The 288,358-nt window shown below is 25.5% G+C and overlaps 21 protein-coding genes across 36 annotated transcripts; 7 read left to right on the top strand and 14 right to left on the bottom strand.

Annotated features, from left to right (window-relative positions):
* Positions 1-36,129: 36,129 nt before the first annotated feature.
* On the bottom strand, positions 36,130-51,932 carry LOC114124062 (delta-1-pyrroline-5-carboxylate synthase). The gene is made up of 14 exons (XM_027987227.2): positions 51,768-51,932; positions 48,911-49,045; positions 48,651-48,839; positions 47,621-48,037; positions 47,228-47,443; positions 46,790-46,955; positions 45,661-45,870; positions 45,439-45,590; positions 43,837-43,974; positions 41,953-42,148; positions 41,758-41,879; positions 40,850-41,036; positions 40,676-40,771; positions 36,130-36,678 (listed from the first exon to the last, which is right to left on the bottom strand). The coding sequence occupies exons 2-14, from the start codon at positions 49,037-49,039 to the stop codon at positions 36,509-36,511; spliced, it is 2,388 nt and encodes a 795-aa protein (XP_027843028.1). The 5' UTR covers positions 49,040-49,045; positions 51,768-51,932; the 3' UTR covers positions 36,130-36,508.
* A 21,046-nt stretch (positions 51,933-72,978) lies between these two features.
* Positions 72,979-75,106, bottom strand: LOC114124065 (tubulin alpha-2 chain-like). The gene is made up of 6 exons (XM_027987230.2): positions 74,788-75,106; positions 74,401-74,731; positions 74,026-74,327; positions 73,787-73,957; positions 73,377-73,730; positions 72,979-73,316 (listed from the first exon to the last, which is right to left on the bottom strand). The coding sequence occupies exons 1-6, from the start codon at positions 74,794-74,796 to the stop codon at positions 73,056-73,058; spliced, it is 1,428 nt and encodes a 475-aa protein (XP_027843031.2). The 5' UTR covers positions 74,797-75,106; the 3' UTR covers positions 72,979-73,055.
* Positions 75,107-75,238: 132 nt separating this feature from the next.
* LOC114124095 (cytochrome c oxidase assembly protein COX15 homolog) lies at positions 75,239-80,340 on the bottom strand. The gene is made up of 8 exons (XM_027987272.2): positions 80,076-80,340; positions 79,927-80,007; positions 78,616-78,863; positions 78,374-78,560; positions 76,127-76,373; positions 75,728-75,882; positions 75,550-75,663; positions 75,239-75,476 (listed from the first exon to the last, which is right to left on the bottom strand). Exons 1-8 carry the CDS (start codon positions 80,142-80,144, stop codon positions 75,342-75,344), a joined length of 1,236 nt encoding a protein of 411 aa, XP_027843073.1. The 5' UTR covers positions 80,145-80,340; the 3' UTR covers positions 75,239-75,341.
* Positions 80,341-80,438: 98 nt separating this feature from the next.
* LOC114124088 (RAB6A-GEF complex partner protein 2) lies at positions 80,439-88,931 on the top strand. Its single transcript, XM_050197228.1, has 8 exons — positions 80,439-80,514; positions 80,649-80,798; positions 81,071-81,303; positions 81,734-81,883; positions 81,954-82,066; positions 82,198-82,350; positions 87,705-87,894; positions 88,484-88,931. The coding sequence occupies exons 2-8, from the start codon at positions 80,677-80,679 to the stop codon at positions 88,696-88,698; spliced, it is 1,176 nt and encodes a 391-aa protein (XP_050053185.1). The 5' UTR covers positions 80,439-80,514; positions 80,649-80,676; the 3' UTR covers positions 88,699-88,931.
* Positions 88,932-109,577: 20,646 nt separating this feature from the next.
* Positions 109,578-122,310, bottom strand: LOC114124099 (homeobox protein BarH-like 1). Its single transcript, XM_050197586.1, has 3 exons — positions 121,395-122,310; positions 110,829-111,004; positions 109,578-110,306 (listed from the first exon to the last, which is right to left on the bottom strand). Exons 1-3 carry the CDS (start codon positions 121,858-121,860, stop codon positions 110,136-110,138), a joined length of 813 nt encoding a protein of 270 aa, XP_050053543.1. The 5' UTR covers positions 121,861-122,310; the 3' UTR covers positions 109,578-110,135.
* A 23,034-nt stretch (positions 122,311-145,344) lies between these two features.
* On the top strand, positions 145,345-147,336 carry LOC114124070 (juvenile hormone acid O-methyltransferase-like). The gene is made up of 4 exons (XM_027987236.2): positions 145,345-145,584; positions 145,656-145,955; positions 146,375-146,510; positions 147,123-147,336. Exons 1-4 carry the CDS (start codon positions 145,396-145,398, stop codon positions 147,296-147,298), a joined length of 801 nt encoding a protein of 266 aa, XP_027843037.2. The 5' UTR covers positions 145,345-145,395; the 3' UTR covers positions 147,299-147,336.
* Positions 147,337-151,767: 4,431 nt separating this feature from the next.
* On the bottom strand, positions 151,768-158,489 carry LOC114124089 (probable cytochrome P450 305a1). The gene is made up of 8 exons (XM_027987261.2): positions 158,275-158,489; positions 154,532-154,786; positions 153,499-153,887; positions 152,968-153,076; positions 152,541-152,721; positions 152,341-152,458; positions 152,012-152,153; positions 151,768-151,938 (listed from the first exon to the last, which is right to left on the bottom strand). Exons 1-8 carry the CDS (start codon positions 158,375-158,377, stop codon positions 151,769-151,771), a joined length of 1,467 nt encoding a protein of 488 aa, XP_027843062.2. The 5' UTR covers positions 158,378-158,489; the 3' UTR covers position 151,768.
* A 1,149-nt stretch (positions 158,490-159,638) lies between these two features.
* On the bottom strand, positions 159,639-167,409 carry LOC114124080 (venom protease). 2 transcript variants are annotated; one of them, XM_027987250.2, is made up of 9 exons: positions 167,261-167,409; positions 165,894-166,044; positions 165,694-165,806; positions 164,007-164,351; positions 163,732-163,879; positions 161,020-161,186; positions 160,473-160,574; positions 160,204-160,352; positions 159,639-160,120 (listed from the first exon to the last, which is right to left on the bottom strand). In XM_027987250.2, the coding sequence occupies exons 3-9, from the start codon at positions 165,776-165,778 to the stop codon at positions 159,959-159,961; spliced, it is 1,158 nt and encodes a 385-aa protein (XP_027843051.2). In that variant the 5' UTR covers positions 165,779-165,806; positions 165,894-166,044; positions 167,261-167,409; the 3' UTR covers positions 159,639-159,958. The 2 variants fall into 2 exon arrangements, with proteins under 2 accessions (XP_027843051.2, XP_050054379.1); XM_050198422.1 differs by lacking the exon at positions 165,894-166,044 and having other exon boundaries at positions 167,261-167,390.
* Positions 167,410-167,775: 366 nt separating this feature from the next.
* Positions 167,776-191,608, top strand: LOC126549387 (uncharacterized). 6 transcript variants are annotated; one of them, XM_050198431.1, is made up of 10 exons: positions 167,776-167,891; positions 181,878-181,973; positions 182,087-182,098; positions 182,355-182,381; positions 182,479-182,520; positions 185,254-185,313; positions 186,674-186,733; positions 188,012-188,026; positions 189,723-189,845; positions 191,478-191,608. In XM_050198431.1, the coding sequence occupies exons 2-10, from the start codon at positions 181,970-181,972 to the stop codon at positions 191,570-191,572; spliced, it is 438 nt and encodes a 145-aa protein (XP_050054388.1). In that variant the 5' UTR covers positions 167,776-167,891; positions 181,878-181,969; the 3' UTR covers positions 191,573-191,608. The 6 variants fall into 6 exon arrangements, with proteins under 6 accessions (XP_050054388.1, XP_050054387.1, XP_050054383.1 ...); XM_050198430.1 differs by lacking the exon at positions 167,776-167,891 and having other exon boundaries at positions 181,637-181,973; positions 189,810-189,845; XM_050198426.1 differs by lacking the exon at positions 167,776-167,891 and having other exon boundaries at positions 181,637-181,973.
* Positions 170,879-173,405, bottom strand: LOC126548865 (zinc finger MYM-type protein 1-like). The gene is made up of 2 exons (XM_050198432.1): positions 173,264-173,405; positions 170,879-171,807 (listed from the first exon to the last, which is right to left on the bottom strand). Exons 1-2 carry the CDS (start codon positions 173,403-173,405, stop codon positions 170,879-170,881), a joined length of 1,071 nt encoding a protein of 356 aa, XP_050054389.1.
* Positions 191,609-195,912: 4,304 nt separating the features above from the next.
* LOC114124092 (PRADC1-like protein) lies at positions 195,913-197,784 on the top strand. The gene is made up of 5 exons (XM_027987268.2): positions 195,913-196,210; positions 196,301-196,437; positions 196,532-196,650; positions 196,912-197,079; positions 197,201-197,784. The coding sequence occupies exons 1-5, from the start codon at positions 196,135-196,137 to the stop codon at positions 197,319-197,321; spliced, it is 621 nt and encodes a 206-aa protein (XP_027843069.1). The 5' UTR covers positions 195,913-196,134; the 3' UTR covers positions 197,322-197,784.
* A 2,146-nt stretch (positions 197,785-199,930) lies between these two features.
* Positions 199,931-212,354, bottom strand: LOC114124077 (sialin). Of its 3 annotated transcripts, none has more exons than XM_050198420.1 (9): positions 212,142-212,354; positions 210,389-210,588; positions 209,098-209,331; positions 207,124-207,313; positions 205,032-205,156; positions 203,953-204,102; positions 203,756-203,888; positions 202,584-202,828; positions 199,931-200,216 (listed from the first exon to the last, which is right to left on the bottom strand). In XM_050198420.1, exons 2-9 carry the CDS (start codon positions 210,509-210,511, stop codon positions 200,010-200,012), a joined length of 1,407 nt encoding a protein of 468 aa, XP_050054377.1. In that variant the 5' UTR covers positions 210,512-210,588; positions 212,142-212,354; the 3' UTR covers positions 199,931-200,009. The 3 variants fall into 3 exon arrangements, with proteins under 3 accessions (XP_050054377.1, XP_027843046.1, XP_050054378.1); XM_027987245.2 differs by lacking the exon at positions 212,142-212,354 and adding an exon at positions 211,056-211,162; XM_050198421.1 differs by lacking the exon at positions 212,142-212,354 and adding an exon at positions 210,203-210,290 and having other exon boundaries at positions 210,389-210,522.
* Positions 212,355-214,425: 2,071 nt separating this feature from the next.
* Positions 214,426-220,807, bottom strand: LOC114124083 (polyadenylate-binding protein-interacting protein 2B). The gene is made up of 5 exons (XM_027987254.2): positions 220,585-220,807; positions 218,762-218,967; positions 217,583-217,695; positions 217,404-217,503; positions 214,426-216,586 (listed from the first exon to the last, which is right to left on the bottom strand). Exons 2-5 carry the CDS (start codon positions 218,939-218,941, stop codon positions 216,497-216,499), a joined length of 483 nt encoding a protein of 160 aa, XP_027843055.1. The 5' UTR covers positions 218,942-218,967; positions 220,585-220,807; the 3' UTR covers positions 214,426-216,496.
* On the bottom strand, positions 220,585-228,332 carry LOC114124079 (heterogeneous nuclear ribonucleoprotein 87F-like). 4 transcript variants are annotated; one of them, XM_050198424.1, is made up of 13 exons: positions 227,876-228,329; positions 227,614-227,789; positions 226,715-226,835; positions 226,440-226,647; positions 226,227-226,379; positions 225,896-226,015; positions 225,732-225,827; positions 225,575-225,620; positions 225,267-225,430; positions 224,483-225,009; positions 223,804-223,865; positions 223,663-223,735; positions 220,585-223,571 (listed from the first exon to the last, which is right to left on the bottom strand). In XM_050198424.1, exons 1-8 carry the CDS (start codon positions 227,885-227,887, stop codon positions 225,577-225,579), a joined length of 930 nt encoding a protein of 309 aa, XP_050054381.1. In that variant the 5' UTR covers positions 227,888-228,329; the 3' UTR covers positions 220,585-223,571; positions 223,663-223,735; positions 223,804-223,865; positions 224,483-225,009; positions 225,267-225,430; positions 225,575-225,576. The 4 variants fall into 4 exon arrangements, with proteins under 4 accessions (XP_050054381.1, XP_027843050.1, XP_027843049.1 ...); XM_027987249.2 differs by having other exon boundaries at positions 224,483-225,430; XM_027987248.2 differs by lacking the exon at positions 224,483-225,009.
* Positions 228,333-232,705: 4,373 nt separating this feature from the next.
* Positions 232,706-243,034, top strand: LOC114124067 (repetitive organellar protein-like). The gene is given in 11 exon segments (XM_050197137.1): positions 232,706-233,219; positions 233,388-233,589; positions 233,646-233,787; positions 233,856-233,964; positions 236,671-236,824; positions 236,900-237,040; positions 237,109-238,162; positions 238,165-242,121; positions 242,183-242,358; positions 242,463-242,558; positions 242,656-243,034. Coding segments are annotated over 10 exon segments (6,138 nt in total). The 5' UTR covers positions 232,706-233,219; positions 233,388-233,418; the 3' UTR covers positions 242,794-243,034.
* A 262-nt stretch (positions 243,035-243,296) lies between these two features.
* Positions 243,297-249,238, bottom strand: LOC114124061 (heterogeneous nuclear ribonucleoprotein 87F-like). 3 transcript variants are annotated; one of them, XR_003592413.2, is made up of 11 exons: positions 249,000-249,238; positions 248,707-248,840; positions 248,499-248,619; positions 248,130-248,337; positions 247,879-248,061; positions 247,382-247,612; positions 247,219-247,320; positions 247,058-247,139; positions 244,882-244,960; positions 243,589-243,735; positions 243,297-243,432 (listed from the first exon to the last, which is right to left on the bottom strand). XR_003592413.2 is itself a non-coding variant. In XM_027987225.2 (9 exons), exons 1-8 carry the CDS (start codon positions 249,009-249,011, stop codon positions 247,078-247,080), a joined length of 1,053 nt encoding a protein of 350 aa, XP_027843026.1. In that variant the 5' UTR covers positions 249,012-249,238; the 3' UTR covers positions 246,710-246,988; positions 247,058-247,077. The 3 variants fall into 3 exon arrangements, 2 of the variants coding, with proteins under 2 accessions (XP_027843026.1, XP_027843025.1); XM_027987225.2 differs by lacking the exons at positions 243,297-243,432; positions 243,589-243,735; positions 244,882-244,960 and adding an exon at positions 246,710-246,988; XM_027987224.2 differs by lacking the exons at positions 243,297-243,432; positions 243,589-243,735; positions 244,882-244,960 and adding an exon at positions 246,710-246,945 and having other exon boundaries at positions 249,000-249,237.
* A 634-nt stretch (positions 249,239-249,872) lies between these two features.
* Positions 249,873-262,628, bottom strand: LOC114124069 (zinc finger HIT domain-containing protein 2). 2 transcript variants are annotated; one of them, XM_027987235.2, is made up of 8 exons: positions 254,076-254,143; positions 253,862-253,930; positions 253,560-253,774; positions 252,669-252,852; positions 252,502-252,598; positions 250,480-250,689; positions 250,229-250,400; positions 249,873-250,165 (listed from the first exon to the last, which is right to left on the bottom strand). In XM_027987235.2, the coding sequence occupies exons 2-8, from the start codon at positions 253,885-253,887 to the stop codon at positions 250,023-250,025; spliced, it is 1,047 nt and encodes a 348-aa protein (XP_027843036.1). In that variant the 5' UTR covers positions 253,888-253,930; positions 254,076-254,143; the 3' UTR covers positions 249,873-250,022. The 2 variants fall into 2 exon arrangements, with proteins under 2 accessions (XP_027843036.1, XP_050053096.1); XM_050197139.1 differs by lacking the exons at positions 253,862-253,930; positions 254,076-254,143 and adding an exon at positions 262,487-262,628.
* On the top strand, positions 258,036-266,078 carry LOC114124068 (short/branched chain specific acyl-CoA dehydrogenase, mitochondrial). Its single transcript, XM_027987232.2, has 9 exons — positions 258,036-258,268; positions 261,750-261,879; positions 262,287-262,387; positions 262,512-262,718; positions 264,644-264,814; positions 265,036-265,161; positions 265,234-265,416; positions 265,502-265,637; positions 265,787-266,078. The coding sequence occupies exons 1-9, from the start codon at positions 258,227-258,229 to the stop codon at positions 265,963-265,965; spliced, it is 1,275 nt and encodes a 424-aa protein (XP_027843033.1). The 5' UTR covers positions 258,036-258,226; the 3' UTR covers positions 265,966-266,078.
* A 1,628-nt stretch (positions 266,079-267,706) lies between these two features.
* LOC114124060 (SRR1-like protein) lies at positions 267,707-269,600 on the bottom strand. Its single transcript, XM_027987223.2, has 2 exons — positions 269,138-269,600; positions 267,707-268,478 (listed from the first exon to the last, which is right to left on the bottom strand). Exons 1-2 carry the CDS (start codon positions 269,188-269,190, stop codon positions 267,794-267,796), a joined length of 738 nt encoding a protein of 245 aa, XP_027843024.1. The 5' UTR covers positions 269,191-269,600; the 3' UTR covers positions 267,707-267,793.
* Positions 269,601-270,217: 617 nt separating this feature from the next.
* LOC114124058 (eukaryotic peptide chain release factor subunit 1) lies at positions 270,218-276,735 on the top strand. Of its 2 annotated transcripts, XM_027987222.2 has the most exons (10): positions 270,218-270,670; positions 271,972-272,147; positions 272,216-272,343; positions 272,431-272,541; positions 272,608-272,838; positions 272,906-273,035; positions 273,186-273,406; positions 273,483-273,630; positions 273,842-273,940; positions 275,372-276,735. In XM_027987222.2, exons 1-9 carry the CDS (start codon positions 270,579-270,581, stop codon positions 273,919-273,921), a joined length of 1,317 nt encoding a protein of 438 aa, XP_027843023.2. In that variant the 5' UTR covers positions 270,218-270,578; the 3' UTR covers positions 273,922-273,940; positions 275,372-276,735. The 2 variants fall into 2 exon arrangements, with proteins under 2 accessions (XP_027843023.2, XP_027843022.2); XM_027987221.2 differs by lacking the exon at positions 273,842-273,940 and having other exon boundaries at positions 270,222-270,670.
* Positions 276,736-277,939: 1,204 nt separating this feature from the next.
* LOC114124084 (charged multivesicular body protein 7) lies at positions 277,940-281,902 on the bottom strand. Its single transcript, XM_027987255.2, has 7 exons — positions 281,454-281,902; positions 279,350-279,545; positions 278,902-279,282; positions 278,688-278,807; positions 278,519-278,623; positions 278,307-278,460; positions 277,940-278,244 (listed from the first exon to the last, which is right to left on the bottom strand). The coding sequence occupies exons 1-7, from the start codon at positions 281,699-281,701 to the stop codon at positions 278,162-278,164; spliced, it is 1,287 nt and encodes a 428-aa protein (XP_027843056.2). The 5' UTR covers positions 281,702-281,902; the 3' UTR covers positions 277,940-278,161.
* Between the last annotated feature and the right edge of the window lie 6,456 nt (positions 281,903-288,358).

Below are 288,358 nucleotides of genomic sequence, written 5' to 3'. Positions count from 1 at the left end.
TTAGGAAACTGACGCACGGCTAAAAGTTTAACTTCGAAGAGACTGACAGTGTTATACTGAATACAATAGCCTAAGTGTCATTTTGATTGAAAGTACTTGGGGTCTTTTTGATTGCAAGTACTTGGGGTCGCTGATATACATGGAACTTCGTCGCTTAAAAGAATAACTATCTTCTTGGGTACCGTTACGCAACTTTCAGGCACATATAATTACTGACTAGTTTTTGAAACGTTGGCAAGAACTCTCAATATGCAGCTTTGAGTCCAATATCCGTTCCATAAAAAAGTTTGCACTCGTTGGTCTTCTTAGCCGTAGTTGACACATCTTGCTGGTACCATTGATTAATTTCGATTCAATCGAGTGCCGAAAAATGTTAGTATCGCATCCCGTATCAATGAAAACCAATACTTTGCAGCCAGAAATCACCACTGGTTTCATTATAATATGGTCATTGTCATTGCCATAGTTACACGTTCGGAACTTCATCGCTCTTATCCGGACACTCGATTGATTTATGCCCAAAAGTACGACATGAAAAGCATTTTGGTCCTTTATTAACATCAGGGTACTTTCTGGACTGGTGTGTCATTGGTCACCACAGTTAAAGCATCTAGTTACTTCATCCACCGATGTACCTCCTACCGAGATTGTTGTCTTTGGTTTACCATCAGCAGTCACCCCCGAGATAAATTTCCCGCTTGAGATCGGCTCCTAATCCGCTCGTACAATTCAATCTTTTTTTTAAAACTCACCCAATGTTACCGCTCCAAATAACACGTTTTTTTTCCGCCGAATTGTCTGGGACACCACGAACCACATAGTCGATGACCGATTCGTCTTTGATACTACCGTGCGCTGCTTTTCCCCATATTTATATAAAAATTGTAACAGTGGTTCATCGGCAAGTTTTCGGTGGGATGATAACTGTCAATGAATATCTGCCGTACTAAGCCGACAACGGAATTCGTTTAGCAGCTTGTTATGTAACCCAGACCACGATCGAAAACCACTTTCATCCCATACAAAATCAAGGGCTGAGCCCTGAAGCAGTCGCTTGCCATATATAAACTTATGTAGTTCCAAACAAGAACACAAATCATCCAAATCTTCAATGTCCTGTACCCATTTCACAATACTGCCACTATCGTCCCCGGTGAATGGACGTAATGAATCCTGTACGTTTGCGAATTTAACACTTACACTACGTCCATTCAGCAAACGATCATCAACACAATCACGCCGACACTTTCCTCAAACCTCTGACTCGCTCACATATTTCTTCGCGGTCGCGGCATTATCACAAACAACTTCGTAAACATTATTATCAGTTATCACATTGTGATACCAACAATACCCGTGGTATCAACTGCATAACCAATTTTTAATAAAAATGTGAGGTTAGGTTCAAAACTCGAATCACACACAATCCTTTATTAGCGCACTCATTTATCAATAGTTAACGACAAATTTTAGTTTCACGCGCATTTATGAAAGATATTAGGATTGCCAGGAATAAAACTTAATGTTACGTCTATTGCCGTCACCTCCTCTCAAAATCAAATAAACCACTGTTTTGTTCGTGCTTTTGCAACGTTTTTCTGAGTTAAACGCTGTGTTTTACTTTATTCGAAATCAAGAATTTCTAAAAACAATTCATTTTAGTATAGCATAATATAATTAATTCAACTTCACACCACCAAAAATAGTTGAGTTATTTATTTATACGTAGGCCTGCAAATAAATTTAATATATTATCGTATCACGCCTTTTTCCCCCGATGAATTTTCACAGTTAGACGAACTATATTGTACTTTATGCGCAATATTGAACGTCAACATTTTTATTGAAAGTAAGTATTTCCGAATTGGTGATGTGTGCGTAAATCTAAACTGCAGGTGGTGGAATTATGTCTACTTCGTAGATATGTTCAAATACTACATTTGCAGATTTACTCCATTTATATTTTTATATTATATTTTATATTATTCAACCATATTCTACACATATAAACTTATTTTATTATTATTGTAAATACTATATTTTACAGTTAATAGTAATATGATTCCATTCGAGACATTTTTTTTATTCGTGTCGTAAATATTTATTTTCAGAGCATTTCTTTGTTTTTATAATTTTTATAACCTCGTAACTGTCTACAGGAATTTTTAATTAACTCAATTTTGTTATTGTCACTACCAGAGGTAAAAAATTGCTATATATCCGTATTATTTTAGGAAAACTTTATTTAGCGAAATTTAATGCTCATAAAAAGTAAGGATCCACATACTCTTATCTATCCCTTCGATAAAATATTACTATCAATAATATGTATAAAAGTCTTTAACAACTTAAGTCATTCTTAAATTTTTAAAATGTAAAAACGTGTTACAAAAAATTGGTTTGTTGTCAATCGTAAATTACTTCTATATGCTATGTAAGCTTTAAGTTTGACAGACCTACTTAATATACTATTTTTCCTTAAAAATTAAAAAAACTATCTTCAAATATTATACAGTACAGTGTTAATCTGCGGTAGTTGCAATAACATATTAATTTGATAAAATGTATGTATATACAATTATACATTATAATATAAGTATTTTTGTTTATTTATTTGATAATCAATTTGTAAGTTATACTATAACTATTATAGTATACATATTATATACAATATTATAACATACATAATTCATGTTAATGTCGATACATACTCTCTATAAGCAAAGCTTATGGTGATGGCGGGAGCAGGAAGTCTGTTAAATAATTATTAGTTATTACTTACATTTTAACACGTATTAACAAGTATAATATACTTAATTTATTTTTCTAACATAATAATAATGGTTATAAGTTATAAAAAATAAGAAGTACTATTTTAATAATAAAACACTAGTCAAATATACGAAATGTATATATATAATTTTATCATTAATTTAAAATTATTTACACTATCAATTTGCTTAATATCAGCAGGCCGACGATTAAATAATTATATAGGTACCTCTGTTTATATAATAATTTTCCATTGATCTGGTATTTGGTTTAACCAATCTTATGTCACCATTATTCTCTCTTCGTGTATTATAGGCTTCATATTCAGTTTTATATTGATTGATACAATATATATAATACAATTGCTCTAATTTTAATATTTTAATTTTAATAAATAAACCATTAATTATACTATTATTTTGATTATAATACAATATTGAGTGTATCTTGGTATATTATAAATACTACATAACGAGAAAATATTTATTGAAATATTATGGTTATTTAAGATAAATCTTCTGAATATATTTTTGTCATGAAATATTTAACTTTGTTTATTTGTACCTATGTAACTTTTTTTTGGTTTTGTGATGAGGATTTGAATTTTTTTAAGACAATACCTGTAGTTTATTTATTTTATCTTATTTTCAAAATTTTTAAGTTATTTCATGTATATTTATTGCGTTGCATTTATTTTGTAGTTATTTTGTACAAACAAAAATTGTATAATACTATCGTACAAATTCTGTCTCACACAAATAAGAAATTACAAAGTATTCTTCGTTTCATTAAGCATCTTTTGACGAACAAAAATAATTTTATAAATCGTCTCAAAAGATCGGAAATCGAGTGTAGGCGTTGTACTTAACAGAGGTGATTTTCTGATTTACTGGATGATGGGTTTTTCGAGTGCAAACAAAATAATAATAATACGACTCATCAAAAACTATTGAAGAAATGCAAGCAATACGTAATTCGGCTTCTATAAATTCTGTTTTCAACACATTAATTTATTATCGATTACTAATTAATCGTCCCAACACACTATACAAATGTGCTGTCCTACAGTCTTATACTGTGAGCGAAGTATGACGAGTACCTTAAATCGTCTGTTATTCTTGTTCGTCCAGTTTATCATCCCATTATCTTAAATTTGAACAGCGCTGTAATATTTACAATGTTATAACGTTTTAAAATATCTAGGTATTTATAAAAATCAGTAAATATGTAATTATAATAAAATTGTTTTTTACATGCTACAATATAAATTATAATAATACCAATACTTTATATGGACAAATGTGTGTTAATTTTAATTTTTTTAAGTCCAAAAACATTGTTCGATGTAAAACGTAATATACGTGATAAAACAAATTAAATAACATAATATTATATATCTTTATTACTATTCTTATTATTAATAAACACGTCTAACTTAATTATAAATACATTTAATACATTAATAAAAAGTTTCAATTATACCTAATATTAGGGTTCAATAATAAGCTTTAATGTACTATTGATCGTCGTTTGTTTTAACATTTATGGATATTTAGAAAATTAAAACATTTTTAACTGCTAGCTGTAACGATAGTGCAAATATATTATAGTTTAAGGAAAATTGAGTAAAAAAACAAGTTTTTGTTAACAAATGGAATAGGTTGATGATAATTAAAAACTAGTTAGCTACTTAAATACTTATTATAATTAAATAAGTATTTATTAATTTTAAACTACTAAGAGTATCTAACTATAAAATAAATAATAAACTAAAAACTGTAGGTTATTATAAAATATTTTATAAAATTAAATTGACGAGATACACATATTTTATATATATATAATTATAAAACTAGCATGCATAAAAAATACTTACTATATACAAACTAAAGTATTTGTAAATATTTGAAATATACCAAATACAAAATAGGTCATTTAAAATAAAAATCTTTTTTTTTCATTTGATCAAGGTTCACATTTTCCGTTTCATTTATTTGAAAAAAAAACATGGTGCTCAAAAATCAGAAGTACTATGTACATTATACAATTATATAAATTGTTATATGTAAAATATTTGTATAAAATTCGTATTGTTAAGTAACCAAAATTCAACTAGATACACCATATTATATAGTTTTTATTTTATTTATTTATAAGTTAAATGAGCATGAAGCATTATTTTATTTGAATATAAATATGAAATTTAATTAATTCAATTTTAAAGTGAAGATAATTTTAATTATTTTTGCTCCTTCTGCAAAATATGTTCAATAATATCAAAAATGTTTTGTTTATAAAATGCATCATCTCTCATTAAAAAAATAAGTTAGTTAAAAATATGTATTTGTTGTCTATACTTGATGTACGTTTTTATAGAAAGTATGGATAGTATTAATGACCGATAATGATTTAACAGAGACAATGCCAAATAAACTCTAATTAAATCTTAACTAAATACTAAATTGAAGCTTTTATCTACTATTTTTTTTTTAATTATTCCTAGTTAAGTTTTTAATAATTGAAAATGTTATAATAAATTAAAATATTCACAACTATTGGGTATACAATATTTATAATAAGTGATATATTATGATAAACTTAACATTTTTGTCTTCAAAGATAAGAAATATAAAACCGCAACTAATTTAAATAAATAACTTTGTTTGCTTTAACATATAATAATTATCAATGTGTAAAAACTGATTTCCGTAATAAAATACCAATACTATCAAATGTGCTATATTGAAAATAATAATTAATTGTCATTATAAAAGTAAAAATAATTTTTAAATATGGTCTTTAAAAATATAATTGTAAAATAATGTTCAAATATGTAAAATATATTCGTTGAATCAAAACTCATTTATTTTACGCGACTTTAGCCAAAATTTCGCAATGTAACACATGTTGCAAAGCCTTAATACAACTATAATTACATTAGTTTAATTCACTTATATCTAAATATCTAAATTACAATTAATTTTAATAGGCAAACAAATTTCTTTACTTAGGTACGTTTTCAACAAAATTACATTGATACTCCCTGGTCCAAATAGATAATTATACACTAAGATGAGCACAATCGAATATATTATATGCAATTAACTGTGCTAAACCATTTAGAGAAATATTTAACATAATTTTCTTAAATTTAATTTTCCATAAGCATAAAAATAAATTCAATTTTGATAAGCCTTTAACATTTCTGAGTAAGTTATAAATTAAATTTTAACTTCAATAATTATAACAACAGTATTTAGGTATACATTTTATGTGAAAGTTAAATAATATTCTATTACTAATATTCTAGCTTTTACACTTTTGTTTTTAATAGTTTGACTTTTTTTCTTTATTATTATATCATGTATAAACATTTATGTTGTATTTAAAATCTGCCTCAAAATCCTTCAAATGTATAACTACACTATTCAAATGACACCTTATTATTATCAGAGATTACGTAAACCCAAAAACATTCAAATACCTTAAAAACTAAAAATTATAGTTATTTTCTTTTGAAGTGGAAATTATTTTATGTTTATTAAACTGTTATACAATCCCATTATCGTAATCGAGCTAAACAATTAAATTATAATAAATTATGTAAAATAAAAACAGACTATAGCAATAATCATATACGTACTCACATATTTTCAAATATATTATAACATATGGAACGATTTAAAACCCAATGGTGGGTAGTTTAAAAGTTAAAATTTAAGTTGAACAATTATAATTATATACTTTTAAAATTGATTAAGTTGATGATTTTTTTTTTTATTAACTTAATAATTTAACTAGTTTAAGTATCTAAATGTCTAGATAATTAAAAAAAACAATATGTTTATTCAAATAAATAATTATAACCAATTTATTTATTATGAATTGTTTTATCCAAACTGTATAAGTACCAACGTTAATGTTAAATACAAGTAGACAAGTTAATTTTTTGCGATCTAATAATTTAGTTGACGCAGACGTGTAATTACCTACAAATTTTACAAAATAGATGACTAAACATCTAGTTGTTGTTTAAATTTTTACACAAATGACCTAGCTAGATGATATATTTTGAGGAAAAAAATAATTTTTGAGTATACATTTTTAACTCTATATAATATAATATATTTACTAACATTAAATTAAATTTTTCGAAATTAAATCTATTGTTTATAAACTATTAACTTAATTAAGAGAATAAATTATTTAGTGAATTTATAAATCCACAGTGAGTATAGGTAACCAAGGAATTCGAAATAATTAATATGCTTTGTTATTAAATAGTTATAATAGTTAAATATTATAAATATATATACATAAAATTATGTTTTCGATGTTAACGTATAATCGGGTAGGGGGAACAGGTAACAATTATATTATTAAATCAAGTTATTTAAGTGTGACTGACAATTATTAATTTAACACACGTGAGAAGTAAATTCGTAATAACGTTATCATTTTTATGATCGATATCTATAGAAAGTGGGTTCTTGGGAATACTACAAATTGTATACGTCATTCTGGTAAAATTATATTATATTTGAACTAAACATTTGAGTCAAGAAGGTTTGGAAAACTACTTTAAAGGTTCTCGCATCACGTGTTAAGTAAGCGTAAAACTCTTTACCTGTTCTTTTTTTTTTAAATAGTTAACACATTTTCAACAAGTTCCCCAAAAGTGAGTATTAAAGGCTCCCATGGGTATAACTAAAAATTGAATTCAAAAAATCGTTTTGCTTTCTTGCAGTCACGCATATTCGATATTCAATTTTTTTCAGCTCTATGAATTTGTTTTTACATTTATATATACAACAATTTAATAGTCATATGTAATTTTAAAGGCCTCTTAAATCTATTTAAATTTTTATATCACAGTATCTGTTTAATGTTTACAATAGACAATTTAAAATGTGATCTTAGTAAAAGCTTTTTTTAACACAATACTTAATCCATTGAATAGCTAAATAATTGTATATTTTTTTACTAATTGTAGAATACAATAAAAATATATAGTATCTATATAAAATAAAATAAAAGTCAAACAAATAAAAATAAATAATAATACACATTTTTATAAATTAAAAATAATCAAAACAGGACAAGGATAATATAAAAATTTGAGTAAAGGCAGTTTTTAAACACATCATTTTCATTGAAAATAAACTTTTATTTCTTTAACGGTATAATGTTAAGATTTATTAAAAAAAACAAAAACCCCATAAATAGAGTTTAAATTATAATAGGCGATTATTTTTTTTTAAATCACAAAAACAAATTTTAGACGTTTAGACTATTTTGTTTTTTTTGTATAATTATATTTCTATTTATAAACACATTTACTTAATTAAGGAAAGACTCAATTACGGCTTGAAAAAATAATACTCGAATTCTACGTTTTTTTTTAAAAAACAAAAAAAAAAAAGAGCAGCAGATCCGACTTTAGACAAAAAGTAAGAAGATTTCATCCTACGTTGATTTAGTTCAATAAATCCTTAAAAAAAACACCAACACTTTGTCTTATCAGTGTAGGTGTATCAGTATAGACGTGCCTATTAGTATGTCATGGCAAGTTTATGATCTGATTAGTTTCCCTGATTGGTGGACTTGAATCGAGTCTATCAGAAAAATCTTAGTTTTCAATGTTGAAAGCAGAAAAACGATTTGGAGAAATTAATGGTTTCGAGATTTTCTCGAATTGTAGATTAAAGGCATTTAAGCGATGGAGAAGTCCTAGAGTAATAGTAATTCCATTGAACTTTTTTATCAGACACTATTGCAGTTTTTACATTTGAAGATTTAAATTAGATATTGTATGCTAAAACATCGATAAGCAGCAGCTGATGTGCAAATAATAGTTGTATGTCAATCTGACAACCTATTATGTTTATTTAAAATAACAGCTGATATCATAATGGTAATTATAACTACTATAATAGTATCTGTTATAATCAACTAAATAAAGAAATACTGTTGGATATTTTAACGTAGTTTTTAAGTACACTAACCTAACCTAACTTAACCTTGATGAGAATGACATTTTTAGTTTAATGTATCTTTTTTAACGTAATTAATTTTTGACTTTTATACACTCAAAACTCAATATTTATATTCAGTGTAAGAATACAAGATTTTTAATAATAGATAAAAATAATCATTTATTACCGAGAATCGAGATAAATATTATATACTGATTTATACAAATAGATTGTTATTTTTATTTTGAGTTTGTTATATAATATACTAATATATTATAATGTCCAATAGAATAATATTAAAATGGGTAAATGGTAATAGAAGTACATAATTTTAAATTAATTTATGAAAGTTAAAAATACTTTGACTGTATACTAACAAAGAATTTATTTGATAAAAGTCAATATGAGAGATTATACAATTTCATGAAAATTTACATCACTAGGCACACCTATAAAAATTATTAGAAACTATTTTACGCACTTTTATAAAATTCAAAAAAAAAAATAATTGTATTAATATAGTAAAGTATTCGTAGGGCTTATAAAATTCTTCACTAAGCGTATACGTCACTAAATATTTTTTTCTTATGGTAGCAAATATTTTTACGAAAATATTATACGATACATATAGATGTTGGGCCAAACGTTAAAGCTGTTTTTAAAATCAATGTTATCACCTTGGACGGAGACAAACGTTGTAACAGCAGTTGACAGGAAACGAGAATACTACTATAGTACGCACTATATTATATTATACCTATACCGCTGACATCCGAAATTTGTGATCCGACGAAACGCTATTTTGCTTTTACTCGGTGTCTGCTACAACTCGACCTTATTTTCACTGCTAGTTTAGGATGTAGAAGTGTTTTTGGTTATTGGACTTGGCGTAAATTGTAGAAGGCACGTAACGAACAATGTGTAACCACATCTAAAATTCACGACTATCAACTTAAAACAAAACATAAATTGTTATTGTTATTACTTTAATGAACAACTTATAATTTTTATTTTTATTTATTTTTACTGAAAGTTTATCATACAATATATTCGTAAACCAAGACCAAAACCAACGAATAATTAAAATTACAATATAAACACTCATAATGATTGAGAATTGTTCATTAAACTATATTATGCTAGTATTATGCCAGTACAAGATAACAGATGAATTTTCTTTTACGGTTTTTAGCATTTTCCTGTCAAATGTAAAATGATCATTTTATTATCTAAATCTTAATTTTAAAGTGCTAAGTTTTGTAGGAATTTATTTCCAAAATTATCATTAAAAAACATTATTTAAATAATATTTTATTAATAAGTCAACTTTACCACTAATTGCAATTTATTTTAACTGTGTGGCATACAAGATGTATTAAAAGCTCCTTATGCCAAAATTGTAGTGAAATAACGCATTACCCAGGCGCGTCGTGTTGCTAGTATTAGAAAATAAAAATTTTTATCTTCGTAGATTCGGCCATATTTTTTTTTCATGTTTATAACTTTATCGATATTATCGTTTTAGATTAATAAACTTTTGTCAAACTCGAACACGTTTACCAAAGTTTCAAAGCATGCGACGATTTTATCGGTCTCTTTATATAATAATATAATAATATTATTATAGTACCTGCAAGTACAACTATTGCGGTAGTTCCCTACACTACAGCGGCATGTTTTGCGGCAGTGGACAAAAACCGATATTGGTAGAATACCAATAATATACATATACATATATATTATATATATATATATTATAATATTATATACGCGTTATACACTATCAACCCATGTGTTCGGCATTATACCTATATAATATTATATTTGTCTATAAGCGCTTCCAAAACTTACAACGACGGTGATTTATTTAGTGTCCCTGTCACTCGAACCCTGGTGCAAACCACCGTCTACTTTCCTCCTATTAAAGTACATTTCGATACTATAAACTATATACTAGGTATAAACATTTATCAGAAATTATCTTTACCAAATAACCATAATAATAATAATAATATATAATATTACACTACGTTAAACCATAATACTATTCACTATACCGTCTGTGCCAGTTGGTATATAATTTACATACAATTATTTAGTCGATAAAGACTGTCTATATTTCTTGAACGGCAGAGTAATATACAATACCTACCTATTATTAATATCACGTAATCCGTTTATGAAAAACATTTTATTTGACGATTTGTCCAACATTATTCTATTGTGTCGTGTCTGTAGGCTTTTCAAAAGAATTTACAAAGTGTTGCTAATTTCTTGTAAATATATGTATACTGTATAGTTCAACAGTACGACTGTATCCACCCGTCAACTAACCACAATCAGACTATGAAATTTCAGTCGGTATGCTTCATTGTACAAGAAATAACTATATAATTATATTCATGTGTACAGAGTTTTTGAACTTAAAACAACCTGTCCTCTCATTAAAAAAAAAAAAAAAAAAACATTTGATAAAAAAACTTAATAGACGATACATCAGTGTGCTTTTATCCAGCCGATAAGAGACAGAAAATCTCACAAACGGACAATTCGTTGAATTTAAACAACTACGATTGACGTAAGACCAATTTCGATTGAACATGTTTCAAAAAAAAAAAGTCCATTTATTAGAATATCTTAGTACACGTAAACACGTACAACACCGTTGTCCTTTTAGTCGCGAACGCGAATATAATGCACTCGAGAAGCCATTGCGAACGGTGATTTATTAAAGAGTAACGTATAGGCAATTCGTCTTATTCGTTATCTTGCGACGGATCTTCGTGCGAAAAGTAAATTAATGTCAGCATGTACCTTTAGTCGTATCCAAACCGTATTCAGAGCAATTCAATTAACTCGGCAGGAAGGCGTTTTGATAACCAATTAATATTTATTATTGATTTATTTTAATAGTTTTTAATTTTATTTAATTGATATGGGTTCTCGTATTTTTATTTAAACGTTGAAATCGTTACCTTATTTAATTATTATTCAAGAAAAATGAGTTATAAAATGCCTAAGAGCACATCATATTATCTTAAATAAATAAAATATTTAATTTTAAAACCAAACATTTTTCAAACCAATCACATTCAGAAAATGGTTATTTTTAAAACAACATAGTTTGTTCAACAAAAAAATAATAATAATATGAACATGAATATTGATTCATGCGTTGCAATTGTTCAACAAATTAGCTTATTTAGAATACTTAAAATTAAAATTATAAATTTTCATTCCAACAATTATTTTTAAACTAAGGTAATAAATTGAAAATATTAAATATTAACTTTACTATGACAAATTTAAAGTGCTTATAAATCGTACTACACTATAACGATTAAAAATAAATGCAAATGCAAGAAAAACAAATTTTGAAATAACAGCAAATCACTGAATACTCAGTGTTATTGTATCATATTTGAAACAATATTTTGGAATCTGAATAGATATGAATGATTTTTTTTTTTTTCATTCTTATGATTTTTTTTTTTTTTTTTTGTTTATTTGTTTGTTTTAGGTAACTATTTTGAAACACTAAAAACAATAAAGAAAAAAACATAAATTTTCAACTTTAAGCATAGATTCTAGTAGAAAATGTAATTTAATAAGAACTTTGACTGGTTTAAAATCCCCTAATAATTTTTAAAAAAACCAAAAATTAAAAAAATAAAACAAAGAAAGACCTAAATGGTATCATAAAATCAATTTTTGACAAAATCTTATTTTCTTATAATAACTTAAAAAATAATAATTGTAAAGACTTACATTTACTATTTATTATTTTTTAAGCATTTAAATTTAAAATTTTAAGAAATCTGCAAAAATCGAGAATGTTTTCAATATTTTTTTAGTTAAAAGTTTGAATTATTTTTCTTTTTTTTTACATCTATACCTAGTCAAAAAATGTTAAACAAAATGTTCCATATACGTTTTCTCAAAAATAATAAAATTCCATTAGACAAATTCCTCAAATAATATTTATGAGGATTAGAAATTAAAATTTTTAGCAAAAAAAGATAATGAGATCTAAATAAATAATAAATTAATTAACTCAAAAAGTATATTAATCATTTTTTATTTTTTCTTGAGTGAACAAAACAAAACAAATTTACATGTTCAAAATATTTAAATTAATTTTTTAGCTCATACTTGCTTATACTACAAACTGCTTTACATTATTCTAGGACATGTCAATATTAACTTAAAAGTTAACAATGGTGATACTCGTATAAACTAAAAATATTATTATTATGATAATTATACATTTAAACATACTGTATTACTAATACCAAAATAAATGACTGCACTTTGGTACTTATTTACCCGCTTTTTTAATTTGCTTTGGAAATATTACATTGTACATGAAAGAAATTGTCTTTATGGTATCTTATATCACTAACTTTAAAACGTATTTTATGTTCACCAAACTATAAACTACGATAAATTCTTTATCAAGAAAGTAAAAACAAAACATACGAATGACTTAATTATTTAGGAAAAATGTACATTCAAAGGAATTGAATCAATATAGAACTTTTTCACTTTTGAAAACTCAATTGTAAATATAATACATATAGCTAGATGAATGTTTTATTACTTTATAAACGGTTTTTAGTTGTAAATAATCATATTAAATACTAAAAAAAAAAAACAATATTTCATGACAAACAATTTACATAACGACCTAGTATAGCTATCTATATTTTATTTTGTCACTAAACCTGACATAATATTGTTGATTAAAATACTTTTAATTCTTTTCATCCTTAGAAAAAAATACTATCTCAATAAATTGATATCATAATTAGTATACGTTATTAATTATATTTTATTTTGTGAATATAAAATATAGCCAAATAATAAAGATACTAACTATTGTATACTAATTTACTGTATGAAATAAATGTTATAATTGGTAAATGTATTTAAAATGTTAGCTCTGGAATATTATACTTGACTATAATTCTAGTGACAGAATTCTCACTAAGAATATTTTTCTTAAATTTTACGATTTGAATAAATTTGATATTAAAATGAAATGGTAATTTACTACCTTTATGACATACTTTTATAATAAAGGTATTCTATATGAAAGAAGTTGAAGTAATAATTCCCACTATCTATATTAAAATATCTATAAATTAAATAATTAAATACATTTTCTATCGATGTAATAAAGAGTTATCGATTTAATTTACAAGCCCATGGTAAGTAGTTCAGTATACATTGAATTCAACTTTAATTACAAGGTTCACAATTTTCCATTTTTTAGAAGATGCTCATTTTGAATATCCCAGTTATAGTCAACACGCAAATATTCAACATGACATTTTACAATGATCTGTGACCCTATTGTTATGTTAAGTAGGCTCCACAAGCAAAAATTCTGGTATTTTTCTACAGTAGAATGTAAAAATTGATCGAAAAAGAGGCATTCAAATAAATAATTCATTTGTATTTACATTTTCCATTACTGTCAAGTCTGCTCAAGGTGTTTCTATTTTATTACATTCAGCCAAGTGAAAAATTGTTCCAGGTGTTATTTGTCACAGTTCAAAATTGACTATTATTTTTTCATAGTTGTAAAAAAATGACGATTCCCGTTAAATGATTTTTCTTTCATGCTTTTTAAATTCATATTATTATCAATATCTGATGCTTGTGAACTGTCATCTCTAATTTTATGTTATATAAAATAATTAATATTATTGATAATAATGCAAAAAGTTACAAAAAAAATTAAAATCATAATTTAACAAATATAATAAATAACCATTTAAACAATAAATGAATTCGGTTTCATTGAAAAGTAGGTATTTATTTTGTAAAATGAAAAAAATTATGCTCGTCTAGTTATATGTATATTATTACAAGAAAAAATACAGTATTATAAACACATACATATTATTTACAATTACTCGTATATTTTACTAAATAATTTTTGTTCTGCACAATTCTATGTAAAAGTAGCCTCATTATGTAGCATATTTTTACATCGAAATACAAGTTTATATGTCACTACAATGCATAGGGTATTTTTTATTTTTTTATTAATAACCTAATCATTAAAAAATGGTTAATTGATCTAGAAAAAATGTGATCGGATCTTTAAATAAAATTATTTTTTATGAATGTTTTAATTTTAGAATTCAAATGGAATATCACAACTTAGTTGTATAGTGAAACTATTGAACAGGGTTATTAGAATACTAACATTTAAAGATATTTTTTTATTATTATTTAGAGTGATTCGCTAAGCATGATCACCGACATTTTTAAACTCAGTAATAAATTAATTACAATTATGATACTTGAATTTTTTAAATATACCCACCTACTGCTATTTTAAAATTGTTTAGATTTTTTATACAATTATGTTACAAACTTTTATTTTTCAAATGAGAATCCTAATTTTTATTGTTAATTATTGAATTTTTTTGAAAATGATGTTATGGGTACTGTAGTAAAACGAAGTTGACACGCTCTCGCAATATATATGTATTTACCTTCTTTTCACTTATGTGTGATCTACCATTCATATTTATATTCCACATACGGTCTGGTTTACTACTCTCTTATATGTATATGTGATACCTACACACGATTACACATATGCATATAAGGATTTTATTATATAGTAAATTAACTTATCCTTATTTGATTGTCAGGTATTTGATGAATGCAGGAATAAGAGATAGGTTTAATATTAATAAAAAACACAAGTAATATATTATTGATATTAAGACAACACTTATTATTTTGAACCCAAATATACTATTAAATGTATTATATACTATTTAGCTCTTAGTGTATGACCGCCACCAAAGTCGCACGCAGGGAGAATGTCATTGTGCCCAAGTGCCCAATGGTCGATGGGTATCATTGGAGCCGATGGGATAGTTTATTTTAGATGAAAATAAATACATAACAATGTAAACATAATAATATAATATAAACATACGTGCGACTTCATGTGTAATACACAGTACGGTATAATGATTATACAGATTATAATGATGCCACTCTTTTTAGTATTACTTAGTTATGAGAAGTGGCTGTTATTACAGTACTTAATTCAAAATTCGAAAACTTTAAAAATGTGGTCTTTAAGTATGTTTAAAAATTCCGAAATTCATATTTAAATATACCTAATATTGAATTATAAAAGGATGATGGGATTGCGCATGTTTCATGAAAGATTCTGAGTGTTATTATTATTTGGCTTACCGTAAGCATATAATCAACATTATGGATATTGGATATATTATGTTGTCTTATAATGAACAAGTATAGTAGCTTGTAGAACATTAATCAAATATACTATATTACTTTTGGAACAATTGTAAGTTAATTTTTATTTTTGTGGATGACTAGAAACGTTTACAGCCACGTGGTCATAATAGCACCGTTGAAACGAAGTGGATTCCAGCAAATCCATTTCAAAATGCATTATCATTTATTGTTGTGTGCAAAAAATGTAGTGGACGTTTTACTTTCTATTTCTTGAAAACTAATTAAAAACAGTCAACTCTAAGTAAATAAGAAAGGCTGCGATTCAATTATTTTCTGCCGCTATATAAATTAATTTTGAAAAAGATTGGTTCTAATTAACAAATTCTATAACTAAAATATGAAAACTTTATCAAAGATTATCCAAATTGTAGATAAATCTTTCTAAAAGTTAATTTTCTAAATAAATAATTTACTGAAATCACAAAAATTACATTAAGCTTATTATTAACTGATATTTTTTTTTAATATCTAATTTTGGAATTCATTCGATACACGATATCTTAATTGGTTTAGCTTAATTTTGGAGATAACTAAAAATATTATTAGCCATATGGCTATACTTATCCTTAAACCATTATTTTAATACCTATTAAAAATAAATACAAGTTTTTTATTAAATTATGTAAGTTGTACAATAGCTTAAAGTTTTACGATCGGATTTATTCTTATTAAATTTTGTTAAATTATGGATTTTTAAATATAATTTATATTTAAATCAACTTTAAATTCCTAATCGATACGATTAATAATGATCGATAAGTTTTTATCGGTTGCAAATAGAAGTATATACGAGTACTATACGTCATATGACGTGTTACATTTCCATAAAGTCTATCTAGCACACCGAAAAGTAAGCCAAGCTATGATTATAGTATATCAAAACGGTGAACATCCAAACTTCATCTAAACATCCTAATGGAGTTTAACCACTATAAATCATAAATTATATCCATCAATTTAATTTAATCCATTGTTACAAGGTCAAAGTTCAATTATTTTTCTTTACAACATAAGTGCGTAAATCCTAATATTATATTAAGGTAGGTATTATATAAAATGATATCGGCATTATTTTGATAATACAGTATCAGCTATTTACAAAATACCTATTATTTTAACTAAATCATTATTCAAATTTTTATTAAAACACGTAATTCAGTGAAAGTTTTTGATATAGTTAATTAGATTTTCCAAGATTAAATTAGATTATGGACAGATAGGTAAATTGGTATTAAGTAGGTAGATTATAATTACATTTATGAAGCACTATTAAAATATTAAGTACTTATATTATCGTGATTTGTTTTATAACTCATTAGTACCTATTACATACTAAATTACTGAAAAAAAGATTTTTATCTTTTTTTAACGTGCTTAACGAAAACGAAAAAATAATTATCATCAATAATTTATAACCTTTTAAAAGCTTATATTTTGTAATCGATAAAATTAAACATTTTTAAATTTAAACTATACGTAGAATAATATATTAAGTATAGTCACTTGCAGCGAATAATTTCATCATAAATTATAGAGCGAATATTGTAAAATGTACACTATATATTATATACGTAAAATATCATTGTATCGTTATATTTTAAGAAAAGAATACTACATGCATCCAATTAACTATTGATAGAAAGTTACATCTAAGGTGAATTTCATCGAAAAAAACTGGGTCTAATGTCATAAGTACATGGAATACATCATTTTATTTTTTTTAATTATTTAGTTGACGTTTTCATAAAAACTCAAAATTATTGTTTTTTAGGTACAGTTATTAAAAATTGCAATATCATGATACTATAATTATGTAAAAAATTAAAATACAATCAAAAATGTATTCATTATTATTAAACATTTTAATCGAAGATATGTAAACATTTAATGAATGGGTAACAGAAAGTAAATATTTTATGAAATTTGCACGAGCAATTGATTTTATTTGAGACGCAACTATTTTTTTACCATTTTAATAATGGTTTTAATTTTTATAATCAGTAAAAATAAAAGTGAAAAAAAAACAAATTTTTTAAACAATTTTTATTTTTATATATTAAACTGATATAGTGCGTATATAATACATACATATTATGCATAGGTACCTATATATTTCTATATTTTATTACTAATGCTACATTTTTTAAATTTTTTTTTTTTTGATTGTACGCAGTTACTTATACATTTCATGATAGTAAGTTATGAACAATAAAATTAAAATCACAGTTGATTCGCCCCTAACTCTTTAAGTAAAATGATCCCTCAAAATTAAAAAAACAATAAGGGGGCGCTATCACCCAGGTTAGAAACATTGATTTATATATTTTACTTTTTTAAATGTGTATTATTGTCTTATTATTATAAATACTAAATTATAATGATAAAATTTACCAAAAGCATAAATCTATTTTTTTCAATAGCTCAAAAGTGTAAAAATAAATTGTACTACTTGGTACAATATTATACCTGTTGCACTATATAAGTTTTAGTTTCAATTTTAATTCCCATTGTTTTTAGTTTTTTGTTTATTTGATAGCTATAATAGCTAGGTATATAATTGTATTTGAAATGATAACAGATATCGCCTACAAATCTGAATTTGACCACTTTTGAACAAACGAAGAATTGCCAATGGTTCAGAACCATACTATTGAAAAATCAATTGTTCAATTCACGTCAATTAATTTATAATGTTATTGGAATATCAAGAAGAAGTTTACTTAAAACAAAAATCAAATAAACGAAATACGAAACAAAGTACCTACTTACGTTTATGGGCTGTTAAAAAGGTATTTTTTTCTCTTATGGGATGTTTATTTTTTCACGCATTTGAGTAGAGTTTGGATCTTAAGAGTTACAGTCGCAATTAAATATACCCATTAGGTAGTCTGAAGTAAACCCGAGAGAGTTCACCATCGGGAGAGTATGCGGGTCATTAAAATTTAGAGCTTAAAATTGCTGTAAATATATTATTATAAATTATGTAATACACATAATAGCACAACACAAACATAATATACCTATTTTATCTAATATACAAACAATTTTAAAGATATAATTTAGAAATCTAATAGTATATAATATATTCAATATTCATATTGTATTTATACACACACACGAGTTAATAATAATAATAAAATAAAATGATAAAATACTACTTATATGTGTAAAACAATATTCTTAATCAATAAAAGTCTTCTATAATCATAATACAATATTTAAATTAAATTCACACTTAAATCCATAAATAATATTAATTGCTTAGTATTCAAAACTAGGTTTCTTGTAGGGCCGTCATTTGATGGATGCATGGAGTAAAAGTGCACCAACTTTATTTTATTAAACTCCTTATTTGGCATTCTAACAATAAATATAAGCGCCGATGTACGTACCAAAGTATTTTATATTTTTTTTAGTATTTAAAAAAAAAGTATATTGTGTTAATATGTTTTATAAAAAATAAATAAGGTACCTATAATATTACGGGTTCAAATATAAGATTTCTTTCTTTACATAAGAGAGTCAAGACTCATTATACTAGGTTAACTATGAGAGATGAGCGCTTAGGTAACTTAATGGTGGTTAGTTTAGAAAAGTAAGAGATCGATACAATCAACTTAAACGATTTTGTAGATACATTTTCAAAGTTTAAAAATTAATTATATACATTAATATAATATAATTACCAAATGTATAGTGTTTTATGATAGAAAATGTTTTTATTATTTTTATAACTCCGTGGTATTTTCTTAAATTGAATTTAAGCTGTTAAATAGTAAGTGGTAAAATTTAGAAATATGAATTAAGTAGACTGTGTATTGGCAATTATGAGCTAGGGTATCCGCAAAATAAATTTCAAAATTTATTCAACTAATAATTGTATTATATATTTTGAATGCAGGGAGAAAAAATGTATATAGGTTAAGTTCAGTCATTTATATAATTAATAAGAGGTTTTATACTCTTAGATTTATTTACCAAGTATAAACACCTCTAGTACCTAACCTCGAAATAAATATACATTAAAAATGCATTAAAATTACACATAGCTAGACAAAAATAGTAATAATTTTGATATTTTCTTATACTAATGAACAAATTAAATAAATTATGTACATATTCTACAGTTTTTGTATCCACTTCTTAACCTCTCTCCCTCCGAAAAAAGGTGTCTATGTGGTTTGATAATGATATGAAAAGCCCTCACAAATTTTGGGACCAAAATTAAAAAAATTTCAATAACGTCCTTAGTTTCTTGTAACCAATTAATTAACTATTAAACTCTATTTATGAAGTATAAATAGGTAAGCTTTGGTATTCTTTGATGAATACCCATAACTTATAAGAAGTATAATAAGCGTAAAAATTTATTATCAGCCATAGTCACATCATTATTATTCATTAAGTTAAGATACCAGAATATTGTTCGCTATTGATTTATTGTAATAGTAAAATTCTGTAGTAAAATATATCACAGTTTCTGCACGTGCAAAATTTAAATAATAATTGATAAGCAGACTCTTTTCACTAGATATTCAAATATATGAACATATTATGCATAAAACTATCGTAATATATTAGCGCTAATATATAATGTATGAGAAATAATCAATTATGATCAACACGTATTTCTTAAGAATAAAAAACATTGCAACATCATTCTTAATCAACTTCAAATCATACTTTGAAATTAAAAAGTATCTTTTTCATTTAAAATAACTCTTCTTTAAAATTTTTTTATAACAATATAATATAATGAATTTCATAAAGTTGTCTTGAATAAGTTAAACTCATTGTAAACATATAATACTTATAATATTCTTATACCTTATAAAGGCATGCAGGTATACGCCTTAAATAACGAGAACCAGAACCATTTTATTGTAAGTTTTATTTATCCACTTTTAGTTTTAAATTTAATAAACACTGGCAATCAATAATAATAAAAAAAAATATACATGCTTAACTTTATGTAATTCATGAATAGATATTATATGTATACATATGTATATTTGTTTATTTTATATTTAAACTTATATAATGGGCCTTGAGTTACAACTGTGATCAATACATTGTAGAATGCTTATGGAGAATATTTACAGGGTGATTTTTTTTATCAAACAACACTCATTATTTCAAAAAGTATTGACTTTTTTCAATATATTTTTTTTTTCAAAATTTAAGATTCATACTGTTCTAGAAATGTAAAATTCTTCCCTATTTTCACCCTTATATTTAATAGGTAAATCACTATCAACTTTTGATTTTCAAATGACAACCTATACTTTAAATTTCGTAAATTAATATGGTTATTTTTTTATGAAATATCACATTTAAATTTTCATTTTTCGTTAATTCGTTGATGAGATATAGCTTCACAAAGTTGGGTAGTTTTAGGAAGTGTGAATTGAGTGTGTTTATAAAACGTCAGTTTAGTAATAATTATTAATAATATTAGTCCAATTATTTATAATGAATTATAAGACAATTGATAATAAGCTATATGGGGTAGGTAGTAACAGGTACAAATATTATCACCACTCTCCACTACACTATGAGGTCCACGACATCGAATTCATTAAGTACTGTTATAAATACTGGATTTTACAGATATTTTTCACAGATATGACGATGCTAATTAGTATTGATGTATAACACCTAAAAACTTTCTAAAACCTACCAACTTTGAGCATCTATTACTCGCCGACGGATCAACGAAAGTTAAAGATTTTAAGAGGATGTCAGTGCACTATTTGTTTTCTCTCTCTGGCCCACGCGCAATAACATACACAAAACGCATTTACGCAGAATCATTATTTTCTATATTTTTTAGTAATCTTAGAATAAATTCATCAATCACAAAAAAGATACATATTAATATTTTTGAGAGAATGACATATCGATTTTATATTTTAATGTTATTTGATTTGGTATTTGATTTTTCAAAATAAACAAAATAATATTGTAAATTTAAACGATGTTTAAATAATTGTTTTGAGACCATATTTTAACAAATTGATATTTCATTCCTTCAAAATATTATTCTCTATCTTTTTTGAAATAGGCGTTTTTACTTTAAGATTACTTAAAATGATAGAAAAAATGATTTTGCGTAAATTCGTTTAGTCTATGTTCCACGTGGGCCAGAGATAGAAAACAAATAGTGCGCTGACATCCTCTTAACATGACAATTCATGAAAAAAAATGGCTTTATTAATTTATGAAATTATTTATATAGGTTGCCATTTGAAAATCAAAAGTTGATAGTTTTTTAACTATTAAATATAAGTGGGAAAAAAATTAAAATTTTATACAGTTATATAAAAACATATGTCTAGAAATTTGGAAAAAAAAATTGAAAAAAAAATCTATACTTTTTGATATAATGAGTGTTTTGATTAAAAAATCAACCTGTATATTATACGTCTTTTGATTTTTTTTTTTTTTTTTGCTGTAAATATTTTTTTCAAATTTCTGCAAATTTGAACTGAATATCTTGAAAATCGATCGAAAATTAAAAATATTAATTAAGATAAAGTTTATTACTTTTTGATTAAGAAAAATTACTTATCCTAAAATAAAAAAAATAAAAATATACCTACAATTTCAAACATTTATTTTTTATTTAATTTTGAATAAATCGAATCCAATGCAAGAAAAAATCATCGATCATACTATACTCTCAATAAATGAAAATTTTATTTTATATTTTTTTCCTTAATAAATAATGTAACTGTATTTATATTTTAAAGTGAATACTGAAGAAAATGTATACGTTTTCTTTAAAATTCGGTATCACCTTTTACAAATAAAATTGGCATCAAAATAATATAATATGATAATGTTGCGCATTCGCATTTTATATCACAGCTCGAAGAATAACATAGAAAAAAGTATATGTGTATGAGTAAGTATATGTAAATATTTCGTAAACCGTAACCATAGTATATTGTGAAATTTGAAGTTGTATGACATAAAAAATCTAATTTCCGTAGGTGTACCGTGTACCTCTTATCCAAAAATATGCTAACACCAGATTTAAACGAATTTTTTCTTCATTATTCTGTATTTGTATTGTCGGCTGTCGTATTGATAGCGTCGTATTTATTCAACATTTTAGGATTTCATTTTATCAAGTATCGTGAATCGAAAAATGCATTTTTTTCTCTCTAGTTATATAGAGCCATAGTCTTCTTTGGATAAGTACACCTTCTACGAGCGCCACCGTATAATAATGACAAAATTATATTTCTACATTATTACATACCTATTATTATAATAAAATATAAAATAGATATAATATAGGTTCTAATATTTATTATACTAAGATGATTTTTAAAAATTATGAAACTTATATATTAATATTAATTAATACAGTTTTAAACTTATTATAGCCCCTATAATATATCTTCCAAATACACTATCGTAGACCTATTATCCTTAGTACTAATCGCTTAAATTTTAAATTTCATAAGTCAATATTTTGGGAAAAATTATCCATTGAATAATTTAAAATAGGAATGAAGGTTCTTAAATAGTATAAAAAACTTCAGAATTTGAAAATATGGCCTTGAAATACTTTTATAAATTCCAAAATTTATATTTTGGATAACTGCATTATTGAAAAATAAAAAAACACCAAATGGCCTCTATACCACAAGTTTATTAAATAAAAAAAAAAAAAAAAATTGTATATTTTATAAAGTCATATTGTCATAATAAAATAAAATAATGATTACATCATTGCATGTAGGTACAACAAAATAAATATTAACAAATTTCAATTATAAGTACACTACCCCCTTGAACTCAATTGGTTTTTTCTGACCTAACCCAAGTTTTGTATGCTTAAGTAATAAGCAATTAAAGCAATTAAAGACAGTATAGTATACACATATTTCAAAAACAATTATGTTACTCCAAAATGGATTCTCAAAGAGTAATAAATATTGTTACTCGGCAAAAACTTTCTAGGTTGTCAGTGGCCACATTAATTCTATGTAGCGTATGTCGACCAGATAATCTGTAAATATAAACTTCAACTCCAGTATAACTGTATAAGTAATTCATATCGGTCTAAGTTCCAAGAGACATAAATGTTTTATAAAACAATATTGTCGTTTTATTTTTAATAACACGTACCTACTCGTATGTTTAAAATACGATTTTTTTTTTTTTTGAATACTTAGAACAATTATTTTGTGAAATATTTATAATATTTTATTCAAATTCATATAAGTAACATTGATCTTAGGTAAACGTATATTAAACAAATTAAAATTAAATTCTCTGCTTTTGGACAAAAATACTTTATAAATAATAACGTGAAATGAAATCTATCAGACAAAGAATAATATAAATTGCGTTCGACTTTTAGTTTATCCTATTAATACGCATTATGTTTAATGTATTAAACTGCAAATGTAGTGCAAGTGACATTTTTTGACCCATTTTATTACACATATTAATAAGAGTGAAATATTTTATAGATTAAAGATACAATGTGTAATAACTTGATATGTATTGATACATTTTTGTGTACTGCAAATACCTACATTACACAAATTTGTATATTTTATATAGATGATATTATTTAACAAAGATAATATGCTCAATGCTCATGAGTCGTAAAATTAGGTACCTACTCTATTAAATATAGGATTTATATCATTCTAAAATAATTAAATTATTTTAGAATAATAATAATAATAATTTTTTTGTAACATACGAATTTTGTATGTTACTTCTTAGTATTTATTTATTTGATTTTTTTTAAATTTAAAATGAATAATTTATAAAATACAATACGCTATAAAAAAAAAAAAAACGCCCCTTACAAAAATAAAAATTATAGACGTAAATTTAATAAGACTTATATAAAATAAGATTCATTTCATTTTTGAAATGTTATATATTATTTATGTATTTTGGTCTGAATACTAAAGTTTTCGTTTAGCTCTTTTAGTCACTATATAGAACGAAAAAAGACGACACCTATTTAAAGGATAATAAGTAATAATTAAAAGTTAGTATCCACAACGTGCATGATAGATATTTTTTCCTTAATTTTAAAATATATAGCAATAAACAAAAAAACAAAGATGAAAATAAATAAAATATAAATATATTTCGTTAATAATATTGTCCTTGGAATTTTCGAAATAATAATAAATTAGTTGAAACAACATGGTTGTATGAAATTATTCATAATCAGAAGAAAGAACTTTGATATTTTGTGGACAAATTTGTTGACAGAATAACAAAGATGTTTTTTGAATAAAGTGGAATTCCTTCAAATGTTTTTTTTTTTTTTTTAAAACTTTTCTCTGATATAATGTATGTATCATTATTCATTATATCTCAGAGGCCACAACTAATTTTATAAATTAATCACCAAGTAACTAATAACAAAACTCTTGTATGTCTACTTTGGTTGTTCGTTAAAATTAAATTTTTCGGAGTATAACTAGTCCATTGGTACATACATAACATTATAAAACTAAAATATTTTTATTTGTAAATTACTTTTCACCGATGTGCATTTTACTGTAAATATGTATTTTAATACGAAACAATTAAATTATATTGCAGCAATACTTACACTATACATTTTTAAATATTTTATCACATTATTAAACAATATAATAAATCATTGATAAATAATAAATAAGGTTTAATCTTGACAAATTGTCGTCCAATCATCTCAGAACTAACTTAGTCGAAACTAATTGTTACATTTAAATTTAAAAAATAAAAAATAAAACTGTCTCCGTCAGTAAAAAATCATTTCATATTTATTTTTATAACTAACATTATATTGGTACATAATGTATTCATTAAAAACAATTGTATAGATACATTATTAAATAACTGTATATTTATAATATTAAAAATAAATCATAATATATATAATATATATATAATACATATATATTAAAAAATATTAAAAGAAAAAAATAATACGAGTTTTGATTAAACATTCAAATTTTATTATTTTATTTTATTATTATTATTATAATTACGTGGTGACATTTCATTAAAAAAATAATAATAATAATAATTTCCAATTCATTAAATCATGACCAGATAAAAACATTTTATTAATCTCCAAGATTAAATATTAAAACCATGCAAATTCGTTTAAATGTCTGTTCATTTTAATTTACTTCACTAAATTTATTACCTTAGCTATATTTTAATTTCTATACTCTGAAATTTTTTCCGTCTAATAGAAATAAGATTAGTGCTTTAGTGTTTATTACAATTCGATAAACAACTTTGAATATTTTTAGTACTTTTTCAATCGAATATCAAAATTAAACATAATCAAATAGTATACTTTTCAATATTTTAAATTAATTATAATGTCATTCAATTTATAGAACTTCGTTAACACGAATCAAGACTAAAAAGAATTTATCATATCAAAAAACTTTTATTTTATTCATTATTCATCAATATAATAAGGACTTTAAAAGAACAAACTAATTCAATCACTGATGCTTTAAAAAACTAAGCGCTTGAATGATCAAAATGTTCGTTGCATGATAATTTAACTATAATGTTATATTTGAGTCCAATATTCCCACATATACATGACACATCCACCGTGAGACATTAATTTAATTATCCTGAAAGTCCTTTCCTTATCAACACATTTTAAAGGAGGAACAGTAAATAATTTATTTTATTCAAATACTCTTTAATGAGAGTGTTCGTAATATATCTAAATTAAAATTATATTATAAAATACCTAATATACAGATATATATCTTAGGAGTTTAATAAGAATATGCGATTTGAAAAAAAATAATATGAATACAATGGATGCTTGATTGTTTCATGGACCGAAATAAAAGTTATTCTTCATATAATTCTTAATTGATAAACTCTATTTTACTTTCAATAAATTTATATGTGTAAATTATTTATCCGTGTGTTTTAAATATAACAATTATTAAACAATTTTTGTGATTTTATTTTTTATTTATTCCACAAAATCTAAATACATTTCAAAAGTAATTGCTAATACCTATATATTTTTTTTAATAAATTGTATTGATCTTCAGCTTAAAATAATTTTATACATTTTAAACACTAATTATTTGTTAACTTCTTGATCAGCATTTAATTATGTAGCGTTTAATTTAAAAACAACAACAACAAATAATGTTTAATTAAACATAAAATTGAACTTTGAAAAACTATTCTTGAGGAACAATAAATGAAAAGTAGTAAAACAATGTTATGTAAAGAAAATTTTAAATACAATATATATATATATATATATTTGTTTATTTTTTAATTTTAATTTTGAAATACACAATCTGTAAACATTGTTTATAAAAACCATATGTAATATTTAAGGGTATAATAGCAATAAAAACATGATTAAAGAAGTATCCAGCGGCACACTTTATATAAAATATATTTTAAAAAAAAGATGTATATTATCTATTATTTATGAATAATTAAGAAATTATACTACAATCTTAAAATATAGCGAGGTACTATTCGTACTAAATACAAATAAAATGTAATGTATAATTGACAAGTCAACTAATTTAATAATGAAAACGAATTGTTTTTAGACGATAACATATTATTATTAAGGTATAAATTATTACAAAATAAAATATATAACTATTACCCAAATAAAGATTATATGCACTTACTTTTATTTTTAATTATAAATTGAATGCAAACATTTTAAAGACTTGTGTATGATAGTTGGTCGTACTGTAAATTATTAATATTTTTGTAAATAAATCTCTCTCTACTTTATTAAATATTATAAAAATATCTATGTATAAATTAGAAACGTATAAACTGTTTTAAATATATAGTTTTTACTTAAATACAATACATAAGTAATATATAATTAATATATTCATGATCTATTACAATTATTATTTCATAGGTTAAAATTTTTGTACTTTAAAAAAATATAATTCATTTTTATTTTTATCTTTTTTAATAAAATGTATTTTAATGTATAATCAAAAATTAAACCAACAAGACAAACTAATTGTAAAGATCCGTTTTTGTGTTTCATTATTAGAAATATATAAAAGCTATTTATTCTTTATAACAATAAAAATAAAATGCTTAATATAATAATATCTACATAATAATTATGGAGTGTAAAATATAATATTAGATACTTTAACATAATAATTGTGTTTGAGAATAAAGAAAGAGATACAAATTTGAGTTTTAACATCTTAAAATCTAGCACTTAAAAATACTACAAAACCTGGGAAGTTGCTTTTGTATTGGTGCTTGTTGGCAAGGCACACGTTTTGTTATTTGAGTAAATTGCTATAATGGTGTATTGGGGTTCATTAAGCATCAATTTCATGATTAGTTACTATAAACGATAAATGTTTCTAATCAGATTAGATGTGTCAGTTTCTATATCTATATATTTAATAATTTATATTTATAACTATATTTATAATGCGGATTAAATTTAATTTTCTCCAAAACAATCCTTTTTATTTTATTAGGTATTAATATATTTTTTTTTTTTTTTTTTTGTTAACTTTTAACTCGAAATCAATGTGTTTTAGAGTAGTATAAACAGTATAAAAAAAAAAAAATTAAAATGAATCTAAATATTTTTAAAATGGCATTGTAAAATATATTAGTAAACAATAATAATACATCTATTATCTACGTTATAACAAAAAGTTGTAAATTAACAAATGATTATTAAAAATAATATTTTAAATAATAATAATTTTTTATATTATTTAATTTTTATTAGTTTTAAATGTAAAATTCATTATTATTATTTACTCCAATGTGTATTTAACTATGATATTTTTTAGTACTCGCATTTCAAAACAATGTTATAACTGTACTCAAGATATTTTACATCAATCTATAAATTAAATAAATGTAGCATTGTTAAAAATGTTACTACACTAATGACGTTAATTATTTGAAAAAAAAATTGAATTTATAGGAAATGTATTTTAAAATACAAAAACCAAAACAAGTACATACATATTTATTTACAATTTTAATCTATAAATAAAGAGTATTTTGATCAGTGATTGAAAATCCTGGGAAACTGAAACGAATTGGTCGCTTAGCGATGGATTAGTTATACAGAATTAATTTATACTTTAAGTTCATCAATAAAATATACATTATAATCGGGATAAAATAATTTGAATTAATAAAAATATGTTGAATGGAGAACTAATGGATATCTGAAATTGAATTCTACATCTAACTAATAATAATGAATTGAATATATTATATACTAACGCAGTTGATTACAATTTTAATTAATATTTTTTTGTTATTATTTATATTAAAGTGTAAATATTTATATTATTTAACTATGTTTAATGTATTTAATTAATTGCCAAAATATCTTTAGAATAATTAATTATTAACTATAATTTAATGGATGTTAAATTTATAATTACTTCAAAAGCAATAATTAATAAAAAAATATTTCAAAGTAAATAAATTAAAATGTTTTTACTCCTTAATTTATCTTTATGTTTTTGTACTCTACATTTAATCAATGTTCTTTTAAATGTCGTTATTATTTGACATGTAAGCTACACTAATACACTAAAGATTACATGGAATACGATTCCAATTTTGTCAAGAGACATCCATTGTAAGAACATAGATGAAAACCTATTCACCCTAATCTTATATAATAAAAATAAAATAAATGGTATAATAATTGCAAAATAATATAGTGGTAAGAATTTCAAGTCTTTAGAGTTGTTGTTTTATTGAATGACAACTAAAAACTCGATCGATTCAATTGATTAATTATTTTAAACATGTTGGTATTACTAATTGGTTTTAGAATATACCACATTTTCAAAACATAAAAGTACTTTTAGCAACTAATGCACTATTTCCATATACATTCTACACAAAGAATTTATCTAGTTCAATCGTTAAATACAGTACAATTTTTTTATCATTCCATCAAGGTATTAAAGTAAAATAATAAAATATTTTACACTATCAATAGAATATATTTTTTTTATTATTTAACAGAATACCGTGTCTACCAATTGGTATAACTCTCCTATCAACTTGTTAACTATATATTGACTGTTTAAATGTTGATAATTTTTTAGTTAAAATTTATTTTAATTATTAAAAAAAACATTGTACCTAAGAGATTTGTAAAAAATAACTTAAATATTTTATAAACATGAATATCACTAATTTAATTAATCATTTATAATACAGAAGTTTTAAACAATATTTTCAGTAATTCATCTTTTAATGTTAAACATATTTTAATTAAATTAAATCAATTAATCAAAATAAAAAACTAAATATAGTATATGCAAATTAGTAATACAAGACACTACTCGTAAACAGTACTTTTAAAAATCTTTTTTTTCAATTTAACTTATAATTACCTTTTTATTCAAACGATGTAAATGTTTTCAGTTACATACTGTAGGAAAGGCGAGGTATGTATTTAAGTATTAAGGTTGCAGATTACTGACTATAGCATGGAATTGATTTTAATGACATCTACTACTATAAGTTCAATTATAGTTTGAAAATAAAAAATGTAGGTCTTTAATTTAAAAAAAAAAAAAATACTTTTTACTAGTATATCTAGAGCATTTGTAATTTCCTTATTGTAATTAGTTGAATACTTACCTACCTAGTAGCTTAATGTTTGAAGTCTTTATATTTGGATCCTTAACAAATCAATACAGGCTAAATAATATTTATTAGTGTATTAGAATATTGTGAGCTAATCTATTATTAAATTTCAAGGCAAATGACAAGTAAAAGGTATAATTAAATAAGTAAGATTTTATTTTTTTGGTGCAATCAAATTAAAACGTAATAATGGATTGAGATTATAGATGAAATATAGTACTACAGCGATATTGAATAATAATTATGTTTAAAATATTTTTTTAATTTGTAAATAAATAAGTACACATTTTTTAAATTTAGAAATGTTTATTTTCGAATAAAATTAATGATGTATTCAGTTTTCACCCTGTTTTGTTAAACTTTTACTAATAAAATTAAATAATTAGGTGCTCAGTAACATTATTATACACAAATATATGTTTATTTTTATGAAAATATTATATTAACACTTATTAGGTTCTTATTTGATATTTCTATATTAATAGTGTTTTTAAGTATATAATTGTAGTATGTCCAGCGTTTAATAAATATCTTATAAGCAATTAAATTTTTGGCATGAAATTTTATATTTAATTATATTATTGACCATTAAATTTGTAGAAAAAATTATCAAAGGCACGATTTTATGTAACTGACTTTTGTTAAAACACTGATATAAATTAAAAATTATAATTGATATTAATATTAATAATATTTTTTATTAAATAATCAATAGCACATAAAATATATCTAGTTTAAAAACAAAAACCAATCTCTCTATTTTTAATTTTAGATTGCATGTACTAATTTATATCATATAGGAGTATCGTAATTTCTAATACACGTTATTATTTTGTTTAAAAAGTAATGATAAAAGAACCTTTAAAACTAGAGACTATTAAAATGGATCATTTTTCCTAATATAGACACTAATGGAAATATATTGATGAAAGTTGGCAACCTCAAGAGCCATCATTAAAATTCGATAAAGTTAATGAGGCGTCAAATATATTAGAAAGACAGCCAAAAGAAAAATGATTATGTAAATTTTTCCAGCAAATAACGTAACTAAAAATATCCATGACATGCATTGATAAATTATATAAAAGAGTTTAAAACCTTGTCAAAATGTACAATTTATAATAAATTAATAAACTATATACTATAAAAAATATTATAATTTGTTTGATTAACGACATTGTTCGAGAAAAAATAACATAGAAATAAATAAGCGATTGAGAGATCTATGTGAAGCGTATTAAAATATTTTGTTCGTATATCATATTGAAACATTATGAACTAGGACAATGTACAAATATATGAAAAACATATATTGTATATTAAAAAATGCATAAAAAACAAAAAATAAAAATAAATTATATATTTTGAATAGATGAGTTTCTACTGAATCCGAATATAGTAAGTTACGTTGTTTAATACACACATAATATATTATTACGTTATTTTATTAGTACGTTTAGCGTATATTCACGATTATACTTTGCAACGCTGATGATTGAAGTTTAACGTAAAATAGACTGAAACCATAAAGTGAAACAAACGACCATTCACTAACCCGTTATTATAGAATTGTACATTTGTGTAGATTAAATAATAATATTGCACTTCCGAAGACTTACCGAGGGCTGAGTCGAAACTATGCGCAAAGAGGCAAAATAGACAACACTAATGATGCACGTTTCACCAACTAAATCGTTCTATTTGCGCATTACGAGAATGTTAAATGAGTTTATACATGTTAATACCGGTATCTGATTCTTATGGAGTTAAATCTATTTGGATAAATACATTTTTCCTGATGTGGATAATCGAATAGTTGAGTGAGTAAAAGAAAATAATATACAATATTACTAAATTATAACGCAGTACGTATAGTGTAAAATAATAAAATAATTCAATGTTTTAGTAAAAAAGAATTTTATATAGGTACATATATCGGCCACTAGTGATTGTTTTCCTTAATATTATTAAAGTACTTACAATCTTTATATGACAAGAAAATATACCAAAAATGTTTAAATGATACAATACTATACAGCAATACACAATACTTCCATTAAAATAGCAATAATATCATTTACGTTTATATTTAAATATAGAAGTTATATGTCAACTATAGTAATAAATGTATAAAATATTTAATGTCATCAATATTTTTGTTTAAAAATGTAATGTTTCACGTTTTTATAGCTTCAAATAATATCTAAAAATATTAAATAGATATTGTCATGATAACAAGTGAAACAAGACGTGTTCTGTGCATAAGACACTGTTTTTCGTTGTATTTCCGGTATTGTATTGTTTTATGCGACAATTTTAGTGTTGTAGCAGAACTCAAAATACAAAAAAAAAAAATTATAATTATTAAAAATTATAAATTAATAATTTGACTCCTCTATATTTTATAGATTTATAATAAAAACTTGGCGTTTTTCGTTCAGCGTATAACTATTATAAGTTTGTTCCATTAACGAGTGAAGAAATAATATCAAATTAATCATTTTTGTCTTGTGGGCTATGGCTATTGAATTGGGGTAGTTTGGGGTCATATACGGGATGACTAGAATAAAAAAATTACGTGGCGCATAACACTAGACTAGATAATAATATAATACCTATTATATATTGTATCATATGTAAGCGAACAATTATTGATTTTTTTCTTGAATAAAAACTACTATTCTCGTAATATTAGATATTTAGACATAATATGATACATAATTAATGTGTTTATTGATTATTAACTGATTCAACTTATCACTTATTGGCTATTGCTTAGTATCGATTGACGTATCATATTTTATACACCATGAAAATGTTATATATTTTTTAATAATTGTACGGACAAATATTTCTAATGGTCATTTCTGTAATACATTTTAGTGTACAATCATTATAGACGTTTGTTTTGAAAGCACATGAAATAAAAATGATTTATTAACACAATAAAATGTTATCATATCATTTTTTATTTAGAATCTGTGAGAAAAAAATCTAAAAGCGGATTTATGGTATGGACTAACATAAGAATTTCTTGTAAAAAATCACATTTTCAAAAATCCCATTGTTTAATTTCATGAATTTTCATAATTTACTAGTGTATAAAAATAAATTACATATAAATGGATTTAAAATTTTTTTAAATGTATGAAGAAATTCCACTTTTATATGCATGATGAAGTTCGGACGAAACTAATGAGACAAATGTTATTGGTCTCAGTTTATAAATGAAATTAAAATAATATTTATTGAAATTATTGAAATCTAAAAATAAATTTTCTTTGTAATAAGCAATTGTATTGGCTTATTTAGTATTTTTTAACAATACAATTGTTATTATCGTATAATTTAGTGCAATTTAATATTTTAATATAATAAAAAGAAAAAATACAGAATTATTAAGATCGATTGCAGACAATTTATAGACCTAGATATGATATTAGGTATGTTATATAACTAACTATCAATATTTATGTAATTTAATTTTCTACTTTTTATCCTTAAAAAAAATAAAAATACCTCCTTATAAATTATAATATCATACACTGCTTATAATATATAAACACGGCAAATGAATAAGTAGGTAATATATAATTCATATATTACTTAGTCCATTATTGTTATAATATATGATTATATTTAATGTATATTATTAATTATTATTATAATAATAAATTCAACCATCAAGTCAAACTAATACATATAATATGTATTTCATTATTTAAAATAATATAAAAAACAATTTTTTTTATTATATTAAAAATAAGTAGTCATTACTTAAATAAAAACATGTTATATTATCACCTCAATTAAAATTTTCTCTTATCAAGTAAAACAATAACCAATATTAAATTATGTGAAACAAAATGTGTGGAATAATTATTTCATCAATTTAGTTAAGAAATTTCATTGATAAATATTGATTTGATAAATCGTATATTTAAAACACGAACAAATTAATATGTATGCAAATTATTTCCAGTGTAAAAATATTTTGTCAATAATTATCGAGTCGATTTTTTTTCAAAATCTTACTATTACTAATATTTACTGTAGTTAAGAAAAAAAATTAACAACTAAAATTATATCTTTATTTTAGTATAATAATATGATATTTTGAGTGGATTCGTGATCAGAATTTAATTTCAGACGTTCTTCGAGTGATTTACTCTCAGGGTTGATAAAATCTTAAGTTATTTAAAGTGTCTTAAAGCTTTGAGATTGAAACTCTAAGAAACATTTTATGGGCACAGAACCAAAAGTTGTTATCTCAAAATATCAAATTATCCAGGATAGCAATTATTATAAATTTAAAACTGTAATATCGAATGATTTAATAACAGTGTAAAAACGTATGACAATTTTTATTTAGTTTTTTTTTTTATTAAAATAAAATGTAAAAACAATTTTAGAACATTGAGAACTAAGCCAAATTAATAAAAAAGTGGATTTTGAAAAAAATCGATTGATCGCCTTTTACTAATTATGGGTCCATAATCATTCAATGGTATAAGCCTATTATAATTATATATTCAATTTATATCTATATAATATTATATTATTCATAATATTTCTGTATGACACCAAAAAGATAGACCCAGTCCTAGTTCTAGTGGAGATCAAATCACTTTATAAATAAAACATTTATTTTAGTCTTCTGGTTTAAGTAATAAATAATAATAATTAAAAAATGTAATAGAAATATTAAATTTCTTTATTAGACCAGGAAAGACGCGGAGATAGTCTAAAATATCTTTAAAGTGACACTGAAATTTGTAAAATTTTATGTATTTCTAATATTATTTTTAAAATGTAAATACCTTTTTAATTGATTTAAATAACTGATTTTATATATTTAGTTTGACAACTTGATAATTATTTTTATCGTTATAATTATTTTTCATTCATTGTTATTCTGAATATTTTAATTATTAAAATTGCTGTGTGTTATTTTACTATTTATAAACGGAATTCCATTTTTTGTTGTAGACTATATTAATTAATTTTGAAAACTATAAAGTTTTAAGATATAATAGGTACATACATAAAATACACGTTCACTTTTGGTGTAAAAAAACAACCGATATAGAAAATTGAAATTCCCACGCATAAATTAATAATAGAGCAAATATAAAAACCTGCAACCTTTTTCTCAAAAAGTTTATACAATTTGAATTCTAAGGTACGGTATTATAATACTAAATCATGCACTATCTAATTTTCTCGAAATATAATAATTCGATTATGAATAAATAATTAAAACGAAAAACGAAAAAGTAGACAAAAATCTCAGGTCACTAAAATCTGAAATAAACCAGAGATGTGCATAAGAACGACCAAGATTAAGTTAAAAATACCGTCATTGATTGAACAAAATCATAACATTATGATTTAGAGAAAAAAACGACGTTTGACTTCATTTTATACCTAAAAATGACAATAATTTAATGATAAAATTAATACAGAAATTGTGTTGTGACAAGATCTTATACAATACAATTAAGAAAGTTTATGTTATATTATTATATACATATGCAAACGTTTAAAAAATCTAATTTCTAACAAACATAATAGTAATATTATAAGCTACCATACACAACAATATCGTATTATATTATGTTTGAAATAGTAAAACATAATAATAATTTATTGGGTAACCATTCCAATTGTGGTGAAATAATGATAATTGGTTAATCGTTTGGTTTTCAAAGTTTTCGGACGAAAAACATTTTGGCCAGCTTTGCGGCAATAGCATTAAAGAGCCCGCACAGTTTGCGCGTCGTGTTTATATGTGATTGCTAATTGTCGACGGGCAAGTGTTCGTGCACGTATGTCCGGCCTCCGCCTTCTGCGAACTCGGCTGCCGCGTGACCGTCACCGTTCAATATCCACTTGGTTGTCAGGAGTCCTTCGACACCTACAGGACCGCGTGCGTGTATTCTTGCAGTGCTGATTCCCACTTCGGCGCCTAAAATTAAAAGGAAAAATCACTTAGGTTAATATTATTATATATTATAACTCTCGAGGAGAGTCCGACTGCTGAACGTAAAATCAAATTAGCTTAACCATAATACCAGTAAAAAAAGTCGATTCCGGCTGTGTTTTCTACCAAAATAGATCTACTTTATTCTTAACTTTTTTTTTGAGGGGGGGGGGAATTCAACTCAAAATCCCTTCATAGTTATATTTTTTTAATTTTAAACAAGTATAGTAAAATTAAAATGTTAATAATATTTTACTAATTAATACAAAAAATATGCAAGAAAGTCGATTTTAAATAGGTTAAGTTCATTAAATCAATAATAATATGTTTTTACACAACTTATCAAATAACTAAGTTAACAGCAAAAGCAAAAGATTAATACTTTAAACGAAAAAGTAATAAAATAAAATAAAGTGAAACGCATTATTAACATGTGGGTGCACATGTAGAAGTGGTTAATAATATTACGATACGCCCTATATATAATTCCCTTAGCTCTTAGATTATAGGAATTAGATTGTCATGGCGTTTAACGTCTAGTAATAAGAAAATCATGTCGAGTAATGGATAAATTGGGTTTTTTGGTTGTTTCAAAAATCTTAGGAAAAATATAATACTTACGTTAATAATTTAATATAAAATTATTAGATGAAAATATAAAAACGTAATTTCTGTTTGAAAATACTAAGTATGTATAAAAACAAAATTATACAATACTAAAAATTAAGAAAAATTCAATTTATTTTTATTCATGAAATACGTTTATGAAATTATTGTTTTTAAACTTGTAATTGAATAGAATGGATTCTCAACTTAGTCTGATATAAATCAAAAGCATTTAAAAAATATACAACTTTTACAACTCTTGAACACTAATTATAATATTGTTTTATTTCTAAGAACACGTATTGTTTGATCATCGGTAACAACTAACTACGTTTACATACAAATTACAACTACTATTTGAGGGATTTTATGGCTTAATATACTATACTGATTTGAACAAAATAATAATAAAAAAAAAAAATTAATGAATAGGTAAACAAGTTTCTCTGTATCAGTCTCATTATAGATTATTTCGCGTGATTATGAAACTATTTTGATAAAGAATCGCAAATGCCGTAGGTAAAGTAGTCGAAACAGTGAGACACCAAATGTTTACACAAGAAAAATGAAAACCTTGGTTATATATCAGAGCTGTATTTTTTTTTTTTTTTTTTGTCAACACAAATACTTGTGTTATAATATTTTATTTAAGGAAATTTCAATAAAAGCTTCTTTTTTTAAATAAAATATATAATATTTAAAACGTAGTTATGATAAAAAAAACTGATGTTTTACAGATAAAGTATTCATCTATCTCTTGAACTGTAATTCTTTTAAATGTGTTGTATTATAAGTATATTTGTAGCTTCTGGGTTTTTTTCCCATGCGAAAAGATTTTTTCAATCAAAATAACTTCGTAGTCAGTCTTATAAATCGTTTTAGAATAATTATTTTTTATTTTTATAAACATAAAAGATTTTTTTAAAGTTTTATTATGAAATCAATAAATAGCGGTTTTTTAAAGTTAATAGATATTATATAATTACGAAGTATAAAAATTAAAAAATATTTTAATTAAATTACTTGTTTTTTACTTGTTGAAAATTTTATAGTTGAACAACATCTATACACAAGATATTCCAGACAATCTATAACGTATCGTATTGACATAAATATTAATATTATATTGAATAGCATATGATGGATTTATGAACGCTTTATTTATCGTTTATATGTTTACAAAATATCCCTAAGCTACACGCATCGTCTACAAATATACAACTGTACAATACACATGCAATGTATATATTATTCTGCATAATACATTTACATTTGAAAACTTTAGCTTTATATACATTTTATGGAATTGTTAATAATTCTTAACCCCATGGCCCGTGGGGGGTTCAAAAATATAAAAAAAAAAATACAAATATTGAAAACGGACAATGAGATAAAAAAAAAAAACTTAATAATTTCACAAAAAGTAAAATATTCCAATTTTTATAAATGCAATAATAAATTCAATTTTCTCGAGGGACTTTTATCGGTCCCAGGGTAGTTATATCCTCCATACAGTGTGTTTTGTTTTTTAAATCTGCCAAAACACTATAAATATGAAATCCCGATTTTCATGATGACTGCAATTTTCAAACATTTATTTTATCAAACAATTACTTTACTGTATTTGTTTTTTTTTTTTTTTTGATTCTCAACACTTTTGAATAAAGTTACCTACTTAATACTAAAGAATCGCCTAATTAATTTACACTATTATAGTTTTAGATAGATAACATTTTTATTAGAGAGATTAGTATTTTTGCTATACACAGTGAAAAAGTAATTTAAAAAAATCGTATTTAATAATCGAACTAAATTATAAGTAAGTACTGACAAACTATTGTTGTCCATGTGGTTAGGTTGCACTTATTAACTAAATAAAATATTGACTTTCATTTTTATAATATGTATTAAATTTTAAATTAAATAGTAAAATGTATTTCCTTTATATTATTTTGTATTTGCGAATGGTATTGTCTTATTTTTATATATTATATATATTATTTTGTTGATGGAATAAAATAACTAAATTTAATAAATTTAAGTTATGATGTAGTTTTAAAAAAAAAACTCTTTATACCATAATTAATGTCATAATTTAAGTATACTTAGTAACTATTATTTAAATTAGTTTTAAGTTATTGTCTATTTTTAGTTAATAATAATAATAATAATAGTAAACTAAATTATATTATAGCAATATAATCTATGATAAAACAGACGTAGCAACTAGTACCTATCTACTAGACTCCGCTAAGAATCATTTTTACCTACTTGCATTTTTACATTTTGTCTGTAATTTTAGCTTATAATTTTTATTCATGGTGTTTATTATTAACATACCTACCTACTTTTAATAATAAATAATATTAACTCCTATGACTCGTGGGTTTCAAAATAGTCTTAGTCATCGGTTAGATTAAAATATCAACAATTTGGGAGCTTACCATAGTTTGTATAAGTTATTTAACAAAAGAAATACTTTTATAGATCTTTTTATTAAAGAATTAAGATTTAAAATACCATATTTTTATACATAATAGTAAATATTATTCAAAATACGGATGGTGAAAATATTAAAGAATTCACTAAAAAAAATGATCTGAAACTTCTAATAAACTGAACATAACTATAATAAAATATAAACCACGTGTTTGGACTAACTGAATTTAATATACCTTAAAATTTTATCTATTGGAACCGTGCATTTAGTTGTTTTTTATAATACTTCTTTGGCGCTAGCAAACTGACTTAACTGTTGGGAGACATGTCATCATTTCAATTGTCTACTTATAGGATTTATACTAGCTTCAGGATCCCTAAAACGTACTATATTTGTATCTTGTATCTTTTATACCTACTTAAAAATGTTCCTAAATGTTCTTACTAGATTTTTTTACACACTCGTTTTTAGAAATATAAAGAAACTGCTTGATAAATTCTCCTCAGTGGAATGTTATTTGAACTGCTAAACCCCTTTTTAATCTACTTCGCTATATCATCGCTTCAACGTCCATCAGCCTAACTTTTGTTTTCACCGAATCAAACAAATACAGTATTACTTAATAGTAGCTTTTGACAATTTATTAATGACCAAATAATCTAACCACATCAATGTGAAATAAGTGGCTTCGGGCTTTATGTTTATTTAATTATTATTAAATTTTGTAGTTATACAATAAAACATTTTTACATTTATATAACTTCAATACTATTTACATAAATTGAAAATAATACATTTCTTAGTTTTGGTTAAGCTAGTATAGTAAAAATTCATACTTTAAATTCAAATTAGGTTTTAAAGTAGTTTTATCTACGTTTATACTTGAGTTATTAAAATTAATTTTCAAAAAATAATGAAATTCAAAACAGCACTTACCCAGACCAAATCTAAATCCATCCGCAAATCTGGAACTAGCATTATGGAATACACAGGCACTATCAACATCTCTTTGGAATTTCGTAGCGGCATCGCCTAAATTATATAAAAAAAAAAAAAACATTTGGTATCTTTTCTATTTATAATTGCTTATATAAATATTCTGAAACATACTGTTTTCAGTAATAATAACTTCTGTATGACCACTTCCATACGTATGTATGTGATTAACAGCAGACTCCAGTCCAGAGACCAATTCAATAGCACAAGCCAGTTCACCGTATTCATGTTTTAAGGATTTCGCTTGAGGAGGCCCAAAAGTTAAACGAGATGATAATTTTGGACCAGAAAATAGTTGTACCTATAAAATAACAAAATAGTATATAATAAACCTCTAAAATAAATCTTATAAAAATGTATCATTTTTACCCAACCTAGGTATTAGTTTTATAATATTTAGTGTATTTTACAAAATTTGAGTATGTAGATACAGTTAAATAAAACAGTTTATTTTTGAATATTATATTAAATTATATTTTCTATATTAATTGTTTTGTTTATAATTCATTTAAGTATAAATAAATATTTTAATGAATTTATATAATTTATTAAACAGTTAGTATACGTTAAGTACTTAATAAATTATATTATTTCTGAGTTTATAAAATACGATATAAAAAAATAATCAAAATAAATCTACTTCATATATATTATAATTCAAGAACTATAAATAATAATAAGTAGCTAATACTAAAGAAAATGAAATACACTAAATAGCAAATAGACAAATATTAAAAAATATTAAAAGTAGATAGATATAAAAATTAATAGTAGAAAATAAATTAGTTTAAATGACTTAAAATATTGAGTATGGTAAAATATACTAAATTTTCTCAATTATCTTACTATAATATTTATGATCAAAAATGTTATTTCGTATGATATTATTATTATATTTTTGTATTAAGTTTAAATATAATGAAATATTATATGAAATGTATAAAATATTATTATATGTCTATCAATTATTATATGCTATAATAAATTAAATTATATAGATCAGATTATTATTTTACACTTACATTTTCTCTCTTTAACATATCACAGACTTCATTAAAGAACGGAGATTCAAACAAATCTTCGTGGATTAGGAGAGTTTCCATAGCATTACAAGCGGCTGGGTAATCACACTTGGAATCACGAACTATAGTTGTATAAATTTAAATTTGAATATGATTTTTGTTAGCATAAAATATTTCATAAAAATATCCACTTACTAATAGTGAGAGCTTTCTCCAGGTTGGCATCCTTATCTACGTATACGTGGCATATTCCTTCAGCGTGTCCTAAAACAGGTATATGTGCACTTTGATCCTGAATACTACGGACCAAATCGCTAGATCCTCGGGGAATAATAAGATCAATATGATTCTCCATAGATAATAAATCACTGATTTCTTCTCGGGTCGATACCTATTTCATATAAATAATTAGCTAAATTACATAAGTAAAGTTCATAACTATTACAATAGTTTATTTGTTTCGCAAAAGTTTTATAAAATTAATTAAAATATATGACAAATGCATTAATTTATAATATATGCAAAAATAATCTAAGCTATTCTGAGGAATTATACATAAGTACATTATGTTTTGAATTATTTTTATTCAACTTTATTTAATTTTATTTAAATATACGAGTATAAACTCCGTTATTACTATGCACATTTTTTTTTATTCCCACTTGTTAATCTGAAATCATCTTTCAAGCTTTTATTTAGCTGACCCACTAGATTATAATATTATTAGTTGCAATTTATTCATTATCTATTTTTATATATACATTATAAGATTTCTAAATAGTTTACACTATTAATATTAAGTAAAAACTAAATAAAAAAACCTTGTAATTATTTTTAACAAAACAAAATCAAATCGACTTCAAAATATTATTTGTTGTGTTTAGAATTGAAAGATGTCAATGTCAAAACTTGGTTTTGTGAGTTTCAAAACATTACTTAAGTGCGTGGAATTTCAATTCCTTAAATTTAAAATAAGCAAACTAAACAAGTTTTTGTAAACTTTCATGTTTGACTGATTTGTTGAAGGTTATTAGTTATTAATAAGTGTTTAACAAATACTTCAAGTAAATAGTGTGATTATTATGACGTGTTAGAAAACTATAGATTACTTTATGTTCTGAATATTATAATGTGTTTTAAAATTTAGTATAATATATATACTATTAAAAGCAAATAGGAGTATGTAGTATAACACAAAATTAACAAAACTAAATATAATATGCTTAACATCTATTTTTATGATTTGTTTATAAGTATATCAATACTTTGTTATAACTGTTGTAGGTCTAGGATTTATATGCAATAAAAAAATTGTAAAATATGCAATTAATGTTATATACCTACACCAAAAATATAAAATATAACTACACTAAAAACAATGAATATGTTTTAAAATTAATAAAATAGCTTTCTTAACTATTAATGCTGTTCAAATGTATTACGCGAAATAGTTACATAGTGTTTTAAATTTTTAAAACTGATATAGTTTGAACCTTAATATTATGTTTTATATTATTTGTTAAAACTCTGTTCGTCATCGTGTGATATAAAAACGTCAAGTAACGAAATATACTATAAAACATGCATTTTTCGAGTTTTTATAGTCGAAAAATGCAATAATATGCAACTTGTCCAAGTAAGTTTTTATACAAAAATATAAAAAATAAAGATACTAACCATTTATATCATGATATGATTCATAGACATAACTGACAAAAGCAATAATAATCCAAAGCAATATAAATCCTAACCCTATTAATAAGTATAATACCTAACCAATCATTTTTAATGTTATATTATGTATATGTATACGAACTCAATAATGTTTAAAAAAAAAAATACGTATGGTATGGTAATAATTATAAACTAACAATGCATTTCGAATACATCGGACAAAATTACCTAAATTATAAAAAGCCCACTAAAATAATGAAATAAGTGACCTACACCACTATTTTGCCAATAACTTGATCAATATTATTCGATTTTACTATTGAATTTGCAAAAGTCCATTTATGTATACTATTAGTCATATTTTCCGTAGTGACATGTCAAGAAACACAAATGTGAATAATTTACCAACGATATGGCGTCCTGGGCACCGACCGTAGCCAATGCTTCTTTGACTACATCCATGAGTGCTTTGTTACTATGCGACGCCTCTTTGCCTCCTTTCAATAAAAGTCCATTTGCCGAGCTCAACGCCAAAGCAGCTACCTGTGGACCCACAAAAGTCATTCATAATAACATTTTACATTATTCCAATGTGTTACACAGAAATGAGGTAGCAACATTATATAATATATTATTATTATTATTATTATTATTCAGTACTCTAAAATGTACACATTAGCCATTAAACGCATGGCACCCATACATCGTCCTACTCAGTGTGTGCTAAAGCTTTTAACTAGTTTCATAAAATTCAATACATTTAAAAAACTTACATATTATAACACATATATGTTATATTTTTGTGGCGCATTAGTTTAAAATAAATATTGTATAAAAAAAAAAAATGTCATTGATTTCAATATACATATATTCAAAAACAAAAGAATATCTAATATATTACGAATCAATTCATTCTATTTGAAATATGAAAAACTTTTAATTCAAAATTCAAAATACAAACTAATATAAATAATACATATTATATATTATATATCGATGTGTGACCTTTTTGATTGTTACTTTTTATTAATTAATCTTCCTCTATCGTTTGTCTGTCATATTTTATTTTATTTTGTGAGAAAAACAATATGTTTACAAAATATAATACCCGAATAATCTTATTGTTGTGTAGGTAATATACAGTGGTGCTAAACTGCTAAACTCGCCATTGAGTAATAACTGAATTATTTTTATTTTTTTTTTAATGTTTAAATTAATTTAGAATGACTAATAGAAATTTAAGGGCTTGGTAGTGTAAAAAAAATATGAGTAAACAATTTTATATATTTTAAAAATATAACTTTTTCACTTCAAATCTAGTTTTAAATCTTAAATCTATCAACCAAAATATCGCTTATAATGAACAACTACTCGTATGTTTGGAATTTATAAATAACATAAATATTATATAGCAAATAACTTGGTTAATGAATCAATTCATACCATATGCATAGATATAAATAGAAAATTTTAATAAATATGTTTCTCAAAAGCTGATTTGATTATTATTATAAAATTAATCTTCTTTGAAAAAGTTTAACAACTTAAATATAATAAAAATCAAATAAGATTTCTTTACTTAGCTGAACTTATTTTCAATATAAATTTATATGGAATTTTATTACATTTTTTTCTATAAATCATCATCATTTGTTATAAATAATATGTCATCACAACTTGCATTTATGCTTTAATTTATTAAATTAATTCATTAAGCTGTTTTTGATAACGCTAAAAGCAACTTACAAGAAATTAATCTTAATTTTCACTCTAACTTTGTAACTTAGTATATACTCTCTCCATAACATGTATTATTATACTCTTTTATGTCGATTGTATCTACTTTATTTATTGTGCAAAATTAAGCAAGTTATAATATTAATGTAGATCTTCCATTTTTCTTCAATAAAAACAAACAAAACTGACATGGATAATATTTCTCTCTTTCTCTCTCGCGCGTGCGCATTGGATATAATATTATTATTCTTAAACTTTAAATATATTTACCTGAGGCAAACAGTCAGGTCGAGATTCAAAAATTACAAGAAGAACACCAATGGGAACTGTGACTTGAGTTAAATTTAAATTTTCTGAAATCTTAGTCCTCTTTAAGACCTTACCAACATTTGTATGACTAGTTTCGGCAATTTGTTTAAGACCTGTGGCAAGATTTATTAATTTAAATAATTCATATTATATTATTATATTTTACTGTCGAGTAAATCTTACCTATGGCCAGGCTCTTAAGTTTAGCTGGTGTCAAAGATAATCGGCTGATCAAAGGAGCAGCTGTTCCTTCCTTGGTAGCTATTGCTATATCTTTTTCATTGGCATCCAAAATAGCTGCTTGTTTACTTATTAACAATTCAGCTAATGCATATATTGCACTTGCACGATCTACAGCTGGTAACTTTTGCAAGATACGACTCCCATAACGTGCTGCAGAATTAAAAATAATTAAATATATATTATTTTGATATAATTCAAATATGCAATTGTATAATGTGATATTTATAAAACAAAATAAATATTTATGTTTCACAAAATCATTCCAACGTATATTATGTAATTTAATTAGCTTCACGTTCTACTCACTTCATTCATCTACCCCCCCCCCCCCACCCATGCCACATATTCCGATCACCCGTTCACTTTTTAGAATTTTGCAGTTTAAATACAAATGAGATAACATTGTTTTTATACCATATTATATTATATAATATAATATTTTAAATTAAAATATAAGTACCTGTTGTAAGTTAATAATTAGATTTTTTGCTACCTACTAATATATAACAGCTCAAATAACGCCTAATTAATGAAAGCAATATTTTTGAATGCAAAGCTATAACGTATAGTTGTAGAACATTAATTAATTAATTGTATTATCTATTACTAAGAAATCATGAGAATTTAAAGGAATAAACTATACAATTTTTTATGCCTATGAAAGCAAATTCAAAATTGATAGGTGATACGTGATTATCCTAGATATAGATATACTCAAGGTTTACTGTTTGTGTAATAAAATGCTTTAGTACAAAAATATTCACTCAATGATTTGGTTTGTAATTAGATAAACCTAATATTAGCACAAAGAGTATTTCAATAATTTTATTAGACCATTTTATTACTCTGATAATTATTTATCATAAAAAATAATGTAGATAGAGTAAGTCAATAAGCAATATAACATGTAATTAAGTCTTGAACACTAGTATTTAACGGTAAACCGTTACTTGTCTGACTATTTTATGTAGATTATAATCGAATATATAGTTTAATATTGTATACATTCACTAATAATATTGTTTTTGATCTAAATTTAATATTGCTATTAGAAAAAAATTCAACGTACCATTTTCAGCTAGTGTTTCAACTGGAGTAGTATTAGCAGTTGGAGCATTAGTGAAAAATGTTCCAATTTTTCTACCAACCATAATAGACTTAATAGCTTTTTCTTGCATACCATTACAGATAACTACAGAAACTCCTCTATTTAACGCCCATGTGGCCGCTTGTACCTGGAATGATAATTCGCGTGACTCATTATTTACAAATAGACTGTTTAAATTTAATGGACAGACAAATGGCTTCCTTTTGGAATAGATTAAATTGTAAACAAATTATTATTCCATGCATAGTTAATATCGTATAAAATATAGTTATCCCTTAACTATAAGCAAATAGAACCAATTAAACTAATAATAATATTAGTGACGTACAATCAAATATTGTATTTAGCCTATATTATTATTAAGTTTTTTTTAATGTCATTTAAATGAAGTCAATTCACCTTGGAATCCATGCCCCCTGTACCAACAGTTGACTTTTTACCAAACTGTATTATGTCCGCCATATCGCTATTGTATGTCCAAATCATTTTTGCCCCTTCTTGTTTTGGTGGTCGTGTAAAGATACCGTCCACGTCTGACATTAAAATGAGTAAGTCTGCATTAACTTCGGCAGCTAACATAGCGGCCAAACTGTCATTATCCTTAATGCTGATAACCTACAAAAAAAATTGTTGAATATAAATAGCTTTTATTGTATCAAGTATAATAATAGCTTGTTTAATGCGAATTTAAACATTAATGATAACTGCATAATATTCTAAACACGAGTATTAATTAATATGTCTATTGCATTAAAATAATTGTTTAAACATAATATTGTATAATTCACCGACCTTCTTTCCTTTAGATTTAATGAGGTCGTCGTCCTGTGGCGGTGGTGTCACTGCGTCATTTGTATTGATAATGGGCACAATATTCATACTGATTAGTTCTGATAACGTGCTGAATAAATTTTTCCGTGTCTCGTCGTTATAAAAATCGGGCTTGGTAACTAAAACTTGAGCGATCTTAACACCGTATTGTGAAAACATCGCATCATACAAAGACATAAGACCAGATTGACCCACAGCCGCAGCTGCTCTAGCCTTCAGCAATGTTCTGACATCTTTTCTAGCATGGTCGTTAGCCGATAGTGTTTCTCGCATACTTAATGACATCAATAATTCGTGGGTTAACTTTTGTTTGCCGAATGCCACTGCTCCACTGGTAACCATAATGCACTCACGGCCTTCCAGGTGACACTCGGCTACCTATAAATGCATTTTATAATTCCATGTATCATATAAACATTCATTTACAAGAAAAAAAATTACTAAAAATATGAGTGGCTAATTCTAATTTTTTGACAAAATTGAAAATATTTAAATTCTTTTGTCGGTTTTTTTATAATAGTATAATTGTTTATGTTTTAAAATATTAGTTCAAAAAATGTTATAAATAAATCAAAATTACTCACACTATAACTTTCAATTTATTTAAGTTTTTAAATTGTAATAACATAAATGTGAAAGAGTTTTTAAAAAAAATTATAATTGTTTAATAAATTTAAAGTCAAATACTTATAAACTTATAAATTGTTTAAATTAATATCGTGATGCTAGTTGTATTTGATGTACCACATAACTATTAACATTAAATTTAATCCAACCATAACTTAACTAATACTTTATGTTGATTTCCAACATTCTTCGTTATTAAAAACCATTTTTTTTTTTACCATATACTTATTAATCTTTAAAATCAATTTAGCATAAATTAAAATGACATATCACCAAGTATCGTTTTTAATACCGTCTACTAATAAAATAAGTTAAGTTACATTCCCATCAACTATACATAAGATAACCATTCAACAATACGTACTTGTTCAACAATTGATGCTAATCTTCCAAGGGCAATTCCGTGTTCGTCTTCTCTCGTGATTACGGCACTACCCAATTTTATCACCAGTCGTCGTGCATACTTCAATTGTGATCTATCCGCAAACGAAGATCCATTTACTGATTGCAAATCAGCTGATTGTAGTGCTCGTTTCAGATCCAATTGCATACTCTGAAATGACCAAATAACAATAAATTAAGTATGATAGCAATTTTTTACACATTATTCGTCAAAATACTTACAGTTAGTTGACTATATGATCTCCTAGCACCACATTGTCGAATGGTGGATGGGTATGCTTTCAAGCATCTACAAACTCGAATACTATTATACATGACTGCCAGCCTACGATGTTGACGTCCCAAAATCATGGTGTTCTATACGAAAAATAAAATATGTTACTTATCAATTATACATTAAAGTATAATATAAATAATTAGCGAGTACATTTTACTATTAAGATAAATTTACTTAAATGTATGGATATTCTTTTACTTTTGTTAAAATCCAATTCCCCTCTTATTTTAACTTGTTAAAATAATGTGATTGGCGTCATAAATTTTATTTAAGTACCTTCTATTTTGTCTATATTATTTTCATCGAATTATATTTATAGAAGTCTTGTCATAACCATACAATATAATAGATGAATTAAGAAATATCATTCAAAATCGGAAAATTGACTATATAAAGCAATCATGTCTTTTTTTTATTATTATTTGAAAAAATAATAATCACAATTATGTTATATTATACTATCGTACCTTAATAAATTTCGAAAATTGAAATATTTATATAGTATATTATTTAAACCGTTTGTAATAGTTATGCAGTAATATTGAGTAACTAAAGACTACATATTATATCAAATACATTATTCATAACAAATTTGAATAATAATAATTATCCATATTTTATCAATTAAATTATTATACAATGAAATAAATATATTATAATCTTTAAAAGTTATCATACTAAACAATACGTATCTAAGTTTAAGGTCAATTATTAAATAATATTAATTTATTTTATATTAGAATTTAGGTTTTCATCAAAATAATACCATATCGTATATACTAAAAAACGAGTAGATACGTCGTTGTCGTATACATTCAAAAATAATAATTAAATCCCTACATGAAATTCAGAATTGTTTAAAATGTTTTTAAGATAATAAAATAATATATTTAAGATTTCTAGCATCATACTTGTCAACTCAAATAACAAATAAATGAATAACATAAGGTTATTCCCGGTTTTCAAAATCTGTCGTCATAGATTATAACACTTGTCCCATACTACTTGACAGGCTAACAAACTGTTTTCTTTAGTATGTAATTATATTTATAAGAGTTGGAAAAAAATCAACTATAATAATTTCCTGAATAGTATTCCAGCAATTTCCAGCTAATTGTAAACAAGAAATTTTAATTTCTTAACATTTTGCTTTTTTTAAGAAATTGTATACAATAATAAATAGCAAAAATAATCAGTACCTATCTATTTGATATTACGTAGAAACTTTTAAAAAGCGCAAAAAAATAAAAAGCCAAAAATAAAAAATCAAGAATATCAAGATTGTTATCAAATACAACTATATATAAATATATAAGCAATTTACATCAAATATATTTTTTTTAGATATAAATATAATAATCGTATTAAGTACAAGATATTTTTAGAAATAAAAATTAACTTCAACATCTAATACGCACATAATAATATCATCGATTATTTAAATGTTTAATGTTATTTTATACCTAGGTACTTAATTAATTACATAACAAATAAACGTATAATTATTTAATATGTAAAATATTATACACAGTTAAGTTTTTTTTTTTAATTTAAAAAAAAAATAAAATAAATAACTGCTGAGTCTTAAATAAATCAACATGCACTTCATTAAAAAAATTAATTAAAACAATAAATTACAACAGTAGTGTTTTATAGGTAACGATTAAATTATTTTTTAAATTCAAAATCAACACTCATAAAATTTAATGAGACAATAAAATTATGTCTACATCAATCTTTTTTGTTTTAGTTTATTTATGATATAAATTTAAATACGATATACAGTGTACACGTCTTGTAAACATATTATAGTTACGTTTGAATATTGAATCACCTACCTACTTGTTATAATACAAATTATTTACTATTAACTCAGAAATTAATTTGTAAACCATCACAATAAACATCAATTTTTATATAAAATAAAATAAGGTTTATTAACTTAAGTTATAAATCATGAACTCGTTAACAATTAGAATTCAGTGTTTGTACTGTATCCAAATAGTGTCCATCGTCTACTAAATGCATTCACATATTAATGAGTTTGTAATGTATAACATGTATACTGCATAAACTATTATATATTGTTGGTACAAAATAAAACTACATTATATTATATATTATGTACATAATTTTATGTTCGTGGATTTAAACACTTTTAATTCCAACTAAATAAAATATCTATTGTCACTATAAAATGTATTACCACATACAATTGAAGTGATATTGATTTAATAGACAATAGTTTTTGTTAATAGTATGATCCTATAGATTAGCCGATTTGTACTTAGTTTAATAGTATTTTTAACATCAGGTTTTGAGTCAATAATGTTTTCAGCTAAATTTTTCCAATAAAAGTGTTATTGTAAATTATATTATCAATTTAATGAAAAGTTAAATAAAAATTATGAAACTCAATAAGTTGTAATTCAAAGAAATACGTCTCTATATTGGTGATGATCAACTCGATTAAGAGTTCGTTAAAGCTGTACTAAGACTTAAGTACAATATTAAACTTAACGATAGTAGTTTGAACGAATGAAAATAAAAAAAAATATTATCTTTTCAATGACGTCGATGCTTTATTTTGAGACTTAAAGTCGTATAATATTATGTTCATACGATTTGTAAAATATCTCTAATTTTTACTTGAATTACCTGTTATTACATCAATTATTAAAATAAAAACAGTCAAATATTATAATTTACAAATTTTTATATGCGTTATAAAATACTAAATTGTATTAATTAAAAATGTAGGTGTATTATATTTAGGTATTAAGTGTATTTAAACAAACTAACCTGAGCGAGACGTTGAAGTGGCAGAAATAGTAGCTTGATAGTCGATACGTTACTGATTTGCCTACTCTTACGTTATGAGTCTAGCTAATGTTTATAATTGAACCCTGGACACTTTGCTATCAGAATTACAGATAATAACAACAATTCCTCCTCACCTTTGCCGTATTTCCTGCTCCTTATCATTTCTTGTTTTGGTTGGACTTTATTTTCTCATTTGAGCGAATTTGGTAAGAAACCAATATAAATACATAATGTCGATTAACATTAACTAATAGATATGATTAATAAATAATATATATATATATAAATATATACTTTTGTTTGAAACAGGCCACTTTAATGCAAGGTCGGTGCTCCGATGTTGCAAAATTAAACGGCTACTCCTTCCCTGGATTATACATTTCACAACACAATTCAGGTTCAAAACTTCGTTTCCTCTAAAGATAACAACTGCTTCTTATCAAACATCATAGACTATTACATGCGCATTTTTTGTACTTTAATATTAAATACTTCAAAAAAGTTATTATTAACTATTTAACTATTTAACTATTCAAATTATGAATTATATAACGACATTTTTTTCTACGATTTTATTTATCTCCAATTCAAATGTACCGTTACTAATTTTTTTCAAAATATATGTAAATTATATCAATAAATTGTTTAAATCGCTTTACTTTATTATATTTTATTCTTTTTATCATTAAGTAATATTCTGTAGCGTGAAAAAACTATACTCATAACATACTAAGTACCTTAAATAAAATTCAAATAAACTTTTTTTATTTTGATGTGGATATTATTATAATTGATTTCTATATATTACTTTATTATTATAAGCACGAAAATATATTACAATAAATAAGTAACTATTATGATATTATGGTATTTATCAATGACCTATCGACACAATATTTTCATAACACAAATATATTTTTAAAAACATTCAACCAATAGTATAAAAAAAAACATTAACCTGTAGTTATTATAAACACATATTAAATAATAATTTAATAATATTTTTAAAATAATAGTAACAAGTAAGCTATGATCAATAAATATTGTTGTTTTTGTATATATTAAACTATTTATATGTGTTTAGTAATAATACAAAAAAAAAAGCTCTAAACAAATTTTTATGCATAACAGCAGATCGGTGAAACTTTTTAACACACCATATTTTAGATTTTAAGTGGACGTGGTAACTATTTTATTAACAATAATGCAATATTTGTGTATTGGTTAACACATAATATATTCTTAAACATGACGTAAAAACTCGTTTTCAGATTCTCTTCATTTATTCGAAAATTAATATGGATTCAAGTACGGAAAGTATTAAAGTTAATAGGTACACAATTGAATAATTTAAAAATAACAAAAATAATATAAAAATTAAAAAATTATTATTAATACTATTAAGCAATACTTATAATTTCCATTCATAAAAATTCATTGATAATTTAAAAATGATATAAACTTTACTCTTGTATATATATATATACATTTTGCATTAAAACTATTTAAAAAAAAATGGCCAATTTTATTCAAAATTAATTAATATTGCTTAAAACAAAATTTATAATAAATAATAAAATGACGATAATCCATCTTTAAATTAAAGAATTATATCTCACCCATGAATTGCATATTGTTAAATAAAAACCCTTTTAATATAAATTCTGAAAAGTTAACCCAATATTATTTTAATAATTATTACACATAATATACTAACCTAGAATTACTAACAATACCAAACCGAAAGATTGAACATAAACATATCAGTAAACCAGGATACATTTTTGTACCGAAATTGATGGATAAAGAAATGATCTACTTAATTTATAAAAATCACTAACTTATTGACAACATTTAAAACCAAAAAAATATCTATATATTATTACGTCATCAATAACGTAGTAATAAAATATAAGATAAAACAAGTAAACTATTTTTTATATCACCATATATGTTATGCAGACATGCAGTCTATACCTTTAGTGATCGTTTGCTCTAGTTCGTTAATTATTTTTCTTTTTATTCAGCATTTTTATTTTTATATAATATGTTTAAAATTTTAAAAATAAATGCTAAATATTTCATATTTTTTTTTTTTTTACACATTTCGAATTTTTAATTAAATAAAAATCTGTTTCCTTACCCCTAATTTTACTTCAGTAATGTTTACAATTAATTTAATAATTTAATAAATAATGGATTTTTATAAGATTTGGTTAGGTATATCTATTTATCTATCTATATATATTATATATATATATATATATATATATAAATAAAAACTAATGTCGTTTTTTACCGCACTCATAATCTTAAAAATTACCGACTGGTAATTTCTGGTCAGATTCACCTGAAATTCAACATAGTTATTCAGATAGATATGGAGAAGGTCAGTACCGAAATAATAATTACCTACGATGTCAAACCTAAGTCTTAATATTATAGGTATAATGTTCAAATAATAAGAATAAGAATATATTTTTCCATTGGCGGGGTCTTTCTTTTGGCCCCTGGGTCCCTTACATATTTTAATCAGGGTTATTTATTTGTTTTAAACCAATATTCTATATTATATTAGCCTATCAATAACTACTAATACAATTTATTAATAATATATAATAATGACAAATTCTATTGTATATTTAAAAACAAATATCGTTTTTTAAGTGCCTACATAATAATTAAAATTTGCTAAAACAACCAATAATAATGGATTATAGAAAAATATTATCCAACACATCGAAAGTATATCGAAATCAAAATACATTTAAGTATTTGTTAAGAAAATTAATTCTATAATTTCTTTCTTTTAATTTCAATTGAATGCATTTTTTTTTTGAAAAAACAACAAATTGTCTAAGTATCTACCACAATCAATGGTACCTACCTATTTATTCAACATTTAAAATAAAAACACATTCAATTCCTATAAACACAAATAGTTGTTATTAATATGCCACTTTGATAAGCAATATTAAAATTTATGTATAATAATAATAGGTAGATACTTATAAATTATAATTCATACAATAAAAAAATTTAAAATAGCAATAGTATATAGTTGACTCTCATCTTTTTAATACATAGATGGAATACTAACGTCATTATATTTTAATTGTTTATTTAAAAATTTACATCCATTAATCATATTATCATAGTATGGAATATGGATTAAAATAATCATAGTCATTATAACATTATCGTCTACCATATAAGTTAAAAAAATACTTAAGGTGATAATATTATATGAAGAGGTACTAAGATAATAAATCAAAACATGTTATACGTACGTGATAATATTACCACAAAAAACAACTATTTACTTTCGTGACATATTCAATGATCAAAAATACAAATAATTTAAATGCTAAACATTTAAAATAATAATATTTGTTTTTAAATAGATATCTACTATTTTTTAATAATTTGCATCAAAATAACTAATAACGGCTATATAATGGCGGTAATACCAATTTATACAATTAGTATTTAAATAACTTATTCTATTATTTACATAATATCACATTTTTTTACAGTAATAAAAAAAAACTCTTTAAAACTACTGTAGTTGTTCATAAAAAAAAACCATTAAGATTTGAGCATATCTCGATAAAATCTTGAATTTACTAGTTGTGGAACATGCTAACGTCATGAAATATGTACAATATAATATTGTTAAACTATTTTATTCCTTATGCATTGCATTCTAGTTCTCACGCTTCTCAAAATAATAAAATCAAATTAAGAAAGAATTTATTAATTTATAGTTAATTAATTAATTAGAAGTAGCTGGTACCTACTTAAATATATTTACTGGTAACATTTTCTCTGAATAAATTTCTAATGTGTAGACATTTAATTTTATTATTCTGAATTTTTCATAAGATCAGTATTTTGATATCACTCATACCTCCAGGGACGGAATTTGATGTAATTTGACTATTTTAATCCTCGCAGTAATATGCATCTACATCACTTGAGAAATTTGAATTAACTTCTGAATTCATTTAAATTGTAAAACTAAACTAAGATAATTGTACGAAAAAGTTCATTCTAAACACAATTAAAACCATAAACGATCAAAGAAATAGAATGAACGTTCCTTTAGTACCCATGGATTTGACGATCTGAACATAATATAGTTATATCTACACAAATAGTTTACTTTTTCAATGCTTGATAATAACTATTTTGATATTTTTAACTAATAAACGTAATAAATAACAATTCAAATTTAATATAATGCTTGTATAATTACAACTTATGGTTTACTGTATCGGAGTGGCCGTCCGATTACCTAATGGAAAAGTTTGAGTTATCTATATTTTTTTCTTTCAATTTATTTATTTTTGGAGGGGAACAGCATTTATTTAAACTTATCAAAATTTCAATACTTAAAGTATATGTATTAACAATTTATGTTGTAACTCATTCAATAAATAGTTCAAAAGAAAAATTAACTATTGATGAAGGTTTATCTTAAATTTATTTTATACGAGTTTGTGAAGTTGTTTCTGAAAATATACAATTAGCTTTAATATTTTAAAACGTTTAAATACCTATATTTTTTGTTCATTACTGACATAGTAAACATTATTAGACGATAATTAAATCACAACTCACATCAATATTCTTCAGATTTGCGTAGTTTCGCATTTACACTAAATTTTTTTTTTTCCTTAATCCTTAGGCGTATAACTATAAACGAAATACATCCTTTTTCTCATACAAATAAAATACATAAACTATATACTTCTATCAATTATGAAAGTATGTTTACCCTAAAATTCTCAAATTATTTATTAATTTAAATTTAAAAATGAAACAAAGTAATAAACAATTAATCTGTAAATTATTAATGGACGAAATATAGGTATATAAAAGTTGAACTATGGTTCAGGTTGATATTGACAGTAGGTAATTATAGTTTTACCAGGACTACTCAGACATTAATTTTCATGTTGGTAACAATAAATTACGTATAAATTGTACTTCCGCTAAAAATTATTTTTTATAGTTTAAAATTTGAAACTTATTATTATAAATTGTGATAGTAAGTACATCAAAAACTCATATTTTAAGAAAAATTTTATAGGAAAAATAAGTGATTACTAATTTTCCTTCCATATTGAAGGTAAGTTCAAAGTTGTTGTCTATCTTTCTTACTAGATGATCAAACTGGTTTCTGCGCAGTCCATTGTTTAATATCATTGACTACCCTCTGTTAACAAGTTAGTTAAATTTTATTATTTAGATTTTTATTATATTCATACAAACGTAAATAAATATATCAATTTATAATATAATGTAAAAAAGGGCAGTCAAGTGAGTAACGCTTTACTGTACACTGTACATTAGGTCACTATTATTTATGTGTTAAAATTTTAATCCAATGATAGGTATCATTGTATACGAAAAACGAGTCTAAACGGAGATAATTTGTCAGTCTAGGATATATTTTCCAGTAAGTGGTGAAAAAAATGGTTTATGTTTTAATGACCTGAATACTCCAAAATTAAATCATGTGCAAAAAATTCCAATTTAATAAACTAGTGCATGTTTCAAGTTTCTACGACTAGTAGTTTTTAACTATAATAAAAATGTAAAACTATTTGATAGTAAATCATTATTTTACGAGTGAATTTTGGATTTGTAAAAATTTTAACAAAAGATACAATTTTTTTTAAATGGTCAACGTTCAAGTTCTTTTATAATAATTGTAAGAAACATTTATGGAAAATCTTGTATTCAACTTTCAACTCTTAGAACACAATTTTTTTATAAATTTTAATAGTAAAATAATTTGCAAATATTCATGATTTTGACGAATTTGGTTGATATTTGAACTTCAAACACAAATAAAAAAAAAATTGTGCCCATATATTCTCATATTTTTTAAATCACTTATGAAGAATTTTGTGTTCAATTTTCAATGCAAGTTTTCTCACCACCTTAGCACATTATGAAAATCGATATTATATCAACTTTCATGTTGCACGAGGTATTGCATGTGGTGTGTTTTTTTAATGTGGTTTTCCCGAGTATAAACTTTAGGCCTAATCCACATAGAGAATAATGGTGAACTGCTGGACAGCTATAATAAGTGAAATTTTCACGATTAATCGTGTTATGAAAATTTTAAGCTAAATGATAATGTTTAAAATACATTTTTGATTTAATGAAATAGTATCTTTTATGTAGTTGAAAATCTCCCATTACCCTCATTAGCAATACTAAATTCAAGACGTATATCATATTAATGGTGATCTAATAAACAGTAATTGTTGTTGTCCATCTGATTAAATAAGTATTACAAATTTATAAAAAATTAGCCAGCACAATATATTTGATGATATTTGAACTTCAAATGCTAATAAAAAAAAAAAATGTGCATAATATGTATTCTTATAATTTTTGAATCACTATATAAGATTAACTTATGAGGAACTTTGTATTACATTTTCAAGTATTTTGACTCATATCAAAAAAAAATTCATCGATATTTATAAAAAAAATAAAATAAAATAAACAAAAACAAATATTTCAAATGCCTATAAATAGCCTTAAAATAAGCAATATATTTTGAAAATTAAATTATGCAAAGAAAATGCCCATTTAAAGAACTCGTACAATTTTCAAGTATCGACTTATACTATTTAAATAATGACAATTATTTAAAATCGTTTGAGGATAAATAGTTATCGTTACACAATTTCAATAAAAATTTAAAATTCAAACGTTCATAACATTTTTCCTATAATGTTGTTTCGAGTTTTCTCTATACCTATTAACTATTTGAAGGAAAACTTAGTGTTGATTTTTTTTAACCTTAGATTGTCTAAGTTAGATATAAATACAAAAAAATTTATGAATTTTCAACTACAAAATTACTTGTAAATTTTCGGGATATTAACATATTTCGTAAAAAATGTTTACTAAACATTTAACCTTTATAATACACCAAAGATATTCAATTTTCCATCGAAAACCACCCCCGAAGTTTGAAATTTGTGTGCATTATTTCGACAAGTTAGAAAAAAGTTAAAAACAACACACATAGTTGTAAAATCAATACATTCATCACTTTGTTCAGAATCTAAAATGTAATATAGACAATGAATTTGAATCTTTAGTTTATTATAACCTATCTACTTAAAAAATGATAAAACGAAAAAATATTTATAATATATTAAATATATTTACATATTACATATGAATAAAATGATATATATATATATATATAATATATATATATATATATTTGATTGCATTATGTTACTAAAAATGATGATTTAATCATGAAACATGAATTGTAAATTGCATTATTTTTTTTAAAATATGTTGGTAACATTTTAAATTAAATTTAAATCGTTAATTTTCTATGTATAATAATTAAACTATACGTTATTTTATATTTTACCACCATTAATGTATGTATTTTATAAAAATTATAATATTTTATGTATAGTTATCATGAAAAAGCCAGGGGGAACATGTCTCCTTTGCCACCCTTAATGTGGATCCCTTGGTATAGATCGAAGTTATATTGACTACAGTAAACATTAATATGATTAATTAAAACTATTAATTTAGTAATAGGCATGATATTATAGTGAATAGGCGTATAACATTTTATAGCGATCCATTATTGAAGTGCAAGATAAGTATCTTCTAATGGTTAAATCATTACATTTATTTGGTAAAATCAAACAAAACAATTCTAAAAAAAATGAAGAAGTATTGTTAATTAGTATGATTAAATATGAGATTGTAATTTGTAAACTTCTTAAAATTGTGGTTTTTTATTTACAAAATGTTTTTGTATTTAAGTATGTTTATTAGAAAGCTTGAATAATATAACTTTTCTTGGAATAAAATAAAAAATACAGATATCATTAAATATAAAAATAATAAATACTAAATATTTATACAAAATTACACGATGACTTTTATACTTAAATGTAAAAAAAATATAAACAATATATTTATATTGCTATTTTAATGAATAATAATTATTGATAAATACACTAATATGTTTATTTATTTTTAGAATTAAAAAATGTTAGTACATGCTTTTGTTAAATATATTTACTATAATTTTAAATAATTTTTAAAATTTATTTTTATGTTGAATTTATCGTATTATATTATTCAACATTTTACATCATATAACATTATGACTTAATATTATTAAATTAGTAGTTTAGGTACTTAATGTATTTCTAAATCATTAAACTAATATAATTGATCTAAAATTTAAATATTGTATTTAAAGTATGTGATTTAAAAATTACAATTCACAACCATTACAAATGTGAAATTATAATTTTGAATTTTACCAACATATACAAATAATTACACTAATACTATCTATGCATCTATATATAATAATAAACTATAATCTATTTCTAAATAAAACATATAATCAGTTAATTTATAGTAACTAATAATTATTAATTATTATGTTATAATGATTATACCTACAATTGGTAATATTATCAATCCAGAACAAAATACACAATAAATATTACATAATTTCAACTTTCGAGTGACCTGTTAAAATGAGATAACACAATTATTATTACAGTTTATAATCCATATTAAGTAGTATAGGTAACCTATTCAATATATATATCATCTGTGTACACTTAAATACAGGTAGATGTTATGCTAAAATTATAGATTCGTCGTATCCATAGTCCATTCAGTTATGCTAAAATTTTGGTTGTACCTATCATCGATTTAAAACTTGATTCATCAGAAATAATGTGATATACATATATTTAACAATACAAGTAAAAAATATTTATCTATATATATATTGTATATAAGATGGAAATATAGAGAGACAATAAAATCTAATATAACCTTCAAAGTCCAAAGCTTAGATTACCTATGCATAAAAAGGTTGGAGGATCTTTTGAGTATTGCTATCATCTTCTCTATGCGTTGTAACAGCCAATAATCATTATAGTATTCCTCTTACCATTTAATATATATAATATAAGCCACACGAGGTAAAAATAAACAGATAGGTTAGGTAGGTAATTACGACAATATCCCATACATAACAAAATAATATTATTTAAAATTTTTCAATAATAATATTATCATCTATAACTGGACTTAATCTTCACAGTCATAAAATTTTTTGTTGCCATCAATTTATTCAACTAAATTTAATAGCTACACGAATATGTTAAACTGTCGTATTTTTTAATTTATTATTTATCAATTTTTATGTAATCTACATCAATAGGTATGCAAATAAAATATATAATATGTAGATTTATCTTAATAGCTATTATTGCCAAAGATTATGATTTAGCTGAATAAAAGAAATATATTTATATATATTTATGATATACTTATATAATTTATATTCTTTTTTTCAAAATCGAACCTTAACGATTGATTTAGTATTCTAATACATAATTTTACCCATACATAAAATAAGTTCACAAAGTATAGTTTACCTAGTCTATTCCCACACTATTCTTCTACCTAAAAAGTGTTCAAAGAAAATTTAATAAGCATTTAAAAAAAATATATATCTTAACAACTAAAACATTTTTTGTACTTCAAACAGAATTTTAAATGCTAAGTAAGATGTAGACAACACAATCGGCTATGAATCGCTTCAAACGTTTTAAAATTAATACCAAGTAAAAAGTAACCAAACTTCAATGTACATAAACTATTATGGAATAGATATAAATAATTCTTCACACGCACACCAATATATTTATACATTAATTTTTGTAATATTCATCGGTTAATATGTATAATAAAAATGTATATATAAATATTTATAATAAATTTTAGATATATTTACTGATTTTCGTTAAAAGTATTGCTATTAAATAATTTTAAGTAAACAAAATAAATCGTATTTAGTACCTACTAATACAATAAAATATAATATGACAGAGAGTTTGATTTAATTTTAAAAGTATTATATATAGTTAAGCTATTTTAGGCACAAATAATATTTGTATAATAATAGATCATAGAAAATTTAGAAAACTTGCTTACTTTTTGGAAGTTTTAATTAAGGAAATTGGCAATTATTATTATACACTAAAATAGTAAAATCTAAAAATGTATAACATTATATTATAGTTTTATAATATTTAAAGTTGCAATTATTTCTGAGAATGTTAAAAAATTTATTTTTATTAAGCTTTTAAACAATGTGAAACTCATTTTTACAATTCACTTATCTTATTTCCAATGATGAAAATGGCAAAACATCTTTGATCAGGTTTGTTTCTTGGTAGAAGAATCCCAGGTTTCCCCACCCTGGCTCAGCCTTCATAATATTGACAATGTTTTTTGTAGTTGTTATTTTTGTTTCTTTCAATACCTATAAACTTCAGTATTACAAAAGTTACCAAAGTCTTGTCTGTATAGGTAAGTTTAAAATAGTTTATAGTTTAAGACAAGTGAGTTTTAAAATGTAATGTAAAATAAGATTGACATCACTATAGTATAGGACGTAAGTGGATAACAAACAAACATATGTTTGTTATTTTAGTATCTAAATTATACATTAATAGAAACCAATATTTGAATACCTATATTACTGTTGAAATTGAATTTTGGGGATGAAATATAGGACATAGGTATTTGCTGTTTCGCTTACTAATAGAGTGTCGACTGTCGGTAGTGAAAAGTAGTTTAGTTGCAAGCGACAGCAACGAGGCAAAGTATGTAGGTACTTACTGCAGTGTATTCGTGCAAATCAAAGAAAAAATGTTTATAGGTAATTTACGATGTGAGAACTTAAAATGAAAAAAAAATGATTAAGATACGAACGCTTGGCTGATAAATTCGAAATGAAATCGAAAAAACGTGTTCGTCTAATTTTTAATCGCAAACTGCATACCTATTCATAGTAGTATTTTTGGATAATACTATATTGAAAGTAACTATCTTTTTGAAATAACTTTTTTCGACTAACTCAACATTAAATGTACAGAATTTTTTTTATCTAAAAGTACCCAACGTACCCATATATATTGTATTCAATATTGATCAGTATAGACAGGTCACTGAACAATCGTAATCGGCTAATAATTATATAATTGTAATGTAAACAAGATTTCCTCAATCTATTGCATTTACGAGAATTGAATAATTATGATTATCGGAGTTCAGAATTACACATATATGCCTATAAGCATTATCAATTCATGTTACGTATTTTTTATACAATAGGTTCTTTCAAATTCTAAAAAATGTTAAAGTAATTTGTATTCATTTATTTACATGGAATGTTAAAAAATACACAATTTAACAATAAATCGTAACTATGTAGTACATATTGTTACAGATTAATATAACAACTAAATTTATTAAAAGGAATTTAAGTATGTTATTTCAAAATACGAATTACTATAGAATGTCACTAAGGATGTAAGCAGAGATACGTTGTTGTACCTAATGTTTTAAACTAAGTGTATTTTTAACCATGGTTGATCAAAGGATCAGAGACCGTATAGTCTATACTGTACATTACATTACCTATTTCTGGTTCAGAAATTTGCAATTCTACAAAAACAAAATATTATTGTAATCAGGTATATTAGTATACGAATATATTAAAAAGTTGTTTATCATAGAAACATTACAAGTTCTTTTGAAATTCTGAGTGAACTACCTAATATACTATGAGTAGTGTACACTACACATTTCTGACATAGGTATCTATTCACATTTCACATGTACTAAAACAAAATTTACATAATATAATAAAAAGTACTAAAAGGGCCATTGGCCCACTTGTAGAATTTTAAGTCTAGAAAAATAATAACAGAAACACCATTTATAAAAGTCGAGTATAACATTTTCGAATGTAGATAAAAGATAAATACTATAATTGTTGAGTCCAGAGCATCTACTTTCACGCAAATGGCTTATGCGATTACATTTTTAACTTGTGTTTTTATTTTAATAAGCAACTATTTTGATTTAAACTGAGATAAATTTAAGCACAAAAATATTTAAATTAATTACTTCACTGCACCGTACAATAGCATCTGGATCGAAGGCAGTGCTGCTAGCTACAATACATTATAATATATTTTATGATGATTCTTAAAATCCGTATAAAACTAAAGAAAAAAATGTATTTTATATCACTAGTTTATTTATATTTAGGTATTTTAAAGAGTTTATTATTATCTAATATTATATTATAAACTTTTATTATACTTAGTCTCAATTTAACACAACAATTTGTAAATATATATTTGTATAGACTTATTTTTACTGCAGTCATACCTACAATATTGGAATCACATTGCTACAACTATGCTTACAAAAACCATGAAAGTAGATATCTATCAGTTTAGACCAGTGTTTCCCAAAGGGTGTGTCACGAAAACTTGAACTTTTTTTTATATTATTACCTAATAACGATATTATTCGATAAGTAGATAATATTTATCCAAAGTGAGCCGTGACTTATAAAAACTAATAATAATATGCCGCGATGGGGAAAAGTTTCCTAACCACTGGTTTAGACTGTTTATAGACATCTATGACAACAGATTTCGTCATTTTCATCTTTTTTTTAAAAAATAGTTTATTTTTTCTGTCACTAAAGGTCAAAATACCAGATATCTAACACAGAAGTATATTTTACCTACCTACTTAAAAAATGTAACCCGGATTCTGATATTTTTGAGTTTTTATCTGTCTTTTTTCAGTACCGATATCACCGAATTTCTATATTATGTCAAAGCCATTATTCGGTCATACTGCTTAATGTTTATTATAACTCAGTATATAATTGAAATGTATGACGAATTAGATAAAGTATACAATGTCCGGGAGATACCTATAAAGTTCAACGACTAACTAATTAATAAATTAATCAGCATTCAGCGTTCAACGTTCAAATAGTAACTAAAAATGTTAGTACCTACCTAAGTTACAACTTTTGAATTATACATAATATGAACTTCAAGCAACAGTCAATACTGATGAAATGTTTTCTTAGGTAATTTTATTGAACAGACTTCTAATAACAAACAAAAAAAAAATGATAGATTTTCCATACATATAAATTATAATATATATATACCTACATATATGGGCTGAGGTACCCATAATAAATAATAAATTTCTCTCAAAAAATAAATAAAATTTGTATTTCAAATTACATAAATACTTAGAATACCTCTGTATCTCGAAGTTTCGATGTCGACATTTTTTTGATACAATGAAACTTTGAGATACTGAGGTTCTACTGTGTATAATATACAGGTACTATAATATGTTACATGTTGTATGATGTGGCACAGTGTTGGCTTAATTAAAATATATATATAGTATATGATAAAGACAATGTAATCCTTCCCACGCAATATGAAACTCAAATACTTTTTATGCAATATTTCAAATTAAATTATTACTATTAGCAATTATATAATATTAATGGAAAAACAAAAAAAAAGTTAACTAATATTATTATTTTATTTTTATTATTACTAATATATTTAGTATAATTATGATTATTTTTAAACTATAGAATATTCGAAACACATTAAACATATAAACTTAGTTTTATTGTTATACTAAACAATTAAAATTTTCCTATATGACTATATTGGAACTATAAAAGTAATATATTTAAATACTATTTCTAAATTATATAAAAATAAGTAATACGAAATTGAATAAACAATATTGAATAAAAATTTATCAATTGTATTCGCTATTCATATTTCCCTGGCAGGATCACAGTATTCCACATTGTCCGTAATATTTATATGTGTATTTACTTACCTACTGAGCAGATACCGTGCTCAGATAAGGATCACATATTTTATTTAGTCTCTACTCTCTATTCTTATATAGATCGAATGGGTTTTAGTAGAATACCGAACAGATAAAAGACTCCTAATAACTAAACTTTGGTTTTGGTGTAAAATTACTTCACACAATATAAATAACAAGTAAAAAAAAAAATTAAACGTTTTAAAAATAATTACATTAATATATGATATAATAATCTGTAAAGTACGAATAGTGCTTTCTTGTAATATAAATAGGTATAAAAAAATAAGATAATTTAATTTAATCACCTATGTTTTTACACGCATTGCAGCCCTGGTGAATTGGTTGAAACGGATCGTTGCTCTATAATTATTACTATTACATCCATTTTCAAAGAAAAAAATATGCTAATGTATGAATACACTACCTACGAGCGAGTGGAAAAAAATTCTTAATTCAATATATCACCTGACAAAGGTGTGACTCAAATACACACATTTTAATGGTCACCGTATTGTCGATAATATTATATTATACATTTCATATACTTACCATGTATTATACATGTATAATTTAGTAGTAAATACCTACATTTAGAAAAAAATATAATGTAGGTATAGGAAAACTTAAATGTACTTAAATCATGCAGGGGTACAAAATAAACCAAAATGAACCACTTTACCTAAAGACAACTTAAAATAAACAATTAATACATCTCCAAGTGGTTGGTTCTAGATCTGTGTTTGAATTATTTACAAAATATCATGATAATAAGAAAAGTCCCAAAAATATAAACGTTGAAATCGAATTCGTTATTAATTTATTATTGATTAGTGATTACCAATATTATAAAATAATTACGTATATTAATATAAATAAGTATTAAGAAATATCCTTAGAAATAAAGCATTTTTTTTAACTTATAATGTTTAAACGCTGAACGGAAACAATAAACAAGTTGGAAATTGGACTCATATGACACTATTAATTAATAATAAAGGTCTTTTGTCGAAACAACTGCTAAATTTAGGTAAATATAAGAATGAAAAATAAATCAATTTCAGTTATCTTTATATTTTATATTTTGTTTTAAATAATTGATAAAATAATAATTAAACTAATTATAAAACATAACATTTTTATCTCTATTTTTATGCTAATGTATATTTGATATTATATTGAAATATTTATCCAGAAAATCATTTTGTTATCTATGGTATCAACAGTCAATGCTGATTATGTATCACATTGTTCGAAATTCGAATATTGAAAATAAATTGGACTTTGTCCAACCCAAATTTATATAAAGCAATTCAGAGGTCAGCTTATGGAAGAAGTATAACAGATTTTCATATAATAAACAATGGGTAACAAGGTGGTATTGTGATATTTTTATATAAAATCTTCTTTCCTTTAGTTTTGGAAAGTACAGTTCACAGGACAATAAACAATAGTCAACAATTTTTTTTCGTAATATTTGCTACAATGCATTTATTAGTTACAAGTATCTTTACTCTATAGTCTATACCGTAGTACCTATTGTTTAAAATTTTCAAAAACTACTGAACAAACTCGTAAAATTACACATCTTTGAATGGTGGCGCCGTTTTGGTCAATATTATAGGGATCTATTCTCTGTATTATAATATAATATTATATTATTTATTTTTATTATACTTGTAACTTGTTGAAGTTATAAGTTATAAGTTGCGATAATTTTTAATCGACAATTATTGAAGGGAGGTTCAACAATCAATGAACTAACCTTAATAAATGTAAAGTAATTCTAAAAATATACTAGAACCAAACAATAATTCTTCATATTTTGCGAAGGAAAAAACTTATATAGATATTATTAGCAAACAGAATAATTGGATCAAGAAAAATAGTTATTAAAAACCTAGGAACTCAATTGTCTACGTAGTAGACTTCAAATATACATCTAAACACAGTTGCGTGCTCACAAATATTAAATATTAGAAGGAAGAATTTGATAAAATATTTTATTAGATACTTGGGAGATGACATAATGGCATAATTTTAACTTTAAAACAAGGAAAACAAAAATTTTGATCGGCCAATTTTACTAAAAAAAAAAATTTGCTTCGATCACAAAATCATTCCCAAATACATTTAACTCAATAAAATGTAGATTTCAATAAAATTATTTTTATTATCAAATTTTTAAATTTTTAAGAAAATGTTGAAAAACTAAAATATATAAATGCATACATATTCTTTAAAAAGAAAATTTATAGAATTCATAATTATTTATTATTTTATTTTATTTATTATTAAAATACAAAGTCCATTTTATGAGATTTTTTGTCTAATGTATTATAAAAATTTACTCAGGTTTACCACAATTACGTGTATCATAGTACAAGTACATCCATTATTTAATAATTACACCAACAATTTATTGTTATTTGTTTCAGTGATAATAACAATAATAATTACTATCTAGCAATCAGTGGATATCTGTACTTATCATTTAATAATAATACTAAAATTGAAATTTCAGAATAATTAGGTTAATAGAAAAAAACACATAATTAGTCTATATAAATTATAAACTTACATCACATTGTGAATTACCATCAGTAGGTACCGTTAAAGAGGGCAGGGGGCAACCACGTGAGTTCCTCTACGTGTATAATACAGTAGCATCGCGGTAATCCGAACATAGACGAATCTAAGAAACGCGTTAATGCGGACTGCTTCAAATAGATGTACATCGCCGTCGTTCCATTACGGTACATGTATATTGTATATAGACCAATAAAATAATAAATGAGTATGTAAATGATTTAAAATAATAATCATAATTATTTTTAGAAAATTTTTATAGTATTGTAGTATTTATTGTACTCAAATAGTTTATACTTTATACGTGTATACTATATAGTGTATACGAGTATATATAATAATAATAATAAAAAAAATGTTAAGTTTAAATTGCAAGACAATTTTGTGACAAAGTCATAACCCATAGGTAACCTAGACGAATTAGTAATCTTAACGACCCATTTCCCCAATTCCCTTCGGATTATCGCAACGCTAATGTATAATATCTCATCATATAGTATAGTTAACTGCAATATGTTGAACGTTAACAAATCTTAAAAGCCAACATCCACGTTCGAACCTACCGTTTTTATAAGTTCTTTAGGTTTTCTTTAACTTTAGGTATTTTGAAAATTACTTAATACATTGATAATATTCATCTATATATAATAAGGCGAAACGTATCTTATCTATGCATATAATGTTTACCGAATTGTCTACAATAAAATAAATAATATCGTTATTTATGGTTTAAATATTTAATATCAAGTATCGTCGAACGTAAATATTGAAAGTTTATGTTTAAGTGCTAAGTTACAGAGATTAATTATTAATCACTAAAGCTATGACCTATGATGTTTATAACTTAATTAACTCTAAAAAGTACATGTGTTTAATATGTCTAAAAAAAATCAATTATTCCTTGAAAACAATCAAATACGTAACACGTAACATAATAATACTCATATCATGTCAAAAATTAAAATTATTACTTAGGTGTCTAGGTGACATTTATTATTAATTCAAAATATGGTACCATATTTTTTAATAGATTAGGAAGGTACTTAATTTACTATAGATACTAAGTATATTTTTTAAATTTAATATTCACTTAAGTTTGAGAGTTGAGGCACAAAAATCTTATTGTTAGGTACCTACTTACTTAGGCACCCACCTTTGGATTTGTGAGTTACTCGCTGCCTATTATACTTGGTTGGGCGTATGTAAATTCTGCAGATTGCGACACCTTTTTAAATGTAAATTCCATCAGTACTTTTTTCCTACTAGAAAAAAAATGTAAATTCCACAGATTTTTTTTTTTTTTATCTTAAACAAAACTAATATTATAATGACGGGCGGGATAAGTAATATCTTTTAATGTGTAGCTTTAGAACTATTATAATATATAAAATAATAACTAATTATTAATTAAAAACACATGTACCTTTAGTAAATGTTATGATCTTTCTTTACATTATTTTATTTTTCAAAATAACTACCTTCTATAGGGAGATATATTTTTGACAACGCTTTTACTAACTAAGAAATGCCGTCCAAATAAAATTCATCAGTTTGAAAATTGAACCATCGTTTAACTTCAGCTTTAACTTTTTCGTCATAATTGAATTTTTTACCCTTGAGATATTCTTTAAGCTTGGGAAAAAAAATCACATGGGACCCAATCTGGAATAACTTGAAAACCCAGCGATTCAATTGTAGCACGGCTGCAATGAGGTCTCGCGTTGTCGTGGTGAAACAAAAGTTGGGTTAAATTTGGTCAAGCACGCTTGATTCTTTTTTAAACTTTTTAATATCTTTATATATCGTATAGATTTTATGGAATATTGCAATGGTGTTTAAAATATATTAGTATATTAATCAATAATGATCATTAGTTAGTTAAAATTTAATAAATAGTAAAAGTAAAAATTGTAACCAATATTAAATTAATAAAAAAAGTACGTTACGTATTTAATTAGTAATAATTAACATTACGTCAAAATGTACCTAATGTAACATGTTCGTATCTCAGTAAGGCACATATCAGTTGTTGATATGTCATTTAAATAAGAGTCGATAGGTGGTGTGATCTGTACTAAAAATAGTAGTAATCTGTGGATTTTACCATCGGGGAAATTTACATGTATCCGTTTTCAGATTTTTTAAGTAAAAAAAAAAGTATTAGTAGAATTGACATGTTATAAATTCAACCTTAAAATAGACTACCTACAATTCGGCGTAATTTTCAATCACCACTTGTTTACCGATTGGATACTATTATAAATTATCGTCTGTAAAATATCAGCATAGAGTAAATATGCATCTATACGCAGAAAATGAAATAAAATATTTTAAGAATTATTTATTTTAATTCAAAAACGATATACTTAATAGTTACCCATTTCGAATATTACATATTATTATTTACTTGGTACTTTGGTAGGTACCAATAAAAAATACATTTCAATACCTATACAAATATTACACAACATAGGTATTATAACTACAATAAAAGATTAAATTTAATCTTTTCTGTGATGTTACTATACATATTTTAATAAATCGTTATTACTTATTAGTAAATTCAATTTTATAATATGAATTTTGATCCAGATTAACTGCATATACAGTATTGACCAGATAAATACATATTTAATGGAATTCCATAGGTTCAAATTCAAACAAATAATGAAGTATAATCAAGTAGATAGGATAGGTATATAAAAAAATTCAATATTTTACTTAATACTACCTACTCTAAAACTAATATATTAATATTTATTAGGTAGGTACCTACTAATAAATAATAATATTAAACTAATCTCAACCAAACAGATAAATAATTGTGTGCTGGCCAAGGACAGGTTCAATAAGGCCGAGTTATCTGATAATAAATTTCCAATGTGCCTTAGATTTAATTTTCGTACAAATAAAGACATAGGTAATAATTATAATAAAGATGGAATGAATTATGAAACAACCCTATGTACAGTGTACTTCGAAATATAGCAAAGAATTAAGTAGGTAATAACTACATTTGAAATTAGTATATATCAATATTATAGTAGTTAGGAAGGTAACTACTTATTAGATAATAATTTATCACTTATCATAATTAGGTACCAATCAGCATAAATCACTATAATATAATGTTTGCTACTTATTATGGTAAATAAAATGTAAGGTAAGTAGATTGTAGATAGGTAGGTACTTACCACGTACACCACTGCATACTATTATAGTTGCACGTCATATTAAGTACATACGGAAACTTAGATACCTATTTACCTGTTTTAACTATTTTAAACGAACGGTAATCTAATTACCTAATAATGTCATGTAATGCATAGGTAACTTCCGAAACACAATTAAATATAATATATATTTATTTAATAGTTCGATACAATTATTATAAATACTATTATCTCAAGTAATTTATCTAATTAATTAAGCAGTATTGTTTAATTAATTACAAATAAAGTATAATATTATAAAAGTATTTTATTGTAATTAATCAGAAATATCTGTCAAGTATTGTTTAAAAACGGCTTGAGACAGTGTGCTCATAAAAATCTAATCAAATAAAAATACTTTTATTTTTGACATGTATATGTCTTATGTCTGGGGGTCATTCGAATCTAAGTGTTTACAAACAATAACAATTTATTATGGTTACTATCATTCTTTTATAAAAATAATAGACTGCTTTGTTAAGGGGGCTACAGTCGATCGTGTTTTAAGGAAATTAATATAGGCAATATAACATGATGACATTAAAGTGACTTGGGTGTGCAATGTAAGCGAACATACGTGTGTGTGAGTCTAATTTATAATCCTTTTCGGTCTGGAATGGTAGAATGAGATATTAAACATTTTTTTTTAAGTACCAATAGTTTAAGTTTTAATAAATTTTGAAGAAACAGTTGAAAAATACTGATTCAATCATATTATTTACCTACATTTCATACACATGCATATGTACATACATATATATACAATAAGTTACCGTTACAACAAACTCCAAAGGACCGAATTTTTTTTTTCGTTATAACGAAATAGCTTTTATATGTAGCTTTTCGGTAGGAGACCTCTATGACTTTCGTTATAACAGAATTTTTTGTTGAATCGGTATTTGTTGTAACGGGAACTTACTGTATTTCATTTCAATTAGTTATTTAATATATTTATTGGTATAGAATTTTGATGAATAATTTTGGGTACCTATCTAAAGGTATAGGTTAAAAATACTTGCAAAAATTAAGTGAGATTTGAACTAATAAATAGGTAAGTAAATAATAAAATTGTTTTGTATGATACAATATTTAAAAAATTTAGAAAACCTAAAAACTGTTATGACATAATTGTTACTTACTGGCTACTGCCAATGTGTTATTATGTTAAAGTGTAAATAACTAATAACTACCTATCATATTATTCAATATTCATATTGCAAATATAACTTCTTATTTAATTTAAAATAACATTTATGACATCAAATTTATATTATCACATTAATTTGTTTCTTTTTTTCACATAACTGCAATTTATCAGACTGATTCTACTATGACAAGGTATTACTAAGAGATATGACGTTATATAACAAATGTTCATTGAATTACAGCTTGTTAGTTAGCTGGACAGAGTATAGTTAGTTTTAGTATTAGAATGAACTGACTTATTATCTGAAAAAATCTATGGTTGTAAGTTGGCTGTTTTAAGATACCTACTTATTATTAAAATATTCTAGTTTAAAATACTTATACACATACCTATCAAAAATATACTTGACGTTAAGTCATGGGTAGATAGCATTTATCTAAATAATAATTAATACAAATACAAATGAATACATATAATGTATTGTTTAAACATATAATACAAGTATTGCATTTACAAAACAACCTTATTTAAATATTAAGAATTTTCAATTTCTTCATATTCTGCTATTAATTTTGAAATATTTTCATTAGCTGTATCAAAAATTACTTCATCCATACCCTCTCCCGTATAATGATGTAAAAATACTCGTTTGGTCAACAATTTATTGTAATTCTTCATTGTGTTCATCCAATACTGTTTTACAACTGTATTGTTGCACAATGTTGTGGTTGCTGTAGAAGCTGCAAATATTCCACTACCTGGCACAGTGATAGGAGGTAGATTGCATAGCCCAAACTAAAAAAACAATTTACAAAATTAAAACATTTAATAAATATTAAAATTGATTATACTCACCTTGAATAGTGGAGAGTTCATATTGTGTGTTACAGGAATAGAATGATCTCTTTGAAGAAAAGCAATGGTTGTATTTATATTGGTTGGTTTTAAATTTCCCCGGAACATCATACAGATTGACAAATATTTGCCCAGTGTGGGATCAAGTTTAATCATTTGATAATTACTGTCAAAGCTCATAACAGCTGATTGTGTACTGGCTGATGAAATACTTCCGGCACATTTTGTGATGGGAGCGTATGAAATTAATGGAAAATGCAATCGGGGTTGAGGTATTAAATTGTTTAACAATTTTGAAATGTTACTTGTCATTGAACCATCAAAACGGAGTGATGAAGTAACTCCCGATGTAACCTAATATAGTGATATTTAGTAATCAACTCTTGTATATATATAATTATAATACATACTAGTGCTACAATACTATTTATGTTTGAGTAAGTAGGTTTAAGCAAATCTAATTTAGAGCTACATATATCATAGATTGACTTGTTATCAAAGAGCAAAGAACAATTGACTATATCTAAGACATGATGAGTTGCCAAGGCAGTATTATATGGTTCCACAATAAAATTTGAAAACTGTAAAAATTCAATTAATTAATAATGTTTACAAAAATATTTTGCTATAGATTAAAATGAAAACAAACTTCTGATGAAGAACAAATGTTTAAGTCAATAATTGTTTTGTTAGGATATGCATTTTTAATAGTTTCGATGATCCTAGAACCCATTCCAGATCCAGTACCACCACTTATTGATCTAAACACAGCTATACCTTGTAATGAATTACAATCTTCTGCTAAACGTGTCAGTTGATCCATAACTTTTGATGCAAGTGTTTTACCGACTCCATAATATCCAACTGCATAGTTACTCGCTGCACTTTCTTTTCCAGATATCATATTCTCATCAGAAAACAACTTTTGAAAACTTCCACGTTTTAAAGCATCTGAAAATAAACAATTTATTAATAATCAACTTTACTAGAACTAGACCAGAATCCTCAATGATTAATTATTAACCTATAACTGAAGGTTCAGTGTCTACAATCAGAGCCCTAGGTACATAAGAATTGTCTTGTGACAAAGAAAACATTGATGTAGAATTTGTTGTTAGTTCTCTAATTGTTCCATCTAGATTAATTCCATGTTCAAGACAAAACAATTCCCAGCATGCTAATCCCACTTGAACTCCAGCTTGTCCAATATGAATCCATATGAATTCACCTTGCGATGGAGGTGGTGGCGGCGGTGATGGTGGTGGTGGTGGTGGTTGAGGAGGCAATTTTGGTTTAACTCCTTTTTTTGATTTCCCAGGTTTTGCCTTTTTAGATTTCTTTTTTGCACCTTTTTTCTAAAGATTATTTTTTAATACACACTAATAATATTTTTGATGCAATATTTTCTTACCTTTCCCATTTTATTTCTTTTTATTCTCAAAAATTGGAAAATATAAGTAAAATTGTTTTTATATATTGAAAATGTTTATTATTATTTAAGCTATTTATATTTCCATCGTTACATGATAATATCATGAAAATTATCTATATTATAAATATATATTTGCTTGACAACTATTTACTTTTAGTATATTAACTGACTTACTTTTGTGTATCACCTAACAAATTAATTACGGTGGTTATATAGGCCATATTATATAATTTAACCCATGTTAAAAATGTGCTGATTTTTTAATTCTTAATTTATTAATTTCTCTTCTCTGTATTTCTGTTGCTGTTACACAAACAATTTTGAATACTTAAAAGATAGTAAATGGAACATTATTTGTATCATTTTTAAAGCATTAAAAAAAATGTATTTCTATAAACAAATATAACAATGTTAAAAAAAAAATAGTATAGATAGTGAAAAATATTTTTATTAAAACAGATATTTAATCATTTATACATAATTACTCTACACTTTATTTTAATCTTATATTACACAAAAAATAATCTAATAGTTTATACTTTAGGTAATGTTTTAAGTTCATGTACAAGCCATAAAGCAAGTGAAAGTAATGTTAACGAGCCTGACTGATGAGCAGCAGCTAGTGAAACCGGAACATAAGTAAGAAGTGTAGAAATTCCTAACCCCATCTAAAATGAAACAATTTTAATCAAAAATTATAATATGTTCGCATAATTTTAAAAATTTTAAATTATTTATTACTTGACACCATGAAAATACTGCTAAAGCAGTGGCAGCCGCCTTAGCTCTTGGAGGCAGCTTACTTTTACGTGACATAATATATAAAGCTGACAAAATTGAAACAGTACTTATTCCCTACATTATGATATCAAAATAACAAGTTAATTATTTTTTTTATAATATGTTATAATTTAGGTACCAATATTCTGTGGTCAAATTGCACTGTCGTAGGATTCTCTGTAATGTTGCTAAGAACAGGTTCTATTTGCAATATATCATCTGGTATCCATTTATCACCCATTTTTGGAAAAGAATTATAAACCAATCCAGCATCTAATCCAGCAACAAATGCACCTAAACATTAAATAAATAAAATAATTAATTTAAAAAAATTGATTTTTTTATTTTGAAAATTTATTAGTAATAATAAATGTAATTATTACATTTGGTATATTATGTAAATTTTTATATAAAAATATATAAAATGTAATAAAATACATTTTACAATTTTATGATTGAATATTTTTTATAAAGTAATACTAATAATCTTCTTTTAACATACATAATAAATTGAGTTTAAATTACTCATTTTACATACCAGACATAGCGGTTAAAAAGACTAATCCTTTAGCTGCCATTGCCAATCCCACAAACTTCTTAGTAACAAATCCAGTTACTGTAACTGGTAGAAGAATACGTAATGAGTTTGTTAAAAGAAATGAATATAACACAAATGCTAAACCCAGATGAGACGCCAATCTATACTGTGATACTCTTGGAACATCTGTGGGCTTGTCAAATCTATTTTCTAGACCAGATTTAACCATATACCAACCCATCAAACCCTAAAATAGAAGTATATTTAGAAATTAACAACTATTTTTAATTAATAAAAATAGGTTTAGGTATAAGTACCTATATTAATAGTAAATATAACTATAAATTGTTATAAATGACTTATTTTATTACAAGTAAGTAGAAACACTAATCACCTATATTCTTGCAGAATAATATGTTTATTCTTACAGTTACAATTTATACTAGTTAAACCTCCTTATAGATTAATTTTTAGTTATAGTAATAGATATATATTATACAATAATATTTAGTTTACTATGTTTTATATTATACTAAAACAGTTTTAAAATAGTTTAACTACCACTAGGTTTAGATTAGTGTGATATAACTTGTTAATTAATATGTCTTGTGTAATGGACTACCAAATTCTAAGAACTAATAAGATTTTATTTTTAATTATACTTTTAGCTATAATTTAGCCAATTTTGAGTTTACAATACAAGTTGATACATCAAAATCACTAGAAAAAATCAATCAATCCAAAAATTATAATTAAAACAGGGGTTGCTGTTTAACAAAAATAAAGTTTTGTTGCGCATGTGCGAAATACTTAACTTAAAAAAAAGTTGACTCATAAGAATTTATGATCTGTAAGTGTAGTTTAATGTCTCACAAACAGAATTTAAAAATATTAAAAGGGTAATGAGTGATAAGTATACCCTATTTCTTGGGACACACGGTATAATGAGGAAATACATTGGGAATTCTTAGGCTTGTTAAAAATCTTAATGTATTAAATAATATGTAAATACGAGTTCAATTGTTATGAACCGGACTTATGCATAGAATGATGGGAAGAAACGTAATGGTTCTTATAATTAAATTATCCTTCATTTCGACCTGTTATTTTCGAGGGATCATGCAGTGCAAGTCCAACTACAGCTGCTAATCTCTTTTTTATATTTATCTTCATATCATACACAAAACTTCACCATTCTTAAAATCAACTACCTTCTCTCTAGTAACATTCAGTTCTCAATTTTTGATGAAAGTAATGCTCTGTCTTCGCAATGATAAACTTGTTAACCTCATTGGAAATACAAAGTTACTATCTATTCCAACTTAAAGACAATGTCACATGGTCTTAATATTTATTAGTAAGTGCTCCATCATGCCAAACTCCTCATTTTTGCTGATACTATAAAGCTTAATGTATGTATCAACTTAACCTTCGACTGACACCGTTTTCAATAGAATCTGAACATATTAATTACCTGGGAAAGTCACTTATAGGGTTGCCAACCGGCCGGTATTTTCCCGGCCCGGCCGGTAATTCACATCCATAGACTTAAAAAGCCGGTTGCCGGTAATAACCGATAAAAAGCCGGTATTTTCAAAATAATAATTGTAAAATTATATAAAAAGCCAGTATTTCCATTTTCCATCTGAACGAGAGTTTCGATATAAATATATTAATATTATATCGTTTTTGTAAAATTGGTTATCAATTATCAAATTGCTGTCAATAAATATTGTATACATTAATATATATATATTTTAATATAGCTTAATATACATTTAAAAGTTTATAATTTACTTTACCTACTACTTTATTTAATTATTTTATCATAATGTAATACTAATATTATTATATTATTATTACTAATAATTATACTTATATCAAATAAAAATTTACTGAAATTATGACCTTTTTTTTTTTTTTTTTCTTACACTTGGGCCGGTATTTTCCAAATTAAAAGTTGGCAACCCTAGTCACTTAAGCTTTAGTAAAACGTATCTAAATACTCTTTATTCACTTTCACTTGCCTACACTATCTTTCACTTACAAAAATAATAATACATTCATCATATACAATACTGACAATCAGTGATCTTGGCTTTACCTTTACTTATTTTTTACAATTTTAAGTATAAGACTAAACTCATTTAATGGTTTTAATATTATTTTTATAAATAGATTTAAATCTCAACCCTAGTTTAAATTTAATTAGTTAAATATTTATAGAATAGTGTATTAAAGCCATACTTGTCCGGCTAACAATACGGAACAAATCATAGAATGTATTTTAGTAGTACGGCTGAATTTGCGAGTTAACCAGAAACCGGCCATAGGAATAAAAAATGCAGCACCTATGCATCGTCCCCAAGTTCTGTGTGCATACTCCATCCACCATATCCATTTGAACTCTTCTATAGTCATAGAAGCATTTTTCCTAAAATAAATTATTAATCAATTTTGTTTCAAATAGACAGGATAATTTCACTGACATTTTGAATTCAGGATATTGTTGATAATTATTGAATTCTTCCAACCATTGAGTCTGAGTAGTAGGTAATTTTTCACCCAAAAGTTTCCAACTAACCATAGATAGTCCAGACTCTGTTAGTCTAGTAATTCCACCAAGAGCAACAGCTACAAAAACCATTCCACTGCAACCAAGAAACCAATAACCAACATATTTCGGATCGGTTTCTACTTTTTGAATGTTACTAAAAGATTTTTTCAACAAATTTAACTGTAACATAATAAATTACAATAAACATTTTAGTACATTCTTATATAACAATATCACATTAATACAATTCACAATTATATATTTTTGTAATACAACGTATACAGCTATTAAAAAAAAAACATTAACTAATCTTTATCCATATCAAAGATTATAAAGTTTTATAAAAGAAATTAAATGGGAGTTAGTAAGTTCCCACACGAAATATAGCAGGTAAGCGGGTACATATGTAAGTTCCCTCACGAAAAAAAATACATCCGTACGTAAGTTCCCGCACGGAAAAAAGTACACCCGTACGTAAGTTTTTATCATCATCATCCTAATATATTTAAAATAATAGAAGTTTTAAAAATGTTTCAAACAAATACATATATAAAGATGAGAACATCAAATTTAAATAGACCTCAAAAAATAAGTAAAAAAACAGAAGAAAAACAAAACTATATAAATAATAAAATATCAGATTATAACTCAAAAAAAAAATGATACAGTATGACTAGGTATGTGAAGTGTTTGAGCTTGCGCAATAAACCAAATAAAATTTGATTTTTTCTATTATTATTTTTATTTTATACATAATAAATATTATACACATTATATTATTAATTTTTATTATATATTATACGGACTAGATTCAATTAAAAATTGAATTGGACTTTTTTTTATGCAATACAAAAACAAAACAAATTTTAACCACACCAACTACGTTTAAGTTGTCAGTCCTAAGTCTGAATAAAGTGGGAAGGAAGTTTGTGTTTGACAAGGCTGAGCATTAACGAATTAAAAGTTAAAATTATAAACAATTTATATAACAATATTCTGTGTCTGAAATTTTTTATTTTGAAAATTAGAAAATGTTAACTTTAAATTAAGTTAAGTTACTTTTCTTTGCCTAGCCTTGGTGTTTGGTATAATTTTTTTTCATGTGGGAACTTACGCACAAGTGTAATTTTTTTCGTGTGGGAACTTACGTACGCATATCCAGGGGTAATTTTTACCTGCTATATCTCGTGTGGGAACTTACATTCGCCCAATTAAATAACTACCACTATAATGTTGAACTTACATTTAAATTTGATGATATTGATGTTTTGTGAATGGATGGTTGATGAGTGATGGATAGTTGTTTGGATTTTAATAGCAATGTCTACAACAAAATAAATGAAAATATTTCTTAGACTAAACAGTACAATAAATTGTCCATGGTAATATTACTTTGCCAACTGTAAAATTGGGATTCATCTTTGTGCTTATACCACATAAACATTTACTTAGACTTAACATATTTGGAATATTACAAATTACAATACCTATTAAATTAAAAAATATTGTAATAAACTGCACTTTAATTAAAATAACAAAAACCGAAATTCAAATACCAATTTATAATCAAACTTTAAAATATATAATTAAAAAGTCAAAATAATTCAAATTTAAATTAAATCACAAGATATCTGTCAGTTTTCTAGTTTTCACAGTTACACCATTCGAGGTAATTCTGATTTTTGATAACTCGTATCAACAAAAATGAAAAATTGATAACATTTAAAATGATAAATATGTGATTAGAAAATTTGTGACAACTGACAATAAAATGTTTTTAATTTAGTATTTAGTATTTACATTTTTGAAAATTATGTAATAAATTACTATAGTTAAGTATTTTTTTTAAAAAGTGACAATTCTACAAATATAATGATGAATCTTTACAAATGATCTTTTATACACACATATAATATAAACACAAGTTATCACTTAAGGTCTCAATATAACTTTAATTTATTTTAGCTTATTAAATCCTATACAAGACAGTGGAATGATTGAGGTATCAGCCAAGCTTATTGGTGGCCCTATATTTATGCCAGGTAGTAAAGTTGGATGTTGTATAACATTTACCCATCCTCCATTACCATCAGATTCCCGAAGCCAAAGTAATAAGTAAGAATACATAATTGTTATATTTCTACTTAATCTATAACTAGGTCAAAGTAGGATACCTAGATATTGACATTTAATGTAGTATTGTTTTATAACTAAATCTAATTTTAACCCATTTATAGGTTGGTTCTTAAATAATCCTTATTAAAAATTTATTTAAAATAATAATATGATAATTTTATTTACATTCATCCTCCTTATTATAATACACATAATACGAATGCATAATACATTTTTTACTTTAATTTTTATTGATTGCATTACATTTTCAGTGATGTTTTGGAAAACTTAGCATGGGCCAGTGTGCAAATCAATTGTTTGTGTTTAACCAACGACAGCATTAACTTTCCATCAGTAATGTGTGTTACCAAAGATGAGAAATTTTTAGGAAATTCTGAAACTTCATTTGCACCATGTTTAACAGATAATGGGCATGTTGTTTTATCTACAAAGCCAAAAATTTTATTTTGTGATGTTGGATTATCTCCTGGTGAAAATAAATCATGTAAGTATTAAAGTAATGTAGAAATTTAATTATTGAACCTATAGCCTTCTGTTGTGTTTATTGACATTTAATTGAAATAAAGAACTATTACCTATTTATCAAATTACTAATATTAGTTTAAAATAATATTTTTTAATCTAACTTTTTTAAACATTTAAATATCAATGTTGAGTTCAGTGTATTAATTGTATAGTATATAATACTTATATTGTTAGTATCTGTATTAAAATAATACAAATAAAGTAATAAAAATATAGTTTTGTTATTTAAAAATTGAGTGGATCTCCATGTATGGGGAAAAAAATTAGGATAGTATAAAATGTAAAATATTCACTACCTACCGCTCAAATTCTCAATGAAATGTAATCCTATTTTGTATAATTGCTTTTAAAATGATCATTCTGTTTAATGCTTAAATATTTTTTTTTAGATTTATACAGTGAAACATTACCTAATGATGCACCACCATCATATAAAGGACATTTAGTTAAATATGCTTACAAAATAACAGTTGGTATGCAACGTTTAAATAGTCCTATTAAATTGTTGAGAGTACCAATACGTGTTGTAGTTATACATGGTAAATTTTATAAAATAAATAAATATTTGCTTATGACTTATTAATTAATTTGTTTATGCTTGTGTTATAGGACTTACTGAAGGAGTTACATGTGAGAATAGTATTGATTTATCTCCAAGTAATCCATTTTTAGAGTCTCAATATAAACACGAAGAATGTGACATGGCTCTGCAAATTCTCCAAGTATGTATTTAAAACTAAATATAAATATAAGTTATAACACTTAAAAATGATACTAATTAAAATCAAATACAAAACTGAAATAAGTGAATAGCTTTTAACAATATTTAATTTATTTATTTAAATGTTTATAGAATATAACTGCTAAACGAAGTCCCAATTTTTATAATATAACAAACTCTCGAGGAAAAGTAGCTCGGTTTTGTTTATTCAAACAAGCTTACAGACTTGGTGAAGATATAGTTGGAACTTTTGATTTTGAACAAACTGATGTGTCTTGTATTGAGGTATTGTATATTTATATTTATTATTATTTTATTGAAAAATATATATATTTTTTTTTATGTATGCTTTAGGTATGTACTGAATATTTTTTACTTAACTCAATATAAATATATACGTATATGCATAAGTCTTTTAGCTTTTATTTTTTCAGGTTTTTAAAATTTCTAACTTTTTTAAATGATTATAATTATCTTTATAAAAAATAAGGATTGATAATTGTTTTGTTTTTCAATTTCCCATTCTAAAACTGAAAGTTTATAAAACATTAACCAATAAATCAATTCTTTATATTGTCAAATTAGGTAGGTATAGTTTAATTTTTTAAATTATGTATGTATATAAAATTTCAGGAAAAAAAGGAGAAATTAAAACAGCAGAATAACTAAATGTTAGCTGCCAGTATATACATTTATAATTTATCCCAAAAAGTAAATATCTATAAAACTAATTGTTAATACACAATCATTTCATAATAAAAAGAACATTTAGTCTGTTTACTTAGATGATGCAATCCATACTTAAATATTGTCTATAATTATTCAAAATGGATTAACTTAAATCAATTAAAAATTAGAAAACATAGCCATTAATAAATAATATGGACAATAGTTATGTATTATTATTTATTACAATATTATCTATTAATTGTGATACTGTGCAATTATCAATAAAATAGTTGGGTTTATCAATTAAAAAAAAAGTAAATTTAAAATTATCTAATAAATTAAGTAAATACATTCTTATGAATTTTAACTTATAAGTTATAACTTTTTAAGCATCAAAAAATAATATAAAGCAATATCATATGCATGAAATAACAGTACCTGTGTAGTATGCTACCTACCAGTTAATTGTAACTTACTGGAAAATATAACATTATTATCATATTCTTAAATTATAATATGTATAATATAATAATATTATATATATATAATATGTATAATATTATAATATATTTGTGTTTCATTTTGTTATTGGGAAATGCTGGTAACTTGAGTTATTAAGGTAAACCTTATTAATGGCCATGCAATGTTATAATATCCATTATAATAACTAAAAATCTACTAAGACAACAATATTTTACTTTTTCTGAGAAAACGTAAAATCTATATAGTATTATGTATTACAATTCATATAATTTTAAAATACTTGACAATGATGATTGTTAGCAATACATAAAGTAAGTCTTAATTTAATAAATTGTTATTAATTACCTAGTAGGTAGAATACAATATAGATTTTGGTAGGTAGCATACTACATGAGTACCTACAATCATGGGCGTAGTTAGGATTTCAATCATGAGGGGGGGGGGGCAAATTAAACAAGATCATAAAAATGCGAATAATAATTATATGAAAAAAATTGTTTCAATTCAATTTGAGACGCAAATTGAATACAGTAGGGGTGGGCACTTTCCCACCCCTGCCCCACTCTCGCTATGCCCATGCCCATAATAGAAATAACTAATTAGTTAAAATATAAATAGATAAATATATTTTATATTTTACTAGACTGTAGTCATTTTTAACTAGTGTGCTAGAAGTTACTGTTTTTATTTTGTAGCATTTTGTTGTACATTTGCAAGATTTATTGTGTCCTAAACATTTTATGAAAGAGAGTGGCGTCTTTTCAAAAAAGTTGAAATCTATACTGTGATGTTTTGTTATCAATTAATCCTAAAGTCTTGCAAGTATTTACCCATTAGTGGTTTTTTAATTTTTTTACCACATATATCAGATTAAAAAACCAAATGTAATTATTTACCATAAATATTTGAAAGCTTTAGAATATTCAATCTTAAAAAAAATAAAAAAATACATTAAATAGTAAAAGTTTTAATAATAAAGATAAAAAAAATTTTGAGAGTGTATCTTTATGCACAAAGAAAAATTTAACTACTTGATACGGCAATTTTTTTACCACTATTGTCTTCACGCATTTACACACAAATATACAATAATTTAAAAGTATAGATAGTATAGTACAATTTCAATTTGATATATATTCTGAAACATATATATATATGTGTGTATATGTATAATTATATATTATTTATATATATATGAGCACTTAATATGTGCCAAATATTCAATAATAAATTCGATAAGTTTTTAACAACAATAATCCATAAATAAGGCCTGAGAACAAATATAAATTTGCACGTTTTTTAAAACTCATTCAAAACATAACTTAGTGATACAGAGGTAATACCAGGAGCATAGTAATTTTTTTCATGTACCTATTAATGCACGTTTTGTACCCATTTTACACTTATTTTTAAAATTATAGTTTTTAATTTTTCTTTAAATTCGTAAAAAAAAAATAATTAAATATACTATATACCTAAACCTGAAAGAATATTTCATTAAATTAGTGTAGACTATTTATTTTTTTTTATCTGTGATACTATTTTTAGTTTAAATCAGCGGTTCTCAAATTGTGGTACGCGTAAGGCCAAATGGTGGTAGAACGGAAAATTAAAAATAAATATTCGATTCTGATCTCATTGAAAAATATATGTTATTTAATTCATATCTTATTTTAAAAAAACTTATGAATAAAAACAATTATACTGTAGTATTTTATTGCCTTATTATTTAAAATAAATGTATTTAACTAAAAAGTAAAGTATTTAATTGTACATTTGGATTGTTTTATTTTTAGACATTATTGGAATGTGACTGATTAATAATAAACCTAAATGGTACTCAAAAAAATAAATTTGAGAACCGCTGGTTTAAATTATTAACCCTCAATGGCTTAATATTTTTTTATCTATTTACACAATGTGCATATACGATATATATATACTGCTTGTTCTCGTATATAGGTAAACATAAGTAATTAGTACAGGAAACTTTAATCAATTTTACGTGTTTTGGGGTCATCGGTTATTTTATGTGAAAAATCCCTTAAATAAGTGTAATAGAAACATAAAAAATAACGTATGTCGCCTGTATATAACAGATCTATACTTCAGAATTCGGAAAATCAGAGGTTATTATTGAAATATTATTTTATTATTTAATAAGAATACTATTATGTAGACTTTGTTATATTAAAGTTAATCGAAAAGCATATTAGTTAAGTTAACCTTAATTGCAAGTCAAATATAACCCCGCCAAATTAATTTTTTTATATTGTATACAATATATGTATATTTTAAACTTTTTTTATGTATAAAGTTTCCAGCCTTAGTCATAACTCATAACCAGCACTAAGTTTCTGTATTTTATATTCCCATTGATAATATTTTTAACTCTAATAATTTTAACTGAATATATATATATATATATATATGTATATTATGTTATCATAAATAGAGATTCTACACTAATGACATTCACTAATAAGGTTGACTTTAAAGCCAACTATAGGCATATAATAGGATTTGTTAAAGTTTTGGTTTCAGTACGATCAAACGCGTATTATGTGGTTTATCTGGTTCGTAATTAAATCTATGTATAATAATGTATAAAGTGATTATAATAGTTAAATAAAAGCCATTAATTTTGGGTACATTGCTTTGCATTTTGGTTATAATTATGTACATTATTGATTTTCAATTTTCAACAACCTTCATATCATTATATTCACTAAAACCATAAAATAATTTTATTATTTAATTTGGTTCTTGACAGTTTTGTAAATGGCTCTTTTATGAATGTAACCGTATTATAATTTTCATTCCAACAATTTTTCATCTCCTAAACCCTATTAAACACATTTTCAACAAATAATGGCGTGGTCTTTATTTTTGAAACAAATACAACAAAATGTACACGAGATCATAAAAATATTTAAATTTAGTAAAACATATTGTACTCAAATTCAAACATAACATCAACATTGTTCTATAATTATTATTAAGTAATTTAACTATAAATTTTAATACTTTTTTTATTAAATTTTACTTAAGGTATAATAAAAATATGAAATTAATAAATTATATTGTACCTATAAATAATAAATAAATTTATATTATATATTTAATATTTAATTAAATTAATTAATTAAATTTATTTATTTATTTTTATTATAAAATTAAATTTTTAATTTAATTAACTATCATACATAATACGACTATACGAGTATGATAGTCTTATTTAAGTCATATCTTTGTGATTATTTTTGACCATGAGACATACTGTACCTATTTGATTAAAACGTTTTTAAACAATTTAAAGTTATAAATTAACTCAAAGAATCAAATTTTAAGACATTCGTATTTAATTAATATAGATGAATGATTTTTAATAGGAGTATAATATTTTGAAATACAAAATTTTTTATCAATAGTTAATCATTTATAAACTATTAATATTTAAAAATGTATAGAAACATACTTTACAGGAAAATAGCTAAATTATTAATTTGGCTGTAACAGCCAACAACAGATACCCAATAGTTTAAAAATTAAAACGCAATATATGTAGTAAGAAAACTAGCATATTATAGTGTAAATTGTATGTCAGTTTGATAGCTTTTTGCAGTCTTCAAAAAATGTTTGAAAATTTACTAAAATTATGTGTCATATTAAAATAATAATTATCTAGGTAGGTACTTACATAATTGCTTATTTATATAAACAAAACTAATTATGGAATGCTTCTTTCATTTCAAAAGAGAATTTACTGAAATACTAATCATTAAAAAAGGAGACCTACATAATTATAAAACCAATACATTTCTTATTAACTTGTTCATAATCTTTTTTTTTTTAGTTGTTTGTAATAATGTAGTTATTAATTTTATTAAGTATTATCTTTGTAATCTATTAAATTTATGCACAAGATATGACACTAACTAATAGCTTTAAAAAAAAAAAAATCATTGTTTATTTTACTACTTAATCATATCGTAAATATAAAAAAAAAATTTAGCTTGCAATATTAATTATCATAATTTTAAAGAGTAATTAAGAGTTGTTTTGTGGACGTAAAAAATGTATATACGTTTAATGTTTCATTCTTTACCCTCATCATTACATTATCTATATTACATTCGTCTTGATGTAGTTTAAAATCCATGTTATACAATTAAATTATTTTTTCAAATATATATATTGTGTGTGTATGTATATTAATCATCTCGCTTTGCTTAAGATTCGATCATTCTGAGAGTGCTATCACTCACCCTTCCTCATTATCTATTCTTTTCCCTTATGTTTGATAAATATAATGTAAATGTCTACATCACACGTTATAATGTAACGGTCGATCGTATTTTTTATTCACACAACATAAATTAAGCACGTATGTTGGTCTCCGAATAAAAAATTATTAATATTTTTATTATTGTAATTAAAAGTTTTAAACAACCATAATAATATTATATAATATAATGTTCATACAGTTCACAGTGAGTTTACAATGTGAAGAGGCCGTCAATAAAGACTTTATTGCAGTCAGTCCAAGGCCTAGGAAAGACAACGTGTCTATCGTTTCATACAACACTCAACATCAGTTTTGTGCCAATACTTTGAAATCATTTTTGCAGCTGGCTATACCACTGAACGTAACCCCAGCCTTTAGTACACTCCTGGGTAATTAAATATTAAATAATTACATAATATCTGTATTTTTTGAGGCACAAATTATCACTCGAATCAAGTTATTAAGTAAGAGAAACTAAGAGTCAACCACCCGATTGCCTAAACCTCGGAAAAAACAATTTCGAGATAAATTATGTTTAAAAAAACCAACAAATAATGATTTGTATTTGTCTACTTATATCTACAGTAAATTTTTTCTGTGTAACGAGTTTTAAAAAATATTTAACAGTAAATTATTTCTATTCTTTCCTATACATAGTACAGAATACAACATCTATAAAGTTAATTGGTAAATAGATAAATGTTTAATTGTGGACGTTCGTTTTCGTATAAATATTAAACCTATAGTATATTGCCTGCATTATAGATATTTATACTTATATTCAAATATATTGTAGGTAAAGGTTTTTTTCTATACTGGTTTATACTTGTAGCCTGTAGGTATATTATGCAACGAACATAACATTACCCGAAGTATAATCATGCAACTTCTGATTAAATCCATATGCTTGTAGAAATTAATTAATTATGCGCTTTGATAATAAAATAATTATTATATTATGGTATTAAATATATTTAGTATGCGTGAAATGGAGGCTTCACTTTGAATTTGTGACCAGTACGAAAACTTCCGGCGAACGATTGGACGAAACTAAGGAGGGCACTTGCTGGACAGGCCCGGAACACATAGACATCGAGACAATGGTGTGGGATTTGCCCATACAGATATATCCATCGGTGCCTTCTATAGCCAATGACCCACACGCCCAAACGAGGATAACAATCGCGATATGATTTTTTTCCCCATCGTACCAATATATACCTATAGGTACTATAGGTACACCGTACACAATGTTTTGCACGTTTTATAAAAATAATAATGTGTATTATTATTATATATTTTTTTTTATATATATTTATAAATTATCAATCAAAACATTTTTTTACACCTATTATTATTTTTTTTTGTTTATTATTGGTATCTTGATAAATTACTTTTATTCTGTTATTAAAAATCGAAAGGGACATTTTCTAGTGTTTTTTTTCCTACACCGTTACCGTAAACCAACAGAAAAGCCCTTTTACAAATGTCAACTCTTACACGAATACAATAATGTCGTCCTATCCTCCACGTGACGTGTTATTAAAAGGATAGCCGAAAAGACATTAATCACTGTAGCACACACCGTATACACACGCATACATATTATATTATTATATAGTCGTTGTCCGTCCGTCGCTGATGACCAGTGACGGCTGCGGTGGCGGTCCACTGCGATTGTGTGCATAAACTTTCGGTTAGCCTTCATACTCGGCGAAATAATAATAATAATAATATTATTATTACAACAGTATAATAATAATAGTAATAATAATAATAATACATAACAATACGCAGCAGAGCTTCAGCGGTTATGATACAATTTGACAAACAAGGAACCGAATCGCGTATAATTCCGTACGGTACAAAAGCATTCCTGAGCGATACTGAATATTAAAATAACTTCCGGTCGGTCAAACATCATAAATGGCAAAGGCGTGCACTGTAGTAGATACGCCGCACACGTAAAATAATAATAATAATTCGAATAATATAATATACGAATCAGTCGTACAGGGTAAATTTTGAATTCCTTCTCAAAGAAAATGCGCTTTATAGTTTTTATATTTTATATAATATGTATTATTATTATGTTCTCGGGTACTCACACGTGAACTTACCTACCTCTAATTGTTTTTGGATTTTTATTTTTATCTATCTCTATATTGTATTAATAATATCATATGTATGATATGGATTATTTTATCTAAAACCATACGCGGAGATAAAAAAGGGCACTTAAGGGGCTTAACCTTCTCAAGTAATTTTCAATTCCCATAAAAATAATGTTTTTTTAAGTTAGTTTTCTTAATTAATCATGTATAATTTTATTTATTGCAAACCAAAATATATTTTCACAAATTAATAGTAATTACAGGTTGACAGGTTGTTTAATAGGTAATATTTTTTTACGTTCAACTTTAATCTTCACGATTATATCTACTTATAAAACTAAGCTTAAACTACTATACCTACTAGTAAGTTATACGCTATAGCAATAGACTATCAAAGTTAATCTGAGGAGTTAGTCTATCAAGATACTTATAAAATAATAACATTTTCACTACAAAAATATAAATATTATCTTAAAATAATATTTGTTTACGTTATTATTATACTAGAAGATGTCAGAACTTGCATACTATTTGTTTTCTATCTATGACCCACTTGCGAACGTGCAACATAATGAATTTGCGTTCAACAGCACCAATCTCGTGTTCGAGTAACGTTATAGCTTTATAGTATTCAAGTGATTGATCTATTATAATATTTAAAGTTAGAATATTATCTATTTGTACGTTGGCTTTTATATGAAATTTTAAAGTGAAAGTGAGTTGGTATTTTTAGAACAGTTATAATACTGTTATAATTTATAAAGTCATAACCCTCATAAAAATTGAAATTTCGTTAAAAATCAACCTGCGAACACAGATAGTATTCCTAACTTAAAGTCTAACAATTGTTGATTTATTACTCACTCGAATACTAAAGTTAATTGCACAATGTTGGTACTACTAAACTCAAATTCACTATATTGAACGTAAGTCAAAAAAGGCAAGCGAATAATGCAATTATATATCTTTTTAAATAATAAATAATACATTAATGTATTAAATAGTAGGTATTAATATCAATTAGAAAATTGTTTTTGATATGTTTGTAATAAATTACTTAGTAAAGAAAACATTTGAAATAGGCAGTCAATTTATTGAGGGTATGGAGGCTTTGCCCCAATGGCTATCAAATATTTAAGATTCATCCCATTTAATATTTACAAAGATCTGAAGGATTTTCATTAATACCTAAAATCAAATACAATCGATAAATTATTTCAACGCTGCCTAAACAAAAAATAGCATTTATAATATACGCACAATATAAATACTTACCTATATATAGGTAAATGTAGAACACCATACGTTCTTTGGCAATAAATTAATGCTGGTTTGTAGTAAGCCACGAAACCTAATTCGTTTTTTCGATCTGTTTTGCATAAAAAAAACCCCGCTTACCATAGCCGTGAATCACGTTCCTTAATTCCGTGATTAACGACTCTTGAGTTCAGTTTTAGATAGGCGAGTACATGGTGATTTACATTAGCTCATTAAAACAGTCAATTTATTAGTAGATACCTATATAATATTATTAATTACACATTTCTATAGATTTTGAAGGATATTTTTAAAGAAATAAGTCTTTTATTCTAATGACTTATAACCTTTTATTACTTTTTTTCAATAGCAGCTTATGTGATATTTTAATCTTCTTTTAAAAACATTACTTGTAGGCGTACCGCAGTGTATAGATAATGAACTGAAATTGAAATTGAACATTTTATTAATTTTTTATTTTAATGTTATGACTGTTAAATTATTTACACTTATGTAAGACGAGTTGAGTGATAAAAAGGGATACTTCACAAAAGCTGAAATGACAGTACAACTTTTTTAAACTTCAAATGTCTGTAGGTATATAAATAATTATCGTTTTGTATTTATACCTTAAATCCTGCTTCAATGGTACAATTTGGTGAACATTTTTCTGACGATACTATCAATTATTATCAAGTTATTGTATTAATTTCAACCAATTAATTTTATTGATGAGTTAAATGCAACATGTTTTGAAAGAGAAAGTCAACTCAGTTTAAAATAAAACAATTGCTTGTAGTTTTTAATAGTATATAAAAATAAAGTTTTTACTACTAAAATAATTCAATACTTATTTATTAATTTAACATAAAAAAAAAAAAAAAAATGTTTTTTGTCTGTGATTTTTAAATGAAGTTACCTAGTAGATATTGGTGGTGGGTTAGAAATTAAAATACTTCTCTGTACCACCAGAAATTGAGGCCACTTTATACCACTATACAGTATACTCTATTAGGGTAGGAGGCATGGATTTTATTTTACAAACAAATATTTAACCTCTCAGGTAACGAGTTTGTTATGTATAATAATGTTAACAATATATTTTGTGTTTATAATGATATTTATTGACTATAAATTTCGTTCTCAGTTCTCACATCGGTTTTGTGAGTGAGTGAGGGAGCGGAGCGCCCCTCGAGTTCTGGATAAATACATAAGTATGCCCCACATTCCCCATTTCCCCAATAAAAAGTCGTTAATATGCCACTCCACATCATTATATATTTTATTGATACTACCAGGGCTGCTCCTGCTGTCCTGCCCCCGTACACGGCAGCAACATTGGTTCGCTCCGACGGTGTGATTTATGTACATTGACTTTTAATTTTTGGATATACGAATTGGAATCGACGTATATGGTATATACATATACGAATGAGAAGTGAGAAGGTTTGATGTATCGTTCCAATATCTTTCGAGAGCTACTGCGACGATATTGCGCTGCGAGGGTAGTGTATATATATATAATATATATAATTATAATAGTATATGTACAATAATGTACGTATATAGGCGTAGGACACCCAATAACACTAACACTATCACTATGCGTTCTAAGTGCCAAGTCCTAAAAGGGTCTTCTCAAAGTTCATAACATTATACCCACGAATTGCAAAGGACGAGATAATTTGCAAACAATATGTTGGTATATATTCATAATATATAGTATATAATATATTGAGTGAAAAAGGTGAGCAATAATCATTATCTGGTTAAAAAGTTAAATTCAAATTTAAATAATAATAATATGATAAATAATATAGATTATAATAATTAAATTTTTTCTAGTTAAATTGAAAATTAATTGGTATACGTTTAGTTAAAATTACCTATGTATTTATTCTTATACGTTTAGGTATAGAGGTACGCCAAACGCCTATAACTATAGTTACGGTTATTATTTGTTCATTATTTATTTTTTGTCTCATTGTATCCAATTATTTTAAATAACTAAAATTAAACAATCAATATTCCTGATTTAATAATGTTGTTGACACAACAATTGTCCTTAGCTGAGTTATTCTCAGCTGTACTTTTAAGTATACTAGTATACTACTTACATCTAAAATATTAAGATATATTTTAACACTACACTAAGTTCTTATTTAAAAATTATTAAAATGTACACAATGATTATATATACCTAATCTATAAGTATATAAACAAAAACAGGAGAAAAATAATAAACTTTTTTATTTTATCTGAGTTTAATTAAACGTTTTCCTTCTTATAATTTTAAACTTTCAAAATAAATCCATGTTAAACATTAACTTAAATTTTCTTATTACATATTCGTTAATTTCACTAAATTAGATTAATATGTTTATTATCTTGCTGGTATATTGTGTAAGATTGTATTATTTGTTTTCCTTGTCTTACGACTGCAATGTGCCTATATTACATATTTATAATACCTAGGTTTAATGCTTCCAGATTTTGTACAACTGCAGTTGAGATTTCGTTAACAATTTTTTCGAGGCAAGAAGCTTTTCAGCTTTTGTCTTCTGTCATTTGGGTTGTTTTCTTCTACAGTTTCTGAGATACGTTTAATTTTACCTTCTACATTTTTAGTGCTCCTGTATGTGTTTAAATTGTTGAATTATTTATTGACTTAAAAAATAAAAAAGTGAATACATACAGATGCTGAAGATTAATTTTTCGATTGGCTTGAAATCTAAAAAATAAAACTATCTAATCATTGATACTCGTCTGTATAATACGTAAATCAATTTACATGTGTCACATTTTAAACATAATTTAGGTCTCAAAATGTTCATTGTTTTTAAAACAATTTTTCATTAAATTTAAATGTATAGTACGAGCAAAATAGGAAAAGAAGTATGAATGTTTTTGCTATAGATCTGTATAAAATCACGATAGAAAACAATAAAAAAATAATAATAACTTTTATAGTTATTTTTTGTAATACCTATATAATACCTATCCGATCAAATTTAATATTTCAAGTTCATTGTTTATTTTATTGGTCAAATAATGGTTCATAAATAAAAAATAAAAAAAACTAAACATAAGAACTATAGGCATTGTTTAAAAGTTATGATAATATTTTCATAAAATGTTCAACAAAATATTGAAGAAAGATAAGGGGGTGAGATTGGTCGGTGAATCAGTCTGTATAATGAAAAATAATACAATATGATATGATCAGACCATGCGTAGGTACATATATAATAATGCGTAGGTTTTTTTTTACTATTATCATAATATTATAAAAAACTAATGTGTATAACTACTATACATACACACGTTTGCATACGTTTCACCGCTAAGCCGGCGTTCGTCCGGTCAAAAGCTAATGAAATTCCCGCGCGGCGTAACGTTTATTATTATTTTTAATATAAAAATCCTCACCCGCCCACCCTACACGGGTCATACGCTGGCGGCTTTTGAACAGTGTTCATTTTTTTTCCACATCTATTTTTTTTTGTCGTCACATTATTATTATTATTTTTTTTAATGACGAGCGTTTATTCCCGTCAACTTCGCTCGCGCACTAGTCGAGATGATAAAAGGGGCGACTGGCAGTGGTGCGCGGGGACGGCTTCGAGTGGCGGCGACAACGACGACTACGACGACGATTAGATCCGCGTGTTCAACAGATTAAAGACTTTCGAGCGCACCCCACCGGACCCTCCCCCGGCCCTGGAAAGTGCGCGATATTGCGCGCGTAACGAGCCGTAGGAATTTTTATGCGCTGTCCGCGGGGAGGGCGCGGCGGCGCATGTCATCGTCCGCGCGCACATAATACATACAATATAAAAGGCCAACCCACCCCCGCTTGTATACACTGCCGTGCTGGTCGCAGGTTTCGAGAGCACGTATTGTTCGCCGTCGTCGTCGTTTGTTATTTAATAATATAATAACGCACAACAATAATATAATGGTAGTAATGATTTTTTTTTTTTTTTTTTTTACTGGCCGTCGCTAATCTCTGCGCCTCCTCTTACTCCCCCCCCCCTCTTCCACCCAGCCACTTTAGGGTATAGATATTGTTTTGTACGCTCGCAAGCAACAACATCCGCACATCCGTAACGCATGTTTTCGAATTTTTGCGTGTACCCAGAACGAAAATGTTTATTATTTTATGGGTTCCTCTCTTTAATATTCCGAAAACATTACACAATGTGTACGCACATAATAATAAATTGTATATTATAAAAAAAAAAAAAAACAAGAGGGCCGTTTGAGGGTTGATTGTTGATTCCCTTGAAATGTTCAATTATAAGCAATGGCGGTTGGAAAAAAAACGACTCAACGAGAAGTAACGAAAGGTCGTGGATTACGGAAAATTTTGCTGCATGGCCCTGCATATTATTGCGAAAGATTAAAATAGAAACCGCATGCAATACATTTCTTGACGGTGACTAAGGGGCGGGGAAATCTCGTAGCATCCGCCCCTTAAACGATGTTTGCTTCCTCGTCATCTGTATCGATGAATAATTAATGCGTTAATTGTACACTGCAATGAATGTAGTACAATAGGTGCGTCATGGCAATGTAAGCCTACCACCTACGCAAACAATATTACAGTGTGTGATACTATTACGCGCGTAATATTATACAACACGACACACCACCAATGCACTTACATAACATTTATGCACGTACAATATACACTGCTGTATCAATGGGGTAGGCTAGTAGCGAAGGGGTCGCGTTTTATAGGGCTCGGAAGGCCGGGTGCCCGTGAAGTGGCCACTTGGGTACATCGCGTTTTAGGGGTGGTTTTGACGTACGTCCTCCGCCGCCGACGTATATAGGCAACGGGGGATGATCGTTATTAAATGTCACAAATTACCCGACGACAGAGTGGTGTAGGTATAACGTCGGTTTTTTTTCTTTTTTCTCCCTTCTCTTTTGAACTCGGCAGTATCATCAAAATTCCAATCCCGGTGCACTGATAGACCTCGGGCATCGTGTAGCGTACGTATAATGTAATAATATGCGTTTGACCGACCGATTTAGACGGGATTTACGTGTATTTAAAATGCAAGCGCAAACTTCAAAGGACATATTATTAGTATATGATAATATACGAGTGTATGTTCATGCATAATCTTTTGAATCTTCAAAACAACAGATTAAATATAATATATACCCCGGCTATTTTGATGATCTCGGTCCCGCGGCAACAGAATCCGTGCCTGTAGATGAAACATATTAAATTAAAACAGTACACGAGTAAGTACTAAATTTAAACAGTTGTTCATTAGTGTTCACAATTATTTTTATTTAATTTCTTGGTAGATATTTTAAATGTTTTACGTTAAATCTCTTCAAGGGTGGGTATCAAATGACTAAACTTTGTAATAACTTTAACCTTACAGTTATTCACATCACCACCTTTATTTATATCTCGAGACTTAAATTAAGTTTGTTAAGTGTTATAATATTTATAAAATAAAATAAATTGCTTTCTTTATACTTCATATAGCATCTATATAGGTACATTGTTTAAGTAATAATATTATATAGTTATATATAATAAAGTTATAATTTAGAATACGACACATATTTCAAAGATATAAAATTTCTAAAACAAATCAACTAATTTTGTACCTGTTTACGATGGATGAACATATTTTAATATTAAATTATTCGTATTATAAAAAAAATATATTAAAATGTAATAAAATAAATATAAATGTATAATTAATATTAAACTACAATATAAGATTGGAAATAATCTTATTATTATTTATTTTTAAATACCTACACAATTTTCAAAATTTTTAAGACAATTTAATTAGGTACCTATTTATTATAAATTACAATTAATAGTGTCTAAACGTAAGCTAATTTAATTTTTAAATACTGATATGATAATTAGGAATCCTTAATAATCTAATTAACCAGTTAAGTTAATAACCTCGTTTCGTTATATTGTTAAAATGATTATTTTACCAACATGTTATTGTCTTAACTACCATATACCATAATATTATAGTTTACATGTATAAAGTACAAGCGAACTAAACTAATTTACCACTTATTTCTCAGAAGTTCTTGTATAATTGAGAAGTAATAACGATGTTGATTATACTTCGGTCTTGGAATGTATGAAATTGTGCATAATGGAGAATAGAGATTGTTTTAGTAGGAATTATACGCTATGGCAGTAAGTATATCGTAAACGATAGTGGTATTTAATTCCGAAGAATTTGCATATACTGAAATATTGATCTAGGAATTCTGAATTCTCAATAATATTATCAAAACAATAAACCAAGGAAAATAATAAAATATAAAAATATAATAATAAAACAATAAAAAAATAATGAATATCAATTATTAATATCACAAAATATTTATGTGTAACCAGTTTCGAACATAACAGTATTTGTTTATTTTTTTTTTCGATATTGTAATTTAAAAACAAAAAACCGAGGAGACTATTGACATGTTTACAAATCATTTTATAATCTTTTCAAGATTATATACATTTTCAATTTGTGCACAATACATTGTTAATAAGTATTGTTTAGGTATAAGTAAAAAAGCTTTAAAATATAATACTCTATAACGTTCGTCTTCGTCATGAGTTATTCTTGAAGAAATAAAATTATAATAAATTACGTCAACACTATTTTTTATAAGTGTTGAAAGTTAAAATATTTACAAAATTAAAAGAATTCCGAAATGTTGCAAATTATTTTTAAGTTAAAAATCAAATTAAATAGGTAGCTAATTCTTAAATAGTTGGTGTCTTATTTAATAAATAATTACTTGAGGATTCAACATAATATCTAAAAGAAGAATTCTCAATAGTAATTAATTCACTTCGCTTAGTACTTAAATCAAAACTAGTCTTGCACACTAAAATTACAATATCCCAATCTCTATTAAGATCTATTTAAGACTATATCCAATTTAAAATTGGATTATTAGCATCTATACCAAATTTGTATCTTATACCTAACTTATAAGCCATCCAATCTACCACTCTCCGTATTATCTCTTCTCTGCCATAGTATGAAGATATATAATTGAATATTACAAAATTACGATAGAATTAGTAAATCACTTAACAACAAAATATAAAAAAAATTATTCATAATCATAGAATTCAAACCTTTTAATCGCTGAATTTGCACCCATTTCACTTGAAAATCCACTCCATTGATTTAAAAGAAAATTGTATCAGAATCTGTTGGAAATTAAATCAGTAAATTAATGTATTACTATTTATATTTTATAAGAGAAAAATATGTATATAAATAACGTTAAGTTCAATTGCATGATGTCCTACTTTCTCACGTGTGTTATTGTTATAAGCATATTATGTTATTTTCCTATTTGCTTATCTGTACCTCAAAGTATTGAATTTAAAAATTATTTTTTATTTAAAAAACTATAAAAAATAAAACTCCAGGTTTTTTATTAGATTCCCTATGATTATTTCAAAATATTGAAAATTCATAGGCACAGCATTAATGTTACAATAAAAAAATACAACATTTTATGAAATTGAATATTTAAACAAAAATAACGATTTTATTTATTTTGTCCCTAGTAATTCAATAAATATTAATTGCTCTAAGGACTTAAACTTTTTTTAATTATTTATATAATATGTATATTAGTATGATTATGTTTTAAGCACAAAGACATTTTTCAAATTATTTAAACTAATTTTAATCTATTTATAGTTTAGGTATACCACGAAAATATTCATAATATTCCACGATATTAAGGACGAGTATTAATATTTGACTTATAAATTATATACAAAATTTTTGATAAATATATTCAAACTAAAAAAAAAAAAAAAAAATTAAATAATATTATAAATATAATATAACATAAATTAGGTACTCATCTAAATATATCATGATCAACTCGTTATTTTTCTCATAATTGGTTTTTTTTATGTATACAATGATTTATTATTGAGTTCATATTAACAAATCCATTTACAGTGACCTCAATGATGAGGTAAATTCAAAACATATTGTACAGCATAGTGAGTTCTCCTGTTTTGTTAAATTAATTTAATTCAATGGTCACTATTTTCATATGATTCAAACATGGTATCAAAAAAATATGGTATTTTTTTTATTGTTTAACTAATTTAACACAATGAAACTGCTATACAAGCTGACAGTTTAATTAATGCCGTGGTAGATAAACTTATAATTAAATACATGCATATTATTTAAAACAGGGATCGTAACAAAAACTCTGAATTGTACGCCAGTACACCACAAATGACACTGAAACATAAAGCATTAATTCATAGCTTTATTTCAATTTTTAATATGATAACATTTTATAGCACTATATAGTATACATTTTTTACTTATATATATAGGTTATATATAAATTTAGTTCGAAAGCAATATTTATTGTTTTTTTCACATATTATTACCTATTATGAAGCCTAAATAATGTACATTTATTTATAAGTTAAAACAAATGTTTACCTATTATGCGTTCTTATCTAATAAAAGTATATCAATTTTATGTTACTGAGTGTTTTGTTGATCTGAAAAAAATTTTATTTAGCTACACGCCTATTCCACTTCGTTGTTGAAAATAATAATATGATTATATAATGCACGATTTATAATAGCGAGTAAATATCATCAGTAGCTAGAATGATACGGAAGACATAATTTTAGTAATAGTTTTATTTTTTTTATATATTTGAAAATAAATATTTATTTTTTAGTTCTATTAGTCAAGTATTTAAAAACTAAGTTCGAATCTTTCTTAAAGATAAAAATAAATGCTAGTACCTTTTAATGCACCGTAGAGCTATAGAGAACATTGTTCGAAATACAAAACTCGCAATAATACTACAGTGATAATAAAATTAACACACATTATTATGGTATAATAAATAAAGTACTTTTTAATTTCTCACCGCCAATAAACTTCATTGTTAATTAAATGTATGAATAGTTTTCTTATCTACTTGTATAATTTGTTGCACATAATATGTAGACATGTAGTATTGGCGTATTTGTTTTCTCGAATATAATACCATGGCCGTTGCTGGAACAATTAATTTATGAATTACTGGCCTAGGTAGTTGAAACCAAATAATATGATTTTTGGCATAGAACTGTAACCTATAACCTAACCTGCAATGAACATCAGAAGTGAGAACAATAAATAAAAAATAAAAAATAATAAAAATAAGTGAGCAATAAATGTAAATAGTCACCAAAATAACGAAATGTTAACATAAATACTTATTCAGGGAAAGTGTTTTATTGACATTTATCGTTTTCCTTGAATATATAAATAAATAAATAATAAATAAATAAAAGCATTAAATTGAATCATTTGGCCATTTTCCAAGTTTAGTGTAAGCGAAAGAAAATTAATACAATATGAAATAAATATATTTATATATATATATATTATATACAAATACCGACCGGTGGCCGTCTTCTTATACGTCGGATAATCGGGACTGCAAAAACCCGGACGTACAAATATTTATAGGTACACACTGTCATCCAAACATTTTCGGGTTTTTTTTTTCATTTTATCGATTCCGGTCGTGAATAGATATGGTCGGTCGGTAAATATCGTCGGTGGGACATTTAAACGAGCGCACTTTCACGATGAGTGGCGGAATTGGAGTGGTGTAGCTTCATGGGTTGACGGCGGTGGTGCGGTGGAAAAAAAGGACCACCGCATGATCGCAGAATGTGGGGTGGGCGGTTACGGGTGGCAGGACGAAAAAGAACGATACGTATAGAGGACACGATATTATTAGCTACAATAATACACATCCAGGGGGTCGGGGTGAGGACGATACGGGTATGTGGTGGACGGGGTGGGTGGGGGCCCGCAAGAAGGAAATCCAATAAACCCCTCGGTCGCCGAGCCCCGCGCTAACCCGATGCCACACAGTAGTGCGCGCGATCTCCGCGGATGATGTAATAAAAACCAGGAATGCCTTTTAAAACGGGCCTTTAGCGTAAAAGGGATGACGATTTTGGTTTGCTCGGCTATAGATATACAGCTGCAGTGTATATATACTTACTATATATATATACTGTACACAAATGCGCGCGCGCTTATACTGCAGGAATCCCGATGGCACAGCCGCCGCTCATCCAATCCCCCTCCGCCCATAGACAGAAGAGACAACTCACCCCTTCCTCCCTAAAAACCACCCCCATGGTGTAGACTCTTCCGGTCGTGTATTTGTTAACTTGACAAATTTAATTAGCCCGACGTCCTCGCGCACGCGGAAGCTCGTTTACAGTCTCGTTTTTGCTGCGATAAAATCTCCCGTGTAATTAAAACACTTAACCCGTTCTCCGGGACGTCGCGCAGATTTTTAAAGCTCAGCCAACCGTACATGTTATATAATATAAGTATATATAATATAACGCGTTCCCTATTGTATTCCGATTTACCGTGGCCGAAACATTTTGGACATTGTTGACACTTAACGTCGGTTGTAAACTATTGTAACATTGTATATATATATAAATATATATATCAGATCTCCACCAATGCTGCTCGCAGTTAATGTTTGTCGATAAATAATAATTCGAATGTTCAACAAACTTTTCCTGGATAAGACGTGTACCACTATAACTTTTATATAATATTATATCATACAAACGTTATTTGTTTTTTTCATATAATAAAGAGATAATTGAAATTTAATAACTTTACCTACATATTTTATATATTTTAACGCTTTTGTTAGTCACTAATTGGGACATAGATTTCTAGATTAGAAATTCCATAAAATTAGTAAGTCTTTTAATATATCAAAGTGCCATCAACTTTTCAAAATCAAATCAAGTTGACAAAAAAAAAAAAAAACAATAAATATCAACAATATGTTATTAATTTACATTTATGACACATCTTCCATTATTCTTTGTTTACACAATGTAATTTATTATTTTGATCATAATTGTATATTTAATAATTAAGCTATTAAATAAAATTACATCTTATTTTTTTTTCACATACAAGTTAATTAAGTACTTTGATCAAAAATTTGAATACACATTTAAATACAGCATTAGATAACAAATTGATAAATAAATAGAAAATGATAACCGTACATTTTTCGATATTCCAGGTCATTTTTAATCATTTTTGGAATAAACTAAATTATGTTTTCGGAAATTTCCCAATAATTTAAAAATGTTTAAAATATATCTTTTATATTAATTTAATATTTTATAAATTAAATACAACAATATGTTATTTTAATTTTAAAAAAAATGTAAAATAGACAATCATTTATAATTAAGGTCTAAACTATACCCTAACAGCTTTTAAATTTATTTGTTCCCAATATAATAGCATTCATCAATGTATTTATAAATATATTATCTGAACTGAATTTAAACTTAAAACATTTTTTTAATGCTTTAAAAATATTTCGCTTTGTAAAATATAGATTTTTGTAATTTTTATAATAAATTACAAACATCCATATTTTCAATTATACTAGTTGTTAATATATTACACATTATTATCGCAGTCAATAATCTATTTAATAAGATACGATGAAAAGTAAGACTAAGATTAATTTATGTTTGATATTATGATTATTTAAAACAATATAATGAATTAAATACTAAGGTATATAGGAAAGTCAAAAAAAAAAAAAAAAAAAGGAGATAGAAAATATATGGGTACTTATATAGTTCTATTTAACTTAAGACTAGATAAGAAGTTTAATAAAATATAATTAATAATTTTTATATTTTGGTGTCTTAGCGTATACGCATTTAAAAATTCCGCCATCTACGAATAACAACAAGTTAGGTCCATTAACCATGCTTTGATCCTAGATTGAAATGATTTTTATTACAGTTATTATAATACATATATTAAACAAGTTATAAAATGTACCGTTCACGCCTATTTAGTGTAAATCTATTTAGGTTATTTTAATTGTGATAGTAAAAAAAAAATCGACAAAATTTTATTATTTTCTTAGACTTTGTTATTATACCTATTATATTGTATAGAATGAGGTACATATTTAATATATATATATATATATATATTATAAATTACACTAAGTATATTAATACAACTACTAGATTTTTAGTGACTGTAGAATATTTTTATTTTATTATTTTTCGATCAGGATATATTATAATATTGGAACTTAAGAATAATGTTTTTCAAAAAAATTAATTTTGAATTTGTGATTTTGAGTTTTGACAAACATCTCATATCTATTAATTGATTATATATTATTATAACTGTAAAAAGGTTAACATTTTAATACATAATTTAATTTAATTTTAAATTCATTTTGTATCATGTAATAATATTGTTACACCAATATTCGTCTCGCCACGTTGTACACAACACAATAAAGTTATTAAAATTTAATAATAATAATATATTTATAAATTATTGTATCATATTATAATACGTAATTATTTATATTTATTTAATATTAAACTACCTTATAAATCCATGTTTTATGCAGTCGATCTATAGACAACATTCTTATTTTTAACTAATATTTTGAAGACCAGGTAGTATCAAATCCGAAATGTTGATTAAAGTAGTTTATAGTAATATAACACATTGTATAAGTAAATTATTATTAGCACTGTTTTTTTTTAATTTTCTCTACAAATATCAAAAATTAATTACCTATAGTTTGAAAATTATTGAAGTTTTTGTAGGTATTCTTATTATTTTATTTATTGAACTCATTGTACTTTTTTTTCAAAGCCAAATCATCTCAATTGTAAGACAGACATTTTAACGTAAAATTTGTGTCATCTAGTATAAACAATCTTTCCGTGGATGTGTATCGCAAATAGATTGCATTATAAGTACAATCATTACAAATGAAAATGAAAATTTCCCTTTTTACTGTAAAATATTTAGCCATTTAGAGATAATTTTTGAATTATTCAACTTTGTGTACTAAAGAAGTTATAGGTCCACTCTATATCGGGTTTGGAAGGTACAGGGGCTATTATAGTAGTTTTTGAAAATTGTATTAATTAATGTTTGTATCACCACAGTAGGTATACTCTCTTTAAGAATTAAGTAAAAAAAAATCTAAAAAAAATTTGAAAATATGGTCATAAAGCGTGTATAAAAATTCTAAAATTCGGCATTCGAATAATTGTATTATTGAATAAAAAATGGGGTCGAGCACTCTCGCTGAATCACACTGTATATTAATTATAATCGCGGTTTAAATCTGATAGGGTTTAGGACGGTAACGGGTATATTATATTCAGAGAACGTATACGCTATACATAATATTATATTGTCGTCGTCGTATACATCGCGACGACGAGGCAAAGACGTAAAATACTGCAGTGCACGCCTGTATAATATTATAATATACGTAGCGAACGCAGACAGACACACACACACATACACATCTTAACTGGAAACGATTATAGACTTTTAAAGATGCGGTGCGGAGCGTTTTTCATTTTTGTACTTCCAGCCCCCCCGGACCGGCGGCGGACGACCCCGCAGAAATAATCCTTTTCCTCCGATTTCGCCGTCCGACCCCGCCTGAAATCACTGGTCGTGGCGTATTGCGCGCGCGCGCTCTCGTGCGTTCCGGTAACAGCGGAATAACGACAGCGGTCGCCGTGAAATATGGCGGCTAAAAGCTGCGGTTGGGCGTTCGGCGGCAGTGATTTAATAACATAAACGATGTAATAATGGCGGCTGTATAACGGTCGCGGGGGTAGAGGTTTCGGAGGGGTATAATAGTTTTCACCCCCACCCGTTCGACACTTCGCATCGTATACGCGTGTATGCAGCACGTGTACAGCACATATTATTATTATTATGTACTGCGTGTGATACGGTTTTATTATATTATGATATTATGTGTTATATTTATGTATAATAATATGTGCGTTTTATGAAGATTATGAATAATATACAGGGTGGTTCTTCTGACAAGAACTTTTACATCCTTTTTGTTATTATTATTATTATTAAAACGTTGATGTACAATCGTTGAATTTTGAACCATCAACGTGAAAACAATTAGGTACCAAGATAATGTGGTAAAAATTGAAAAAAATTGATTATTTCTTAACCGACACGGACGGTAGGCACAATTGTATATTTGTATCGTTATTGTTGGCACATTATGTATTCAGTTAAGAGTTTCATTAACTGTCTGGACAAATCACTGAGATAGTGAGATCAGTAGTTAATAATTTTTAAAGTTTAAATGCGCAGAATAGTCTACCGGTACAGTCGATAGGGAGTATTATTATAGGTATACTACTCACTGCACATAAAAACTGTATAAAATCTTATAAAATATACCATTAGTTCTAAAAAAATATTATTTCATGGAATGAATTTTTTTAAAGGAAATCATTTTCCACTTCACAGTATGGTGTTTAAATGAAATAGGCTACCATTGAGTAACTCCTAAAGAACCATGTTAAAAAATGTTTAAACTTTAAGTATATAATATATATGCTTGAAAATGTGTGTAGGGGTATTAAAGAAAGCATTTAAATAACTAAATAAATCTGAAATCAGGTTAACTTAACCGTTCGATTTGCATTAAAATAATCATCCTGTATCTACGTAAAAAAATCTATGTAATATTGTATAATGTACCTATAGGTATTTTCATATATATGTATTTAAAGAGGCGTATTTAATATCAAAGAATAAAAAGAATATATAAAAAAACTCGTTCGTGGAACGATGGTAACAAAAAAAAAGTCCCCTCTTTAGATGAGAGCGCGTAGAAAGATGAGAAAAAAAAGTAAAAACCGAGATCTTTTCCCGCAGAAGACCACTTAAAAACGACGAAACGTCTTCTTTATGCGGACGTTATACGGAGAAAATTGCCTCTTTTCGCCCCGTCGCGCGCACTCAGTTCCGCACGCCTTCCAGACATGACTTTTATACACCTAAATACACACAATATATAAATGTAAATGATAAAATTCAAAATTGCCTTTTATTGCGACTCACAGGTACGATTACATTTAGACGACCGACAACCACGGGTTCTCGGGAAAATGCTTAACTCTAACGAATAATAAAATAATAATATATACGCACTATATATATTATATATACGCGATTACAGGTACACTACATAGCAATACTTTTCTCTTTGATCCAGAGGGTAGATACTTGTGAAATTTTGTATTGCGTTATAAACATTCATTTTGTCGTGTAACCATAAAATAATATTGAATTCAAGTATAGACACACGGTAACCGCGTGCTGTCGGGTTTCCATTTATTTTATCACCGGCACGATGCCTATACTGCGAATTGTACTGACTACTGCAGGATAAGTAATAAACATATAACATTAAACACGCATTGGCTTATTTATTTATACATCATATCATACACGCTTATCGAATATCGTTCGACTATGAAGTTATATAAGACGACCGCGTCATAAACTCATAACTAGGGCTCGGATTTTAAAGCGCAATAAGCAACTAAAAAAACACATGATTGTTTTTAAAAAAGCAAAAAAGAAGTATATTTATTCTTTTTAAAAATCAAAAAAAGAAAAAGAACATGACTAAAAATTAACACAAACAAGTTATAAAAATGAATAATTTTTTTTTTTTTAATTAATTAATTACCATGTATTTCTCTACATGTGCAGTAGTGAAACTGACTCTTAACACTAAATCTTAAACTTTGAAATGGTCGATATCGATGCTATAGGCATACTGACCGTATAGGTACTGAGGGCTATTATAATATGAAGATCGATAATCTATAAACGTTTAATATATTTAATAAACAAGTCAACAACGAAAACAATAATAATCCAATACCTATAACACATTCTGGGTTTTTACGTTTCTTATTAATTCAATTTTTTATTATTAGCATAATAAACATATAAAAATTCCATAGCTGAAATAACTGAAAAAAGCAAAAATAAATTTGTTTATTTGAAATCAGAATGCCGTAAAACGAATTTATACATAAAAATAAATTTCTATCTCATGTATAAAAAAAGGTATATGCTTTAAAATCCGAGCCCTAGTCATAACTATTCGATCTAAATAAACTTTTAAATGTAACGACATTAACGTCCAGTAAGTCAATATGAGATTGATAATGTGTTCAAAATCAAATAAAAAAAACTAATTAATTAATAACCAATAAAATGTTTTGTAGAACTCTATATGTTCCATTTTGATTTTAGAAATTTTGCTTTAGTGATTTAGCATTTATATATATTATATCTATTATTGTGTGTATTTCTTCAATATTTCGATGTTATTTATAATATTTTTTTAACAAATTTGTAAATGAATATAAAACATAAAGTGTGCAATCAACATGTGAAATGTTGATACTTTTTAACATATTTATCATCCCGTAGTAATTTTTTACCACTATATAATATTAATATATACAATAACTTTATTATCTAATATTCTAATAGAATAAAAGCAAGCTCCACTTCAAATCCAAAATAATACAAATAGATATACAATATATGTAGATAGTGTATTCTGTATAGGTATAAGGTCTTTAGATACTTATCAGCAACACTCCTTTTTGCTATTCTATTTTTTTTTAATTCTCAATCAGAAGACAACCGCCTTTTCAAAAAAAAAAAAACGATTATTATTACATGATCTTTAAATATTTTATGTTTAGTATATTCTTATTTAACACAAAAACAAATAATTAAGTAATTACATCAACCCGCTAACTTCACAAACTTTACTCTTCACACGTAATTATAGAATGATGACAATATAAATCACATTTTTAAAAAACTATTAAAAATAATTTTTTAATTATTGTTCGAAAAATATTTTGATTTTATATTAGTACCTAACTATAGAGGCTATAGAAATGTAAATAGTCTTATCTATACTTTAAATTTATTTTCTAGTTGACTTACCCATAATTTTATGTATAAATCGTGATATAAATTAGCATTTATATCATACATTACTTTCCCTTGTGAAATAATAATACATTTTATTGTTTCAAAAAGAGTCGTTGGTATAAATATATATTATCTATGAAATAATAATTAATTATTTTTATATTAAAATTACACTTGTATAATAAGTAAGACCATTGACCTAAGCTTTTTTAACTACATGTCTAGTGATAACTTACATTATTACTTAGGGCATCGCACGGGCACATCAGTGATTATATAAGTAATAATTTTGGTTTATCCCAAGTGTATCAATGTTATCGCTAATAATTCATAGCAGTACTTCAATAGTGGTATCGATAATAAACATTATGACGTTAGTTAACATTTGTACTTTAGTTCTTACTTCACATACGTAGGTATCTACGTAGGTACTACTAAATAATATTACCTCTTTAAAAATATTAAAATAGAAACTAAAATTTTGATTAAAATGTCTAATAGAATATTTATTTAAAAATTGAAAATATAAAAAATTATCAAACTGAACAAATCTTTATATTCAATTATGTGAAAATTATAAAACTAAAAAATAAACCAAAAAATAAATAAATTATATTAAATTATAAACATTATAAAATATTAGTAAATAGGTATATTCACCCAACATTTAAAAAATAGTTCTAGATAAAATTAATTAAATAAATGATTTTTTTCGGATGAAAGCCACCTAACTTCTTCATAGTTCCTTAAGTAATTCTAAATGGACTGGGACACGCTCGGATAACTCCTGTTACTTTACGAATATAACATCTTGTACTTCTGAAATCGAGAGATATCAAACATATAAAATTTGTTTCAATTATAAAACTACGACAGTAAAAACATCTTGATGCCGTACGAATGATAACTATTTTATTAATTTATAACTAACGAAAAAATGACGACATTTGACTTTCCGATTCAAAAAATGATCCATAAAGCACGGAGTAAAAAATATATGAAATGTTATATTAATTAGGAATATATTTTTAATATATTCAGTAAATATGTAGTTATCGTTTTTAAGACACAAGTTTATTTTATTCATTTATTATTTTTATTTTTTTTTTTTTTGGAAGTTAAGCTATTTTAAACAAAATTCTTGTACTACCAGTGGTTTTTAAACATTCCTTGAGGTTCTTTTTTAATCTTTTTTTTTTTTAGTTTTCCATTCTTACCTTTTTTTTTGTTTACACTTTTGTGTAATCTTTATTAGTATTTCCGTTTTCGCATATAACATTAAAATACTTAATATACAGTTTAACACTCAACAATTTACTTGCAAGTAAATACATATAAATAATTCCACAGTTCTTTAAAACTTTGAACTATAATATTTCTAAGTACTTACACTTAATTAAAGTTGTAATTAATATTCAGCTGTTTAAGTATTAAATATTAATTATTATTTAATTATTTGTGTAAATTGGTAATTACCTACTCTTGTATTGAATCATTGTAAAATGTTACATACTCTTATGATATAAAATATTTCTTTCAAAATAAATTATGTCAACTTACTATGTTATAGTGTTGTTTCAATCTCTTCATTGCCTACATATATTATACAAACATGTACTTTAGGGATAATGATTTACTTACTAAACTATTCGTCAATATTTGATTAAAGAAAGCTGAAATAAATTTTCTAAACAAAAAAAAAATGTATTACAAAAGTTTAAACAATTTTAACTGTATTGTTGATTATCAATAACACAAATTTAAATAAAATTTAACACCACTTTTTTTTAATAATATTTATTAAACACATTTTATTATTTATTTACAACATTATAGAATATATATATTTACATTTCATCAACATAAGTAATATTTAATAAATAATAATGGAACATCTAACCTATATATATTATATTCTAAAATGCTAATTATTAACGATCTTGCAGTATACTAAACATATCAGCTTAAGTGTATATAGATTTTCATCAATTTGTAAAAGTTCACTCTATCATCAAAATCCCATTTGCTCTTTATTAGTTTTAGTTTTAAAGCAATTTTTATGATTCTCCATAATTTCGTACAATATTACAGTTATTCAAGCATATTAATATAAATGTCTTATAACAAGACAAATAACAAAAAAAAATTCTCTCGATAGAAAAAAGTTTCTCGTTTTTCATTTTCCTGGTATTATGGCAATCCGGTCGTTTTTAGAAGAAATTAAATTTTATAATATAATAATTTTCATATTTTTCTTAAAATAACGATGGATGGATTTGCTACATTTCAATATCAAACAAAAAGTTATAAGAAACTACATATTATTTTACTTTAAAGTTTTATGAGTAATATGAACAATTATTTGTTTCTGTTTCCGAATCTTCGTCTTCTTCACACTCTTGAACCATTCCCTGCGTACTCCGTTGGTGTATATTGGCCAACCTCTGTTGCTGTATTTCCAGATGTTGTTTTCGCCATTTTATTCTACGATTTTGAAACCAAACTTTAACCTAAATCAAATAAAATTTTAATCATATTATTTATTCTAAAAAATAATAAATGTATCAAAACATATAGGTACCAAAAAATTTGCATTATATCATTAAATTTTAAAGTCTATAATATTATATGACTCAATAATGCGTAGTAAGGAGTGTATTTTTGATTACCCATAAATATATCATCTTTAGACAGTTCCCGTAACTTTCTATAAAGTTTTCAATATACTAAGAACTCATAATCAGAAAAGAACATCAAATATTACCCTATCATACTACCTATAAACCGGATTTATCTTAGATCATCTAGAATTATTTATTATTTTTAAACATATACATATATTTTAATGAATATTTTTATTGTGTTTATGTATAGGTAATATAATAAATATAACACTAATGGTCAACATTTTATTATAGTTTAAACTAAGTTGAACGAATAAACCCAGAGTTTAACAACATAATATATTAATAAATATACTTTTAATAATATTAATATTTAGTCAATACCTACTTATATAGGCTGGTACTTACTTGTGCTTCCGTTAGCTGTAAAGTGTGAGCCAAGTATAGTCTTTCTGGACCCACCATATATTGTTGACGTTCGAATTCCATCTCTAACCTCTCTAATTGTTCTGGAGTGAATATTGTTCGTACTCTTTTAGATTTACCAGAACAACCATGTTTTTTACTGGAACTTTCAATTTTGTCTAAAAAAAATAAAATCAACCTTTTAGTCGAATACATATAGATATATTATAACATCGTAATTTTACAAAATTACGAATTACAACTATGCTAAAATACAACTCTATAGGTCCAAAGAAAAAGCTTAATAAGAATATAAAATTTTAATTTATTTATGACGTTAAATAATTATGTTCATGATCAGTTTCTTGAAAATAATATCAAAGTCAATTTTATAATAATAACGAACAACTGTGCTAACGTTATGTAGAACATTTTGAAGGTAAATAAGTATTTTTGAAACAATCATTTGAAGTATCACAATAACATATTATATTCATTATTCATAATCGGTAAACATATTATTTACATCAATATTAGTGTATGCATGAAGTGCCATGAACTATATAATAAATTCTGAATAATAAAATAACACTACATATTTTAACCAATGCATTTTATATTAAAAATAGCACTAGTGATTATGTTTAAACTTATAGTTATCAAATCACTTGGATAATTTTTAGTCATATACCAATCTAGGTAAAAATAATTTTGTTTTACTGTAAACATTTAATATTTTTATGGTTAATGGTTGATTTATTAGAATTTGTATTTGTTTTTTTGTTAATTCATTCTTTGGATAAAATTTGAATTATTTAAATTTTAAAAATGTTACTTAATTACGATACAAATACAATGTTTTTGAAAAAAAAACTTTCAAAATAATCGAATATCTAAATTTGGTTAACATAATATTGCATAGAGTATAGGTTTAATTAAATATGTTAATTTATTAATTTTGTATTAGAACAAATTAATTAAATATGATCAATCACTAATTACATAGTTTTAATTAATGAAAATAATGTGAGTCATGTGTAAAACATGTTAATCAGGTACATGTTACTATAATGACGTAGTTTATAGCTCTATAGTTTCAATTTTTAGACAGGGGATTAGCTTTAAGTATGTTATAGAAAAATGTAAAACGATCATTATATTATGTTAAAATAATTAATATAGCTAAAACATATACAACGTAGGTATGTTTCGAGATATTGAACAAGAAATTTTAAAATAGCAATAAATAAACTAAAAGCAAAACGAAACCGTTATGTTTAGTAATATACGCAGATTACAAACTGAAAATATATACATCTGAAAGTATAATATAATGATTGTATTTTATTATGAATTGAGCGTCCATTATACAATTGCAATATTACGGTTATCAATTGTATCCACTCATCTATATAATATTATAGATACTCATATTTCACGACACGTGGTTTTTATTTTGCGAACATTTCGTGTTCAGCTTATAACAATGATCATTATTATTATTATTACAACGAACTCTACACCCTCTCGGTGTAATTATACAACTATTATTGTAATCAAACAATCGAATTAGCATGACGGCAATCGACTGACACTCGTAACATTCAATAAATTTGCTCTTCAACGTCGAATCACTGAAGCATTAATAACATATACATGTATTATAATAATTAGAACAATAATTTGTCCTGCCAAAACCATACTGGACTCGACCACAAATAAATAAATTCACACTTGCTGAATGAAAAAAAAAAATAAAAAACCGCAACTATATAATATCCATTTGTATATATGTATAAGCATAATAACCGGTCCTCCTCCAGTGATTTATGGTTGATAGGGAACGTATTAAAAAATATGTAATACGCATATATACACATATTATGAAAAAGTTGCAAAGGGCACTGAGTGAACCCTTTGACAAAAAAAAAGGGTGAGCAAACTATCCATGGAATGATTGTTGTTAAACTGCAGGGAGCGTACGTAGGTTTATACATAATATATATAATATTATACTTTTGTCTAAATAACAACGATGCACCCTCTGAGAAACCAATACAAAACGCATCGTAATTAATATATATAATATATAAGCTTTATGGGTCGTGTTATTTTTTTTTTTAACTTGCCGCTCGTTCAACCGACTGGAAACATAATCGTCGGTCGATTTAAAGTCATCGTTATTCGCTACCCCATATGCACTGCCACTACGTAATATTATGATATCTAAAGCACCCACACCACTCGGGCAATATTAGCGACAGTAAAATAGTTCCCCAATTTCGTTTTAATAAATTCTCCGAAGTTCGTGCACTAAAAACTATCAATATTCTTTGCATTTAATATGACGTTTTCAAAGGATTTAAAAATTATAATATTATCGCGTGTGTATAATATTATACATATTAAGTAGGTATTTACGATTTATAGGTAATTCGTGGTATATCACGGAAAAATCGATTGGACACTGCTGTGTACCTATATTACGTTATTATATTACGATATTATTTCATAGGACCCGGTCGATTGTTGTACCGACGGGGGCGCTATGTGACTCGGCTCGCAGATTTTCGGCGAGGACTCGGTGGCACGACGTTGGATATTATATTATTATAATCATCATATACGAAATTATTACGACATCATTATTATAATAACCCGGGACACCGAGGCAGCTCCATTATTGTTGTTGTTGTTGTTGCCATCGCTGTTTGTGTGTATAATAATATATACTGTGCAGCAATGTGTATATATACACGCGGTACGTCAAGAGTAATTAACAACTTTGCCGCCCCGATTTCCACCGACGGCACTCGACGCTCCCGCCACACCGACCTCTCGTGTACCGCGTTTGACTTTGTCCTTTAAGTTTACGACCGCATAATAATAATATGAGATACGACCGAACACGCGGAGGAGACGACGACGTACAATGGACCGGCAACGGGACGTGGCAGGGTGATGAGGTAAAAACGAGATCTCTGTGTGTGCGGGTGTGTGCGACGCAGATTCCTGGCCGTATTCTTTGCTCTCGACACGTCGAAAAGTTGCTTACAGTATTATTATAACAACACGTGTGTGTCAAACTTTTACGCGCTTAAAATGTTCACACATACACATACATAGTAAGTATTAATAATATACATTATTTACAAATGTGTACTGTGTATAACGATGAGATTATCCATCAAAACCGTATGAAAATATACATCAAAGATATTAACGCGACCGTTAACACGCTCGGTAAATACACGCTTCATAAAATTTCATAACAATATATAATATTGCGGGTATTGTGATAATTTTCATTAAAGGATTAAATCGTCGTGTTTATCGTCAAATCGCGTAAAAATAAATCACACATTATTATAATCGGTAAATAATTTTAGGTGTATAATATATACATAAATAGGATACGATATGACCTATACTTAATAACATTATAACACCCCACTATAAGAATATATACTTCGAGTACAATATAACATTAGATACCTATTACCTATTCCATAGGTAAGTGTAATATCGAAAAAAACAAATCAAATGGTAGGAATATTCGCGTGAACACGTGTGGCATATAACCGATTGAGTAGGTATCTAGCACATAACGTGTATCATAACCATATCGTGGTACGTTACTACGTTATTACTAATAAGTGACTGTTTTTTGGATAATTAAGAGTTTGAATATTTTAATATTTTTATCAAAATATATAGTTGTTTTCTAGTCACATAATATACCTCGTCGCCACATGACTAACTCCTTCTTGGGATTGTATACAACAAAATCGTTTTAAACAACAACTTTCATAAATATCGTAAACACTAAGGATACAATATTAAATAAATCACCCTCCGACGTTTGACAAACAGGTGCCTTTGTCAACAACCAACAAGGATAGTTTTTCAACAAGGGCGTGTAATCCCTTTCCCCCTATACTCGATTCGCTTTGCTCGTCTGGCTTTTGTTGTCCCCGACTTTATCAACTATAATTGATTACAATAACAAATAAAAATTTTAAACCGCAAAAATAAATCATATTAATTAAAACATGAAAAAATATAAACGGAAAATTAAAAAGTGATTTGTATTTTAAATTAAAATTTATCTAATACTTACGAATAATAAACAGAGATATTCAATTAAAATATTTATTAAATTTTCGTTTTGCATAATAATTTAATTGCGTCATTAAAATGAACTTATTCAATACAATTCTTATAATACCTATATATTGTATATTTGTATTTAACGTAGGTATTATATTTATTAGTAATTAGTTTAATTAGTGAATAAGCGTTATGGAATAAAAACCCGTAAATGGTAAAATTAAATTTTTACAGAGTTTAATAGTTATTTTTTTTACATGATCTTTAAATTAAAATATTTTTTTAAACTTTTATCATTAATTAAAAACATTTTAAATTTACGTTTATTTCATTAAAAGTAGCTTATTTAATTAAATTTATTAAAATATTGTTTTGAAATTTTATAAATTATAGAAATATATACATACACTATAATATATCCTTTAAATATAATAATAGTAAATCTATATACTCAAATATCTATGCAGAAAATGTGTCCTTTAGTACTAGTAAGTAATAACGTAAATGTATAATGATGTACCATGAATTAAGATGATTATGGGTAGGTTGTCATCCTGTAACCGAGTAGTTAATGGTATTTGGTCGAGAGGAATTTGTGAACATTTTGTGGTGTCCTTTGGAATGGAGACGAGGTATTTTAAGTCATCATTCCAGATTTACCCATTCGAAGAGTTTAACACCATCGAATTAATATTATAACGTCATTGAGTTTTGGTGGAATGTAAACGATTAAACTTCAAATACCCAATATAATTATAGAAGTAAACATTGATATTTGAATTGAGGAATTATTACCAACGGTGATCGGAATGTCGTATGATGTACACTGGTATTTTAATAAACTGATTAATGATAATTAATTAACTTGCCTTTTTAATAAGCAAAATTTTAATGCATAAGCTATATAGGCATTTAATTAAACTAGATCACACTACATTATAGATAGTAAAGATATTTCACAAAAATTGAGAAAACAAAATCAAAGTAACGTATTCCCTTTGGCATGATGTAGGTAGCCGTAGTACCTACCTACTTACTTTATGGGATAAAGCCGTTTAATGGAGAACTGAATACCGTAAATAGAGTAAGTATGTAAGTATGTTAATAAAATGTTTTCTATCATAACTACCATAATTGATAATAGCATTATATTAAAGGTTAAAATATTTAGAAATCGGTTAGAGTTACTCTGTAATTTTTATTAAATAAAACCTCGAGTAACTAAATATATAAATTTTAAATAAATACCTGAGCAAATTTCTAGTATATCAGTATTATATACTGCATATTTTATAAATATTAAATACATAGTTCAAACAAAATTTCGATAAAAGGAAATATATGATTTCTTAACTTATAAAATAATTGTATTACCTATTGGCTATTATGGTAAATATATATGTGGCAAACTAAAGTACAAAATCTATAATGGTTATAGTACCTATTGGCTGGCTTTTTTTGCAGTATTGGCTTATAAAATCAACAACCATATTCAAATTTATAAATATTACTTTTTCAAAACCATATTAATTTATGTTGTAAATATTTATACTCACTGGTACGTTAGCAATCCCTCCCTTTACTCTGATCTCAAAATCCCAACCATATATTCTTTAGCCTCCCACTATTATACACCATTTCACAAAAATATATTCAACCATTCATATCCCCTAATTCTAATTTCTCCTCCCTTAAACTTCTTAAAAATCCACCATTATGCGCAAATGGCCCGTGGACCTCTACGACATTAAAAAAAACTACTAATAAACAAAAAACAACCTAGAATTGTAAAGTAACCCCTCTCCCTTTTATCATGTCGTGCAGTTTTATATATTCTGTGTAATTTTTTATTAGAATTTTTTATATATTCTTGTTTGTTCTAATAAAAAAAAAATATATATAGGTATTTGTAATACATTAAAAATTATATGATTTTATTTAATCTATAGTATAAACATATTCCATAACCAACTTAATATAATTCAACAACAATGGTAGAAATAGGAGAAAGAATACATGGGATACTATCCCTCCATTTTTCAATTTTAATTATCCCCCATATTACACTTATTTTATCTAATATAATATATCTTCATGTAAAAAATTATACTTAAACATTATGCGCATTAATATAATTTTTAACAAATTATCTTATAACTTTTATTTTGACTAAAAAAATAATACACTTAATTTTGACAACATTTTAACCATTTATTGTATTTCTTAAAAATATTTTCGAAAGAAATTTTATTTTATTTTAATGTTCTAGAACAACCACATAAAGAAAGACTACTGCCATATTACTTCTCCTAATTTCCCCATGCTATCCACTTCTGGTAGGTTATTTGTTTTTATCATTTTAATTTAATAATATAATATAAGAAATTAAATAATTATGAAATTAAAAATTGATTAGTGTTATCATAGTTATGTATTTTTTTAATTAAATTATCTCTAAACATTATAAAAAATTAATTAAATTAATGTTTTGTGTTTCAAATATTTCAGAATTTTTTTTTTTTTTTGTAACAACTAAGAATAAACTGTTATCCGTTTATATTTAAATTCCTTAACTTAATTATAAAATATATATACATTGTAAATTTAGTATTATAATGAATATAAAATAATTTTTTTTAAATCTACGTCATATAAAAAATTTACTCATAAAATACATACTCAAACCATACTCGTTTTGAGCCATTTCTACTGTAATTCAGAAAACAATGTTTACGTATTGTTTTGTTATAATATAATATCATAATATTAATATATATGATAATTCCTTAATTAAATAAATCTTACACATATAATATATTAGCTAATGATAAAATAATTTGATAAGCCTTTTTAAAAAAAGAAAACTTCTTGACTGTGTTATGTATAATTTCCAATAAATGCATGTACTTAAGTACTACTGTTTTAATATACAAATGTTGAAAATTTAAAAACTATATCCCTAAATGTAGGTTAGGGAAATTTTAAAGTAAAAAGATAGTTGTATAAATAGTTAAATATAAATCGTTTTCAGTTTTGTACACCACACTTTTATAATATCGTTTTGTGTTATTAATTTAATCTAAATTGATAGGCTTATCTTTTCCCTTTTTTTTACTATAGTTTGAGGGGTAAATAATAGGTACAAAAAAGACTGAATGACGGGTGAGTTTTAAGTAGATCAACTCAATACGATAAAAATATAGAACATGCCTATAACGAAGTATACTAACCATGTTTAAAAGCATTATAAAGTAGGTGCCTATTATTATCATAAACTATAGATGCATGATTTAAAATTAGTTATGTACGAGTTATATTATCTGTTTCAAATATAATGGAAAACTGAAAATAATTTATAACCTATATGTTATAAGTATAAATGTTCTAAGTAATGATATTATCATATACTAATCATGTCTTCTATAGTTTCATTACATTTTGTGCAGTGAAATAGAGAATACAAAATTATATTATAATCAGCTCAATAACAAAGAAGGCATCTATTTCTTTGTTTATTCGTGTTTATTTGTATTTATTGTGAATGTAAATAATAATAATACATGATATTATTTATTTCTAACAATCTGAAAAAACCCAACTTAACCTTGAGTAAAACAACTTTGAAAATAACCATACATTTTATATTTTAACCTTTTTTTATCAACTATATCATGTAATATTTAAGCGATCAAGAAAGATTGAATAGTCAAAATTACAGTGGTTAATACTCAGTTTTAATAAAAGTCGATTTCACAAGTTTTTAATCATATCATTTTATACAATCATATAATATACATAAGGCATACATTTAGGATAATTTATATACATTTTTAATCTAAATATATGTAAGTAGATTAATAATTCGGTATAAAGTTTTGGTATAAAAATGTATATTAATATTGAAACAAAGGAATATCTTTGTAAATGTTTCAAATAATAGTATGTAAGTATAGTAAGTATCTACCTATACATATATTACAACAGTTAGAAATAGTCTTAAGAGAGTTTAACGGTCTCTTATGTTAAAATTACGAATAGTTTCGTATTATGAAGAATCTATTCGATAGAATTTGTATATCATGAAACATTTTACACAACGTTGTGTTGTCATTAAAATTTATTATAACTGACTACTGTACATAGTGTATTGATACTATTAAACGATATTTTTATGTAAATTATTCAGGTATTATAGTTGTTTATAATGTATTAAACAATATCAGCTGATTATAGTTGGAATATTATGATAATAACAAATATCTACATAAATATAATGTATGAGTTAATATTATGCAATCCGTCGAATGAGATTTTCAAAATTATTAAAACAAAAATATCAGCTAGAAGTTTAATTGTTTCTATGTTACCTATTTGCATTAAGTAAAATATAATCAACCTTAAAATAATTATAAGTATGTAATTAAAACTAATTTTGTAAAATTCATATAAAATATTAATGATAATTGATGGAATTGGCTAGTAGATAAATAAAAAATTACTCGCTTGACGTAGTCTTGAATCAGTTAATAGTTAACTTAATTGTATTAAATATAATATTGAATATATCAATAAACTATGTTTAACGATATAGCCGTAGTTTGCATATATTATAATAATTATACAATATTGTATGATAATAATAATAATAATAATTATAATTATTTTTTTATTTTTTATTATTATATTAGTAATAATTAACGAGTTTACTAGAAAAACAATTTTTATTTAATAAATTGCGTTATTGGTCACTGTTTATAAATAAACATGGAATAAAATATGTGATGTATTATATTGTACTATGTAGTACCTTACAGTTTTCTGATTAATTGTCATTGTCAATTAAATATCTCAGCGTATATTTATAATTAAAAAAATGTTCATATATCTGCTGTTTTCATTTTTATACTTACAGATAACCAATCATTGTAAGCATCATAATTATCATTTTTTTAGTATATTATAGTATAAAGTCACATAAACAAAATAGCTTTGTTAAAATCTAAATCTTTAAATAATTAATATTAACTATAATATAAAGCAAACTTTATTTCTGTAACACAACGCAAATAATTATCAGTTTTGCAACCCTACATTAATAGTGTTTTTAGTGTACATTAATAGTGTTTTCGATCAATCAAAGCAATAAGTGTTGAATCGATCTTTATCAAAAAATACTAAATTGTGACTGTTTCAGTGGCGTTATTTAATTACGTTGTGGCGAAAAATGTCAGTATCGTATTATCACGTGTATTTGATTTTTTTTTTTTAATTAATAATACTTCATATTTATTATCTAATATTGTTGATACCATAGAGCAGTGGTTCTTACTAGGATTATAGAAAGGGCCAAATTTTTATTTTTGAAAACTATTTGCGGACTGCATACATTTTTAATGATAATAATTAAAAGTATAAAAATTTACAACTGTTTACAAAATTTAACGAAGAATAATAAAATAAGAATGGATATTTTGTTAAGAAAAGGTATTGTAGGAAATAGAAAATTAAAACTAACAACTTACTCACAGAATTAAATACTATAACGACAACATGTGATAAAATACAAACGGTCAATGTTCATAAAAGACTACGCGGTGGAAATGAATAAATTCATAAGTGTAGGTACTTATTTATCTTTCCAACTAGTAATTAAATACAAGTTAAAAATAGGGTAAATATAGGAAAATAAGGGTATTCGTTTACTACCCATGCGGTTCTATGCGTATGAACTTGGCATATACTGCGTATTCTGATAATTATATAATATTATAAGGTCTAAAGGATCAAAACTTATAGGACTTAAAGTATACAAAATACCCAGAAAAACTCTAAAATATGGACTAATTTTATAATTAACTTACTAACAGTGTTGTGTTGTTGGTGTATTACTGTATTTAAAATTGTTTAAATAAATCAAAAATTAAAAAGAAAGATCTGATGTGTAGAGAACTATAGTTCCAGGTTAGCGATGTTAATTATTGAACTGATAAAATATAATCGCTACCAAAAAGTATTAACTGTAAGTTCATTATTCGTGAAGTTGTATACTAAAATAATTAAGCCATAGAATAACATTGTCTATAAAAAAAATAAACCGAATGCATTGAAATATGTACTTTTTTTTGAATTTGACAACATTTGACGAAACATGAATAATAACGTTTTGTATATTTTTAAGCTAATCATATAATGTATTTTTGGCTCGGACTGCTAGTATAAATCAAGAGCACATTATATAGAAAACACGCAAATCCTACAACTCTCTCGAGCCCTACCTACTAATAACACATAATATACAATATTATTATACGGATACTGCAGTATACAAACATTATACAGTCATATTATTGTATAGATAATGATAAACGTAATATCAATAAAACCTATAGTCGACCTAACACAGTCGTACCCACACTATAATATAAAAATGTGATGATTATTATTATTATTTAGTATTACCTTCGCGGAGTTTTTTGCCGTGAACCGCAGCCGAACCGGTGGAAAAGTCGAGCGCGGTGACCGGGCCCGCGTTCAAAGGGTCGATCGCGGTCGCGGCGGCGGCGGCGGCGGACTGGCCCACGGCGCCCGCTTGAAGTCCAAGTATTGCGTCGATGGTGAACGGCTTGGACGGCCTGGGCGACGAAGAGCTCAGCCCGTCCGACTCGGCGCTGTCCCGGCTGGCCGTCCTCACGCCACCCGCGTAACTTTGGAAAACTCCTGCGGCCGTGGCGGCGACGGCTGCCGCGGCGGACGATCCGTTGCCGCCGGTCGCGCGATGCAACTGCATCTGTCTGTTGGCGTGATGGTGCTGTTGGTGCTGGTGTTGTTGGTGATGATGGTACCGGTGTTGCTGTTGGTGCAGTTCGAGCAACTGCGACAGAGCAGTGTTGTACTCCTGGAACAGCGGATTCTGCAACATCATCATAGTACCCCAGTCGGTGTGGTAGGCCTATATGCGCGTAATATTATAATATTTAAATAGGACGAACAAAGTCCGATCGCACCGTCGACAGTGTAATATAATATGACGGACCGACGTGAAAAACCGTTTTCCGAGCGATGAAACGGATTATAATAATAATATATCAATCGACAAGATGATACACTGTACTATATAATATGATGACGACGACCTTAAATCTTCATCGTTAAACATACACGAGCACACACAACGAGCGTAGCGGACCGCGAGTATCGGGGCGATGTCCTGACAATGAATATTTGCGATATCGAGTCAGAATATTACAATATTATGTCTGCGAGTACATACATGGACGTGTGTGCATTTGGATCCGTCGTCAACCGGACGTGTTGCGCGCGATCGACTGGCCGACACGACGACGTTGTCCTGCGGAAGACGGCTCTGTCGCGGGTCCTGTCGTAGTTTGCCGAACGGGCGTGTACGCGGCGGACTGCCCGCGGGCCACGCCTCCAAATCCGCCGCCAGACCTGCGCCATTGGGCGAGTGACGGCGGCGGCGGCACGTCGCCTCTCGTCCTTCGCCCCCTGCGTTTCCACTCCGGGGTGGTTAGTGCGGCTGGAGCGGTGAGCGCGGGGACGACTGGCGGCCGAACCCTTCTATCGCCTCCTTCGGCACCCGATTACCCACTACCCACTAACCCATCCACAAAATGCACATGCGCTTTCCGCATATTACGATATATATTATTATATTATTATTTATATAGGTACTACACGGCCACGACCATGTATTATATATATACACACCGATAGCGAAGTCTTCGTCATCTCTGACGACGTTCTTTGGCACGTGTATATTAACTATCTATCTATATGTACATAATAACAATATAAACTTAAACGACGAACCGCGAAGCGTACCTAACCTGCTACTTTAATATTATATTGTATTATATTATGTATAGGGAATGATACATTATTTTATGTACCTTGTACCTAAGTAGCTGTTTTTTGAAAAGGCTTCAAGTATAAAGCTGGTGAATTTAGTACAATAGTATAAAAAATATGCAAGAAAAATTGTTATGTTTTTATCTTGTCGAAAGACGAAGACTGTCAACAATGTCTGTCTTAACACAGATTATAATTTCTTAATATTTATACATAAACTAATAAATAAAATCAATAATTATTTAACATATAATAATATATCAATATATATTAAAAAAAAAATTGTATATTTTATACATGTATATTGTATACCAATGGGTATCTTATTTACAACAATATTATACAATATAAAAACAACAAAAAATTATTTAATTAATTAATTAATTAAATTACATTTCAAACATATTAAAAGTATGATAAATCAAAATTAAAAATATACATACTTAGAGTTTTAAGTACATTCGCATATTTTAGGTTGAATAAATATCCTATCAATAGTGTATGAAACAATAATTGTTCCATACTATACAAATATTATTAGTTAATTTAGTTCTGCAGAGTTATCATTATTTTAAGCACCTAGCTTCAAATATATTCTACGTTTGTATTTTAAATACGATTTGATTTTTGTAAATTGTATATGCATACCATCAACAGTTCTCTAATACAGACCATTACATATATGGTATCAAAGTAATTTAATAATTTATTCACTTCAAAAATACTTATTTATTTTAAAACATCCATTCCTTCGTGAACCCATTCAAGGAAAATGAATATTTGGTTTCATTCATTAAATAAAAATGACTAAATCTGTCATCAGTCATATAATTTTATAACCTTTTAAACCTAATTTGTGAATTTTACGGAATCTACCTTAGCAATAAGCACCGTCTAATAAGTAATTCAGTACCATTACTATTTAGCCGCTGTAATTACTAATTTTTCAAAATCAACATGTAAAACTCGGGATTAGAAAACAAATTTTGGTGTTCACATTTTTCAAAAATAGATTTAAACACACACATAGATTCATAAATTGAAGTTATCTTACGTCTAACAACAATACGAAGTACTAATAAAAATGTTCGTTTAATTTAATAATTTAAATTGCAATAATAAATTTAATTAAAAACATATTTTAAAGTTTAATTTAATATAAGGTTCATATAAGTTATCTTACAGAAATTAAATTGTGTATATACTGTAAAGCAATATATTAATATTATTTAGCTAATCTATTATATTTACCTTCAATTTTCAAATATTCTAAGAAAGTGGGCTTAGAAGTATTAAAATTACGATGTTGCTTTTGTATAACTTTAACAGAACTTTCGTTTGGTATGTTGATTATAACTTCATCCAGAAAATCACTGATTGCCTCAGCAAAACTCTAACTTCGTGTACGTATAGTAAAATAGAAAATACATAGGAACATACTTATTTAATTTCGGTAAAATCAAGTAAAAAAAATATGACATCCATACGAACATACAACATTATAATGATTATATAAGAACCTATTACAATAAATTAGTTAGTTTAAAATAATATTAAGGATTGACTAATTACATCGCAATTTCAGCGTATTTCTTCATATAACTTTACGAAAAGAAAACTATAAATTTCTTACTACCTTATAAGTTATATTATATTGAATTTCTCTTATTTCATTCCATACATTTTCTGGATAATATGTCTTAGAAGCTATTATTTATTTTTAGTGTAATTAAATAAATTGTTGTCTTATTTATATTTAACTAATGCTTTCAAGATATTTATATTTATTAATTTCGATAGTTATTCATGTATACTTATTTAATAAAAGCTAAGTTCTAATTATATCAAGGTCTCAGTAATAAAAACAAAAATTTGAATTATTTTATAAAAGATCCTTATAATATATACCATACCTATTACCTATATATATAAATAGGTACTAATCTTTTTTAAATTAAAAACTTATAATGAGGTAGGTAATAAAATATCTCAATAGCATTTAAAAAAGCATTTAAGTAAATATAATATGCACAATACAGTTTATACTACTTTATACTAAAACTATTATAATTATATTAATTAATACACCTTAATAGAATATCAATTTTACATTATGTATTTATATCAAATAATGACACTATAAAATATTTCAATGTAAAAAAAAACACTATAAAATGTTTAACTTAAAACATCTCAGCTCATGTTATATTAGCTAGGCAATTAAATTTTAAATCGCCTCAATAGTTGCTAATGATACCTATTTATATTATAGATTTAACATAATAATATTTGAATATACTAAATTATGCAATCACATTTTTTTAATTTATATGATATATTATTTTAACTCGTACAGTTCACATAATATATGGTACTGTGCTATATATATAGATATAAATATACAATATACTACTGCAGTGTATAGATTATTTATATCGGTATACATATTGTACATGGATTAAATAAACCACGTTTTTTATATTCAATAGAGACTGTCTATAAGGATTTACATTTTTTTTTATTTATTATTCATACGAAAATAATATAATGTACACCGGTCACATTCGTGTGTTTTGTGGTATTGCATATTATAATATATACACGCGGCAGTTAACATAGCATTGATGCGCTTTCACCGGAAAATTGTCATTTAAATTCCACACCACACAATAAATGTTGTTTTTTCTCACTCTCCTTTTATCATCCATACATCCAATTTCCTTGTTCGGAACTGAGTATACCTACCTCTATTTAGAGGTCTCGAGGCGCGATGAGCCTACCGAGTGCCAAGTATATAGAGGCTTATCACGGTCTGGCGGTTTCAAATTAAAAGTCAATTTCAGAGGAAAAGTGGCACCCCATAATATTCAAGCCCGTTCAGTCGTTCAGACCACCGGTTCGACGATACACATCGTTGTTGTTACTTGTTACTACTGTTATTATTATTTTCATTGTATAGGTGCCGTATACCACTTCTGTATATATTATGTGCGTACACATTGCACACGCGTAATCTCGTCATTGTCTGCAGAACGGGGGCTGACTATTTTGACGATGTGCAATCGACCACGGGTTCGATGCACGGTCGTCGAGGGATAATATAATATTCTATAGTCCAATAATAACGTCACGTCAGTTGATTATCAAAACGCGCGTGTTTAATTCGATTCTCGACCAACCGGTTTTCAAAGATTTTTAAATAATACCGCCACCGCAGCCCCAGCAACCAGCGACAATGCGTGAAAACAATATACATAAGTACCTAGTACGCACTGTTTCAAAAATTAATTATGATTTCATAAAATATAATACTAATAAAAAGTAAAGAGCGTTATTAGACAATTTAGTAAAAACTAAAAACTGTATTGAACAATTTTAATTCATTGGAAATTTGAACCATTTAATTGTATATTATTGGAGTACAGGTTTTTATAATATATTTTACAGTATTTAATTATCTAGTTACAAATTACAAATATTTTATTTTTTTCTCTTTCTCTCTCTCTCTCTATCTAGTCTCTCTGTATTATATAGATAATCCTTTTTACCAAATACTATTATTACGCAGTATTTAAGTACAGTAAAATACAGGATTATTTTATTATAATAAATAAAATTAAGTAAAAAATCGCGAATACCCCATTTCTCCCTAATTTTTGTTTTTCCCAATCATTAGAGACATTACAGAGAAATTTTGACGTTTGGCCTCCGAAGTAACAATAACATTTACTTTTATACAAGAAAAAATATTTAAATTGAAAATCTAAGTATCTTTACAGCTCCAAAAAGTGATAGGTATTTTATTGGCATAAAAAAAAAAAAAAACGTTTTTTTTTCATTATTACACTCATTGATCCACTCAGCATCTAAAATGACGGTAACAAGTTATCAGCCACAAGTTGAATATCATAAATATTAAACTCTAAACGACATGGTGTATAATTATCATTAGTCAAATTTTAACACTATACGAGTATAAGCAATGCCGCAACTACTTTAACATTTGTAACTTCCCCTCTTCACCGATCGCTGCAGTTCGACGTGTTCCCTATGGCAAAGTTATGTTTATCTCGGGCATTCGACCTCGGTGTGCAATATTAACGATCTTTAGATCAGGGTTACTTTATTTAAGTAAAGTACTCAATTCTTGATGTACATAAATATTATAATATATAGATATATCGTATATTTATAAAATACAAGATACATTATGTATAAATATAATACCTAATGCATAAATAATTTGAAGGTTATTGATCTGGGTAGGTATAGTGTGTAACTTGTCGTGAGTGTGGGTGTTCTGCTGATCGTCACTGAGTCTTCTTCACTGTCATATTTCTGTTCATGTCACACACTCCTACCAAGTACGCATCGGTTATTATTATATATTATTACAACGTGTGATGGAAAATCTGAAGTCAGCAATCGGCCCCGCTCGCCATTATTCACACTCAACATAATAGCTGTGCCCTACCGAAGTAGTAATATACAATGTCGATAGATGACAATCGTTACACTTTATAATAAAATAATAGAGTTAACGAATTCAAATTGTATTTACTAAAACGTCAGATTTAAGTTTTTACCATGCTGATATAATTTTATTAAAAATCAACAATATTTCGGTTCATTGTCAATAATTAATTTATTAGTTTAACTGTTTCTACAAAAATATTTTATATTAGGCACAATAGGCACCGAGTAAAATAATAATTTAGTGAATGAAACGTCAAAAACTAAAGATAATATGTGAATGAGTGTGTATTATTTGCTTGCTAATAAACTTAATTCCGCAGATGAAAAATAAAATGTAATTGGAAAAATACAATTTTTATCATGATAATTTTTCTTAAATTTTTATATTTTTGAAATAGCTACCTGCTACCTTGAATTTTAAATGCTATAAATTTTAAGTAAATATTCTTATAAATAAAAAAATAAATAATAATAATTAACTAGTATATAAATACGTTCAGTATTTTGATAAAACATCATCAGATAAGTTTTCTGCTCTAGTTTGTATAAAATACATAATATTCAAATTATGAGTCATACATCATAATTAAAAAAGTAAGATATCTTATAAAATAAATGATAATTACTAAGATTATTTTTTTTTACAAAATTATGAAGCGATGTTAATTACTACAAAATATTTAAAAACTATACAAAAATATTTTTATTCTTCTAAATTAAAGAAATATACTAATAAATTAGTGTTTCAAGTTAAATAGTATTATGGTAGGTATAAGACCGTTAATTGTGGTAAAATACTAAAAAGTGATAATCCTGTAATATCTTGTCAAATAATAAGAATAAAAAATAAATAAGCGCGCACTTCACTTTTACGAAATTAATACAGTAATACAAAATTTATAAAAGTACCCATTTTTACCGTGTTCACGATTCGGAATTCGGATCCAAGAACCCTGAGGTATATATAATATATTATGTATACCATATTATTATTATTATTATGTACAGTCGTCTTCGTTGGTATTAATTTCAATACACCGACACGCGGTAACAACCGAATAAAAATCTGCCTATTGTTTCGCAGCGGTAACACAATCAGCCATATTATAATGATAATAATACAATATTGTCTTGTATTAATCGCACGTTAGTTGTAGTTTGGAGGAGCGAAATGCGCGAGGCCGATCTCACTGCAACAGTAAACGGACTGTGGCAAAGGATGTGGTCGAAGAATCCGTCGACCGAGACGTGAGTTATCCAGTAATAGTATAATATTATGTGTGTAAGACTGTGTGCGTTTCCGAGTCGCACGACACTCGTATGTCCGTTCTGCCGGAACTTTGTAACACGGTTTTTTGATTTTTACACGGCTACCTATGACCATATACTTGGAGTATTATTTGATTGTTACAGTCTATTTTTGACCGGATAATACACATCGTATATCGTATGCCGTGAAGCCGGTGTGTTGACGACGCTATTCGATATTATGTAACATAAATAATAATAATATATGTTTAAACCCCGGGTCATAATGTTATAAATTTTGTATTTATTTTTTTATGAATTACGATTTATTTGATTATGGATTTTTGACGACAATGAAAATTGTTCAAGCATTATATAAATAAGTTTTTGCATGTTTCAAATATTTCTCTATTGCATTGTATAAAAGTTCGACAATCGGGTCACCCTTTTTAGATGTAAATATATAGTATATATTGTACGTAATCAAATTATTTAAATTATTAAGTTTATAAAGTAATATAAAGTTGATATGTAAGATATTGCTAAGAAATTATAACACATAACCTGATTTCTGCATTGATGAAACATTTTGAAATTTGATATGAATCAGAGGCTTGCTCAATCGACTGATTAATACATGACCGTAATTCAGTCTCGTCGTCCGTGCTAACTCGTATATCGATACATTTGTTTAATTTACTTTTATTTGCAATTGTGTCTTACAGATTATTGATTACGAATAGCTTGTCTTTAGGTAACTGTATTATATACATTTTAATTATGTACAGTAATACTTATGATAATTAATAACTATACCTGCTGGCTGTGGCTACTAAATTAGTTGTAAAACTTTTTTACAAACAATTGGTAAACTTTCCTGAAATATTTCGAATATTAATTCTTTTAAACTTAAAAATAATAAATAAAAATAACGAGCTGGCATCACACTAAGTCTAGGTAGGTACGTAACACAAATAATATGAAATTTAACTAAATCACTAATGTTTAACTTGATAATTATTAAACTAAAAAAAAAAACAAACAAACAATAAATAAATGTAAATATTTATTATTTAGATAAACTTCAATCATTTTTGCTATATTTACATAGTACGGCCAAAGCAGGAAATATTCCAATGTTATATGTTTAAACGGCATTCGCGATATTATAATAATAGCATATTATAGTAGATAGGCGCGAGGTAAGGGTAGGTACAAATGAAAAATTAAATTATTCTAAAACCAAGTCTTTCTTGATATAATAATAATAAGATTAAAAATAATGCGTGGTTTATAATATACGTGCAAGACAAGAATGCGTCAGTATTAAATAAGTATTTAATATCACATAGACCGTCCACTCTATATATTATATTCTTCCAGATATCGCGGGATTTATAATATCACCGTTTACATGGTACCTACTGCATATAGCGTGCATATATTGAGCGGAAGGGATAATAGAAAATATGAAAATATAATATGAAAATAATATGAAACTATGTAGGAGGTCTACATAACCGTGTGCCCCATATACTTATTGCATTTTTATTATTATTAAAGCTTAGAAGGGGGTTTCGATAGTGCACGACGAATCACCCTGTATACGTATATGTCATGTAGGTGTACTACAGTCGATTAATCGGATTTATCGACGACGACATTGAGCCGATCTGGACCGGATATTATTTAGTTCTCATCGACGTCCGCCGTGGTGACGAGGCTCTGCGGACGGACTGCAGCAAGTACGTATACGACTTATACCGCGTAGTTTGTCATCATTATAATATTATCATTACTCGTATTACCTCATAATATAATATATTCTGCCCCCTTTTGTTCATTACACGGCAGTTCCGTTTTTCTCTGCTACTGCCGTATCGCTTTCGCCGACCCGATTATTGTTAAAAGTGTTATTACAGCGGCGACACGCAAAACCGAACGTCGTGTAAAATAATAATACTACCTGTGGCGTAGGCACATAGATGCATAATATATATATATGTATACTTATTAGTGTGTGAGCTGGTTTTTTTCTCATCCTTTTACTGCGGAGGTGTCACGTTACCATCAACCAACTATATGTATATTATATACACTGATATCGGCCGTATAGGCATCTGTAACTACGCGTATCTACTTATACTCATTTATACAATATATTTATATATATATATATAATATAAGCACCGTGCCATATCCCACAGCTATAGATATTATATTATAATATGCATTCTCCTGTTACTATTTACCGGCCGTGAACATATTATTAAATCCCTCGACCGATTGTGCGTTGATCGCGTTTCCTGCCGTCGTCGGAAATAATCGTCTTTTATAGGTACCTACTTATATTTTTATAGACATAAATTGATTTATGTGTTCGATCGTTGTAGCATGCTAATAATATTAATTATAACAATCAGTGATGTAAATAATACGAGAAAGTATATTGACTGAAAATAGTGAATTTATATAAACTGATGTGTTACGAATATTATGATGTGTGATATCATAGAAAAGTTCATATTTTATTGTGTGCTGCAAATCATGTTAGAACATAATATAATGATGCTACTATTAGATAGATTGTACCACGAGAGCGAAATAACATTATCTCGCAATCAAATTTTTGTTTACTCACATTTTTTATACCGTTTAAAAAGCGTCATATAAAAATGTAATGCCAATAATCTTTTTTTTGTTTAAAGGAAACCCGTTCTTTTTTTTTATTAACTGTTAATCAAACGATTATTTTTTAAATATTTATATAATCTAAATTAGAATTTAAAAGAATAGATTTTGGATTATTTATTTTTGATTACTAAGTATAATAAGTCCATTATAATGGGCTTGAAAAATAAGGGAGCTATAATGATTTTAAAATTTAAGTAACTAATATTAATTTATCGATATATTCGTATAGCTTGTAAAACCATTTTAAAGACTATTATATTATTATATTACCTTTCAACCCGAACATAAATATTTTAATAACCCGGAAACCATTCGTTTGATTTTTAATTTTAATATATATGTATTATATACATCAACATTTTCAAATAAAATGTTATGTTTAACAATTTACATTAAAAAGGTTGTTTCTCTTTAAAAAAAAATAAAAGCCCATACATTTTACATACCTACGCCATAAGACACTCCTTAAATAGAATAAAAAATCTTAATAACTGATAATACAGTTCTTAAGTAGGTAAATATAGTTATAAACTTAAAAAAAAATTAGTTTGAATAAGCTTGATGAATCATTCTGTATAAAACTATAAAATAAAAAATAATAACAATATTAAAATTTTTTTAATAAATTCTGATAATATAATATGTACAATATGCATAATATACACTATAGACTATATAATTACCTACTATTTCACTAATTATTGAGAGAGAAAAACTATAATTATTTGATTAAATGTGCAACAATTTTATATTGTGGAAATCGATTGCATTTATTATATAATACCATTTTTTAGTAAATATATTTATACTTATATATACTATAATTTAAGTATAATGTTCCATATACTCTGTATACATATATATATCAGTAAAATCACAAAATTTGTGGACTACATCAAAACATCTAAATAATAGTACTATTTTATGTCATAATAATATAATATCAATACATAAATAACCAAAGGAAAGCTTATATATTTTAAAGTTCATATAATTTAAGTGTTTAAGTTCGTTATCATGAAGGAAAATTAAATTTAAACAATATATATTATAATATAATCATCTATTTATCAACCATGTTTAAATACAGGTGGTAGACGGTAGTATGTTTTCAAAAGGTTAATATTAAAATAATGGCATTGTTTTATTCTATAATTGCACGGTGAATAAAAAACCTAGTAACCAGTCTTTGATGAACGAACAGAAAAATAATGTTCATTGACCTCAACTAAATTTAACCACTATTCTATCAAATAAAATGGACAGAGATATTTTTAGATAGAAGTAAACAAATTAGTACAACACAATTTGCACTACAACATAGATATAATAACAAAGAGCAATATATTGATTTATATTAAATAAAATGTTTGTAGATTTTACCGATTTTAGTATCTAATTAATGTATAATATATATTAAGTAGTTGTAAACATATATATATTTTATAAGTACCTTACAATAAATATTTTAATCTATAATATTTAAAAACTGTTTTAATCGAGCCACTTAGATGATTGCTATTAAATTTGAACAAAATTATAATTTAATAGTATAATAAAATGCATTTAAAAGACTTAGGCATATCTTTCGATAGAAAACTATTATTTGATATACACATATTAACAATTAAAAAGAGTTAATGAAATTATAAAATTAAATTGCTCAAAATTCAATGATCCAATCACCTCCAAATGCCTATATACTCGTATGTCACTTATCCTCTCAACTCTTGAATATGCTTCTCTAATTTGGGAAAATAATAGCACTAGCCATAGTGATCAACTTGAGAAAATACAAAAAAAGTCCTTCGATTTATATGCTTTAAATCTAATATACCAAGAACCCCCCCACTCAAGATATGAACATATTTTAAATATTTTAAACTTCGAATCTTTAAAAACACGCAAAAATAATACTCATAGCAACTATTTTTTTTAATTAAAAAACATCGAGATTGATGATTCATTTTTACTTAACCAAATAAACTGAAAAATTTATACTCATAACTTACGCAATGATGGTATATTTTATATTTGACATTTCACTCGGAGGTACTTACATGTTGAATGACCCCTTAATATTTCGATGTCTAGCGGAAACAATCAAGTTTTACACTATTCAAGTAATCATGTAATCAAAAAACGATGTAATTCTCCACTGTTTCCTATTTTAGATTTATATATCTATGTAATTCTTAATTTGTATTATTGTTTTATTCCCTATATCATTTGTATTACTTATATCATATTATTTAAAAATGTGTTAATTATCAAATATTATTGTATTGTTATTATTATTTTTATCACTATATTTTAAATTGGACATTGTCCGTATGAATATTAATAAAAAAAATAAGTAATATAATATTGAATAATTAAACTATTTTTAACAAATTTACAATTTTAAGTACCTAACTGTTACATCACATAATGATTACTATTATATAGTCTAATTTTATTTATTAATTTAATATATTATGTTTTAAAAATATCACAATATTAAAATCAATATAAACTCTAAAAAATTTTAAAAACTTGACCATAGTAATATAGTATAGATAATAGATACACTTATTATTTAAACCTTTATTAGTATAATGATTAATGACACAATTAAATTGAACCCATTACAACTGTTTTCATTGTAAAATTATTTCAAAGAAGTAATTTAAACAAGTCTTTAAACATCTAGTATATCTACAATATTATAATAGAATTTCATTAAAGGTTAAAATCGTTTTAATGAATTATATGGCCATTTATCAAGCATTAACTATATCCTAAGCTCCAATATTATTAGAACCTGCTAACGTTGTTTGTTTTATATATGTATGCTTGCAGTTGTAAACTATATTTTTAAATATTCCTAAAAAATAAACAAAATAAGAAATATTTTTTTAAGATGACATGTATATTTAAATACTATTTTTAATAATATATAGTTTATTAAGGCCATGATTTTTATACCTAGTACGTAGTTCATGAGCCACAAATAAATTATATAGATAACCTTTAATAATAATGTGACTTGGAATTAATAATACATAATATATAATTTATAATATTTTATATTACTATAACCAAATTGAAATTATATAGTATTGACTGACTATTGAGTATAAATGGTAAATATGTTAAAATAACAGTAGTGTACTACAGTACAAGCTTCTTTGAATTCTCCTACAGAATGTATTTAAAGATTATTCAACTGGCGCCTAACTAAGAAACTATATTTTAAATGCTATTTCATTAAAGTTTCATAACTTTACAATATAATGTACATAGCTTATATATACTAGCTAATAGCTATCCTCCTATGTATTATAATAGTAATCTACATGACACTCGACTACGCTTTTTTTATTTACCTATTACTTATTTATTGTATTTTATTTTAATTTCTATATACGAGTGTAAAAAAATTCTTTAAGATACTGTTGACCTTTATTAATATGCTATAACACCGTCACTGTTTTCTATGTAAGTCGTGTAGTCAACACAGAAAATTTCAGTTGCTTCACCCCTCGTGATATGGTTATGTGGTTATTAACTACTACTTATTTGTGAAATCATTAAACACCCAAAAAAAATTATTTAATTTTATAAATCACAAAAAATTCTAACACATAAAACTTATGTCTACAATAAAAAAAACAACGTGACAGTTGAGTAAAAACTTTAACCTCCTATACCTATAGGAATTTTATCAAAAAAAAAATAACACACATCATTGTAGAATCAATACATTCATCACTCCGTTCAGAATCTAAAATGTATTAGAAATTGAGAATATTTATTTATAAAACCAATAATGGATTTAACTTTGACAGAAATTGCCACAATCGACAAACACGACGAAGATACAAGGTGTTAATTTATTTATTTATTTAAGTATTTAAACTAAAACACGAAAACATTCCAAATTAAATTTATAATTAAACTATAAATAATCATAATCATAACATACAATTTATCATTATTTAATAAAAAATGAAATACGCGCAGGATTGGCTTATCATCACAACAGGTGCAAATTCAACAAATTTAATTAAAAATTTTTCTTAGTGTGTAATACTTAAATTACTCTTAAAAGTTACGAAAATTGGATGAATAATTTATTATGAATTATAGTTATGTTTATTACTTCTAGCGTCTCTCACGACGTACTATAGGTAATATTAATTTTAAATTTAAAATTTTTTTTTTTTGCTTCATTTAGATACATAGTCACATAGGTATTTATATTTTAGAACTATTTAAACTTAACCCATAGTAGATATTGATATTTGCATTTTAGAATGGTTGCATTAAGAAGAATAAACAATTTATGAGAGCTGAGTCGTCAATGAAAAGTTGTAAAATAATATAAATTATAGATTCTAAGTAGAATATTGGTATTAAAATGACATGCGTTCTTTTTTAAATTAATTTTTGTTCCTGCAATCATAATTTTTTTGATTTTTGAAGTTTAACTTTGGGGGTGTTTCTAGTAAAAAACTGAATCTTATTTGTATTTCAGAGGGCGAAAACTATAAAACTTTAATAAAATAATTGTAAAACTAATAATACTTATAGAAAAATATAACTATATTTTTGACAAATCAATTTAGTTATTTTGTTGTAACTCAAAAATGATCTACTGAATCGTAGACAATATTTATCTATTTATCTCTTTAAAAATATGTAATATTAGCGACTTCCTTAATCTGTTAAAAAAAATATTTGAAAACGAGAGCAAGTAATTAACCGCTCTGCTATTCAGTAGGTGTTAATATTGTATCTAGTTATTCAGTACCTTATTATTAGGGCTCGGATTTTAAAGCATGATAAGCAAAAAAAAAAAACACACAACTGTTTTAAAAAAGTAAAAAAGAAGCATATTTATTAAAAAAAAAAACATTCATTTTGTCGTGTAACCATTAAATAATATTGAATTCAAGTATAGACACTTGATAACCACGTGCTGTCGGGTTTTCATTTATTTTATCACCAGCACGATTCCTGTACTGCAGATTGTACTGCAGGATAAGTAATAAACATATAATACTTAATATGCATTGGCTTATTTATTTATACATCATATCACACACGCTTATCGAATATCGTTCGACTATGAAGTTATATAAGACGACCACGTCATAAACTCATAACTAGGGCTCGAATTTTAAAGCATAATAAGCAACTAAAAAAGCACACGATTATTTTAAAAAAGCAAAAAAGAAGTATATTTATTCTTTTTAAAAATCAAAAAAAAAAAATAATATGACCAAAAATTAACATGAACTAGTAATAAAAAAAAATGAAAAAAATTGAAAAATTCATTAAAATTAAAAAAAGAATTAATTACCATGTATTTCTCTAGATTTGCAATAGTGAAACTGACTCTATATTGGCCGACGATTTTTTTTATACATAGAAAACGACTCTCTACATCCATTGAATCGATTGGTGCATACTTCACACAAGAGGTTTTAAATTAAAACAATAAATCTTAAATTTTGAAATGATCAATATCATATATGCCTATATGTTATAGGCCATACTGACCGTATAGGTACTGGAGGCTATTATATATAGATCGATTATCTATATAGGTACGTTTAATACATTTAATAATCAAGCCGATAACAAAAACAATAATAACCCAATATAACCATTTAGTCCACATTCTGGATTTTTACATTTCTTATTAATTTATTTATTTTTATTACAATAGTATAATAAACATACAAAAAATCTACAGCTGAAATAATTTTAAAAAAGCAAAAAAAAATCTTGTAGATAAAAAAAATCCAAAAAAAAAAGTAAATATAAATTGGTTTATTTTTAAATAAAAATTAGATTTCTATCTCATATATAAAAAAAGAAGCATATGCTTTAAAATCCGAGCCCTACTCATTATCATTATAATGATAATTGAAATTTGAATTCAATTATAAATCATTATATACAAAAATCCCAAGTGAATATGGATATATAAATCAGCATTTTATATTTATATAATACCTACTACGATTAATGTTATTTATTTTATCAGTAATATGGTAAGTTGAATTAATTGTTGATGAAAACATCAGATTTATTATTATACTGGTACATATTTATACCATATATTACTATTATTTATTATTTAGAAAATATGTGAATGGAAAGTATAATAATTTATGTAAAAGTTTCAAGTTTCTATGAAAAATATCTTAGAATTACCACAAAATAACTAACCTAAAACTATTATATTTCTAAACATCCGATTTTGAAAATTTTGAACCTCAAATGTCTATAAAAAAATTGTGTAGTTTTAATGTTTTAATTTGCTATAAAAAAAATTTGAGATCTTATATTATGATGTATTTTGAAATTTTAATTTAACATAGATAAATGGTAATCTAAGTAACAATGAAAAATTAATTAAATTTTCAACAATCAATATTTTTTGAATTCCAATGAAAAATAAAGTTTATAAGAAATTATTATATTGTTGCGACGTTATACGTTAATATCCAATGTTGTCAACATTGCATAAGCTTTTAGCTTAATATGCTCATAATCATAAAAAAGCAATAATGCAGAAATTTTTTATAGCTATTTATTAGCAAAACTTATATGAAACATTTTCAATAGATACGAATCTAAACAATTTTATCAATTTTTAATTTATAAATATTATTATTCTTGGAATTTTGATAAATTAAAAATTAAACTTTCGCATAAAGTATTATGTAGATTAAGTATTATTAAGAACACTGACATTTTTTTTTTTAATTTTTTCATGAAAAACTTATGAGGAGCTTTATTAAAAAAAAAAAAACGATAACTAAAAACAACTTTTTTTTGACCAAGCATACATTTTTTGATTGACATTTATAGAAAAAAAATTCATAGCTAAATTCTTAAAAAAACGACATCATAATTTCAAATACAACAGGTTATAACTTTTTAATTATAATTTTTAACATATTATGTTAAGTACAATACCTATATTATGTTTTAAATCTTCCTTCAGTCTGTATAGAACTATTTTATGAGAGACGTATTTATATCTTATCCCTCTATTCTTCATTAAAACCTCAATCAAGTGATCTAAGTAGAATTATTTTAAATGTAAAAATATCTTTTAGAAGACTTAAAAATATCAAACACGATTATATATTGCACCTTTTAAGTGATTTTAAGTAATTAATTAAAACATAATTCTTATTTTATAAACTAGGGGTGGCCAACTTTTATAAACTTTTAATCGACCCCTCAGAGGTTTTTAGGCTGTTACGATCTATCGCAAAAAAAAAAGGTCGTTAATAATTAAAAATATATTTATATAAGTTTCTTTTGTTTAGAATAACACAAAGGAGTCGTCGCGATCGATTCGAACTCATGTCGCGATCGACTTGTTGGCCACTCTTGTTATAGACATAGACTATAATAAATTAAGAAAAAACTCTTCAACAACGAATGATCATTAAAAATTGATTCATGTTACAAAAATACCACTCATACATTTTTTGAAATTGTTTTTATAAATGACTAATTTTGGACATTCTATTATAAATAATACATTAATATATAGATAGGAGGATTTTGTTCATAGATAATGTTTAATGAGTTTTAATTTATGAAATTTAAACACATTAAACGTTTGTTTCATATAATATTATATTGTTTCTGTATGTGTAAAATTAAATAATAACTAAGCGATTTTTGTGAGAATTATGGCATGCACTTCAACCAATTTTTCAAATTCATAGATTAAAATTTAAGAGGTACCATGTTTTTATGAAATATTGTATGCATTTGAGTAGATATATAAGGATATCTATTAGGTACTTAGAATTTATGACTATGCAAATTACCTACAGCTGCTAGATTATAAATGAAAAATACTATGCTCGAACTGGTTTTAAAACATTTCTTATAGTACAACATTTCACGACTTTCGAGTTTGTAATGCCTATAAACTACAAGTACGTGTTATTTAATACTTTAAACACTAAAAATTGAAAAAAAACCAACATATATATCACAGTAAAAACTATTTCATGTATACTACATCGCTATACAGTACATACTTGATGTGCATTGTAGTTGTCCATGAAATATGAATAACATCATACCTACTTATTATAACAGCTAAAAATACAATTACCCAAAAACTATTATACTATAAAAATTTATTTTTAAATATAAGATATTACAGTATCATACTTAATATTATATTAATAAATAGCATAATCTATGTACTACCATGAATATTGAAAATTGGACATTTTTTGTTTTAACTATATTTTGATCTATAACAATATTTATTAGTTAGGAATTTAATGCCAATACATTTTTAACCTAATACTATAATAATACTATAAATAAAATAAAACGCAAATGACTGATACAATGAACCTTGTACTTATAGGTGTATTGTTTAATATTAATAGGTACCTACGTAATAATTTATAATTAACGTAATTGTATAGAACACGGCACATGTGATGCACCTATATTTAATATATAGATATAAAAATTATACTTAACATAAATTAACAACAATACGCTTTACATTAATATCTGTAGCAGATATTATTTGTACATTAACATAAAAAAAATAAAAACCTCTTTATAATAATATGAAAATGCAATTATGAATTAAGTGTTTTACTACATTTATGTCAAAGTATAGGTATATATTTATTTGATGCATAATAGTTTTATTCAGAATACAAGGTAAGTATAAAATAATACGAAGGTTGCTTCAAGGCGGAAACTTGTTATGCCTAATAAATAATAGTAATAATATTAATAAACGAATTATATTGTATTAATAATAATTTCCATTCAACATAACTTGTATCAAGTGCACTATATTATTCTATAGCGTCATAAAGATGTGATTCATTATAGTCCTAATTCTCCGATGTATAACAGCAGCCGAGTCGCCAAAATCCAATTTTCATTATAAACACCACACATTTTCTCTGATTTCAGATAGTCCTGTTGTTAAGTTTGCTATACCTACTAAATTAATAAGAAAATAGGTAATAAATTGTTTGGTTTCTATTAATAAAGAACTAACTATATGATAAATACGTATTTACTTATATTTATTATTTATATTTAGTTTAATAATGGCACCTATAAAAGGCAAGCGATTGTAATTAAATTGAATTTTCTGTCTAAAACCACCTTCAACATAGAAATTTGAAGAAGATAGTAGTTAAGATGTTTCAATTTTAAACTTCAAGTGTGATTTTTAATAGCAAAATGGATTTAGTTGATACTTTTGGTCTTTGGAGGTCAAAAGTAAAATTTACATAGTAGGTACTTTTTAAAAGAATTCGGAAGATCAAACAAAAAAAACTTAGAGAAAACTGGAATATTTACGAAAAATGATAAAGTATATTTAAAATTACCATCTAATGTTTATAATGGCATATTGTATACATGGTATAGTTACAAAATAATTTAACTTTTTTTGAGATGTTTATAAAGATTTATATTATCGATATCTTTTAGTTTTTTTTCTTTAAATATCGATAAATAAAATTTCATTTATTATTATCTCTTCGATCTTTATCACGAAACCTGTTAAATTATTTTATGATAAAAAAATGTATGAACTATTCAATACTTATTGAATATAAAATTAAAAATGTTTAATTAATATAATTAGGGATTCACACTTGAATCAAAATTTCTTTTAAGTATCTCATACCGTAACCAACACAAAATGTACAAACACAATTTTTTTTTTTTTTAAGCATTTTAAATTCAATTTGGACGAAATTTTAATTTTTGATATATTATTGTAATTTAAAAATATTTTTTTGTAGATACTTGCGAAATGTTTAACGTACATACATTATTATATATTTTATACACACAAAAAAATTAACATTTTAAAATGCAATTTTGTTCGGGAAAAAACTTATTCAACCATCTACAATATTACCAATAGTAAAATAAATTACTACAATAACATTATAACAATACAAGTATATCATAAAATATACTTAGTGATGTAAACTGACAGACCGTTCAGAATCATATTTCGCATATCATTGAATTAATATTTAACATACATGACACGTCAATGCAGTAGTTATTTACTGAATACACAAGATTCGACACATACAACTGACTACAGAGCAGTATATACGTACATAATACCTTCCTCCTCCCCTTCCCATGGTCAATTTATACTGCATAAAAATAATAATAATACATTTTAATGTGTAATAATCTTATAATTGTTTCTTACGCTGTGTGTAATACATAATATTATTCACACATGATACGCATATACACGGTTTAATGACATTATGATGTTTACAATTAATAGTATTATATTGTTGTGAATATAGAAGTTTGAAACGAGATATTTTGTGTGTCGGGAGTCGTTCCCCGTTGGAAATCGGCACCTATAATATAGAACAATATATTATATCATATATATATACACAGCTGGCGTTCTTAAGTAGTGTTGCAACTGCGATAAACAACGCTGCGTTTCGCGCAGATTATCCGACGAATAGTCATCGTCGGTGCCGCGTGCACCGCACGCAGTAGTGTAGCGGCGTTTAATTATGATTATTTATCATCTTTATTCCGTGGGCGAGCATCGAAAACTTTCGACCATTGTACGCAATAATGGTAATAACACAATACATGATATTATTACGTATTATACTGCTGTAGGTATATAAGTATAATATGTATAGGTGTACGATCACATGTATTGGACAATTTCGAACCAAATTCCCTGTTCTCACAGTCTCACGCCTATACACTCGCGGCATAGTATGTAGAAGGTGTATCGTATATGCACACACGCGCAGTAGCACGGGAGGTGGGTCGTACATATATGTTTATAGTGTTATAATAAGTATCGAGCTTAAATCATAAATCGTCCTGTTCACACTATCCTCCTCACTTGTACTTCTCTTTCTCTCTATCCCTCTCTCTCACATACACACACACACATACCTTATGTCTACAATGTGGGGTGTCTACGAACCACCTTTACGTATTATAATTATACACAATATACAGCACCCCTGGAATCATGTTCGCGTATACAAACAGTTATAATATCGGCATATTGATACTCTAATTTAATACAGTGGACGAGTGGCATGCGTATTTATTTTCAAACACCTCTTGTCCGACAGAATACGCAGAAAATCCCTACATTATACCTATTATACGATCGAAAAAGGAGGGCGCGTGCGCTGTTATTATTATTATTATTACAGCTACTATATCAACAGCCCTGACCACCCACCCCCTCGAAATCGTCAACAATTTTCACGCATATTCATTCCATTATTTATATTATTCACGTATATTATAACATTCAATAATATAATATATACACACACAAGGTGGTGGCGATGGCGTGGCTTTATTATTGTTATTATTGTTACTTCGAGTGTTTTCAATTTCCCCACGACGACCTTTATTATGTTTACGTCGCCGACACGATATGTGTTTTGTGTGTGCTCTGTGTGTGTGCGTATGATTCAATAGAATTACGAAACTACTGTGCGACGTTTTTGTGTATAATATTATTATTATTATAGGTACTTATCTATATCGACTATATAATATTGCAAACTCATATAATATTATGCTTTACAATTACAAATGTACACACACACACAGAGACATATATATGTCAACATGATGTACATCAGGCATGTCAAATTCAAAGCATCAAGTGGGAAAAATACATTGGATAGTTTACTACGAGGGCCGCACATAAAAATTTAATGAAAAAAAATATTTAATACAAAACTGTTCAATTTTATTCTTTACGTTTACGAAAACAGCAGGTACAAAAAGAAAACAAAAAATACAAAAACAACTACCTACAAAAAAATTTACACCAACATTTAAAAAAACCATTTTATTTATTTAGTAAGAGATAGGTGTTATATAAATTACAGAAAAAAATAACAATTATTTTTGGTCTACATTTGACATCTCTTTTCTCCCACCAACTTTTCAATTTCAAGAGAAATATTATTGAACTAAGACACTTTTGATACTGAATTTTAATGTGTGTCAGTTAACCTGAATCTAACGAGTAATTAATTACTGATCATTAATGAAAATAGTTGCTCACAATCTCACATTGTGAAGTACTACTAAACATAAAAATAATTTTACATGCGAATTTACGAGTTTCTAAATACCTATCGTACTGGCACAAATTTGTAAAAATCAGGTACACCACCTCATTGAATTTGTTTTTTTAAATTTAAATCAATTTGAATCTCGATATTTTATTAATGTTAGGTTATTATAACTTATGTTATACAACATAACAAATGTTTTAAAATAATTAAAGGTTTTAAATGTAGTTTTCAAAAGAAGTAAGCCATCAACAAAGAACTGTGGAATAGTACAATGTAAATATGTTAAGCTTTTTTAAAAGTGGATAATAATGACAATATAATATTGAACAAAAGTAAATTCATTTAGTTTAACACTGTACTCCAGCCAGCCAAAACTTTTAAACTAATCTTTATGAAATTGCCTTAGAATGTTTGACATTTTGGTTCTTGAATAGTTATCAAGAATTGGTTTACAAGGACCTTTTTTTAACGATCAGATAATTTTATTTTATTGGAAGGTAATGGAGTTGCTTGATCAAATAATAGGAACTAACAATGCGTTATTTTTATTTTTCAAAAACCTATATATGTATATATATAATTAATAATTATAGAATTTGAGTTTTTGTGCATGTATGATCTTAAACAATTATTACCTGTGTATTTGGTCAATAACGTTAAAACCTGCAGCGAATAACGTTAATTTAATATCATTTACCGTAACTTAATATAAACAACATAATTAGTTACAATAATAATAATTAATATTTCACTATAACTAAAATCATTATTATCTAAGTATGAAAGGTAAATTGTCTACTCTAAAAATGTAAGAAGTATACTATTCTTATGTAATAATGTAATATACATGACATACACATAGAAAATACTGTAATTCAGTGAACACAGAGTACATTTGCAAATTGCAGGTAGTCTTTATATATTAGTAACCTTTATGACCCCGTTATTTACTACGCTTATATTCAGTAGTTAATGCACCTTACGGGTTTATATGCGCCTATAATAATATCAAGATTAGATGTTGAATAAAGTTAATGCGAATATTGTTAGTAGGTACATGGTTTATAATTTTAATTCCGTGACCTAAATATTAAAATATGTGATTGATACCTTACCATCTATATTATTTTATAATTTGACATTTTAAAATTCCCTCTAAAATATTAATTTTAATTAAAGCATTTACATGCATTTCTTAATTCTGGAGTTAGAGTTAACTCGATTTTACGAATTAGTTTAATGCCAATTAAAAATGCGTTTATATGCACTAAACTCTCGGACTAACTCAGTGCTCATAAACTGCTGCTATAAACGTAGTAGTAGTAAGAGATTCGATCGCATGATTTACATTTACTATAACACACTGACGTAACAAACATGCATTATTATTATAATGCATCTTATCAATTATCATTGATTATTGTAATTATTATTTTGACGGGATGCACAAAAGATTTGACCCACGGGAGTCTGTGAGGACATTGGTCTGGTGTTCTAGATTTTTATCATTGATTATATAATCGATGCTTGTATTTATACGTCAATGTCTGCCGTGTTTGGAACTGGGTAGAAATGGACGAGGCTGTACGCCGGTTAGTATCATTCATTACTATCCAAGTCGGTTGAGGCAAACGCCCAGAGCACGCTCCACGCTAGTGCGCGGAGTCTTATGTGGCCCACCACATTATTATTATTTTTTTTATATATATATTAAAGTACATCTAGAAATTTGTTGGTCAAACCGGCGTAAATTTACCCTTAAAAAGAATACTGGTATAAAAAAAAAATGTATTTGTGATACCGGTTTAAAATATTTGTACTACTGGTATATCAATACTAATACTAGTTATACTCACCTCCCGAGCTGGATAAAAAAGTTGTACCGCTATAAATTTGTAATCCCCTACTCCCCACTTTTTCTTACCTACTCCTCTTACATATCATAATGCTTATCATTTAATATTATGATTATCTTCAGAATTATTTTCTATATACTTTCAACAAGTATAAAAAAGAAAATTTTATGAGAGAATATTTAGTTTGTTGAAATGATTTGCCCAAAGCAGTATGCCAAAACTAATGGTCTGCAACGGAAAAATGCCGAAGATACCTCAAAGGAATATATGAAAAGTATGGTTTGGAAATCTAATGAAATAGTTTTAGACATAGGATGTGGACCAGGCGACATAACCTCAGATATTATTTATCCTTTATTAAAGAATAAAATCAATCAGTTGGTTAGTTAAAGTTGCTACTGCCTAATTGTTTTTAATATTTTTTTATTTGTATCAATATTTTTTTTTATTAGGTTGCTGTTGATAAATCAATAGAAATGGTAGAATATGCTAAAAAAACATATGGATGCTCTAAGAAGAATTTCAAAGTTCTGGATATTGAAAATGCCAATGATTGCTCTTTTTATTCAAACAAATTTACCAAAATATTTTCATTTTTTTGCCTTCACTGGGTTCATAATAAAGTTGATTCGTTGCGTAATATGAATTTAATGTTGAAAAGTGATGGAGAAGTCTTGTTAAACTACTTGTTCATTAATCCAATAGTTGAATTGTATAAACTTATGGATGCAGAATGGAATAAATATATTAAAGTGAGTATTAATGTTACATATATTTTTATGGATTTTAATTAATATAATTATTTATCACTTTATAAATTATTAAAATATTTATATACAGTGATTAATTAACTTGTCAAATAAAAACTAAAGTCTCTTGTGGTTTGCTCTATAAAAATAAAATAACCTATTACTATAAAAATTTAAAATAAATTGTTATTGTTTTTATTTTTTTTATTTTTTAAACGTATGATTAAATAGTATAAATGCGTAGGCCAGTTTTCATTTTGATAGAATGAGCAATTAACTTAATTGTTTAACCAATTCTAATGGGTTTTTTGCTAATAAAAAAGGTATAACGTAGTGGATCGGTACTTACTGTAACGATACCTATACAAATTCAATTTTATTAAACTATATTTACTTACAATAAAATTTCAAAATATTAACAGGATGTAAAACAAACTTCGCATGTTTTATATTCACAAGATGAATTGAGAGAAATCATTATCAAGGCTGGATTTCGAATTATTAATTTAGAATCAAGTGTCAAAAAATATACATATTCAGACTTACCATCACTTTTAAGTAAATATCATCATATTTTTTTTTTTTTTTTAGTTCAAAGCTTCAACAATACCTAATGATTTTTTTGGTTTAGGTTTTTATTTATGTATTTCACCAGGTATATAATATACAGAAACCTCGATAACTCGAATCGGTAAAAAAAAAATCGAGTAATCAAAAAAATATTTTTTAAACACAAAAGCTTAATTTTATAATTGTATTTACTAATGTATTTATAAATAAATGTATAATGTATGTATGTATATAATATTACAATTTAAAAAAAACTGAAGTAATAAATATGCATGTAAATTGTATGTAATAAAGAAAGTAACATAAATAAGCCAAAATTCAACTAACATTACTTCGACATATCGATAATGTCTGGCTAGCGAAATTCAAATTATCGAGGAAATTTATCATACATATATAATATTATATTGTAAGGCAGGGGTCAAGGCATTCCTTTGAGTTATCGAGGTTCCATTGTAATATTATATTATATTTAACTGGTTGATAATATAGAATATTAATAATTATTATTTCCCTTTATTAATGAACTATTATAACTTTTCTTTTTTTCCGACATAAGAGTTTTCTATTTATTCTTTTATCGTTTCTTGATTGTTTAAGATACACTCAAAGCAGTTGACGATGTGTATAATTTCTTGCCACAAGACTTACATGACAAATACGCTGCACATGTTAAAGAAAAAGTATGTCAAACACAAATGGTTGAAATATCTCCAATTACAGGAAGAACAACCTTAATGTATATTCCTATTACTGTTCATGCTATCAAAGATTAAAATTTAAAACTGAATATTAAACATCATACCTTATATTACTTTTTCATAGTTTTTATTTAAGTATTAAAAAAATAAAATAAAATTAGGTACATTAAATATTTACATTTAAAGTACCTACTTATTGGAGACATTTTTTTACAAAAGTAGTGGCAGTGGGTGAATATATTCCAATCATCTTGCATAAAGAGTATGTTCGACCATTGATTGGATGAAAAGAAATCAGTCGTTAACAAGAAATATTACATTGACTATATTATTATATGACTAAATATGAGAATTATAAAAATGTAATATAATCACTTTACAAATTCTATCATTAAATTATGTATAACATAATGGTCACTTTTTGTTTAGAAAAATGCTAAAAAAATCATCTACATTTTCTGAAGATAAGAAAGCAGCTTTACTAAACTACCTATTTAATTTTGTTTTTTAATAAGTCGTAGAGATTTATTAAAGAATAACAAAGTAACAGTAATAACTAACAACAGGGATGATAATTCATTAGTTTAAAATATGTATCTAAATACCTATGGATATGTAAAATAATTGAAGAAAATTAATTTAAAACCACGTACCAATAATTATGCTTACCAATACCAACTGTACAACCTATAGTGTTAATAACTATATTTTATTGATATTCTAGTTGAATCAAAAAATATACATTTTCAGACTTATCATCACTTTTACCCAATAACTATGTTTGCCAATATCAACTTAACAACCAATTGTGCTAATAACTATAATTTATTGATATTCTAATTGAATCTATAATAATATAATATAATCTATAATACTCATATCTAAACAGTATTTAGTATTGTATGTCATTTTATAACAATTTCATTTCAATCCTTATCCAAACAATAAAATTCAATCTAGCTGCTTACGCGAAAGAAGTTCCACTTCAAATATGCGCACATAGTGCACACACTTTTTTTATATAGCTGCCGATAAAAATTTTTTGGCTGCGTCAAAATATTTGACAATTTAATATAGGAAGTTTCACATGAGTTATTCTTACTGTGATTCAAAAATTATAAGAATGCATGGGCAAAATTTTCTTTTTTATTAGCTTTTGAAGTTCAGATATTAACAAAATTATGAATATTTACAAATATTTGTAGTGAAAAATTTATAAAAGTGTTTGATACAGGGGTAAGATACAAGGTAAGATACAACATTTTATTCAGACATCAATAGAGAATAAGACATCAAAAAAGGTAAGGCATTTTTTAAAATCGTGACAAGTACTGCTATGAAAATAAACATTTACTCGTATATAAATGGTCACAAACAATAATGTTCAGTTGATTTTAAATCTTAAAAACATTTACAGTTTTCTTATGTTCTTAATTTAAGTGCCAATTATAGAATTTGTGTAAATTATATATAGTTATAGCCTTATAGGCACCTAAAGCTTTCAAATAAATTGTCCTATTTTTTGTTTTCTCCTATCAGTGTTCTTATTAATAAATACATAATTTGGTACCTATCTAAAAGTATAAAATTCTTAGATTCAACCAATAGGTATCGATCTATTTAGTTTTAATATTTGTAGATAAAATAATATTAATATTTATTACTATTTCAATAAAGATAGTAAAATACTGTATACTGCAGTATTGTATTGTATTATATTTTCATTTTTCACTATACACTATAATATTATATTAATATATTATAATATAATATAATATGGTAACGGCTCACTGTATATCACTGTGTTATATATTATATATTATACATACAATAAAAAAAAGGGTGGTCAAGTAAGTAACGCTCTACTGTAGGTACACTAAGTCACTATTATTTATATGTTAAATCTAAATACAAAAATAGGTATCATTGTATACGACAAACGATTCTGAACGAAGATAATTTGTTAGCTTGGGATAATATATTTCTAGTGGGTGGTGAAAAAGGTGGTTTATGTTTTAATAACCTAAATACCCTAAAATTCCCGATTTTTTTGAAAACGACTGGAAAATTCTTTCTTTTGACCTCAATAATGCACCAAGGATATTCACTTTGGTATCGGAAACCACCCTAGATCACAATTTCAAAGTAAACGTAATTTGATAAGCTGACAAGTAAATTATAGTTAAAAAATATCTGTTATTTATATTTTAAAATGATAGTATAGAAATAAAAAGAACATGTAAATAATTTATACGAGAAAATTTACAGTTATTATTTGTTCTATTACTTCTATTGTTCTGATGTTAGTATTTATTGTTAAAATAAACAAACTACCATTTACCACAATAATCAACGTAGTTTATCTGGCTTAATTTATTTGTAACTTGCAGTACGATAGGTATGAACAATGAACAAGACTAGTGATCAATAGAATCCCAAAAGATATACTAATAAAATAAAATTTTATATTGTGTGACTTATGTATGATTACATTGAAGTCATCTTCTACAGTCACAAATCCTATTGTGGTAGATTATCACTAAAAATAGTTTATTTTTGATTAATTATGTTGTTTAGACAATTTTTTTAACCTATTATACTACGATATCATTGTGATTTAAGTTTATCAAATCATTGATAAACTTTCTTTTTATAAAGAATTAATTTATTAAAAAGAAGGAACAAGAACATAAAGTCCAAAAGTCGAACATAAATCCTGTTTGATTTATACATGAATGCCAATTGTAGTAGCTAAATACGTGGAATATTTACTCGTAAGCTATATAGGTACTTTTATATAATTAATAATAAAAAATAAACGCTATTAACTTCCTGATTAAAAATAAATTAGTGTTTGAACATTTAATTTAGGAACAAGAAAATTTTGCTTTGTATAGCGGATCACATTTAACACAGTGTTGTCAAATCTTATGACCGATTAGATTTTTTACATATTGATGAAGACCATTGAAAGTGGTATACATGTGTGATGTAAAACTTTATATGAGAAAACCTTAAAAATAAATAAATAAATAAATTACACCTTCCTAAAATAATTTTTAAAAATTTTAGTTTGTTTTTTTTTTTTTAATAAAGCTACCTATTATAGAAAGTATATATTTATTAAATACTTGATTATATCTAATTAAGTTATTAACAATTTGTTAAGATTATCAAAAATGAGTATTTTACTAACAAATAGTACTTGTCAAGTGGCTATTTTTTCTGACTATTGTCTGTGTTATGCTCCAATTTAATTTTGAAATTGACTCTCGTGATAACTAATAAAGGAACAGTGAATATAAATATTTTATGTTTGTTTATTAGCTTATCTTATAACCTTATACAATATACATTCTTGCTAACTTTTATTATATGAAAAATGATTTAATTTTGTAATTCTAATTTTATATAATAAATAATAATAAGGCCATCAACAATATGTATCTTATTATAAATTATTGTATTATTTGTCTGTATCGTATTTTAATTTGTATTAATTGTATTATAAACATAATGCACCTACAGCATTTTTATCAACAATAGAAGGAGGATCCATGCATAAATATATTATGATAATTTCTAAAAATTGTGTTTATAATGACAAATTAATTTATATAAATCGTATCAATTATTAAATTAGGCACCTAGATTTTACAGATGTAGTGGAATACTTGTTTACACATCCTTTTACCGATACTCAAGTGCATTGTAAACAAATGTTAACATTATATAACTTATCAATAAACAATAGCAGCAGTGGAGTAGTAATTTTCACACAGATCCTTCACTGACCAGTGACCTCTGATATCTGTTAAAAGGAAAAAAAGGTGCCTATATTATTATTATGGCCTAAAATAATTCAATATATATTAATATTCAATGTACATGGTTTTATGTAATTATTTCATTTTATTTATTATATAAAACATTCATAAGTTACCACTGGTTTATTGAAATAAGAATTAATTTTACTATTATTCTATGTCAGACCAATAATAGATGAAGATATTATAATAACTTTATAATACGAGTATTATATAGTTTTCCCTCTAAAGTTATTAATTTTTGATTTGCAACGAAAAAAACAAAATTTATTATTTTGAAGATTGTCGTTAAGTAAAAGTTCTAGGTTTTTTCAAATTTATTTTGTTTACCTAATAATTTTAAAAAGTACTACATATTTTTTACTTTTGATCACCTAAACATCTTACATTCTTACAAGATCCAATATCTAACATAAATATCCTTAAAAACTAAAAATCGAAATAATTTTAATACTATAAAGATGATGAAAAAACACAAAAAAAATATTCATCATTCTAAAACAAATACATTCTTAACTAAGCTCAGAATATAAAACATCGTTTCAACGATGTTTAAAAAAAATGATTCTATGTACATGTAATTCAAAACTTAAACTCTGTTTCTAATGAAGATTATACATACCTATATTGTTAAGTAATAATTTTAAAAATTTGCGTTAACTTTTGCCATTGCCATGAGAATTAGGAAATCATGTTAGAAAAAATACACAAATAATATTTATTTTCTTTTAGACATTTTTATTTTGTAAGGTTTTGGTGTCATAAGTATACCACAATTTAGTCCATCGGGTAACCGATCTATTTCGATTATAAAATCATGTATTAAGTTGGCAAATACTAAGCTAACAAATCGCTGTGCTAACGCTTCACCAGGACATCGTCTCTTCCCTACAAACAAATAAACAATGGCATTATTATTAAGTATAGTTATATTATAATATAAATACATTAAATTATTTACCAAATCCAAAAAAGTACATATCTTCATTCGTATTGAGTTTTCCATTTTTATCCAAAAACCTCTCTGGGCGAAAAACTTCAGGATCATCCCACTTTACCCGATCATGATGTACTGAATATAAACTCATCAAAATTGTTGTATTCTATAAAAAAAAAAAGAAAATAAAACTTTATAATATTTTTTTTTTTAATTAGATACTCAAAATATTTATGGAAAAAGATATAATTCATGCAAATAAAATAATCATAAAGGGAAACTACTATTAAAAAATGCTCCACTAAAGTAATAGTGAATCATGATTAAACATAAACATTGAAGAAACATTATACCTTAGGTATACTATATCCATTAAGATTTGTATTTTTTAACACACGTCTAGGACCTATAATTGGTGCTACATGATTAAGCCTCTTCGTCTCTAATAACACAGCTTCCATGTATGGATTTCTATATTAAAAAAAAAATACTTTTAATACAAAAATAATATAATTAAAAAATAATATTGAGATATCCATTAAATGTATTTTACTTAAGAATTTTTTCGGCTGTAAGATACGTTCCCGGAGGTTGTATCTCGTCCAGAATAGATTGAATTTTAGCCTGGACATCTGGCCACCGAGCCATAGCCAGTATAGCAAAATCTAATGTACCACTTGTTGTTGATGACCCAGCAATAAATAAGTCCAAACAAACAGCTATCAATTGCTCTTCTAAAATGATGAATGTATACGTTTAAAAATTTAATTATGATATTATATTATTATTGTTATTTGTTACGTAAAATTTTGAGCATGGATAAAATTATAATTACACTTTAATAGATTTTAAGACATAAATTATAGAAAAAAGACTATATTATTTAAATATATTTTAGTACTAGTATAGTTTTATTTATAGATTCTAATATTTCTAATTAAATATATGCTTTAATACTAAAAATTTATTATACTACTAACCAGTAAACGTTGTATTGTTTATTTCTTCTTTTTTCATTTGGTGTAAATATGCGTCAATAAAATCCCTAGTAGAGTCAGTTATCGTCCTTTTGTGCTCGGCAATATTATTCTATAATAAACATATATACACTGTACAATATTGTATATTTATAAAAATTAACAATTATAAAATAATTTATCAGCAAAAAAAAAAATTAATTGATTTCACTTTTAGGAAATTTTATTCTGACTAGGGAGGAGGGTGCTTAACATAAATTTATCATTAATATAATATTAGGTAGGTACCTAATATTAAATACCTCTAAATTACAATCTTTATGTATATATTATATCTGTCTTAATTAATCCATACAAGAGAAAATTTTGTACAGTTATGTATTTCTTTGAAAAAAATAAAACACTAAAGTGTTACAATATGTAAAAAGATGTAAAATGCAATGGGTAAGACAAAACAAAATATAGTATAATACTATCATAAATATTTGTTAGATTTAAATTGAATAGAAAATAATAATTTAAATGAAATCTTACAGATATCAAGGAATAAAGTTGCTGATTTATATCAGTTATGAGTGAGTAACCCGTCCTGATAGGAGCCAAATACCGTATCCATGGCATCTGATTAAGCAGCCCACCAGCCATGTCAAATGCTGAACTTCGCTTCCTCATCAATGTTAATAATTTAGGGTCATCAAACTTAGTGCCCGCTGTCAGTTCCCATAACACATTCATTACAGCTGATTGCAAGTATAAGGTCGGCGTCACACTTTCCATCGTATCGATTAGACGTTGTATCATGAGTTGATATTCATCATAAATCAATTCGTCTACCCTTCTTTGTCCTAAACCAAGTAACTTCAAGTGTCTGACCGCAAACGATCTGTGTACTTTCCAAAAATCTCCGTCAGTCATTGTTATACCTGTTTTAATACATACCACGTGTAAAAATTAGGATTTAGGAGCTCTTATATAGCAATTTCTATTTGTTTATAATATATTTACTATCCATATTTTAGATTCTGAAAGGAGTGATGAATGTATCGATTCTACAATGATGTTTTTTTTTTTTTTTGTTTTTTTTTTTTTTGTGTCTGTGTACAGCATAACTAGTCGAAATAATGCTTCAATTTCAAACTTCGGGGGTGGTTTCCGGTGGCAAAGTGAATATCCTTGGTACACTTAAGAAGTCAAAAGTAAGAATTTTCCAACAGTTTTCAAAAAAATCGAGATAAACAAAAATAAAAATGACGAAAAACGGGAATTTCTACGTAAAACCAGTTTTCGGCCAAATCGATTTTTTTATACAGTTGTAATCAACTCAAAAACTTATCGCTATAAATACTTGAAATTTTCATCATATGTTTATATTAGCGTTATCTATTTACGGTTAAATTTTCAAAATATTTTAATTTTTTTTGAGCTATTTATAGACAATTGAAATTTTCAATTTTCGTAAGAACTTTTTTTGTGTTAATTATTTTATTTTCAAATTGCGTTTACTAATTTTTAATAAAGGTAAAAAAATATTTTATAAATTCAAAATTTGATGTAAAAATATATTCACCTCTACGTTTACCCATTGTCCTGAGTCTCATAAAAAAATTATCAGGCCGACCTTGAAATTCGTCTCTATGAAACGTTTCACTTAATAGATCGTTTCCAAACACAATAACGACATATTCCCGTCCCAATTTCAACCCAATGATATCAGAATTATACTTTTGACGGAGCTCCTCAAAAGCTAAGTACTGTCCATCTTTGTTAGACGACAATTTTGCTAATTGATACGTATTTCCTACAAACGGTATCCATTTTGGCCCTGAATATATATAAAAAAAAACAAAACAAAGGTTAATATACTTTACTAAATATATACACTTAATTTATACTTATATATAAGGCGATTCAATAAATATCCTTATCCTCATACTTTCTTTTAATAGGTAATGAATTATTTCAAATCCTAATTTTTTGAGACATTTAAATATACTCAAAGGCAATATTTTTAAATTCTTAAATATATTTGTACTACTTACGAGATAAAGAGTATTTTGTAGTAACAAAAAATTCCGTTTTTTTTCAAATAAGAAACCCGACGTGTAGTGTAAATTTTATAATAATATTAGTGGATAATTATTTGAAATTTTTGATATACCCGAATCAAAGTTTGAACAAGTAGTTTCTTAGTTATTAAAATATTTATATTAAAGATAATAGTGGATAAATATAAATAAAATAAATAATACGACTTAGGTAATAATATATTAATATAAAAATGGTTTTACAAAATAGAAAATAGATTTAATATACTTATTAATGTACTTATTATACTTTAATAGTTTTACAAATTATAAATGATGATGAATTAATATTAATTACTAACATTTTAAAATTAACATAGCTCCCAATACTCCTTTATCTTCCAAATCCGTAATCACTGAACTATTATCCTTAGGTAGTACACGAAAGTGTATAATTCAAAAATAACTTGTAAGAAAAGTCATTATGATATTTCAATATTTTCAGGAAAATTATCCGCTAAATTACAATAGAAAACGGAGGTTATCGTTTAAAAAATATGAGTTGAGATATAAACAGAATTCTCCTAAAATAGAACAAAAAATTTAAAAAATTGGAATTCAAATCCCATAAAAAAATTATGATTCAATGACTTCATGGCTTTTCTAATTACCTATTACATATTATATGATAATAATATTAATATCGCATACTGTAATCTATAGTATAAAATCCAAATAGGTATCTTATTTTAATTACTTAAATTAATTTACAGACAGATGAATTTATCATTATTATTAATGTAAAAAGAAATTATAAAATAATAATCATATAAAAAAAAAAACTTCTTCAACTGAAACTCATTTGACTATAGTATAATCTAAATAAAGATAAATAATATAAATAAGTTTAAAGTTTAAAAATATTTAGAGTAGGTACCTACCAAAAAACGTAATCATATTATTGATAATAACTTATCAAAAAAAAAAAAAAAATAGTAGGTACCTAAAATAAAAATAGTTATTCAGAATTGAATTTTTGTAATAAATATTCTAACACGTGGTTTGAAAAATATATTTAATTTAAACTAAATCCTTTTTGAATACATAGATACTAATAGACAATAGATAATCTCAATTTTTAATTTTTTATACGTATACATTCATAATAATAATAATATACACACATTCTAATTTCATATACTATACAACTATATTTAAATACATGGTGATTGGTAGGTACATGGTAATATATGTTTCGGACATTTAGATATACCTACCTATCTAAAATGAATTGTAATAATTTTTATATTTTTTAATAATATTTTAGCAGAGTTTTGGAGGTCAACATAAGATATTCAAATAAGAACCTATATTTTCTTGCAGTCCTCTGTGAAGAATTTTTTTCAAGGTGTTTTGATACACAAAAATCGAAATTCAGACGAGTAGACTGAAGTATTTGAAGTTTAGATGAACGGAGTAGTAGAACAATATTTTGCGGGATATCCCATTATCCCATACCACTCCTTTCTACTACAAATCTTACAACTCATAAATTACTGGTCTGACTTTCAATTTTTTTATATCGAAATACTCCAAAAAAAATTCTTCAAATTAGAATTGTAAAAAAGTATAAAATCACTAATCATTTTTGATATTTCTAAATAAAAAAACTTCATACTACCTAACAATTTGTCTCTATTATAAATATGTACCTACATGATAAAATTGCTATATCATAAATTTTAAATCACCCTATATATATACAGACAAACTAATTTTATCAAATGTGTTATCTAGACGTTAGGCCCATATTAAATAGTGAATTATCATTTTAATTATAAAACCACCAGAAAATCTGGATTTCATAATTTTGTTCACACATTTATATCATAACATGACCTTCAAATTTCAAACCGACCATTTTCAGACTTTTGACTCGTTTTCTTAATAATCCTATACTTTAACTGGTAACTACTTGTCAACTAGGTTAACTGAATGGAAGTAAAAATAATAGCAATTTGTAAAACAATTATAACGTATTTCAATAAATACTTAAATATTTTTAAATACATTTGTTTAAAACAATGTTATATTAAAATAAATATATATTTATATACTTATTCAAAACATTGTTATAACAAATATAACAATATATATTAAAAAAAATTAAGTACAACAAATTTTAAATACCACTATGTAACATTTTAATTAGTGTATAAATATTGTGATTAAAATAATCATAAAATGTATTAATAGTGTATAGGTAATAATACTTTTATTAATTTTTCTTATAGGATTTTATAAGATTTATAAAATATAATAGGTAGGTACCTAAGTAATGTACATATAGTAACTACTGCTGAATTGTAATTATAGAGTGCTATATTAAAAATTAAAGCCTTTATAATTAGGTGAATAAATACTTTAATATATACTTCATAATTACTATAATAATTACCTAAGTATATACAAAAATATATGATACTTTAATGTATTATTTTATTGCAACAATGAAAATGATAATTAGACTAAATAATTTCATGTTATAATTTAACCAAACTAAAAAAACCCAAGTACCCGTCTACTCTAACAATTAATTATATGATATTATAATTATAATTAGTATTTATTATTATATTTTAATCATCATAATAACTGTTCTAATTATTATGCAACTAAGAAAATATATAACTTCAATATTCTATAACTGTAATCATTTGTATTTACATATACATATTATAATTAAATATATATATATGTATATATATATACATAATATTATTATTTATATTATATATTTTTGTATTATTTAATAAGTAATTCAAATATAATAATATAAAATACTAAAATTGTATTTATTAATTGAAACAATAAAATACAGAATGTGTAACTAAATTACGAGCACACATCACACGTCGCAAATGTTAGGACAGTCTCAGTAACAGTGTTCAAAATTTAGAAAATAAAGTAAATATAAAAAGAAAAATTATGATTTACATAAATGTAACACAATTTTTAATCATATTAAATGTTTAACTATTATTTATAGTTCGTTAATTTTATAATGCCAGTTTATATCTTTGTAAAACGATTTTGAAAGCACTAAGAGACCTTTTTTTACAATATACGAATTATTGCATACCGAATTCAAGTAGACAATAATAAATAAATAATTTTATTACTACCGTTTAAGATATAGGTTACTTACCTACAAATTAACTGTATTGAGCAGCTTTAAAACAAGTCACTATTAAAACAAAAATAACTCTGAAAATTTAAACTTTACCTGGTGGATAGTTTTTTGGTTTCCTACACGAACGGAGAGCGATCAATAACAGTATAATTGTAACGAAACATACAAAATACCAAGACATTAATAACAGAGACATAATACTATTTATTATGTAGTTAGCGCCGGGACAGGTTAGAAAAACGATAGCACAAACAGTGCACGTGGTAGCCGGCGAACGACTGGCCGTTTTTTATTCACTCGTATAATAGTGTTTCAATCGTATTTAATAAATACAGCAATGACAAAGAATACTAGCAATAATAATAATAATAATACTTAATTGTCGGTGCACAATCAGATACATGTGTGTCATGTATATATATTTACATAATACTCTAATGTACATATTGTATACGTACAACAATACTTGGTGCTGTAAATTGGTGGGGATATTTCCGTTGTCCACTGTCCAATAAAATATTTTGTTTGACTAATTATAAACACAATTAGTTTTGGCTGTTTGCCCGGTCATATACAGAGTGATATTCACACTGTACCATATGAGTTATTGACTATCAAATTTATATATAACATTAATTAATACAATGCATACATATATATGTACCACACGTTGAGAAAGAGAAACCTACCTACTTATAGATAAATAGATACAACTGCAGAACACAAGGATTCTCATCCTCGATTTATCCTTTTATCCATTAATAATGAACAGTATTCTCTAATGCGATACTAAATAATATTTTTAATGGAGAATACTACTATTTCTTCTGTGAATTGTTAAGCGGATGACTTTCAAAAAAAATTATAGTGTGTTCGAAAGGAAATTTATACGAACAGTCCATGAATTATTTAACTTTGTAAACTAAACAGCTATGATAATTGCTTTAACACTAAAGTAATTTACATTAACCTATCAAAATTTAATTTTACATAATAATTTAATTTTATATAGATTTATAAAACCATTTTTAAGGATTATTTTCTAAGGTAAATACTTTGTTGTTGATAACTCAAAAGGAACTCGTTTAAATTTTGATTTATAAACATCAACTTTATCAAAAAAATCATCTGCAAAATAATTTACAGTAACAATTGAGTTCTCAATTAATTAAAATAAGTTTGAATCATAACAGCTCACAGCATATAAGACAAATATTATCCTGTATATAGTTGCTTATATTTATTTAAGCATTTAACTCTTGAATGTTTCTTTCTCAACAAATATATAAACATGCATTTTGATAGAATTGATTACCTACTTATGAGGATTTTATTCATTTTACATTAGATATATTTCCACTTAACTTTATCTTCGTTACCAAGTAGTTAAGTATTATCAACATACTAGTAAAGATGTATAAGAATTCACTTAAAGAACAAATTATTTCACAGTAAAATATTAAAATCAATACATCATAAATCATATTATTTATCATCTTAAATAATATAAGTAGGTATTAAGTATACATTTCATTTTAACGTGAAACACTTGTATGATATAATATTCTAAAATAAGCATTTATAATTATAATACAAATAATATGATTTTTAATAACTAAATACCATGTTTAAAAAAATTAAGGTTAATATTAAGTAGTTATCTGAGTAATTATAAATTTGTTGTAAACGAATATAAATAAACCGAATGTACGGAGTGGTCTAATCTTCGTCTCATTTTTAAGTAAAATCCATATTAAATAACATCAATTAATTCAGTTTAACTGTAATTCATGTTATCTGCGATCCATTCAACAAATGATGACACCCTAGTATATACACCTGGATAACCTGGTTCAGCACACTTAAATCCGAAAGACACAACACCAACTAAATAATATTGATTACCATTTGGCCACATCAGGGGACCTCCGGAATCTCCCTAAAATAATCATAACAATTATAAATATATTACAAATTCGTAGTACGAGTACAACATAATAATACAATGATTCTTATCAGTACCTGACAGGCGTCTTTTCCGCCTGTTAAAAATCCAGCACACATTACTCTATCGTCGATAATTGCTTTTTTGTTAGCAAATGCACGCTTACACTCTGAATTATCCAACACAGGTATCTGAATTTCCATTAGAGTAGTAGAACTAGGTCCCCCTACATAATAAATATAATATTATAAAACAAAATATAATATATACCTATATTTTACAATATGTTGAAAATGTACTCTATATGTATATAATATATACATTATACATATATTTGTTTACTTACGAAATGATGTAGCGCCCCAACCAGCAACAAACGGTACAGATTTAACTAACTTGTTGGCTCTATGATGCGACAAGATGGGTAAACAGATAGGTTGAATAAATTCTAAAAAAAAAAAAAAGCTTATACTATAAATATAATATCAGATCCTAAATTAATTGTACCTATGTAATATACTAATAAATAGGTATTAAAAACAAGAGAATCTATGTGTTTGAAAATAAAGACAGACGGAAATATTTACCAAATACTTTTTTGATAGCTGAATAAGTAATATCTATGTTCCTGTACAATATACATATTATTTATAATATCGGTACGTATTACATAAATAAATACACATTATAATATGTACCCATTAATTAAAAAAGTTTAAAAAGATTAATGTTTCATATAATTTATTTATAAGTATTTTAAATTACAAATATTAAATTTCAAGGTACAAAGGAGAACATTAGCAAAGGAGACAACGTTGACCACGTTATACAATGTAAAAATATATATATATTAGTTATATTAATATAATTAGTTAAATATTAAAAATACTTACGATTGAATCTAACATTGTTTTCTAATTTTAATAATGCAATATCATTGGTAAATTCTTGTGCGTTGTATTTTTCATGTGTTATAACACGTGTAATTGGAATATCTATTGGTCGAGATCCATCATCCACTGTAGGATCTAAGTTCAAATCACCTAAATGTGCAACAGCCCTGAAAAAAAAATAGATTAAAACTAAGATATTTGATATTAATGATTATCAAAAATTAATTTAGTATAAAAAATGTTTAATATCAGTTTGAATACCTTTGACAATAGCCTATAATTAAATCAACGACACAGCTTGTATTAGGTTATAGTAATAGAATCAACTTACTGCTTAAAATCTATTTTTATTGAATATATTTATTTTTCGTAACCATGTTTAATAATCAAGTTACTACTTTTTAACTACTTTTTAATCGTTCAAAATTCGATTTTTAGTTTTAAAACTCTTAGAAAAACAAAATACGAAATAAATAAATATGTTACTGATCTGCTATATTGCAGTAAATGTTGATTAAACCTATTATTGAAGAGTAACTCGATATGTATGTATAAAATTTGAATTTAAACTTCTAATAGCTTATAAATAAAAATCATGACTATGTTTCTTCAGTATGGTTAAATAATTAAAATAACAACAAAATACTAATAAAATCCAACTTTCTTCCAGAAATCACACTCAGATTTATAATCGATGCATTTTTCCCTACATTGCCCCTAAAGGTGATGAAAATACAAAAATAAAAACACACAAAAATTCAATCTCATCGCTCATGTGTGCTATCATTTTTTTATTTTTTAACTGTTTTAGATTCTGAACGAAGTGATAACTTATCGAAATAATGCTTCAATTTAATATTTCGGGGTGATTTCCGATGGCAAAGTGCATTATAGAGGTCAAAAGCAAGAATTGTCCAGTAGTTTTCAAAAATATTGATTTTTTATATGGTTGTAATTCAAAAACGAATCACTGTAAATATTTTAAATTTTCACTGAATGTTTATATTAGTGTTATCTATTTACAGCTAAATTTTCAAAATATTTTGACTTATTTATAAACAACTGAAATTATCGATTTTATAAGTATTTTATTTTTTAAGCGTCAATAAAAAAAATATTGGGTGCCCAAAAAAAATTGAAAATTTAATAAAAGGTTTCTTATAAGTTATTCTTATTAAAGTTAAAAAAAAAATCGTAAGATACAACTTTTTTATAAGCGTTTAAATTTCAAATTTTTACGAACTATGTCAAAATTGCGAAAATTTACAATTAATTCTGTAGTTGAAAATTCATAAAAATGTTTATATTTATATCTAAGGTAAAAAAAAATCAACACTAGGTTTCCCTTAAGTTTTCCTTCAAATAGTTGTAGAGAAACTCGAAACGTCATTATAGAAAAAATGTTATGAGCGTTTGAATTTTAACTTTTTTACGAAATCGCGTAACAATAGCGATTATCAAAATTTGTTATTATTCAAAAAGTATAAGTCATAGATACTTGAAAATTTCGCCAATTCTTTAAATTTACATTTTCTTTACTTAATTTAATTTTCAAAATATTTCGCTTATTTTAAGGCCATTTATAGGAATTTGCAGTATTCGGTTTTTTTTTTTATAAATATCAATTAACACTTGTTGACTAAGTCAACATATACTTGAAAATTTGAAACACAGTTCCTCACAAGTTATTTTTATAGTGATTTAAAAATTATAAGAATACATAAGCACATTTTTTTTTTTTATTAGCGTTTGAAATTCAAATATTGACAAAAATTCGTCAAAATCGTGAATATTTATAAATTATTTTGTAGTTAAAATTTATAAAAAAATTGTATAAGTATCTAAAAGTTTAAAATGTAATACAAGATTTCCCATAAGTTTGGATTACAATAATTATAAAAGAACTTGGACGTTCACCAATTAAAAAAAATGTTATCCTTGTTTTAAATTTTTACGAAATACAAAATTCACTCGTAAAATAACGATTTACTATCAAATAATTTTAGATTTTTGTTATAGTTAAAAGTTACTAGTCGTAGAAACTTGAAATATATACCAGCTATTTAAATTGGTTTTTTGAATTGGCATTTTCTATACATGGTTTAATTTTGGGGTATTCGAGTCAATAAAACGGTTTCAAAATAAACCGAAAGTTTACAATTAAAATAAACAACTAGTATATATTTAATAACAATATGTTTATCATTAACCAAACTAAAAGAGTTTTTAATTTTTTATATAGCAATGATGTTAAAAACACATGCATATTACACAAACATATTTTAATATGAACACAAATTAGTAATTATAGGGTAACTGTTGAAACATTATATTACGGAGTATAGTAGGTGTTTTCTTTATAAAATTATATTATATTAAAATAATATAATCAATGATCATACGTAAAAATTGTAATTTTAAATAAAATAAATACATTTTAAATAATGTTAATTTTACACTAGTAAATACTTGTCAACTTGTGTATTTTTACATGAAACATATTTCATATTTTTATGTGGGTAATGGTAATATAAAATTTATCAAATGTCTATTTAACATTTTTCTTTTTTAACAATATTTTCACGTGTTAAACTTTGTCATAAAAATATTAAGAATAGAATATTATACTCATTATATTGAATTTTGCAAACAAAAATAAAGAATTTTAATCTAATTTATAGACTAAATGAATATGTTATTAAAAATACTTACAATTTTCGATTTCCAATACCAACGGTGCAGTGAGCAGCTGTTATTACGTATCTTTCTGATATCAAAGTACCGCCACATAGCCACTGATAATCGGAATTTGGTCTATTGAGATCTCGATACCCAAGAGCTGTCATCCAGGGCCAAGCGCCTAAATATGTATTGAAAAAACAATATTTGTAATTATACAAATAATTTAATAAATTTAATGAGAATTACAATATATCTTATACAATTTTACAATAATTAAACACAACTAATTTTTTTCAAACTCATACCTAATTCAGCGGGATTTCCTCCGACTATTCGAACGTGGCTAGAATTAGACCGACCACAAGTCTTTTGAGAAGGCAATTTGATCGACGTAACTGTTTCGTAAACTGTTGATCCGGACGAATCCGGTCTTGAAGTAGTTATTCTTTGAGTAGTATCGGGGTTGTTGGAAGGTTCATTATCCAATGGACAACATACCTTGGGATCTTTACCCTCATATCCACACATTGAGTTTCTAAGAAAAGTGACAACAGTAGAATTTGTTCTCTGAGTTTCTAATAGTGTTCGTAGTGGTGGACATGACTTTATGTTAATACAAGAGCCATTGAGATCATTTGGCGTGAAACATTCTAAAAACATAAACAGTAAGGTATTTTTATCATAACAAATAAGTAATAGTCAAATTCAACGAGTTCGCAATACGTATTATTATTTAATTTAGGATGTTTAACTGACACTAATAATTATAGTTAAATAGTAGGTAATTGTTTTGGAATGTTAACTTTTACTTTTTCATCAGTTTAAAGAACTAGAAATAATATTAATAATACAATAATAATCGTGTATAATAATTAACTCGATATCTAAATATTATATAATATAGTTTAAAGGTATGACTAGGTTCTTAGTACCTTTACATCGCTTAAAATTAATCTAAATAATTTTTAAATTTAATTTTATTCCAATCCGTCCAATGGTTTGAGCTGTGCGTTGATAGCAGTCAATCAGCTTACTGTTTTATATATACAGATAAATTAAACACAATAATATGTTTATTTAATTTATTTATTTAATTATTTGACACACATTCTACACTTTGGTTTTTCGTATATAATTATTTATCATTGAATTCAAATATAAGACATAAATGTCAGTGACTTACAGTGACTTACTTAATTACAAGAAATAATCGACATCTATTATACAGTAGAGCAATTATTACTTATAAAGCGAACACGGTAAATTATTATATTCAGAAAGAAAGATATTACTCCTTAGTTTTCCATAGGAATATACATTAAACTCATCAAGAGAGTATAATATTATATCATTTTTTTCTTTTTTAATGGAATGTAAACTTTGATGAATTTAAACGCATTTATTAACCTAATAGTCTATATAACAAAAAATTTAAATTGTATAACAATAAAACTTATTATTATAAAAAATTATACACATCTCAAAAAAATGTTCATATCTTTAAAAAAATGCTGAGATACTCGTATATTGTAATATTATTAATTTACAAAAAACAAATTAAATTTTAAAAATACAATAGTCTTAAAGTTTTCTTTAATAATCGATTATATTTTTATTGTTAAGTTTATTATATTTCAATCAAAATTATAATACTATAATTAAAATTAATACAAAACAAGCCGTTTTAGAGAAAATTCGATAAGAACAAAATAAAATAAAACAATTGTTATTATTATAAGCATATTGTATAGTTGTTTAAATGATATACATTCAAAAAAATTATAAAAAAAACAGAGTTCAGTACCACCTGCTAGATGTGAAGCAAACTATTCTCTACATTTTCAGGTATATCTAAGGACAACCGCTAAAGTTTTACTTAGTTAAAATTGATCGAGTATTTTTTGAGTCTATAAACTAAAACCATGCGCACATTGCATTTTATACACATAGGTTAATAAATAATAATATTATACAAATAAGAAATAAACTTACCATTATTGGATTGTGCCTCCACTCTTCTACCAATCTCCTGACTGAACACGAATACTATACAAATAATAAATTTACATTTATCCATGTTCGATTTAGAAAATCTATCCGTGTACCTAAATACGAAAATATAAAACAAAATTGTATAAATTGATAACACACAATATGCTAAAGTTTATTCAATAATCGAAAATATATATTACCTTCAGTGTTTACTTCTTGATTATGTTGCAGTTCTGACTATAATTACGTGATAAATATTATACTCATGGACATTGATTACTTCTGATCGAAGGTAATCTATGTTTATAATATAAAATACACACGGCCTAGACTTCGTCAGCTGAGTAATCCCTATAATGTATTTCATTGATTTAATATCATTTATAATGTCCTAAGAGCACTACAATAGGTCAAACTGATTAGGTACCACTGATTATTAGATATCGTCAATAATATATACATAAACACAATCGATAGTTTATAGTTTTATATATTATATTTATAGGTATATATGTAAATTAGTCATATATTATAATATACATATGATTTTTTTTATATATTATATAGGTTTTATTGATCAACCCTCTAAATGGTGATTATGAAATGTATCTACTCTAAAAAAATTATTTTTTTGAAAATATTATTTTTTATTTATCCAATAGTAATATTTCAAGCATACTAAAATTATATTAATAATGCACTTAGTTGTATAAAAACATAATAATAGAATATGGCAACAATTAAAGAACTACAATTTCAATTTGTTCGTTACTTTTAAAGTGTTAACTATTAATACTTAAATAAAAATATACACAAATACTTTGTGGGATATATAAAAAATTTAAATTAACCTATTAAATATAACATAACGCATTAGAAATTAGTTGTTATAATTTTTATATTTTATAAATGTATTTATAGATATCTTCTTATCAATCATATAGTAAAAAACAATCATTTAATACCTATGAAAAATAATAATTTATTAATATATAAGTACATGGTTACTAGCTATATTTGTCAATAATTTTTTCCATCTTAGTTTATTTAAAAGTAATTTTTTCAAAATATTATTGTCATTAAAATTGTTTTTAAGAAAAATATAATACCTATACCTATTACAACCACCATTAGTGGGTTCTAATTAGTGCTTATAGTAATACATATATGCAAATAAAAATAAAAAATCAATTAGTAGATACCTACAAACTATAAAAACTATGAAACAGAGAAGATAATATATTTTTCATTTTTATAATTAACCATTCAATGTTAAAATATATCTGCTATAGGTACTAAACCGCATCCCCAAAAAAGTTAAATTACGCCTCTGGATTACATCCTGAAATTACTTATTAAAATAGTGATTATCGATATGTTATACTGAAGGTCTAGGTCACGATTTCAAGGTAAAATTAATTTGATAAGCAGACAAGCAAATTATAGTAAAGTTAAAGATATTTTTTTATTTATATTTTTAAATAATATACTATAGAAAAATATATATATGTATAAAAATAAGCACGTGCGAATAATAATTTATATGAGAAAAATGTGCAGTTATTACCTGTTTATTTGTTGAGGCCTTCTATTATTCTCACGTTAGAATAAATAACCAACTACCACAATAATCAGCGTAGTTTGTCTAGATTAAACGATGAACGAGTAATCAGCAGAACGCCAAAAGAGATACTAATAAAATAAAGTAATTTGATAAATTATAAACATTTGTATGCTCATCAACAGTTGTAAATCCCACCTCCAATTTGCTTTGTTCAAAACCGGTCGACTAATATGAATTTAGTACGTCTATCGCTATAACTTTGAAAACAGGTTCTCGATTGTATATGGAAAAATTTGTAGAAAACAGATAATAATTAACAATAATAACAACATGAATATGATTATATATTTTAAATTGTATTTTAAACATATGATTTAATATCTTTACAAGAAACATATGATGAATATTATTTATGTGGTAATACCACTACGTCATAAAAACAATTTTGTTTTAATGAAAGATAAGTCGTTGGTATGTACACAATTTGAGGCCTAAGTAAGGGGAAGAGGTAAAACAAAAAAATATTTAATTTTGATCGAAAAACTAAGACAATTTTAAAAAAATATCTTCAAATGCTATTGAACTCATTAATTATTGGTGACGTTTATTATTTTAGGGGAAATACTCAGTTCGTGTACGTATAATAATATTATCTTACCTAAATATTGTTTAAGTTATCTTATGTTTATTATAGATGAAAAAACCAAATCTAGATAAATGTATCATAGTTATTTGAACTGCAACACACAAACTTAAATGTCCATAAGACCGTAAACAATTATTTTGAATTGCCATGAAATAATTAAAATTAATACAATTATTTAGTGAAGTGATTTTTTTTTTAATTTATATAAATGTAAGTCAGTGAAAAAACATGTCAATTTAAAGTAAATAAAAATGATTCAACGAAATGTGTAACGTAGATTATCATCGACAACACCCGTTTATCGATCTTAATTGGCTGCATCCGAGTTAGTTCCTGAAAATTTTTTGGTAAGTACTACACTATATTAATATTTTCCTTTCCATTTTAATAGACTTAGGACTGTCTATAATTTATTTAGACCACAAGACCACATTTGTTTAAAACTATATAATTTATATAATTTATTTATATTATGTATTGGAAAGTTAGTGTAATGTAATAAAAATATTATATTAATTAAAAATATGATACAATAATATTAATATAATTTTATTAAATTTATAAGTAGGTAAATGAAAAGTACCTATGTATATTGTATAATAATATAATATTACTATTGGGATATTCGTAATAAAGAAAGACATAAGCGATTTTCTCTCATGGATTTTACAAAAAAAAAAATTATAATTAACAATATGACTAATAAAATCGCAGAAATTACAAATCAATTCAATTTTGTAAAATTAATGTCATATAAATTTTTATTTTTTATTTTTTTTTCTTATCATTTTTATATATTTTTACATAAAAATGATTTTTTTATTATATCTCATTTACTTTTCAATTTAATAAAATTGTATTAATATTATTATATAATGTTTTTGTTACACGATACTAACTTTCCAATACTATATTATAAAAATTGTATAATTTAAAAAAAAAATGTTGTCCTGTGATCTAAATAGATCATAGACAGTCCTAAGTCTGTTAAAATGGGAAGGAAACGTTAGTATCTAGTGTAGTGCTTACCAAAAAATATTCAGGAACTAATGTATAACCCCTTTTTTTTTTTTTTTAAATCGGCAACACCACGGGTAGTGGCGTATTTTCAATTTTTTTGTGGGTCTTAATATTAAGTATAAGTTTATAACATTATAATAAAATACATACGAGTTATAATTTAATAATGATATTATTTATATTATATTATATTTCACTATTATTATGAATATAAATATCAATTAATATTTTTATAACAAAAAAGGTAGACGTCTATTTTTTTCGCTAGTTCTTCAATAACTTTTTCTGGTTTTATGGAGTAGTTTTTATTTATTGATAGCATAGCTAAACCATTCAATCTTCCCTATAAACAAAAAAATAAACCAAGTATTTTATTTATTGTAAATTAAAAGAATATTTTTTAAGTTTATAATAATAGTTTACCTCTGACATGGAAATCCCTAGATATGTTTTTATTCTTTTAGATTCTGAACGAAGTGATGAATGTATTGATTTTACAATGATGTGTGTGTTTTTTTTTTTTGTGTCTGTGTACAGCATAACTAGTCGAAATAATGCTCCAATTTCAAACTATGGGGGTGGTTTCCGATGTAAAAGTGAATATCCTTGGTGCATTATTGAGGTAAAAAGTTAACATTTTCCAACAGTTTTCAAAAAAATCGAGAAAAACAAAAAAAAAATGACGGAAAAACGGCAATTTTTAAGCAAAAACCAGTTTTCGACCAAATCGATTTTTTTTTATGGTTGTAATTCAAAAACTAATCACTGAAAATACTTGAAGTTTTCACCAAATGTTAATGTCAGTGGTTTCTGTATATAGTTGAATTTTCAAAAAATTTTGACTTTTTTGAGTTCTTTATAGACTACTGAAATTTTCGAAAACTTCGAAAATTCGTCAAAATTATGAATACTTGCAAATTATTTTGTAGATATAATTCATAAAAATGTTTGTATAGGTAGCTAAGAGTTGAAAATTTAATACAAGATTTTTCATAAGTTTAGCTTACAATAATTATAAAAGAACTTACATTTTGGTGTATTCAGGCCATTTAAACATATATCACCTTTTTCACCAACCACTGGAAATTATATCCTAGGCTGACAAATCATCTTCGTTCAGAATCGTTTTTCGTATACAATGATACCTATCATTGCATTCAAATTTAACCTACCCGTCCAAGGTCAACCCCACCCTCTAATGTACAGCAGAACGGTACCCACTTGCTCGCTTTTTTAAGTTTGAAAATGTTCTTTCATTTGTTGCAGAGGAAACAGGAAGCGTGACTTAAATTTGGAGAAGTTTAAATATATTCGGATAAATTGACTGGTCACACATAGTCATAGCCTCTAAAGCATTATTTGGTTTCTCCGTTGTTTGCATGAGTTTTCTCTGCTATAATTTGTACTCTGCTTCAATAATTTCATTTTGAGTTCCATCATTCTGTAAATCTTCAATGTATTTATTTGAAAGAATTATAATATCTTCAATGGGACCAATTCCCTAAATAGAGAATCGAAACTTGATAAAATCGATTGATGAACAGTGAACCTTTCTTCTAACTCTGTAATAAATTTGTCAAGATAAGGAATTAAAATTGATGCTCGATAATATTGTTCCGGAGTATTTAATGGTATATTGCTTCTATTAGTTTGTTGTTTTATTAATCTCGGAATTTTAATTTCAATATCGAATTTTTCGGCTACCTACTATTTTTACTTCAAATATTTTTTTTAAAAACATCGGCGGCGTGTGTTCGAAGTTCTTGTAACTCTTTTTTTGTATCATTTGCTAAATGTACAGCCAATTTAAGATCGATATTTGATTTTTGTAGGAACTTTGAAAGTGGTAAACCTATACTAAAACCTTTGTTCAATACGAATAATGATATCACAAACTCTACATCTAAAATAGAACTTCTAAGACGTCTTGCTTTATTCGAAGTATCGTTATCGTCTCATTCTGAAATTGTATCCAATGCTTCAATGACATACTCATAAAGTTCCATAAAATCGTTTATTGCGTTAAATCGTTCTATCCACCTAGTTTCGCAACTTCTTTTCAATGATTTTTTAGTGGACGTTTCTGATGAATTTTCAATATGAAATCGAAGAATTGATTTTCTTTTCGGAAAAATAAAGAAATCGCGAACTTTCCCCAAAGTTGCTAAACAATCTCTTATTTGTGTCACGCTATATGATTTAGATACTACCAGGTTTAACACATGTGCTGAACAGTGTACATAAATTGCTAATGGCTGTATGTCTTTAATATGTGCTTGAACGCCATTAAATTTACCCGACATAGAGGCTGCCCCATCATACCCCTGACCACGTAAATATATCGGATCTATGCCAAATTGTTGCAGATTATCAATTATCAATTTTGCCAATCCCTTTCCTGTCATGTCAACAGCAGGAACGAATTGCAAAAAATCTTCATGAAGTTCAAGGGTGTTTAATTTGACATATCTAACACACAAAGATACCTGTTCTATACCCGACACATCGGCCGTTTCGTCAGCGAGAACAGAAAAACATTTTGCTTCGTTTACTCTTAAAACTATTTTATTTAATAATACTTTGTTACAGGAATCGATTATTTCGTTTTGACTAGTAGAACTTGTATACTTAATGGTACCAGAACTTTCAAGATATGATCTCATATCACTATCACCTTGGGCCCTATATCGAAGAATTGACCTAAAATTGCCGTCATTATTTCGTTTGTCATCTGAGAATGTTTTGAAAATGTTTCCAGAGTCACGATGACCTCTTAGTGCCATATTTTGCCAACCACTCAAAATAATTGCCTCAATAACAGGAATGATATTTTTACGATTTTCTATTATCTCTTTTTCCCTTCCAATATCAATTTGTTTGTCTACTGATAAAGTGGGATTTTTAATAATATTTAAAATTTTTTCTGAATCTAATATACATTTTTTATGGTATTCTAGTTGCGAGTGATTTTTGAAATATTCTAATGCATGTTTCCAGTTGTCATATTTTTTTGTAACTAATGATCCTAATGTTATGTTATTAATTCCAGTATAATTAGTTGAAAAAGCTACACAAAATTTACAATACGCTCCATAGACCATAGTCTATATCAGAATACACTAACCAAGGAAAGCTAGCAAACCATTTATATTGAAATTTCAAACGCTTAGCAGTTTTATCTTTTCCAACAATAAATATTTTCACAAGAAAATTATAATTTACATTGGGAATCCAAATTGCATTTAAGATATCGTGTATTTCATTTTGAGTCAATACTTTTTTGACGTAATTGAAAATATCGCGTCTATTTATATGGGACACGGACGATATAGGGGTATTAGTATCTGATATTAAAACTACTGAATCTGTTTTATTTTGTATATTACCAATTTTTTCTTGTGTAGGTAAAACATTTATAGTAGATTTGAAAAAAGACTGACTATTGGGTTGCTTTTTAGAAGTCATAATTGTGATCTGTTTAGAATAGTATCATATAAAATATATTAATATATAAGTATTAGTATTGTGTATACCTAGTGTATACAAACATTGTAAATTTGTAAGTATAAAAATTTGAGTAGTGCATCAAATAAAAATCAGATCATTTTAATATTTTCATTTTACACTTTACATTAAACAATACTATTTGTAAATTAAATCAATTATAGAAGTTAGGAATTAATAGTTACCTTATGTCCTTACTTTCTTGTTAAGTGTTCGTCGTTCGTGTATTCGTATAGCGTGATTACAATGTCGATGCCGTCAATAACAAATTGCAAATGCCAAATATTATTAATACCGAACAATCGCAGACTGTCTACAATAATCTATAATATACGGCGTACTAATATAATTATATAGGTATATTACGTCATTATCGTCGTCGTTGTCGTTGTCGGATGGCGACGACACGATAAAAAAATAACCATAAGTTAAACCCAAGCTATTTTTAAAAATATTGTAATACAAACATTAAAAACACGTAATATAAATTAATATTATTTTTCTCGATACCACGTGGCAAGCTTTTTATAATTTTTGAAAAAAAATTTCTGGAGGGGGTCGTGACCCGGGGACCCCCCCCCCCCTAAATACGCCACTGAGTCCACGGGAACCGCCGTTAAGCATTACTTCCGTGGTGCTACCATCGTTTATTATACTAAATAATATTACATCTTACGTGCAAAACAAAACTAGTTATACAAAATCTAATAAAGAATTAACGAGCTAAGCTCTACAAACAAAACAAAATGGGCTCTAACCTCTGATGGCCACCTTCGGTGCACATTTTTAAACTTACCTATAGTTAAAAATAGCTTATGGCTAAGCAACTATCTGACATTGTCTCTCGCGTTCAGCATCCTCCTTCCTTTTCATCACTGTACGGCAAAACAGGGCCACAGCTTCCCAGTGGAGAGGGCTCCGAAGGACAATTTCGCCGAAGTTGTCTGCTCGCAACTGGACCTTGACAACGCCCGTCATCGCCGACCTTTCTGTCTCCCAGCTTGGACAGTCCAGCAGCGTATGGGACGCATCATCCAGCAGACAGCCACAGTGGTGACAGCTTCAATGTATAACCTAACCTAACCTAACCTAACTATAACGTCTAAAATAATTCAGTACCCAACTAGTACACTACCTGCGATTAACCACAAAACTCAGGACCCAACTCGGATGCGCCGTACCGTAATAATTATGTGTGGGACCCTTGACTCAGCATTCAGACTCGAAACCGAAGACAACTCAAAAATAATTGACTTTTTAAAAGCAACAAAACTTTATAATTTAGTTTAAAAATATCTTTATTTTGTTTGTTTGCTATATTTTTTTTATATAGTTGTATAACCTTCTATTAATATTCTATTAGTAGGTAGGTACACATAGAAATATTTTAAATAGGTACTGTAATTATCAGACTAAACTAATATTGCCACCCCATTACTATTACTCAAATGTATCATCCCTATAAACAAATTTGTAGTTGCCGGATTATTTTCAAAATCAATAACAAAAATAATAATAATAATAATTACACACTTATAATCAAATATATTTTGACGCCACGCACACATGTGATGTCTCCGTCTTACATACTTACAACAAAATAAATGTTCGTTTAGAAAAATCTAGTTTATGTTGTTAGCTTAAATATTGAGGTAAATTAACCTAATGTCAAACTGAAAAGTAAGAATAATATGTAGGCCATCTCATAGGCTTTTATTTATATTACATACCTAATCCTAAGATTATGAACAATAAGCATTTTAAAGTTGTAATATTTTACATAGTGAATTCGCTTTAAAATTTTAATATAATTGGCAAGTTTTATAATAAGTAAATTTACTCCAATATAAAAGCTTTTAAAAAAATACATCGTCAGCCAACCTAGTAATCGATTTGTATATTTTAAAAAATGTATGATATTATATTATTATTATAACATTAAAAATATACTCGGATATTTATTATATATAATTCATTAAATATAAAAAACAAAAAAAAAATCACAATAATAAACCTAAACACTATATTAAAATGTATAAATTCATGCATTACCTACTACATTAGAATATTAGGTTTTAATAACGAAAATCAAAAATGTTATACTATGTAAAACCATTTACATCTGAGTACAGGACTTGTAACCTAATAAACATAACTACAAAATAAGTTTGCGTTCAGCGACTGTGTGAAACCAATATTCAGTCGTTTTATGACTTTTAAACTACATTAACTTAAAATCAAATTTAAAGATTATATTAACTGATATATCAAACTGTATAAGATGTAATAATACTTCATATAAAAAAAGGTGAGCAAGTAGTAGAGTAAACCACTATAACAGATGTGTTAAATTTGAACTAAATCTATATATATAAAGAAGTGTACATTTTGAATACATTTTATAACTCAAGATCCACCAAACCGATTTCGATAAAAATTTAAGGGCATATTAAGATTGATATGTAGATAGTTTCTGTGAAGTTTGTACTCTGTGCGATGAGTTATGGCCTCTTAAGTGCACAAAAAAAAAATTTCGGTAACCATGGTAACAATTTTAACAAAAATTAAAAATTAAAAGTACTGATCATTATTATTATTATTATTATTTTATTTTCGGTAACCATGGTAACAATTTTTTATTATTATTATTTATTTTCCCCGTTTTTGTAACATTTTTCACTGATGATTCGCTCCTATTGGTGACAGGATAAGGTTCTTATGTAATACAATTTTAGGAAAATCTACTAGAAAAGTACAAAATCTGGATGTAAAAAAAGTCGGCAAGTGGGTACCGCTCTGCTGTACATTAGGGGGTGGGGTGGACCTCGGACTAGGGTAGATTAAATTTGAATGCAATGATAAGTATCATTTTATACGAAAAACGATTCTGAACGGAGATGATTTGTCAGTATATAATATATTATAATTAAATATTGTCATATATTCTATTTTGAAACAAATATTCCGATTTCATAAAAATTTAAAACTCAAACGCTCAAAACATTTTTCCTATAATGACTCTTAAAATTTTCTCTACAGCTTTTTGAAGCAAAACTTATAGAAAACTTAGTGTTGAATTTTTTAACGTTAGATATAAATACAAACAGTTTTATGAATTTTGAACTACAAAATAATTTGCAAATATTCATGATTTTGACGAATTTTTGTCAAAATTTGAACTTCAAATGCTAATAAAAAAAAATTGTGCCTATGTATTCTTATAATTTTTTAATCACTATAAGAATAATATATGAGGAATTTTGTATAAAATTTACAAGTATTTTGATAGGGCCAAAAAAATTTTATCGACACTTAAAAAAAATTTTTCAGAAAAGTTGAAAATTTCAGTTGTCTATAAATAGCTCAAAAAAACTCAAAATATTTTGAAAATTAAATCATATAAAGAAAATGCCAATCTAAATAACTGGTAAAATTTTCAAGTATCAACGACTTATACTTTTTAAATAATAGCAAATATCAAAAATCGTTTGAGGCTAAACCGTTATTTAACGCGGTTTTGTAAAAATTTAAATTTCAAACACTCATAAAAATTTTTTGTCTGAATCCGGTAGTTTTTTTTACAGATATTTGAAGAAAAATGTATGGAGAACCTTGTACCAAATTTTCAAAACTTAGTTATAAAAGAAAAAAATTTTATGATTTTTCAACTTCAAAATTACTTGCAAATTGTCGCGTTTTCGACAGATTTCGTAAAAATTTGAACTAAAAACGCTTATAAAAAAAAATTGTGACTAACGATTTTTAATTTTTTTTAGCTACTCCGTTCAGAATCTAAAACAACAACAATGACGTCACTGTCCAGCAAGAAAATAAACTATATTTGTGTTTATTATAAGGTCGCTATTGGTTAAAATTGAATATAATAGTTGTAGACCTGTTGTTATATTTTGTCAAAACCTTAACAACAAAAAAAGAATTAGCTGCGAAATAAGTCAATGTCCACCGTAAATCTCAAAATCACAGCAATAGACTAACATAATAAGTTATACCAAGATTTATTGTTTTACCAACAGGCAACAATATAAAAACCACGACATGGTACATTATTATTTTATCCACCGTATTAAAAAAAATTGATATAACTTTGAAACTTAAGGGTTAGAAATTATAAACTTACGTACACATCTCGCGGGGTCCGCAATCCACCACGAGTGGATTGCCTACCTGATTGATTATATACTGCTCTCATAATCATAAGAGAGTCTCACGGCAACGCCAAGCTGAATGACTTTACTATTATTACCTACTTGACTAACTCACTGGCTGCAGATAAACGTAGAGCGTGAACAATGATAGATCAATGCTTGCAATTTACATGGTACATTCGTACAATCGTACCACAAATTTAGTTTGCAATAAGAAAACATTTTACAAAATTCGCATTTTAAAGTGGTGCTTGCACAAGTTTTTTGAGAATCAAAATAGTCAATGAAAATGTCTAAGTTTTGAACACCGTTAAACCGAATATTAAATAACAAATTAATCAAAATTCGAATCATCTAATAGAATTGAAATTTTAACGGGCAACGAAGTGCACGGGTTCAACTATTCTTTATAATTAATAGGTACCTATGTATAAAAAAAAATGATTTTTATTTAGTATTAAGATTTAATTAATATTTAATATAAAATTCCTCATGAATTTACTCTATTTGAGCTTTTGTAGGTATGAGAAAGTTTCATCCTTTTTTAAATTTTTTTTTAATAATCATCAAAGAAAAAAATAAATTTAAATTCCACATATTATATTGTTCTTTTACCGCTTTAGAAAATGTTAAAAGTACACAAACAATTTTTTTTTTGTATGCATTTACAATTATTTAAACTAATAAAGCGTGGTCAAGTGGGTCCGCTCTGCTGTACATTAGGTATTTAGGTTCCGTGTGAATTACTATTATATATTCTAGGAATTTTAAATTTTAATTCAATGATAATTGATAGGTATCATTGTATAGGTACGAAAAACGATTCTGAACGGAAATAATATTTTGTCAGTTAAAGATATAATATTATCATAACAAAAACCCTTCATAAACTACGTGTAAAAACGGCTAAGTAAAAAAAAAATAATAAAACTTTAAGCACTGTAAAAATGTGATATGATGAATAAATGCTAACTGCTAAGTATTATATTGAGTTTAAGTAAACTTATTTTGTTTCAAGAATTGATTTATTTGGCGAGGAATTATTTAGAATAGTATATAAATATTAATAATAACATTTTTTAAATAATAATAATTTATATTTTAATAGCCCTTCGCCATTTAATACACTTAGCATTTATTAATGATATCACATCTATATTGTGCTTAAAGGTTTATTTTTTTTTAATTAATAATAATAATAATAATATTTGTTTTTTTTGTTATTATCTATGATAACGACATCGCTAGAAACGGCTGCCATTATTCTGAATTTAATATAAATTTCCATTAAAATGTTCGCACTTTTTCATTTATAACTTAAATTTAAACGTATGATTTTAATGACTTTTACAGAAACAAGTTATTTACAATATTTCTGAGTTTAAATGGGCAACTCCTGCTTCGATATAGTATAGTATACACTATACACACACCGTTGTGCAGTTATTATTATTATTTTTTATGTTTTTTACTTAACCTAGCTCGTGGTTTATGTTTTAATGACCAGCTGAATACCCAAAAATTAACCATATACAGAAAATACCAATTTAAACAGCTGGTGTTTGTTTCAAGTTTCTACGACTAGTAATTTTTAACTATAACAAAACTCTAAAATTATTTGAGATTGTAAATCGTTATTTTATGAGTGAATTTTGGATTTCGTAAAAATTTAAACCAAGGATAACATTTTTTAAATGGCCAACGTTCAAGTTCTTTTATAATATTGTAAGCCAAACTTATGGGAAATCTTGTATTCAATTTTTAACTCGTAGATACTTATATAGGTACAATTTTTTTATAAATTTTAACTACAAAATAATTTGCAAATATTTATGATTTTGAAGAATTTTTGTCAATATTTAAATTACAAATGCTGATAAAAAAAAATTGTGCTTATGTTTTTTTATAATTTTTAAATCACTATAAAAATAACTTATGAGGAACTATGTTTCAAATTTTCAAGTATATGTTGACTTAGCCAACAAATGCTAATCGATTTTTATATAAAAAAAAAAACGAATATTGCAAATGCTTATAAACAGCCTTAAAATAAGCGAAATATTTTAAAAATTAAATTAAGTAAAGAAAAAGTCAATTTAAAGAATGATGAAATTTTCAAGTATCTACAACTTATAATTTTTGAATAATAAAAAATATTAAAAATCGTTTGAGGATAAATCGTTATCGTTGTGCGATTTCGTAAAAATTTTAAATTCTGATGATCATAACATATTTTTCCTATAATGACACTTCGAGTTTTCTCTATATATATTTAAAAGAAAACTTAATATTGAATTTTTTTACCATAGATATAAATATAAACAATTTTATGAATTTGCAACTACGAAATTACTTGCAAATTTTCCCAATTTTGACATATTTCGTAAAAATTTGAACTTTAAATAGTTATAAAAAAAAAATTTTTGACCAACGATTTTTGATTTTTTTTTTTTAACAACAAAAAGAGCAACTTACAAGAAACCTTGTATTAAATTTTCAAGTTTTTTATTGACATTTCAAAAAAAAAATAACTTAGAAAAATCAAAAATTTCAGTTGTCAGTTGTCTATAAATAGCTGGAAAAAGGCCAGAATATATTAACTGTGTATAAAACTAATATAAACATTTCGTGAAAATTTCATTAGTATTTACAGTGATAAGTATAAAATATCTGTTTTTGAAAACTATTGGAAAATTCTTACTTTTGACCTTTAAATGCACCAAGGATATTCACTTTGCCATCGGAAACCACTTTTGAGATTTAAAATGATAAGATGAAAAGCAATTTTTCAACAAGTTACACTGTACACAGACATAAAAACAAAAAACAACACACACACATGCATCATTGTAAAATCAATACATTCATCACTTTGTTCGGAATCTAAAAAAGTTTAAAAATTGTTAATATTTTTCATTAATCATTATTCGTTACTATATAATAAACAATATTACAATATATACAAGTATGTACTATGTTTATTATTGAATTCAAATTTAACAGATTTATAATAGTTACCTACTCCGTACTAGTATTATATTCTGTGCTAGTACACCTAAAATACAGCAGAGCGAGACCCACTTATCTACCTTTTTCAATAATTCAAATTTGTTTTGAATAACTGAAAAATGAATAAAAATAATAATTATTTTACATTTTATTAAAATTGTTAACTATGACTATAGTACATTCATATTATATTACATATAATGTAATAAATATCATGTCTTATAAAGTTATAATAAATAAATCGGTATACATATCAAACAAAATTACTGATTTTTAAATTAAATACTAATTATTCATGAAAAAATAAATAAAAAAAATAATACATTTTTTGATATGAAGTATTATTTAATCCTGTACAGTCGATATAATTTTATAACTTTTTAATAACCAATGTGCCCATAGTTCATAACAAAACAAAATAAGTGCGTAAACAAAACCTAACATTTTATCCAAACATATTATGAACAAATAGATTTAAAAAAAATAGTTTTAAATAGTTTTTCCTGTAAAGAAGTATTACTGTGCGAAGAAATATCATCACGTTTTTCATTTTTAGTCAGCAGTGCAGATGATTAAATTTGTATGCGGATCTGCAGTATGTATATATCTATTAAATATAGAGGTTCCCAACATTGTTGGTGCTACGAACCACTTGAAGAACTTTCAATACGTCACGGACCACCTCCACTGTATTCTTTATTTTTCTTCTATATAAAATCAATTTTTTTACACATTTTAGAATTTAGATTATGAATAAATTAAAAATAATGTTCCTTATAGCATTAGGAAACATTAGGTTTTTAATAATGTTTATCATTGATCATTTTTTTTATTAAAGTTTAAAATAATTAACAATTTAGCACAAATTACTACCTATTCTAAAAAAATGTACATCTGCGGCATCTGCCGATAAAATTATATCTTAATGTACAAACAAGATAAAATTATCAGTTAAAATAATAACATAAATTTCACTGTACACCTAACCTAACCTAACCTAATATAAATTTATAAACAAACGACGTATTATAATACACTATTCAGTATTTGTGTTATGCCCCAAAGGAAAATGAAATATTAAAAATATTTTTAAAGTTTATAAACTAGATCCAATTTGCTATCAAAAACTTCAACAAAAGTTGAAGATCATAGCATTTTATTAACTATTCATTTATTTTACAAACACAAAAAAAATTAACGTTATTGTAAAATCAATATGTTTATACTCTGTCCATAATCTAAAACACACACACACATTATTGTGAAATTAATACATACATTAGCTGATTTGCTTAAAATCGTTTGATGAGCCATACTTATAAAATTTAAAAAGGTCAATATTAAAAATTCACAGTATTTTTTACGCAAATCCAGTTTTGAATAATAAAATCGATTTTGTTTTTTGGTATAACTTTAAAATGAATAACCATTAACCGTAAATACTTATACATGACATTTTCACTATATTATGTTTTATATTTTAATGATAATATAATCATATATTAAAGGTATATGTCAAAATATATCGAATCTTTTTGAGCTGTTTATATATTATATTTAACATTTTCGATTTTTATTAGTTATTAATTAAATGATTATCAACTAAAAAAATTTCACCGTGTAAAAAGCTTGACAATTTAAATTTTAATATAAGATAAATAAATACATTATTCTTTAGCAATAAAAAAATATTCAAAATAAAAAGATGAAATTTATTTTAATAGATAAAGGTTAATTTTTATAGTTCAAAAATGTAATATTAAGTTCCTCGTGAGTATATCATATACTAAGCCCCCAAAAAAATATAAAAATATAAAAGCATAATTTTTTTATTTAGACAATCACATTTTAAAATACAATATTTTCGGTAAAAATTCATACAACCGTAATTTGTGTTTTTAAATTTTTAATAATACTATTTATTATTTCACATGTGTTGAGGTCGAAGTTTTTAATTCTATATTTTTTTATTATTTTTAGCGAAACTAAAATTTGTTTTCCATCAGCTGGTTACACACTTAGCGAATAGTTAAACAAACCTTTTATATAAAACATCATTTTCGCAATTAGAAACCTTTTTTTGTATATTATTTATTTTACGAAATTTGTATTTTTTATATTTCATTATTCTTTCGTGTATTAAAAGTGTTAGTACTTTGTTGCATGTTGTATTTTTGTAGTTTATATAATACCTAAATAATGAAAATGCTTATTTTTTCTAAATGTAGATTATTTATAACTTTTTTAACATTTTGTTATATTTTCGATAATACAGCCTACACTGAAATAACCTGCGATAGTGATAATACAGCCTACACTGAAAGAGCCTGCAATAGTGATTATTACAATGGCCATCCTAGGAAAAAAATGCGTAATTATTAATTTAATACAGTTTAATATTATTTATATTTAGTAATTTTAAGATATTTATTTTATTTTTTTAAAGTTTATTGGTTATTTTAAATTTGTTGATTTATTTTTCAGGTCCTATATTGGGTAAGTTTTATTAGATATTTTAATATTTTAATAATAAAAAAATTATGATATTTTTTACACATAACTACGAAAGTACGAAATAATACTCATTGTTTTAAAAAATTAAGTATGAATAAATCATCTATCAATAGATACGAACGAGTTATTATTACATATTACCATAATTTAACTTTTTATGATAAAACACATTCATGTATGAAAATAATTAATTATATTGACATATTTATAATTTAAATATATAACTATAATTTACCAGATAAATTAAAAAATGCTGGATTCAGTGGTTTGTATATTTCACTATTATGCATATTATGACTAAAAAATCTATATAGGTATATAATTAATTACCGACAATGGTATTATATCGAGCATTTTTTTAGGTCAATTAGAAGAAGATGTGATACTAGCTTCACAGATAATCAGTTAGTATTATAATAATAACCTATACATAATATATATTATACACAAGCTTTAAATTCAAATGTATATGTATATTATATATACATAGAATTATTAATTATTCTATAAGTATTTTATATTATATAAAATGTATTATAATTGTATAAATTTAGATTTAAATTTAAATATTTTCATTCTGTTTATATTATATACATACAAACAATGAAAAAAGGTACCTATTAATAGTAACGCTGTACTAGACAAATTATATAACAAATTTTGGTACCAGTTTTGAGTTTTTATTCTAACTTGTGAATGCCAACATAACTCAAAGGTATAACTAATAGATAAATAAATGTGTGTATTATTATATAGATACGTCCAAATTTGTATGAGTAGTAGATTTTAAATATTTATTTTAGGGTCGGGCCACACTGCGGTATTTAAGCAAACGGCAAAACGGCAACGCCGTTCAACCGCTGCATGCAGTGGCATACGACGGTGGTGAACGGCGACGAACGGTGGTGAAACCGGTATTTATGGCGAGTTAAATTTAAACATGTATGTATTTCGAGAGAGGTAAAACCGTTCGCATTCAACGACGAAAATACCGCAATGTGGCCTAGTGTGGTTCCTCACAAACATTGCTGATTATAATATCTATGTTGGTGTCACGGCATTCACAGTATCTGTAATTGTGAATTAAAGCTCTTCCAAGTTTGTAGGTAATGTTAGTACACACATTTTCTCTTTTACGTAGCCCCATAAAAAATGTGAGGTCAAGGGAACGTGGTGACCAGAGATGAATCGCAAAATCGTCGTTTCCTTTACTCCCAGTCCACTGCTGAGGGAGTTCGCCGTTCAAATCAGCTAGATAACTTAAAATAAACTTGGTTACTTTATCTTTTCATTAATACATGGGTCCACATAAGAGAGTGTAAGTATCGACTGGGGTATATGAGAAGTTGCCTAGCTATCCAGGTCTTAACATCACAATCTTCAATAGAACTTCGGACCCTCATTCAAACACTCCACCAAAAATAAAATATTGTGAATAACTGCAAAAAATGGTATCCATTGTTTTTCCCAAATCGAAATTCCCGATTAAACTTTTTCCCGAATGGTGTTTTGATTTGGGAAAAATACCGGTAACCGCAAAAAATATTTAGAACAATACCTATTCAAATGTACCACTACCCAATATTTGTGTGAAATTTTTTATTAAAAATGAAGTATTATCAGCAGTTGTTATAAAAACAACGTATTTATTTGTTGAAGCATGAATACATTTCTGGTTTTTATACATAAAGCTATTTTCCGGTAGCAAATTTCTTAATTGTTCCAAAGCTTTGTCTATAAGGGGATTTGGGTAGTATGAACATTTTTTTTGTCGTTTATCATACATTTCCTTTATTGATGTAATAACTGAACATTAAATTAAACTGTAGGAACTTGTAACTTCAGTAATTTAGATCCAACTGTTCTTAATTTTTTTTAGTGGGCCTGCATGAAACAGATACTTCTGCTTTTCATTTACAGCTTTCTCTAAAAATTAGCCTGTCGATTTTTGTCTGAAAATCTAAAGCATAATATTATGACTTTTGTCTGTCAGGAAAGTCGCAAACTATAATTTTTCTTAAGTCCAGAAAAGATGATCGCCGTGCAATTTGTATTACTTGAAGACCTCTATTTCAGAACACTGTGTTTTTTACGATATACCCAACAAATCCATCCTTATATATAACGGCAATGCTAATTCTTTATACAATTCTGAACTAATTAACCGTGAATGTGAACTGATCATTTTTAAAAAAAAAACTCAATGGTGCCAATATGGAAGTATGTCACTGACTTCATTCATTTCATCCATAAATGATGGGATTTTGTAAAATATTGAAACTAAATTCATTTTATCTCAGAACAGTAAAATGTTATATATCTAATATTTGTGGCTATTCGCCTATACCAGCTATAGCCTATAGGTATGTGTTATAAACGTAATTGACCTATCTATTTTAACCTATCTGAAAGACTGATGGACTTTTTAATAATTGTATGGAAATATTACATTTAAAATTATACGGAATAGAGTATAATGTGAATGTATAATATATATGAAATCTGCGGAATCGTGTAGGAATAAATGTATAATGTAGATCAATGGCTATAAAATCTACACAATTCCTCAAATTTTCGAAATCGTACTCAATCGATTTGACTTATATATCTACTTATACTTCGACTTTTGCATAATAACGATTATAGATGTTAAATTAGAAGTACCACGAGAGTTAATGAAAGATAAAAATTAAATTATTTGACAGTCAAATGAATAACTAGCATACACAATGTAATAGAAATAAAATTATAACGATATTAGCAAGATAACAAAAACAATAATCATCAAATTTTAGTTTAAATTAAGCTTATTTATATTCAGACTAATAAATTTTTATACAATTTTTCTCGATATAAGGTGGAATCTAAAATGAAAACAAAATGTTGCCATACGCGTGTCATACCATGGAAAAATCTATTTATAAATTATTAATAAATTTCCTAATATAATCTACATGAATTTCTATCTAAATAACTTGATCTATGTACAAATTAAATAAATTATTTTTTGTCATGCGTTTATTCTGTTATTGACTTGTAGTAGTGTTAAATACATAGAATAGGAACAAGTACATAATAAGAAAAGCAAATGTGCGAACTTACAAATGGAAAAAAGTATATAAGACTCAAAATTCTAGGTGAGAAAACATTGAAAGAAACACAAAAGGAAAAAACAACATTGAGAGATTTTTTTAAAGGTATGTAATAAAATTTTGATTTATTATATTATAATTAATTATTTTGAGTTATTATAAAAAGTAGGTAAAAAAAAGTAAAAGTAAAAAAAGTAAAAAGTAGGTATGTAAACAAGTAATAATAAATAACTACAAATATAAAATAATAAAAATCCATCATAATTTGTTTTTACGTCCCGTAATAAATGGAAGCCTGTTAAAAATGGAAAAAATACCTGGTCTCAACAGTTTCCATAATAGATAGGTTTTGGTGTATATTTTAATGAATAAGATTACAGCAAGAGCACCAAAATATACATGATTGGATTGAACAATAATAATACACCCAACAAATCCATACTTATATAAATCGGCAATGCTAATTCTTTATACAATTCTGAACTAATTAACCGTGAATGTGAACTGATCATTTTTAAAAAAAAAACTCAATGGTGCCAATATGGAAGTATGTCACTGACTTCATTCATTTCATCCATAAATGATGGGATTTTGTAAAATATTGAAACTAAATTCATTTTATCTCAGAACAGTAAAATGTTATATATCTAATATTTGTGGCTATTCGCCTATACCAGCTATAGCCTATAGGTATGTGTTATAAACGTAATTGACCTATCTATTTTAACCTATCTGAAAGACTGATGGACTTTTTAATAATTGTATGGAAATATTACATTTAAAATTATACGGAATAGAGTATAATGTGAATGTATAATATATATATGAAATCTTCGGAATCGTGTAGGAATAAATGTATAATGTAGATCAATGGCTATAAAATCTACACAATTCCTCAAATTTTCGAAATCGTACTCAATCGATTTGACTTATATATCTACTTATACTTCGACTTTTGCATAATAACGATTATAGATGTTAAATTAGAAGTACCACGAGAGTTAATGAAAGATAAAAATTAAATTATTTGACAGTCAAATGAATAACTAGCATACACAATGTAATAGAAATAAAATTATAACGATATTAGCAAGATAACAAAAACAATAATCATCAAATTTTAGTTTAAATTAAGCTTATTTATATTCAGACTAATAAATTTTTATACAATTTTTCTCGATATAAGGTGGAATCTAAAATGAAAACAAAATGTTGCCATACGCGTGTCATACCATGAAAAATCTATTTATAAATTATTAATAAATTTCCTAATATAATCTACATGAATTTCTATCTAAATAACTTGATCTATGTACAAATTATATAAATTATTTTTTGTCATGCGTTTATTCTGTTATTGACTTGTAATAGTGTTAAATACATAGAATAGGAACAAGTACTTAATAAGAAAAGCAAATGTGCGAACTTACAAATGGAAAAAAGTATATAAGACTCAAAATTCTAGGTAAGAAAACATTGAAAGAAACACAAAAGGAAAAAACAACATTGAGAGATCTTTTTAAAGGTATGTAATAAAATTGTGATTTATTATATTATAATTAATTATTTTGAGTTATTATAAAAAGTAGGTATAATGTAAACAGTAATAATAAATAACTACAAATATAAAATAATAAAAATCCATCATAATTTGTTTTTACGTCCCGTAATAAATGGAAGCCTGTTAAAAATGGAAAAAATACCTGGTCTCAACAGTTTCCATAATAGATAGGTTTTGGTGTATATTTTAATGAATAAGATTACAGCAAGAGCACCAAAATATACATGATTGGATTGAACAATAAGCCGTAAGCTCAATCATCGAAATACTTCTCTTCTGCTGGTATTTATTATTCTTGAAGAGTTTTCGCCACCATCACGATCTGCCTCCACCCCTTCCTGTTATGAAATTATTGTTCTTCACTCTCCTATTTCAATTTTCTTGAGGTCTTTTACCACTTTATCCAGCCATCTCTTTCTATAGGCCGTCCGCGCGGCCTCTTTCCTGTAGGTATCCATTCCAGCACCGCCCTAACCGTCTCTTCCACATTTCTACGCATCACGTGACCAAGCCATTGTATTCGATTGATCACTTATGAAGCTACTAACTGGTGCCAGTCACAACTCATCCTGTTGTTTCCGATTAAAATTTCTTCTCCAAACACCTGTTCGGTTGTCATAGACCGGACCGCAGATTATTCTCCATATTTTATTTTCGAACGTCCTTAGTCTCTTTTCTGTATTACTTGTTGTTGTCTAGGTTTCGCATCCATAGGTTAACGTGGATCTTATTATCACCGCATACAACCTTGTAAACTTTTAATTTCAGAAACTAACTTAGTACAAATTCTGCCCTTTTAGCTTTTGTTATTCGTATACCATTTTCTCTTGGCCAATCATTCCTGACACTCAGCATTGCTCTTAAGTACTGGAACGTCTGAAACTCGTTAAATTTTTCAAAATCTACGTCTTCGTCATCGCCATCATCCTCTCTTTCTTCATTCTGTAATAATTTCATTATCTTCGTTTTTTCCCTATTGATTCTTAATCGTACTTAACCGACTGTTTGTTTCAAGACTTGAGCTGCTCTCTTGGTACCATTTAACGAGCTTCCTAAGATATTTAAATCATCCGCAAACTCAATCACCTGAAGTTTTCGCTCCCCTATTGTTTACCTGTTTGCTCCTTCTGCATTTCTCTAATTGCTATGGGTGAAAGTAATTTTTCAATAAAACAAATAAATTACAGTTTATTTAATATCACCCATAATTATCGATTTTATTTTTTATTTTATTTTATCTAGATGAAGATTTTTTAGGTAATGCATATTGCTTATGTTATAATATTTTATAGTAACTAAATGTAACTAGAAAATTGTCTTACAACTTAAAAATAATAATTCTTATTTAACTGTTACACGCATTTATGGAATAATATAATCATTAACATATCAATGTGAAATAAAGACAAAATCATTTTAAATCCATCGACATTATTGATTTATATGTCACGGGCAATGTTAACATTTTGATAATGTCGACATTATCCAGTTAATGTAAACATTAGCCATCTGTTATCATTACCATGAATATTATTAAATGTTGACTAATGTTTATATTTACCGGATAATATGATATTAGCCAAGCACATTTTAATAATGTCTTAATAGCTATAAAAATGTATCATGCATGAGATACAATCATTTTAAAATATTAACAATGTACAATATATTTAAGATACAATTAGTAATTACCATAAATTACATAATATTATTATGATATAAGATTATAATCTCCCTCAATGATATTTCTACATGTATAATCACCTCATCAAGAGGTATTATCAGTAGTATAGATAACAGATAAACACCAAAATCATTTCTGGTGTAAAACTGTGGCAAAGTTCTATGTTTATTATCATTTATAGTATTGGTCATCTTCAATAGACACAATTGCAAATATAATGTCTCTTGGGTCTGCTCGTCCTCTGTCGAAATCCGGTAAAGAGACTCTCACACTGTCTCCAATATTAGCTGGGGGAAAGTTATAGATAGACCTAAATATTATACTCTGGTAGTCCGACTACACTTTATTATACTGTATATAGAATACTAACAAAAACTTTATAGACTATTTAATATATATAACTTTTATCATTTTCCAATATTAACTGATTAAGGTTAACATTATCCGGATAATGTTGATGTTTCATGTTTATAAACGAAAAATTACGCATTATCCAAATTTTAACATTACCCACAACATGTACATTATATTTAATATTATACAGTGAAACATCAATTAAAGGAAGCTTTTAAATACGGGACCGGGGACACTCTGAATGACGAATATTTTTATGACTTGAATTTGATTATCTTTATCGTTATTGTCTGAGTATATTTTATTACAATGTATATTTTACACATAATTACCTAATTATTTTATATTTTATCTTATCTTTCGTAAGTAATAGCTGGCTCAAGCAACGTGTCCATTGAATCATAATCAAAATATTATTATAAATTATATAATCAAGCTAAAGTGACTGACGTTATTTAAAAAAAAGAAATAAAACATACAGTCATAAAAATAAAAATACATGTATCATTTTTTGATATATTTTGATATTATACATGTCTTCATTCATCTCCCTTCCCTTTAATTAACTATGACCTCCGAAAAGTAGACAACATTTTGGCATCCAAAACGTCCGGGATTTAGAAGTTTCACTGTTATTACATATTATCATCACAATTCACAATACATAAACCAATGCAGTAAGTCATAAAGCTATCCAAGTATTTACAATTGTACATATACTTTACAAAAACTAAATATAATTTAATACATATAAATTAAAAAATATTTCTAAATAAAAATAATTTGGGGAAAAACTATAAAAGCTATAACGGTTAAAATACTTACAACAATAATAAACTGTTATTTTTAATATTCAACGTAGTTGTAATTATAACTAAATAATTATTATGTCCACAATATTTTAACTTTATTCAGGTCCAAAACAAACACACTACCTATTTACAAATAGTTGTGACTTACAAGGATTTACATCATATTTAACCGTGCAATATATGTTTTCAGCATTAGTAATGAGTTATAAGAAATTTTTAGAAAACGGTAAGAATATTATTTAAATTAAGCTGAGTTTAGGTTAAAATATGAATATTTTATTTTTATGTTTGAGTGTTGAATTCAAAGTTGTTAACATCTTAAAAAGATATTACAGCTGTCTTAAACATATTTCCTGATATCTTTGTAAAATTCATTTTTGGCTCTGTAAAATGTAGACACATTCAACTGCCATTTATATTTTGTAAATCGAACGATGTATAAGAGTGTTTCACCATATCGAAGGTTTAATTTTTGTCATTAGATATCCACGTGAGATCATAGTGTGCCCAATTAAATCCCATTCACTGTAGCTACTTCCTTATAAAGAGGTTTGGCCTACAATGTTCAACTGAATGTTATTTCTCTGATTTGGTTTTCCATAATATTTTGTCATTCAAAGTATCATAGATTAACGGAGTATTTATCTATATTTCTTTGTATGTCCACTAATGATGAAAAAAAAATAATGTTTTGCTTTTGGTGTTAACTTCTACGTTTCGAATTTCTTCGTCAGTTTCTTTATTGTATTATTTATAGGGTGATACAGAAAGTGTGTCGCGTGGATTTTATTTAGATTATACATAACAAGTAAGCTGACACACCTTGGCAGATGATGGTGATCCGAGCCATAGATGGCCATTGTTATATTTTGAAGAACTACGACAACTATATCGTATCATATAATTCAATAGTTATGACAAGGCCGCGTGGTGGCTTGTGCAATGTGCCAACCGAAGCTTCAGGGTTCCGATCATGATCATTATTTAGATCATACGATCTTTGGGAATGTCAGTTATGGAATTTCTGAAAAATTCTGGAGGCGAAATGATCACTTTTTTATCATACTACTAGAACTCAGGTGATACCGTATCGGAATTAACTGCATTATGTACTCGTAGAGCAACTATTTTTGTGTCACTGGGTCCTAAGTTTGAACTTGTGTACCAGACAACGCGACGTGACGACCAACAAGATGTTTTGAGCTTATCACAAATGTCACCCCCTGCGTCTCCCTAGAGTGTTAGACCATCTTAGAGTGTGCGGAATAAGAGCCGGTAGTGATAAATTTCAGAGTTGACTCATTCTATAAATTTGAATATATCGACGTTGGCGTTTCTATTCAGAAGTATTCGCATAATTTAGTATCACATTAATAGCTTTGTTTTTTTCAAAGAGATATTTCACATAGAATTAATTTATTAAAATTATAATTTGAGTTATATTTTTTTTAAGAATCTTATACTTAATAGCTTCTTTAATTTATAATTTATATTTTATACATAGTTGATTTTTAGCTGTTAGTGTTGTTTATTGAAATTCAAGCTTCTTTGTCAGCCTTCTACTTAACTTTTTATTGCGATACATATAAAAAACACTCTCTGACATCTTTTCAATAACTTTCTTAGTTCTTGTGCGTCGAGCAATGGTGTACGGTGTCGTCAATTCTGTTACTTAAAATTATTTTGATTTTTGTCATTTAAATGAAAATTCATTCAAGGTTAATATTGTAATAAGTATTTTAATATTGCTTTCAAATTTCAATTTATTACAAAAGAATCCATCAATAATTTACACATGTTTATATTCTATATCAAGTATTGTAAGTAAAATTCTTATTACTGTATTTTTTTTTTTCAGGACCAAAGTATTCATCCAATTATATGTGGCCCTATGCAGAATCCATAATATATCCAAAAAATGAAAAAATTAAATTTTTAAAGTTGGATGATTAATATTTAAATTAAATAATGCAATATAATAACTTATAATCTTGATTTTAATGTTATTTTTTTTTTATCTTATTTCAAAGACTGACTAACGAATTATTTTTAAGATTCCAATTATACTTATCATTCTTGATTTATGAACTATGTTAATAATATTATTATGTAAACGTTTGGTTTAAAGTTTACAAGACCATTTTCTTTATACCGTGATTCAATAATTACCGTTGTTATCGAAAAACCCGTAATACATTTATGATTTATACTTTATAAACTTTAACATAATTTTTAAAATGAATGTTAAAATTTTCTGGATTGGAAACAGTTCTTCTAAAATTCATCGATTTAGAACATTACGTAAGCTTTTAATATTTTTCATAGCTATTACCCATTTTAAAATTAAAATATCAAAAAAATCATAAATAATACCCTAGATAACATATTTACCTGCTCCAAGTTGTATGAAAGATAAACTAACTAATATTAAACTAACAGCATAAACTGAATTCTGCAGAACACAAATTTGCTACATTGTACTACGTTAATAAGATGAAGACAGCACATACGGTTATGATATCCTACATCGGTTATTAGGATGATACACCCGTATGTTTTGTCTCCGTCTTACAAATGTAAAACATAACAAAAACTGTTTTGCACGGGAAAGAACCAAGAAGGCTACAATCATAGAAAAGAAACGAAATTTTCAACACTCATAAAGGAGATAAGAAAACTTAATAAATAGAGTACGGTGTTTTCAGAATTGTAATATCACTAATATTCAAGAAGATATTAAATATTAAATATCTCCAACCACTAAGTGATTCTCAAACATGAAAAAAACCTAACCTAACCTTGTATATTTTTTGTGTTTACGTGATATTTATAGCATTTGATTTTTATTTTGCTAAAATATCCACAAAATCTCTAACTGAAGCTGAAATTTAAAATAAACTAAATAAATTTTACACCAATTCAGAATCTGAAGACGAGTTCGAATTTGGGAAAACAGACGAAATTTATTTTTATCGTACTTTATAATATTATGTTATATTGTGACCATGAAGATTAGAGATAAGGAAACCAAACTCCTATAGCCGCCCGTTTATAAAGTGACCCGACAAAAGTCGCACGGTTATTCTGCCACCAGGAGCGCGTCGTTCGATAAGAGGCCTACATTTACCACATATTAATTATTATACGGTCTTTACTATAAAATGTTCGTTCTTTTTGATTTTTTTGAACTTTAATGAAATATAAAATGTGTTTTATGATTCATTATTTATTACCTGGATATTTTCAAGTATACTTTAATATACAATTTAAGTTCAAAAGGTGTTTGCTATGAAAAAAGTTTAAAATTTAAAAATTCTATTATGACTACGAGTCTAATGAATAATGATACATATTATATAATACATAAATAATAAATTAATCAAAGTTTTGATAATTTTCTACTACTTACACTTGGATTTTTCTTTTTTTTTCTGTAGTTTCATTGTAGTTTGAATGTCTTACTATAAAATGCAAACAAATTGTAATAAAAAAAAGCGTACAATACCTACTTAAAATAATAAATAACCCTAGATGACTAGATAATACATAATTCCTTCATAAAATGTCAAGTTTGGAAATATAGATGGAACTACCCCTATTTATGTAACAAATAATTAAATAGGGAAATGATTATTCATAAAATATAAGGTTAAGATATTTTGATTTTTTTTTTACTTTGAGTGCTAAATAAACTTTTATTTTTAAATTCAATTGTTTTTTGCTGTTTAGACATCTAAAGCATATCTAACTAGTATTACACCGAAAAAAAAAAAAATCTTAACATAATTTATGATTATCATTTCCTATTTAATTATTTGTTACATATGTTGTTTAGAATAGATACAGACCTTAGAAAAATACTAGAAAAATCGTATATAGCAATACCTAGAAAAATAAAATGCTCACAGAAAGGTGTTATATTATGTGTGTATATTGCATTTTGAAGAGAATGATATTTTACGTTTTGACAAAACTATCTTAAATGATAGAACAGTCAATAAAATTAAAAGAATTAGTCTTATATATTAAAAGCAGGGGCAGTTCCATACTTCCATCTAAGTATTATACACTTTTTTTAATACAATGCGTATGCATTTTATTGTAAGACATTCAAACTACAAAAAAAAAAAGGAAAAACAAGTGTATTAGAAAATTATCAAAACTTTAAATAATGTATTATTTAAATATTATATATCATCAGTAATCAAAATAATATGTATCATCGTCATGTAACATGTTTCATTTATCATTAGATATTTATTAGACTCGTTAGTCTTAATAGAATATTTTGAATTTTAATTGTATATTTTGGTATACTTTAATATAACCAGGTAATAAATAACGAATCATAAATCATAATTTATATTTTATTCGAATTCAAAAAAATAAAAAAGAACGTACATTTTATAGTAAAGGGCGTATAATATGTGGTAAATGTAGGCCTCTTATCGAACGACGCGCTCCTGGTGGCAGAATAACCATGCGACTTTTATCGGGCTATATTATTTTGTATACGGAGTTTGGTCTCCTCATCTCTAATCTTCATAGTTGTGTCATTAACGTATTACACAAGTTTGAAAACCCATGGCTAGCAAATTTACATTGAGGTGTAACCACAGACAGGGCCGCAGCTACACATTATTCTAGGAGGGGCATGCTCTAATTTTGCCGCCTCTCTTTCCATCACTCAGCCCCAATAATTTACATATTTTGTCGCCCCTAAAAATTTGCCGCCCGGGGCAAAAGAACCCCCTAGCTGCGGCCCTGACCACAGATATATACAATAATATAAATTATTATATATATCTGTACGTGTAACTCGGTAAGTTTTTATCCAAACTTTTTTTTTTAAATTCTCCATTTTCAAAATGTCCAAATCTACCAGTATAAGATAATTTTTTTTTTTTTCAAAAATCCTCAGCGTAAGGCTAGCACTTGTGATTTTAGTACATAGCAGTGAAAAGATGACAGTAAAAAAATATATTTTTTATAATATAATATTGGATATGAGATATAACCAACTTATTTTCAGATTCAGGAGTTCAGGAAAATTGTATATTAAGATTTAAGTTCTATATCAAAAACTTACATTGGTTAATAAGTTTGGGCGTCTTTTTAAAATTATTAAATTCAAATTAAATCAAAAATTCAGAATTCGTATAATCAGTGCTACCTATACTAAATCCGACGTAATTGGATAGGCTCCTAAATACAGGTGCTCAATATTTAAAGTATCTTTGAATTAGCTTCCTCTACCTATTTTTTTTTTTTCAAAAATAGATTGATTACGAAATTGTTATAATAACGTCGTTTGGCGAATATTTTACGTCGTTACATTGACACAAAATTATTTAGTAAATATGATACAAAAATCTCATCATAAAAATTAGGTTAATCATAAAATATATTATTATAGTAAACTATATGCCGTGACTAATATTTATTGACTAATAATTTTATGTATTAAAATCTTGAATTATTTATACGTGTAATATTTTCGAATTTCATCTATTAAACATTTTATTTTATCTCTAATTTCTTTGCAGTGTGGTACTGTGGTTTAATTGTATCGGAACTTCTTATAATACTTGTTGTATCGTTGTATCAGCTATTCAGCTTGAATACTATAATATATAATATATTTAAAGAGTGCAAAATGTTAATGACGTCATAAAAGTAAACGCGTATAATATGAAAACCCCTTGTTAAATTATAATATTTTACAGTTCAGGCCAATTCAATGGTTGACTTCGTATTCAAATACCCAAAATTTGGAGGCAATTCAATGGTAATCAGTCACTAAACCAATGTATTCTCGGCTAAAGGAATAAAAAATGTTTGGGTTTCTTTTGTCAAAAACCAAAAAAAATAAATATCTATAATTTTATTTTATTTTTACTCTATTATTTTAAAAATACCTGGTACTGAGAAATGTTTGCTTTAGACTCTTCTAAACTCCAACTATATAAAATCCAATTTTCTAACAGAAACGTCAGAAACTACCCTATAACGGCTATAACAATATTGAAATCGAAATTACTACACTAGTCATTATACATTTTATGATTTTATCGATTCTAGAATGCAGACTACAGAATGTTACAGAGATCGTTTTGTAAATTCCATAGACAAAATAATATTATTGAGTCTATGGTCGATTCCACGATGTAGAGAACTTCTTCTCTACATCGTCATCGTGATTGATTCTTACCATCGCAAAGATAACACGTAAATGTTATCAGATTGTTTAACGAAGCATCTCGATAAGGTGATAACCGTGATAACTCGACGGCTCATTCTAATGTGTATCGTGTATGGATTTCATTTGTGGTGTGTGTGTGGTTAATTTTTTTTTTTTTTTTGTTTAATGAATACTGAATAATAATTAACATTACTCAGAGTATAAAATGCTAACATATGTTCAAAATGCTCACGATAAAAGACACATTCGATTCAGAGTTGTGTACCGACGAACCGTTCGTTAATCTTTCAGCAGTTGTGCCGTAGTGACAAAAATGATTTTATTACGAAAAGCAGTATTTATCGTAAACACTTTTCTGCTGTGCGTTTTGTCAATTTTCAACATTTATTGTAAGCTCCTAGGCGTCTAAGTATATAAATAATATATATATATTCATATATCCATAATAATGATGTATGTTTGTATACCTTTCTTTCCAGTCATAAATGGAGATATGACTATTGTCGATGTAAAAGAATTTGAATATGGAGGTGATATATTTTTTGAGATTACACATCCACCAGAACTACAGTACACATATCGCATAAGACCAGCCAAAAGCTTTGGCACACCATTTGTAAATAAATATATTTTACTATTAAACCAATATTTTGGGTTTAGACGAATAAAATTAATTTAATACGATGATATGGAATTGATTATTTGTTAAGGACAAGGAAAAGTTTCCAGCTAAACAAACAAAATTGGTACTTGTTGACCCTCAACATGGTTGCGAAATGCCTAAAAACGCTAAGCAACTTCAAGGGAATGTTGCATTTGTGAAAAGAGGGTAATTATATCTATTTTATTGTAGAACAGAGGTCTCCCAACTACAGTCCATGATCAAGTTTTAATCGACCCCCTTAAAGAACAGTAAATAATCTATAAATATATGAATATCCAAAGTCTTTGTCGTGCACATAAGTGTTCATACATATTGGCCTACTAAGAGCTTTTGGTATTTTATGTATCCCTCGAATAAAAAAGTTTGGAGACCCCTGTTGTAGAATAATGACACTGGATGAAAGATTTATAAAAATTGTATAAATAGTTTTTGTAGCTTTTTAAAAAAAACTGTGATATCAGAAATGTCTGGAGCAAAAGCTATTGTCATCACAGACAACAACATTTACGACGATACGGCTTATATACATATGATTGATGATGAAAGTGATATGTCTGCCAATATTCCAGCTGGTTTCCTTGTTGGAAAGTCTGGGTAAGTTGTTTCTTTAAAAAAAATAAAAGATATGCTTATAATTTGCTAATTTGCATTTTAAACTGTATTATTACTATTTATTGAAATATTTTTATAAAACTATTATTACTTTATTTTCTAGTCATTTAATACACACCAAAATGTCAGAACTCATGATAACAGAACTGCCTATTGTGTTTCCATTAAACATGACCTATGTTCCGTTACATGAAATCAAGCAACCACCATGGATAACTATTTGAATCATAAACGTTCAATTCAAATTTAGACTGAAAATCCCTCCATATTATTGTATAATGTTAATATTCAACTGACTAGATGAAAATCTCATGAGTCAGAACTTATTTATTCAAAACTGAACCTTAACTATAAGTATGCTGTGTATGTAAATGTATAACATTATTCGATTATTTTATTACAGGGTTATATTAAACAGGGAGCTATTTACATCATAATTATTAATTTTTAAATATTTTATTTGAGAGAACCATTCATTTTTTGTATTTAATATTTATTGGTATATTTGAATCAATGATAGTTAATCGTTTGGTCAACTAAAATTTTAATATGATAAAATAAATAATTTTCACAATAATATGATAAATATAATTAATTAAATACGTCACATCATACAATTAATAATTAGATTTTAATATTAAATATTATGTTTTATTGTGTTTCAATAAATGTATTACATTAATATAATATGCTTAGTTTTAATCACAGTAGACAATAACATACAATTATCTACCCTGATTTTAATTAATTTTATCAACCAAGGAAGAATATTAATTTTTTTTTACTTTTCTCAAATATACACAACAAACAAACATTATATACACGTTTTATAATATTTCTAAGGAATGAATTGATTGCAACACAATTATTGTTTGGCATCTTACCAATGCTTTTATTACTTACTAAAGTATAATGTGTACATTTTATTTATTTTATTTTTGATATTAATATTAAAATGTATAATTGTATAAAAATGATTTATTACATCGATTGACATGTACCATGTGCAACTCATCAGCACAAATAATACTATGTGTGTATCTTAATTCAGTCATATTTTGGTCGTATATTACTATATTGGGTATCTAATAAGTAAAATCTGATGGCCGTCTATCGGATACATTAGTCATCTATATAGTATAAATCCAATGCTAAAACATAAGTTCACTAGATCACAATTAGTTCTATGTCCTGAAAATATATTAAACTATGAAAAGAAAATTTTAATTACAAGAGAAAAATAAATTAGCATTTGTAAGGCTGCTGGCTATGGAATCGTTAAAATAGTAACAATGTTAATTCTTTATCCTGTTGATCAGGATAACTGGATAAGAATGTGTTACATTATTTATGTATGTATGACGTATGTATAACATCAAAAAGACAAAACAATATAATTATTTTACTACTTGGGCATAGCGAAACAAGTTCAAACAATAATGATGTATATCAGGTCTCAGGTATTCAATGCATTGTGTGGCCCATAGGCGCAAATTGCTGGGGTGCTAAGGCTGAACTTTAACGCTAGCACCGCAAAAATCCCGTAATTATCTATTACTTATATTGTTACTACCATAATAATTATCTACATTTATTAAAAATTCATTAACAGATTTATTTAAAAACTATTGGACTTATTCACATTAAAAGAAATATCGTCCTTGATAATAAAATAATTTTAAATAAGTATGCTAAAAATAAGCTTACATTGTTATTAAATTTGTAATAAATTTAATTAATTTGTTTTACATAAAATGTTTAGTTATATTTGTGAGATTTAAATTATTTTATTAATATATATTAATATTATGGTATGATACTATTGGAGTGTACGAAGGGCACCTTACGGGCTGGGTCTGTTTCCTTAAAAATGTTGGTACTTAAGCCCTCCTAATATTTTTGGGTGGTTTAGGGTTGATTAATATTGAAAAGGATATTAAGATATTAATATTGACACGGTATCAGTTATATTGTATTAAATGACTTTGCCAAATTCAACAGGAGAATAAATTTAATACTGTAATTACCTATTATCTAGTGAATAATAAATATATTATGTGCATTGGGTAATAATTTTATACTAGAAGCTAATAAAAAAATAAATAAATATTTTTATTTGATTTGGAGGGGTGTGGGGAATTTTTGTTGAATATATTAAAGAACTTAAGCCCCCGCCAATGTAACTCCCTAATTGCGCCTATACCCGAGTTCCCTTTGCTGTATTTTTTCATAGTTACAATAGAAACCGTAATCGACCGTATGTCCGTATTGATGCATCTGGGTAACGAGAACCTAACCTTTCTTAATACAATAGTATATCTTAATATTGTATTATTGATTCTTTTATTATGTCATTATATCGTATGTGTAGTTCTTATTTATATTTATACTATATTACTATAATATTAATATCTTATTTATTTCCATGTCTTAATTATTATAATTTATATTTTATTACTATACTTTAATTTAAGTTTTTTGTACTATTGCCTTTTGGGCCACCGCCCATTAATCGTTACGTATGTTAAATAAATAATCATTATTTTTTGTTAAAATGTGTTAATTTTTTAAATATCTATAGGGGTACGGTAAAGACACATAAAACGATTTTGTATATTTTTTCCTCTTTACTTTTTTAAATATTTGTTATTAAACTTGACGACTCTAATTTAAATTCACTACTAAATTATTATTTTCCATATTTTTGCAATATTTGACCGTAAATGCATATTCATAGTGAAATCATAAATTTTAATCGTATTTCGCGACTGGACAACTTAGAACAATGAGTTTGAGCATTTTCAAATGCTTAGTGATATAATATACTGCAGTGTAATGTATAATTATTTAATTATAATTTATAATATACATTATTTCAACTACAATACAGCGACTAAAAATTACATTTTATTTTAAAACAAATGTGAAGGACGTATTGTTGACATATTTCTGGATGCGTTATATATTGTTGATCGCAGTGGTCCTCTTTCGGGTACTTCTAATTTGGCAACCGACCACAGTTGCAGTTTTGCTGATCCAAATATTAAATAAAAGAACATTATGAAGGTAAACAGGATTATAATTATCCATAAAACAGTGTTCCATTCATCTTTGGTGTTCTATAAAAATATAAAAGTAATTAGGTAATATAGTATACCTAATAATGAATTATCTAATTATAATCACCTAATATCAAATTTACAATAAAAGCATAATATGCATCATACTATACCATGTATACGTAAATTATTTTATTTTAATTAATTATTATAATAATATATACCTCTGCAGGTGACTCTTTATCAAGAATTACTCATGATTTCAAAAACTACAATCATTTTTAAAAATATTAATTTTTTTTATAGCTATATTTGTTTAAGTTTTTATTTTTTGAATAAAAACATACAATTGTAATTTCATTTTTTGAAGCATAATATTTCTTGGAGTATTTCAATACAAAAAATTCAAAATTCTGACTAAAGTAGTTTTCGAGTTAATTAAACATTTAGGAAAGTGGAGTTGTACGGGAGTATACCGCAAAATGTTGGTCTACTACTCCGCTCACCTATACATTAAGCTCATTTTATTTGATAAATTGTTCGTATCATACAAGACAAGTCAACTGAAAATAACTAAAAACTTATAATGTATGCTTAAATTATTTTTGTTATATAATTATAATAATTAAGTTTTAAACATAATTTAACCATATAAAATATAAAACATTGAAATGTTATTAAGAGATAATATGTTTTTATTGTCTGCAGAAAAGTTGTCATTTTTACTTGGTATTCTCACAAAAACCGTCCATATATTATATATAATAGGTAACTTATATTTTCAATTGTGTAGAAACAATTCTATCATTTTTCACATGAACTTTAGAATTAGGAGAGACAAAAAAGAATTAGCTAGAGGTCTAAACGATATTCAAAATTAATAAAAATACTTATTTAAGATATTATTAATAAAAGATTTAAGATTATATACACTGTAACTGCTTAGCTTGTAATTAATATACATTATAATATTTATAGTTATTATATTAGTATGTACGTTATATACCTGATCCCTGATCATTCAAACAAAATTTTATTATTGTTAATAAAACAAATCAATAATTATAAAATTATAATAATAATATAAATATGTTATACATATATTTGTTGTGTATATGGAATATAGATAACTAATAACTAATAGTTACTAAGGTAGAATTGTATTGTTTTAAAAAATAAACTTGATATAAATATTAGATACATTTATCATTAACCTGATTAATATGGTTAATGAGGAATTGTTTTTTTTCCTAATTATACTGTAAAATTATAAAAAAAAATAATTGAACATTTACCGATTCCTAAAACTATAACGACTATAAGTTCATACAGTACTGTATTACCACTATTACAGTTATATAGGTTCTATAGTCTATACGAAACTAACTATAGATATATAGGAACGTAGGCCTCCTGTGTAAACACTTTTTGTGCCTATTTAAAAGTAGGTACCTATTTAATATTATGTTACACTGTTAGGTAGGTACAGTAAAAGTTAAATCACCAGTAAAAACTAGGTTTTATTATTTTATGTTTCCCTATTAGTTTAAAAAATACTTTAAATTATTATCTATCAAAAGTACCAACTAGATTCTTCACTTTCAAACCAGAAAATATAATATTGAAGTTGAAAATCAAAGTATTTTCTGTAGTATTTTATAAATCGCATAAAATATAATAATAATAAAAATTAATTGAAGCTAACGAAAAATAATAAGTTATACTGACTCAAATTTGTTATATTATATAGGTACTTATATCATATATGTATATGTATAATGGAGATACACATAGATTAATTATAATTAAACAATAATAAGTAGTACTTATAATTTTATGATAAATAACTGTATATAAATGGCGCCGAATACGTACTTAAGGTGGTACATTTTCACCACCTAAAATTATGGGTGGTTGGATATTGGATCTACATAATTTTGAAAAACTTACACTAAGAAATAAGTACCTACTTAACATGAACATAATAATACATTAATCATTGATGGAAAATGGAAATAATATTTTTGAGGGTGTCTATAGGTACGGATGAGTGGTTAAAATGTGTATTTGCACCACCTAGGTATTAGAAAGTTGTTCAGTGCCATTATGTACCTATGTTGTCATTGAAATAAAAATATTGAATTGTTTGCTTATATCATTTAAAAAAATAAAGTTGTTTTTGCTGTTGGTACTACTGCGTACTTAAAAATTTTGAAATTGTGATTAAAATTACCATTTAAAAGAAAAAAAATATTTGTATGTGTTTTTAAATTCCATTATAAATTATAATTTAAAAAAACAAAAACATGCATACGACATAAAATGTATCCTATGATGCAATATTGTTTTAATGGTAATCCGGTGATCGGACTTTTATTATAACAATACAATAAAAGTATTAATTATAATATGTATTTGCTTTCTAACTTGTTTAATAATAATACTGTTGACGTAAGTCGCTGGACAGGCAACCACGAATGCGATAAACGTTGAAACACCAGACAGCAAACCTGCATAATTTGGAGCTAAATCGAGGAGTGTCGGAAAGAAGCCTCCGCTATAAGCAAAATCGCCTAAAGCCAAGTTTATTGATATTGCGGCGACGACATGCCATTTGGTGACGTTTTCTTCAAAAATTATGCTCAATAGTGATGTAATAACCATTATACACCCTATTGTTGAATGAATAATACATAATAATATAAATATATAATTAAAATAATTTATTAATTAACAATTTTCAATTACAATACTGTGTTACTGCATTACATACCAATATCAATATTTAAATCGATCCAACTATACCTACTTTTTGTAATTAAATATAAAAAGCAAATAATAAATTTACTTCCTATTTTATGTCAATTGCATCAAATATTAGTCATCCATTAAAAATTCTAAATAATTTTTCTAATTTCATGAATTTGAACTCTTAAAGAATTTTAAAATTGTAGATAGTAAAAATTTAAAATGTCCGAGCTCCAGTGCTCCGTATGATGTCAAACTCAACAAATTAATTTAAAAATGTAAAAAAAATGGTTTTAAAATTAAACTTTACAACAAATTTAAATCTGATTTCAGACATTTTAATGGGTAACTCATTTAGTCAATACAATTATTGGAAAAAGATTTATACTGTTGGATCAAAATAAATAATATCTATTTATTTTTCGGACGGCGTAGCGTTATTAATACATGTGTGTAGTTACATAGTACACACACTAACATGACAAAATGGATAGATATCATCACAGATGATGTTCATCTCCATTTTCCCCCACAACCAAATTTAAGCCGGATTACTTTGAATTTGATTGGTTGGTTTCCCCATATTTTAAAAAGTGGAATAGATCAACAAATCCCATTCTCATGTGTTAACTTTTTTATGAGATAACGAAAACATAAAAGACTTTATGGGCACATGGACGACTACCCTCTATACAAATTAAATCTGTATAATTTAAATTTTACTCATATAATCATAATGATAAAAATAATAAATATTTAACAGTTAAAAGTTAAAACGTATATATCTAATATTTAAAGCAAATGCAAGTAAAATAGTAATATTGTTTAGAAATTGTAAGTAGGTACGTTACCAAAACAACAGTATAGTTTTCGGCACACGGTGTTTGATAGTCCAGTACAGTTCCTGATTATTGGATATGTTGTAGCGTTAAAATTTCGCGTTAAAAACATCAAGATAAATGGTATACAATACAAATATCCACTCTAAAAATTAAAATTAGACCAACTTTAGAATGATGATTAGAATTCCACCAATTATGTTTATTACCTCGTTGGTTGGGATACTCAACATGGTTTGCATGAACATCGGCATGTTATTCATCATAGTGAAAATATTCCACAAAAATGCCGAATAACACATTACGTACGCGATAAATGGCAATGATGTGAATATAGACAACCACGGTATTACTGGCGGCTAAAACACCGCATTTACAAAATATTAAAATGGTTAAGAGATAACCACATTCAGATTGGTACTCATTTTTTAGGAACTTTAATTAGGTAATCTTAAAGAAAATAAATAATATTTTTAGATATAAGACACACATTATACCTACAACTTACACTCAATATTCCGATTGCGAGAAATATGGAGTCTAGACGTCTAGTGGAAGAGATTCATCTATTATCTTTTTGTTTAGTATACCTAGACCTCAAAATGTTTTTATTACTGGAACACGGTTGAATGTTTTAGACGTATAAAGAACTAAAATAATTTATTTTGTATTTGGCTACATTTTTATAAACGATACTGCAATGTTACTGTCAAAAAAAAAATTGGAAATTTATTTAGTATGTTGCAAAAGTTAGGGTTCACGATTTTTTATCATATTTATATTATTAAGATATGCTATCATTATTATCGATTGTCGTGTTTTAAATTTTTTTCTTTTGCGATTTCTTTTGTTGATTACCAATGGTCACAGTGACTATGTATGCGTATCGTATTGTACCTATCTATATAATGTCAACTATAAATTTAAATTTTTACTAACAAATTAACATCGCAAAATAAGTATCAATAATAAAATAGGTAGGTATTACAGTCTACAAGTAACTAGATATTTTATTGCATCAACCAAGTTTAAATCTATTCGACTAACTTTTCGATGATGATCGATAAAAACGAACACAGCCGAAAAGAGACATTCTAGAATTAACCACAGTCTATAGGGGTGAGGGTTATCGCCCATGCTTGCAATATTAACAAACTTATTCTGTATTTATGATAAAAATGTGGTCATAATTCTATTATATAATCATATATTCAAGTCATCCCTCCCTAATCATTCACATATATTGTTATACATTTATAAAAATAGTAATAATATAGAATTAAGTTACCTCTGCGGATATACCAACGTTTTGTAATAGGTATTCGTATTCTTCTGGGGATATTTTTGGGTGATTGTCGGGTACGTCGTACAAATATAGATGCCAATATAATATGAACAAAATGGATATGGTCGCTGAAATTAGTCGCAAATGTATACAATATATATAAATAATTTTGTCCAAATTTGAACTTAGTCTATAAAAATAAATATGCATATATTTTTTAAATTATTTTTTTTTAATACAAACTTCATATGAGGAACTTTAATTTAATTAATTTTTTTTAAAGTAGCTAGTAATTGCATATTTAAAAAAATTTTAACTGTAAAAATATTTACACATTTTAGTGATTTTAACCTATTTTGTCAAAATTTAATTTCAAATACTTACAAAAATAAATTGTTCCTAAGTATTTTAAACTTTTTTACATACGAGTCTTTAAGTGAACAATTTATGTAGAATCTTGTAATAATAAGCTTTCAAGCTTTTTGATCAAGCGAAAAAATTTTATCGACATTCATAGAGATAATAATAATAATAATAAAAATTAAAATATACGATTATTTTTTATTTAACTACAACAAAATAACAAGTCGTTAGAAAAGAAAACTGTTTATGAATTTCTTACTACTAAAATAATTAAAAATTATAGACATTTTATGAATTTTACCGAAATTTTAAATTTAAACGTATAAATAAGAAAATTGGGACTATAATTTTGGTTATTTTTAAATTAATAAATGAGTTTTGAACCTTGAATTAAATTTTCAAGCATTTATACCCCATAAATAATTTTTTTCGACATTTGTAAAAAAAGAAAAATCTCAAATGTCTATAAATACCTCGAAAATCAAATTGAAATTTTCAATTATCTGCGGTTATTTTCTCTAATTACACCAAAAAAATATATTTTGTCAAAAATTGGTTTTTCTAAAAATTATCGCTTTCTCTTTATTTTTTATTTGTTTTCCCTAATTATTTTGAAAAATACTGGTAATTTTTAATTTAACCTCCTTTTTAACTACAATCTAAATCTAATTTACTATTATAGATATTAAAGAAATATCTATGGATAGGCTATTTGTGCTTATCATACAGGAATGAATAAGAAAATATTTTGTGGTTCTCGTGGTCTTAACACAAAGATAAATCATAAAATATAATTTATGATAAGACCTCTGCTAGAATGAGAGGCATCGATAAAAATCTGTCTTTCTCTCTTCCCCATTCCCGCATACTTCCCTCTATTTCAGAGGCTCTCAAACTGTGGGCCGCGCTATATTTTTATATTAAAAATAAATATATATTTTTTGTTGCAAGCAACTGATTCATTAAAAGAATAGGTCATTCAATAAAATATTGTGGGTCTCCAAATTTTAAAAAATTCCCAAAATGGGTCGTTGTTTGGGAAACCTCTGCTCTATTTGATTAATATAGCAACGACCTACCCATTCTTTAATATCTATGTTTGCTATCCGAAGAAACCAACCTGAAAGTTTAAAATTGAAGTATTTTATTCCCTACTTATAGTGTACGCATATAAAAAAAACACATCATAATATTGTAAAATTAATTTATTCATCGCTCCAGTCAGTCTAAAAAACCATATTATAAAAGTAATAACATAGGTATAGAACAACAATTTTGAAAACTTTTCAACGATTAGAACCTAATCCACTAAATTTTGTTGTAACTAACAATAAGTAGATATTATAGGTACTTATTACATATAGTGAACCAGGCAAATGAGTAAATGACAGATCGTAACGGTAAACGGATACAACTTTTAAGGTCTGACTTATTACCATTTTTTTTTTAATAAATTGATCAATACTTTAATATTATAATAACTTGTATCATTATAACCTACATATATAATCAACTGTGGGTAAATGTAAAAAATGTTTTAAGTAATTAATTTGGTTTCTCAAAACTAAATTAACACGTTCCTGAAAATAAAATCATACTGATATTACATATTTTGCACACAATTTGGCCTCTGGTCACCATTTCCCAACCAGCAATCTATATGTATAGAATATATATATATACACTAGTTAGAAGTTGGGTCAACCTCAGTGACGGATATGTATATATTTACCTGGAACGTAAAAGATTAGTGACCATCCGCCATATCCATGAATATTGGAATTGCACAATGCACCACTCATCGGGTAAATCATAATGGTCCCGAAAGAATAACCACTGAAGGCGAAACTAAGTAGAATTGAAGCCTCATCTTCGGACATCCAGGCGCTAAACAACTGGAAAAACGGACCGGCCATCAAACCCTATAAAATCGTGACGTATGCAATAAACTAATACAATAACTTTACAATAATTGTTATTTATGCATACAGAATACAGATTGAACGTGCTAATTTACCATATACATCTCATTTTATATTTTAACATAACTTACCTAGTGCTTATAGTAAGAGATATTTTGTACAATAGTATTATTTCAAATCGTATAACTATACAATAATTCATTGATCTTTTCACTTTTGTATTGTATAAAATCATAATATAGTTTTAAACGTATATACATATAGTAGGTATAAACTATAAAATCCAAAATTTGTGTAAGTCACATTAATAACACTTGAGATAAATAGATTAAGCAATATTTAACATGGCGTAATAATAGTCACAGAAATATCAACATAAAGAGAACATAGCCATACAGATACTTTAAAGGAGCGTTTCCCAAACCGTGGTCAGGGGTCCGCGAACGTAAACTGAATATACTATATTATACTATATATCCGTCGGCAACCCGCGGCCCATGAAGCGATTTTATGCGGCCCGCAATTACAATTATAATTAGTATACAAATATGGAATACCACATTATGTATTAATGTTAGTTGATAAACTGTAAATAAAATAAAATGTATGGCCCGCGAATTTTTTTTTTTTGACCCCTAACACCAAAAAGGTTGCCGACCCCTGCTATATAGTAAATATAAAAACGAAAATTTTGTTTTTATTTAAAAGGTCCGCAATCATTTGTACTATCTCTATGGGGTCCGGCAGAAAAAAAGTTTAGGAAACGCTGCTTTAAAGTATTAATTTTTCGTATTATCCTACCAATTAAAATTATAAATTTATATAACGCATGAACTTTTTATAATACTAATTTAGTAAAAAATATGTAAACATAAAATGTGTAACAAATAAAAATAAAATATCGTTTATTCAGTGCAAAAACGAAAATGACTTATAGCCGCAGTGTTAGGTAAGTTATTTTAAAAAGTAACAAAGTTACGTTATTCGTTATTTCAAATATTTTTATTTAAATTACATTTGCGTTACCTAAAATTATTTTTATCGCGTAACATTACTTTTTCATTAATAAAATAGGGCATTAAAAATAACGTTACTTTTTACTCCCAGTCATAAGTTATAAATCATAACTCATTTTAATTAAATTCTATTTTTAAACCGAACTGTTTTTCTTCTGCTAATAAAATGATAATATAATTTCCGGAATTTTCTATAATATTGTTAACTATTATTGGAATCTAAAATAAATATAATTGATTTTTAATTTTTCTATAATATCCCATCACGATGCATTAGTTTGTTTTTGTAAATACAAAACATTTAAACATTTAAAACTATTATTTTAATAACGTGGAAAATAATGTCATAGTGCGTTACTTCGTAGAAATTACTATTAAAAAGAAATTTCATTCCAACTGCTTTACTTTAAGTAAAACGTAATGAAATAACTGCTACGTTACTGAAAAAGTTAGAAATCAAAAATTATTCAATATTCACTATAAGTTTTTCATGTGTATTTGATAAATTATACAAAATCGTTTTACAAAGAGGGACTTTCATTTAATATTAGTGATCGCTCATCAGTCAGTTTTGAATATTAATACTTTTCCTCAATCATGCCCTACACATATTATATAATCTGTGTGAGAACAATTATCGGACCTAACTCCCACCTCTTTATCTCAAACATGTTTTTTATTTATAATACCGGTGTTTTAAATAGTATAGTGTTTTAAATACCATTAGAAATTAAATTTTTATAGACGTTAACCAATTGCATTATTTACCGCAAACATCCCTTGAACAAGACGGCAAGCAAAAAACAATTCCGTATGCACCTGCGCAGCTAATGGACATAACAAATGAATGATGACGTTTCCGTATCCAGCAACCATAAACGGGAGTTTGGCACCGTAACTGTTTGAAATAATTCCTCCCACCATTGTAGTCAATACATATCCATAGAGGAACGAGCCCAAAATACGGCCACGGGTTGCTGAGTCCCATTCGAACTCGCAATTCTGTATAGATTATAGGGTGCACACACTATATAATATTATATTATAATAGTTATTTTAAATTATAAGTTATGAATAAAGAGTTACAACTTAAAGTTAGGATTTTTAGTAAAATTAAGAAACGCATAAATTACATTCACATAAACAATATAAAAAACACCTACCTCCAATGGATATTGTACTATTACAGGTATAAAAACATATATTATGTACTCTTTTATAGCGTTAACGAGCAGATGTACACGATAAATCTAATAATAATAAATAATATAACGTATAATAAATAGGTACCTAATGAAAAATAAAAAATGTATTTAAGGCTAAAAATTTAAAACTAAATTAAATATAACTGTTGTATATAATTATAATAACTATTATAATTTATAACTACGGTTTAAGATAGTCTATCTTAAATCGTGTTTAAAGCGTAGATACCTACCTGGTCACCTATAATAGTAATTTAAATAGTCATAAAGGTATATATAACTGTAGAAGTATATTACACGAGGCGCACATAATATAATAATATTCAGGACTGGTATTGAATAAACGTACGCACGGTAGAAAGAACTGATGACGAAACTTTTTTTATATATATACGATATACCTAATTATTATCGTAAAAATCATATAGATACTCATACTCGTAATTAAATTCATATTTTTTTATAAACGTAGCTTATTTATAGGTGATGGTGATGTTAGCGAAGTGATTTCACTTAATGGGAAAGGCCACCGCAAATTACTACAATCAATCCATTACAGATGTTAGATCGATCAAAACTCGTGGACAATAATTAAATTGTCCATAAATAGCTTTAATTAGGTATTAATGATATTATAGCTCTGAATTTTTAATTTTAAATATCCTTACATGTTTAGTTAAGTTAATGACGACACTACTTTTGTTGTTACGACAATAGTCGTCAAATGACAAGTGTGAGGAGACTGGAAGGGTTAACCTACGACGGATTCAAATATAAAATTCAATAAAAATACACATAATATATTATAATGAATTTATATGAATGGTAAATATAAAATATTACGACGTGTATACCTGTTTACGATCTATCCACGGTAGCGTGGGCATAGTAGCTTCGTTCAGTTCACACGTTAAGTTACCAACAGGCTTAGACATGCACAGCAGCGCTATTCCAAGATTATCTCTGAGCATAGCCATCTGAATCGCGGCCAAAAAAACACAAAATGCTATGGACAAACGACAAGAACCCCATAACTTGGGTTTTGAGACCTGAACTAAAATAAGGTACATAGTTAATAAGGTATTTTAAATTAGTTATTATATAATTTAAAATTTTATGAGCTAAAAAAAATGTAAATCAATTATCCTGACAAGATGTATAGCTAGAAGTCAGTAGGTAAATAAAGGAAGAGTTACCACTATTAAAATAAATAAAATATATTTGCAACCCCCGAAAAATATCTTGCGTATTCATATTTTTATTATAACCATGTTAAATTTTGCTGTTCTATTAAAATTGTTTAATGGTTAATGGCCGGGGAGGATATAATTATGACGTACACATTTTTTAATTGAACCAAAATTTCACTATGGGTCATGGCCCATTTGTCCCTCTCCCTCCCTATATACGCCATTGTTTTAAATTATATATTTAAATTAATGTAGGTTTTATTACTATGATTTATTATAAAATAGTAAAAGTCTGGACTGGTTAGTCGCATTGACATAGGTAAGTACTTACGATCTACATGATTGGACATTTTTCAAGGCAATCTATACACAGAAATTTATTTTATTAAACATTTATTATTAAGGTAATCTGTAACCATAGAAACATTTTACTTATTATGTAGATGTCTCGTATAGATACTAAATTACTATACAATATTAATTGTAATTAATATTTTACTAATCAATGACTTCAAATATAAAGGTAATAATATAATATAGTAATAATATATATTTATTACTATTTAGGCAACGATTAATTCGATTAAATGATTTTATAATAAATATATGATAATTATAGGTATAATATAATTTGCGGATTTTTATCGAATATACGATAAATTCAAATTTTGTAACGACATAAATGTGCACAAAAAGGAACTGCCCAAAATTCCAAAAACGTGTTTGAAAATAATAATACAGTACACTACCTAACTAGTATTTTCAATGCAAAATATTTTTTTGACAGTTTTTCTTTCAGCTTATCTAGTAAAACTAAAATAAATACACAAGGGTCAATCATTTAGCTTTGGTAAAATTGTATCACAAATTGTTATAATACAACTCAAAATAAACTTCTTCATTATATGACACAAATTTGATATCATGAATCAACACTCATTTTAAATATGTACCTATTTCAAATAAATAATAAATTAAAAATATTTTTCTACATTATAAAATTATATTCTTATCTAAAATATTGCGTAATTGGTAGAAAACTTATGAATATATTAAGTATAAGGTATATTTTACTTTCAAAAATATATATGAAAGTTTAAATGCCATGTTCGAACATCTGTTTGATTATAATACAACTTATTTCTATTTATGGCATGGATCATTTAACATTTTTAAGAACAATTTATTTTCTTTCAAATAAAACACATTCCAAATTTTCAATGAAAACTATTTGGATGACATTACATTTTTTTCTGATAATTAAAAAATTATACAAGTACAAGTAGTTAAAAAAATATTGATTGAAACTTAAAAAGTACCTAAACTAAAATATTTCTTCAAATTTAAGATAATACTACAGATGACTAGTGATTACTTAACTACTCTATATAAGCAAGTGTCAAAATAAAAACCGTACTTAAAATAGGATTGATATTTGTCCTGGTTTTAACAGCATATTATGGTGTCCCGACCGGCGACCAGTCATTTGTCATTCAGTTTTTCCTGGCTAATAGAAATTGAAAGAAAATAACATTTAATATTATATTGTTTAATAATAAAACATAGAAAAATAAAATATTATTAATTGTAGGTACTGTATCATTTAATAACTATTATATACTATATGCCTATACAGGGTGATTTTTTTATCAAACAACACTCATTATTTCCAAAAGTATTCATGTTTTTGAAAATATTTTTTTACATAGTTTCTAATTGTTAAAAAAACAACATTTTTATAAAAAAATTATATTTTTTATCCTTACGGGTAACCCCGTACCACTCCACTCCGCGTCATTCAAAAAAGTAAAAAACTTAAAAAATTACAAGGATAAAAAATATTTAAAAATATAAATTTTTTATACAAATGTTGTTTTTTTAACAATTAGAAACTATGTAAAAAAATATTTTCAAAAACATGAATACTTTTGGGAATAATGAGTGTTGTTTGATAAAAAAATCACCCTGTATAGAAAACTAAATCTAATCAACATGGTTTTAGGGTTAGGACTTAAGTACATGTCGCAATAACGAGTTAACTATAAGCGTTATATCAATAAAAAAGTTCATATGATGTCCTGATTTTAAAATCTGGCCATCCTAACATAACAACTTCAATGAATTATAAAGATACCATCATCTATATTCTATATATTTCTATATAATGTCTATTTCTATAATAAAGGCACTCTTTATTTTAAGTGTCGGTTAGATGTATAATAAAAAACTGATAATTTAATATTAACTAAAATGTTTAATTAAAAATATGATGGTATTAAGTAGATGGGTAGGTTGGTAAAATATATTAGACTACCTATATAGTCTCTGAACAATTTCAAGTTCTTCAAGCCACTATAACAGGGGTGGTCACTTTTTTTGGTCACAATCTACTAAAAATATACTTCACCTTTGAGGATCGACTTCCATAACAATTTTTTTATATTATTGAATAACTATTGTTAAGAAACTTACTTGCATAAGTGTATAATATACACTTAAAATAAATTCTAACATGATCAACTTTGAAATTGTCCGTGATCGACCATTTAGTCGCTCCTGCACTATAATATAATGACTACCTATATTATATTAAATTATCTTGAACGATGGATAAGAACTGTAACTGTCAAATCTAATAATGATTATTAGAATAACAACTAGATTCCAACATTCAAACAAAAGTAATTTTACAAATTTTACAATTTACAATTGTATTCTTCAAGCTTTTATGTGGTAAATATTAACTTTATATCACAAATTAAAATATACTGATTACTTATAATATATCATATTAATTAGTGCTTTACAGACAGCAATATCTTTCAGGTTAAATATGCAATATTTTTTTCATTATTACTATATATTTATGAATTTAATATTTAACCTCGTATTTAACTGAACAATTAGAAAATGTTTTATAATTTAATACTTTTGGCAGTATGTTACTACTAGTAAAAGTACATAAATCTATTTAACAAATTTAGACTTCAATTAATTTTAATCTTCATTTAAAAAACGTAAGTAAAATTACTTAAATTTCTCCATCTCAACAATTATAAATAATACTGGAAAGGTTTCTTTATGGGGAATTAATATTTTTTTTAACTTTATTTGTTTTAATTTGATCAAATAATATATTTATTTTTATGGAATATTTTTAGTCAAAATTTTAATTTTCAATAATGAAGCAAAACATTGTAAAACATGAAAATGATTTGCTTATTAAAAGACATTAATCTAGTAATTTGTATGAATTTTATTATTAAAATTAGCTTAAATTTCTTGAGTTTACATGAAAATGCAATAATTGCATTATTTTCAATTTCTAAAAACAGATTCAACCGATGATAAACATTAAACCAACTCACTTTTTGAATTGTTTCAACGATTTAACATTAAGAATATTAACAAAATTTACTGTATAATTTAATTTTTATTGAATTTATATATATTCATAATAGAATGTATTAATAGACAGCCAATATTTAAAACTCAAATGAATTTACTAGGCGTTCATATCGTGAAAATATTATTTTTTATAATTATTTTATGATTGTTAAATATTGTATACCAGTTCAAAAATTAAATTTAAAATAACTAATATCAATATAGTTTCAAATGCACGATAACCCCTAAATTAAACTACACATAATAAAATAAGTTCATTGGGATATAGTTTAAAGTTAACAATAAAAAAATACTTTGGCTTATCACAAAGTTTATTACATTCACAAATCTGTATACTACATCAACCTACCTAAAAAAAAAAATTGAATAACAAGTAACTTAGCTCAATTATAAAAATTTTTAGAGATTTAACATTTTTTTTTTTTTTTTTTTTTTTAATATGATTTTGGATGTCTAATACATCAGGATTTACACTGTACTTAATAGTTCTAATTTAACCCACAAAATACACATCATACAAATTTGCCTACATAGTGTTAGACTTGTGTTTTATGTTTATATTTTAGATTATTATCATAATACCGAATAAACTATTTAAATTTAAGGTAACAATAATGAATAATATTAATTAGTCAACTTAGCAATCAAGACACATATTATATTTTAATTACATTACATACCAGTATGGTAATATTCAATTGGCTATAATTCTCGTCAGAACTAAGATGCTGTCCATTTAAGAATATAAATTGCTATATGGGTTGAAGTAGTATCTAAAACTTAAACTTAAAGTAAATATTAAATTCTATTTCAGAAAAAAAAAACTTAATTGTTATTTTATAATATTATAACAGTAAAAACCACTTTAAATAACTCACATAACTAGTATAATACAATAAATTAAAAGTATCAAAACAGTAATATAAAAACCAAGATACAAATTTTAAACATTATTGAAAATATAAATCATGTAGATTGAAGGAAATTTAAATACAGTTACAATCAGTCTGACGAGAGTTATCCAAAATATCTTTATATTAATATTCCCAAAACCATATTATTGAAAATCATAATTACATATAAACATTAAAAATGTAACTAACACAATACATCAAATAAAATATAAATAGTTCTATACTAATTCAAATAATAATCACTCATTATACGATTCATATTTCATTTAATTTAGCCATGAAACAATACACACAGATTTCTTAATAATAAAACGACTACAAAGAATTAAGACGTACAAAAATATTACTTATCACATCACTAATATATAATTAAAATATTATATAAAATAATATTAAGTAAACATATTTGTACTTAAAATATTAATTATTAATTAGGCTTGCTAAAGAATAAAAATCAAAACATGATATAATTGAATGTATTAAAATTTTGGCATTGTTTTTAAAAAAAAAATAAAAAAAAAATTTAACACAATTTTTCAGAGTAAAAAAAAAATGAACAGTATAATGATTTACTTGGATTGATGGAAAATATTGGAATAAATATTCCCCTAAAAAATGTATATACCATTATGTATGTATATATATATATATAAAATATATTAACTAAAGAAATTGTCAATTAAACCATCCAAAGTTCTTAAAGAGAACCTTTTTTCATGTCTGATTTAAAAAATTCTAACAGAATTCCCTAGGCAATTGAAAATACAAAATAAATCAAAATAAGCAGAAAAATAATTAAATAAATACCAATAATCAATTTTTTTTTTTAATTAATCAAAAATTGTTAATAGTCCACCGATAAAATTAATTATTCATCTACAAAAAGTAAAATAACTATAATAAGCATAAATAATTACTTAATCTTGAACCAATATTCAACCATTATTCATAAAGTTTGTTAAAGAATAAAATAATATAATAATAAACAATCAAATTAATGTTATAATATGAATACTAAATTAATAATTATAAAATAAAAGATAATATAGATTGGAAAACACGACAAGTTGACTAAGTGGCAATATAACATGAATTGTGTTAGTCATTTTGTTTATTTTCATTTTATAAACATTATACTAGAACTTGCCGTTGTTAACATTATAAATGATAATAAATCTGAGTTATACGAATAACAATAGTGATCAAAACGTAAGTGTGATTTTTACCGTATGTGTAATTCAGTAATTTTAATTTATGATAAAATTGGGAGAAAATTTTGAATATAATGAGATTTACAAAAAAAAAATCATAATAATCTCCTTATTGAGAGTTAAGGTTTTGTTTAATATGAAAATATATTATACTTTGTGATGATAGATTAATATTTACTTTATTTTATATATATATATTTATAATATATAGTTGTATGTTAAAAATATCTATTACTCGCTTATGAAGGACTTGCTACTACCACAGGAGCATTAGTCAAAGACCGGGTCGCTAATGGTACAAATTCAGCTGCATCTGGATTTAAAGTACTCTGTAACACACATTTAAAATTACCTGTATTAAAGCAATGTAATGGAATCACAAAAAAAGTATTGTTTTTAAAAATTAATACGTTAGCATAATATTTGTTGTATTTTCTATTTCATAAACAGTAAATATACATTCGCCAACTATTCATGTTTTTTAGTTTACACCTATTATTAAAATTAGGCGAATATAAACTATGTACTAAAGTATTGCCAAACAAGCAAAATCAGCACGTCGATAAAATAAATAGTGAATATTTTTATTAAGACTAGTATTAAAATCATGTAATTTTCATTGATTACAGCCATCTTAAAATTGTTTATTTTTAATATAGATTTATTATATAGAAACATTATCTTTATAATAATTATGATAGATACCATTTTATAAGAGTTAAATTACAAGAATAATAAAATAATTATAAAAATCAAAGAATAAGAAAAACTAATTAAAAAACAAATCACCATGCCAGAAGACTGAAACTTGAAAGAAGCTATAAGAAACAATTAAATTAGAATGTAATAACATTTATTTATTTAAGCAGTTGTTGAATTTTAATTAATACATGGACTAAAATTAATATTTTTACTTAATACCTTATTTAATTACAGATAATTAAACAATTAAAGATGTATATTAATAAAGATACCTATTACTTCCCATATGCTCTCATGATTTATATGAACAATTAATGCATTATGACAAACAAATACAAATATGTATAACAAGTTTCACATGTCACTGTTAAATTTTAAACACGCACAATACTAACACCACTAATTTTTATTTTAGACAAAGTTAAAAAAAAATATAAGACTTACTGTAGATTGCCTTGGCTGGTCACCATTATTGCAAGATGTATTTAAGCTCAAATGATCAAGTCGATGGGTTATCATTGAGGTAGAACTACTTGAACCATTTCTATAAATAATAATAAAAATTAAATATGCAATCATATTTACATATAAAAAAAATGTATAATATAAAAAATTTAATTTACGTTTGAGCATCGCCATTTGTTGTACCATTCTGTTTGCTATTATGTTGTTCATCATCTAACATAGCCTCAAGACATTCTTTCATCAATTCTTTTTCTTCTAATTCTTTCATAACCTATAAATAAAAACATTAAAATAATATCAATATTCAATTCATAATTCTTTGGATATACATAAAAACTATTAACATTTTGCAATTATGATATTTAAAACTACGATCTATAACAAAACTTTAGTATGGTATTTGTTAGTAATAACCTGGACATCAATCCATAGATAATAATCAGGTGCCAGCAAACCTAACATCAGTATTATCTAATCTAAAATTTTACTATTATGCATAATCAATATGTCTGTTTCTTGATATCACTTATGTATGTCTATTATGATGTGATATATTAATGGAAAAGGGGTAAATACTTTTTTTAAATTGTAATTTATGTTATGCAGAGTCTAAACAACTGGGCATTGGAATAAATAATATAACACTAGATGCAGACGACTGGTAATACTGTAGAAAACCGTGTACTACAATAAAAATATGATAAAAAAATAATGTAAATGTATGGTTAATGGTTTGACACATCACACATATAGTTATACTCATTTTAATATTTAAGTAGGTCTATCCTAATAATTACAATACAATATTACAAAAAAAAAAATAAGTAAAAACTTACAATGTCATAGATTTTAATTGGTATTACATGAAGATTCTACTGTATAGTTAAAAATTAATTTTAATTTCTTGTAATATTTAATACTAGCTTCTTTTTTTGCACAACAATAACATTAAGTTAAAACAAATAAAATGTTTAAAAGTTTAGGATTTATAGATAATTTTCTTAGTCTCTCAATTGTAACTATTTAATATTATTGTTTACTGTTTTGTAACGATACATAAATATTACAGAACATTAAATGGTCACTCTGTGGCAGAATGATTAATTTTATATACAGTACAATAGTATGAAAATAACAATTTCCCCTAGTTATTTTCAGATAATCATAACAACATTTGTATGATACTTTTATTGTATCTTCTAAACATAAAAATACCAAATTGGAATAATCATTTTTCGGGTAGAATGAAAGCTACTTTACCATGCTGACAACTACAGGTAAGTGATGAAATATCCAACATGAGAATAGAAATCGATAGATAAATTGAATATATATACCTGTAAGTCAAACTCTTCTTGATTTTCCATCCACATATATTCAGAAAAATCTCCATCTCTTGTTGGTGGATCAATGGAATCAGAATTTGATTCTGTATCATATGGATTACTCAAATTATCATCATCATTTAATGTATTGTCATTATGTTGTTCTTTTGATTCTTCTTTGGGGACCTTCATTATTATTGTATTTATTCAATTATTTTCTAAAACAATACATACAAAGGTTTGTTAATAATTAAATTTTAACAAGCATTCTAAAAAAATCTATAGTTTGGAATTAATAACTCTTGAAGACTTATGTAGGATAACTATATATTCTAGTCAATTTTAATAACTAAAAATAATTTTGTACATTAGTAGTAAGTTATTAACACAGAAATAAAAATCTCAACAAATTATTTTTTTATTTGTTTAACACATACGCATAAATTAAAAATTAATTTGTATGTAATGATTCAGTGTAATATTATTTGATTGACAAAAAAATCACCCCACACACACTAAAAATATGAGGTCTGATACCAGACATTTGACAATAGGTTAGTTATCAGGTAGGTATACTTAATTTCAAATTGTTCACTAAACTGTTAAAAATGGTAAATAAACATTATCAGTATCCATTTTTTTTATATATACATACATAACTACTAGTTATAATACTAATCATTATATTAAGGGAAATTTAATTTTTAATAATACTTAAGAAAGGAAAAATGTCATCTTCCTTCATTATTACTTAATGTGAGTTTAATAGCAATTAGACAAGCAAGTACAACAAATAAATACCTAATATTTTATTAATTTCAGGATTATACTTTATTTATAAATTTATAATTTAAGGAACTTAGATACTACAGCATTAAAATAATTCATTTCATTCTTCACAATGTTTTGCAATAAAAAAGGGAAATATTTATTACCATAAACCTATTATCTACTGGCTATCACCCTGTCTACAAAAAAATAATATTGTAAAAATGTACCTACAAGTAATTATTTTAATACTTAAAATAAAACCTAATTGTCAATAAAACTTTCCAATTCCCTAACAAGTGATTGTATTTGAAAAAAAACCAGTTTGATAATGCTAAACATGTTTTACCTTTAATGATTTCAACAGTAACTAAGACAGTGTTTGTTGTAGTACAGTAACTACCAGAAAAATAAGATTTACATTAAAACAAATTTGATTCTAATATTGGTTAAAAATATTGGATAGGCACCTATAACAAAATCAATTAAAAAACACGGCAATAAAAGAAATTAATAATATGTGATAATAATTCAAACGCACAGTATTGAATTGATTTTAGAGTACCTACATATAGTTACAACGTAAGAAAAATATATTCTTTTAAAGTAAGTATAAGAAGAGAGGGTGGCTCCTAACAAGAGATCTATTGTCAATAGTACCTATTTTATCAAAGTGAAAATGAAATTCAAGTGAAAAAAATAAACAAATTTAGTAATATTCGTTGCCTTTCACAATGCCCTAGTTTTTTTTTATAAATATATAATTGATCACGCACGTACACACACACATTATACGAAATATACGCTCATACACATATACATTTACACATACACGCTCGTACTCGCACAAGCACACACACACACACACACACACAAGATTATAGGCACTCACACCACGGTAGTTGTACGCGTGTCGATGTTCTTGATAGAGATGGAGAAAAAGAGAGAGAAAGAGAGAGGTATAATGGCATAATAAAACGTGTAAAAAAAATTACACATTCGAGACGTCGACAATATAAAAATAAATCAATCGTATTGGGCATAGTTTTATGTAAAATCATACTCACGAGAAGACGAAGAAAACGACAACGGCGGACTCGAACACGCCGGTGAAAATGTAATTCAACGACGGCTGTTGAAAAAGTTGTGGTGGACCGACGGAAGGAAAAACACGACGGCGACAAAAATGGACGGTAGACCGACACTGATGACGTTCGCTTTGCGTTTATAGTATGGGGACACGAAGTATAGACACGGAGTATAGACTACGGAGATATCGCGCACGAGGAAATCGCACACAAAATGGAAGGTGAACGGGAAAAACGTCGTCGACGAATGAGAAGTGCCGAAATCGAGTAACTCTGCGCAGCGCCCTCAAGCGGCAATATTGTTGTATCAAAAAAATGAGTACAGACGTCTGACCGCTGGAGGCCGCAACGAAACGTTTTACTCGACGAGCGATGCCGCGCAGGACGGTACCACTGAGTTCGCTATACCAGTGTTACCGGAAAACAGGCCTAAAATTGTATATAAAGTCGTTGATAATGACGTGCCAAATGCCCAAATGACTGACACTATAGCATTTTGGCGGCGACTGTTTAGTGTTTAAGAGTTTAAGACTATGAGTATTGAATACTGAATATTGAGAGTTGAGACGATTGTATAAACGAGGGAAGGCGGCCATGTGAGATGTCGACAGGGCCGGCCCAATGCGGCAGCAAAATAAGTAAATTTCAAATGAAGAAAAGCGATTTAATCATTACATTAATATCTAGTTTTCAGAAATTTTAAAATTACCAAGGTCGGCCCTGAATGACGAGACCCGATACAAGATATTATAAATTATAATAATAAGTTTTAATATACATTTAATGTTCTTGGAATATATACCAAGCGGCAAGCACAACATCATATTGTCCATATTTTTTTATGCCCCAAATATTATGATCGGGCAGTAAGTAGTAAGTCAGCAGTCGATTGAGACGTTGAGTAGCTGAACACTAACCATTGCTAAATAGTAAATAAATTTATTTGGTTATTAACTAATAACTATATTATTATTATAACTTTGCAGTCTGCACAAGAAGTGTACAACGCACGATAAAAGATATACGTATCGTTAATTATATGTTATAACGAAAAATATTATGTGAAGAATTCAAGAATATTAAAGTGGGGAGAGAGATTTACCAAATTAGCAATACCATTTTCTATTCGATATTCATAATTTATTTTTTTTATTATTATTTACTAAAATATTAACTTAACAATTGACTTTTAATGATATATTTTTATTGTTATTTACTCATTTAATTTAACAATTGACTTAAAATATACTTATACTTTATATATTTACAATTTTAAAGTAAAATGCATTTGACGATTTTTACCTGTCATTTTTTTCCGTTTCGTTGAACATGAAGGCTGTCTCCACCTAGGACTTTTACTAACATTTTATATTTATATATACATAAACGTATATAATAAGTTCTACCTTCAAACTAAGAAATCTGATTTAAATACTGCTAGAAACATTGATACATAGATAGTGATATATTATCATGGGCGCCCATTGAGAGGGGCAAGATAGGGCACTTGCCCCTCCTGAGCAAAAAAAATATTATGGACTTGTAAATAAATATAGCATATTTACATTTATATATGAAAATAACATTAAATCTTGCATTATTTTACATTTGATATTTTTTTTATTTTAACCCATCCCCTCTAAAATTTTAACTATAGGCGCCAATGTATATTATAAAAAATATCTTAGCATATAGTACTGATCGACAAGTTTTTAATACTATACAATTAATTCATTGAACTCAAAAAAAAATTGAATAGGTATTTTAAGAATTAAATACTTATTAAAATAAAGTTAACAATAAAAAAAAAAAAATTTAGCTATAGAGAAAATAATATTTTAGTTTTCAAACAACTATACCTAGATTCTAGTGTTTAGTCTTAAAAACATATTATACGGTATGAAATATTAGTTTAAACTTTAAATTAATGTAAATATACTGTTAAAACATCTGTACAAATACACATTTAACCAAAAGTGCTAAATTTCTTTAACCTCATTTAAATTCTTAAATTTATAGTTGGTAAAATAGCTGGTTAAATATAAAGTTGAATACATTTGTAATTACAATAGCCAAACATAATATGAACTAACTTAATCAATAATATTCTAAAATGTAGTCAAATTTAAGACATTACATTATTAGTTACTTTATCATCATTATTTTTTTTTATTTTTTTGTTTTTTTAGGAATTCAAATCTACAAAATTGCCATACTGATTGATTTAAATAAGTATAATTTGAGGTACCCTATTAGTATAGTATTTAAGTAACTGTTTATTATCAAACAACAAGAAGCAAAGATGTTAACTCATATTCTGTAAAAAACATACCTATTTACTTGATATTTTATAATAATAATTAGTGAAAATAATTAACATTACAAATATTATATTAAAATATACTTTAATATGTAGATATGTATTTCTTAAAAATGAAATCTCTGAACTATTATTATACCCAAATATAGTTTTGTATTAATATCTATTAACAGTAAATTTAACAACAAATATTAAATTCTATACAATTCAAAATATATTAACTAAAAATGTATATTAATACTTAAAACGAGTACTATACTAAAAAATCACACCCATTACTTGCATAAAGTTCTACATTTTAGTAAAAACACTTTTTAAGTAATAAAATTTTGATTTAATTTTAAAATTTCATAAACATAAAAATTAGTGTAAAATTCATAAAATTGAGTTTTCCATAGGAATCACGATAAAAAATAATTTTAGTTCATAACAATTTATTTTTTTATGTAAACCTCAAATAAAGATTAACAAAATAACAAATTGAATTTTAATTATATAACTATCGGATACAACAATAAAATATTTTTTACTGGTTAACTTTAAATAGTAAACACTTACTTTAAAATAAAGTGATTCGATTTAAGCACAGGTCTGATGTACATGTTGAACATTTTTTAAGAAGTAAATGTTATGTACCCTTACTAACCTAGAAAACAACAATTGTATTATATAACTATTACAAATCTATAAAGATGACTAAAATTAATAACCAAATACATTTAAATATTTAAACTAACCAACATATAGTTACATTGTAAATTCAATAAAAGACATTGTCATCTTTTTGATTGTTTCGGTGTAATTCAAAAACTGTAAAAAAAATTAAAGTTATTATTAATACATGACATTACATAAATAATAAGATATTTTAAAATTACCTCCGTAAATTATGTATTGATAAACTTTTATTAAGTTGAAAACTGATCACTTGAGTATTTGCCTAGACATTATATAAATAGTATTAAAAATAAAATAACACAAATTATTATATACATTCAATCAAAGATTGAATATTTGTATTTTAAATATGCAGCCACTAATAATATTATGGGACTAAGAAAAAGATTAATATACAAAATAATAGCATTTACTTTTTACTACATTAATATTCTTAATTTATAATTATTATTTAGTAGTAATACTGTGTTATATATATTTTAAAATACAATTTTAAGAAAAAAGAAATTATTAAGATATCATTGACAAATATGAAATAGTATTTGAATTACCAACTTATAATAATAAAAAATAAATAAAATTTTCCGTGAAAATGTTAAAATCTAGTACTGCCACATTTTACTTAATCTCGTGATAATATAATTAAAAATTGTAGACAATTTAATTAATCTAGCCCCACAAAATTATAATGAATGTATATTTGTTTAAATATAAAAATTAATCAAAAAACGACATTTAATTAGCAAAACATCAAACAAATAAAATAATTAAAATACAATTTTTAACATATTTTTAGTGTATTGTTGATCAATTTCAAATATTATACAATTTAATTTTTATTATTTATATTTAATAATAAATTATAAATTGCAAACCTACCTAAGACACTTACTATCTTGGAACCGGGGGACCTAAGTCCTACGCTGTTGATAGGAGTCTCAATATGTTGGTCTGCATTAAATGCCTAATTTAATATCTTGTACCCAATCTATAACTAATCATCTAATGATAGTGAAACCTCTATAAAATATAACGATGGTGGCCAAAAAAAGTGAATTATTGAAAGGAATTCACTATTCTAAGTAGTAAGATGTAAGAAACTCAATTGTCACAATTAATACAGGTTTAAAAAAAAAACTATTTAAAAAATTCAATAATTGGGAGACATTGGTAAATAGAGATTTCACTTTAATATGATTAAAATAAAAACATGAGGAAATAATGACGTTAATAATATTTTACAGAATTTTAGAACATAACAATGTATACTACTTACGATCTGTTCCAATATAGTAGAAAATATGCCTACCATATTTAAGCATTAATAAAAATGTTCCTTCTAATAAAAAAATGTCTTGTGAATTATCATAAAATTTATTGAGTCAACAACAATTGTATTCTGGTCCCTGTATAAAGACTGGGTATTTTTATTTTAAATATATAATAATATAGTTACACAAAAATTATTCACCATTAAATAAAACGCATTACATTTCAATTAACCAGTGTTTTAAATTTTAAAAATTATATTGGAAAAACAATAATTAATTAAATAAAAAAATATATATATATCTATATATAGAGCAGGTATATAAAATGTTTTAACTTATTTAACCTAAATTTTAAATCATAATGTATATGATTAACAAAATATTGTACTAACATAATTTAATAGTGATTTATAAATGGCAATAAGTGTCAACATGTGAAGAGCAGATAGTTTTTGTCGGAAAAAAGAACATCATTCGAATAGTTCAATACCCAAAAGTTGAAGGAGAAAAATTTGTTGGTTATTGATTCCTACCAGCCTTCGCTTCAGCAACCTGCCTAACAAGATACAAAAAAAAAAATCATTATGCATAAAAAACAAAAAAAAATCCTCAGTATTATTTTTACTCAAGCTAAGAATAATTTTGAAGAATTAACAGTTCTAGTTCAAAATGTTAATAATATTAAATATACAATACTCACTTTTAATACCTTCCTCTAGAATTTTGATGGAAATTGCCACTACCTCCTAAAATCAATTAAATATGTTATATAAAAAAAGGACATGCTAATATTAATATATTATATTATTATTAAAAAAAAAAAAATGTAATTTAAAAGTATTAATAAAAAATATTACCACGACCAGTATGATATGGAACTGCTCTATTGTTACCGAAATTTCCTCGCATTGGCCCTCCTCCATAACCACTCTGACTACCACCCCAATTACCTCCTTTAAAATAAATAGTATATTTAAATAAATATTAAATAAATTATAGATGTTTTAGCTGATGAAAATACCTCCATTACCCCAACCTCCTTGGCTAGCTTGACTACCCCAAACATTATTCCAGCCTTGAGGACCACCTTGAGCCCAGCCACCACCACTGTTTCCACTGCCATATCCTCCAAAATGGTTACCTAAAAATAAAATTACACATTAGTGTGATTTTGTTTGTTACAATATAAATTGAAAGCTCCACATTAATATAAAATATGCACTCAAAATTAACAAAAAATACATATATAAATCAACTTTAGAATATTGTCCATAATATCTTATAAAAATTATGACGGGTTTATAAATTATATATATTATTATAATGTATAAATTAAAATAAAATACACTTGCCTCCCCAATTATTATTTGGTCCTCCCCAACTTTGTCCTCTTCCACTACTAGCACCACGTCCACCTCTACGACCTCTAGAAGCTGATGCTACATCTTTGCTGACAGCTTTTTTAACTTCTAATTTGGATCCAGAAACTTCATGGCTTTTGATTACTAAAAAAAAAAATGTGATGAGTTAATCTTATTCACAAAATAAAATAAAATAATACATACAAACAGCTTTATCAACTGAATCTGAATCATCAAATTCAATGAACCCAAAGCCTTTGCGTTGACCAGTTTCTTTGTCTGTAATAATTTGAATATTAAGTATATTTCCATACTGTCCAAAATACTCTTTTAAATCTTCCTCAGTTTGTTCTTTAATTCCAGAAACAAACATTTTTTTTACAGTCCATGCTATATCAGGTTTATCTATATCCTAAAAATCAATCATAGTAAAATAAAACACAAAATACTTAACAAATAGAATTTTTTAAAATATTTACGTCACGAGGTACTGCACGTTTTGTTTCTACTTCACGACCATCAATTTTATGAGGTCTATTGGCCATGGCATCATCTACCATTGATGATTTTGAGTAAGTAATAAAACCAAAACCTCGTGATCTAAAATATAAAACAAGTTAATCTTAACTGATAATCAGTGTTGTAAATTCATACATTTATGCATAGGGATGAATTAATAAATAATTTAATTTTGCATAGCTAAAATATAAATTTTTAAATTTTATGTTAATGTATTTTTAGTAATGATGATATAAAACCAATTTATATACATCAAAAACAAAATTTGTTTGAAAACTATACAAATAATTTCTACATTTAAAGTATAATCAATAAACATTTTTTTAATTGTTAACATTAATAGCAGACCCAGGACTTTAAGTAAATCATACAACAATACATATAGTTATAACAAAATATAATTGATTAAAATGAAGGAAAATAACATTAATTTTAGTCATCAAAAATGTATTTTTTGATAGATTTCTTTACTTATATAATTTCAAAAAAAATTACCAGATAAATAAATATGGAATATTAATAATAATAATTATCATTCACCATTAAATTTTTAAAATTACCCAATAATATAATATAGTCATTTTTAATAAAAGCTGGTAAGAAAATCTAGTTAAAATCTTTCATAATATGATGTACTAACTTATTTCAATTTCTAATCAAGCTAACCTATAAAATAATTCTGAAAAGTATTTGGTTTATTATAAACCAAAACTAATAAAATATAAGTATTATATTAAGTTTTTAATTATGGTTTTGAAAAACCTTCTACCTATTTTTACTATTTAGGGTACATAATTTATACTGTATTAATTAAAACAATAAGTTAACAAATTAAATAATTAAAAACTTGAAGTATAACCTTTTTGTAACAGGATCTTTCATAACAACTACATCCACAATATCACCCCATTTTTCAAAAAATTCTTTTAATGAATCATTTGTAGTTGTGTAGTTAAGTCCGCCAATAAATAATTTCCTGAACTGTTCCGGTTCTTCTACTTCTACTTCAACAGTAGTTTCCCCGGTATTTTCTCCCTATTCAAAATCATACAATAAATGTTTAAACACAAGTGAGGAATAACAAACATTACAATATATATTATAAGTCAAGTAAAACTTACCGATACACTCATTGTATGTTTATTGGAGACAAATGAAAACAAAAAGATAAATTATGTATTGTGTGACCGTTAAATTGAGTCTCTTGAAAAGCCACTGGAATGAAACCACGATAATTCACTATACGTAGAACTAGATTGCTTTTGGTGACTAACTAGCGGTATTGGGTACTAGGAGTCTAATGCCTAACTGCGAGTGCAAACAAACAAACAAACAAATTACCGACTAAAAAATAACAAATGAAGTTCCGTGTCTACACTATCGGCGTTTGGCGATGAATTACAATTCACAGACCACAGCGACAGCACGAGAACCTAACATTTAAGACGGGCCCGCAACTAGCGCCGCGATTCGAAATTGATAGTTGATATTGCTATATTATACTGTATTAAAATATGTATAATGTATAGGTATTATACTGTACAACACTAATTGCCGTAGTTTGTAATACAGGTTGCCCGATAGCGACGGGCGTTGGAAGTTTGTATTTGGAACTCTGGTCTCTGATTAGTCAGATTTTTCTTGATAAGACGAACCGCTAAATTCGGTTAGCCAGTGTGATAACAAATCAGAGTAATGCACGTGAAAAAAACACCAGGCTGGCAGACTGTAGCGTCAAGCCGACCAATACCATAATACTCAAATATGGCGTCAAGCCGATGATGCAGTATCGCACCATAATATGGTAACACTGATCACAAACATTACAAATTCGACGTTGCCAACATAGAGAAATAAAAATCCCACCAATATGGTGCAAATAGTCTACCAACTTTATGTCATAAAAGATTTAAATTAAATCATTTAATTATTCCTACCAATTTGTTTTCTTTTACAAATTCGTAAATTATAGGCACCTTAATTCAAATTAAATTATTCTAATAGTAGTGCCATAGTGGAGTGAAATTCCGAATTGATAGTCGAAATGCAATTGTACTACACGTGTAAATTGTAAGGTACTAACTACTAAAATTGTTAAACACTAAACAACTGTATAGCAGTCCAACAAATAACAATATTACATTTCTTCGTCATTCCTTACATTCAATAAAATAGTTGTTCAGTATTGAATTCTTGATGTGAAATTCAAAAGTAGCATTTAATTTTAGAATTCAAACCAACTACTATCTAATACTAATATTATAGTAGTATACATTTTGCGGTTGAAGATGAATGATGATTTTTGACGAATCGCGGAAAAAATGGCCACGGAAAAAAATCCCACGGCAAAAAAACCCCCCAAAAAAATACCCATGGAAAAAAAGCCCAAAAAAATATATTATACATAATATGTTTACATTTATATATAGATACATATTTTAAATAATATACACAGTAGTAAAATATAATACTTTATTAAATTATACATACATACTTTTTAGCAATAGTGGACATTAACTTATTAAAAAGTTATTTTTTTTAACTTTTTAACTAGTTAGTTATTTTTGTTTAATCAAACTTATTAATATAATATAACTTATTCAGTTAAATTTTGTATTGTTTTAACTTAACTTTTTATAGTTAATTATCATTATTATTCAGTAAAGTTAATTTTAATTTGTTTATGTATAGATATATCCTACAAGTTATTATTGAATTGTATCATGATTGTATTATAGACTACTTGTCGAAAATTATTTTTTTAAATTAACAATTTATTATTATTATATTATTTAATTATAATGACTATGATCTCTCGTATTATAATTATTAGTTATTATTATTTTACCACAAACGAGAATATTTTGTTTCTATGTTCCATTAAATAATTATATGATAAAATTATTTAAAAAATATTATTATTTATTATTAAAAATATATTATATGATTGTAAATCCATTGTATAATCAACAAACAACCACAGTTTATAAAATATTTCATAATACAAGATTACAATGATAGCACTTTTATTTTCTTGGGGTTATTTTCCGGGGTGTGTTTTTTAGTTTTGAGTTTTTTTTCCGTGGTTTTTTTTTTTTTTTTGGATTTTTTTCCGTGGCCATTTTTTCCGCCTCCCGATTTTCGACATAAGAATTTGTGTTTTTTCACATTTAGGCCATAATGCCACTATAGTATAAAGTATAAACCATAATGTGGCATATGCAGATAATATGTAATATAAATTTTATAACTAACCTTTGGTCGTTATAACTTTTATTAATTCTTATTAGGTCATAGATGATAGATAGGTGGGTTTTATATCTACCCAAGTCAATAGATAATAAAAATATAGCCTATAGGACGAAAAATCCTGTTTCAGTTTTTATTGTTAGACAAAAATACCAAGTACCTACATATTTTTTTAGTGTAACAAAAAGTCTGAAAATACAAAATATTCTATTCAATTTCAATTTATAATTATATAGGTATATAGATAAAATAGAATTAATATAAATGTTAGTTTTAATAAAATTGAAGAATTCTTGTGCATATTATATATTCCATCATTATATTATTATAGGTATTATTTTTTATTTTTTTCTTAGGTAGATAGGTTGGTAAGCAGTTTAAAATTTAAAATTTAAAATACATTAATTAAAATAAATATAAATTAACAGAAACTTATATAATAAATTATATACCTAATTATAAATAATAATTTAATAGAATATTTTGTATTTTCAGATTTTTTTGTCCCCGGACTTTTTGACCGATTACCAGATAAATGATAATAGATATCCTTTTTCTTGCCTAATATAACCTACCACAAATTATTATTTACATTGTAATTTATATTTTAATACATTTATACACACGTGACACGTATATAACACGTCAAATCATTGGTTTATGACATATTATCTGTTATGGCTTATGACCAAACTACCAAAGACTAGATTTTTGTGCTGTTAACACCCAAAAAAAGATGTAAATGTTAAAATCGTGCACAACTAAAATTGTCATTATAGATACTTAAAATTACATTGTTAATGTTATTTCTTTTTAATATTATTATTTATTAGTTAGCATTAACTATTTAGTATTATATTAAAATATAACATTTTAAAAGAAATTCAATTTAATAATTTAAATAAAATAGGTAATAGTAAACTATAAATAGATAAAGTAATATAATAAACTGATTTAAAATATTTGATTAAAAACTATTATTATATATTTATATATACTTGAATATTTCCAAGATTTTTTTGTAAAATTGATTTGTATAAAATACCAAGTACCTATCAACTATAAAATTATTTTATTAAACACGAGTTGTTGACTACGGTATCACATATAGGTATTAGGTAGTCACATCTAGTATTTTTGAGTTACAACAAAAAAACAAAATCAATTTTATCGAAAATTTGTTATGCAAATTGTTATTACCTATTCCTTGATTCTTGGTTTGCTTTTCTTGTTTATAAACATAAGTTATAGGTGTTTTTAAGTTTGACCTCTCTAAAATACAAATAATATTCAATTTGATAACCAAATCCAATCCTATTTTATCGACAACTTGTCGTATACTTATCTACATCTTATACGTATCATATTCATCTCTCCGTATCAGAATATACACTCAGAATCTAAAATATTTATTATTTAGTTAGGGTTAGGTATGTTCAATATCTATTAGGTATCTATTAATTGAAAATCGAAAATCAAAAATATAAGAAAAACATTGTATTCAATTTTCAAGTACAGCGAATATTTTTTTATAAGTAACGTCTGTTTAAAAATAAAGTAAAAAAAAAAAAATGAAAAAATTCAAATGTATTTTATAATAGCTCAAAAGTTAAAATATTTTGTAATTATTCCATTACCATGTAAAGAAAATGATAATATAAATATTTGGAGAAAATTTCAAGTATATCTACGCGGGCTACGGTTACATTTACATGATTACAATAAAAAAAAAAATTATGGAATTAAAATCTGAGTATTAAATACTAATTAATAATTATTAATTATTATCAGTGGCGTATTTACGGGGGTAAACGGACGTTTCGCCCCCGCCGTTTCGTCCCTGTCAAAAAAACCAATCCACGGATATTTACGGGGGTGGTTTTCGGGTTTAACCCCCCCTCAGGACAAAAAAAAGTTACTGAATGTTAAATAAATATTTTATAACGGGTTTTCTAATAATTTAACTATTTAGATAAAATGTAGACTGTCTTTATAACTATCTAAGACAGGTTAGTTGGGTTATTTTGGTGTGGAGTATCGCTGCGTTATCTTAATTGCAATTTGTGTTACCCAGATAAGATTTTTAAAATTTGAAAACTCCCCCCAAGAAATTATTGAAAATACGCTACTGATCATTATAAATATTTTTATATAAGTATTGAATTATTTATAATTATAGTTGTAAAATCTGAATAATTTTTCAACAATTTATTTGATAACAATAGATGATTAATTTTTAACTGACAATGAAATAATATGTGATTTTGGAGTTGGGACGACCCCCTTGGTAGTACAGTGTATAGTGTATACTAGTATAGTAGTATCGCTAGTATATCTAAACTATTAACTCGTGTCTCGTATGCTTATAATATTATCTCAACAGTTTAAATAAATGAAACAACTTCTGATTATAAAATTCAATAACTATAATGTAGCCAATGTAGGTAATGAATTATAACATAATAATATTCTATAATAATCTATTCTGTGATAAAAGGTTCCTAGGTAACTTTGTTATCTTAATGGTAGTATGGTACAGAATACAGATAAATTAAACTCCACTAAAATAGAAAAATTACTCCTAAAAGTTAAACAGTCGAATAAAATAGTAGTAACAAAAGCTTTTTGTATTTCTTTTTGTATATTTATTTAACTATTTAAATAAATATTGTTTAAATTGCAATATTATTAATGATCTGAATTGACTGGATTTGTAATTATAATTTATGTCAATTAAAAGATACAAATTTTGTACCTATATAAAAGCCTACCTTGTTATTTTTATAACAATATAGCAAATAAACAAAAGGAAATTCCACTATGGAATTAGTGAAATTCGCGGTCGTGAATTGAGATTTTTGTTAGTATATTTATAATGAAAATGGAAATAACTTATTATTTTTTAGATTATAATTCATAATCTTTGGTGGTCATATCTTTAATTCTTTTACGGATTAATAGGTTTATGGACTGCGTCACTGCGATCAATGACTGTTGGGTTTAAGATTGATTTTATAGTTTAATAATTAGTGGTTAGTCTTAATTATTCAAAAGTTATATAATTATTACCTATCTTTATAAACAACGGAAGATTTATAATTATAAACAGTTATGTTCTTTCTATATTCTATATGATAGTGTTCACTGAATTCACCGCGACACTGCCATGCACTGACTAAGATAAAATAAAATCCACACCATTAGTATTATAGATGTGTAAGTAATGAGTGTTATGATGATTTATTCAATATATTTTTTTTAAAATTAACATTTTTGAATTGAAGCTTGTAAAAAGTCTTCTTTCTTTGTAATAAATTTAAGTCTTAAGGAATACCATAAAAAGTTGGTGAAAATTATTAAAAGTACAAGTGTACTCTTTAACAGGCACAAATCTAACAACACATTAATTAAAGAAATGGAAGATAAAAAACATAATCAATTGGAAAGTGATGAATTAAATGAATTTAAATACAAGTATGCAGAAGAAAAACAGAAAAATGAAGAATTAAATGTACATTTACTACGTTTGCAAAATAATATGATCTCATCAACTGTGGGGCTTAACAAAGATCAACCATCAAATAAAGTAAATTATGTTAACACTTAATTTTATGTTTATTCACCTTATATGTTTTATCTTAGAAAGGTGATCAACAAAGACGAATTTGGAGTGGAAAATTCGATAATACATTTTCTTCTAATAATATTCTTGAAACTATTGAAGAAAATGATAATACACATCAACCAAATGAATCATTAGCTAACTTTGGATGCCTAAATGAAGGTTTTTAATTATGTTATTCTATATATATTTAATATTGACTACCTATTATTTATATTGATATTTTTTAGAATTTAAAACACCATTAGAATCTTTTGAATGGAATTTTGAAAGAGAAAAAGATCCCACTGCAATTATTGAATTCACAAACAACGAAAATACTGAACATAATTTATCTTTGTAAGTCTTAATAATATTAATACATTTATTGAGTTACCCTGCTTTGCTTGGTTAAACGATTTTGTAATAAAAACATTAAAACAACATTTTTTATTTAACAATTAAATTATATAATATATTAAATGTCTCAAGAAGATCATTAATAATCTATGATATAATTAAAAAAATGTAAAAACTTAAAATCTAAAATTAGATTGTCTTAACATTTCATACAACACATGGTAAGGTTTATTATACAATTTATGTAGTTATGGTAATCTAGTCTTGATTATTTTTTCTTTTTCCTTTAAGTAAATATACTAACAATTTTTAAATATATTATAAATTATAATTAATGTAAGTATTTCATAATTATCAAACTTTAAAATATTTGATATTGTCATATTGATTACCAATTTTAACAAATTGTAACTGTATAATATTAAAAATTTTAATAATAAGTTAGTATCCAGTGCTTCACTGTAATGGTTGATGGATGTGTTTAATTAGAATTCAATGATGTATTATTTTTCCACACAAAAAAAATTCTGAGCAGAGATGGTTTATGAACCTATAATACCACAATTCAATAATTAATGATACCAATAAGTGTTTATTTTAGTATTTGTTATACAGTCAGTAGGTAATTAATTAATTTTTGTTCAAAACATTGTACTTTCAAATCTTATTGTTTGTATAAAATATAATAAAATTATACGCATAAAAATTCTTAATCACTAAAATGTCAAGAATAATGTTTTTAATTAAAACCAATTAATGAATATCGACTATTGATACAGAATTTTGTTAAAATTTGAGCTTAGATATCTATGAAAAAAATTATGCTTTTTTATTTTTATAGTTTGTTTTCAGTATGAACTATACCTTTCTTTATATGACACAATTTAAAAAAAATTAATAAGTGTTGTTAGCAAAATTATGGGCATCATTTTTTAACCCTGTGATATACTTAAGTAGTGTTGCGTAGCAAATCTTTTGTTTTAAATGTCTGAGTGGCGACACTGGTCTCTAATTCCTTTTGAAAATGTATTTGAAAATTGTATTGATTTATCTTATCTTTTATTGCTTATTTTTTTATATAACTTAAAATGCAGTCCTATCTTTAACTTAAACTAAAAAACATTTCAGCATTTACCAACAAATGCCCCCAAGGTTACAGTTATTTGGTTAGGTAGTCGCGATAACCGATAAATAATGTAAATTAGTATTCAATTTTCAACTGCTTATAATTTGTAAATTTTTATGGTTTTTGACAAATGTTGTAAGCAATTTTAATTAAATATTTTTATATATCTATAAAAACAACTTATGTGGAATCTTGTATAAAATTTTTGCGCATTTTACTTAGAGAATAATTTTAATAAAAGATAAAAAAATTTAAAATTTCTATACATAGCTTAAAAAGAGTTAAATTATTTTGAAATTTGTATCATGTTAAGAAAAAGATAATAAAAACATTTTTAAATTGTTCCAAAAAAGTATAATTTGCTACAAAATTTTTATATCATTTTTGAAATACACATAATTTTATCTTTTCAAAAATATCATTCATTTGGCATAAATCATAGATATAAATTCCATAAACATTAAGTATTAACAAAAATTAAATATTTCATTCATAAAATTGTATAAATAACTGACAATTTTACAACAATTTATAAATACTGGTTTGAAATAATTAGACACATGATTCAATCGGGAAGGTGCATATCACTTATCACTAATAATCTTAGAGCCCTATAGTGTTAAAATACATTTCATTTATATACAGTTGTGAAGTACTAAAAAAAAAATTAAGGGTTCACACTACATGCCTTAATCATTGATAAAAAATAATGTGGAGGACTTTGACGTCACATTCATTACTATCCATAGTATTTTATTTATTTTTATACTTAGGTATTATAGATGATTATTAGCTAATAAATAATGATAGATCATAGGTATTAAAACCCATAATTCATATCTAAATAGTGTAAAAACATGTTATGCTAAAAAAAACTCGGAGGATAGAAATGTATAAAAATTAATGTTAAAGAATATGAACTTCTTGACTCAATGATTAACAAACCTGTTTTTAGGTGGTATAGAATCCTATGATATGGACAATTATTTTCATGAATTGTTGGTTCAATTTCTAGAATTTTGTTATGATTGTAGTACCTATTATCAAATTGATTAATAATTTTCTTACCTTCTGCTTTGTTATTCTACTCTACTTTAATTCTTCATCGTCATAATATTTCTTTAAAATGATTGTCCTATGGTATACTGTTAGTTATCTCTGTTCTCTTTCTTCTATTTCAGTGCTCTAACTATAGTAGAATCTCGGTAATCCAGACCAGAGTACTGCCAAATTTTTGGAAGTTCACATAAAAACTCATTTTTACTTATATTGAAGAATTAATAACCTTATTAAAAAATATTAAATTATTAATTCAATTTAGATATTTAATAATTATTAAAATATCTAATATATTTATTTGGATTTAATCAGTGAGTACTTAGTTTTATCGTTTACAATAATAATTTTATGGTTTTATAAACAAAAAAATAAAAATAAAATATAGTCAAATTACTGGATGTATTAGAGTGTTGAATATTTGGATTACAAAGATTTTACTGTAATTGATTTCTTTATTGTAACTTATTAACCTTAGCTTAAATTTTATATTTTATGATTTCTATTATAAAATATTTTTTCAGACCTTCCAAAATTCCACTCAGTGTTTGTGAAACTCCTAAAAAAGTTTTAAGAGAGCGTGTAAATAATTACAAGCATTTGTTTGAAATTAGTATAAAGGAAAACAATGAGTTAAGAGAATTCACTACTCTTGAAAAACAAATGTTTTATGATAATGTGAGTAACCAATAACTGTTTATGATATTACATCCTTTACCTATATCCATACTGATGTTTATTATCTTGTTATAGAATGAACAGTTAAAAGATTTAAGTAATTTGAGAAAGCAAGTTGACATTCTTCAAACTGAAAAAAACGAATCTGAAAAAATTATTGAAAAACAAAAAATTAATTTTGAGAAACGAGAAAATGAATTTTTAGCTATAATTCAGGTTAATGCTTTAACAAGTTGACACAAAGAATTAATTTTTATGCTGGTATTTGTATTTGTTTTGTGTAGGAAATGAAGGAAGAGTTAAAATCTAAAGAAGATCAAACTAACAAATCTATATTAGGTGATAACTTTATCGCAGAAAAGCAAGAAGAAATTAAAAGACTTGAATTGAAAATTAAAGAAATGTATCAATTGAATGATACATATATTAATGAAATAGACAATTTGAAATTACAATTGTCAAATAAAGACAAACAACTAAATGAAGAATTGTCTAAACAATGTTCACTTTTTAATGAATTATCTCTTCTTCAAAATTATGTAGCAGAAGTTAAATCAGTTCCTTGCGCTATTCAATTTTTAACTGATGAAGGCTATTTCAGTCTTAAAAAATGTAAAATATTGGGACTGGTTCAACTATTAGAACACATTCATAATACAGTAGAACAATTACAACAACAAAATCAAAACTTAATAGATGAAAATAATAATTTTAAATTAATAACAAATGATTTTAATATTCAAATGAATAGCACAAAAAAAGAAAATAATGAATTAAGATTAAAATTAAATGCAATTGAAGAAAAAATTATGTTTACTGTCAAAGATTTCAATGGCAGTTCTGAGATAAATATTGATAATTCTGATATGAATAGTTTAATTGATTTTGCTATAAAACATTTTGAAGAAAACTCAAACAAGATTGGTATACTGTCCAACAAGAACTTAATTTTAAAGGAAAAATTATCCTTATCAAATATAAAACTCGGTGAAATAATATCATTTGTATTTAATAATATTGATAATATTCTTCAAAATATTTCCACGTTTGAAGTTAAATCTAGTACAGAAATGGAGAAATTCAAAAAGGAATTCTCTAAAACTATAGAAGAAAACACATTTTTGAAATCAAGTATTGAAGCATTCAATATATTAACATTTGAATGTGTTGATATGATTGAAACAGTACAGATAAATCAATTAAAAATTAAAAATCTCCAAGAAGAACTTAATGCCTGTAATGACACTAAAAATGAATTAAAACTACAAATTGAAAAACTAAATTCATTGAACAAAAATCTTAATACATTTATTGAAAATCATATTAAAATTGAAAAACAATCAAAGATGAATTGGATGATACTAAATTTGAACTATCTTTAAAAAATAAAGAATTGGAAAAAAGAAGAATTGCAAGCAATTTTGAGAATGAAAATGAACTTCGTAATGAATTAATAATAAAAACTAAAGAGTTAGAAATTGCAATTTCACAAGTTAATATTTTACAATTAACAATTGAAGAAATAAAAACAAAAACTTACTATAATGATACTATTAATGAAAAACTAAATAATGCACTTGATATTATTAAATTTGAATTAGGAGAAAAATCTAAACTTGTGAATGAATTAAAAAATAACAAATCAGAAGCAAAAATTTGTAATTATTTAGAAGCAATTCATGAACTAAACAATGTTATTACAAAACTTAAAACTAAATTAGAAAACAAGTTAATCAATGAAAAAGCTTTGAATAATGAATTAAAGATTGTTTTGGTAGAAATGGATAATGCTATTATTAAAATTGATGAGTTAAAATCAGTAATCGACGTTTTTAATACAAAGGATGAATCCAATATTACTACCATGGAACAGTTTAAATATGAACTCCAATGTGTTAAATCTACACTTGATGAATTAAATGAATTAATTAGACAATTAGAAAATATTAATTTAGAACATTTAACTAAATTTAAGAATTCTGATCATTTAAATAAAATCATCACTGAACTTAAAATAAATCTGGAAAACAAAATTAATGTTGAAAATGAAATACAAAATAATGTTATAGATAAAACTATTGAATTAAAGTATGCTATAGTTCAAGAAAATGAAGTTCAGACTGTAATAGAAAGTATGGAAAATGAAATAAAATCAAATGTTGTTTTAATCGATCAATTAAAATCTGAATTATCTACAAAATCAGATTTATTAACCGAATTAGAAAATGTAAATATCGAATTAATTTCAACTATGGTAAACAATATGAAAGATAAAGGTCAATACAGTATAAAGATTCAACATCAGTTACAACTGGTTATCAAAGAAAAATCATTACTTCTAAAAGATTTGAATCTAATAAACCAAAAGTTTTTTTTTATCGCGAAATATCATGAAGAAATTAAAAAAAATTTAGAAGATGAAGTACAACTACATTTATTGAATTACCATAATTTATACACAGAATTTATTAATTTGTCTTGTGATATTGAATCATTATTAAAACATCAAACCATTACAGTATCTAATTTGACCGAAGAAATTCAAATTAAATCTATTGAAATTGAAAACTTGGAAAAACAATTACTTGAGTCCAGTTTACAGCAAAAATATGACAGGCTGGAAGAAAAATTTATTTTAAAATCTCGTGAATGTGATGAAGCTCAAGATAAAATAATACATCTGAAATCAATATTATCAGAAAATGAAGAGTATAAAAAAGTTCTTAGAAATGATTCATTTCATATCAGGGTTAATGATTTTAAAGACAATGTTTTAGTGGATTTAAATGAAAAAATTGTTTTAATGAAATCAGAATTGGACAAAAAAACTGGTTATGAAAAAATACTTCTAAAAGAAAAAGAAATTCTTGAATGTAACTTAAACATACTTCAAAAAAAATTTATTGATGTCACTAAAGAAATGGAACTTAGAGGAAAAAAATGTGAAGATTTGACTTCAATTATTAATGTTTTAACAATTGAAATAAAGGATGCAAATTCAGTTAAACAAAATCTAAAGTCTTGTTTGAATGAAGCTGAACATGAATTACTTAAGTCTGGAGACCTCTGTGAAAACCTTAAATTAGAATTATATAGCGTTCAAAGAGAATTAGAAAATGCTTGCATTAAAACTGAAGGTATAGAAAAGGAATTACAGAATATTGAATTCAAATTTAATGATAAAATTAATAAAAAATACTTGGATGGTTGTGATGTTAGAAATCAATTAATTGATCCACTTGTTGATTATGTACATGATATTAAATTGAAACTAACTGAACTCAATTCTGCAATGATATCAGGAAACCAAAGTGAAAAAAGATTTAGAACAAAAGTTATGTTAGTCGATGATGATATTTTATCACATGACGAGACATGGAAAATAAACTGCAACTCTCAATTTGAATCTCCTAATGGTAGAATTGGTTTAGAAATTGATAATTTACATAAGATTTTAAAAGAAAAAAATATTTTGATAAATACTCTCCAAACAGCTAAAAATGAAATAGAAAAAAAAAATTATGAACTTCAATGCCAAATGAGAAAACAATCTGATGAAAACAATAAATATGTTAATGATGTACAATTTATAAAAAATGATCTAAAAGAAAAAATATTGTTGGTGAGCAATTTAAATAATGAGTTAAATCAAGTTCAACTGTTGAATACTAAATTAAAGGTACAAAATATTAATGAACTTCAAGAATATATTATGAAACTATCAGATGAAAATGAAAAATTAATTAATAATTTAACATTAACAGAAAACAATCTAAAAGATAAAACATTGTTAATATGCGATTTAAAGGATGAAATAAACAAACTCAAAATAGAATATACTAAACTTGAAGAACATAATCAGGAAATTAAAAGAGAAATTGATAATAGTTATGATATTAATTTAGAGTTAAGGAATGGTAAAAAGAATATTATAAATGAAATTAATCTTCTTGAACCTGGAAAAATTACAGGAGTTCCAATTGATCATGATTTGTCTAATTTATTGGACATGTTTGTAAACCTTATAATTATTAAAGAACAACAAATAATATCTGACTTAGTTAGCAATCACAATAAAACCAAGCAACTATATGAAGATAAAATCAAACAGATGCAAGAAGACATAAAAAAAGGAAAAGAATGGCGAGAACAGGTTGAAAATGATAATGAAAAACTCAGCCTTGAACTTGAAAATTTCAAAATTCAAAAAAACAACTTCTCTATAAGTGAATTAAAGATAAAAGAATTGACTGAAAAAGTTTTAGAAGCAGAGAATCTATCTTTTAATTATTTAAGTGAGTTAGAAGAAATAAAGACTCAATTGGGTAAAACGAGTGAACAAAATTATCAATCATTGTTACATGAATTTGAAGAGTTTAAAATTAATTCAGAGCAGTCTATACAAGATTTGAAAAATAAACTTGAAAATCAAACCAAACAATATAACAAATCGTTAATACTATGCGAAGTTCAAAAAAGTAGTTTTTCAAGTCTAGAAGATCAAATAAATAAGATTCAATCGGAATGTGCTTATCTAAAATCTATTATTGAAAAGAAAGATGAAGATATTAAACACTTACTTGTAGAATTTAAATTGAAGACAAATGAGTATGAAATAATGATCGAAAAATATAATTTAGAAAAGGAAGAAATGAGAAATCTTTATGAAAAGACAATTAATGATCTACAGCTCGATATAAGTAATGTGAAACATAAGATGTATTGTACAGAAAAGTTGCTAAAGGATGTTAATAAAAATAATGAAAAAGATCAAATTAAATTTAAAATTAATGATCAAGATTTAATTGAAGTAAATAATATAACTGAAAAATTAAAAACAATACTCAAGTGTAATGGTACATTGCCAACAATCTATGAAAATATTTGTTTATTAATGACTAAATATGAACATTTAGAAGGAGAGATTAAAGAATTGAAACATGCTAATGTCAATTTAGACAATGAATGTGATTCTATGTTGGAAGAGATAAATAATAAAGATAAAAAGATAACTGAGCTTTTGACTCAAGTAGATATATTAAAGAAAAATGTTGAATTGTTAACAGAAGAAAGAGATTTATTGAAAAATAAATGTAAACAGTATAAAAACGTCAATAATGATATTAAAAAATTAAATGATGAAATATGTAGTTACGAGCAAAACATTTATGAACTAAGAAAAGATAAAGGGCAGCTAATTATACAACACAATAAGGAAGTAAAGCAACTCAAAAATGAACTACAAGAAGTTCAAACTAAAAACTTGGAAATGTTTAATGAGTACAGTACATTATCAGGTAAACGTAACTTTAAGGTTTAGTAAATAAGTATTGGTTTTATAATTTTTATTATCGACAGAAACTGCTAGAAATTTGGAAAAAACATTGAAAGAAGACATTCAACATTTAAATAAATGTATTGTGGATAAAAATACGAAAATATCCACATTAGAACTGTTTTTTAAAACATACTCCAATGATCTCAAAAAGAAGTACCATGAATTGGAAATTGTTTTTAAAAGAGCAAAAGATGAAGTAACATTATTCAATAAATTATTTTTATCTTTGTACAATCTTAATAGTATTGACTAAAGAAAAATACACTGCATAAATTTAATAATAGTTTTTTAATTGTGCAGAATCATATGTTGCGTAGAGAATTACATCGATTGAATGAAATTAAAAAAGCAAGTTCAGCTGATAAATGTATTCAGACCATTGAAGATCAAATCTTAGTAAGTACAAATAAAAAAAACTTTTATCAAAGTTTTTACTTATTACTATTATTGTTAAAACTTCATACTGTTTCAACACTTTCCAATGTTTTTTTAGGTTGATCAAAAATGTATGATTGATAAAATAGCCAAATTTGAGAATGACAGTAAAATGATGAAAATGATGTTACATCATCGTAAATCTAAAATCGAAGAACTCGAGAAGCAACTCAATGAAAAACATTGTAGAATTTAATATTATAAATCACTAGCTTCAACTCAATAGTTAAATATTTTTTATTTGTATTTATTAATTTTTATAAAGTATGAAAAGTTTTCAATATGTATTTCATTTTGGTATAAAAATTGAATTTTGACCTATTGAATTATATTTTTATAATAAATCTACATCTTTAAGCCAATTAAGCTTTTAGTGATGTATTATATATGTAAAGTTTATATTGTATTTACACAAAAATTATAATGATTTTTTTATATCTAAAGCTTTTCATTATACTACGATTTATTTTTATTTTCAACTTTATCTGATAAAATGGTATCCAAAAATGTAATAAATTAGTGTTTTAAACTGTTAATTATTTGAAAATTACTTAAATTCTTTGCTAACATTTTTAAAATTTAAAATTTTTAGTTATTTTAAGAAACATGAAATAACTTGAAAAATAATCTATAAAATTAACTATTATTTATCTTTAATGATATTGAAAGATTTATAGGTATAGTAAAGTAAAAACTAGGTTTAATTAAAACTATTATATATTTCTCAATTAAACACAAGTAAAATCATTAGCTTTACAAAAATGTTATCTTCATATAAGTCATTTTTGTAACACCACCAGTCTGAAAAATATTTCATAATATATGAACTGTAAACCTGAAATGAATAATAGAATACTTAAGTAAATTTTTAATCTGTGATATTGTGCAAATTTAATATTTTTTAATATTAACTTGATATAGATAATAAAGAAACAATATATAAATAATAATATATAAAACATTAATTCTGTATCATAAAATTAGATTTTACCTTCTTCAATGTATAATTGTCAATAAAACTCTGTAACAAGATCTTTTCAAGTTCTGTAAACATTTCTATTATTTTTCATGTTATCAAGGCTTATTCTTGTAGATAAGCTGATTTTCATGGTTTGTATTTGGAATATACTTAGTATATCTGAAAAATATAAAACATGAAAAGGTTATGAAGACTTGAATTCAATTTTGAAATGTGATATAATACAATTTAAAATTCATCTAAATGAGAGAAAGGCTCCCTTATTTTTAATTTTAACTACATTTTAGACAAAAGTGAATAAATGGATAAGTGATATTGACAATTAACAGCCAGACAAGTGTATAGTTGTTATTTCTGGAGCAAGGTTAATGCTGATCAGTGACTCAGTCAGCAAACATAGGAGTGATGCACTCTTATTTTGAACAGACTATAGACATTTATTGGATACTCAAATTTAATTAAGTTAATGTTTTAAGAAATAGTAACTGTTAATAATTCAAATAATTTTTAAGTGACTTTAAGACTATTGCTGCAATTACATCAATTGATAGCTGAAAAAAATAAGATAGCAAGGTCAATGTTCATAGTTCACATACTTACAATATAAAAGAAAAGAGAAATATCAACAGAAAAATAAACATCACTAAAATTTACAATGTCTGTACATTTTTAAATAAAGAACAGTCAAATGTAATTTTATTTTTTACATAAATACGAATATGAGAATAATAAAAACTCATGGATACAAAGTTATTTAATAACATTTAATTTTAGAAATAGATTTGAAAATGTAATCTATACTATGTATACTTGTTACTCATAGAAGAGTAACCTCAGACGACAACTAATTTTTGTTCGGTTTGGTCAGACCAAGCTTCTTGATTAAATGAATTTGCTAATTTTTGTTTCCAACAATCAGTTTTAGCTAAAAAGTTAATTTACTATTTTTACCTAAGCTAAACGCAAAGTAGATAATTGGAATAATGAAGATACTCTTAGTATTGTGTTTAGCATTCCACGTTTAGCTGCACAAGTTAATTCATAACACAAGTAGGTACAGAACATTTTACCTAAGTACCTATATTATTAATCTTATTGAAATGTGTAATAAAATTAAAAATATGAACTAGTTTAAAATTATTATTTTTTCAACTAATTTACATAATCCATGTTATTATTATGTTAAATTAAGGACATAAGTATTATTGATTTATAATAATAAAAAAATCAGTTAAATATAGTTACCATTTATCTAGAATTTTTAAATTAAATATATTAAAATGAATAAATAAACTTAATCCTTACTTTCTTCCAGTGACAGGATCAATGACAAAGAAATACATTCACGATGAAAATGTATCAATTGACAGTCATATTGCCCACCCTAATAAAAATAAAAGATTTAAATTTTAGTATGATAAAGAATAGGATTTTCAATATTAAAAAAAAATAGATTATAATATCCTTAGATCCCCTAATATGCAACAAATTTTGGTGTTTTAAGTCATCATTAGTATTATAAATAACTTTTAATATAAACTTTATATTATTGAATAACTACCTAGGTTCATGAATCATTTATGATATATTAGTATGAGAAAATGCAATATAATGCCAAAATTTGTTGCTAAATATGAATCCAATTTGGGTAAGGAAACATTAGCATTTATATAACAAACCCTACAGGAAAATAAACAGTTTACCTTTAATGTTTGGATGACCTACCTACGATTGACAATCGAGGTTTGCTTCCCTAAATTGAATCACCTATGTGGATTGACGAAAGCTTTAAATGCATTTGCTGACAGCTTAAGCCCTAACAGGCTAACATTCCTATGGATCATTTCTAATAAACCTAATTAAAATTCAATGTCGTTGTTTTTCAATTACTTGCACATAAAATATGTTAACAATTTATACCAATAGATAGCATTAATTATATTCAAATGTAAATGCTTACCAGTGAATTAGAATGCTTAGATTAAAGATAGATTGGTTATGAGATTATTAACTTAATTTAGCTAACATTTTCCAGAAAAAAAAAAAAAAAAATTAAACAGGAAAAAATATTTGGTTTTGGAAGTAATGCTATATTATAAAAATTTAAGTAGAATAGAACAAAAAACTTAAAAATAATTTTTCTTAGTGTTCTTAATTGTTAAAAAAAAAATCTCACAATACTCAACATATAGAATTATAAAATTTACATCAACAAAGTTTTGAGATATTTATAAAATTTTATTTAGTATGTAGGAGCTTAAAACTAAATAACTTAAATTGCTTGATATTTTATGTTATTGAATACTATTTTGAATTTTATTTAGCTACGCCTACTAGATTTCAATATTCTAACTTAAATTATAAAATATCAAGCTATTATTTTAAAAAAATGGACACCAGAAGAAAATGCATACAATATATTATTTTATAATATATTATGTTAAATAAACATACACACATAAATGATGTACACAAAAATATTTACTAACTAATAAATATTTAAAATTCATACCTTACCAATAATATATAGAAACAGAAATAGTATTGCTACCTATATAATTTGTTTTTTCAAGAAATTTCTGTTTACATTAAGAAGCTAATTACTGAAAGGAATATAAGAGTTTTAAATATTTTCAAGGTATTATATTCTCATATTGTGTATTTCTAACACAACTGAATAGCTAAATAAACTTAAATAAACCAAAAAACACATAAACTGAAATAATTAAAATTTAATGTTACACATATTATACAAATGCCCAGGTAAATAATATAACATCATAAATAAATATTTGCAGAGTTCATTGTTATTAAGATTGTAATCTTTATTGTAAGAAAAAATACAACAATGCTATTGTATAAGTCCATTCAAAATAATTAAGTATAAGTAAAAATACTAATAACCTTTTAATTTGTACGAATCAAAAGACTAGTTAAAAACCAAATCATTCTGAATATTCTACATATTTATTAAGACTAACAGTTATGAAATTATTTATAATATTAAGTAACCTAAATCCTAATTTACTGTCTTAATAAAAAAATTGTGAAAACACAATTTCCTCTTATACAAAATTGTTGAAAATGTCAAATACTTAGGTAAGCTTCAATTAAAAAATACAAAAGAAAGATATAGTTGAGAAATATAAAAAGTATATTACCAATACAAAACACGTCATTATTGTACTTATTAGATAAATTTAATAAACTGAATGTGCAGTAGACGAGGATGAGAATGTATTTCAAATGACTGGCTCTTGTGTCATTATTACCCAACTCATGAACGGTTTTAAATAATACATAGAAATAACCGGTACGAGTTTCCTATTTTTGTTTATACTGCCTAACAGACTGCTCCTCGGATCCTGCCTAACAATTTTCAAAAAATAAAAAACCATTTTAAATTAGAATCCTAAAAATATGAATATCAAAAAATAAATTGGGGTTCAATTTATGATAATATGCTTTAAACTTTGTTTACCTTTAGTTGAAAGTGATGCATTAATACCGCCGACCAGGATTTTGACCATAACCAGCATTACCAGCATTTACATTACCAGCTCCTAAATGAAGAAAAATCGCAAAATTAATCTATGTAAATTTAATATTGTATAATAAATAGATTAACTTAATAAATACAACTACCTGGGTTTCCATAAGGTGTAGCACGATTATTAGAGGTATAATTTGACCTCATTGGGCCACCACCACCACCATAACTTTGATTTGGACCCCAGTTATTACCTAAATTGCAAATTTAAATTAGACAAAATAATTTTTAAGAAAATAAATTGAAAGAACTTACTAGGTTGTTGTGAGCCTCCCCAACTATCTCCACCACCACCTCCTTGGTTGCCCCATGCTGGATTATTGTTACCCCAACTTTGAGGAGCACCACCGCCACCTTGCCAGGCTCCACCAGAATTTGAGTTGTAACCACCTGCACTACCTCCATACCCACCACCACCACCGCCGCCAGAGCCATATCCTCCTCCCATTCCAGAATTTCCATATCCTCCTCCGCCGCCATTTGATCCTATTAAAAAAAAAAAGAATACATCATAAGTTTTATAGCATATTTTTTACGAATAATAGAAGAAACCTTATTGATTTTTTTTTAGGTACAAATTAATACCAAGTACATATTAAAACAACAATAGAATATTTAATTAACATGTTTTTTAGTAAATACAAATAAAAAAGTTCAAAAATTGCATTTATATAAGATTCATGAATATAATTAAAAATTGAATGCATGCAAAATATAATTGTATATAAATATATATATAAATTCATAATTACTGTTATGATGTCCTCCCCACTGTTCGTTTCGTGGGTTTCCACCCCAGCTACTTCTATTACCACCACCGCCTCCGCCACCACCACGACCGCCTCGTCCACCACGGCCACCACCAGCACCATCACTACGACTAATAGCTTTCTTCACATCCAATTTTCCTCCAGCGACTTGGTGACTTTTGATCACTACATTAAAGAAAACATGTTACAATTTGAATTTTAAGAAGAAATGTATATTAATTAATACTACTCACAAACAGCTTTGTCAACTGAATCTGTATCGTCATACTCAATAAATCCAAATCCTTTTCTTTGACCAGAATCTTTATCAGTTACTATAGTTACATTAGTGATATTACCAAATTTTCCAAAATAGTCAAGAAGATCACTTTCAGATTGTTCTTTTATGCCAGAAACGAACATTTTTTTTACAGTAGCTGCAATGTCTGGTTTATCAATATCCTAAGATTATAAAATAAAATATTTTAAAAATTAAGATAAACATTTTTAATTTAATTAGTAAAATAAATACAGAAAACTTCAAATCATATAAGTAATTTTTTTCTTCTAAATTGTATGTAAAAATATAAAAAAATAAAAAGTATTAATTGAAAATTGCATACATCACGTGGAACAGCTCGCTTGGTTTCCACTTCACGACCATCGATTTTATGGGGTCTATTTGACATGGCTTGGTCAACCATAGATGATTGTGAATAAGTAATAAATCCAAATCCTCGAGATCTATCAATTAAAAACATTAAAATACAATATATAAATAAGAAGACTAAAAACTAGTTATAATGTCAAATAAAACAAAAGATTGGTTACCTTTTAGTTTGAGGGTCTTTCATGACAACGACATCTACAATTTCACCCCACTGTTCAAAAAATTCTTTAAGTGAATCATTAGTTGTGGTGTAATTTAAACCACCAATGAATAATTTTCTGTATTGTTCTGGTTCCTACAATTGAAAACAACTTTAGTAATAAATCGTTGATATGGAAATACATCATGTAATATGTTTTTACTTAGTTAGATGGATAAAAAGTTATAATTATAGATTCGAATAAAGTAATACAATAATTATAAGCATTGATTGGAATAAGGTAGGTTAACTTACGTCGGATCCCATGTTTGATGAGGAAGCTAGTAATACGAATAAACCGGTAATATAGTCAAATAAAACCAAGATATATTAATAAAAGTATTTAATAATTTATAAGAATAAAAATAATAATTTGTTATTAAGATGAAATTCACAAACAAAAATGGAAGTCACACTCGACAGACAGACGACAGTTTTACGGAAAAAGAGTCAATAACTCGTAGTTGGAACGTAGGCGTCTGTGTGCGGTACACCAAAATGGTGGCCAGTTGATGTTGTATGACGCGGACGCTTGTTACAGTGTGAACAACTTAATTTCAAAACACACATGCATTTATCTTTGCCAAGAGCGGGAAATATACACATTTCCGTTTAATAATTACTATATTCTAAATATTATTATAATAATATAATATAATACATATCATAGATTATATTAATTTTATATTTTTATATTATATTAATTTATATAGTCTGTGATAATACCTTAAGAAAAATAAACAGTAATTAATAAATACCATTGACCTATTTATAATATACGACAGAACCACATAAACCATTATTTAAGATTTTTGTGTCCACATGGACACACAAATAAAGGCCAGTGAAAACCTAGTGAATGTAGATTTGGTTTAATCCTTGTCCAATATAGTAAATAACTAATTTTTGCTAAAGATTTACAAATCTATATAAAAAACCATATTTATTTTTTAATTTTTGGGTTCACTTACAATTTACAAATCAGAATTTGTCATTTGAACTTAGTTCCGAAGTTATAGCAATTTAAAATTAGCTATAATTTAGGTTATAGTTATATTTTTTATATTTTGTTACTATACTACTACTTATTAAAGGGTATTGACTCATTTACAAAAAATAAATAGAATATTAAATTAATATTATACTTTAATCAATCATCAGTATACAAAATATGTTTTATAAAATTGTTTTTTCACCAACATAACAAAATGTCCTAATGTATTATATAAATTAAAATTACATCTATGAACTATGAAAAGAAAAATTAATCAATTATTCTTATAATTTACTTTCATCTACCCAAGCTAAAAAATATTCAATCTTTTTCAATAATAACCGTACTTTCTTAACGTCTACAAGTATAGAATAAGTGGCTTTAGCATCAGGAAATTTTCTATTAAATTCTCCCTGTTCTGTTTTTTCTGAAAAAAAAAATATATTTAACAAAACTACAATTTTGCTTCTTAAATTATTTTTTAACATACTCAATGAAACAGTTTTTTGGTCATTTTTATACATTGTCAGTAGATTATGTATGTCAGATAAAGCTATTTTTATATTATAATTGCAGTTTGAATCCAATCCATTGCTAAATATTGTTTCTAAGTCGTTATTTATAAGATTAAAGCCTTCTTGAAAACCTTTGAACATTTCATGCTGAAAACCAATATAATACAAAACTTAATAGTTATCTCAATATAAATTTTTGGCATAATTAATGAACTTAATTTATTACCTCTTGAATACAAAGCTCAACAGATTTTACTGCCATGTCATATGACTCAAAATTCTGATTAAGACATAAATTTTTTGACAAATTATAAAGTCCGTTGATAAATTCTGATAAATATGATTTATGTTTACCATTATAATATCGTATTAAAAACACATATGGAGTTATCATGTTAACTAAATTCCATTGAATGCAATCTGATGGAGATTTTTTCTAAATAAGACATTTTAATTACATTATAAGAATACTTAACTTAAGTAGTTATCCAATGTATATTTAAAACAAATATATTTTAGTATATTTTAATTGGTATTAGCAATTGAGTAAAATATGTATACAGTGGAACCTCGACAACTCTAATCAGTTAGGGACGAAAAAAAATTAGAGTTATTGAAAATTTAACTTATTGAGGTTCGGGATGTCGAGGTTCCACTATAAATTAAAATGAATATATTTCATATAAAATTAAGCAAATTTTAGTAAAAAATTCTTTTTTTTTTTTATGGACATTATTTGGCATCATAATCCACATATACAGTGAAACTTCTATATAACTAACTTCCATTTTACGAAATTTTTTGTTAAACAATTATTTTTGAGAACTATTACCTTCATAGATAATCATGCATTAATTTTATTTAAGAAATTTTTTTATACTACAATTTCTTTTTGTTTCCCATAAGACTTTTTTACAAAGAAGTTTCATCGTATAAACAATAATAATTATTATTTTAATAGTTTTAAAACAATTTTGTATGGGATGAACATTTTATTATTATATTTTACTTTTAATAACTTTAATTTAAACTTTGAATACTTGAATGAAAAGTTTTAAAACATGGTTTATGTCATAGACAAACCACACACAAACAACTAATCAAGTAATGCAAAATTAAGTTAAATAATATAGTATTAAAGTATTTCCTATTCAAGTCTTATCATCAGCCTAAAATAGAAAATTTGAGATACAAATTTTACATACATTTACAGTAATGTACAGTGAACAATACTGACAAAAAAAAAAAATATTAAAACATAAGACTGGCCAATATAAAACAATTGTATAAATCACACCTTAAGGAGCCATCCACACATAGGAACAAATGAAATGATGCCTTTTAGATGTCATTTATAATGAACATGTTAATACAAAATATAATTATATATTAAACAAATTATAGCATATTTTATCATTTTAGTATATTATAATATAATAATAAGTCAATCAGGAGGGTCATTTGTAGTACACAGGGTATACATTTGTGTACCTAAAATTCTAAATTGTAATTTTTGACCCGCTCGGCCACATACAAAAAAATAAAAATTATATTTATATTATTATAGTAAAATAATAAATTAATATGTAAATATTACGATAGTTGAAAATTTATTGATTGATCACGTCTTTATAATCACAATACAACCGTTGTGTGATTATTACTAGTAACCACAAATTTTACTGATTTATTTTGTACATATCTATTGTGTTGCTTTATATTGTTAATTGTTTTTATTTAATTTGACTGTTGAAGTTTCAATTTGTATTAAATTTAGATATTTATAGGTTTTTCACTGCTTACTGCTTGTATTATGTCATTTTACTTTATTTTAATTGTGTTAATTATTATTATTATACTACTATAATATTAATAATGTCAATTATGTGAAGAAAAAATAAATAGTGGCCTGCTCAATATTTATGCGTACCAAAAAAAAAAATTGAAATGACGCCCCTGGAGTCAACGGTAATTTTACACAAGACTAAATAAATAAAAAAAAGAGAAAAAATATTTTAAATAATATTAAAATGTATCTATTTAGAGATGTTTAAATAAATGATAATTTAATTGCTAAACCAGTGTTATTAATTCTAACTTAATTTCCTTACAGACTGAATATTTTTAATTAAATGTCTTATAAAAATTATATAGTAATCTATTATATGTATTTGAATACAAATAAAAGTAGTTTAAAAAAATATTTTCAAACTTGTTTTATTAATTTGTATATAAAATAGGTACTTACTGAAAGTAAAGACAATTTTGGAATGTTGGTTATTAAATTTGGTAACTCACTATTATTAATATTCTCACCAACTTCGGTTACTATTTGTTTTTCAATACTAATATAATATAGGTAAAATAATTATTTATTTTAAAAAAGTAATTGAACAATTCTATAAGATCACTTACGGTAAACACCACCAAGGAGTAAACTGAGGTAGAATTTTAGAGATATCACCAGACTTAACTAGGTGTTCAAATTCTGCTTTTTCTGAGTCCGTTAAAGAACTCCAAACTTGCTCAGCATCATTTAGATCAATTCCATTTAATCGTTCATTAATATCTGTGAATTCTTCATCATCCGAATCACTTTCTGTATCAAGTAGATTTACATTTAACTATTACATTAACAGTTTTTTATTTTTTTATTTGTAAAAAATATATCCTAAATTATATTGTAATAAATTAATATACTAGACTTATATGGTGGATTTCTGTGTTAAATAAAATAATGAATAATAATTTATTTATAATACTATATTAATCTAATACTAATCATCAAAATGAGAAAAAAATTGTCACGAGTCTAAAATTGAATATAGTAACATGCTAGATACTAAAATGCTCGAAAAATCTCGTTTATAAAAAATGTTTGATAACCATTGAAGAATAACTCTATGTACTTACAATACATTTAAATAATTAAAAAGATTTTTTTTTATTTTTAAAAATAAAAGTTGAAATGTTGATACTTACAAAGTAATAATGGCAATATTTAATGATTTAATTTATGTAAATGGTTTAAACTAAATATTTCCTACTTAATTTATAAGTAATTTTATTATTTATTTATAATTTTAGTTAAAATATTTAGTACCTAATATAATAAAATTATATTTTTCCATTTTACAAAAGTGCTAAAAATACAATCTACATAAGTATAACATATAAAACTTCTATTATTGATGTTATTGATACAATTATTATATTTGAAGTAAGTAGATTATTTAAAACATAGAATACTTTTTATTTTATTTAGTTTTTAAACTATAAAAAAGGTATATTATAAGAAATATTTACCAGAATCTTCATTTTCTCCATATACTCTTTTAAGAATATCCATCATTTCTTTTTTGCCTACATCGTCTGAATCTTGAACATCTAATTCTTCTTGAATGCATTCTTTGTAAAATTGTTCTGAACACTCTAAATGAATCGACGATTTATAACATATTAAGGAACAATAAGGTGCTCCACACTTTGGACAAACATATCTGCTTTGATTCCCAGTACAACTGAATAAAATACATTGATAATGTAAACAAATACTTAATGAAATAATAAAAAAATTAACAATAGGTTAATCAAAAATTTTTACATACAATTTACAATTAACATCAGTATTCATACTTAATACTTGGAAATTACTTGTTGATAGTAAAAACAAGTACCTATAAATTTTAAATATTTTAAGTATAAAAGTGAAATGGTTTAAACAAAATTATAAATATATAATAAAAATTGGAAGTATAGTAAGTAGATAGGTATACAATTTCACGGCACACAGTATGAATTATAATAATAATTAAATAATACCTAATAATAATAATAATAATAATAATTCTGATTCCCGGTCTCTTCGTTTCGTATCATTCTTATCAATCGTGAAACCATCCATCCATAAACCGTATAGGTATTATTATCTTGATCCCAACAAAATATTATAATAATTATATTATTTAAGATGTTTCTAACTTTATATAATATACAATGATTTTGTATACGAGATCATATTAATTTATTTATGATGTTAGGATTAATGGTTAGTGAGGTTTGTTAGTTGTATGCGGGCCCGTTAGAAAGTATAGAACTAAAAAATATAATTACAATTTTTGTTTTATTTTTATTTTGTTGTATTAATCAAATGATCAAAAAATTATGACTTGCCGCCAAAACAATTTAATTTGAATATATTATAACATTAATACTACTATCGTCACAATGTAGGGATGGGTATCTTCTCTACATTATGTGTATCTGTACCATAATCAATAATTATTACATTGTACATTTGTTGTCTTCTTCTTTTCATTGTCTTAAATTTCCAATATGTATATATAACACTCACAATATGTAAATATCTAATCGATATTTTTGTTAATTCCAAATTCTATCTAACACATATTATCTATCGGAAGTGATAATTTTAAATACAGCGGAAAATGTTGATTGAATATTGTAAGAGTTAGGTACTCGAAAAAGGCACATATTGAACAACTTTAAACAATGCAAGAAACAAGACGGCTGTCATATAGTATGCGGTCTTCCGGCGATTTACGAATATAGTATGCGGTCTACCGCAAATAAATAAATTAAAAATTATATCATAATATTATAGTAATATCTAGTAAAAAATTAATAATTAAAAATTTCTTTGCCAAAAGAAATGTTGTCAATGAATATAAATAACTTATATAATATAAATAACCTTTCATATCAATACTAATATTATAAAGATACAGTGGCGTACGCAAGGGTAGGGTTCTAGGGTTCTGACCCCCCCTGAAATTTTTTTATTTTACAAAAAAATCTTATTTACCACCATTTCAATATTCAATACACAGAGTCGATAATTGTTGGTTATTTTTAATAGATATAAATTAAATTATGAATTGTAATTTGTTACAACTAATTATGCAAAAACTGTTAAGCAAATTATTTAAATTATTTACTCATATAAAACCCTAACCGAATTAAAATCCTGCGTACGCTACTGTAAAGATACCATATGACAGCCAACAAGACCTGTAATTAATAAAAAAAAATATTTTTGGATTTATACTTTATAGTCCCGACTAGATACTACAAATTACAACGGCACAATGTCATCTGAAAATCCGATGATCTAAATTTTTCCTCTGGCAGGGTTTGACTTTGACGTACTATTATACTTGATCATCATAAAAAGATTTTTAAGTATCAACATGTACAGGATTCTTATAGGTAGATCTTTATGGCTTGAAATATTTATGCCACCAGAATCATCTGTAAGCCTGTAGTAATTTATTGGGGAGGTAATTTCGTATATATAATTCATATTGTTCATAATATTACCTTATATATAGTTATACAGAATCTATTACCTATATAATTTAACTATTTAAGGGCTGTAAGTTACTAGTTCACTACAATGCTATAATATTTTTCTTCATAGATTCGTGTTATAAAAATACGAAGTATTCACATTACACACACTATAAGTAATTATTTCTTGTGTGATCAGGTGATCTATACATGTTGGGTAAATGTATCAAACAGTAAGCATATAGGTACTTGCATACTAAACATCACATTAACCATATTGAAAAATACTTAAGATACGACGGTTCAGCAAAACTATACTGTTTTATGGTCAAAACAATATAATATGACCATCCAATAGAATGCCGTTATTACTCTTATTCGTGCATCGCTTATACCACCGTAGTTTAATTAATAAATATACAATTTAAGACATAGGTACCAAGCTTATTATTCCATATTATACTGCGGACAATTTCTTAAAATTCTATCTTGGTACACTCGATATAGATAGGTTAAGATACTGCTAATACACCTATTATATACCTATCCTCTGATCATATTATACACTATGACGGTGTGTCATGTAAAAAACGTGTGGATATAACTAACATAGGTAATTATCTAATTTAACTAGTTTAGTTAACATAAAACACACGATGTGGACCTCTATTTATATATCTCACGCACCCCCCATAATTTTTTTCTTTGATATATGGACCCTTTTCAGGTCAGAATCGTCTGAGGATCGATATATAGACCACTTTGGGAACCAACCTCTGATATAGACTACCTATGATAGTACCTATGTAGTATGTAATAAGTTTTATTCTAAATTTTTATAATGCATTTTTTTTAATTAATTTTTTTATTTAGATATTATATTTTATATTTGTATTGTCTTTATTAATTATTTATATATATATGTATAAACAGACGTAGATAATATTTATTATATAAATAGGAAATTTTACATACCTAGTTAATTATATTCGTCTGTTATTTTTGTTACACTCTGTATAGTGTGTATAACACTTCGTACTTCGTAGTCAGTAATAATGTAATGATTGTAATGTATAAGTAGATATGTTATATATTATTGTTAATAGGTACTTAATATACTTCAACTTAATAATAATAATAATATATAATACCATTAATACCAATGGTTGTAATGTTGTATTCTTGTAGGTATACATTATGCATCATTTATACAAATACAATTATACCATATGATCAAAATATAATAATAAATTATAACTATATTTTATGGTATACAGTATGTTGGCTAGTATGACACTATGACTACCAACTTTCAACAATAAATAATTACCTAGGTAATTATAATAATAGCAAATCGCTATAAAAATATAAAATTTAAATGTAAATTAAATAATTCAATACAAACATTTTAATAATCTAAAATTTAAAAAATATTTAATTTATATAATTGGTTAATAATAAAATCATTGTCCATGTGTACATTTTATATTGATATAGATAGTTTTAAAGTGTAAAACGTTGATAACCATTGCCGATCAGTAGTCACTATAGTCACCATACTCTACTTACACTACCAATTGCCAAGATATTTGGTGAGAATACGTAGGAATGACCCACGTTTGACTCGAATTCTATTCTTGAAAAACTAAACATTCATATACTTCAGGCGTACCTAAAGATTTATAAACCAGCTTACAACTAATGAACCAACTAAAAATATTAGAAACATCTCGAAATATATTTCTTTTATATTTTAATTAGATAATCTATAATTTAATATGTAAATATAAATATAGGTAATTCCAACTATGTAAATTAGATGGATACAAATTATTAATATTAACACAAAATAAATATTTAGTAACTAGTGATCATTACTACTTAGACGTAATGTTTACTGCTTTACTGTACAAGATAAGCATAAATGCATAATAAAAAGTCTATATAATTTGATTAGAATAATTATGACACAAATAATATTACCTACTAATTATTTGTTACAATTTTTTATTTTTTTTTTTTTAATAAAATAATAAAACAAGGAAATGTTATGTTTATGCTTTATACAGTAATTATTCAGGTATTATAATAAGTAATAACGCATGTTGAAATCTTAATGATAAATATATAGAAAAAACCTCTGTCCAATTTATTATTATGACATACCTACCTCACTTTTTTTTTAGATAGATACTGTTCAGTTTAAACTCATTATATAACAATCAAATTATTTCAATGCTTTAATATTATACGCTTTATATTAATGTATAAATTTTTATATATTAGTATTTAGTACCTATATCATAATATGATATGCCACATGCATATTATATTATTATGTGATGCCATACTTTAAACCGGTATCTGATAAAAGATTACTGTATTTTAAACATCTTAGAGCACGTCCAATCAAAGTATTTGTTGGTACAGTAGGTATAGCTATAACATATTATATAGTGTAGTACACTGTACAGGTATTCAGCGACTAAACACTGAAGTAGTGAAGTACTGAACAGAACTACCTATAGAGTTTATTGACGTCAGACGTGTTATGTTTTAGACGAACGTGTATAAGCTTAATTGTAATAGATTTATTTTTCAAAATTAATTGTTATTAAATTATAATTTAATCAATTTCGTTTTTTTGTTTTTATAAAAACAATATGAGATCAGTAATATTTAGAAGTCAATTAAAGCCATTAAAGGTATGTATATATATTAAATAAAATAATATGTGACTTATTATACCTATTATACATATTGAAAAATTAATGTACACGATCTTTAAACAAAGAAATTAAAGACACATTTATTCTTAATTAGAAATTGTTTTTAAGATTATTTATTAGAAAAATAATTTAAAATGTATAGGTGGTATTGTATTATACTAGTTATAAACGTGTTAATTAAATTATTTATAATTTTTTGTTTCAAAACACACCTACCACAATAAATAATATGTTTTACTTATAAACTACATTAAATTAATTAAATTGAATATAAAGGGTAATTCATATTATTGTTGGTACCTATCTACCTATTTATTTATGTTAACCTTAAATTAATAGTTCCTTCATAATAAATATTAAACTATAATATTATTTATGATTCTGCTATAGACAGAAATTAAGGTCCTTATTAGCTTAACCCCAAAACATTTTTAAAAAATACAATTTAAAAATAATTTATAGGAAAATGTTTATTCGTTTAATTACTTTAATTTGATGATAAAAATATAAAATAATTATTATTATTGTTTTTTAACATTTACATACCTTGGTAAATTATTATTACTAAGATTATAAGATTATGAATTCGTAAAAAATACATTATTTTAAACTTGCCGAAATCTGTAAATGTAAAACATAACTTCTTAACACAAAGGTTTAATTAGATACTAATGAGTTCAATTTTGAAACTTTTATCTTGCAATTTTTGGCATTTTTGCTTTAACATGATGTTTTCCAAGGACATTTTTTAATTTTAATTTTTATATATTTTTAATAATAACTACAATTTTATTAATACATTTTATAAATGATATTTTTGTTTTATAAATATTTTACCCATTCTTTACGTACGTTGTAACTCAGTGCCGTACCCAGGATTTTTTTTCGTGGTGGGCTTAAGCATTCATATTTAACTCTATACAAAAATAGGAAATAATTTAAAAACATACGTCATATACACATACTATTTAAAATAAAAGATTTCGGGGTGGGCTTAAGCCCAAAAGCCCCCCCCTGGATACGGTATACTGTTGTAACTCCTTAACCAACATCCTTAATTTAAAATATTTTCCTGGTAATGGATTTTATATTTTTTAAACTTTTAAATATATTTAAATTAAATTAAATTACAGTGTATTTTTTGAAGTTTAAATGAAGTTATATTTTGGTTTTTAATGCAATAAGTCCACTGCCTTAATAATATTAGTTGTATTAGTGTTATTACTTATTACTAATCATTTGTACAAATAATATTCGTATTAAATGTAGACATGCAGTGTAAGTCTGTTTTAGGATGTTGGTAATTTACAAAATATAAATTATTGCTGAGATTTTTAAAATGTACCTAAATAAGAAAGAAAATTATTGAAATTCGTAAACGCCGCATAGGCATGCGCAGGATTTTGTGTCAGGTGCAGCATGTATTATTTTTAACAAGCCCTACAAAACAATAAGCAGCCCACTTATTTTCCTTATCATGGTTATACCTAGATCTGTAATCTAGACTAGTGTGTATACCTATGCTGAATTTTTCTGTCAATATAAAACCCATGTATGTTTTGATTTCTCATTTTGTTAAAATAGTATTCATTTTTAATTTAAATAACCTTAAATTAAATATTTATATTTTATTTTAATTATAAAATTAAAATTTTAAATACATAGGCGAACGAGTGCAAAATTTTAGGTTAGACAAAATTGTAGATATTTGTATAGGTACTTAAATAATATTATGCTTATAATACGTGTGATAAGAAAAATTATTTATAAGAATCTATGAAGAGATTATACTCTATTTTATAATTAGCAAACTAATTATTTCAATTAAAATGTATAATATATTAACTTAGAATTACTTTAGAACTATACAAATATACAATGTACATAGTACAAATAGTACAATAGTACATTACAAAATATAATCAAATAGATAATAATATCTGCATATCAAAATGTATCATATTTTAAATAATTAAGATTGGAGATGTTTCTGCAGCGCTCCCTAGAAAGCTAGAAACCCTGTATTTATGCTCCAAAGATTTACGTATTTATTGAGTATAAGTATAGGTAAGTTCACTGTAATAAATTGTAATGAATATGAGTTAAATTTTAAGTCAATGACAATTACAAAAAAACGATTCTAAGCGGAAATGATACAGTATAATGTATTATAGATATAGGTACCAAGTTGGCCTCTATTCTAATGATATTTTATAATCAATATAATATATATTTTACATTCATTATTAAATTATTTTTCTATAAGTAAAACAGTAAATTATTATGAATTATTTTTTTCCAAAATGATTGCATACCTATATAAATTATGAATACCGAATAATTACAACATTAATAATGTTGTACCTATTAATATACGATCACCTATAGCCCTATAGGTCAATATTATAAATAATTATGCACTCATATTTTTGACATTTTTAGAAATGAAGAGCGACTAATGAGATACTATACTTACCCTTTTGGCTTTTAACTACAAAATAATTAGCAAATTTTCCTTATTTTATTTATTTTTATCAAAATTTGAACTTGAAAAGTTTACTCTCACAAAAAAAAAAAGGTTAAATTAATTTTTGCTGAACATTTATATTATTATGGGATAAAAAAATAATAACACGCGCTATAAGTTTCAAGTTCCTACCCACAATTGTTTTTAATTTACATCAAAATAACAAAAACTGTAATTCTTCATTTAAATATCTAATTTCATCTAAATTTCAGAAAAAAACTAATTATGTAAAACCTTAATTGTTTTTTAAGATTTATGAGACTCAGTGACACCCTTTTTACCAATATTTATGTATGAAAAAAAATACCTACTAAAAAAAAAATCGAAAATGTCAAATGTCTGTAAAAGAAGCTTTATAGCTTAAAAAGAGTCGAATTATTTTTTTTTAGTATGAATAGAAAATTTTAATTTCAATAATTATCTATGGATAATAGATGTTGAATTCTTGATAAAAAAAATTGATTAGATTTTTTGTCGAATATTAATTTTGCGTGAAAATCCATGTTTCCTTATATTTGGGTTTTTGTTTTTACGATTATTTTTAAAAGTATTTGGATTAAAATAATTTTTCCCCTTTTAAAGTATTAACTATAGATTAAATTTATTAATAGAAACACTCTCAAAGTGAAACATTGATGCATTTTTATTGCTCTAAAGTGTTATGATAGGCAGAAAAAAATACACATTGTTGTAAAATGTATACATCATCGCTCCGCTCAGAATCTAAATTATTTAGGTACCTAATACTTAATAGGATTACTAAAAATAGTATAAAACTTATTTTATAGAGTATTATAATGTATATAAAACATTCTTATACTAATTACACAACTATATATACATCATACATGCTTTTATATGAGTTATCTATAATTATTTTTATTATTGTCTGAACTCTGAATAAAAATTTATAAAATATTAACTTTTTAGGCAAGTTTGTTTGTCAATGGATTTAACAATTTTACTTGTAATAATAATTATAAATTGAGAAGAAATCATACAAATGCTCCGAGTCCATTATCTATTTTGAGCGAAGATGAACAATTTTTTAAGGAAACGGGTATGTTTTTACTTGAATACTTGTACTTACTTAACTTAGGTATTATAATATTTGCTGATTCATAAATATTTTATACAAGCTATATGTATTTTACAATTAATGAATTACCCATGTTTATAAAAATTACCTATAAATAATATTTTTTCATGTGAAGTCTACATTGTATATATTATATTATAGACAGCATAAAATATAGTATTGGTATGATATATATTTATATAAACCTAATACATTACATGTTATTATAATATTTTATATACGTTATACCTATTAACCTACCTATATATACAAATGTATTATTTATATTATTTAATAATTAGCATCTAGAATAGACTTGTACCTACCTAAATACTAGGCATATATAATTTGTTTTAAATTGTATATAAATTAATTTTATTTAATTGCAGTTAGGAAATTTTCTCAAGATCAAATCGCACCATTGGTAAAAAAAATGGATAAAGAACATAAAATCGACGATGAACTTGTGAAAAAATTATTTGAAAATGGCGTAAATATATCTTACTTATAGTATTTTTCTATATAATACAAGCCATAATGATTAAATTGTTAATAATCGAATATTAAATTATATTTATTGGATACGTACCTAATTTGTTCATAAAATGTTACAGTTTATGGCTATTGAGATAGATCAAGAATACGGTGGATCTGGATCGTCATTTATGTCTAGCACTTTAACAGTGGAAGAAATAGCTAAAGTTGATCCTTCGGTTTCAGTATTAGTCGACTTACAGAATACCCTAGGAAATAATGTTATGTTAAAAGTTGGTAATAAAGAACAAAAAGAAAAGTATTTACCTCGATTGGCACAAGACACAGTAAGTATATACTTTACTATTAATATATTACAGTAGGTATCTACTTAATTTAATTTAGCAGTCTGACTATTTAATTAATAATGAAAAAAATTACGAAATAAAAAGGACTAATAGGACTATCACAAACTATAACAGGTAAACATAGTTTAATAATATTTATAATATTATTACTACTTACTAATAGCTACTATTATTTTTTATTATTACAAAATGAAGGTTTATTTAAAATCTGTATTTAAAGTAATATTATAATACAATAAGCAAATGAGTTATACCTAAGTTATTACAAAAATAAATAGATGGACAGGAGAGGGGGAAACCGCCTATCACTGGCGGCACCCCGAGCTACTACCTATAAGTTAAAAGTATTACTATTAAAATATTTTAGTATAATATACAACAAAGCTTCGTTAAAGTTTCAGGAATAACTATTAAGTTCTGAAGATATTTGGTATAGACTATAGACCAAAGACAACACCTACCCATACATTATAATTTAGGATTTACTACATAAATTAATAAGAAAAAAGCCTATGTGACATTGCCTATATCTCACCCTACTACCCTAATATAGTAATATAAGATAGGTACCTACTTTCTATGTTTAAAGATTGATCACAATTATTATGATAACAATTCTTAGAAGTTACCTAATAGCCAATAGGCAATTATTGGTTTAAAATATAAATTATTTTAATATTTGTAATTCAGGAAAAATGTATAATAATTAGTAAAGACATACAGCATTGCACTACAACAGCAATTGATTATTATTTTTAATGATAATAATGAACAGTGAACACCATATAATAATTTATAATGGTATATAAGGTATAATATTATTGACCTTAGGGTTATTATTAACTATTATTTTACTGATTTTTGACCTACCAACTGTTATCAAATAACTTATTACCAAGATTAAGTAGTTTTTTAACTTAACTCAATTTATTACGTCCTACTTACCTACCTATAATGTGATTAGGTACCTTCCAATATCCATACTTCGTATATATATTCAGATATTCTACACAATAAAATAAAATATTATTCTTTTTATTAACTTGTCTTGAGCTTGGCTTACAGTTTTCATCGTTAATTAACTAATAAGATACATTTTTTTTCTTTGTAGATACCTACATAGAAAAGAGATTAAATGCCTATACCTAGAGAACCTATAATATAATAGGTATTGAGTAGGTACTATTATAATATGAACGGAAATATACCTATACCTAATAGAATTTTGATTTATAGGAAGCCGTGAGGTATAAACTGCTATCAAATAATTTTATTTTTATTTTAAAATCCTTTGAAATTAAACAATAGATAGGTATTAATAATTGGAAAAATAAATGCTTTGATAGGTAATTGTTGGAAAAATTATACAATCATAATAGATAATGTGTATTGTGTAGGTAGTTATCGTCACATCATTTTTTTACATAAGTACCTTCCTACTAGGTAATTTAATTGGTTGTTATTGTCCAAAATGCCAAAACATTAAAAAGATTAATATTATTGATTGATTAGTGGGTACCTACTACCTAGGTTACCTACCCTTTAAACTCTTGAGTCACTTGCCCATCCACTCAGTTTATTTAAACCTATAATATAGGTACTGAATTACTTATACCTAATTGTAATTCTTAATATATAAATAATATATATTTTTTTAGATAATTTTGTTTTTTAAATTGTGTAAAAGTTTTTTAAATAATGAATGTCTCATCACTCTCATCTCATTATAGGTACCTATTATTTAATCAAAAACCACTATGGGTACAGACTGTGGTATCATTCATATTATTATAATTTATCAATTTTTTTGTTGCCTGGTGCAAAATTCAACAAATACTGAAAACTCTTCTTTAATAGATATATGATAATAAAAATAATAAATGTATAAGAAAAATTAATTTTAGGTTAGCAGTTTTTGTTTATCGGAGCCATCATCAGGATCAGATGCATTTGCTTTAAAAACCACAGCAAAAAAAGATGGGGACTATTATTATATAAATGGAACGAAGATGTGGATTTCAAATTCTGATATAGCAGGAGTTTTTTATGTTTTTGCTAACACTGATCCTTCCAAGGTAAAAAGTTTTATTAAAGTTTTTATATCTGTATAATAATTATAATTTATAAATTTAGGCACTTCTACATATTAGCCAACTATTATAGTAGATGTCTATTATCTACTTAATATATAACTTTTATTTTAGAAAGTATCTTGAATTTTAATAGGAAAGTTTATTAGTATACCAGTACATTAGTATATTCAGTTGTTGAAAAAACTATATTAATAATATTTTAGGGTCATAAAGGTGTTACATGCTTTATTGTAGAACGAGATCAAGAAGGCTTTTCAGTTGCAAAGAAAGAAGATAAGCTAGGAATGAGAGCATCTGGTACATGTGTTCTTCATTTTGATAATGTCAAAGTATAAATATTCAGTTATATACAATTACCAATTTATATAACCAGTTTATAGACTGAATTAATAATTATGTAGGTGCACAAAGATAATATTGTTGGTAAAATTGGTGAAGGTTATAAAATAGCAATAACTTTCCTTAATGAAGGAAGGATAGGAATAGGAGCACAAATGGTTGGTATAGCACAAGGATGTTTGGATCACACAATACCATATACATTGGAAAGAAAACAATTTGGTTCAAAAATTTTTGATTTTCAAGTAAGCTTAAAATATATTAAATATATAATATATATTTAATATATTCAATAGTATATGTATAACACAAATTTATCATTACTTATAGTCCATGCAACATCAAATTGCTAGAGCAGTGACTGAAGTTGAAACAGCCAGGCTGATAGTGTACAATACTGCAAGATTAGTAGACGCTGGTTTACCATTTATTAAAGAAGCAGCAATGGCTAAATATTACGCTTCAGGTAACATTTTAAGAGAAAAATACCTACTATTGGGTTATTATCACTTTTTTTGTCAGACACAATCAATATGTAAACTATAAAACTAAATAAATTAACGTTTAAAAAATTAATTTTTATACTCATACATGTTAATGTTGAAATTTTTGTAGAAGTTGCCGGTAAAGTTACATCAGTATGTATTGACTGGATGGGCGGAATTGGTTTTACTACAGATTACCCACAAGAAAAATTTTATAGAGATTGTAAAGTTGGGCCAATTTATGAAGGAACAACCAACATGCAACTAAGCACAATTGCCAAGTTTATTAAAAAAGAATATGAACAATAATTATTTTTTGTTTTTTTTTTTTTTTTTTATACAATATTACATAAATTACTTTTAAAACAAAATAAATGTAAAATAAAATATTGTAACTGGAATATATTAAGTTTAATATTCGAGAGAGTTGAGTTATAAATTATAAAATTTGATTATTTACAACAAAATTACTACAGAACAGTTTAATTATATACATTAAACATAATCTAGATTAGTATCATCTTTAATTATAAGACTAATACTTGGCAATATTTTTTTAATTTATTAAAAAAAAATTATATTCATAAGTTTTTGTTTTAAATTTGTACTAACTACTAACATTTACTGGATAAAGACAAAATTATTATAGATTTTAAATTGTTTTCTATAAAGAATGTTAAATTTTCTTAATTCTAATTTTGAAATTTTTATCAATAATATGACTTTTCTTACCAGTTTTACTCAAATAACAACTTTAAAAAAACAATTATAAATACATTTTTATCTCAGAGTTAACTAATCGTATTTTTTTTTTTATATATATATAATATATATAAACAGTAATGACAAATTTAGTTCAACACTTATAACTTGTAAGAAAAATATTATAAATTGTTGACAATTGAAAAAAAAAATTATGACCCATTAGATAAAATAATGTATAAGTTTAGTAACACAAATTAAAATTATTAAAAGAATTTGAAATTTTATAAATTTAAAAGGCAAGTATTTTTAATAGTGCTATAAAATAGTATAAATATGAAAAAAACAGCAGATATATATATTTCAATAAAATCCTGAATCAATCTTCTTATTATTACAACAATTAAATTCTAACATTAGTCAAACTTTTTATTTATTTGATTGGCATAATTTTTTTTAAACTAAGAAAAAATTACAATTTATTTACTTTAAAGTGGTAATTCGTATAGCTTAAATCCTATATACAGCATATCACAATTCTGAATTTATTATCAATAACTACTTATTTATTAACTATAACTTCGCCTATATTATACTGTGTTTGTATTTTTGTATAAATTTGATTTGACATGTTCTAATGACAAATGCCTATTCAAATTTCAGTTTAAAATAAAAAACCAAATACTACACCAAGGTTTACACAATGCCTTATCTACAACTTAGTGATATGAAGTCCAGTTTTAATTTAATTATTAATTATAATGCAATCTATACAATTGTATAAGGGTAAATTAAAAATTTTAAGAGAACGCAATGAGGAGTAACAACTGCTATAATACCTTCTTTCAAATGAGTTAAAACAATTTGTTTCTTAGGGTATTAATTTTTTTAATTTGTTTTATGAAATTTGCTACCCCAGTGGTTTTTTTCAAATGGTGTCACTAATAATGGGTTATACAAAATAAATATTTTAAGAAGTAAAAGTAGTATCACAATTTATTTCCATTTTCATTAAAAAAAAGTTACTTATAAAACTTACATTTAGTGTATGTGAATATTTTATAATTTAGTATTTATGAATAGAGGTTTAGTCCGTTTTCTAATTTTTGAAATATGTTCTTTAAAAACTTAAGTCAATTTTGTTTATCATTCTTGTAGAATATGAATTTTTGAAGAACAGCTGCTATTTACTCCCCAAACGTTTTATACTGCTAAAAATCAAGAAAATTAGTATAAAAGTATAATTTATAATTATACAATCAGAAGAAATAAAATGTTAGTCAGAATAAGGTACCTTTACAAAATACTAATTTTATGATATTTTTAAAAATATTGAACACAATGTATATAAATATGCAAACAAAAAATAGTAATTTATTGATGAACTATCAAAATACAATTTTGTTGTTATTTTATATGATTATAAGATAACATATTAAGATTGGAAAGACATGCACTCAAATTTTGTTATAAATTCTAGCTCATCATTATCATACATTGGTTCTTTACCACGCTCCCAAAATATATTTTCTAGCTCTTTAAATTTTTCATCAGGAAATATATGAAGTGACATATCATTGAAAACATCATCATAAATAAAGTTATCACAACATTTTTTTTCTATGACGTATGGAGATATTTTTTTTACATAATAAGCATACTTATTTAAAATCCGGTCCAAAGTTGAAGTCACTGTTTGGTCAATGCTATTACAAACAATTATACAACTCATTAGTATTTCCTTATTCCAATTTGCCCATAATAAATTATTTAATAGCTGTTTTGGACAATGAGGCATATATACAAATGTACCAGGTAACAAATTCCGTTTTCCTTCTTCATTTTCACTAAGTGAATCACATCCAACTTCAGCTAAATGAGTACGTTCAGCATCCGTGAATTTAGGATCATATACATAACAGTTCTTCACTTTAAATTCATTTTTAATTGTTAAAAGTAAACCTAACTGATATTTAGATTGTATGCTCTCAAAAAAATTTCCTAGTCCGTAGCACAGGATTGATGATAGATTGGATCCATTTAGTACCACTTTAATAGTTGTAGAAAATTGTATCCAAAAAGGAGAAGTGGCAATGATATTTGTACATTCTTCTATGCTCCTACAAATAAAAAATACATTTATTATTAAATAATTTATAAGAACAATTTTAAAAAAATAATGGGATAATATAGTTTATAACTGATAAAATAGATTGATGAACCCAATTATTAAAGGGTTATTTAGATAAGTAAATAATAAATGTATATTTGTATACATATATTAAGGTAATTAGTATCATTTTACAGATAATTAATGTATTTTATATACCTATGTTTTTATTAAGATCTTCAATTCAACATACATTATTGTTTCTCACAGGTACGTTTCAAATAAGACTTTAGTTAGTAAGCTAAATGTAATGACTATTCTTTCCAGAATATTTTGCAAATAAATTTTATCATTTATAGATTTTGAAATATACTAGTTTCTGGAGCTAAGCATTTTATCTGTATTTTTTCAAAGGAATATTATCCTAGTGGTTTTATCAAATAACAGTTAAATAAATGTAGTAAATTAATGAATAAATTGGATATCGGAAATAAAAATAAATACATTATTATTATTCTATAGATTCAATACTTTTTTAAATATAAAAAGTCATTAACATGTACAACTATTTTATAGTTATAAAATATAAGCTATAGTAATAATACTATATACATTTAATTGTAGTCTTCATTTTTAATTTTGTTAATTAATTTAGAAATTGGTACTTACTTTTTATATTTTTGAGATCTTGTAGAAAAGAGTTTTCGATTTTTTTTGGACATAATAATTTTATTAGGTATATTATAAAACTTAAATTTTATGTCATATATTTTATCTTAGGTTAGTTGAGTTTTAAATTACAAAATAAAAAAAGAGATTCCAACTTCCAGCGCACTAAAATGATTACATTGTAGGTACTCAATTAATACTCATCAAATCATTGGAATACAAATAATTTGAAATATAACATTTGAAAATTAGAATTGTTACCTATCTGACACCTACTACCTATAGATTGTAGCATGGTTGTAGACACAGAAAAAAGATATCTACAATAGATATCAGCTGTGATAACGGTGTATTACACTATTACTTATTGTTCTGTGCTATTACCCATTAGCCATTACAGTATATTATATTATCTATGAAACACGCTGTCGTCGTAGCGACATGCGTTTTCACTTTTCAGACTATCATTGCTGATGCTGTCAGCCTCGACAAAAATACGTCATGCTAAAAACCATGAACTAAGATAATATTATCTTAGTTCGTGCTAAAAACTGTAAGAACTATTTTGTTATTTTAGTAACACGAAATGCCCATCCATGCATATTTTAAGCGGACCCCAACGCTATACTATTATCTCCCAAATTTTCCAACTCCCCGATAGTAGTAAGTAGGTATCGACGGGGACAAGAAGAGCCTCCCTCTCGGTCATCGACCATTAGTCGATCGTTTTATAATTTACTGAGATATCGAACAATTGACTAATGACTACTGGGATGACCGCGACCCGTACACGATTTACGATTATATTTTTCAGCAGCCGTCGACGTATACGCGCTACAGCCACAATAGCGACTAGCATAGACAAGAATACTAATTTATTACTAGTCCGAGAATACTAGAAATTAGAATACTAGCCAGCTAAGCGGCAACATTTCAGCAGTGGAGCAGCTGACGCGGCGGACACTGACACCGACACACGCCGCGACCGCGTTATCACCTCACCTTATCAGTTATCACGGACTGTAGCGGACCACACCACCACACCGCGGCCGTCCGCCCATCTACCACGACCAGTGGCGTGCGTTTGCGTCGTGTGCCTGTGCCCGTGTCCACGACTGCTGCCTAGCTGCTACCGTTTACCGTGTGTGCGTGTGCGTGTGACGTTTGTCAGTGTGTGTGCGCGATCGAGTGTGTTCCTCGCGCCTGCCTAACCTACTTCGCCGAGTCACACATTTTAATTGATCAAATTTCAGAAAAATAATACTCGGCACGACGGTGTATAATATTTTTCATTGTGTACCATTGTATCACTGCTCTGGTCGCGGACAACGGCAGAAACCCGCAGAATACTGTTGACACAGTCGCACGCTAAGTCCGCCGTGTGTGCATTTTTTCAGTTTCTCGTGTCGTTCTCTCGTTCTTCTCTTCACATTCGCCCGAAATGACTACCAACGGCGAAGAGACCACTTCGGATCGCAACGTAGAGATATGGAAGATCAAGAAGCTCATCAAGAGTCTGGAAATGGCCAGAGGGTGAGTGATGCTATTACATTAATATCGCATTTATTATGCATACTTACGTTTAAGGTACTACTTCGTTACTACCATTGCATATGTGTCCCACAAGACTGGTATGCCCAACGAGTGTATATTTCTATACTTCATAGATTGATTGTCGTCGGGTAAGAGGTTGGGGTGAAAGGGGTTAGAGGGAGGTTTGTCCATAGAAATATATAATAATATTTTTGTTAGGTCAATGACCGAAATTTCTTGAATTTCATCCTATTAGTTTAATACATTACAAAAAAAGTTATATTTAATTGTAATCCGATCCTACTATAAATTTCAGTTTTTCATTTATAATTGCTCTATTTCAATCCTGAAATGTTACATAATGATAGTCATTGTATGCATTTGCCTGTAATGTCTTCTGTCTTCATTACTCAGTGTATTTTATTAGTACCTATAACCTTTACATGGACATAATAATATAACTTATTAATATTGCTCTCACTGCCTAATAATTTCAAATTGTTTAAAAACTAGATTCTAAATTACTTAAAGCATAATATTACAAAACAGGTTTTATGAGAGTTTGATCTTTGTTTTCTTTATAATATGTACCTACATTTGTTAGATTACTATAGTTTTTATTGAACTGGATAATATATCATATTAACTATTATTTTATATATTAAAACAATATTTTTTTAGCTTACTTATTAAGCATGTATTGAAATTTGTACATTAAAAATTACAATTAATAGATGGGTAATATGTCCTATTAATTATTCTATACTAAAAGTAACTTCATGTCCTGTTATTATGGTTTCTGTGTATGGTGTATCTTAACACTACTTTTGCTTATAAACTGGAAGATGCTGAGATTTCTTATCATATTGAAAAATATATCTATACCAAGATATATTATATTAAATCACTCTTAGACTCATTTATAAAAACAAATATAGAAATAGTAAATAATATTTAGAATACTTAATCTATAAATGTATATTAGTAATTTTATGTTAAGTAGTATTTTAGGGCTAATTTAGGATGCTAATGCGAATTTATATAAAAATACATATTTGTGTCTACACTTTTTTTTTCTTGTTGGTCTATTGTAATTATGCTATTAAGACATTGTTTTGCATTAGAAAGTAGAGAAGTGTGCTCCATTCAAATTATTATGTATAATAATATTAAATGGTTGAATATTTTTATTTTAAAAGTATTAAAGATTAATGATATTTTTTGAAGTAAAGCATATTTTAAGTTTTAACATAAATGATTTAATTACCATGCTCACAAGTATTTAATGTTTTTATTTCTAGTAATGGAACAAGTATGATATCATTAATCATACCACCTAAGGATCAAATTTCTAGAGTGAGTAAAATGTTGGCTGATGAATATGGTACTGCATCAAATATCAAGTCACGTGTAAACAGATTGTCAGTATTGGGTGCCATTACGTCGGTACAGCAAAGATTAAAACTTTACACTAAAGGTGATTATTTTAATTTTTATTGTATTATTGCTTCATTTATTAACTATGTGGAATGTTTTGTTTATTAGTTCCACCTAATGGATTAGTAGTGTATTGTGGAACCATTGTGACTGAGGAAGGTAAAGAAAAGAAAGTCAATATTGATTTTGAGCCATTCAAACCTATTAATACTTCTTTGTACCTTTGTGATAATAAGGTAAAAATGATTTATATGTACACTCAAGAATACATAAATTTTAAATTAGGTATACCTATTAACTATTAATTATGACTTATATTATAGTTTCATACAGAAGCGCTTACAGCATTATTAGCAGATGACAATAAATTTGGTTTCATTGTGATGGATGGTAATGGTGCATTGTTTGGTACATTGCAAGGAAACACTAGAGAGGTTTGATAAGCTTTTAATTTCTCTATTTATATATTTTATAATTTAAAAAAATCAATACATTTTTAGGTTCTTCATAAATTTACTGTTGACTTACCGAAAAAACATGGTAGAGGAGGTCAATCTGCTTTACGTTTTGCTCGTCTACGTATGGAAAAAAGACACAATTACGTACGTAAAGTAGCAGAAGTAGCCACTCAGTTATTTATCACAAATGACAAACCTAATATAGCTGGATTAATATTGGCTGGTAGTGCAGACTTTAAAACAGAACTTAGTCAATCCGATATGTTTGATCCCGTAAGTATATTTAATTCTTATTTAAAAATATTATAATACAAGTATAATAATAGTACTTTTGTTTTAGCGGTTGCAAGCTAAAATTATTAAACTAGTTGATGTATCTTATGGTGGTGAAAATGGTTTTAATCAAGCAATTGAATTAGCTGCCGAATCATTACAAAACGTTAAATTTATTCAAGAAAAAAAATTAATAGGTAAAAATCTTTTACATGAACTAAGTGTTTTTTCAACTCCAGAAATTTAGACAATAATGTAATACTTAACATTTTTATGTTATGTTAAACTGTTACCGTAATCATTGCTATATTTTAGTAATTTGAGTCATGATATTAATTTGTTTTCAGGACGATATTTTGATGAGATCAGTCAAGATACTGGAAAATATTGTTTTGGTGTTGAGGATACTTTAAAAGCTCTAGAACTTGGATCAGTAGAAACATTAATATGTTGGGAAAACCTAGACATTCAGAGATATGTTTTAAAAAACCATACAACAGCTGAAGAAAAAATATTACATTTGACCCCAGAACAAGAAAAAGATAAAACACATTTTACAGAAAGAGATGTATGTATAATTAATCTCAATTTATTGACAATATTATAATGATTATTCAAATAATTTAAAATATATTATGTTATAGACTGGTGTAGAATTGGAATTAGTTGAGTGTCAGCCACTTTTGGAATGGCTGGCAAATAATTATAAAATGTTTGGAGCTACCTTAGAAATAATTACAGATAAATCACAAGAAGGGTCACAATTTGTAAGAGGATTTGGTGGCATAGGAGGTGAGTAGTCATACATTTAAAAAAAAATTATGATTTATATTAACAATGGAATCTGAAAAAATGTTTTCATACGTTTTAGATATGTATATCTAATAATTAATTATACATAATTTACTGGTTAATAAGCTTTAATAATTAATATTATTTTTAAGTTATGGTTGAGCTCATTAACCTCTTGGGCTATAAGTATAAAATTTAAATTTATTGACAGGCATACTCCGCTACAAGGTTGATTTTCAGTCCTTGCAAGCGGATGAGCCATTGGACGATGTGAATCTTGATGATTACTAACTAAATTAACTAACCTAAGGTAGCTTCATTTACAATTAACAAGTACTGATGTGTGTTATATTATATGCATGAGTACATTTGTGTTATGATTTTTTTCAATGCATGCACAATTAAATGCATTTATTTTTATTTTTGATTTTAACAATTATTATAGTTTTATTTAAAATTTAAATTTACTTAAGTATGTTTTAGTTAATCTTAATAACAATGAAATTTTATAAAGGATAATTTAATTTAATTTGACTATAATATTTTGTATGAACATTCGAATATGAAACAAAATTATATGTTTAATTTTAGTTGTTTAATATTTTTATTTAACTTTTTTGATAAATAGTGATATATACATATTTTCATAAAGAATTTCGAATAAAATTTAAATTCATATTCAATAATTTATAATATTATTAACATAGATAAATGGATAATTTGTTTAATAGCTAAAATGTATAATTTGACATTTTTTATAATTTGAACATGAAGTATTTATAAAATATAATTAAATAATTAATAAAATATTAGAATGTCTTAAATAAAAGAATTTAGTTTTATTTTATTTTTCTCAAAATTTTATATTATGCCATCTGTTACAATGTTTTAAACAATAATAGATAATATAGTGACATAAAGACTGAGAGAAGAGGCCTCCCAGTGGAAAATACTTATCGTAAATATAGTTTAAACCATTGCTCAAATTTTTAATTTCATATTTTAAAAGAACATTTCAAAAAATGTTGAACATTATCTGAATTTTAAACAGTTTTTTATTAAGAATTATTTTAAATTTAAATGAATGAAGTAGTACACCACATATTTTGTGGTGTATTGTTTAACATGTAAACGTTTATTTTTCACTGAGGTTTCTTAAGTGTTATAACATATTTTATCATATGTTAGTAGTATTACTATGAGGTTTTGTTTTTTCTTATAAAAATGATTCTACTAGTATGTTAAGTTACTCTAGACTAACATTTTTTTGAGTGTTTTGTATAATGTTTTATGCTTTATTACTTTTAGTTTAAACTTTTTTAATTATTTTGTTATTGTGTTATGTTAGCTTTTTCAAGAAAAATATTCAATAATTTTACATATATATATTTTAAATTACCAATATTTATATTATATATATAAATCTTTTTTATACTTTTTGCACTTACATAGATCACATTTAAAATTATATTATCAAAACTTTTTAAAATTAATTAATTGTCCTTAAAAGATTATAATAGAAAATTTAATACAAATTTATATATTTTTATTATGTTTATCTTTATAATTTATATATATATATATAAACTTTTTGACATTAGTGTGATCAATGTAAAGTTAACTTTAACAGTAGTTAATATATATTTCTATTGATTGTTTTTTGCTTATTTTAATGTTTGTTTTATACTTAATTAGTATATTTGATTATTTACTAAAAAATACTTTATGTTATAATTTTCAGGATTATTACGTTATAAAGTTGATTTCCAAAGTATGCAGTGTGACGATTTGGATCCAAATGAACTTTATGATATTGATGATTATTAGGATGTTAAATATTAAAAGAATACCCATTGAATACTTAGGGCAACAAATAAGTACAGTTCATTTTAGCTTAAGCATTTTGGAAAAAAGAAGAATTCTATTATTATTTTAAACATAATTATTTCCTTTACTTGATGTTATCTTTTTATTCAAAAGTAAAAAAAAAAAAAATAATCATAATTCCATTAAATTTAAAAATATATATTTATATTTTTTAACATTTCAATATTGTGTTTCCCTTTATTATTATTTAAGTTCTCCAATGATGAAATTTAAAAAAATAGATTACTGTGAGTAATATACAGGGTGATGCATGAGTATTAACACAGGTTATTGAAATATAATTTTGTTTTGGAATACTTGAATTATGAAATTCTTTTTTTTTTTTAAGATATAATTTAGGCTCAATGGACTTCAAAAATCCCAATTTAAATTAATTTATATAACTATATAAATTAATATCTCAATATTTTATTCATACTTTTATTTACTTTTTTATATTATTTTTCAGAAATGAATGTCTGAATATTTAACAAAAAACCTTGTTACATCCTTTTAAAGTCCTTCTATATGTAAAATAATTATTATATACATAGTTTTAATATTATATAATTTTAATATTGTATGTAGATAGTTATATTTTTGACTTATTGATTTTATGGTATTATTGTACAACTCAAATCGACTATTTTTTTCTTTAGGCTTTACATAATCTTGGTAGGAAATACTTTTATCAGAGAATAGTACATATTTGATTCAATACTGCAAAGGCACAATTGCATATTTATTTTTATTTATTCAATTTGCTCAACTGCTATAAAATATAAATACAATTAGATAAAAAAAAAAAATATTTTTAGTGTACATTTTTCTATGTTCACAAATATGTATTTTTAATGCTTCTTTTTCGTGAACAAAAAAAAAATTCCAAACTCTAAAGCTTCAATTACCATTCATTGGTTGAGTTCAATTTCTGGATCTTTATTAACCACCGGCATTACAAGATATTCTTAATATGCATACATGCTCTTTTGGGTGGAGTACAAAAATTTAAGCAACCATGTGATAGTATACAATTTGTAATTTGTACTATGTCTTATTAAATATAATTTATTTACAAGAGTGGCCTTAGGATTATGTGACTATTGAAATGCTTTTGTGTGGAACACCTTAGATTGGTAGATTTTTTTGTTTTAACTTTTAGCCTAATTTATATTTGTATTTTATATATATATTTTTTTTAATTGTAAAAAAATATAAATAGAAGCTTAATATCTAATACGTACAGTTTTTTTTTTAATAAGTTGTAAATTGTATTACAACAATTTTTTATATATTTAAATTCATAGTCAACATATTTTGTAATCAATTATAAATAATAATTTATACTTAATAAGAAAAAAATAGGGTTCTCGAGTAGAATAAAACTGATCATACGGAATAATTAAATCAAAGTACTATGATGTTTGTATTCATTTTAGTTATGAATTATTACATTTGTTTTATAAATGAGAATTAAATATTTACACAATACTATAAAAATAGTTCTATATTATTTTTTTTCAAGTTAGCGTGGTATAAAATTGTTTTTTATTGTTCAACAGCTAGTATCACATTAGATTATCCTAATTTAGGTTTATGCAATTTCATCATTGTTTTTTTTTTGTTATAATTGGACATAATAGGATTTTCTTCATGATCTGAATTCAGTCTTGATAATACAATTAGTAATCTATTGTAATGTTGAAAAACTTGTCTATTTTAAATTAGTAATAAAAGCCTTTCAATTAATACATCGAACTAAAGTAATATATAATATATATAAACTGTAGAGCATTCTTATATTTCAGAACAGTATACTGTTTCCTGGTACCAGTGATTGGGGAGTATATGTTTTATATTTCAATTATACTAATATAAAAATATGTTAATCATTAAATATAAATAAGGGCAATACCATAAAAGGCTGATTTGACTTAGGATTATTCTAGTATTATCCTTGAACATAACTTTTATTTTACTGATATAACTACAATTTAGATACAAGTAATTAACCAACATAATATAAATTGTAAATAACATTGTATTAAATATGGATATTTATAGGTTAAAATGTTTAAGCTCTACTAACCTAGAAAAAAACGCTAACACCACACTAATACTTTCAAGTTGTAATGAATGTAAAACACAGACTTGGAGAGTTATAGAATTTAAAACACTTGCAATTCAAATTATTAGTTTTACTTCTAGTAAACGTAGATTGATCTAGTTATAAAAGTCATAAAATTATTGACTTGAAGGTCAATTGTATATTATTTAGAATATGGCTTAACATTTTCACAAAGTTATGATTAAATAGTTGAAAAAAATGTATGATTGTAAGTAGTTGGTATAGAAATGTTGTGTTCTTAAAATAGAATGATAAAATGAATACATTAATTTAATCGTTTTACTTAGATTTTAATCAAATGGAAATCTGACAAGATAAATATTAAAACTAATTTTTAATTATTTAAAAATGTAAGTATATTTTATCAACAATGTTTTTTTCTTGTAAAAAAAAAATAGCAAATTACCACAATAACATTTGTACATTATTAGCAGTTTGGCTATAATAATTATTTATAATGTAAGTAAATATACAAAATTATGATATACATGAATATATTGTATTTATTTAAAATCATTATTTTCTTGATAAATTTACTTAATGTTCTCTCAACAACTGGAATCTCCGGTCAAGGTCCAATTCTTCACCTTCCAAACTGTTGTCTGGTACACTTGGTAGGTCTGTAAAATTTATTTTTAAATCATTACTACTATTAAAATATTACCTGCTACTAAAATACTACCTGGAATATGAAGTTTTCCTGTGTTTGATGCTATAGATTCATCTTTACTCAAAAGGTCAGCCAGTTCATCTTCTAATTCTTGTTCGTTGTATTTTTGCTTAACATCAACTAAACTACCCATTGCTGATTGCATATCTTTGTGTTCGTCTATGACCTATAATAATGATAATTTAGTGATAAAAAATATTATTTAATTGCTATACTGTAAATACTTCAGCTAATTCTGCCATTGTTTCATCAACATTATCAATTGTGAGACCAGTATCTTTAGATGATAGTTTTAAAGCTGCAAGTCCATGGGCATATGATTGTAATACCTATAGAATTTTTGTTTAAAGTTTGTTAATTAAATTATTTATAATATTTTGAGTTGTTATTTACTTCTGCATTATATTTAGATTCCTCTATTCTTGAAATCAAGGCTTGTACATTGTCAAGTGATTTCAGCTGCTTTTCTATTCGTTTTTCAACTTCTTTTTTTTTTCGCAGGTATGTTAGAGCCTAAAATTTTTAATTTGATTAATATTAAATTAATATTTGATAATAGTAAGATATAAAATATAAAAAATGCATGCAATTTTCTTAAACAACTTACAATAGGTTTCATATTTTTGGCTATATAACTTTTAGCTTCTTTGGTTAAGGATTCTTTTTCAAAATCCATATTGCTAATCTCACCAATTAATATTTTCTCAGTTTCTTTTAATTTAAAAAAATTCTTTTCTAATTCAGAAATGGGTTCAACATCTTTGTCACAATTTGCGATTTTAACTAATGTTTTGTTGGTTACTAGATGTTCACCACGTTCTACAAAAACTTTATTCCGAATTTCCAAAGAGTGTATTATAAGTTCAGTAGAAGTCATTGACACGTCAACATTCCACATTTCATGTAGTCTTTTTTGTAAATCATCCATGAAAAGGATTTGTGATTGTTCTTTCATAGAAATAGTGTTAAATAGCTCATTAGCTTGATTCTTGAAAATAAAAATACGATAATTAAGAATAGTATAATATTTATGGTTTAATAAAAAAATGTAGTACCTCAATTAAGTGTAAGACAATATATTCAGATTTTTCGTCAATAACAGGAGTAGGAGGTAAAATTGATTCTTTGATTCTACCAACAGACCATGATAATGGATTTTTTACTAAGGTGTTTACTGCCCAAGTTGACCAATTACCATTGTTTTGAGATGTCATTTGTTCAAAATTTGATCGGGATTTTATGATACCTTCTCTGAATGAAAAAAAAAACTATAACTTGAAAGGTAAAACATTTACTAACAGTTTTCACATAAATATTAATTATGTTACAATAGGTATATTCTATAATAATTTTGAAATAAAATAATAAGCAGAATATTATTTTCATAAAAATAGTTTTTGAAAACCATACATATAACATTTATAGGTTTATTTTTATAATGAACATGGCCTTATTGGGATGATAACACACATATATATACCTATTTGCTGAAATGTAATTCATTGATTCTTTATTCTATGTTAGTAATTTAATCACTTGTCCTATTGTATCTCCACCAGTAGCGTAACCAGGAATTTTTCATGGGAGGGGTCCAACAAAATAAACCATCTTAATTTTTATAAAAAATATATGTTTATATTAACAATATATTTTTTAATTAGTATAATTTTAAATATTAAATAAGTGTTAGTATAGACATTTCTCAAAGAAAAATCAAAGTGGCGTTTTATTTATTAATTTATAATATAACAATTAATAATACGAGTCAAGGGGAGGGTCCGAACCCGGAGTCCACCCCCCTGGTTGCGCCACTAATCTCCACAATACTTTATGGTACTTTGTTTTATGTTCTACATATACTACTGTAATTGGGCTCACCCATTTAATAATTAATAATATATTATATTATATAAGCAGAGATATTCCCAATATTTTTTTTGAGAGTATACTAAATCATCAAATACCAAAATATAAGACCTCTCTGAGGCATATTTAGTACACCCATATTAATGAAATCTTGAGAGTATACGGTGTATATATAGTATACTCTATGGGAACACCCCTGTATATAAGTAATAATTAATATTTAAAATATTATATTATGTCTATGAACTGAATTATAGTATAGCAAGTCTAGGTATACTATATTATTGAAGTTATTATCTAAGTAATACTACATTCTATTCCAATTAGGATATACCATATCTTAAAAATAAAAACTAAACAATGCCAAGACCTCTATTGGCTTTTTCAGATAGTTTTACCATTAATTGTTGTAGGTAAAGGTGTTTTTTACTACCACTTGATTTATTCTAAAAAACTTTAAAACAATTTTCCAAAGTTAAATTAAAATATAAATAATGAAGAATAAAATTATAATTGATTTAACAAGCAAGTTTAATTCCAGATTTCCAATGATAAATCAGGTATAGAAATTGAAAGTTGTTTTATGATTAGGGTTGTCAATCGTACAAATTTTCTGGTTCTGTCATGTTAAGAATTTTGAGAATTTTTAGATATAGAAATTGGTCATATACTAATATATACACTTTTTACAATTTATTATATTATTCTATATTAATTATTTATTTAATTAATATACTTTTATTCATATAATATTGTTTATTTATTTTATTTATTGTATTATTATATCAGAAGTATAGTAATAAACTAATAAAAATTAATTATTCATAATAATAAATATTTATACTATTTATTTTCATAAATTATGACGACTAAAAAAAAAAAAGGTTTTTAGTATGATGTCCAGTTTTTTAAATTAAAAAAGTTGGCAATCCTATTTATGATCAACACCTATTTAAATATATATTCTGAATTATAAAAATTAAATTATTTGTTTGTATTAACTACTTTTTTATATTAAAAAATAACCAAGATAAATTAAATTATAATATAAAAAAATCGAAGAATTACAGTTAAAAGCTAGTAAAAATTGATCTAGCAGGTTAATTAAATCTTAACAAGTAAGACATTTTTGTACATGCATTATTATATAATATTAATGTTAAATAGAATAAAACATACGGTCAAAAACTTTGCAAAGAATCTATATTAATTATTGTGAAATGGTTTGATGCAAGTATTATGATTTATAAATTTTATACTTTCTGGTTTAGGATTTTGCTGGACCAAACTTACCTAAACATATCCTCAACAACTGTCAGTAGACATAATGGCGATCGTCCTTTAAACAAGAACCATGTTTTCAACTCATCTACAGAAAATGAACAACGGTGCCTTCGGTCGCAGGCTGATACAATTGTATTTTTCCAGAATTTCATTTTGTTGTCATAATTCACTTCGTTTACTGACCGATTTTTGAATGGCGCCATTAATACTGTGATCCGTTCATCGGATAGACCTTCAGACCATTTTTGATCAGCCATATTTTATATTGACGATTTAGAAGCTTCTAATAATACATCCAACTACACGTCCATGAATTACTCGTTGCACAGGACTGGAGTACTGGCGAAGGCAGTATAGACCGTATAGAGTATGGAAAATTTTGATTTGTATAGTGTTTACGATGGATGAATGCGACAACCAGAAGTTTAATATCACTATACTTCGTTATAGTTCGTTTTTAATATCAGTGGTGTTTTCCTATTACGATTGTTCTTTGATAATACTTATATAGTAATTGATAAGAAAATTATTCATATTATATTCAAACATGTTGATGGCCACGGCTGATTCTTATGATGAGTTGCCTATGGTATGCCCCTTAATTTAACAGCATTTTCTATATCTTATTTAAAAAAATATGTTGTGAGTCTTAATGGTTTTATGAAACTACTTAGACATTTGAAATTGTTGACTACTTTTTAATATTTTTTTGTTCCACAGTCAAAAAACTAGAGAATTTAATACTCGGTACCTCGTCGTTCTTAGTTTCTTACAGTAGTTCAAAAATACATACCTATTTAAACATTTTTTATTATAAGAATTTTGAAGTTCAAATACTTTCGTAACAATTAGCTGAGAAATTATTTTCTAGTCATTTTTTTTTCATACAATTTTAAGTTTTAACATCAATGGTATAGATATAATATAAAGTTTCTCATAATTTGTCCTCACAGCAATATTTAAAAAATATCGAAAATACGAATGGCGGATAATTTCTCCCCGGACATTTTCCCCCCGACTGTTTTTGGCGTCGTAGGACATTTCCCCCCATTTTTTTTTAAGTTTACTATTTAATAATATAATATCATTTATTATTTAATAAAAAATAATTTTTTGTTTTTCATAATTAATATAATCAATTATACCATAATTACCTATTATAGTAGATGTATATTTTTAATCAATTCAACTACCTACTTGAAACAATAAAAAAAATAGTAATTTAAAAGATTCTTTAAATAAAAATTAATACTTAATAGTACTAGCATACTGTATTATTACTTATTAGGTATAGTAACATTGAAATCTAAAATTGTATCTAAAACCCAACAATTGCTGGGTTGTCAATAACTATCTAAATTATTTGATTTAGACTATTAAGATAAGATTCTTCTACAATCTTATATCGTCATGAGCGATGTTTTTTACTACAAAATTTCATTTTTATATCGAAATTTTTATAGTATATTTTATAAAAAATGTTAGCCTATTTTACTTATATAAATATTTTTTAAGTTTTATTATTTAATCTTTATTATATTCATGAAAAAAAATAATTTTTAAAAAATGGGGGGAAAATGTCCGCATCGAAAAAATGTTCGTGGGGGGGGGGAAATGTCCTAATATGCCAAAAACAGTCGAGAGGGAATGTCCGGGGGGAAATTGTGCGATTACCCGAAAATACACAGGATGTTTCGTACAATTATTTTTATAAACATTTGAAGTAAAGATGTTGATGCAATCTTACGGTTTAAATTGTTATGATACGATGAATATTAATCATGGATTATAAAAATCATCATCATAAATTATCTAATAAGAACGTGTAGAATAATTTTTGAAAGTAAATAATATCAAAATCAAAAATCTGATTGAGATTTTAATGATTTTATGATTGAAGTTTTAAACTTTGAACAAGTTGTCAAGCTTTGGAAAATAGAAAAAATGTATTTTATAGTTGAAATAGTACTTCTTTGTGATCAATTAGAAATGTTTTTATAGAAATAAAAATAATTAGGAATTTATAAATGTAGATAAAAAAAGAGGAAACTGGTGGTATATTTGTGAATTACCTACTCAAATTTAAAGTAAAACAGAAGATGAAAATTACAAAAAAATAATAACTGATGGTAATTCAAATTTAATTGCATAATTTATTGCTAAATTACAAAACCGATTGATAAATATTTGTTATGATATTATACCAGAAAAAATAGTTGATAGAGTTAACCGAGCTAAGATATTTTCAGTTATAACAGATGCAATTACTTCTTTCTTTAAAAACAGAACAGATGTATCCGTTACTTTTACGAAAATTAATTATCAGATTATTCTACGATGTTTAATGTAGAATTCCCTAGTGAAAATTAAAATGGCTAAGTGATAACGTTCAAGAAAAATCTTCGAATGTATGAGTCTCTATTGAAATGTGATGAAATATTTTTCTCTACTATGAGAAAACTATAAGACATATAAACACATTAGCTACATTAACCGTGTATACGGACGTACGGTAACAGCAAAAAGAACATTTTCTACTCTGTAGAGTACTTAAAATATATTTACGCAACACAGTAGATGAAGATACTAAAACTCGTAATTATAGTTATTAAATAAAAAATATGAAGCATTTCCCATTTTTTCATTTCACTTGTAAGTACAGGCTTAATAGAATGCCACACCTGTATGTATCGTCTACGTCAATTGATTATAAATAGTATTATACTATTTATAATCAATGTTACGTTTTACATTTATACAACATGATTAATTATGCGTTCAGTAAAACCCATTGTGCAATATAATATATATACGTATTATTTATTACATTATATAATATTTTATAATTATATAATATTATTGAATTCAATTTTAAAATTGATTGCGATTTAATTTGTAGTAGGTATTGTTTTAATGATAAAGTACTTGTTTGGATGTAGTGAGTGATTAAAATTGACTATTGTAATGACAAAAACTTTCGACGACATTCAAAAGACGTTGTTACTTGTCTGTCTTTGTAGTATGACTTGGTACACTTGCATATTATTAAATCTGTAACCGAGTCAAGATTGTAAATTGTATAGTTGTATGCAAACGAGTTCTTAATTCACTGGTCGAAATTCGTATTAACAGGTTTTCAAGTTTTTAATTGTACGTAAACGAATCGCCAATTTCCAGGTTATAAATTCTGTAATATACCTACACAAACAAGACAAGTATCGCCGTTTTTAATTTGTTCACCTCCATAAAGTTCATTATTAACCAGAGCTGTACACAGCTTTGGCGGGCACCGTGAAAAATTAAATATTATTCCAGGCCTTTAATTTTTCTTATAGGATTAGGATTGATAACAGAAAAAAATTATCTTATTATACACAAACATTAATTATTAATATACTTATAAATACTAGGATAGTAGGATTTAGGTAATGATAATAAATTTAATAATGGAATTTACTCCGTATAGTAATGATAAATAAATAAATAAAAGTTATTGGGACCCATCATTACCTAAGCTACAGCTGCAGAGGCGGGAGTATACTATACTTGGTCCCGGTATACTTTTTTGTGCGTCGCTTTTTTTATAACTTGATTGCGTCCCGAAAATAGCGATATAATCGATATAATCTATATCAATATGTTAATAAAAAAAACACATTAGTATTTATAATATAAAAGTTTCATAACATCATCATATTCTCATAATGATACCTATATGGCTATATTCATATCAATATATGAAATTCATGAGATGTAAGTTGTCATATGGAAATAATAGTTATTAATTCAATTCAAAGAATATGATATAATATAGTTCAAAATAATAAAATATTCATATTTTTTACATTTTGTTATAATATGATAATAACAATTATCAATTACAATTAAAGTATGGTATAAATTTTAACGAAACACTTACCTATAATAAAATGTAATATAACGGAGTCCAATTATTGCAGCTTAACCTAAGCTAGGTAATTAAATATTACAACTATATCGGCTAAGTCCAGTGACTTGAAAGTGATAACGCAAATAATTATACCAAATAAGCTAACTTCAAATTGTTATAACATCAAAAATTCAAAACTAATAGTCGTCTGAGGCTCAGACTCTGAGCGACAAGTTCTGATTACATCATAGTATTTTTAATTCGTCGTGTAACATAACTAGGATAACTACTAATATTCCTAATGGCTAGGGGGCTAAACTGCATTTTCCCCTAGATAGATACTAAAAGTTTATAAAAATGAAATAATTTAATAACATTTTTTTACAGTTCTCTGTTTTACCTTCCCTGACTGGATAATCAAATCAATGTGAATAACACTGTCAGACTCTATATTTTCTGGTAAACTCTTATCGACAACAGACTTTCCTTGACACTTTTGCGGTGTAATAAACGAGTCTTGATAGCTTGATTGTGGGGATGCCATGCCCACACATACGACTGGCTTGGCAGGGATTGAATGTAACGTCCCGGTGTCTCCGATAGTGTTTTATGATGGTTATTAATCAATATTTTTTTCTGGTTATATGTTATTTGCTTTTTAATAAACATTTCTTCTAGAAAAATAATATTTTTTTGATAAATGATAAAAATAATGATCATCAACTCGATAACTTGATTGGTTGATAATTTATATTTTGAAATAATTTACCCGTTCCTTTACGAATTATAAAAATGTTTGTTATCAATTATTAGTTAATTATTTTGTTGGTTAAACATTTAAACATTCCAGTTTGAATTGTTTGTTACTCTGAGTTAGTTTTTACTTTATAAATGTATACGTATGTTGTATAGTGTTGATCATTGATATGTAGTACTCCAATTACGAAAAAATAGGATGTTTAATTGGTGGTTGACCGCAGTGGCGTAGCCAGGGGATGGGCTAAGGGGGCTGCAGCCTTCCCCGAAATTTTAAGAAAATTGAAAAATTATTTTAATGGTCTATGAAAAACGCTACAAAAGTCTTAAATTGTATTTTACTGATTTTAAATTGTCATAGCTTTTTTTATTTGTTATATATTAATAATGCTTCGGCAGCAGCATGTTACACTTATGGAAGAACCTAGGTAAACCACCGCTGTGAAAAATTGATAGCCTTCCCCAAAGAAAAATTCTGGCTACGCCACTAGTTGACTGTGTAAAAATGTTTTCCATAATATTATATACAAAACATATTTGTTTCGATTAAATAAAATAAAAAATGGAAACCCTACTTTAAATCTTGCAGCTGTTTGGTACCCATAGTATTTCATAGTTATTATAACATATACTAATACAGTTTTCATTTGGGTTTATGTATAAATATACATAAATGTATTAAAAATAAAACAATATCAATTTTATCGAAAATTGGGTTTGTCTAAAAATTCCAGTTTTTCCTAAATTTTAGTTAGTTTATCTTAATTATAAAAATAAGTACTGGAAATTTTAAATTTGATCTCACTAATATGTACAAAATGTATCTAAAACTCATCCATATTTTTCAAAATTGAAGCATTTTATTTTATTAACAACTTATCATGCTCAAACACACACACAAAATACATAATGATAAAATAAATATATTCATCATGCCCTCCAGAATCTAAAATGTTACCACTTACATTTTTTTTTATAAACTTTATGGCGTATTTACTATAGCATTATAATTACGTGAATCGGTAAAACCTAAGCCTGTAAGGAAGAAAAACAAGTGTTTTGAAAATGTTTAACTTCTTCAAACGCTTGACATTTTTGTCAAACATCTTTTTTGAACCTAATTGCAGATCATCCATTTCCTGTTTTTTTTTTTAACCTAGTGCAATTCGAATAAAATAATTATAATACTCTGTATGTTATCCAACATCTTCCTTTTCAGGTTTCAGAGAATTTTTTCACTTACACTTAATATATATAAAACATACTAACTAACTAAAACCTAACTAACTAAATAAATTAAAATTAAAAAATAGTTTTTTTGAAATTTTTTTAAAACCTCATTGTTTTTAAAAATTTCATCTTTTCTTTCAAGGAAAAAAGAGTATTGAATTTTTTAAATTTACCTTATTTTTTTTTTTTAAAAAATTCGTATATAGACACCAAAGTGTACGATATGTATTTCTTTCAAAATAAATGCTGTTGATATAATATTAACAATACTTCCTAAGAAATTTAAAACTTAAACATTATACATATAATTTTTTATATAATTAGTGAATATTATCTTTAACATTTATTATTATTGAAGTATAATAAACATTTTTTTGCAGTAGAATACATATTTATAATGCATTAGTTATGATAAACTATGAGTGAATAAAATATTGCGTATCACTGGCAAAAAGTTACTACTATGTGTCTATGTCACTATGCATTTTAATAAACAAACAGGCATTGTGATAAACAATAATAAGAGCGAAATTAATTATTTAGTACTGTCGGATAGTGGTACATTTTTTCGTAATAAGTATAAGTTTTCATATTTGTGTTTATTATTTTTATTCTTAAGCATGTGGCGCACGCTAAGCATACTTAGAAAATTCTCCACTGATTATGGACTACTCTCAGTAAATATAACATTAATTTAAAAATAATATTGTAGTGTATAGACGCGATTGTACTGCGCGGTTTTGTTATACTATCAAAATTGTGTGAGAAGTGACTAGATGAGGATAAAATACAAACATAAAATGCAAAATTTAATGCACCGCAATGGCAATTAGATTTTATCAGATCGAAATATTAATATGATTTACTGCACTAATAATTCTCGGTGGAAGTCATCACGGCTAGGTTATCTGTGCAACGTTACCAAAACAAGTCGTGGCCCTTTCAGTCGCGCGTCTCATACGTATACGTGTACAATTGGATTTGTCACCCGTCCCAACTTTCTCGTGATTGGGTAAGTCGAGAGTTCGAACGAGTTGTG

Source organism: Aphis gossypii, chromosome 1 (assembly GCF_020184175.1).
Source record: "Aphis gossypii isolate Hap1 chromosome 1, ASM2018417v2, whole genome shotgun sequence".
In the NCBI taxonomy this organism is placed as follows: Eukaryota; Metazoa; Arthropoda; class Insecta; order Hemiptera; family Aphididae; genus Aphis; species Aphis gossypii.
Note: the sequence above shows the minus strand (reverse complement) of the source record. Positions and strands in the feature narration are given on the sequence as shown.

Excerpts from the sequence above, each read along its gene's own strand:
- LOC114124062 (XM_027987227.2), bottom strand. The coding sequence starts at position 49,039 with ATGATTTTGGGACGTCAACATCGTAGGCTGGCAGTCATGTATAATAGT. Across the intron at positions 45,591-45,660 it reads ACTTAAGAGCCTGGCCATAG|GTCTTAAACAAATTGCCGAA; the intron begins GTAAGATTTACT and ends ATCTTGCCACAG. Across the intron at positions 41,880-41,952 it reads GGAGAAAGCTCTCACTATTA|TTCGTGATTCCAAGTGTGAT; the intron begins GTAAGTGGATAT and ends ATACAACTATAG.
- LOC114124065 (XM_027987230.2), bottom strand. Across the intron at positions 73,958-74,025 it reads ACATTTGTTCTTCATCAGAA|TTTTCAAATTTTATTGTGGA; the intron begins GTTTGTTTTCAT and ends GAATTTTTACAG. Across the intron at positions 73,317-73,376 it reads TGAACTCTCCACTATTCAAG|TTTGGGCTATGCAATCTACC; the intron begins GTGAGTATAATC and ends TTGTTTTTTTAG.
- LOC114124095 (XM_027987272.2), bottom strand. The coding sequence starts at position 80,144 with ATGTTAAGTCTAAGTAAATGTTTATGTGGTATAAGCACAAAGATGAAT. Across the intron at positions 80,008-80,075 it reads CCAATTTTACAGTTGGCAAA|ACATTGCTATTAAAATCCAA; the intron begins GTAATATTACCA and ends ATTTTGTTGTAG. Across the intron at positions 75,883-76,126 it reads CTTTTTAACCGCTATGTCTG|GTGCATTTGTTGCTGGATTA; the intron begins GTATGTAAAATG and ends TTTAATGTTTAG.
- LOC114124088 (XM_050197228.1), top strand. The coding sequence starts at position 80,677 with ATGATTGAGGTATCAGCCAAGCTTATTGGTGGCCCTATATTTATGCCA. Across the intron at positions 82,351-87,704 it reads CTGATGTGTCTTGTATTGAG|TTCACAGTGAGTTTACAATG; the intron begins GTATTGTATATT and ends ATGTTCATACAG. Across the intron at positions 87,895-88,483 it reads AGCCTTTAGTACACTCCTGG|TATGCGTGAAATGGAGGCTT; the intron begins GTAATTAAATAT and ends AAATATATTTAG.
- LOC114124099 (XM_050197586.1), bottom strand. The coding sequence starts at position 121,860 with ATGATGATGTTGCAGAATCCGCTGTTCCAGGAGTACAACACTGCTCTG. Across the intron at positions 111,005-121,394 it reads CGGCAAAAAACTCCGCGAAG|ACAAAATTGAAAGTTCCAGT; the intron begins GTAATACTAAAT and ends TATTTTTTTTAG. Across the intron at positions 110,307-110,828 it reads TACAGCTAACGGAAGCACAA|GTTAAAGTTTGGTTTCAAAA; the intron begins GTAAGTACCAGC and ends TATTTGATTTAG.
- LOC114124070 (XM_027987236.2), top strand. The coding sequence starts at position 145,396 with ATGATTTGCCCAAAGCAGTATGCCAAAACTAATGGTCTGCAACGGAAA. Across the intron at positions 145,585-145,655 it reads AGAATAAAATCAATCAGTTG|GTTGCTGTTGATAAATCAAT; the intron begins GTTAGTTAAAGT and ends TTTTTTTATTAG. Across the intron at positions 145,956-146,374 it reads AATGGAATAAATATATTAAA|GATGTAAAACAAACTTCGCA; the intron begins GTGAGTATTAAT and ends AAATATTAACAG.
- LOC114124089 (XM_027987261.2), bottom strand. The coding sequence starts at position 158,377 with ATGTCTCTGTTATTAATGTCTTGGTATTTTGTATGTTTCGTTACAATT. Across the intron at positions 154,787-158,274 it reads ACCAAAAAACTATCCACCAG|GGCCAAAATGGATACCGTTT; the intron begins GTAAAGTTTAAA and ends ATATATATTCAG. Across the intron at positions 153,888-154,531 it reads GACAATGGGTAAACGTAGAG|GTATAACAATGACTGACGGA; the intron begins GTGAATATATTT and ends GTATTAAAACAG.
- LOC114124080 (XM_027987250.2), bottom strand. The coding sequence starts at position 165,778 with ATGGATAAATGTAAATTTATTATTTGTATAGTATTCGTGTTCAGTCAG. Across the intron at positions 164,352-165,693 it reads GGAGGCACAATCCAATAATG|AATGTTTCACGCCAAATGAT; the intron begins GTAAGTTTATTT and ends TTATGTTTTTAG. Across the intron at positions 160,121-160,203 it reads GCGGAAAAGACGCCTGTCAG|GGAGATTCCGGAGGTCCCCT; the intron begins GTACTGATAAGA and ends TGATTATTTTAG.
- LOC126548865 (XM_050198432.1), bottom strand. The coding sequence starts at position 173,405 with ATGACGGGCGTTGTCAAGGTCCAGTTGCGAGCAGACAACTTCGGCGAA. Across the intron at positions 171,808-173,263 it reads TGCTGAACGCGAGAGACAAT|TAGACAAACAAATTGATATT; the intron begins GTCAGATAGTTG and ends CCACTTTATCAG.
- LOC126549387 (XM_050198426.1), top strand. The coding sequence starts at position 181,802 with ATGAAAATGCTTATTTTTTCTAAATGTAGATTATTTATAACTTTTTTA. Across the intron at positions 182,521-185,253 it reads ACTAGCTTCACAGATAATCA|GTGAGAAAACATTGAAAGAA; the intron begins GTTAGTATTATA and ends TCAAAATTCTAG. Across the intron at positions 185,314-186,673 it reads ATTGAGAGATTTTTTTAAAG|GTAAGAAAACATTGAAAGAA; the intron begins GTATGTAATAAA and ends TCAAAATTCTAG.
- LOC114124092 (XM_027987268.2), top strand. The coding sequence starts at position 196,135 with ATGATTTTATTACGAAAAGCAGTATTTATCGTAAACACTTTTCTGCTG. Across the intron at positions 196,651-196,911 it reads GTTGCATTTGTGAAAAGAGG|TTTTTGTAGCTTTTTAAAAA; the intron begins GTAATTATATCT and ends TTGTATAAATAG. Across the intron at positions 197,080-197,200 it reads TTCCTTGTTGGAAAGTCTGG|TCATTTAATACACACCAAAA; the intron begins GTAAGTTGTTTC and ends TTTATTTTCTAG.
- LOC114124077 (XM_027987245.2), bottom strand. Across the intron at positions 209,332-210,388 it reads CGTGGATAGATCGTAAACAG|AATTGCGAGTTCGAATGGGA; the intron begins GTATACACGTCG and ends TAATCTATACAG. Across the intron at positions 200,217-202,583 it reads ACAGTATTATTATTAAACAA|AACACCAAAGATGAATGGAA; the intron begins GTTAGAAAGCAA and ends ATATTTTTATAG.
- LOC114124083 (XM_027987254.2), bottom strand. The coding sequence starts at position 218,941 with ATGAAGGTCCCCAAAGAAGAATCAAAAGAACAACATAATGACAATACA. Across the intron at positions 217,696-218,761 it reads AAGAAGAGTTTGACTTACAG|GTTATGAAAGAATTAGAAGA; the intron begins GTATATATATTC and ends TTTTATTTATAG. Across the intron at positions 217,504-217,582 it reads ACAAATGGCGATGCTCAAAC|AAATGGTTCAAGTAGTTCTA; the intron begins GTAAATTAAATT and ends TATTATTTATAG.
- LOC114124079 (XM_050198425.1), bottom strand. Across the intron at positions 226,380-226,439 it reads TTCAGTTGATAAAGCTGTTT|TAATCAAAAGCCATGAAGTT; the intron begins GTATGTATTATT and ends TTTTTTTTTTAG. Across the intron at positions 226,016-226,226 it reads ACCAAATAATAATTGGGGAG|GTAACCATTTTGGAGGATAT; the intron begins GCAAGTGTATTT and ends TTTTATTTTTAG.
- LOC114124061 (XM_027987225.2), bottom strand. Across the intron at positions 248,620-248,706 it reads AAAGACCCTCAAACTAAAAG|ATCTCGAGGATTTGGATTTA; the intron begins GTAACCAATCTT and ends TTTAATTGATAG. Across the intron at positions 247,140-247,218 it reads ACCTTATGGAAACCCAGGTA|GAGCTGGTAATGTAAATGCT; the intron begins GTTGTATTTATT and ends TTCTTCATTTAG.
- LOC114124069 (XM_027987235.2), bottom strand. The coding sequence starts at position 253,887 with ATGAATACTGATGTTAATTGTAAATT. Across the intron at positions 252,599-252,668 it reads ACTCCTTGGTGGTGTTTACC|TATTGAAAAACAAATAGTAA; the intron begins GTAAGTGATCTT and ends ATATTATATTAG. Across the intron at positions 250,690-252,501 it reads CAAAATTGTCTTTACTTTCA|AAAAAATCTCCATCAGATTG; the intron begins GTAAGTACCTAT and ends TGTCTTATTTAG.
- LOC114124068 (XM_027987232.2), top strand. The coding sequence starts at position 258,227 with ATGAGATCAGTAATATTTAGAAGTCAATTAAAGCCATTAAAG. Across the intron at positions 258,269-261,749 it reads GTCAATTAAAGCCATTAAAG|GCAAGTTTGTTTGTCAATGG; the intron begins GTATGTATATAT and ends TTAACTTTTTAG. Across the intron at positions 265,638-265,786 it reads GGCTAAATATTACGCTTCAG|AAGTTGCCGGTAAAGTTACA; the intron begins GTAACATTTTAA and ends AAATTTTTGTAG.
- LOC114124060 (XM_027987223.2), bottom strand. The coding sequence starts at position 269,190 with ATGTCCAAAAAAAATCGAAAACTCTTTTCTACAAGATCTCAAAAATAT. Across the intron at positions 268,479-269,137 it reads AGATCTCAAAAATATAAAAA|GAGCATAGAAGAATGTACAA; the intron begins GTAAGTACCAAT and ends TTTTATTTGTAG.
- LOC114124058 (XM_027987221.2), top strand. The coding sequence starts at position 270,579 with ATGACTACCAACGGCGAAGAGACCACTTCGGATCGCAACGTAGAGATA. Across the intron at positions 272,344-272,430 it reads TGTACCTTTGTGATAATAAG|TTTCATACAGAAGCGCTTAC; the intron begins GTAAAAATGATT and ends CTTATATTATAG. Across the intron at positions 272,542-272,607 it reads TGCAAGGAAACACTAGAGAG|GTTCTTCATAAATTTACTGT; the intron begins GTTTGATAAGCT and ends ATACATTTTTAG.
- LOC114124084 (XM_027987255.2), bottom strand. The coding sequence starts at position 281,701 with ATGGCTGATCAAAAATGGTCTGAAGGTCTATCCGATGAACGGATCACA. Across the intron at positions 279,546-281,453 it reads GTTGTTGAGGATATGTTTAG|AGAAGGTATCATAAAATCCC; the intron begins GTAAGTTTGGTC and ends TTTTTCATTCAG. Across the intron at positions 278,245-278,306 it reads AGGAAAACTTCATATTCCAG|ACCTACCAAGTGTACCAGAC; the intron begins GTAGTATTTTAG and ends TAAATTTTACAG.